At 34.6% G+C, this 288358-nt stretch overlaps 3 protein-coding genes across 3 annotated transcripts; 1 reads left to right on the top strand and 2 right to left on the bottom strand.

Annotated features, from left to right (window-relative positions):
- Window positions 1–57870: 57870 nt before the first annotated feature.
- On the top strand, window positions 57871–257496 carry LOC106663391 (head-specific guanylate cyclase). Its single transcript, XM_024229455.1, has 14 exons — window positions 57871–57897; window positions 58018–58082; window positions 131705–131784; window positions 167046–167102; window positions 183833–184008; window positions 228085–228254; window positions 249658–249893; window positions 251038–251177; window positions 253573–253752; window positions 253815–253953; window positions 254203–254369; window positions 254426–254569; window positions 256425–256579; window positions 256714–257496. Exons 1-14 carry the CDS (start codon window positions 57871–57873, stop codon window positions 256937–256939), a joined length of 1962 nt encoding a protein of 653 aa, XP_024085223.1. The 3' UTR covers window positions 256940–257496.
- On the bottom strand, window positions 102203–108399 carry LOC106663392. Its single transcript, XM_014388213.2, has 3 exons — window positions 108036–108399; window positions 105260–105340; window positions 102203–102636 (listed from the first exon to the last, which is right to left on the bottom strand). Exons 1-3 carry the CDS (start codon window positions 108336–108338, stop codon window positions 102397–102399), a joined length of 624 nt encoding a protein of 207 aa, XP_014243699.1. The 5' UTR covers window positions 108339–108399; the 3' UTR covers window positions 102203–102396.
- A 5457-nt stretch (window positions 257497–262953) lies between the features above and the next one.
- On the bottom strand, window positions 262954–275668 carry LOC106663291. Its single transcript, XM_024229456.1, has 3 exons — window positions 275591–275668; window positions 263504–263581; window positions 262954–263435 (listed from the first exon to the last, which is right to left on the bottom strand). The coding sequence occupies exons 1-3, from the start codon at window positions 275664–275666 to the stop codon at window positions 263236–263238; spliced, it is 354 nt and encodes a 117-aa protein (XP_024085224.1). The 5' UTR covers window positions 275667–275668; the 3' UTR covers window positions 262954–263235.
- Between the last annotated feature and the right edge of the window lie 12690 nt (window positions 275669–288358).

The following is a 288358-nucleotide window of genomic DNA, read 5'->3' as shown; positions in this document are numbered from 1 at the left end:
GCCATTTTGTACATAGCCAGTTTACTCTGATCTACGTCTCTTTTTTAATTATAGGCTCGGTGAAAAAATGAAACGTCTTGAAAGACCTTCCTGAAAAAAATACCGCTAGGCATTGACAATAAACAAAACTGTTTTATTTTAATCGAGTTTTTCAATATTCAAGGCAGACAGAAGAAGAAAATCGACCCAACTCGCCGAATTTTAGATTCCGCGAAGAGGCATAAAATTCAGGAGGGATCGTAGAAAAGCAGTAAAAGTTCCACGGTTCCGCGCTTCTACTACCCTCTAAATAAATTATTATATCTTTAGTTATTTGAGTCCTATTTTGTCGTTATTTAGGTGATACATAAAGATTTATAGCGTTTTAAATTGCTATCGTCCTCAGTGGTTTTTTTTCAAAAACTGCTCAGCAAAAAAAAATTGTTAAATAAATTAAAAAATGCATTTATCTCTGCATACGCATGTTATGACTCAAAACTGAATAGGTCTATTGCCAAGTTAATAGTATTTTCTTTCATTAGTATTTATAATTTATTTTTATTATAAATTGCATTAAAATATATTAGAAATTGTGATGTTTTTTACTGAAAGTAGTATAATTGAGGGATTTTGTAAAATAACAAAATAAAAGCTTTAATTCTATAATTTTATTTATTGGACACAATCATTTTTGCAAACAATTAATACGTGTATAATGTTCTCTGTTAGCTAAAAACTCTTTGCCCCTGTTAGGCATACTGTTAATAAGTCTATTAGGTTTTGTGGTCCGATTGACCAAATAAATTAATCTTTAAGTAATGTAACGGTTGAGATAAAAAAGTCAGTGTCACGGGCGGGATTTGAAAAATGGCAAAAAGGAGGGAAAATTGAAAAGGTGGGGTTGAGATGGGAGGTTAGAGTCCGAGTGGATCGAAGTCACGATAGCTCAAATGGTAGAGCAGCGGCGTATTTAGCCGTGGGTCGTGGGTTCGAATCCCGCTCGTGACACTGACTTTTATATCTCAACCAATAGCTTGTTTAAGGATTAATTACTGTTAAGAAGGTTGTCACTAATTTCGTAAGTAATTTCACCCCATAGATGTTGCAACGCTGCACTTAGTTGTTGCAGGTCAATTGGTTCCGGATGGTGATCCAAAAACCTTCTATGTACGCATCACACATGTGCTCAATGGGATTGAGGTCTAGAGACAATGGGGGAAGGGGTAAATGGAAAATTTTCAGGTTTTCGAAATATTGATGAATAACTCGGCCTTTATGAGGTCTAGCATTGTTATTTAGAAATCGAAAATCCCTGCCAATGAGATTCCTGGGTCGAGGGATATATTCCTCGATAATTTCTCGGACATAACGGACTGCGGTGTGGTAGGCTTCAACTGTTTGGAGTCCAGTTCGTCCTCCAGCGTAAATCCCAGCCCAAACCATTACACCGCCTCTTCCAAACTACACTAAAGCGAGTAGGATCTGGGGCATTTTACGCATCCCCTTTCTCGGTAGACTCTTCGGCGCCTGCTATCACTATACAGACAGAAACGCGATTCATCAGTAAACAAAACAGTATTCCAATTGGTGTTCTCTTTCTCGCTGCACCATATTCTCCTGAGTTGCTGGTCGCGGGCTGTTGCTGCAGGTCGCCTGAAAATGGCATTTGAGGTGAGGCCAACTTTCCACAAACGAATAACAATCTCGTCGATAAAGGCCTTGCTAAAACATGTGGTACTTCATTTAGGATCTGGCGGCCACTACAGAAAGGGTTCCGTTTTAAAGAATAAGAATAAATTACAGATATCCCTATTTATTTTTGAGCAGTTTATACGCCATTTTTGCCAAGTGGCTTCTTTTCTCTTCGCAATTTTTTCTATTGCGCTCATTGTCTTCAGTGGTGCTTTACTTATTTTTTAATTATTCAGATATCGTGAGATGCGGTCGGGTGTGATGTAGGTTTCCGAAAAACATTTTCTTTATCGCGCTAACGTTTCGATCTTTTATTGAGATCATCTTCAGGGCTGAAAGTGTTTGTCTTCTGTGTAATTGTGCCATCCTTGCGTGTCGTGTTGAGAGTGCCCTGATTTTTCTGAAACCTACATCACACCCGACCGCATCTCACGATATCTGAATAACTATCGATTAACGGTCACTAATCTCCACACACTTATTTTTTAAATAGATTTGTTATTTTGTACGTTTCTTTCTCTGATACTGTATTTAGTCTACTTGTATTTTAAAGCTGCCATTAGTGTCCGTTTCTTAATTTGTCGAATTTTAGTTTGTTTACATTTTCATTGTTTAGTCGAAGAAATCTATGCTGATATTGTTTTCTATTTCCTTCGTGTATAGTATTTTATTTATTTATTCAATTTTTATTATTATGATTTGTTTTGTAAGTTCAGGTCAGTATGTGGTTTGTCGTTGAAGTTTTCTATCGGGAATATGCCAAAGACGATTCTCTCATGTGCAGGGTGAGATTATTTTTTATTCCTCCCCTACATTTTTTTTGGGGGGGGGTGCTTTTGGAAAAAGACAAGTAAATTTTTATTTTTTGTCATGTTGCTCATGACAAAATGAATATAAGACAAAAGGTTTATGGTAAACTCCCCAGGATCACAGGTGCGAATATTAACTTAACTATTTCCAATAACAAGATGCTCACTACAGTAGATTTTTTGAATTTATTTCGGGGCTAAATTTAAAGAGTGAAAGAGATTTTAATTTGGAGCAATCGTAACAGGGTTTTTCCAAAAAAAGCTTGGCCGTGTAAATTTTAGGGGTAGTGTAAAGTAATATCTAAAATGAAACCGTGTTCATTTACTTCAGTAACATTACTTAGTCCTTCAAATGAAAAATCTACCCACTGAGAGTAGCTAAAGGGAAATGATTTTGTCTTAGCTTACCCATATAAATTGTTGCAGTGTAGGTAAGTAATGAAACTTGAATCTCTGGAAGTAAAACATTCTTCTACTTAACAGATATTTGCTTCACTGTACCTATTTGACACTTGAAAAATACCACCCCTTATGCTTTTTTTGATCATTCAAATTTGGTTATAGTCCGTAAGCAGTTATAATTGTATAACTGTATATTTTAACATAGCATCCCAACTAAGGCCTGGAAGAGTAAAGAAATAGGCTGGATCTAGTCTATGCGTTCAAAAGGTCAGGTTTATAAAGTTTTCAAAAATATCTGTAAGACATCAGCTTTTACGTATATCACCATAGTCTCAAATAGTTTGGCAATTAAACGTTCTCTATATTTATTTTTCTTGATTTTAATCTTCATCTGAAATATGTTTTCCCGTCGGTCTACGATAAAAACACCCTTTTTTTGAGCAGTTCCTTTTCGTATAACTTTTCCCAAGACGTTATGTATTCATTAGGAAATACCCCTTTTTTGTTATTAATCTATCTTCATCAAAATATAATGAAACTTCTTTTAAGGACGGTAAATATTTCGCAAACAATGAAAGGCTGCTAGGTAAAAATTTCAAAGAAATTATGAATCTTAGAAATAATTATTAAAAATTATTAAAATATTATTTTATTTAATTACCTTTTTTACGCGAATAATATTAATATAAAATTATTAACAATTATTCTTAGCCCGTTTACTAAAGGTAATAAATTTTTCTTCAGAGTGAGGTATGACTGATATTTTTTCATTAGGGGAGGGGGTGGAAGCGGAGATGTCTATACACATACCATGAAGGTAGAAGGGTGGAGAAAAGTTGACCAGACTCCACCACCACCACCTCCTCCTCAACACCCTCTTCCTCCTGGGCCAGAACATAAACATTTTTTTCTACTGAAATGCAATATAAACATTGAATTATTCGGAAATCGTGAGATGCGGTCTGATGTGACGTAGGTTTCAGAAAAACATTTTCTTTATCGTGCATTTTATCAATTCACTTTTTTCCACATCCTAGATGTATTTGTTAAATGTAAACAATGTTTGTAAACCCCAGGCCCTGAAGATGATCTCAGTAAAGGTCGGAACGTTGGCACGATAAAGAAAATGTTTTTCTGAAACCTACATCACACCAGAACGCATCTCACGATTTCCGAATATTCATTGACTAACGGTCACTAATCACCAAACATAAACATTGGAATAATCTGTTTATTTTTGGCTCACAAGATTTTTTTTTCATAGAAAGAAATTCTTAAGAATGTAAGACTTAATTATTAAAAAAAAACTATTTTATATTTAAGAAACCAGAAAAAGTGACAGACCATACTCTTTTCCACTATGCCGTCAGAGATATAAAATAAAAAGAGAGAATTTTTTATTTATTATTTATTTATGTTAATTTTTTAGTTAAATGAAATTTGTTTAATAATTATATTCCTTAATCAGTTTGTGTATATCCTTTACGAAACCGAAATCTTCCAACCTTACTGGTTAGGCTACCTATAAATTCAGTTTATGTCAGTTTTTTTTATATTTAAATATAAATTCAAACAAAATTTGACAGACTTCTCTGCTCTGATTGTACAATAAACATAATTAACTTTGCCCTAAATACATAAGATAAATTTATAAAGAAAACGTCTTAATAATTCCCGTGAGCAGTCATAAGTAATTTCATAAATGTGTATTTCTTAATGGCCTGTTGTTTCATAATTTGTTGAAGTCGTGAGGAGTGGTCAAGAATGAGGTAGTTCAGAAAAACTCTTTTTTTATATATTCAAAACGCTTTCACACAAAACGAATATGACACCACAAGAAAAGCACCGCATTTTATGCCCTGAAGATGACCCGAATAAAGGTCGAAACATGGACAAAAAAAAGGTATTTTTCTAAACTATCCCATTCTTGACTGCTCCTCACGACTTAAACAAATTAATTTCATAAATTTAGACCTAATAAAAATTGTAAAAAAAAATTGCCAGGATGTATGAAATATGATAGTCCTTAAAAACTTAAAAACCCGAAATATTTCCATCAACGATCGGACAAAAGAGACAGGATTACAACTAGAATTAACCGGATGTGTGGGAGAGTTATAACTTTTGTTTTCTCCTGAAAAACGGTTTGTACAAGACGAAACTTTGCCGGTTCGAATTAATATTTCAAGAGATAACCGAGCTGACACAAGCCTGTCGGATTTGTAGACAAGGTGTGATCAACTGAGAGGCATTAAAGCGTTATGAACTTAATTCTATTCTCCTCGTTTCTTCGTTAAATAAAGAAAGCCGATCGTAACGATTTTTTTTGTAACGGCATATTTTATTAATTCTAGCTTTTAATAATCAGTAATTGTATACCGACCTACTATTGCTCTTCTATCCATTTTGCTGTTGATTTCAGATTTAGTAACTGAAAAAGAGGTTTTATGGCTATTTGGTCTCTCTATTCCATGGTATTGATATGATTAGTAAAGTTGAGTTTTTGGTCCAGTGTTATTCTGATGTTTTTACTCTTAAAAACCATGATGTTTACCCCACGTACATTTTGTATATCACTAGCCCTTAATTTTAAAATTAGGCAAAAGCTTATTATTTGGTCAAATTCAAATTATTACCAATAACGCTTGGCCTCCAGGAGGAACAATTGCGATGTTCACCCCGAAAAATATAAATTACACTTTACGTTATTTAGAGGAGAAAAGAAATTGAGTATAATGAGAAGAGTGTTAGCCTTGGAATAGCCCGCTGAGATGACCCAGTGTCAATTTTGATTGATTCTTTAAGTAAGAACAATTCCAATGTTGGCTAAGTAAATAGCCAAATTACAGTTTACATTATACAATGGAAAATGTGTACTGTGTATATTGAAGAAATTTTTGGCATTAAAGTAGACACCTGAGATAGTTCAGTGACGATTTTGATTGATTCCTTCATTGGAATAATTGCGATGTAGACTGCGTAAAAAGCCAAGCAACAGTTTAAATGAGTGAATAGAGAAAAGTGTTGGTCCTAGAATAGACCTCTGATTTAGCCCGGTGAAATGTTGAATGTTTCCTTTCGTAGGTACAATTTCGATGAACCCCTACAATATGCAAATATTGATCAGGACTTTGAAAATATATTTTAAAAATATTATCGTGTCAATTTGATCTTTATTATAAAAAAAGTAATGTTATGTATAAATATTTTCAACCTGCAATAACAACAGCAAAGCCCTGGTTTAGACTAATCGTAAATGTTCAGGCTTATTCTAGCGAGCTGAAGGACTGGAGTCATTAGGTCGTAGATTAAACACAATTTCAGTGGGACTGGTTTTCCGATTTCTAGATTTACAGGGAGGACAGGAGGAACGGGGAGCTGATCAATTCGAATCAAGTCCCTGTCAACTGTTTATCGAACAGAGACAAACTATACCTTCAGATGTAAATCGACGATATTAAAAGTTACATCTTTTTTTGTGAATGAAATACTAAATGATTTGCATACTGATGATACAATCGACTAAGTGATAATACTAGGATGAAAAATATTAGACCTGTGTTCGAGCGTTCTTGCCCTTGGGCCTCAGAAGAGAAGAAAAAATAAGGTTAAATATTTGAATAAGTTGCAAAAACCAACAGACATTCCAGTATAGTAGGTCAAACCATTTATTTAAAAAAAAACAATTCGGATTATTGTATTAACTCCGGCAAACCATTAATTAAGAATTGTCATAGGGAGAAATAAATTGGCAGTATTTTGTCTGGATTCGTGTAGACTGTTTTTTACATGTATGTACTGGTTGTTCCACATAAAAATTTATTACTCTTCTGAATTTGATTGTTTAAAGTAGGAAATTATTATAGCGACCGTTTTTCGGACATATAGCTGAGTTTTGTATATTTATTAACTCACTTTAATATTCAATGGATATTAAATAAACCTGACATTTTATTTTAAAGATTGTCTGTACATTTGTGTTTTGTGAATTAAAACTGAAGGAATTTCCAGTATATCGAAATTTTTTCTAGGTCAATTTGGTGTTTCAGAAAATGGTCGAAATGTTGCAATTTTCGATGCTATTTTTGATATCTGTTTTACCTTTTACGCCAAACCATTGTTTTTGTTTTATTACATAAGTGATTTTAAAAAAAGCCATTGGTTCATTTTTTGGCAACAACCCATAGTTGTGACAATGTTTTTTTTATATCCATTATATTTCGTGGTCCGATTCACGAAATTACTTCTTTCAATTAATTAATCTTTATGTAAGGTATAGTGTTGAAATTAAAAAGCCAGTGTCACGAGCAGGATTCGAACCAACGACCTTCGGCTAAATATGCCGCTGCTCTACCACTTGAGCTATCGTGACTTCTATCAATTCGGACCGTTTTTTTAAAATCTTTTTTATTAAAAAAAATATATATATTTCTCCGTTCATGAGTGGTTTTCAAATAAAGTATTTGCTACTGCTACTGATCTACCAAATGAAAAGACGATAAAGGGATGAAGGGCTTTGAAAAAAAGACTCGACTTGAATAATTTCATGGGACTTGTATCTTTGTAGGCAAAAAAGATTGTACTTTAGTATAAAAAATAATTAAAAAATGGTCATTTGGCCCGAAGAACTCTGGAGGAAAATTTAACAAGGTTTTGTTTTTCAAATAACCTAAAAAAAGGAACGTAATTGTTTGTTCAGTTTATGCAAAAAAGACGAGAGCCTTTAAACAGCTTAAGGGATAACAGGTTACTCGTTACCTTCATCGGGACTTTTAAAAAATTATTTAAAGAATTTTAAAAACTTAATATGATCGTAGTTTAATAGTGCACAAAAGCGGTTGTTGTTTAATACAAAATATTAAATTGGGGGTCGGTGGCCGCACGTTTAGGCATTGATAGGCGCTCATCAGTGTAAGGTAAAGGTCCCGGGTTCGAATCTATCGGCCCTGCATTCGAACGCGACATGCTTACAATTTTTTTTTTTCAAAAACACCGGCGCCCCGAGAGTTGATATAACCTCTACTGTTGCAAACCCTCGTTAAAAAAATAAAATAATAATATTTAAAAAAATGATTTTTAGTCTGAAAATCTTCTTGGTAATTTTTAATATCGTTTTTTTTTAAATAACCTAATTTGACCATAATATTTTAAAATAGTTATAAATAAAAAATTATATTTGTTAGCAGAATTGTAAATCACCCAAATAGAAAATGACAGTAGTTTGGGGAGAGAGAGAGAGAGAGAGAGAGAGAGAGAGAGAGGGAGTGAGAGTGAGAGAGTGCGAGAGAAAGATTTGATTTGTAGCAACCATGAATTAGGTATTACAATTGTCGAAAATACATATTATGCATATCAAATTACAACGGTTATAAAATTATATACAGTGGTAAATAAATACATGTTTTACAATAAATCAATGTAGGATAAAGCAATTTATTAAAAACTTTCTAAAAATTCATCTGCACTATAGAAGGCATGTGTGACTAGATGTTGATAAATTACTTTTCTTAGTTTGTTTTTATCTAAGTGTTTTAATTTGTCAGGTACCGCATTATAATATTTCACCATCCAATATGTTGTACTATTGTGTGCGACTTTCAATCATGTTTTGACAAAGAATAACTAAAAAAGACAATTTTTAAACACACAAAAATCAAATCAGGATCGAAAAACACAAGAACACTTGATTTGCAACTTTCAACAACTTACTAAAGCCCTTGTAAAGCTTAAAATATCCTAGATCCACTTTCGCTTTTTACGAAATGTTTGATGTTGAATATAAAATAATATATAAAACTTGTCTTTTGTTCCAAAACAACTAAGTAGTAATTTTCAATAAGGTATTACTTTTCAAATGACCTATATATTATTGTTTGTAAACACAAAATCAAACTTGTTGGCAGAACGGGAAATCAACCAAACAGAAAAGGGCCCGTAGTTAATGAAACAGATAAACATGAAAGACCCCTCAGCTGTTGACGATTTGCAGGTTTATGAAGGCACGATCCCCGGACTCTTGATTTGTAAATTTCAAAAATTTATTTCAAGCACTTTTAATGCTCGAAATATCGCAGGTTTAGTTTCATTTTTACAAAAAAGGTGTTAATACAAAAAATATTACGAAACGGGTTCTTTGGCCCGAAAAATATTCTAACACTTGTGAAAATAATTTTATTTTTGAAAAACTATTACTTTTGTAAATCAAATTTAAAATACTTGTAAATACAAAATCAAACTAGTTGATGATAGTCTTTAAACAGTTTAACGGATGACTAGTTGGAGGTTAAGAACCAGTGATGCCGACAGAAGTACGGGCAGTCTATCAAAGATTCCCCGTCTGTCCATTTGTGCCAGTACCAAGCTGACTCAAATGCTTAAAGTCTGGCCATACAGTACTTCGTTTTATAAGTCAGAACACAATCTGTTCGTGTGGTCCACGAAGGAAATCCATGCGTACATCCGCCGAGATGTGCGAATTGCGATGGGCCGCACCATGCCAGATCGAGTATTCGGTATTAACAGATGAGAGAGGAACATATATGTTAAAAGCAGAAAAATGATCCATTTTGAGCTTTAGACCGAAGCCCTTGTTATTCACAGCCTACATTTTTATTCTAGAGCCGCCGGACGACGTCAAGAAAAATTCTTACTGTGGAGATGTCTGTTCAAACAGAACCACCAATATATACGGGATTCCAGGGCTTCACTGGCACACCTCCACCGCCACAGGACGGGATAAAACCAGTGGAGGGTGTCTCAACTCCGGTCTACGAGAGGGGTTGATAAGATTGGAGATCGAAACCCAAAGGCCTCGTTAGAGAAGGCGGCCCAGCAGCCGACTATTCCTCCCCCTGGAAAACTGTCGGGCTCTGCTCTCTTTTCCTCAAGCAAATTCCTCCCGGAATAGATCCGGAGAATGCTAAAAAATTTGGGGAATGTGAGGCAGGAGAAGCGGGGGCCGAGTCAGCCACATCGGTCGACTCAGAAGAAGTCCAGGAGGGGTTAAAAAAGAATCGGTTGCCTAAGAGATAAAAAGGCTCCCTGCCTGATATTAGAAGATTCCAACTTTCACAATACCGCGAGGGGGTCGGAACCGACAGAATTCAGGGGAACTTCCCCTTTCCGTGCATTGTCGCTCGCTTCACATCGGAAACGTTAAACTACGAATATCATAGCGATCACGTACCGATTATCATTAATACTTCCATTCGTAAGGCGTTTTATACCGCGGTGATCACATATAACCTTCGTAAGGCCCCCTGGAAAACTTACACAAACGTCTTGAATATTTCAGACATGAGTGGGGAGGTGGATCGAGACGTCCACATCCTCACAGAAAATCTTAAACAAGCAGCTGAGCACTCAGTACCCAAACGTGGTGGACTGAAGAATGCAAGGCGGCAAACAACGAGAAGAAAAGTGCGGTAAAGAAGTTGAAAAGATGTCTCACCTCGACCAACTTAGAATATTTTAAAATAATAAGAGAAATACAACGAAGGGTTTTGACTCAACAGAAAAAGAAAACGAAAGAATATGTACAGGTATGGAAAAAAGTAATATTGATCTCGGGAAAGACAAAAAAAAAAAGAAAAGAAACAATACCGGCATTAAAAGTGACTGGGAGAATTGCCACGGAACCGTGAGAGGTGGCTGATGCGCTCGCTCAACACTACAAAGATATCTCGAGTAATCCGTTCTGTACAGTTGCAATGGAATTTACCGGCAAAAACGAGGATGAATACAACCTAATCATAACGATGGCCCCACTAGAAGGTACCTTAGAAGGTCTAAAAGATAAAGCCCTTAGTATGGACGGCGTGCCTAACGCGATGCTTCTCAACTTACCAGAGGGGGCTAGGCGTCGCCTGTTAGAGTGATATAACATTTAGGGCGCCGTAAAATGGAAACAAGACATCACAGTACCGAGCGCCAAAGAAAGAAAGACTCCAGCCAATCTTCAAGTTACAGGCTGGTACCGTTGACCACTGGGTGAAGTCCTCTAGTCTATTATCAATAAAAGACTAGTATGAATTTTGGGAATTTTAGAGTTGCTTAGGAGCTCCCTCAATAACCGGAGGTTAGCCTGGGAAGTACGCTATCCTAAATGAGCGATCTTCAAGACTCTATCCTGAAGAAAATGGGATACTGCAATGATCGGTTCGGTCGGTTACCTACGCACACGGTGTAGATTTAGAAGAAGTTGGAACAAGAATGCAGACCGTAATTACTAAAGCCGGCCATACGGGCCTGAGGGTTCATAAGAGTCGAGGGAATATTAGCGCCGCGGGGAGTAGAGCTGAACCAGGTCGAGGCAGAAAAGCTACCTGAAAAGCCCCCATGGTTACTCCGATCCTTCATCGTAGGATGGAATATGACAAAATTAAAAAAAAAAAAACGAGACACTCGAGTGAAATTGCAAAACAGGAAGAAGGTTATATTGGCGTGGTTTCCTGCCCACATAGGGTAAGCAGGCAACGAACAAGCAGGGCGGCTAAAGAAGCAGCCGGAAGACTCCGCGAATACAGTGCAGAATATAATGCACGGGCTCCAAGATGTAAAATATAATGCAAAGATAGAATAAGGTCGAGCAGCTTTGCAATTGTAGAAGTCGACGTGTATTGGGAATATTTTGGCATATTATCGGACATTTGTGTAATCACGGGGACATCAGCGGGCTGTTCCGGTACCTCAGGGATATAAGGATTTTTAAATGTATACAGTGTTTATATGTATTTGTGTTGCGTCTATGTTGACTTTATGTTAATTAATTGGATTGAAAGTAATTTATTAGCGTGAAATGAAGGGGTTGTTTAACCCCGCCCCGAGGATTATCGAGTACTCTGGAGGAGTGAATGTGACTTCTATATTTTTGATGACATACACATTCATGTATCTCATGCTTTGTGTCTATTCTGTAGACAACCTAAAGTACAAATGAGAGGCTATCATCTTAGGACATCGACGTAGTATACATAAGTTCCCACTGGGGCTGTAATGAGGTTTCAAAATTAAAATTGAGGTTCTTTAGTGTGAGCAGAGGAGACTATGCCTACGGTAAAGGCAGCCCAGACGACCTCTGCCGAGAAGCATCCGCCCCTGTCCACCATTCCTTACGCATTCGAGGGACGCCGGCAGCGTAGTCACAGCTCCTCGCTGGCTATATCCTCTCAGCAGTCTTTCCCGTATACTCGGTCGTCCTAAAAAGGACAATGAGGATATTTAACGTCCGCAGCTAGCCTATGCGGCCTTATCGGACGTTTTGATTCTCAAGATGAGAGCTGACGCACCTCCCACATACGACGGAATGGTGTTACTGCCGCAGCATTGGTGTAGAGGCAGCTCAGCCCCGAAGGGCCGAGACAACCTTGCCCGCTTTCCCATTCCGAGTGGTCGGGCATGCATTAAGCATCAGACCGTACGCCGCGCGCAAAGGACTACCTAAGCCGAAATTCATCAGCCTGGTCCTCCGCGCACTCCCTATAAAGAAAAGGCCACTCTATCTCCCAGAGTATTGTATACCCTCTCAGCAATTCGATCCATCCGATTCCCAGGAGGTCGCACTCGCCGTACCAGCTCTCAAGCCAGCAACTCCCTTAATCCATCTCGAGGGACTAGGTAGGTGTAGTCTTAGCACCCTTGCACGCTATAAGTTTCCTTGGTCCTATCGCCCAAATGCATGGAGAGCTTGTTTAAGGCGACCATGCGCGCCAGAAAACACGAGTCAGCTTGTGCTTTAGATAGTTCGACGTAATATACATATAAAATTAGCAAGTAACCAGACGCTCAAATACAATTTAAAACAAAATACGCCTGAAAGAAGAGCAAAAGAAGGAAAACACGCAGTGACCATAAACCTCCTACTTTATATTGTTGAGAATTATGTCAATACTCCAATAACAGTGCCACCACCATAGATTTTCCTTGACAGCACATTGCAGTATCGATTAGATTGTTATTTGTTAGTATCGAGAATTGGAGTTGGCGGTGAAGCGGCACGAGTTAAGACGAGTCTTGTTTTTGCGCTCCTGTGATTTCCTCCTCTCTTTGCTAGCAGCTCGAGTGTTACTACGGTACCTTGAGTGAGTACCATGAGACTTGCAGCACGAATTCATTCTTAATTCTGCAATCTGTTTGGAAAGACATTCGAGCTGCTCCTGAATCTGCCCAGAATTTCGAGTCGCCACTGAGGCGACTTCTAGTGGTGAGTGTACTTCGTGCACCCTATCTGCAATCGTAGCCAACTTGTTTAGATCTGTATGTTCAGTTGCCTGCAAAATCGCTTGCGTACTACTAGGCAGCGATCGCATCCACAGTGTTTTGAGCATTTCATCAGATGCACTGTATACTGTTGAGAATTACGTTAATACTCCAATAACAGCGCCACCACCATAGATTTTCCTTGACAGCACATTGCAGTATCGATTAGATTGTTATTTGTTAGAATCGAGAATTGGAGTTGGCGGTGAAGCGGCACGAGTTAAGACGAGTCATGTTTTTTGCGATTGAGTTGTAACTGTGTACCGTAATCTTGTGTGAATACAATAATTCAAAGTAATCTGTGTTGTTTCCCGAAGTTACCAAAACCTCCACAATATACTTAAAAATGTTTTTTTGGGCCCGAAAAACTCTGTATTAATCTTTAACAAGGTTGTGTTTTTCAAATAATCTCTAATTTGAACATCCCATCTGAAATCCTTTTCAATACAAAATCAAACTTGTTCGCAGATTTGGAAATCACTTCGAAATAAAGAAAAGTTGATTCTGGTACTGTTTGTACATAAAAGATGAGAGTCTTTAAACAGCTATAGGGCTGACAAGTTGCTTGATTTTCGAGACAAGTCTGTATAACGCTTGATTTTCACCTTCCAAAAAGTTATTTAAATCACTTTTTTATTCAGAAAGATGTTAATTTAATATAAAAAATAATAAATATTTATATAATGCATTTCTGGTCTGTATAACGGTCACATACACCACTGTGATATAAACGTTGAGATATGCGAATGTGAAAATCCATCATTTCAAAAACCAACAGACCTGTATAGTAGGAAATCATGCAAATGCCACTTTCTTCTAACAACATTTTTTCACATTAAACGAAAACGTACGAGTATATGTTCTGTGTTTACTTTCCATCTGAACAGGGGACGTTGTTTGTAAGCGACAAGATAAACAACAAATTACCATTCGCGATAAATAACTTTTACAAAGGATTTTATAATCATCTTGTCATGCTCGATAATCACATTATATAAAATCTAGGGCAGCCAATTAAAAACAGTTATAAAAGGTGAACAAAATAAAATGTTCTCTGGAACACAATAAACCTCCACAAATAGCTGGAAAAATGTTAGATATAATATTGATTTCTCTCATCGACATTTAAAATGAGTAGACGTTGTCGCATTTCTATTTTACTAAAAGAAATACATACAAAGAAGAAAAATAAAGTGCCGGAAATAATTGAATCGGTTGTATAGTAAGGATCAAGAGTCCAAGTCATCATAAATAAAACATTTTTCAACCAGACTGAAGGGGGATACGTCCCACATATTACGTAACAGCATCATAACATTCATTTTATGTAATAACTCGCGTCAAAACAGGTCATCTCAACCCGGTTCGTACGGTGTTTTTGAAAAAAAAAATTTGTAAGTAGGTTAATAACCTGCTTTGTATAGTACCTCTTTAGCCAGTAAGCTTGTATATTTACTAGTATTCCTATTTTTTTTATTCAAAGGGAAGCACTTTTGCGTTGTTTGTTATTAGGGAATCTCATAAGAAACACGAGATTTTTATTAATTATGGCACAATTCTTTCTAATTTATTTTCGACTGGGTATGAGAGGGTTTTTGACGATCAATGGTTCCCGCAGTGAAGATAGATGAAAGGATTATTCAAGCAGAATTGGCTTCGTTGTCTTGCTCAGTGTAAACATTCTCTATGGGCTTGACATTTAAGTGGTCCTTTGACTTGTTTGACATCGGTTCTGAGGAGCTCATTTTCTAGAGGAAGCTTAGCTAATGTTTCGTTCGGTATGTCGTTCATTTTGCCCATTTTGAATCTCCTCTGTGTTACTTTCCGTTGTTTAGATTTCAGGAAAGATTTGCTTATATTCACAGATCCGATTATTATTTAAAAAAAATGGTGTATTTCTAGAATTCACCCCGTACAGGAAAGTTTATTTTTTTCAAAAGTTTTAAATTATTCAATTAATTAATATTTAGGAAAGGTATTGGTTGAGGTAAAAAAGTCAGTGTCACGAGCGGGATTCGAACCCACTACCTTCGGCTAAATACGCCGCTACTTGAGCTATCGTGACTCGATCCACTCGGACACTAACTTCCCATCTCAACCTCAACTCTCGAATTTTCCCTCCTTTTTGCCATTTTTCAAGAGGTGAGGTTGAGATGCGAAGTTCGTGTCCGAACGGATGGAAGTCACGGTAGCTCAAGTGGTAGAGCAGCGGCGGATTTAGCCGAAGGTCGTGGGTTCGAATCCCGCTCGTGACAATAACTTTTTTATCTCAACCATTACCTTTCATAAATATTAATTAATTGAAAAATGTTAATTGGTCAATCGGACTACGAACTGTAATGGTTTTAAATTATGATCATATAACACAACTTCCAGTTTATCTGTTATAAGACATGGATTAGTAGTTTGAAATTTTTCTTTCAACTTATTTACATCGAATGTTGATTTTTCCCTTGGTTTTTACCACGCTGACAAAAAGGCTCTGGTGACATGATAATGGTTGTCACCCTAGCCCTCTTGTCAGAAAGCTTTCATCCCACACCCTGCGAGACAATCCTCTCCTATGATTGAAGTGTCCACTGACCTCAAAGTTTTACTGAGTTTGAAAATTAGCTTGATAATATTACGTACACATTTTTCTCTATTTTCACCGGGTTGACCCAATACAACTAATTCACTAGGGCGTAAAAATATTGGAAAAATTAAAATTCGTTTTAAGCGTACATATAAATAGAAAATAAATAGAGATTTTCGTCTAAATTCGCTATTTTTACAACCATCTGTCGTTCCACTTAACAATTGATAACTTCATTGGATTTTACATAAGTTCAACTTATGACAATAGTTGGAAAGCTAGATTTTATTTCTAGGCAATGTGGACAAAGTTTGGATTGTGGATAAAGTTCTGATACGGATGAATATAACCAAAAATCATCAAACTGTATATAAAATGTAATAATGTAAACAAGAGGAGGATAAGGACGTGTGTTTTGATATTTTATCGATACTCCTTTGGTAATACAAGATCGAAAATTAATGGATGCATGTGTTTTTGCCAATGAGGAGAGTTGAAAAAATGAAGTTCAATTTGTGAATTTTTTAAATTGGTAGTAGAGTCTGCCTATTCACCACAAGTACTTAGGGTCTTCTATATTTAATATTTATAATATTTGTGTTCCTTTTGCATAAAAGAATAATTATAAAATCAAATGAATAAATACAATAATAACTTAGTAATAAATAGCATGTAAGACATAACATTAATGATAAATAAATCTTATATGAAAAGTTGGGCAGACGACAAAAGAAAAAAGTAGGTAAACAAATCATCACAAAAATTGAAGAACTCTATTAAACCGTTAATTATAAATTTTCATCGGAATAAAAAATTGACTTTATTTGACTGGATTTGCCAGCTAATATTTTTACACGTGCCCGGAGTTCCACATAAATATTCATAACTCCACTGGGTTTTATCCCACCTTCATGGTATTACAACCGTTAAAAAGAAGAATGGTTCTACTTTTAGACTTTATCAAGAAACTCTTGATTTTACGTACTTATAAGTGAGAAAAATAAGGATGAATTTAATTAAAAAAACTTATCATACATTTTATTTTATGTTCTTGCTTGTAAATAATGTATAGAAGCAAAATGTATACTATTACACGTAGTTTATGGGAATCAAAAAACACGAAATGTTTCTTGTGGGATCAGTGAATCGTGTCTAATTTATCACAGTTTTTCCCACTTTTCGACAAAAAGTCAGAAACATTTGGAAGGCAAAAAATTCAGAGTTAATTTTTTTGTTTTACTACAAATTTGTATTCAAGGATTTTGAGGGAGTGAAAAAAATATCAACTTTGTTCCTTGCTATAAAACGTACTGATAAGTTATCGTGGCAATACAGAAAATTTGTCTAAATTGTTTTTCGCAGAAAACCACGCGAGTATTATTTTTTCACAAAAATCATGAGTACAAATTATGGGAAAAAAATTTTTTTTGGTTTAAAATTTTTTGCCTCTCATTTTTTAAATTTTTAAAATAATGATAAATTCGATATGATTTTTCCGATTTATAAAAACGCTACAGAAATTTAGAATCCTTTAAACTACGTTCAATGCCACAAATTTGACCTCCAAAAATAAAAATAACATGCTATAAAATAAAACATTCAAGAGGTTTTTGTTTGAGACATCTTCATTTTCCGTACTTCTCATGACATAAAGTCTACATATAGTTGACAAAGTCTTTAAGTAGAGAATATCAGCTTTCCACAACATTGAACAACATTAAATTTGCGTAATGTCTTTCCTTCCTGTTTTTCTTGCAAAACAAAAAGTTCTACTTAAACCTAACCCAATATAACCTAACCCAAACCAAGCGCAATCTTTTTTTTTACGAGGGGGTAACAGCAGAGGTTATATCAACCCTCGAGGTGCCGGTTTTTTTTTTTTTTTGCGTTATGAACTATGCATATTAGCCATGTGACAATTCTTATATGTGTGTTCAAATTGGGGGGGGGGAGGTTTATTGTGAAAAAAGGGCCAGAGGCGACGGTGGGAATCGAACCCACGACTGCGGCGTGAGAGTCTCTCATGCTAACCACTCGGCTACCGCGGTCCTCCCTCGGGGTGCCGGTGTTTTTGAAAAAAAAATTTGTAAGTATGTCGGGTTCGAATGTAGGGCCGCTGGATTCGAACTCGGGACCTTAACCTTACAGTGATGAGCGCCGTGTCAACGCCTAAACCATTGCGGCCACCGACGCCCCCATTTACTTTCTATAACACTCGTTTATTTTTCATAAATATTGTCATACTATTTTGCCATGCGGGAGGAGTGATTTGTATTTTCCTTTTTGGAAAAGTTAACAATTGATAAATTTACACTTTCACTATTTTTGTTATAAAGAATTTCTATCAAGCGAATGAATTGATTTAACACATTTTACTAGAAATATTGATAATTTAATTTTTGATGTTTTTTAACCTCAACATTTGTTTGTATTGCATTCACTTAGTTTTAAATATACTGGATGTTGAAAGAGGAAAACAAATGACAGAAAAAAGGCGCTTGCGGTGTGTTAAACCCGCCTGACTCATCAGTTGTGCAAACTGTATTCTTGCTCCTTTGAGTTAGTTTTTCCTATTTTGTACATTTTTAACTACCATTGTAAAATTTTTGAAACAAACAAATTTTGAAATATGTAATATTTATTATTCAAACAAAATAATTTATAGTAATTATCCTATGGTTTTGTTGCAATGCAGGTCCTTTCCTTTATATAAACATTAAAATATTAATAAAAATCGATTATTTTTTCAAGTATTCTTTTCATGAGGTTACTAAAGAAGGCTTTAATGCAGTAATGGAATAATTACCAATTTATAGGCACTGTGTTCTAAAATAAAATCGGTTTTTCCTACAGTGATTGCTTACAAGATTCACACGGAAATAACTCTTTCACCTAGCATCTATATATGATGCAGTTCGATGATAAAATAAACGAGTGACCTACGAGGGTTGAGGACGGACATAATTCTCATTGGTTCTGGATCTTTGGTTCTGCCGAAAGGTGAACCTGTAGTTCGTTCTTTTCTGATTACTTTCTCCTGCCCTGTTCTCTCTCTTGACTTGTATTAAAAAATGTTGCGACCAATTTTTAATTTTCAACTGGATATTTGATTTTAATAAGCTGTGTGCAGTAAACTAAAGCAACTAAAGGTAAAAACGAATATCGCCGGCTTTCTTAAAGATTCGTCTGCATTATACTCCGCATCCAGCAATGCCTTAATTATTAAAATTGATTACACCGTTGAAGCAGAGTCTTATTTACAACAAAAATGATCCAGAATTAGACAGACTGAGAGGAAAATTATAAATAATAGTTAAAATAAAAAAAAGGATTTTTCCTGTGATCTTTCAGTATTAATAAATTTATAAATCGCGTTATTTTCCATGGTATTCACTGAGAATTATGTTTAATTCGTAAAAAGACAGATTGTCTGAACAATTTTTCGCCGACATGAAGTAAAAGCAGTGCTCTGTTTTCGTTGAATTCAAATTGAAACGGGATTATTAAAATTCCGAGATTCGTCGGGTTTATGAGAGTGCTTGTTAATTGAAACTAATAAAAAAGCGCCGACTCGAGATGGCGAAATTGTCAACACGGACGGTAAAGAATAATAAGCTTTTTGGAGTCCAATAAATTTTTTTCCCCGAGCCATGAAAAATCGAGTTACTGGGAAGCGAGAGAAATCTGGAAGTTTATGATTTTTTTTATGCTGATCGAATAACAGGCAAAACAATAGTTTTTCCCTAGTTTTAACGTTTTTCTATTGTATGCGGGAATTATTAAATATTACTATCTTATCTCTGACTTCCAATATAAAATAAGAATCGACGAAACGAAAATGAACCGCAAGCATAAAACATTAACTTGTACAGGGGAATAGAGGAACTTATCGTGAAACCCCTGGATGTACAGGAAGGGTTGGTTTTGTGTAAAAAATAATTAAAATTAAATTAAATACTCTCCAATTATAAAACAAAAATTAACACCTTTATTAAATTATTTAAAAAAATAAAAAAACAGTAGAGTAAAATAGCCTACCCTCTTTACAGCTAAGTAAATTATATAAACCAAACGATTGTGGAGAACCAACAAAATGACAAAAAAAATATAACTATGCGATCTCCGCTACTTAAAAATCTAACACCTGGAAAAGAACGTAAAAAGCCTCGTCTTGAACACACAAAATTTATTTTCTCCTAGTTTTCGGTGCCCTTCCGGGGCTTTTCCTCCTTCATACGGTGGGAAAGTCGCCATGTTTATTCTGATTTCTCGCTCTAGGATGCCTTCGGCTACAAATAGGGAAAGAAACCCGACGCCCTGCCGACAGCTTCTCTCCTTCCATCATCCCAGGCCTTCTGGACACTTCGCCTCCTGATTCGCCCCTGACGAGGTGGGAAAATCTTCCTCCTCGCGGCAGCCTCGAATCTCATTCAGTGATCCATCCTGATCACTCCACCCAGGGTTGCCACAGCTGAATTCTTGTTTAGATCCGTTCGTCGGTTCCCTCTCTTCCCCTGCGCTCCGCACTTGTGCAATTTTTCACTATTTTATTTCTTTATATTTTTTTGTTTAACCTTTTCTGTACAAAACTTACCCTCGTTTATAAATGGTCAACCTCGGGCTTTATTTGGCTGCCTTCTTTTTTCTGGCTTTACTCATCTCTTTCACGAGTTAGGGCGATAATTTCTGCTACTTAATTAGCGGGAGGATTCAAGCATTTACTTTAACCCCTTTTTTATAATAAAAAGGGGATAACACATTATATAGCAATATAGAATGCTGGATGAGTTGTTTAATTATTTTTCCTCTAGCTTATGTTTTAAACGAAAGCCATTCGAAATTCAATTTAAGTACAATCAGCCGCCATAAATCATTAAATATAAACTTGTACAGAAGGGCAAAACAGATTTTATTGTTATTTTGTACTAACCCAACCACTTTTCAGAAATACGATTGTTCACAACCTGTCATTTGCAAGACACTAATGAAATATCAGGTCGAAACAAGCGGAGTTTCTTAATAACTTCGCACACAAAAGTTTGAAACTTTAAGGAAACTTTCCCCAGTAACTACTCGTTTACAGAATCTTCAGAGGAGAGAGTAAAATCAGAGGAACCGTTCAACATGTAGTAAGTTTCCACAAATAAAAAAAAGTTTGGCAAGGAGGTCATTTGTTCAATTAGTTGTTCGAGAGTCCACCAACGGGACTTAGGAAGTTGGGAGTGACAAGCCAAATAAGTAAAATCTTAGGCTTGACTGGAAAAAATTGGCCCAGATCGGATTTGTAAAAACTCTGACAATTTAAATAAAAACAAAAGCGAGGTGACAGGCTTGAAAATAAAACTTCCGATACGATGCTTAAATTGACAGTTTGATCGGCTATGACATGAGAGCTTGTTGTAGAAGCTAAAGGGCATCCTTCCATTTATATGATCCTTATCCTTAAACCCTGTCTAACATACTGATACTTCCAAGTATCCCAAGACACCTCTTTTATTTTCCCATTTTCTCTATACACGACTAAAACGAGGCCTAAGCACACGTAATCGGCGTGACTGTAATCTTAGAAATAAAATAATAAAAACAGAAAAGATCCGAACTGACATTAAGTAATAAAAAACTATTATACACTAACCTAATAGTCCTATTTGTACCCACGGACTTGAACTGTACGAGAAAGCCAAGAGTTTCAATCTTGACAAAATCCAATCCAAAATCTTTCGCACAATATTTGATGCTTCGTTCTACATCACCAATCATACTATCCACTCCGATCCCAACATACCCTACAGCCCCAAATCTGTTTCACTCCCCCTACAATAAATTTTACTGTAAACTATCTTCTCATGAACCCTCACAGAGGCAACTTTATGGATTGCTGTTAACTTCAAGCCATAATGGCTCAAAACTGCCACTTTCAAAGGATGGTGCCCACCAAATCAATTACCAGACATGTAAATATTGTGCATATGCATGAGAATATTTTCAATAAATATCCAATAACTACTACAACTTACGTAGGAAGGATGGGTGCGCATTATTATGAATTTTAGAATATAAATGAGTCGTTACAGGACATTTAAATCTGCCAGTGGACGCTGGGGTGGTCTGCCAGACGGGCTTTGGATTTTCGCCATTTTCATGGTGTCAGTGTTTCATTTAAACAATAAGAATTCTCTGAGGGGGGGGGCTGGTAATGGTTTTCGTTTCCAAAAACACCGGCACCCTGAGGTTTTATTTGACCTATGTTGTTGCGAACCCTCGAAAAAACAAAGATTTCTCCGTGTAATCTGTGGCATGCCAAACCTGAAATCTAGCCATCATTAGTGTTCGATTTTTTCTTTTGGTTATTCAAAATAAATTATAATCTTTAGGAACCAAATTTAAAAAAAATATACACCTATTACCTATTGTTAAATTTTACAAGACATAATTTTAAATCTGTTCGCAGGTAATGGAAAATATTGCAATAATAAAAAAACTACGAAAAATTGTAGTATCATCAGCCCAATAAAGTTGTTTACGAAGGAGTACGTTTAAATAAAATTGATAATGTATGAGGTTGTAGTTAGCTTTTAGCCGGATTGAACCGCGTACTATCAGTCGAGAAATGATTACAATAGGAACGAGAAATAGAAAACGTTATTTAGTTGACTGCAAGATTTATGATTCGCAAGTACAATGTTTCTTTGTCTGGTGGATTCACTTGAAGAGGAGAAATCTAAGTTTGCAGATTAAACATTCGAAATTGAAAGGATATACTGAGCTAGATCATTCAAAATATCAAAAACTATTTTTTTTATTTGTTTTATTATTAATATTTCAATGCTATCTACTCTAGCTGTATGGAAATTGAAAATATTTACAAAACCCTTGAGTAAACACACATCTATTCTATCCAATTCATTTTATAGCATAAAAAAACTTTTATGAATGTAACAGAATTGATCATGTGCAAACCTGACCAGAAATATTTATTTGAAGTCAATTGAAATTAAAATGAAAAGTTACACACAAGTGAGTATAAAAACACATGACTCTTTTATTATTTCGAGATTATGTAAAAGTCTTAAATAACTGTTTATAGACCAGTTATTTTATATTTTTACACAATCTAAATACAAAATAGCAAAGGAACGATCATCTTCAACGTGGTTTTACTATATATATTGCATTTTCCGGCAAATTAAACATATTTCGCCAAAAATTAAACTTTTTAATTTTATTTAACCTTCTTTTCCCTCTAAATTAAAGCTTTTTAATTTTCCACCAACCTTTTCGTTCAAGCATTTAAAAAATAAATACATGCTATGAAAAATAAATATGTGACGTAAAATTCCTGTATTAATTACAATAAAAATCAAATAATATTGAAACAAATTTCTCCTATAATTTGGGATTGTAATTAATTTTCATATAGTCTACTCAGAACCAAATTATTTTAATAATTAAAATTTTTTTCAAACCATATTGCATACCATCTCATAGGTTTTGATTAAGCTATAAAAAGGGCAAATTTGAAGAAAAACCCGTTAATGTAAAAGTAAATATATTAATGTGAACTTAAAAACGTTAATTCGAAGCGAAAAAGCATTAATTTGTTTAGAAAAATGGTCAATTTGAAAGAAAAAACGTTTAAATAAAAAATATATATAACTTAAAGTTAAAAAAATTAAAATATTAACGTAAAATTAAAAACGTTAATTTGATGCAAAAAAGGGTTAATTTGGCAAGAAAAATTGTCGATTTGAAAAAAGAACAGTTTAAATTATAAAAATTATAACGAAATTAAAAATGTTAATTTGATGCAAAAAAGGACTAATTTGATTAGAAAAAATTGTTAACTTGAAAAAAAAAGTTTAATCAAAACAAATTAAAATGGAATTAATAAGGTTAATTTAATGCAAATAAAGGGTTAATTTGGCTAGATAAATTGTCGATTTGAAAGAAAAAAGTTTAAATTATAAAATTATAACGAAATTACAAAGATTATTCGGAGATCATGAGATGCGGTCTGGTGTGGAGTAGGTTTTAGAAAAACATTTTCTTTATCGTGCCAAGTTTCGATCTTTATTGAGATCATTTTCAAGGCTCAAATTGTTTATTTTCTGCGTAATTGTGCCACCCTTGTGTGTCGTGTTGAGAGTGCCCACTTGAGTGGTCAATAAACACCACACAGAAATTAAAAAGGTTAATTTGATGCAAAAAAGGGCTAATTTGATTAGAAAAAATTGTTAACTTGAAAAAAAGTTTAATCAAAACAAATTATCGTAAAATGGAATTAATAAGGTTAATTTAATCCAAATAAAGGGTTATTTGGCTAGATAATTTGTCAATTTCAAAGAAAAAACGTTTAAATTATAAAATTATAACGAAATTAAAAAGATTATTCGGAGATCATGAGATGCAGTCTGGTGTGACGTAGGTTTTAGAAAAACATTTTCTTTATCGTGCCAAGTTTCGATCTTTCTTGAGATCATTTTCAAGACTCAAAGTGTTTATTTTCTGCGTAATTGTGCCACCCTTGTGTGTCGTGTTGAGAGTGCCCACTTGCGTCAATAAACACCACACAGAAATTAAAAAGGTTAATTTGATGCAAAAAAGGGTTAATTTGATTAGAAACATTGTCAATTTGAAAGAAAAAAACGTTTAATTAAAACAAATTGTAACGAAATTAAAAAGGTTATTTTGACAAGAAAAATTGTCAATTTGAAAGAAAAACAGTCAATTTGAAATTAAAAACAATAAGATGAAATTGAAAAGGTTAATTTAGAGCAAGCAATACCACGGCAAGGTCATTTCACCCTCCAACGAATGCCAACTATAATCTAGCTAATACTAATTAAATTCGGTAAGTCATTCGCACAAATAAATACATTCATACATTAGTCTTATTTTCATTGGTCGGTGGAGTAATCAAAACTCCTTCATCGCCCTACAAACGGCATTACTAATCTTATCTATGTTAGGGTCGATTAGGTACTTTTAACAATATTCCACCTTCAATCATAAACACACACTGCTGGGGGGGATGGTGACGCTATACTTAACCATTACCCCTCACCATTCACACTAATAGATACACGCACATAAACACAAAACTCATAAAATATAACTATTTACAATAAAAATACTCTAAGTCTCATAAACGCTGAACACGGGACACCGAATCTTGCTACAATGGCCAACAACCATACTTAAATTCGGCGGCATGACTACACGCTCGTTGTAAGAAGCCAAAGCAAGACAAGTTTCTATTATGTTGGATACATCTAGCAACCTTTCCATGGATTTGAGGCACCTGCACAGGTTTTGGCCCGAGAGCAGGTGCACGTATACCAACTGCGTAAGACCTCTTCTCAATCGAGTAAAGACAATTCGTCGTCTCCGGCTCAGGTTCTCTGGGGCCCATCTACATATCGTGCTTTTGACACACAAGAGCCTCTCGGACGACCCCGCCAAAAAAGTTAATTGAACAGGAATAAAGATTAATTTGAAAGAAATAATCTGTATTTCAATTTTTTTATACAGAAAATAATTGAAATTAAAAAGGATTAATTAATAGTAAAGGTTAATTTGAAGTTGATAATGAATAATTTGAAATCATAAAGCATTATTTTGAAATTAAAAAGTATTAATTTTATGTTCATAAGGGTCAATTTGATATTAAACAGGGGTAATTTTAAATTAATATGTTTAATTTAAGAATTTAAGAAGGGTTAATTGGACGGGAAAAACGTTATGTATTCCTTTAATTACGTCTGAACGACCAGAAATATAGATTAAAAATTGAATAGTAACATCTTGATTTGAAGCTTTTGTTTCAAATTGATGGACTGATTAGACATTATACCAGCATTGGTTTGAAAACATAATTTATTTAAATGGCCTCATTAGGTAATGGCCTCGGGTATTTGCAAAGTTGTAAAAGTCACAGTAAGCCTTTGATTTAGGAGGAAGTCGTCTTCAATAAACCTGATGTAGACCGTACTCTCTTTTAATTAATCGCATCCCAATTCGCATAATTCTCTTCTGGGAGGTTTTAGCGCCTACTAACAACCTGGAAAATACAATTTGGCCGGCTCTAATTCATAGTACAGGTATGAGGACGCCGAGGAGCGTTGTTTATGTAATTTTAAACCGAGGTTTTACATTTAAAAGATGATAATAACACATTTAAAAACAGTCTCTTTTTTATTTCAAAGGTTGTTTTAAATTTAGTCTTGATGAGCTATTTAACATGAAAAATAGCGTAGAATTTAAGGTAATTAGTTTGTCAGTATAGGGCACTGGTAAACCTGTGCACTAGTGTCAATTATCATTCTGAGTACAGTGTCAAAGGATTAAACAACAACTGTTTTTTCACATTCTGTAACCACTATTAGATTTGTAGCTTTAAATGCTCTGCAAATAAATTTTTCTATGTTGGAAATCAAGTGTTCTGGTGTACCTTTCCCAAGATGAACTTGCTACGCGTCTGTTATACAGGGTGGTCCAACATAAACCCGATAAATAACCACGAAGATTGGAACAACTAAGGAAAGGAGGAACTGGAAATTAACCTCTAAAGTAGTGACTAGGAATGGAAAATTTGAATCTATTAAAAAAATTTAGTTTACAAAAATTTGACTATAAATTTTTCTTATTTATTATTGGACAAATAATTAACACACACACACACACACACACACACACACATATATNCTTATGTGTGTCACGTTTAGATTTGAATGTACCGTCATGCCCCTCCACACACATCTGACAGTGAAAGGAGTAGTGGCTAGGAAAGGGCTATTTTTTTAAGTCCCTAGAAGTTAGGACAATAGTACAATTCCCTTTCTGTCCTCCGTGAGTTAAAGAGCTGTTTATTTGTAATAAAGAAAAATTAGGTGTGCACACAATTTACAACGGTTTTTTGCTTAACTTTTATATCTCAACTAAAAAACCTTAATTAATTGTAATATATTAATTGGTCAAATGGACCACGAAATTAGAGAATTTAATGATTTAAAATTAAGTATACTTCAATAAAGCTCTCAGTGGCCATTTCATTTGTCGTAGAGAATCCAATACGATTACACGACATTTGAAAAAGGACAAAAAGGAGGGAAAATTCAAAAGGTGGGGTTGAGATGGGAATTTGGTGTCCGAGTGGATTGAGGTCACGATAGCTCAAGTGGTAGGATCGAAGGTCGTGGGTTCGAATCTCGCTAGTGACACTGACTTTTTTATTTCAACTAAGAACCTTAATTAATTGAAAGCAATTAATTCGTCAAGCGGACCACGAAAACTAGTGAATTTAATAAGTTAAATGAAGTATACCTTCACTAAAGCTGTCCGTGGCCATTTCATAAGTCGCTGAGAATCCAAACCGATTACACGACATTTGAAAAATGGCAAAAAGGAGGGAAAATTCAAAAGGTGGGGTTGAGATGGGAAGTTGGTGTCCGAGTGGATCGAGGTCACGATAGCTCAAGTGGTAGAGCAGCGGCGTATCTAGCCGAAGATCGTGGGTTCGAATCCCGCTCGTGCCATTGACTTTTTTATCTCAACTAAAAACCTTAATTAATTGTAATATATTAATTGGTCAAGCGGACCACGAAATTAGTGAATTTAATGATTAAAAATGAAGCATACTTCACTAAAGCTCTCCGTGGCCATTTCATTTGTCGTCGAGAATCCAATCCAATTACACGACATTTGAAAAATGGCAAAAAGGAGGGGAAACTCATAAGGTGCGTTGAGATGGGAAGTTGATGTCCGAGGGGATCGAGGTCACGATAGCCCAAGTGGTAGAGAAGCGGCGTATATAGCCGAAGATTGTGGGTTCGAATCCCGCTCGTGCCATTGACTTTTTTATCTCAACTAAAAAACCTTAATTAATTATGTTAATATATTAATTGTATTTTCTAATTGGTGGTCAAAAATTAATGATAATAATAATAATAATTTCCTTTATTTTTACTTTTCTTTATAAAACGAGAATTTAATTCGATTTTAAATTTAATGTTTGTAGATTTTGAATTAGGTTTTATTATAGAATAAAAGATTCTTTTAAATGAAAAATAATAATTAATAAAAGTAATTGTAATTTATTTGGAAATAAATTGTAATGAAGATTTAAATTTAACTAATATTTTGGTCTCGTATTTATTTTGGTTTGAATGGAATATATTAAAAAAAGGTGCCTGATCGATAAATTAAATAATTGTAGTCAGGTCCGATCATAAAAAACATCTGGGACCTTATTTTCGGTTCTCCGAATTCAGGGTTGGGCTCAAAAGAAAAGATACACGCTAATAAATATATACATATATATATATATATTTATGTATTTATTTATTTATTTATTTTCGTTCCATACCTAGTCATGGTTGTTTTTGGAGGAGTGACCGGGTAACTCGGTATTCATGGATGTTATGCTTCCGAAGATTGTGTTTTTGGCCAGAATTAGAGTTATGTATCCCAGTGAATTTGGTAATAAGATTCGCCTATTTAATGACTGATATGTTCCATTACTGCGACGAAGTCCAGAGGATAGAATGTCTTTGAAATTCTATCCATTGGAAGTTGAGGAAAAAAATCGTTTTCTGTCCATATCAGATATTTCACAGTCCGATAAATTTAGCAAAATTACTGTAAAACATTTATTTATTAATTTGCATTTTATATATTTCGCGTCAACTAGGTACAAAACACATTCTCGAGATTATTGTTTATTATTGACGTGGGTGAATTCAGTTTTAAAGGGATATCGATTTGTTAGTTGACTTTGATCTTCCTCAGGGAACATTCCAAGAGGTAGCTCCCCTGTCAGGTAAAAGAGCTCTTAACCAACCGCACTGGTAAACTCATTTTTGACGTAATAATTCTATTTTAAGACGGACTGCAGGCCCACGATTTAATATCAAAGAGTTGTGTTCAATGGGCATACATACAATGATAATTTGATATGGGGATCGTTTCTGGAACTTTGTTGAAGCGCATCATCGCTTAGACAATGAAGATTTAAAGTTAAAATAGTTTAAACATCGGAAATCATACATGATACTTAGCCACGAGGGGCTGTCTGGGGTGAGTCTCTAACGACTGGGGAGTAAAAGTAATTTATTAGCGAGAACGGAGTGTGTTCAACCCCGCCCCGAGGAATATCGAGTAGTGCAGGATGAGTATGTGACGTCCGGGGGGGGGGGCGTAAAAAATTAGCGAGAATGGAGTAGATTCAACCGCGCCTCGGTGAAGATTGAGTCCTCAGGGGGAACGAACTTACGTATAAAATAAGGCAACTTTGGTTAAATCCCCCCAAATTTTGATAGAAAAGTCGTTGCACGAGCCACAATTGAGTATTTAAAAAAAACTTGGGTTTTGCCATTTGTTATTCTTTGAGCGGCTACTGTGTATTCGAAAATGCGAATTTTTCAACGAAAATTTGTTATCTTGCGGAAAATTTAATGTAGTTTGCGAAAAAGATCAGATTTGTATTTGAATGATATTGAAGTTGAGAAATTTCGCTTTTCTGTAAAAAAAAAATCTGATTTTAGACTTAAATAAACCAATATGACACCACAAGAAAATAGAACCACACTTTATGTGAGTATGAAATACTTGGTTCAAAATTTATATTTACATCTTAAATTGTATTCTTTTAACCAACATATGTTTTGTAATTTACCCAGAACCTGAAGATGACCCGAATAAAGGTCGAAACGTCGACAAAATATATTAAAAGGCTTTTTTCTATACTACCGCTCCTTGCGACTTAAAAATTAATCACAAAAATGTGAATATCTCAGGAAAGAGTCAAGTTAGAAACATTTTCTGGTGGCACCGAACTACATTTTATTTATTGAATCCACCATGGCGGTGTTGGCATTTAACCTACATTCTTCAGCCTCCCAAATCGAACGTTAGACGCTTGTCATAATCAGAGTCCCGATGTCCCTTGAAAAGATGAGAGCGATACGGCTTAAAATTGTGATTCCGGAGTACATCTCGGATTGTATTTTCTGGAGAACCTAAAACCCTACCAACATTTCAGATGGAGGAATTCGGATTTTCGCGAACATTCAGTAAATTATTCAGCTGCTCGTTGAAATTACGCTGCCGGATTCTTGGTGATGGAACAGCAACTGATCCGCATCTCTTCATATTGCGAGCAACACGAATAAACGTTTTGTGGTTTACTCTGGAAATTTCTGGGAGTACAACTCGACTGCAATGCCGCAATACAACGGCTATCGTACATACCAACTCGCTGTTGATCGGGAAAATGTGCTCTTCCGTTCATTTTGAATGGAATACTAAATGTAACGAATAGGTACTATTGTAAAATTTATTTACTTCCAGGATAATTCCTTAATAATGATGATATGATTATGATAATCTTAATAGATTTGCTCTCATAATGCAAGTTTGACAAACAATAACAGAATGAAATCAATAAAGGCAATTAATGTTTACTTTAATGTTTTGCTTTAGTGAAGAAGGTAGAAATTGGAATTAACAACGACACAAAGGAAATGCGTTTTTTCAAACTATTTTGCCATAACTTTTTTCATTTTTTTAACCAATTTAAATTCCATTTACAACGTTGTTTTCAGCGTCCTTTAAAACGATTTGTCAGGATGTGTAGGGTTATATTTCAAATTTTGAAGTTCCCTGTATAATTTTCTTCCAAAAAAGTAGAAATTTGAAAATAACCTAAAAAAATTAAAGACGTATTTTTTTGATAGCGTCATTATATATGTTTATATATATATATAAATATATAACATCTGATCCTTAATAGAACACGGAAAATGGGTTAAAACGACAGAATATAAAATTTGTATTTGAACATATACCTTTAAAATAAATAAATGTATATCTCACGCTTCATTATAAATAGGCAGTGGGCTAGTGGAGAACCTTTGTCTAGAAGATTAATTGCACTTGAGAATCGATTTGTGTTTGAGCCAAAGTTGTTTAGGATTAATTGCTAACCTTGCTCTCTCGATCAACATCACGTTGTTTCACGTTTGTTTGCAAATTATACGCTTTTATCTAGTGAACATCCCGCTTTTACATTTTCCAAATTGACCGTATACGATTTTCGTTATTATTTTGATTACAATCAAAATGGAAATCGTACGACAAGAAAAATGATTACACTCCTGCGCGGAATAATTTAGGGTTCACGGTTGAGGACGGCGGCATTCGCGGTAATGCTGAACTGTTGGGAAACAAAATGTGCTCCGAGGCCTCAATAAATCATCCTTCTTCACCGTGTTAGAATTTTTCAACGATCAATATTTTCTGGGTTTTTTTGGGGGGGGGAATCAATCCAATTCCCCGCGAACGGTTCCGACCTATCCAGAAATTTCGAGAAATTTATTTGAGCGGCTGCTGGGAATCATTGCAAATGCAAAATTTTGTGTGTTTAATTTAATGTACAGATTTATGTATGGTGATTAGACACATTTCTCTTGTCCGATAACTTCAAAATAGCTTTCAAAAATTATAAAACAATCCAAACACTTTTTCCAAAATTAAAGATCCCACACCAATAACAAATAAATCTGACGTAATCTACTAAATCAACTGTTTAAACTGTCCCAGCAACTTACATCGGTGTTACATCCCAACATCTGGACAAGAGAGTAAAACAACATATCTATGATTGCAAAAAACCCAAGCAAAATCCTACAGCACTCGCTACCCACGATTTTGAACACCAACAAAATTTCGACTTCAAAAATCCAAAAATATTACATACAGAACAAAACAAATATAAACGTAATTTCTTAGAAATGGTTTATATCAACAGAGATAAACACATCATTAATTACAGAACAGATACATGTAAACTCAGTCGCAGTTACGCCAATATCATTAATCAAATTCAATATAGATAATATACATATATTATCACATTACATTCCACACATCAAATATTTTTCACATAGTCTAATTGTCGATCAATTTAGCTTTCCTTTTCCTATTTATCACTTTCTATATAATCCTGAATGGATAATCTGGCCGAACCATTACCAACACATTTTTTCCCTTCGTCGGCTCCTTTCACCTCAAAGAAGCCGACGCCTTATACAAAAATGTCTTTTCTATAGGACATCCTTCCCCACCCCTTCAAAATCCAACGTATATAAACACAAAATAGCAAAATCTCACCGGCACTCTCAACACGACACACAAGGATGGCACAATTACACAGAAGACAAACACTTTGAGTTAGTAGAAATACTTTGACTGAATATATAAAAAATATATTTTGCATTGTATAAATTCACTTTTCCACATCCAAAATGTAATTGTTATATGTAAACAATGTTTGTAAATCCCAGGCCCTGAAGATGATCTCAATAAAGATCGAAACGTTGGTACGATAAAGAAAATGTTTTTCTGAAACCTACATCACACCAGACCGCATCTCACGGTTTCTAAATAAAGTACAGATTTATACTGATTGAGCCTGATTCTCCATTTTGTTGTCCATTTATTTATTTTATTTCAAGCCTTTTGAAGGATTGTGGATGATTGGTTGATGGTCGGTCGTACTGATATCACCGCTGTGTTATCTGCAAACGTTTCAGTTTTTACTCACCTATATTTTTTTTAAATCACTGGCGAATAAGTACGTGGTGGACCTAATATGCTACCTTATGGCACTCATGCATTTATTGCTTTTAATTCTGAATATTGTTCTTTTTATTTGACTCTAAAAGGTCTGTCAATTAGGTATAAACTGATAATACCTGAATGCTGATTCGATACCATCCTTTTTAGCTTGCTGATGAGTCCTTTTTTTTTTGCCTTGCGTACATCAGCTCTGCCATTTCATTTGAGGGCAAAATCATGGGGGCTGCCTGCGACCGTCAGACAAGCCCGTGCCGCCGCCGAGACGGATACCAGGGCTTCACTTCTATGGCTATGTGTCCATCTTTCTTACAATGGACTATCAGAGAGACGTGGATAAAAACCATTTACATCACTGAACGTGCCATAGAGGCCTTCATGCTATCCTTTGTCTAAAGTTTGCGAACCATAAAAACAATTTTTTAAATCGATTTTTCTATTGCTCGGTGTTTTTGGTATATTGTTGAATGTCTTCTTCGGAATACAAATTGTTGGTCAGGGATGATTTTGCTTTTTTTCTTGCGTCGGTTTTATGATTTTTGGTAATGACATTTCGAAAAGCTTAGATTTTGTAGTACCGATATTGGTCTATATAATTTGACCTCGTTCTTTGGTTTCCCCGGTTGTTGTATCATAATGACTTCCGTGAATTTTCAGATGCCGGCAACATATTTCAATGTTATTCCAGCATTAAATAGTTATGATAGTTTAACTACCCCTTTTTCGACATTTTTTAAAATATAATTCTCCAGTGAAAAAGATCACTCATAGAGTTATTTTAAAAAGGTATGTTTTTATTATGTTGCGGTACTTCTATAGATGTAACTAGCTTTATATTTTCTTCATGTGAATTGGTTTTTACTTCAAGTAAGCTGCCACTGATGTTATTTGGTTTGAAAATTTTGGTAACATGACTGGCAAAAATTCGTCTTTTTCTCTGCTGTCTGCCACCCACGTAACGTGCTCTTATGTTATTGGAAGAATTTGGACATTTTGTCTTTAAATTTTTGTATTGCCTTGTTGGCTAACTGCCAAATATACTTTTAACGTAATGACCGAGCGAATAAGCAAAGTAGGTTAAAATGTTTTTTTCTAATCTAACATAATAAAACAAATCGACTCAGGGTCGACAGTCTAATTTATTTTCGACCTAGTATCACTTAAAAGAAGTTTGAATAAAGCGTCCGTAGCCTCGCTTTGTTTACTAGATTTACATAAGCCCAATACATTAACACATATCAAAAATTAAAAAAATGTCTATTATAGAAAAACTAAGATTTTCGAAATAAATAATGTCTAATGACAATTGATCATATGATATTTCTAGCTAATGTTTTCTTATAGAAGTTTATTATAGCTTTGTTTTACGAACTTTACTATAATTTTCGTTAAATAAACCACTCGTTTTACGTTAAGCAGATAATATACCAAATATAATATTCTGTACAAATTCACATGATAGAAACGATTAATTGAAGGAAAGGGATTTCAAGCTAGTTATGATGTAGCTAATCAGAAGTTGTATTTGTTTCAAAGTTCCGCAGCAAATGACCTGTAGGAAGGTCTGTGTCGATAGTAAAGTTGAATAGGAATTAACAAGCTTGAGCAATGGTTCGAAGGATTTTGGATCAGAGTAAATGGATTGTTTGCATGTTGGAAAGTTTGTTTGAACTTCAGGGTTTAATTTTATCCAGATATGTTGTACGTATGATAGTAGTGAATCCGCCTTCTACCTTCGTGGGTCTGACGGGGAATGCATAAACTTTTGAATTGTGCAGGACCTTCGAATTTGATGAATATGGTTGTCTCTTACATTACCAATTAAACTTATACTGTGATACCTGTACTCTCACCAACACTCAATGAATACGCACTTAAGTTATATACTAATTATCAGTTTGCAATGAAATATCTTATAAATAAGTTCAATAAATTATCTTATTATTTACAGCAATTCTGAGCTGCTTGCTTCTTTCTGCCTCATGGTACAAACTCTTCAAAGTATTAATGAATTTCGGAGATACCCCCAAGTTGAAAAGTTTTGAAACAATGCTTTTCACCCTATCGAGTCGAAAGACGCATTACACTCAATGAAGAATTGTCGAAAGTTGAGTAGCTTATTCATAAACCCGACTGGAATTCGCTGAAAAGAGAGCTGTCTGGTATATAGGTCTGTCTAGTATACACCCTGACACGTCTTCATATCCTAGGGTTCGATTGAAAGAAGACACGTCCCACACGAAGTTTACTTCTTTTACTCATGTATTAAGTACACGCAATTACGCTTGTTGGCATTAAAATAATCATAATCATAATCCATCAATTTTGTAATCATTTCTCTAAGACTTAAGCCAAAACATTAAAAATCCAGCCATACTACGCGTAAAATACTACCCCTTTTTGAGTTGTGACACTTTTCGTGCATAGGCTCGCAGGAATTTATGTTAGTTTGTTTGCTCTAACGATATTGGGGCTTAATGAGCGATTGTACACGTATTAATTTTTGTACTAGTAACAGCCAACATTCGAACCTAACAAACGAGCATAAAAATCCGTATGGTAAATTTTACTAAAATTATTTTTGACCCGAATGTGCTTTCCTCCTGGAGTCAGGGCTAATTATATATTCAAAATACAAAATTAATTGTTAAAATAAAGGTATTATTGATTGTCTAAAAATATTGTAATTAATACATTAAAAAAATCTGTATGGTGTTTAGTGACCGTTAGTCAATGATTATTCGGAGATCGTGAGATGCTGTCTGGTGTGACGTAGGTTTTAAAAAAACATTTTCTTTATCGTGCCAACGTTTCAATCTTTATTGAAATCATCTTCAGAACCTGGGATTTATAAGCATTGTTTCAATTTTACAAATACATGTAGGATGTGAAAAAAATGAATTTACGCAATTCGAGAAATTTTAGATTCAATCAAAGTATTTGTACTCACGCAAAGTGTTTGTTTTCCGTGTAGATCCTTATACTGTGAAACCTGTACTCCCACCAACATTCAATGAATACGCACTTAAGTTATGTAAGAATTATCAGTTTGCGATGAAATATCTTATAAATAAGTTCAATAAATTATCTTATTATTTACAGCAAATCTGAAAGCAGAAAAAGAAATAAACTGACAAGATGACGTCCTCCTTTGCAACCTAATGACAATGACGGCAATGTAAGAGAATTCAGTCAGAAAAATATCCGAACTGCGAACTGGAATTTAATATTAGATGAAAAATTTGAACGCATATATATACGGTAATAGCACATATTGAATACATAAATGATTATAAATTGAAAATATTTTTTACATTCAATCAAAGTATTTCTAATCACTCCAAGTGTTTATTTGTTGCGTAATTGTGCCATTCTTTTGTGTCGTGTTGAGAGCGCCAGTGACATATTGCTGTTTTATGTTGATATTGATGTTTTGTGTTTGAATACGTTGGATTTTGAAGGGGTGGGGAAGGAAGTCGGTATACGTTTTTTTTCCATCGTCAGCTCTTTTCACCTCAATGAAGCCGACGCCTTATACAAAAATGTCTTTCTATACCGACTTCCTTCTTCACCCCTTCAAAATCCACCGTATACAAACACTAGACATCAATATCTCACTGGCACTTTCAACACGACACACATAAGAATGACACATCTACACAGAAAACAAATACTTTGCGTGAGTACAAATACTTTGATTGAATCTAAAATTTCTACAATTGTATAAATTTACATTTTTCCACATCCTACATGTATTTGTTAACTTTAAACATTGCTTGTAAATCCCAGGCCCTGAAGATGATCTCAATAAAGATCGAAACGTTGGCACGATAGAAGAAATGTTCTTCTTAAACCTACATCACACCAGATCGCATCTCACCGAAAAATTTGTACGCATATATATACGGTGATCGCACATATTGAATAAATAAGTGATTATTAATTGAACGCAAAGTATCCAAGAAGAATTTTCCTTCCTAGCGGAATCGTCGCCTCACTCTCAGACATAATGATTAATCACATAAAACAATTAATATAGTATACAAAGGATTTGAAAGTTGAAATATGATATAGATTTTGCATGATAACTAATTAATTTTTTTTTGTTTTGTTGTCAATGCTCAATAAATAACAATATTTTGTTAATTTAAACCTGACTTTTATAGGTAATTACTCATAGACATATAATGCTAAGGAAATAAAAAAGTCACTCCCACCACACGCAACAAAATATGAAATTAATTGTTATGAAATATGATAAAAATTTTTGTTTAAAAGCAAATTTAAATTCGTTAGAAAACATTTCAAAGGAAGAAAGGTGGGCATGCCTTGCTCAATCGTAAAGGCGCGGTCGGATTCGTAAAATTCACGGGTATACATAATTATGGTTTTTGCGAAGGAAAAATAAATTGTTATGATCGAATTAAAATCATTTCCGGTGTTTCTGGTAGGTTTTCAATTGGATATGCGGTCTACCATACCCGCAACACAGCTCGGTCTTCATAAATGGTAGCTTTAAGCGCCTTGGACTAAAAAATCTAATTCTTCGAGAAGAGGGAAAACTAAACTCTCCAGTTCATGGAAGAAACCTTGAATCCTGGATAGGTTTTTCACCCAAACAAATAATTAAAAAAATAAAATCAATAAATAAACTTGGTACATGCGAACTCCCCACTGACTATGCATGCATATAATTTATACCGATCTTGTAAATTGTTTTACTAATCAACACAACATTTTTATGGTTTAGGGAAAATTCACTGCGAACCTTCTTGAATTCAGTTTTGCCTTTCAAGGCTATGAAGTTAATCTTTTGTTTCACCAGCCCTTTATTTTCCCCTTTTTCTTAATCTTCCCTCGTCCTTCGAGCTAAACCTTACTTTTCCCATCTTCCAAACGCTGGCCTAATTTCTCTTTTAATTAAGGAGAAATTTAACTAGTTTTTTTTTCCCAATGATGTTTATTTTATTTTGTGCATGCTTTTTTTTCTATTGAATCTAATTTTGGTTTATTCTATTAGAACAAATAAATACATGCGTATAACTTCTACCTACTGAAAAAATAATCAATCAAGACGTAACTAATAGGGAAATATTTAAGGGTGAACTGATGATACTAGGTTGAAAAAAATGTTTGACGACATTCGGCGATTAATAAGATAAACAGGGCAATTTTTTCTCTCGATTTGTTATGAATATGATCATCTATCACAAAAATTTATGTGCAAAGAATTTCTACTGACAAGGGGAGGCAACGGACGTAGGATGATCAATTTGATTAAAACATTTTTGTATGTTATTCAATGGAAAAATATTTAATACCTGTCAGAGCGTTCTTGCCATTAGGCTCTGTAGTGAAGAAAAAAGATTATCTTATTTACTTTTTGTAATCGCAATTTTTTGCCTTTGTTGTACATGTATTTCAAGGTAGTTATGTAACAGTCAATTCCTGTTTTTCACAACTAAGTCAGAATTTAGTTGCCTGCTATATTATGGATAGATACTGAAATTCATAATTTAAATGAACGATGTCACAAAGTAGAAAAAAAATATATGTTTCATCAGAAACAAGTTAGCTATTAATTTTTTCTCCCTAAAAAAGCCTACATGTGACGATTTGCAAACTATAAAATATTTTCTCTGAATTTTTGTCTTCCTAATGCCTTCGGTTTTTTTCGATCATCACAAACATCACGGTAATTTTGGAACTATTCCACTGATCTACGGAAAACTTCTCGTTGCTTTAGAGCTCCATAAATTAAATGTAGTATTTTAAATGTAGCCTCCATAAATAATTTAAAACTGAAGATTAAAAATAAAACGTTTGAGAAAAATTTGTTGGTTTCATTCTACTTTTTAATTTATATTGACATACAATTTTAAGTTTACCGAAACAGCTGAAAAGCAAAGGTATTCTTTACTCATCTATTGGTTGTAATATCGTACAATTTGGTTCAAATCCAGGAGAACTATAAATTTTCAAGTGAATCACCAGACATCGAAAAAACAAAAAACTACCCCAGCCAAATTTAGTCCAAAAATGTCTACTGTTTGATTGCTATAAAATTTTATATTCAATTGATTTAAAAAGTGCTAAAGAAGTGGTCGATTTTTGTTGTTTTTTAGAAACAATGTTTGAGGTGAACCTAGATCAAAAAACACGTGACGCATGTCGCAGGCTTTTTACGAAAAGGCACGAGAAGCTGAGATTAAAATATATAACTAATTTAAATAATTTTTTTACATAGTTTTCTACCTTCGAATACATGTATTACATCAGTCTGTTTTTTTGCCTTTTTTACCTAGAAAAAAGGAAAAACATGTAGGAAATGAAATAAGCTACATAAAATGTTTCAAAAAAGAAAGCAATGTCCATTAAAGTAACCCAAATATATTTGCTAAACAATTCGTATTTATTTTAAGTATCTTTCAAAAATATTGAATATAAATTATTATAGCAACCAAAAATATAAATATTTCAGCTCATTTTGTAAATTTTGAATTTTAGTTTTTTAAGTTTTTGATTAGTCTAGCAGGGGTCATTTATTTTATTTGATGTCCTGTGTTCCACTAAAAGATACTTAACTCTTCAGGAGCTTATTCAATGTCCCCGTTATTACGTTCAATATAAACCAACTTTTACTGTCTTTTAGTCTTTGTCTACATAATAATAAAACTTCGTTAAAAACTTTACAATTATTAATACAATTTAAGTGCGTTTTAACCAGTTGCTTAGCCATCTGTAAATTGTGTTGCACATTAGACAACAATGTAAAAACTATGTAAAGTGGTAAAACTAGAAAGTAAAGGTGCTCAGGATTAAAGAATATCCCCAGAATGATTAAAATGTTTTTATTGTGCATAAGCATCAAACCGGGGTGTGTTTGAAGCAAAGATGATCCAGGGACGCGTAAATATCTGAGTTCTCACTCTCGAAGCATGTAGGGCGTACTTAATTAAGGGTCTAATATCAGTCTATCCAGAAATGGGAGAATTCCTCCCTTCATCAGGTTTAGGGATTTACCTAAATAAGGCTCTTATTTCCCTGAACTGAGAACAAACACCCAGGAAATTATAAGAATCGTTTCTTCCATTTAAATTATTGACTAACAATATCTAACGTGTAGGACGATGATGAAAACTTTAAGAAGAAAAGTCGATTACTCGATCGATAATATATAATTTGGTGTCGTGAGGAGTAGCCAAAACAACTTCTTAATAAAACAAATGGAGAAACCTTTCCACCAGCTCATACCGTTGGAACTCCCTCAACATTAAGCACCAAACCGCACAATTGATCAGGAAGCAGCACTAAAAAAATTATGTATGGCGGAAGGATGGATTTCTGTTGCTAATAATGTCGGTCCTGATACGATTAATACCAGATTTACCCATTGCTATTTTCTCAGTAAAAGATAAGTCAGGGAAAAGCGCGGGGTGAGGGTTATACCCAGATTTTGAACTGATTAATAACATCTATGCGGCTGCCCTTATATTTCCGCCGATCAATAGATCTCTTTTTCTAAAATAATAAAAAATCCAAATTCTAAATTTCAAAAAAAACTATCCTGGACTTTGGGATTGACTGTGAGGTACCGTTGTTCACAGTTCTTTTCTAGGAGATATTTCTAAAGAGAGACTTTGTCTTCAATGAGTTAATTGTATATGATGAGCATATATCAAGACTTTAACAACTGTACCTTGGGCAGGTCGTCAAGAAAGTAAGAGTCACCTTGACGTAACCCGATCTGACCTCAAAAAATTATGAAATGACCTGGTTGCACCTTACTGCCTCATGGTGCAAACTCTTCAAAGTATGGATGAATTTCGAAGATACCTCCAAGTTGAAAAGTTTTAGAAACCATGCGTTTCGCCCTATCGATTCGAAAGACGCATTACACTCAATGAAGAAACAGTACAGCTTCCCTTCTTTTTGAGAAAGTTTAATTTATTAATGTTCAATGAACAAATTGTCAAAAGTTGAGTAGGCTCTTCAAAAACCAGAATGGAATTCGCCAAAAAGAGAGTTGTCCGGTTTGAACATCTGTCTAGTATATACCCTGACACGTCTTCATCTCCTATGGTTCGATTGAAAGAAGCTCCGACACATCCCACACGAAGTTTACTATTTTTTTACTCATGTATTATAAGTACCCCGTAATTATCAATTACGGCTGTTAGCAATAAAATCTGTTATAATCAATCAATTTTGTAATCGTTTCTCTAAGACTTAAGCGAAAACAAAAAACTTCAAAAATCAAGCTATTTTACGCCTAAAATACTACCCCTTTTTCAGTTGTGCCACTTTTCTTGCATATATTGGATCGCAGTAATTTATGTTAGTTTGTTTACCCTAACGATAATGGTGCTTAATGAGCGATTATGCGCGTATTAATTTTTTGTACTAGTAACAGCCAACATACGAACCTAACAAACGAGCGTAAATATCCGTATAATAAGTTTTACTAAAATTATTTTTCACCCAAATGTGCTTTCATTCTGGAGTCAGGGCTAATTAGATATTTAAAATGCAAAATTAGTCATTAAAATAAAAGTTTTATTGATTGTCCAAAAATATTGTAATTAATACATTAAAAAAATCTGTATGGTGTTTAGTGACCGTTAGTTAATGATTCTTCGGAGATCGTGAGATGCGCTCTGGTGTGACGTAGGTTTTAGAAAAACATTTTCTTTATCGTGCCAACGTTTCAATCTTTATTGAGATCATCTTCAGAGCCTGGGATTTATAAGCATTGTTTCAATTTTACAAATACATGTAGGATGTGAAAAAAATGAATTTACTCAATTGTAGAAATTTTAGATTCAATCAAAGTATTTGTACTCACGCAAAGTGTTTGTTTTCCGTGTAGATCCTTGTACTGTGAAACCTGTACTCCCACCAACATTCAATAAATACGCACTTAAATTATGTACTAATTATCAGTTTGCGATGAAATATCTTATAAATAAGTTCAATAAATTATCTTATTATTTACTGCAAATCTGAAAGCCGAAAAAGAAATAAACGGACAAGATGACGTCCTCCTTTGCAACGTAATGACAATGACGGCAATGTAAGAGAATTCAGACAGAAAAATATCCGAACTGCGAACTGGAATTTAATGTTAGTTGAAAAATTTGAACGCATATATATATGGTGATCGCACATATTGAATACATAAATGATTATTAATTGAAAATATTTTTACATTCAATCAAAGTATTTCTACTCACACAAAGTGTTTATTTGCTGCGTAATTGTTCCATTCTTTTGTGTCGTGTTGAGAGCGCCAGTGACATATTGCTGTTTTATGTTATATACGTTGGATTTTGAAGGGGTGGGGAAGGAAGTCGGTATACGTTTCTTTTCCATCGTCAGCTTTTTTCACCTCAATGAAGCCGACGCCTTATACAAAAATGTCTTTCTATACCGACTTCCTTCTTCACCCCCTATATACAAACAGAAAACATCAATCGCTCACTGGCACTCTCAACTCGACACACAAGAATGACACATCTACACGGAAAACAAATACTTTGCGTGAGTGCAAATACTTTGATTGAATCTAAAATTTCTACAATTGTATAAATTCACTTTTTTCCACATTCTACATGTATTTGTTAAATTTAAACAATGTTTGTAAATCCCAGGCCCTGAAGATGATCTCAATAAAGATCGAAACGTTGGCCCGATAAAGAAAATGTTCTTCTGAAACCTACATCACACCAGACCGCATCTCACGATATCCGAATAGTTTTTTGTAGCATAATACAAATAAATTAAATTTTTAAAACTAAACATGATAATATTTGTGATTTTTAAGCATCTTATTCTCAAAAAAAGCGTTTCCGCCGTTCCATATGCATTGATTTTAAGACGAAACGTCGTCGTATAAAAAGAGGCGTGCTTTCGCTTTGCAAAATAAAATTAACGCAAAATTTCAATTCAATGTAACACGCTCATGAAAACCCATACTTGCTAATACTACCGAAAGTACTTTCTGGTAAATTTACATATTCCTGCTTTGGGAAGGGAAAGACAAACATAGAACCCTCTACATGGAGAGGGCTTTACCCCTTAACGTGAGTCCCTTTTGATAGGAAGGATTGGCGAGGCTCTTGTTTACATTTGTTACATATCAATTCAATCGTAGACAAGACGTTTTGCCTGATTTTTACCTTTTGGTTTTGCATGACTTTTAATTAGGGTGCCTTCTAGCAACTTAGTAAAATTATTGAATAAGGCAAGCTAACGCCAAATCGTGTACGCATTGTACGTGATAAACCCGAAGATAAAATTAATACAGGCGGGGGACAAGTTTGTCGTGAAAAAATTATGGCCCATAAAGTTGAGATTGATCGTAAAATCAGTAAACCTGGAACTTGGTCGGACTTTCTTCATACTCCGACATTGAACGATTAATGAGATAAACGGGCACTTATCTTTCGATTTTTTGTAAAGAATTTATCAGAATAATTTGTGTCTAAAGAACGCTATTGGCAAGTGCCACGGACGTGTAATTTTAATTAAACGTTTTTATATGATACTCGATGGTTCTACGGGCCTTTGAAAATAGTTTAGGCCTTTTTTTAAATCCTTTTTCTGCTTGTATTTCAAGGTTTTTTTAATGTATCCGGAGATTCCTGCTTTTTCGATGACTACATCAAACTTCACAGCAAAACATTTGGTTAGATACTGAAATTCCTAATTTGTGACAAAGCAATGTTGCTCAGTAGGTTAAAATATTTATTAAATTATAAAATAAAAACCTCAATTTTTCCTCTTCTTAATGCGAACGTTTTTGAACTGGAGAGAAACAATTCTTGGATGTTGAAAAGCTATTTTCAACCTCACGGTTTAATGTTGTTTAGATTATTTATAGGACTGTTGTGAAAATGAGGTTTGCCAAACCACACTCACCCTTAACAGCAGATTTTCTATGAACCTTATGAATTGTAAATTCGTAATAATGTGTGGTGATTAGTGACCGTTAATCGATAATTATTCAGAAATCGTGAGATGCGGTCTGGTGTGATGTAGGGTTCAGAAAAACATTTTCTTTATCGTGCCAACGTTTCAATATTTATTGCGATCATCTTCAGGCCCTGGGATTTACAAATAATGTTTACATTTAACAAATACATTTAGAATTTGGAAAAGTGAATTTATACAATGCAAAATATATTTTTCATATTCCATCAAAGTATTTGTACTCACGCAAAGTGTTTGTTTTCCGTGTTGATGTGCCATTCTTGTGTCGTGTTGAAAGTGCCAGTGAGATATTGATGTCTAGTGTTTGTATACTTTGGATTTTGAAGGGGGTGAGGAAGGAAGTCGGTATAGAAAGACATTTTTGTATAAGGCGTCGGCTTCATTGAGGTGAAAACAACTGACGATGGAAAAAAAACGTATACCGACTTCTTTCCCCACCCCTTCAAAATCCAACGTATATAACATAAAACAGCAATATGTCACTGGCGCTCTCAACACGACACAAAATAATGGCACAATTACGCAGCAAATAAACACTTTGAGTGAGTAGAAATACTTTGATTGAATATAAAAAATATATTTTGCATTGTATAAATTCACTTTCCCACATCCTAAATGTATTTGTTAAATGTAAACATTGTTTGTAAATCCCAGGCCCTGAAGATGATCTCAATAAAGATCGAAACGTTGGCACGATAAAGAAAATGTTTTTGTGAAACCTACATCACATCAGACCGCATCTCACGATTTCTGAATAATTATTCGTAATAATAACGGCCATATCTGCACACATAGGGTAAATGATTTTATTTTGCAAAAGAATAAAATAGCTAGGCATAATCTAATTAATATAATTCGTTATTTCTAATAGGTTTGCAATTAGACAACCGAGGATGATTTTACGGCGCGGGAAGTCTACCATACCCGCAGCACATCTCGATTTTCATTGATGATAGCTTTTAACGCCCTGAATTAAACAAGTCCTAATTTGTAAATATAATTCTTCCATAAGAGGCAAACTAATTTCTCGGTTTCATGGAAAAAATAATGAATCGTGGATATGTTTTTCAAAAATAGAAAACTACACCAGAAAGTACAGTCGAAAAATGTCTACTTTTGATTGCAATAAAAATTCCAATTTGAGAGCTTAAATGGGGGTTAAAGAAGAACACGATTTTTTCAAACTTTTGTTTGGAGTGCTAGATTGAAAAATAAGAGACACCTGAGCCATCATTTTTACTAATGAGCTCTAGTACCAAAGTGTCAAATATTTACGTAATTGTTATACATTTTTTAATCCATTATATTTCGTGGTCTATTGACCAAATTACTTCTTTCAATTAATTAATATTTTTATGGGTTTTGGTTGAAATGAAAAACACAATTTTTATGTTTTTTTGTTTGTTTTTTGACCTTGTGTTTCCACATTAGCCATAAGATTACAGTACGTTCTCTCCTTAGTATTGAGAGTAAACAGTAGTTATAAATAGACTAATGAATACATTTAAATAGAATAAATAATTGAATAAATAAACATCGTTTTATAAATTTACACACAAATTAAATCATAAATCAAAAATTAAATACACACTTCAATTATACATACATAAATTTTACAGTGTTATCCCATAGCTAAGTATAAATTCTATCATGAGACGGTATATCTGGTCATCGTTTTGCAAGAGTATGGATTTGAAATTTATTGGTTTGATAATGCACTTCTTTGCGTACAATCTGTCAAACCAAATCCTTCTCTCTTTGGATTATTTCTTGCAGTTCATAATAAGGTGTTCTACGTTTCCTCTACATGGCATGTTCCGCATAACTTAGTCTGTCTTTGTTTTATTTTATAAAGATACACCCCACAAATGCCATGACCGGATCTAAGTCGGCTTATCATAGAGCAGTCCGTTTTTGGCCAGGCCAGTCCATGGAACCAAGGTTTCTTTTTTAAATTTGGATTTATTGAGGTATAGAAAGCTCCCGTCGGTGTAGAATTAATTGTGCTGTGCCATTTCTTAATAATTTCCGCCTGGATACATCGTTTTGCGTCCTGAATGGAAATAGCAACTGTAAGACTCTTCCCCTCACACAAAGCTCGTTTTGCTAGTTTGTCTACCATGAAATTACCAAAGATTCCGACGTGATCCCTAATCCTATCACAATCTTATATTAGTGTTTTTATTATTTTTTAGTGCTAATATTTTGTTTGCCACCCAGTGTACTAAATAGTGTGTGGTGATTAGTGACCGTTAATCGATATTTATTTAGAAACAGTGAGATGCGGTCTGGTGCGATGTATGTTTCAGAAAAACATTTTCTTTATCGTGCCACCGTTTCGATCTTTATTAAGATCATCTTCAGGGCTCAAAGTGTTTGTCTTCTGTGTAATTGTGCCATGCTTGCGTGTAGTGTAGAGAGTGCCCACTTGAGTGGTCAATAAACACCACACAGAAATTAAAAAGGTTAATTTGATGCAAAAAAGGGCTAATTTAATTAGAAAAAATTGTCAACTTGAAAAAATAGTTTAATCAAAACAAATTAAAATGGAATTAACAAGGTTAATTTAATGCAAATAAAGGGTTAATTTGGCTAGATAAATTGTCAATTTGAAAGAAAAAACGTTTAAATTATAAAATTATAACGAAATTAAAAAGATTATTCGGAGATCATGAGATGCGGTCTGGTGTGACGTAGATTTTAGAAAAACATTTTCTTTATCATGCCAACGTTTCAATATTTATTGAGATCATCTTCAGGCCCTGGGATTTACAAACAATGTTTACATTTAACAAATACATTTAGGGTGTGAAAAAAAATGAATTGATACAATGCTAGAAAATTTTTTAGATTCAAAAAATTTAAGCACAAAGTTGGAGCTCTCGCTCTGAGAGCCCAAGCTCAAGAGAGAATGGGCACTCTCAACACGACACGCAAGAATGGCACAATTGCACAGAAGACAAACACTTTGAGCCCTGAAGATGATCTCAATAAAGATCGAAACGTTGGCACGATAAAGAAAATGTTTTTCTGACACCTACATAACACCAGACCGCATCTCACGATTTATGAATAAGTACTAAATAGTTTCTACCAAATTTTAAATTTAGATTTTTTGTACTTTCCAAGGAACTCTTAGCATCATACAGTACTATAATATAATTGTCATAGTGCTTAGCCCATTTTCATAGGCATACTCAAGAGCCTTAAAAATTCTTAATAGTTCCGCAGAATAAATACTTATTTCCGATGGGAGCTTGTACATTTCACTTTGTTTTAATTGGGGGTCAAACCAGGCACAGCCTACCGCATCGCTGGATTTGGAACCATCCGTGAAGATGAGGTACGGAGATCTGGAAAACAATTGCGTATCTCCTAAAAATAATGAATTGACAGCCGAGGGGGCCATTCCTTTTATATGGGATTCTACCATCGTTTTGCTAGTATTGTGTATCAATCGTTTATTTTTTGTTTTTCCTAGGAAAATAAAATCATATGCAGGAGGCCAATTTTTTTTAAATTTTTCAGATTCTTTTTAAGTCCTTTTTAAAAATCGCAAATACGAAATGCTGTAACAAATAAAAAACAAACATTTATGGGCTGGATCAGCCTAGCCGGTAATTTATTTTCTCCGAACTTCCCTATTCGGCATCTGCCCCGGGTTTAAACGCTGATATTATGGAAATACCATACAAAACAATAGATTACGTGTTACAATCTGTTATCTGTTATAACGTGGGTTCATAATCCGCTGAAAACCGAGCGCACCATTATGAACAATTGTCGGGAAAACTAATTTAGAAATAAACCCGGCTTATACCGAAACAGTCTATCCTCTGGTTAAATATAGCATCAGACTCAGGGAGTTAAATGTCCAATCTAAACAACGGCACTGCTAGAATGGTTTAAACTCTATATGAGCTGTATGATTTATTTAGATGGCAGAAGTTCATATTTAAACGATGATTTTATCCGCCACGATAAAAGCTGTTTGACTTAACTTTTAAACATTTGTCACTCTGATTTATTCTCTATTGACCTTGTTGACCTGAATGAATAAATGTTATAAATTACTAATAAAAATATCTTTTAGTTACATAAACTAAATTCACTAGAAACTCTGCTAAACCTACCTCCATTGGAAACATTTACACAATAAGAAGCAAGGAAGAGCTCATTTAGACTCGAGAATCAATCACACTGGATGGAAAATTAACACTTCGGGCACACAACAATAATCAATAAAATCAGACACCCACTCTTAGAAATGGGAACTGACTAGAAAATCCCAGAAGCATTCTGTACAACACCCTATAAAGTCCAAACAGACTACAAAATAGAAGAAGAATTCGGTAGAACATCAATTAGAATTTTATTTATTTAGAAATCGTGAGATGCGGTCTGGCGTGATGTAGGTTTCAGAAAAACATTTTCTTTATCGTGCCAACGTTTCGATCTTTATTCAGATCATCTTCAGGGCTCAAAGTGTTTGTCTTCTGTGTAATTGTGCCTTTCTTGAGTGTCGTGTCGAGAGTGTCCATTTTTCTGAAACCTACATCACACCCGACCGCATCTCACGATTTCTAAATAAACATCGATTAACGGTCACTAATCACCACACAGATATGATATACAGATTGCTCTAATAATGAATAATCGAACTCATTAGGAAAGCCATTCAAGCCGAAATACATGCTATCAACGCTTGTGCCAAGAAAATTTTTAAAAAGTTACTAGCAAAAAAAATATAAGATCGGATAGCCTAGTAGCTATTTCAGCATTAGCATTAAAAAAATCATAACAAACCTAGAAATCCATCCAAATTCTGCAAAACCTGAGGAAAAGGAAAAAAAACAATTTTGGGTAACAAAAAAAGACACACGCGCCCGAGAAGAATTTCCAATGTATAAGCCCTGAACCTATTGATAGGATGAAAAAACAAATACACACTCCTCCAACACAAAATGGATCCCACAAAGAAAAAAAGAGTAGTTGATATACTCTAGGGCCGTTTTTCCCAGTAAACTTATGCTAGAATAACTGCCAAGACTGACAAACTCGCCGCTATAGTAACAGAACGCTAAATTCAGAGACCTGACTACTTACTCGCATTTGAGAAAATATCTACACAACGTGAGTATATTCAATAAAGAATACGTATGTATATAGATTACACAATGAGAAGGAACCGCTCAATGGAGACCCAATCTGTGATTCAAAGAAAACCCAGAGAATGGAATTGTAGCAATGACAGTCAATCACCTAGACATTTTAGGAGAAAGATTTCAACAACATAACTATGGAACTAGGAAATTACATTAAGCTAGAGGGTTGCAGTACTTGGGGAACAAAACCTCCACGAACCTTCATCATCACCATCATCATTATAATTAAACTAAAATATTAGACACGTGTTTTGCTACCCTAGGATTCAAGAAAACATTATTTCCGACTAAGCAGTATAAACAATTAAGATAAAATAATTTTCTAGGAGGAAAAAAATGTTGATATTCGTTTTCTTTGTATCCTGAAAAACCCAGGAATACAATTTTTTGGGACGATCAAAACTTTTTTTTAATTTTTCGTCTTCGTTGAATCAATTCTTATTTTTTCCCGCTCCTTATGACATGAAATTAAAAGTTGTTGACTTAGTGGAAAATAGGAGATATTCAGCTTTCCAAATCGTGTAAGGGATGGTAAGCATGTTAAAATGGGACTCTAAGTGAATAATGATTTGTTAAGCAAAACACAGTATATCTCAGAAGGAAATTTTTTAGACCTAAAACTGTCCATAATAAACAACCTAATAGAAATAGAGTAATAGACGTATATAGAAAACCCACAACTACAGGCACTATGATACCAGCGGATTCTTCCCACCCATGGTCCCAAAAGGCTGCTGGTCTCATTTGGCTCATAGACCGGATGTTAAAACTTCCGCTAACACCTGATAACTATAAAAATGAATTAAAAACTATTAAAACCTTAGCAAAAAACAACGGGTATTAAGAAATATTTATTGATAGGTACCCGTCTAGTTAAAATAATAAAAAATTAACTTTAAACGAATCAACAATAGGACTCAGTCACCCCACCACAAATGAAAGAGTAGGTTTCCGTTGTTTGCCACACATTGGTGAATTATCGGAAAAAGTTAGTAAAATTTTTAAACAAGAAGGTTTTAAGATAGCTTTTAGAAGTACGGGTTCACTTAAAAACATCCTCTCAAAACCTAAATACAAAGTACACAACTTGGCAAAAAGTGGGGTTTACCAACTCAATTGTAATGATTGTGATATTAAATATATAGGACAAAGCGGTAGAGAAATAAAAACAAGAGTAAAAGAACACTTGCCTAAATCGAGCAAATTTTCTGAATTTAAGGACCATCTAAAAGAAGCAAAACATAATTTCAATTCAACTCTAAATACAAGAGTGTTACATAGTTTCAACAAAGGGAAAGCACTAGATTGGTTTGAGAAATTTGAAATTAAAAAATGTAAAATTGAACATGGCGATAAATGCATTAATAATATAACAGATTTTGTTCTATCTCCCATTTTAAATATGTACATAAATAATATCAAACATCCAAATAATTAAACTAATTATTTTAATTGTTATTATTTTTATAGTAATTTAAGTAATATTAAGTATTTATTATTCTAATATTTATTTGTATTATAATTTCCGCGTTTCGCACGTTCAAATTGAGCGTCATTAAAAAAATCAGCTGATAATTGGAACGTCGCGTTGGCGGAGGTATCAGCGGTTCACTTTGGCAATTCATGTCGAGAGACGTGGTTGTAGAAGTCCTTCAACCTGATGATGAGCTACAAGGCTCGAAATCCGGATCGTTGCAAAACAACTTACTGTGAGTAGGAACTATCCTTTTAAAAAGTATTGAACACCACACTCACTCCATCATTTCTATTTATCATTTCTGGAAATATCACCGTCCTGTCCAGCCTGGAAAGAAATTGTTTTCCTATAAATCTAAAAGAAGAGATATTCAGCTATCCAAATCATGTAGGAATGTTAAAATTGGATTTCGTCTTCGAAGGCTTTATGTTACTTATTTTGTAATTATTATTATTTTATATACAACAAATTACACATATAACAATTTGTTGGTAACGACCAATAAAAGATTTGGCAGACAACGTGATGAGGACGGGAGAGAGGAGCCAGCCATTGCTGGAACTTTCAGTGTTTAGGATTGTTGATTGAGGATTAGGGTTGTATTAGAACGTCACGAGGGCACCACTGTTTTTTGGCGTGGGAGATTTTAAGGGTGGGACGTTGAAGAGACTGCTTGAGATAGTAGATCGGTGCAGAAGGACAACTTGGAGTGGAAGTTGTGAAATCGGGTTCGGATCATGTCCGTCACGAATGGGCTGTCTAGATCTTCGTGTATGCTTTGGTTATGAATATAAAGGAGCTTGAAGATGTAACCGAGGACTATTGATTGAAAGATTCTTTGGACGTTGAATGGATTGACTGAACCCTAAATTCGATTCTGTAAGTCCAGATTGGTCTTGTATTATATTTTAATTTATTGTGTGGTCACATTGCGGAATTGGGTCCAAGAAGACGACTGAATGTCGCTTCTTGTCTTTTTTGTATTATGTATATGTTCCATGTCGATTTGATATCCAGGTAGAAGCCTGAGATAGCGATTTAGCTGGATGGAGAATTACCTTATTTTATATGTGCATTGGTGGGCTAGTACTTAAAAAGAGTGAACGTCATAGTTCATCTTGATGTGGCCCCGAGTGCACTAGTCGGTAGTGACGTCTAGTTGGTTTTGGGTTGCTTTTGCTGCAAGGATAGCGTCAGAATATGAAAAGATGATCGCGGTGTCGTCCGCGAAGGTAGTGATGTGTGTGTGGTATGGTGTATAGGAATGTCAATGGTCGGAGGCGTCGGTGGCCGCATCGGTTTAGGCGTTGACATGGCGCTCATCACTGTAAGGTCCAGGGTCCAGAGTTCGAATCCAGCGGCCCTACATTCGAACACTTACAAATGTTGTTGTTGCGAACTCTCGTAAAAAAAATGTCAGCGGTGTAGACATGTTGGTACTGGAATACTCCCTTGTGGAACAATGGTTTTGATGGGCTTGATGTCTTAAAATCCGGAGCAGATTCGTTTCTTAAACCTGCAATCCAAGAGGAATGACTAAAGGATAGTAGGTGTGAGGCAGGATACTTTTCAATTTGAAAAGGAGACCGGAGAGGCATTCTCTGTGAAAAGGCTCTGTGTCATCTGGAAAAACTGTTGACCAATATCCTTATTTTCTATAGCAGAGGATGTTGTGTCAACTCTCGTTACCTCCACTAGACAGCAGAGTGGAGGGGTCTGAACCAAAATTGATGTAGTTGAAATGAGGAATATGGGAATTAATCTTTTAAGCAGGAAGCGTTCAAAGATTTTACCTAGGATTGGGAGAAGAAATGTGGGTTTGCATGAGGATGCGACGCTAAGAGATTTGTTTGATTTCGGAGTTGAGGTTATGATAGAAACTTTCCACTGGTTCGGGCTTTAAAGACCGCTTAAAACTGATTCAAACTGTGTTTTTCTTTAAGTCATTAATTACCATTAGTACGCAGTTTTTTAAAATTTTCTTACAGAAATAATAAATTCATCAAATCAAAGCCTCATTTAATGAGAAAAAATATTAGTTTCAAATTAATGAAGCTGTAGATTAAGTGGACAATGGAAGGAATGATATGAATCATTGACGCACTAAGTTCAGTACTAAAGCTTCAATCAGATTTAAGACTGGAACGGTTTACAAACATAATCCCAATAGAAACTCCTTCGTACTACCAATTAGAGCAAGTCTAATCAAAAGGTGCGCATCAGAATTACTCCGAACATTGGTAGTCTAGAGGAACGATAAACCCTTAAAATGATTTTGTCTTTCATACACTCAAAATAAAGAAATAGGTGCTGTCAAATAAATAAAATAAATACGCGTTGCTGAATATTGCAACGGGATTTTAGATTATCTGGTCTGTCAGTCTAAAGTCATCTCTCAAGACTCTGAACTTTCTCATCTATATTTTACATTATGTATTAGCGTTTTTTTTTTTAATTCAGTCTATCATTGATGAAATAAATTAGAAAAGATGTAATCTCGCAACTATTGTTATTGTTGTTTCAACAAACGTGCGTGGAATTTTCCCCGTTGAAATTAACTTGTTAATATTCCACCACAATCGTCTTGGAATTTTTTATTATTGTCTCGCTGCAAGTGGTTAGCAGGCTGAAAGTAATCCAAGTTCTTCCCTTCAGGTGAACTTGTTTTAATGATGAAACACTATTTAACTCGGTGAATGTTTAGCTCGTAATTAGTTGTGCAACGGCAACAAGGCGACCTCTAATTATTTCATCTTAATTATAACATTATCTCACAACTGGAAGGGGAGCGTTTTAAGGAAATAGCTGAGGCGAATCGATACAAAGGGATAAAAGGGCTTTGATCATAAAAGGAGAATTTAGTAAACACTAAATGGCATGTGTAAATGTATAAAATATTTCCGGTTTTAATTTTTTGTTTAAATATTGGTTGTAATAAAGCAGATAGATTTTGTTGTAACTTTGGTTGTAGGGCTTCCCTAATTGGTTTGGGGCCTTTTATTGATGAATTTACCATGGCTGGGACCTCTGGAGATCGTACACTTCTTTTTCACTGAAGATGGAAAAACTGTCTGTCATTTAGTCTGAGTGGGGTTTATATAGTGTTGCGTCCGTCGCTTGTCGCTGGGGGCGTTGCGTTAGGGGGCGTGGTTTCCGTGCTCGTTGGTCGGTCTTCGTGGCGGTTATTTCCATTGTCAGTTATTGTCAGAAACAAGCATGACATTAATACACAACGCACAAAAAGGACGAAAACTAAACATACTGGAGAACCTCGAGATATGCAAACAAATAACACTTAAAGACGGAAAACTTATAAACGCACAAACAAACTCACAATCACACACCACCTTCACACCACTAAAAACACTCCATACCAAAACACGAAAACGTTCAGAAGAATAAAACATCGCAACCAACACCAGGAAAAAACAAAAAACCAACAACGCACAAATAATAACTGACAATGGAAATAACCGCCACCAAGACCGACCAACGAGCACGGAAACCACGCCCCCTAACGCAACGCCCCCAGCGACAAGCGACGGACGCAACACTATATAAACCCCACTCAGACTAAATGACAGACAGTTTTTCACTGAAGATAGCGTAATGCCGAAACGCGTTTGAATGACTCAAACAAAAAACCCGCGAGTGAAGACAGACCCAGTAGTGCCCGTGTGCCGGTTCAACATGTATTCCAAAGTTAACATTATATTATTGATTTTCGTACAATATTGGTGGTTGTAGGATTTTCCAAGCTGAATTCTAACTCACGGGCGTTGATAAAGAAAAAAATAAAGTATACACAGATATACCATACTTTAGAAATTCAGGCATAAAAGTATTATATACGTAGGCTTATAGCCGCAAACTATTCTGAGAGTAGCTGAATTGCCTAACGACGCTTCGAAAACAACACGCTTCTTTAAGGTGTATTCAGGGGTTTGAAGGTCTAGAAAGAAATGAACACCCTCAAAATGCAGCCCTATCACCCATTGGTTTGTAACATCAATATAACAAATTTGGACCAGTAAACTGGCTTGAGAATGAAGAACACACTAAACAAGAGCACCAGGTATTAGACAATTAAGAGATATATAAATCTTTCAAAAGCTAGGAGAATCTCTCTCTCTCTCTCTCTCTCTCTCTCTCTCTCTATCTATCTATCTATCTATCTATCTATCTATCTACCTATCTCTTAGCAGGCCGGTCATTGCCCTCTTAACTACCACCCAAAGAAGATCAACCAGGAGCAAGCTGAAACATCGGCACATATCGTTTTTGAATCTAAAATGTTTTCCCTATAAGGTCTTCGTTTTGTGGGGAAAAGTGTCATTACAAATATGGACAATCCATTTTTTTCATTTTTGCCCTATAGATCGAAACGTTATAATAATATGAACGAGATGAAGTACCAATTGCGTATTTTTTCTTTGCTGCTTGGGCCCATTTGCAGGGTTGACCTGGTATCACAAAAAAGAGTTTCATTAAAATCCCTCGCCTCTATTTTTCAGGTTTAAATCCATCAAAGACCGTAAACGTCCAGAAAATGCTTTATACAGAGTTGAACAACAAAAGGAGGCAGAATATCTCATGCATATTTAAACGCCCTGTCTACAAAGGACTGGTTGTACAACTTTTGAATTTTTATCCTTGGATCGATTTTTTTAATCATGAAGCTTAAGCGCAATTTTTTTTTAAATATCTTAAGATGTTGTTAAGCTAAATAAAAAGATTCCAAATGGGATCATTTTTTTGGAATTGGACAGATTTTTAATTATAAAATATAATATACGCTATTCTGGTTTTTACCCAGAACTCTTTGTGTTCTCACCCGAAGATATTGTCAAGGTGTTATTTTTTCCTATGTTTTGGAGATTTTTGATACATTCACCGATTAATTTGGGCCTTTCTTGACACCTCTGGAGATCGTATACTTTTCATTTTCTTTTGTTGTGAGGAAACATTCTGAGATAAGACACTACCGACAATTCCTTTTTAGACCTTAAATTAGGTTGTCATGATTTCGTAAAATTTTGGAAATTTTATGAGTGTTCACTATTGACTTTTTTGGGTGTGTATCTAAGCCTACTTGGCTGTTTGATGTTAGGAAAACTTTTTGCCAGTGAAACCTGTTTTTCGATTGTCATTGCCTTAATAACATGTATTTCATCCTGAAAGAGCTAAGTGTAGTGTTTCCATAATGGGTTTGGGTTTGTCTAATCAGGAATTAACTATATATGGTTTCTGTGAAGTTCGTACTCTCCCCCTTTTTTTATGGACACATTTTTAGAAAAAAGGGTCTATTTTGATCTTGCTATCCTGATTATTATTTCTTTGACCTATAACTGATCTTCGGGAACCTACTTTGGCCAGTTTGCCAACAATTTCGAAAATACGGGCGCATAACATTAGGATGTTATGATTTTCCATGTATTGGATGTTTGGGTGTTTTCACCGACTATTTTGGGTATGAGGTTTTTACGTACTAGTATTTCTAAGGCTATGTCGCTGACTAACGTTATGGAGAATTTTTGCCCTTGTTTTACTGTCCTAACCAAATCCACTGAAAATTATCGTTTCATTACAACTCGCTAAGAGATAGTTTTCATAATATACTATCAAACTAATGTTAGTCATCCATGGGTGGCTAAAATTCGCGCTAAACATGCTAGTTATGTTTTTTCTTTCTTTATCTGCTTATTTCATAAATTCCTGTTGCAGTTTTATATAAATTTTTTTTTTTAAATCTGCGAATGCTGTATAAACAGAAAATGTTTTTCTTATGTGAAAAGGATTTTTCGCTTTGTGCGCTACTGGTCTGAAATAAACAATGACCGATCGTTTTTTGTGATAAATGAGATTTCTACCGGACATAAACAGTTATGTTTAAACCGGCGAGTGGAAAAACAAGACAGTTTGTAAATTCCTCGGCCACATTGTTGTGAGTATTAAAAGAGGGCGATGACAGTCTCAACCAGGGGAAAGACATCCGAGACGTTCTCCTCTCCGAGAAGTTCCCTGCTATTAAATCAAAGAACATAAAAGGTGGTGGCATGGGCCGGCCAACTTTTGGCAATATTACTCGAATCTTGTTATGAGAAACGGAAAAGCATCCACTAAGGGTAGGAACAAAAGTGGTTATAAAACTCCTTCATAGATCCGATTAAGAAAACTTTTTTCTTTCTTATCTTCAGGAGCAATGGAAAATATTGGAATTTATAATATATAAAAAAGGAAGAAACTCGTAAATCCCTCTCAACTTATATATTTCCTTTGTATGAAAGTATCCCTTAATAAAGATTCGGTGTGGTTTCTTTTAAACAATAGGGATGATTTTATCTCACAGATCTTACAATCACAGATATATATGTGTATATATATGTATATATATNATAAACACTCTTTAATGCTTCTAAATACGTATTTTCATACAAATCCAAGATTAGAAGTTTTTGCTTAATTACATGAGATTAAATAAACAAAATGTTACAAAAACGAAAAGAAGCTATCAGAAACTAGCAGTAAAACAGTTGTTTAAAATGTTTAAAAAAATTCGGGTCCGTTTTAATCACTTTTTAAAGTCCCTAACCAAGTAATTTTATCTCAAAGAAGGATAGACATTTGTCGACTGGTTCAACATTGAGAAAGTTTCTTGTCCTCGATATGCAGCGTTCTACTCAAAAAACAAAAACGATGTTACCCTTTGAATGTTGAATATTTTTTCTTACAGGGTGTATTATGAAGGTTTAAATTTTATGTCTTTACATTGAATGTGAGACTAATAAGAATTAAATCAATTAAATTTACAGAGATCATCTTTGTGCCATCAGATGTAGTTTATTGTCTTAAAGTCCTTACTTACCCCCCTGCATAATGTCCTTTTACTTTATCACAGATTGTTCAAGATGGGTGCGGATAAAACCATCTACACGGCAAAATCCTTCACTTGATAGTTTCTGTTTGTTAAAAAGAATCTTTATTTATTATTATATAATAAATTATATTTAATATTTTCGTACAAAATTGTGGGGTAAAAGATAAAAATTTGAAGAAAAAAAATTCATCTTTCAGAACAATTTGTATTAAAGGCTTTTTTGGAACGCAAAAATTAAAAAAATAGAAAAAAATTACTAGATAAACAAATGTAGTACAGTACACAAAACAATATGTTTCTCGAAAAAGTCATGTTCGTTTTTAGCGCTCTGTAAAAGCATTTAAAGATGAATATTCATAGAAATAAAAAATTAGAAATTTTGGTTTTAATCACAGGAGGTTAGATACACAAAAAAATTGCTAGGAAAGTAGGTAAAAATAATCTAGTTCCTGTTATTTTGATAGAAAAAAAAGAATTTATGAAACTCTATGGGCGTCGGTGGCCTCAACGGTTTAGGCGTTGACACGGCGCTCATCAGTGTAAGGTTAAGGTCCTGGGTTCGAAACCAGGGGCCCTGCATTCGAACCAGACATACTTACAAATGGACTTTTTTCCAAAAACACCGGCACCCCGAGGGTTCATATAACCTCTGCTGTTACGAACCCTCGTAAAAAATAAATAAATAAATAAAAAATAAAACCCAAAAAAATAATGCGAAAAATGCAATATATAATTAAGTTGTAAAAACAAAAATTATGTATATAGTATAAAACGTATATAATATAAAATTATGAATATTCATAATTTTAATAAATTAATCATAATTTTATACGATATACATTTTATACTATATACATAATTTTTGTTTCGGAGGAATTGTAAAATGATCCTGGAAAAACTGGAAAACTAGTATATTTTACTAAATATTTACTTATGTACAGATTGCAACCTAACTTTTTTTATTTGTGTTAGAAAAAAAAATTGAAACTTAATTTTATTAGGTTATATAAAAAATGTCCAAAAACGAAAAGAAGCTACTAGTAAATTAGACAAAAACGTGTTTATCAAAAACTATTCACGTTTGTTTTAAGCAATTTAATGTTTTTATTCATATGCTTGATAATGTAGACGTCTTTAATCGTTTATTTCTTTTATTTCAGAATGAAGTGATCCACGCAGCCCTGAACGCCATTTTGGAAAAGAATGACGATTACTCGTCCTATCTGTAAGTATTCTTTAGTACCAAAGTTTGAAATTACCAACAGATTTGTGAAAAATTCGGTTAAGATAAAACAGATAGTGGTTGCGAAAGTTGCTAAATAAGGTCGCGATAATAGCAAATTACATTAAAAGTTTGTAACGGCCTTTGTGTTTTAATTTATTCAGCAGACGGGATTAGAAGGTCAAGGTTTCTTTTTTTAGGTTTTTAGAATGTATGTAACGAAGTAGAATAATTACGAAGGTGTTCAGTATTCTTTTAATGTAGAATTAAAAAGAAAGGCGTCCTAGTTGGAAATAAAAAATGAGATAATAAAGTTTTTTGGCTTATTAGCTGATTGTTCGCTTTTGTTTCCGGAGCATGATCGGATTTACTCGTTTACATATTTCTCTTTAGGAAAAATGATTTGACTTTCAAATACAAGACCCAAGGGATTGAGCCGTTATTGCAAATTTCCATCTTTCAGTTGTACAAATCATGGCCTCGTTGGTATTCAGATATCCGAGGAATGATTTATATTTTGAGCCTGATGAAAATGAAAATGGGAGTGCTCCTTGGACTCACTCCGTTCAGGTAAGGCGAAACAATCCTCTCTTGAATTAATCAGATGTGGTTTCGATTGTCAAAACGTTTGCAAAGACAGTAGCCCATCTCTTGAATTCTCTCTCTCCACTCCGGACAACAATCTGTTTTCCTTTTCAATTTCATTGGAAACTAATTCCCAGTTTAATTTATATTTACCGTTATGCAAATGATGGTATAAAATTAATTTTATACGAGGTTTTGCTAAATTAAAATAATTTTTTGACTTAAAACTTCTTTCGTTACTAATAAAGATTTTAGAAACGGTTTGCCATTAAATTAAATTATGAAAAATTATTTTTCTCTTTGGAAACCGAAACAGATTGACATTTTGTTTCCACGTTCATCCTAAATAATGCATTTGAACAGGTCATTTATGACCAAAAACGTTTAATAAATTCATTCAAAATTTCCTTCAGTTTTTTAACTTTTTTATTATTATTAATCGTTCCACCTTAACGTCAACCACGGCTTTCTACCTTCTTTCATTGATTTCCTCATCTTTGGAGAAAGTAATGAAAAAATTAATTAAAGTTTTTACTTGAGATAAAAAAGTCAGTGTCACGAGCGGGATTCGAATCTTACTGCTATCACGAAAACTAGTGAATGTAATTAAAAAAGCAAGTACACCACTAAAAAGGATATTAAATGGAGTACGTTTTCTGAAATTTGTTGGTCTCTAGATTTGGAAATAGTAGTTTAGAATCACTATATTAAGTTTTTCAACTTTGAAATTTTTTTTTTCAAAATTCCGGCTACCAAAACGATTATTTTCCCAGCGTTTACAAGTTTAGTATCGATCACGTCATATTGGAAATTTAACGTAGTTTGCAATGGTATGAACGGATTTGTGGAAAACCTTTTAGTTTTGGAGTTTTCATTGTTTATTTGAAGCAAGGTCGTGAAATCTTAAGAAATCAGAAAATTAGGAAAAACTCCGAAACTGTTGCGATTCAGACCATAGTTAATTAAGGATTTTTCGTTCCAGTTTGAAGGTAAAATCTATTGGCAAAGTTTGCAATACCCTCTGTATAGTCTTAAAGTCCGTACTTGGTAGTTTTTTTTTTTTTTTCAAAAAATCATTATTTTGGTGATTTTCGTAAAAAATTGTTGACTGATGGTCAAAAATTTGAAGAATTTTTTGTTCCATCTTTCATAAAAATTTGTATTAAAGGGTTTTTTTGATACGGAAAAATTATTGTAAAAAATCTACTACGTAGACAATGTGTTCCAAAAAACATTCCAGTTCGTTGTAAGCATTCTCTAAAAAGCCTTTAAATACGAATAATCATAGAAAACAAAAATTAGAAATGTTGGACTTAATGTGTGGTTAAATAAAGAAAAAGTTACAAAAACGAAAAAGCTGCCAGTAAGGTGAGTAAAGAGATTAGTTAAGTTTAAAAAACCATTCTAGTTTGTTTTAAGCACAATTTTAAGCCATTTAAAACTCATATTCATAGAAATAAATAAAAAACAGAAATAAATAAAAATAAAAAAAAATTTACAAAAAAAACGCTAGTAAACTATGCGAAAATAGTGTTACGAATAACTATTCAGGTTCTTTTAACCATTAATTTAAAACCCTTAAAAACCACTTTTTATAAAAAATAAACAAGTAGTTACAAAAACGAAAAAATTACTACATAGTAAAGTAGACAAAAAAAGTTTCTCAAAAATACTATTCGGGTTTGCTTTAAGCACTATTTAAAGCGATTAAAATCACATTTTCATAAACACAAAAAATTATATGTTTTGGCATAATTACATGATTTTAAGACAAAAAAAGTTATATAAAACAAATAGAAGCTACCAGTAAAGCATGCATTTTTGTTAAAACTATTCTAGGTACTTTTAAGAAATTTTAAAGTCATTAAAATCATATTTTCAAATAAATCAAAAATTAGAATTTTTTTTAAATTACAGGAGATTAAATAAGCGAAAGTTACAGAAAAGGAAAAGAAGCTGCCAGTAAGCTAGAAAAAATGTTTTTCAAAAGCTATTCTTCTATGCTTTAAGTACACATAAAAGCTGTTTAAAACGTATTTTAATAGAAATAAAAAATTATAATTTCTGAAGTTAATTACGTGACTTGAAATGAACAAAATGCTACAAAAACGAAAAGTGACAGTAAAGCATGAAAAATGTTTATAAAAAACTATTCGGCTTCGTTTTAAGCACTCTTGAAAACCTTTAGAAACGTATTTATGTATTATACGTAAGAAATAAAAAATATATGTTTTTTTACTTAATTACTTCAGTTTTAGTTTAAAAAAATAGAAAAACGAAAAGAAGCTACCAGTAAAATAAGCAAAAGTATTGTTAGAACATCATTCTTGCTCGTTTTAAGCACTCTTTATAGATGTTGAAACCGTATTTTCATAGAAATAAAAACTTAGATTTTTGTTTGTTATTTCACTTTTGTGTTACTTTGTTACTTTTCACGTTGGTTTAGGCACTTACCACTGTAAGCACTTAAAGCACTTAAAAGAGGGGCGTCGGTGGCCGCAACGATTTAGGCGTTGACACGGCGCTCATCAGTGTAAAGTAAAGGTACGGGGTTCGAATCCTGTGGTCCTGCATTCGAACCCGACATACTTACAAACGGTTTTTTTTTTCCAATAACACCGGCACCGTGAGGGTTGATATGACTCTGTTACGAACCCTCGTAAAAAAAGAACTTAAAATCGAATTTTTGTAGAAGTAAAAAATTAATGTTTTTGAGCTTAATTATATAAAGTAGGACAAACGAAAAGTTACAACAACGAAATATAAAAAGCTACCAGTACAATAGGCCGAAAATTTTTCTTCCAAAAACCAATTACCAATTAAACTATTCGGGTTTATTTTAAACACTATTCAAAGCCTCTATTTTATAGAAATTGAATTACGGACCTGAAGAGAAAAGTCTTGAGGATGATTTAAAAAAAATGGTAAGTCCATTAGAGTTCGTAGTCCGAATGACCAAATAACATTTTTTCAATTAATTAATCTTTATGTAAGATATTGGTTGAGATAAAAAAGTCAGTGACACAAGCGGGATTCGAACTCACGACCCTCGCCTTAATACGCGCTGCTCTACCACTTGCGCTATCGCGACTTCGATACATTCCGACACCAACCTCCCATCTAAACCCCACCATTCGAATTTTCCCTTAGAAGCCCATATGCAAATTAATTACAATTAAAATTATAGAAAATTAAATGGAAAATTTTTACTGGATTTCACTTTTATTTTAAGATTTGTTTTCTAAATAAATACGATCGAATAAAAATTAATTATGAACGTAAAATTAAAAGTGATGAAAAATTAAATATGATTATATTAATTCATATCTTTCAATTAATTAAGGTTTTTAGTTGAGATAAAAAAGTCACTGTCACGAGCGGGATTCGAACCCACGACCTTTGGCGAAATACGCCGCTGTTTTACCACTATCACGACTTCGATCCACTCGGACACTAACTTCCCATCTCAACCCCACCTTTCGAATTTTCCCTCCTTTTTGCCATTTTTTATCTCGAATAATACATTCCATAAAGATTAATTAATTTAAAAAATGTTATTTGGCCAATCGGACCACGAACTCTAATGGGTGTAATAAGTAAAATGAAGTATAGTTTCACTAAAGCTTTCCGCGGCCATTTCATATGTCGCCGAGAATCCAATCCTGATTACACGACATTTAAAAAATGGCAAAAAGAAGAGAAACTTCTAATAGTGGAGTTGAGATGGGAAGTTGGTGTACAAGTGGATCGAAGTCACGATAGCACAAGTGGTAGAGCAGCAGCGTATTGAGCCGAAGGTCGTGGGTTCGAATCCCGCTCGTGACATTGACTTTTTTGTCTCAACCAATACCTTACATAAGGATTAACTAACTAATTTAAAAAAAAATCGAAAGCTTGGCAGAACTATCTTTAAATTATAAACACCCTCACCCCTGACTGGAAACTGAGTCCATCTCTACGTTAAGCAAAATATCGTTCTTCAAACTATTTGAGTTCGTTTTAATTAGACATATTTTTTAAGTTTCGTTCGAATTTAAACATGGTATTTTGTAATACCAATAATTATAGCAACGATTAATAATTGTATTTATTTTTGGAAAATTATGTTACCATTTTGAAATCGAAACATTGGCATGCGTCTGGCCTCTTGTTTCAACGTTCGCCCCGAATCAGGCGTATAAACACGGTCCGAGTGAAAAGGAAGTCCCGTCGCACTTTAGCCATTACGCATGGCCGGGTTTTATTGCTTATAACCCGGGAGACCTCTCTCATCTTGTACCGACATACGTTTATGGATCCCGCTTCATAACATTTTCCCAATAATTTGCCTTCAACACCACTTTTCGCGACGTTTGACCGTTTACTAATTTTTTTTCTTCCTACTCTTATTTTAGCGATTCTAAATTGAAGTGAAATGACAAGTGTAGATAAAAACATGTCCTAGATTTAAATGGATACCATTACAATTCTCTTGCTCTTACTTAAGATCCGTTTACAAAAAATATGGAAAATCATTTGGAATGCCATAAAATCATCGAAATTCGGATTTCTTTACTTATTTTTTCTTAGCAAATGAGCTCGACGCATTATACAGAAAAAAGGCTTTCCACCTGGCTTATTCCACCTCATTTACATTTCCTTGTCCAATAGAAAATGTTAAAATAGATTACACAGACAACCTTCATAAGATCAGACTGCCAAGCTAAAGCACAAGTGTGTCGAAAACGTGTCACATCCAAAATAAAAACACGCATACAAAACCTGGGAAAAAATAACAGCCGTCCTAGTAAAAAATCTATGGTTGAAAAGAATCGTTTACTTTGAACCCGTTTCGACAATCTATTAGCTTCTTGAAGGTGTAGAACGAGGGTGAACGTGAAAAAGCTTACCGGATTAAAAAAGGGCGGAGGTTCCGATAAATCAAAACCCGTTCGACATCGGGGAAGTGCTGAAAGTCAAACCCCCATGGTGGGTGGGGTACTTCTAAATGTACGAATTGATTCGATGGAAACTTTCAAGAGAAACGCGAAAGAAAAAATGTCAGAGGATGAAAAATCTTTTCTTAAAATAAAATTTGCACCAACTATGTAAAGGAACAGTTTCAAGAATCAAAGTAGTAATTATGAATGTATATACAAGAAATTATTTTGTATTTTGTTATTGCTGTTATTTGTTGACGTTGTATAATACTTTGAAATCAATAAAACCAAGAACGGTTGATAAGATTACAGGTTTTTTTAGTCAAAATAACTCCTTTTAATTTTAAATTGCCTCTTTTAAATTTTAAATTAACACTTGTAATCCTAATTTAATCCTGTTACGCATTAAATTAACCCTTTTAAAATTTATGTCAATCTTTTTTACCTACAAACCTAACCTTTTTTCATTTCAAATTAACCTTTCTAATTTCAAACTAGCCCTTTTTAATTTCCAATTAACGCTTACGTTAAAACAAAACATCTACCAGCGAGTATAAGACGTAAAGTAACATTCCTTCATTCAGAAAATTAATTTAATATAAAATAATTGGGCCCTTAGAAGAACTCATAAGAATTAATTAAAATTAAAAATTATCTAAAATTAAATAAAAAACAAACGATTCTTCTTTATGAGATTTATTTTAAATATAAAATAATTGGGCACTTAAAAACTACAATTACTTTGATTTGTCAAATTACGACACGAATCAATTGTTTTTATTATATATATTATAATATGTTATATTTAAATCTATATCATTTTTCATTGCATTAGTTGCAATAATTATCTAATTTGGTTTTTAAGATATCAATTATTTTATATACAAAAAAAATCTCAAATTAAAAGAAGAAGTTTTTATATTAAATTTTATGATTTTTAATGTTAATTGTCGTTAATTATCATATGGTTTTATAAGAGCGAAATCGGGGGCGTAGGTGGCCGCAACGGTTTAGGCGTTGACACGGCGCTCATCACTGTAAGGTTAAGGTCCCGGGTTCGAATCCAGCGGCCCTGCATTCGAAACCGACATACTTACAAATGGGCTTTTTTCCAAAAACACCGGCACCCCGAGGGTTCATATAACCTCTGCTGTTGCAAACCCTCGTAAAAAAAATTATCATAGCATCTCGTCGTCCATCAGTCTTTTACTCATCCATCACAGACACATCATTCATGTTTTCTTTTCCTTCAGCACCTCCACAAAAAAAGAGCGAAATTAATTTATATTTAAAAGAAAATTGTCGATATAGAAATTTTCATTTAACTGCTTATATTTCATGTAATTTGAAGTTAAAAATAATGATTTTGGAATTAAAAAAGACTAATTTGATGCAAAAATTTTTGTTATGAGGGGCAAAAATTGTTAATAAGACGAAAAATCAAACATCGTGTAATATTCATTCCTTTTTTTAAATACTAAGCTCTGTAATAAGAAAAAACTTCAATTAATACAATATAAAATAAAGTTAGTTTAAAATGAAAAAAGTTAATTTGAAGTTAAAAATAATGATTTTGAAATTAAAAAGTGTTAATTTGGTGCAAAAATTATTGTTATGCGGGGCAAAAAGGGTTAATTGGTCGAAAAATGTTATAGATATAAACAAACATGGTACTATTTTCGTTCCTTCATTTTTTTAAATATTAAGCCTTTTAATTAGAAAAAAAGCAATTAATGTAAACTAAAACGAAATCATCGAAACGATTAAAAATATTAGTCTGCAGTTAAAAATGGTTAATTTGAAGTTAAAAAAATGATTAATTTGAAGTTAAAAAAATGATTAATTTGAAATTAAAAAGCTTAATTTAGTGTAAAATTGTTGATATGAGGGTCGTAAAAGGTTAATTTTACTAAAGTTACAGTAGACATAAAAAAATATGGTAGAGCTTTCATTCTTTCGTTTTTCAATGAATAAGCTATTTCAATGGAAGAAACTTCAATTAATACCACAAACTAAAACGAAATCACAAAGATAACCAAAATAGTTAGATTCAATTTAAAAAAGTTTTGTTGAATTTAAAAATGGTTAATTTAAAATGTAAAAGCCTAAGTTGGTTAAAAAAAAACGGTTTAATTTGATGTTAGAATAAGCTTAATATATATTTGCAATTCGCCATTTACTTGTACTAACAATGACAAAAACTGACTAATGACGATCTTTGCTTGTTCAGTTTCAAAAATCTGCGTTCAAATTGCACTTTAAAAAAAGTATATTTCTTCATTTAAAATCTGGTTTAAGGCGAAAATAACCATATATTTTACCCGTTCTTGGATTTACAGTTAATCTGGGATCGGCAAAATAGGAATAACCCTGCCAAACTGTGGCAGGTTAAGAAAGACGTCGGTCCCTGGTTCACGGAAAATGGGTCAAAAAGGGAAAAGGTCATACTGACAAGACTACGCATAGGTCATACAAGGATTACACACGGGCACCTTCTAGCAGGAAAGCGACCTCAAAGGTGCCCATTATGCAAAGATAGAGTAACAGTCGAGCACCTTTTCAATTGTAGAAGGCTCGACGTTTATAGGCAATATTTTGGAATATCGTCGGACCTGTGCGTAGTCTTGGGGCACGGCAGCGGGCACAAATCGCTGTACCGGTACCTCAGGGCTATAGGGATCTTCAAATGTATATAGTTTATGTGTGTTTGTTCTGTGCTTGTGTTGTGTCTGAAGTGTTTGTGTCGTGTTTGTGTGGTGTTTATGTTATTACATTAGGATGAACGTAATTTATTAGCGTGAAAGGAAGGGGTTATTTACCCCGCCCCGAGGAATATCGAGTACTCTGGGGTGAGTGTGTGATGTCTGGGGAGCAAAAGTAAGTTATTAGCGCGAATGGAGTGGGTTCGACCCCGCCCCGAGGAATATCGAGTACTCTGGGGGAGTGAATGTGACCAGACTTTTATGTTAGTATTGTATGTTGTTTATATTTTACTCTGTTGGAATGAATGTAATTTAAGCATGAAAGGAAGGGGTTATTTACCCCGCCCCGAGGAATATCGAGTACTCTGGGGGAGTGAATGTGACCAGACTTTTATGTTAGTATTGTATGTTGTTTATATTTTACTCTGTTGGAATGAATGTAATTTAAGCATGAAAGGAAGGGGTTATTTACCCCGCCCCGAGGAATATCGAGTACTCTGGGGGAGTGAATGTGACCAGACTTCTATGTTTGTGGCGATATATATGTTATGTATTGTATGTTGTGTATCTATTCTTAAATTGACAACCTGAGGTACTAACAAGAGGCTAGCTTTTTAAAATAGCGACGTAATATACAAGTAAAAGCAGAGAGTCAGGAACCAGATCGAGATGCTCAAATGGCTGCAGTTCAATACAAAATACGCGAGAAAGACAGGAAAAAGAAGGATTACACGCGGAGGGCCGGCCATGACCTCAGCTGTTTGTCGGCTCATAAACCTTCCACTTTATATATACAGTTAATCTTGTTACAAAGTTGGCCTCTTAAATTTTTTAAATAAAAGAAATTGATATTTTAGGAAAATGATTGGAAAAATCTTACCGAGTGGCCATAGGAATTGGGAAGTTAAAATAACATTATATCAAGTTCAAATATATGGGCTAGCTCTTTTTTATTATAAAACAAACACGTACGTTACACATTATCAGATTAATTGAAGGGGTGAAAGTTTGCCAGCCCAGAACTGATGGCATTCAACACTGTCAAGCCCGGGTCGGCGCAGGTAATCCGTTAACACAGCAAAAGTTACAGCCTTCCTCACACAGTCAGCTTCTGTAATTTGTCAACCCTCGGTTCGTTTTTTATGGTCGCGGCTAATTTTAAGCCGTAAAACCACAAACTAGGCCGCACCCGGCTTCCTGACGTCCCGGAGGGAAGAAATGGTTACAGAGTTGAATTTGTTTTTATTCGCCGACCAAAGGCCGTCTCATCTTATAAATGCTCAACGTAAAAAAACGGAAATACAATGAGAGAAAATTGCTCTTTTGCCTTTTAGCTTCGATAAAAGCGGACACGTAGTTGCTTTTTTTTGTTCAATATAAAATGAAAGGCTCAAGTATTGACGTAGTATTTTAGTTAAAAATATATTTGTTAACCCTTCAATTCCCGTGACCCAGTCTGGATGCTTTTTGTAAACAATGTTTTTATTAAGGCAACAATAGTTACAACAAAATTAATTTCAAACTTAATAAAAACATTGTTTAAAAAAATTCATCCAGACTGGGTCACGGGAATTGAAGGGTTAACAAATATATTTTTAACTAAAATACCAGGCTGTGCCGTCTGTACGGGGGAGAATACTAAGAAAACCTCTCTCCCGAGGACGGCCACCATATTCACCGCAGAGATGTATGCCATATTGTCAGCGCTGGGCGAGATCATCGGAAAAGGAAAATTTGTGATATGTACAGATTCGCACAGCGCTGTCTCAGCTGTCCAGAATAAATTCTCTGTCGACCCACTGGTTAGATTATTCTACGAGCAATTAAATGCCATACAAGTTAATGGAAGCGAGGTTGTTATCCTATGGATTCCGGGTCACGTCGGCCTCAAAGGAAATAAGGAGGCCGACAAGGCGGCTAAGGAAGCGGCGGAGATGCCTAGTGACCCGGATATCCCAATCAGTCCAGCGGATGTTAAAAACTATTTAAGAAGAACAAGCTGGGACAACTGGCAAACCCGCTGGACTGGGATGACCGAAAAGCTGAACCCGATTAAGCCGAATGTTAAGCCGTGGGTCTCGGAGAATTTGGATAAAAGAAAAGCTATCATTATAACAAGACTGAGAATAGGCCACACCAGGTTAACACACGGACACCTTCTTATCGGAAAGAGACCCCGGAGGTGCCCCGTATGTGGCGCTAGGATGACAGTACAACACCTGATAGAAGAATGCATCAACCTAGAGCCATACCGTGACAGGTGTGGCCTTCCAGCAGAGATGATTAGAGTATTAAAACTCAACAGAGAGTATACTGATAACCTCGTTGCGTATCTGAAGAGGATAAATATATACATTCATATCTAGCTCTCTTCACACGTGGTTCTTTTTTATCTTACTTTGGTGTGAATGTATTTATTTGCGAGAATGGTTTCGTCTAAGGGAGTCGGACCTGTGGCGAAATATAGAGTACCCCATAGGGCCGAAAACCGGACAATTTAGTTATTAGTGAAAGTGGTCGGGTCTGTGGCGGAATATAGAGTACCCCACAGACACACCACATTTAGGTTTAGTTGTAGGTAATTGTATGAGTGAGAGGTGAGGCAGAGGCGTTTTAATCCACACTCCACTGCCCACCTTATTTTAATTGTACATATTATATGAATGAAGTCCTGTGAATATATTTATTAGTATGTGTGAAAGGTTCATTATAACGGTTAGATTTTAAGGGAGGGCTCCGGTGGAATGTCCCCCGGGCCCTCCAACCTAGGTTAGTACAATTTATTGGTGTGTATGGTGATTTTATTGTAAAAATTGTATTAGGGCACTTCGGCACTTGTGAGGGGCAGCACTGGGTCACCAAGCATCCGAACGTCCCTCCACTACAAGAAGAGTGAGTCGGTAGTCAGGTGACACACGTATCCACGCGAATTAGTCCAATGTATCCCGTCCTGAGAAAGATCGCTTGGAGAATCTGCAATCACTCTAACGCAGATTCGCCTAGCCCAATACAAATAAACGAAAAGAAATGAAACTCCAAAACAAGGAAACAGAAGAGATGAAGGGATATAATTGAGAGAGGTTGGGGGACGAGGTATATGAAAACTACTAACCCTCAGAGCTACAAAAGAGCGGAAGATCTGGAGGGAAATAGTGAGGCCGTCCCGCCACCTTATGCGCCTGCGTGTGGACGTGGGTGTTACATATACGCTCACACGCACACGCATAAAATAGAAAGGAGAAAAAACGAAGGTAAAAAAAGAAGATGGTAATGGAAAAAGAAAACGAAGGAACACTAACCCCCGCATTTAAATTTTCTAGCGTGTCGGCTATGACCTTTGCCGTTCGCCGACCCCCCCCCCAAAAAAAAAACAACTTGAGCTTTTCATTTTATCAATTAATTAATCTTTATGTAATGGTTATGGTTGAGATAAAAAAATCAGTGTCATATGCGGGATTCGAACTCACGACCCTCGGCTAAATACGCCGCTACTCTCCTACTTGAGCCATCGTGACTTCGACTCGGACACCAACTTCCCATCTCAACCCCACCTTTCGAATTTTCCCTCCTTTTTGCCATTTTTGATTGGGAAATTGGTGTCCGAGTGGATCGAAGTGACGATAGCTCAAGTGGTAGAGCAGCGGCGTATTTAGCCGAGGGTCGTGGGTTCGAATCCCGCTCGTGACACTGACTTTTTTATCTCAACCAATACATTACATAAAGTTTAATTAATTGAAAAAAGTTATTGGGTCAATCGGACCATGAACTCTAATGGACTTTCATTTTATATTGAACAAAAAAAAAAGCAACACTCCACCAATTTTATTGTAAATATTGTTACCTTTGGTGGATTGTTGGTAGTTATTTGCTTTTTAAACTTGCATTCAATTAAGTCATATAGCCCACAACGCATTGTGATAGATATTCCGCCATCTGCCCTCTCAAGTACTCATTCACATAAACAACAAATACATACAAATGCACACTGTACAGCTACACGATAATTATATACAATATTTACAGATGGGGAAACACCCCCGTTTTTCTTAAAAATCGGAACAGGCGACAACGACCCACTCTCGTGCCAAAGGATTGTCTTTTTGTCGGGTGCGATGCCTACTCGCTCCCTATAACCTCTCTCTACAGGCGGGACACCTGCTCGGTTTTTGCCGCAAAAGCAGGTGTCCGGGAGTGTATGGCCAACACCGAAAAGGATGAGTTTGATCCTTGCCTTGACTTTCAGACCTTCGGGGGGCCATCGCTCAGTCGTGTTCTTAATACAAAATGGCTTCTCGGACACGATTTCATGTTAAAATTGATTCTACAATAAAACAAACAAAATTATGTCAGTAGCGTCACTACCAAAAAAGAACATTTGGAAAGATTTTTTTTTTTCAGAATTTGCAATACAAATCATTTTATGGACCATCGACGTATCACATCACAAAAAGGAAAACGTGTAAACAATCAAATGTATATAGCCTTTTTCCTTCAAATAAACTACTTTTTCTATCAATTAGCATTTCTTAATTTCAAAATAACACTTATTTTCAAAAAATTATCCCTTTTTAATTTTAAATCGGCAATTAACTTATTTTAAATTGGAAATTACACTTTCTTTATAACATATAAAATCTAGGAATAGGATGAAATAAAATCACGCGAAGTAATAAGAAATAAAAATTGAAATAAATGATTTTTCTTATAGTTTGAATTTTTTAATTTTGAAAAAAATGGGCATTTAGAAGACGATATGGCAATAAATTTAAATAAAAATTAAAACTTATTCAGAATTAGACATTTAATGGTTGATTTCTTAATTTGAAATTTTTTATTGGCCCTAATTATTTTATTAATAATTGACCTATTAATAAACCTGTTAAAAACCACACTTTCTGACTTTTCTCAAATTTCAGAAAGAGTCTTTCGTTCCTATATTTCAGTTAATATAATTGTTCATTTTAACTATAATTATTTTAATATAGCGTTTAAAAGGGTCAATTAATTTAAAAATATCAAATTTTAACTTTTTTGCTTCAAGTTGACAAATTTCACACTCAAGTTAACCGTTTTCGCATCCAATTAACCTTTTAAGTTAGTTGTTAAATTTCAAATGACCCTTTTTATATTTCAATTAACCATTTTTTTAAAGTGAAATTAACACATTTTTGCATCAGATTATATTTTTAATTTGAACTTAACTCCTTTTGTACCAAATTATTCGTTTCTCGTTTCAAATTAACCTATTATTGCACCAAATTATCTTTTTTTATTTTCTAATTAACGTATTAGTTTGATGCAATCCTTTTTAATTTCAAATTAACCTCTTATTGCACCAATTTATTCTTTTTTATATTCCAATTAACGTATCATTTTAAATTATACTTTTTTAATTTCAAAATAACTCCGTTTTCCACCAAATTATCCCTTTTTAGTTTAAAATTGACCTTTTTCAATTTTGAATTAGCTAATTTATTAACACTTTAATATAACCTATAAACTAACACGTTTCAATTTCAAATTAACTCTGCACCAACCTATTCCTTTTTAATTTCCAATTAGCATATTTTCATTACAAATTGAATGTTAAATTAAATGAACACATTTTTGATCCAAATTTCCCCCTTTTCATTTCAAATTACCACATTTTAATTCCAAGTGAATCCTTTTTAATTATAGTTTTCAGTCAAACCCTTTCTTTATAACATAGAAAACTCGTTGATAGATGACATTTTTTCCTCTTTCCTCTTGAAATTTTCCATTGAACCAATTCGTACATTTAGTTGTGGGGCAACCAATAGAGTTTTAACTTTCCGCACTTCGCCGATGTTGAAGTGCTTGGATTTATCGAAAGCTCGTCAATTTTTTCAATATTTCAACCTTTCTTACGACCAACCTCGTTCCACACCTTAGAGTAACTAATAGATCGCTGAAAACCGATTGGAATCTTTTCTACAACAGCATTTTTTTTTCACTAGGACGGTTGTTAAGTTTTCCCTGGTTGTTAAATTTTTCAATGATTTTTTTTTCTTTCTTTCTTTCATGTGACACATGACAGGCTTGTGCTTTTAGCCTGGCTATCTAATCTTTTGAAGATTGTTTTTGTAAACTCTGTTAACATTTTCTTTTGAACGAGTACTGGATACGTGAACGTAAATGAAGTTAAAAAGCGCACTTCATTTCTCAAATTAACCTTTTTTTAATTTCAACTTAACGTTTTATAAGCTCAAATTTTCCTTTTCAAGTATCAATTTAACCCTTTTTAAGATAACAACCTAGGAAATGGTTTGAAGTGTAAGCACGTAAAATAAAATTTCCGCATTTAAAAAAAATAAAAATAAAATAAAATCATTGAGCTCTTAAAAACCACAATTTCTAACATTGCTCAAATAAAAAAAATCCTTTAGTTTTCCTGTAAATTTTAAGGTATATAAATGTTAGTCTAATTAATTAAATTTTACATTAGTTTTAATGGCATAAATANTGTTAATTTTCAAGTGATCTTTTAAAGGCCCAATTATTTCATGCCCAAAAAATCTCTCGAAAACCGTTTTTTAAGGCTTTAAAGAAAGGGTTAATTGCCAATTATATAATTACATTCAATGTTATAAATAATTAATTTGAAATTAAAAAGTGTTACATTAGTGCAAAAGAGGGTTAATTTGACGCGAAAAATGGTACGTTCGACTGAAAAACTAAAAAAAATTTTGGAAGAAATTTCCGAAAAGTCAAGTGGCACCATCTTTTCAGTCTATTATGTCGCCATAATTACTCTTAGTACACATATAAACACATTTAAATAATAATTATGTCTATTGTGTTTCGATAGATACCAAAAATTTAATTTTTGCTTTTTTACTTGTAGAAATTAACTATAAAGTGCAAAGATGAATGTAATTCACAGTACGTGCCTTTGGGAAATGGCTGCGAAAACTATTTGTACACGTTTGGTTGATGGAATAGACTGTTCTAGGAAAGAAGATTGATTTCGAGCTCAGTCTTAAAATATGGATCCTTCGGTTGATGAAAATCCTCTTGTTCAATACAAATCAAAATTCTCAAAAGTGACAGCATTCCAGAGATGATGTTTATTTTTTTAAGGTTTAGTTTCAATAATTATTCGAGTCAGTTATTTGCCATTAACAGTGGTTGGTTTTATCGTGTAAATAACATTTTGTATGTAAGTTGGATATTAAGCCTAAGATGCATTTTGCTGAACCTGAATCCCTAAAAGAACTGAAAATTTTCGTCGTGCGTTCGGGAAAAAGGAATCAAAGGATAACTTCCACTATGCGGCGGTTTGTCCCATTTTAGCTTTTATTACAAAAAAATGACTCACCTGTTGAGCTTACCACAGGGCCAGTTGGGCGACCGGTTGAGTGCAGGACATTTATAAAGTTTGGTAGGTTTCCCATGGGAAACCCCGGAACTACATGGAATTCCAATATTTCCGGATTTATTTATTTTTCATTGGTGTGTATCAGTCAGCAGTTTGATCGTCGTGGGTCATCTATCATCTTGCTTTGTATGTCGTCGGTGATTTGGCGTTTCGAAAATCATCGGTGGATTATTGTAATATTTCTAATAATTAAAAAAAAATTCAATTAATACAATTAAAATAATGTGAAATCAAAAAGATGATAAAAAAGTTAGTTTGAAATTAAAAATTAATTAATTAATTAATTTGAAGTTAAAAATAATTATTTTTTGCTGTTAATATGACGAAAAATACTATAGACATAAAGAAACATTGTGCAATTTTCATTCCTTCGTTTTTTCATTATTAAGCCGTTTAATTAGAAAAAGCAATTAATATAAACTATACCGAAATCATCCAAGCTATTAAAAAAGTTAAATTCATAATTTTTCGTGGTCCGCTTGACGAATTAATACAATTCAATTAAATAATGTTTTAAGTTGAGATAAAAAAGTCAGTGTCACGAGCGGGATTCGAACCCACGACCTTCAGCTTGATACGCCGCTACTCTACCACTTGATCTATCGTGACCTTGAGGTTGAGTAGGTGACCGTACCTTGAGGTCACGATAGCTCAAGGGGTAGAGCAGCGGAGTATCAAGCCGAAGGTCGTGGGTTCGAATCCCTCGTGACACTGACTTTTTTTATCTCAACCTAAACCTTAATTAAAGATTAATTAATTGAAAAGGATTTATTTAGTCAATCGAACCATGAAACCTAATAGATTAATTGAATTCTATTAAAAAAGGTTTGTCTGCAGTTAAAAATGGTTAATTTAGCGCAAATTGTTGATATGAGTTTTGAAAACGGTTAATTTGTCTAAAATTACAATAGACATAAAAAATACCACATAAACTAAAGCGAAACCATAAAACGAGCAAAATATTTAGGTTCAATTTTAAAAAGTTTTGATGAAGTTAAAATGATTAATTTAAAATGAAAAAGCCTAAGTTGGTTCAAAAAACGGTTAATTTGATGGAAGAAAAGCTTAATATGTATTTACAAATTGCATCGATGGATTATTGTAATATTTCTAACATTCGCAATTTTTAAAGGAGAGATTTTTTACTTTACTAATTGTGTACGAATTATTTTATTGTTTTGCTAATAGTAAATAAACTAATAACCCAATCAGCTTACCACTGAAAAAAAAACGTTGTTCTGGAAGAAATACAAAACATATTCAATAGCGAATTTTATAAAAAATCTTCCATTTGACGATGAATTTGAAATATTTTATAAAATGTAAAACCGATTTTGAACCTGAATGGAGCACTTCAGCCAAAAACCGTCTGGTCGATCTTTTCACAATTCTCTTTTGGAAAAAGGTTAAAAATGAAACCATCCAAGGCTTACCCCTAAACGTAACCGTACGCCACGGATAATTTCCAGGGGGGAATATTATCAATCGATAGGACCGGCGAACGATGGACAGGTCGAGGGAATATTCAAGCATTGATCCTACGATCACGAATCCCGCCGCAATATATTTACTTGTCCATATTGAAGGGTAATAAGGTTAACAAGAAAACGTGGAAATATATCAAAGTTAGCAGCCGTACCATTTAACTAATTTTTAAAACATTTGACAGAAATTGTGTGAAATATGCGCGAGGAGAAAATTTCCTTTTATACCATTTGAAGCGCGATGGATAAAGCTCACGAAATCACCGTCCAACAGTTATCAATTCGGGGTTAAAAGTTAAAATTTAGAACGATTTGCTAATGTGGGTCAGATTAACCTAGTTAAACATTTACTAACCGAATGCGAACTACTGGCGCCGCACAGAACAAAGAGTGGCCTTTCCTCGAGCTTGAAAGAGGTTTTGCAACACAGCAATGACAACAGCAAGAAAGTAATCAAATATCTGAAGCAAATAAATGCATATGGTCGCCTTTAAGGCTTCTCCACACGTGGTTTCATTTTCCCTTCCTGAAGTGAGTGTATTTATTGGCGAGAATGTGTGAGTGTATGGGTGGGTAGTGGTCGGAATATCGAGTACCCCACAGACCCACCAAACTAGGATAGATATCTCTTTGTGTGTTTTTGGTAGAATGAATGTATTTATTGGCGCGAAAGTGAGTGTGTATGGGTGGGTTGTGCAGGAATATCGAGTACTCCACAGACCCACCGATTTAGGTTAGTATTAGGCTATAATATCTTTTAGAGTGAATGGGCGGAGGCACTGTTGTAATATTAAATGCGCCAGTGGCTCCGCATTTTTTAAATTTGTAAATACAGAATGATTGGTTACTGTTTGAGTGAATGTATTTACTAGTGCGATAGTAGTGTATGCATGGGTGGGTCTATGGTGGAATATCAAGTACCCCATAAACCCACCACCTAGGTTAACGTTTTAGATTAATTGTAATTTTAATTGTACATAATTTATGGATGTATTTATTAGCGTGAACGAGGGCGGGTCTTCAGAGGATTATCGAGTACTCTGAAACCCGCCTATAGGCTAGGCTAGGATTGAATGTTAGTGAATGAGATAGTTTCAGAGCCTTTTCACCACGTGTGGGAGGGCTAAAAATGTAGAAATAACGTCCCAGAACACAACCAGAAAGATTGCCAGACTTCCTACAAAAAAGCTAATTAAAAAAAAAAATTAAATTAAATTAAAAAATAAATAAATTTATAAAACGTGAGGTGGAAGAAATGTGAGGTGCCGGCAATAGCCCAGGCAGCTAGCCGGCCGGAAAAAAAATTAATTAATTATGAATGGATTTTCATCCAGTTTTGGATTCAAGGCCACAAAGGTCATCCATTTCAATTTAGGATTTAAAAGGTGATAATACGATTCGAATGCGACACGTGAAGATATGAAAACAAAGTATGAATGATGATCAGATATCAAAAGGAAGCCTCACAATTACAAAGAAGAAATTTAATTAGTAGTTTCTAATCGCTCAGACTGACAGTCACTTTTTTGGGCTGTCAGATGACAATAATACATCAGGAAATAAAAATATAAAATATAAATATAAAAAATGTATAATAATAATATAAAAAAAAATTGTTGTTGGTCGTTTCCGACAATTTTGTTCAGACTGTCATCCCTGTTATGGTCTGTCGGATGATTGATGACTAGACCTCAAAAGAAATGATAAAACAGAAGAATTTGTTGTTGGTTAACACTAAATTAATCACATTGCCCATTTTCTGTGGCCATTATTCATATTGCACGGTCATTGTACATAATGACGGAATTGTTCACTTTGCCCGTAACATTTATAATGTATAGAAAAGATGGTATCTACGGAGGAAAGGCCATTTACAAGACAATCTTTTCCCAGATTTATTTATTTATTTTTTTATGTGCTGTGATATTAAAAAAAATGTTCAAGAGGTTAGCCGTTATACTAATTCCACATGTTTCTATCTGATAGTAAACATCTGATAATATAAATATTACGTCCATTGTCCGTTGATACAGTTTACTTCCCATGGGAAATATTTGTTTTTTAAGTCGAGTTTTCTAGCGTAAAAATGATAAGTAGGCGGATTAAATCATTTCACTGAATCAGGCCCGTTTTCACAACGGGTTCTTTGTGAAATTAAATATTTACAAAGCCGAGTGAATAAAATCCCGTCCTTCCGTGACGTGAATTATCCGGGCCGGTAGAAGGGCCGAAATCACTTCATGATCTATTCAAAAGAGACGACTGACAATGCACTTCCGAGCTTGTTAATTGATTTCCTATGTCATAATTGGCACAACAGGTCCACGGAGGACTGTGTTACCAAGAAGGCCAAGTCGACACCAATCACGCGTTCACTTTTACTTCCCAGTATTTAACTCGGCCAATAAATAATTTTCAAAAAATGCTCGTATAATATTAAATATTTACGAGACCGCGCAACGTCGAATAGACAAATAGTGCAAAATAAATGTAAGATTTATCATACAGGGCTGATAAGAAAGGGGGTGTTTAACGGAGAGAGGATCTTTGGGATGTAAGGCTCCCACTGATCAAAATCACTGCCCGATTTAGAACACAGCCACCCCTATCGAACTTGCCGTAGGAAACACGTAACAAAAACAAGTCAAAAACTAATCAAACCGGTCTACGACCCTTCAAAGTTTCAACACTCCTTCCTAAAATAATAATACTCAGAAACGGTGTGTCATTTTCATGACTTTCACTTTGGTTCGTATTAATTGCAATTTTATTCTAATGAGAAAGCTTAGTATATTAATTAAAGTCTAATTCACTTTAGAACCGAGGAAACCTTCACGATGTTTTTATTATGTATATGGCGTTTTTTCTTCAAATTAAAAATTTTTCGCATCAAATTAACCCTTTTAAATTTAAGTAACCTTCTTTTACCTTAAACTAAAGATTTTTGATGGTATTTCAACCTATCTCATAGGTTATTTATGTTATAAAGAAAGAGTGAACTTGAAAATAAAAAAACGGCAATTTGTAAGTAAATAGGGCAATTTCAAATGGGAAAAATTTGGATAATTTTAAATTAAAAAGAGTTATTTTGAACATAAGAAAACATGAATTTCAAATTAAAAATTGTTAATTTGGAAGTGAATGATTACTTTTAAATTGAAAACTGTTCGTTGAAAGTGAAAAAATACCATTATTTTAAATTAAAATTGGTTAAATTGAAGACAAAAACGGTAATTAAAATTTAACAAATTTGAGAGAAAAACAATAAGTGTCCAGTTATTTTTACATATTTAATAATTCTTAAACTTTACCTTGCAAAGATTTTTTTGTAATTTTTAATTTGTATTGTAGTTAATTTTCAGATAGTCTTCCAGTTTACAAATTATTTTATATTGAAAGAATTTTCAAATTCACAGGAATTATACTGTGCTCGATATTAATGTATACGCCGTCATTAAAAAAAAATAATCATAAAATAACTGGCCTCTTATGAGGCCTAATGAAAATTAAAATAAAAAATTATATAACATTCAAAATAAAAACAACTGACTGTTCTTATAATTAAGATTGCAATTAATTTTTATTAGGTCTTCTCAGAGGAAAATTTTGTTATAATTTTTTTTTAATGCATGAATTTTATTTTAAGTGGTTATAATTCATACCCTGTCATGTTTTGTTTATATTGTAAATAAAGGGTTAATTTGAAATTTGAAAAGTCTAATTTGAAGAAAAAACGGTAATTACATTACAAAATCCATCGCGCACAAAAATGGTTAAGTTGATTACAAAAATTGCCAATTTGAAAGAAAAAACTCGGTTAATTTGATATTAAAAATCATTAAATTGAAATTAAGAAAGTTTGCATGATGCAAAAAGTGTTGATTTGACAAAAATAGTCATTTTGAAAGAAAAAAGTCTGATATTTTTTAAGCACAAAATAATTGGTCTATTAAAAGCCCTATGAAAATTAGTTACAGTTAAAACTAAAAATTTTATAATATAAAGTATAAATTTAAAAAATTCAAATTGAAAGAAAAATTATTTATTTTAATATCTAAATCTAGTTAATTTTAATTAACATTAATGTTCATGTGGCCTTTTAAGAGAGCAGACATTTAAAAAAAATTAAAAAATCTCAAATTAAAAGAAGTATCATTTGTTTTAATATTTAATTCTTAATAATTTGAGTGATGGTATTTCAACCTATCCTCTATAATATTTATGTTATAAAGAAAGAGTTAATTTGAAAATTAAAAACGGTAATTTGAAAGTAAATAGGGCTATTGGAAATTGGATAAATTCGGTTAATTTTAAATTAAAAAGAGTTAATTTGAAGATAAGAAAACCAATTTTAAATTAAAAATGGTTAATTTGAAGGTAAAGCACTAATTTGAAATTCAAATTGGTTAAATTGAAGGGAAAAACTTTAATTTGAAATCAAAATTTAACAAATTTGAGAGAAAAAACAATAACAGTCCAATTATTTTTACATATTTAACAATTTTTAAATGATACCTTGCAAAAAATAATTTTAATTTTTGATTTGAATTGTAATTAATTTTCATATAGTTTTACAGTGTACCAATTATTTTATATTAAAAGAATTTTCAAAATCACAGGATACTTCTCGTTTTTGTTTAATGTTGTAAAGAACGAATTAATTGAAGTTAAGAAAGAGTTAATTTAAGCAACAAAAAATATTAATTCAAAATTAAAAAAATGATAAATCGAAGTTAAGAACGGTGTTAAATAGATGCAAAATAAGGTTTAATTTAAAATTAAAAAAAGGTTTATTTGATAGGGAAAAGTTAATTTTACGTAAAAAGTCTACAGTGTTGTGAAACTAATTTAATGTTTTATTTTGATAATGTTCATAAATTTTTCCAATTTTTTTAATCTAGCCATATATAACGTATGGTTGTGTAAAACAAGTAACCAACAAATAAAATTATACCAGATGCTTTCTGCATGCTCTGCACATAGTCGGAAAGAAGAAAATTCCAGTCACTGAGCCAGTCTCCCCGAAAGGCTTAGTACAGGACTTACCAACTCGAGGCCCTTGCTTTAATATCGGGAAGTTCAACCCCCATCTCGAATCCGGCCGGTTCGATTTGCATGGAGACGACAAATCGGCGCTTACGAATATAATTAATGATTATTTGGAGATCGTGAGATGCGGTCTGGTGTGACGTAGGTTTTAAAAAAACATTTTCTTTGTCGTGCCAACGTTTCGACCTTTATTGAGATCTTCTTCAGGGCCTGGGATTTATAAACATTGTTTAAATTTTACAAATACATGTAGGATGTGAGAAAAAAAATGAATTTCTAGCATTGTATAATTTCATTTTTTTTCACATCCTATATGTATTTGTATAATTTAAACAATGTTTATAAATCCCAGGCCCTGAAGATGATCTCAATAAAGATCGAAACGTTGGCACGATAAAGAAAATGTTTTTCTAATACCTCCGTCACACCAGATCGCATCTCACGATCTCCAAATAATCATTAATTAACGGTCACTAAACACCACACACAGTATAATTAATATGGAATCGGGAATTCCCGATTCGATTGACTCCGTCCAAATGTAATGCCCAGGTATAAATAATATTGGACATAACGTCCTACCCCGAATGATGACTAAAATCTCTTTATAACGATCTTTGAGGCCCGTTCACCATAAATTAGAAAGTTTATCCATTTCTCACACAAGTTTGGCGGCATCGATCAGAAGAACTTCAAATACAACTGATTATGAAACAAAGTATCAGGAGGCAATGAGATTGTATATGATAGGTTAAAAATACAGACACTTTTAAGAAAACAGGAAGATGAAGTTGGCCAGGAGATTATTGATACAGATTATAAAGCTAGAGATGATAAATGATGGAGAGAGTGTGGTGTTCAATCCTTTTTGAAAAGATAGTTCCTATTCACAGTAAGTTGTTTTGCAACGATCTGGATTTCGAGCCTTTTAGCTCATCATCAGGTTGAATGACTTCTACAACCACGTCTCTCGACATGAATTACCAAAGTGAACCCGCTGATACCTCCGCCAACGCGAGGTTCCAATTAGCATTTAGTACATTTGGTAGAGAAATAAAAACAAGAGTAAAAGAACACTTGCCTAAATCGAGCAAATTTTCGGAATTTAAGGACCATCTAAAAGAAACAAAGCATAATTTCAATTCAAATCTAAATACAAGAGTATTACATAGTTTCAACGAAGGGAAAGAATTAGATTGGTTTGAGAAATTTGAAATTAAAAAATGTAAAATTGAACATGGTGATAAATGCATTAATAATATAACAGATTCAAATAATTAAACTATTTATTTTAATTGTTATTATTTTTATAGTAATTGAATAATATTAAGTATTTACTAGTATAATATTTATTTGTGTTATAATTTCCGCGTTTCGCACTTTCAAATTGAGCGCCATTAAAAAAAATCAGCTGCTAATTGGAACGCGTTGGCGGAGGTATCAGCTGGTTCTCTTTGGTAATTCATGTCGTGAGACGTGGTTGTAAAAGGCCTTCAACCTGATGATGAGCTAAAAGGCTCGAAATCCGGATCGTTGCAAAACAACTTACTGTGAGTAGGAAGAATCTTTTTAAAAAGGATTATAAAGCTTAGTCACGATGAAGTCATTAAGGTTCGTGAAGCATGCCTCGCATTTATTGGTTTCAGGTACGGAACATGTTTACTCACGTTGTTTGCCATGACAAAAGCAGTAACAGTCTATCTGTGCGCTTTGAAAGCAACGGAGGGAAATGAAGAACAGCTTCTTCAAAGAGGCTTCCCTCGTCGTCTGTATAAGTAAAGACGGGGCATCCTGTGCTACATCATAAATTGCTCCATTTAATCTAGAAATGCAACGTGAATCAACTCACCCTCGCTGAACTCCTGTAAGATTTAGACGACGTTATAACAGCAACAGCTATTTCGGGATAAAGCTGTGTGTACATTACTTTCACCCCTGCTCTTCTTAGGAAGTATGATTTATTTTAATTTCCCTTCTCTATGGCTTTATGCTTTTAAGGCAGACAAACTGGAAAACTATTAAGGGTTTAATATGATGACATGAGTATTATGAGCGATATTTACGTCGTATTCTATATTCAGACAGCTTTATTAATTTGTTGTAAACACGTTTTACAAATATGACCTGTACAATGAAAAAAAAACAATGAAGATGAGCAATAGGTAAAACCCCGTCTGATAGACCCACACAGCGAGGATAGGACTATAAAAATTCCATATATCTAATAGTTTTAATTGACCGTAATTATTTTAATTATTTATACTTTTTATCTAAGTTCTTGGTTAAGATGAAAAAATTCGTGTCACGATCGGGATTCGAACCCACGACCTTCGGCTCAATACGCCGCTACTCTGTTGTCACGATAGGTCAAGTGGATCGGCGTATTAACCCGATGGTCGTGGTCCCGCTCTTGACACTGACGTTTTCATCTTAACCAAGACTATAGATCAAATATATAATTAATTAAAACTATAAAAAAATACATTATATTTCGTGGTCCGATTAACGGAATAACTTTTTGCAATTAATTAATCTTTATGTAAGGTATTGGTTGAAATGAAAAAGTTAGTGTTACGAGCGGGATTCGAACACACGACCTTCGGCTAAATACGCCGCTGCTCTAACCACTTGACTCTCGTGGCTTCGATCCACTCGGACACCAATTTGCCATCTCAACCTTTTAGCCTACCTATTTAGCCGAAGGTCGTGGGTTCGAATCCCGCTCGTGACACTGGCTTTTTATGTCAACCAATACCTTATAAAAAAAAAGTACAACTCCCAGTAGACCACCGAGAATTCTCCAAAATTATAGATTTCTTTGATCTGAACACTTTAAGGCTAACTATACTCAAAATTATTTTGAATCAAAGTGAAGTGATAATATCACTAAATCGGCAAAATTATTTCATCTCTCGTTTCTATAATAGTACATACTTCTTAGTTTTGTAAACGTATTTATAATCTCAAACATCATAGATTTCAGGCTAATTGGGTTACATACCTACATTACCTGTGAGGAAACCGGTCAACCATAACCAACTTTTCAACCCAGACCGATTTCTGCTGAAAATGACAAATGTGCGAAACATTTGAATATGGTTAGCATTGAACTACTTCGCTGGCCAGTAGACGAGATTCAAAAATCTTCCGGCCCATAGTGGGCTTCTAATAGACCAGGTGGCTATCTGTGAGGGTTTTGGAAATAATCATAATTAATCTCAAAACCTGGCCACTGAACCTGTGCCCCACAGGCAATGAGCACGAATGTAGAATTTCCTCAGATTCCTAGGAGGATCAGCTAATCTTATAAATAACCGCATGAGTAGAGAATCCAAGCAGTATTATCGAATGAACTTGGACTCGTGTTGATTAATGATTGAAAGGTTATTTGGAGATAGTGAGATGCGGTCTGGTGTGATGTAGGTTTTAGGAAAACATTTTCTTTATCATGCCAACGTTTCGACCTTTATTGAGATCATCTTCAGAACTCAAAGTGTTTGTTTTCTGTGTAGATGTGTCATTCTTGTGTGTAGTGTTGAGAGTGCCCATTCTAAAACCTAAATCATACTAGACCGCATCTCATGATCTCCAAAATCATTACCTGTCACTAAACAACACACATAATGATTTAAAGTTAAATTTATTTTAAAATATTATGAATTTATTTGACTTCTCATTTCTGTAATACTATTTATCTTTAGTTCTGTAATTGGATTTACATTCTCAAACAACTTAAAATTCATGGTACCTTAGCTTTGAAGATACCGGTCAACGGAAAGCAGAGATAGATTCTTTACTGCCCCGGAGTAGCTGTAGTACAGCTGTAGGCAGATGACAGCCACAAATCTGCCTTTTTTATCGTTGTGGTGCCCTTTTGAACCTGGTTAGATGTCATAACATCACTTGTCACTAGACATATGTCCATCCATGAAAAATTATCCTTGTGTTGGTCTAGGCCGAAACGGGGCGATTGAGATGCCGCCTAGCGGATAAACCAGGCTTAAAAGATTCCTCGCTTCTGATTAATCTCAAACTTTCTTAAAATCAGAAGTTGAGTTTATAGAATTGAGTAAAGAAGGAACCATCTGTATTACTCTATTATTCTTATTCTAGTCCATATAATCTAATGTAGATGTGCACCATGATCCTGATGAACGGAAGATTTCCTGTGCCAAAAAAGAACTCATAGAAAGACAGAGTTCTTTAGTGCTCAAATCGAAAGTTGGTTACTTTAAATCATTGACATGTTTTTACAAAACACAAACAAAAACGATCAGGGGAAGGTAAAAGGAATCAAAGTGGCTGGAACGGAATTAACAAACAATGGGATCCAACTTTATCAGGAGAAAAATACAAAATCAGGGAGAAGCGATAAGTGAAAAAGTTGGGGGAAAGAGGAGAACACAATTAGTGTTGGTCCTGGAAAGGCATTGTCCCCGATTCTATTGTCTTTTCAAGACCACTAAATAATCGTATTACACTCATGGGCTTCTCCAATTATTGATCCAATTTTCTTCAAAGCCTCGCTCGGTCCAAGGATGCCCGCTTCAGATGCCGTATAAAATTTACTGCACTTTACAAGTTTACTGTCTTTAAGTTCGGAAAGATCTGAAATTCAATGGAGCTAAAACCGAAGCGGTTTAAAAAAAATTATTGGCACAAGGTAATAAATTTGGTGTAGACAAGCAATAAATGTATCAAATTGTGCTCCATTTATTTTATTTTATTGGAAATTTACAACATATGAACAAAACATCTAACGAAAAAAATGTTATTGAGTCCTGTAGCTAAATCTGGAGGTTATATGTCATAACCCTTCCTCGTTAGGTCATCCTCTATTATCTAGGACCTTCGTTCAGCTTGAGCCTTTTTAACAATCCAAAAGCTCCTTTGAGTGTATTTTAGCTTTTGGTTTTTCTTCTACCAAGAGAAGGAATCTCATCCTGATTAGGCTTTTCACCAACAAATGTCAAGTCTCGAGATTTCTTCTTCTTCCTGAAAATACCTTCACCGTCTTGTTTTTCCTCAGCCCATCTATCTACGGGGTCCTTACGACGATCACCTGATGTGTTCACATAAAAAAATGGTTGGCATAAAACTACGTTGAAGGGACAAAAGGAAACGTAATAGATGAGATGAGTTAATTGGTCATGCGGCAAAGAAGAAAATGACTGGAGGGCTCAGGAAGCCAAGTTGTAACAGCTAGGACGTCTTTATCCTTCGCCATAATTACACAAAAGAGGAATTACATTTCACAGCCGAGCTCCTAATTAAGAAATTTACCAACGAAAACAATCAACAGGTCTCTTTGCAAGTACTTGTTGTTTTATGAAATAAACTTTGATTTGTTTTCGCTAAGATGAAAGTGCGCGGGAATTTCAATTAAAGCTTTCTAATCTCAAGTGCTTTGTTGGATGTCATGCTTGGATAGGAACGGATAATGAAACGTAATAGTCATTATAAAATAGAATAACCAACATTTTCTAATTGGTCTTAATTTGGAAACAAACATATCAATCCAAACTAAGCAAAACAAGTTACCTAGATTTTTATTATTGTGTCATGAGCCGTATCCCGCTACATTAATTAAAATAATTAATACGGTCAATTATGACTAGTAAATACATTACAGATTACTTTACGAAGAACGCGATTCAAAACGTTACGAATCGACGTCTTCTGAAAAGGGTTCGTTTTACTACTACCCTAAACGAGGAACAAACGCCACACTCCGTGACATATAAGACACGTGACGTGATAACGAGTTGGAAGTGGTTACAGTTTCAAATCGTTAATCTTCGTGGTAGTTCTCCGGTATTGGAAGAAGAATTGTAAACTGTGGCAACTTTTAAAGCAGTTTATGAAGAACAAGAATCAAACTAAAGAAATAAACCAAAACAGGACTATTGGGAACTTATAAATAAAAACACATACTTTTTCCTGAATTGTAAAGGTTAGTTCCTAGCCAAATCCCTTCTAACTATAGGTGTTCCTTCACTTTTTCGATAATCATTTCGTCCACATTTACATCTGAAAGGCTAATGAGAAGGACGAGGTCAAAAAGTTTGTAGTAGCGATAGAATCCGTGACATCACATGTAAAGGCAGAGTTATGACATCATAGCATTGTGACCAAGGTAGTATGTATTTCTGCAGTAGTGTGTGCCTTTAAAAGGTTTATGATACAATTAGGAATAGATATTAAACGAATTAAGTACATGTATGCTGCTCAGACCAGTGATTACCGGGTGCTGTACGAAGGCAACTATGGGTTCAATGATTCGGGATGACGCAGGACGTTGGTAACTTCTGACATCATCGGAAAAGAAGAGAAGACCATAGAAATCTCATCTGCCTTCTTACACTCTCCCAGAAAGAACTGGTACACCCGGTAACTCCAACATTCCTTCCGGAAACGCCGCAGTATGTTAATTAAGGCTTTTCTACATTCTTGTCCGAAGACGCCCTTAAAGCATGATCGCTCGAAACCTCCTTTCGTTAGAACCGCAATACCGTTCGTCATTCCTACCTTCCTGGTGAAGTCCACAGTACGACTGGCCACACCAATCTTTCCCTGATTTCCCTGAAGAGCGGAGAACCCCTCGTCATTCCTACCCACCATCATATCTGTTTGTGTATATATTTTTTTTTTTCCAAACCGATTACACGACATTTGAAAAATGGCAAAAGGAGGGAAAACTCAAAAGGTGGGGTTGAGACGGGGAGTTGATGTCTGAGTGGATCGAGGTCACGATAGCCCAGGTGGTAGAGCAGCGGCGTATCTAGCCGAAGGTCGTGGGTTCGAATCCCTCTCGTGCCATTAACTTTTTTTCATCTCAACTAAAAACCTTAATTAATAGTAAAGTATTAATTGGTCAAGCGCACCACGAAATTATTGAATTTGTATTCTTATTTTTTTTTTAGTTCTGCAGTGAATTTTGAAGGGGTGTTCTGCCAGTATTTGGTTTATGTTGATATTTAGTACGGCGTCTATTTCGTATTTTTTTATTCTATCTTTCAAAGCGTATATTTGTCTATTGAATAAAAGTAGACTTCTTATACTTCTCCGTGTGTTTTGCAAGGTTATGAACCTTTAATTTTGTCGTTACTGAACAACTTTATCTATCCTCGCATGGTTAGTTCGACGCTTGTCGGCATTTCGTCATCTTCAGTGTTTGTCGCCAGTCAGATTAAGTTAGTATTACTGATTTACAACCTCATTAATTGAGATATAACTGAATCTTAACCGTCTTCACGCCAAACTGGCCAAAAGGAACATCCACGATTTAAGGTTAAATGTCTTTCATGTGGTAAGATATATAACAGAAAAGGTTTGAAAAATTAACAATCATCACAAAATACTAAATAATCTTTCTTTAAGTAAGGTTTTGGTTGTGATAAAAAAGTCACTGTCACGAGCGGGACAAATTCAAAAGGTGGGGTTGAAATGGGAAGTTAGTATCCGAGTAGATCCAACCATAGCTCAAGTGGTTGAGCAGCGGCGTATTTAGCCGAAGTTCGTGGGTTCGAATCCTGCTCGTAACACTGACTTTTTTTATCTCAACCAAAACCTTAATTAAATATTAATTAATTGAAAAGGATTTATTTAGTCAATCGAACCGCGAAACCTAATAGATGTAATGAATAATTACAATTAATTAAGGTTTTTAGTTGAGATGAAAAAAAGTTAGTGGCACGAGCGGGATTCGAACCCACGATCTTCGGGTAGATACGCCGCTGCTCAACCACTTGAGCTATCGTGACCTCGATCCACTCGGACATCAACTTCTTATCTCAACCCCACCTTATGAGTTTTCCCTCCTTTAGCCTAAGATCGTGGGTTCGAATCCCGCTCGTGCCATTAACTTTTTTTCATCTCAACTAAAAACCTTAATTAATTGTAATGTATTAATTGGTCAAGCGGACCACGAAATTAGTGAAAGTAATGAATAATGTTGAAAAAATAAACGTTATTTTCAATATCAATCACAGCTATGTATAATTCATTTAAACCGGAAACAAAGATAAAACAATGTCGGGGCGTCGTTGGCCGCAACGATTTATTCGTTGACACGGCGATCACTTGTAATGTTATATGAAAGTCAGCGGCCCTGCAATCCAACCCGATATACTTACAAAAGGGCGACAAAAACATTTTTGACTCAAACTGGGTTTCACGTTCGTAAAAATTTGTCAGAGTGAAAAGGTAGAGGTACAGATTTACGGAATGGATCTATGGCGGATGGACAACTCCGGCGAAATAACCTGTGTTTCGGCCATTTGGGTAGCTATACCGTTGTACTTTCAGAACTGACCCTTGGACTTGAAATGTATAATTCCGTGTTTATTATAAAGGGTTTCATTGAGAAACATGTTGTAAGGAAGTTTTTTAATCATGTCAATAGAACGTATTGTAAAAATTATTTGGAGATCGTGAGATACGGTCTGGTGTGATGTAGGTTTTAGTAAAACATTTTCTTTATCGTGCCAACGTTTCGATCTTTATTAAGAACATCTTCAGGGCCTGGGATTTATAAACATTGTTTAAATTTAACAAATACATGTAGGATGTGAAAAAAGTGAATTTATACAATGCTAGAAATTTTAGACTCAATCAAAATATTTGAATTCACTCAGTGTTTGTTTTCTGTGTACATGTGTCATTATTGTGTGTGTTGAGAGTGCTAGTGAGATATTGATGTTTTATGTTTATATACGTTGGATTTTGAAGGGGTGGGGAAGGAAGTAGGGTTAGAAAGACATGTTTATATGAGGAGTCGACTTCTTTGAGATGAAAGGAGCCGACAATGGGAAAAATGGGTAATGGTACGGTCTGATTATCCTTTCAGGATTATATAGACGGGGATAATTACGCAAAGGAAATCCAAATTGTTGAAGAATTAGACTATGTAGAGATGTTCCATCTCTGGAATTTATATATGTTTTATATGTTATATTATATGTTTTGTGTGATGTGATGATGATATATGTATGGTATCGATAATGAATATGATTAATGATATTAGCCTAGCTGCGACTGAATTTACATCTGTCTCTTCTGTTATTGATGCTGTTGATTAAACCATATAATGTATTGTAAAAAGAATTTTAAATAAACGTATTTATAGTACAGTGCATATCCAGTTGTACATGTAATAAAGAAAAAAACAAAAATAAATAACATAAGGACTTAGCTAAACACTGAGCTATTTTGATATCGAGTTGAATGTGATAAGTAGACATGCCCGATGCCTACATCAAAACCGGGGTACTTGATATCTAACACTCATTAAACTAAAATGACTTCTCTTGGAAAAACCATAACAATAAATAAAATTATTATATGGAAATCGTGAAATGCGTTCTGGTGTGATGTAGGTTTCAGAAAAACATTTTCTTTATCATGCCAACGTTTCGATCTTTATTCAGATCATCTTCAGGGCCCAAAGTGTTTGTTTTCCGTGTAGATGTGTCATTCTTGTGTGTAGTGTTGAGAGTGCCAATAAATAAAATACTCAATAATGGTTTGGTTTGATGAATGAACTATTTTGATTTGGATTCGAATCGGTGTTGCACGTTGTCTTCGTACAAAACAAGGTTACCTGAGACCTAATGCTTATTTATCTAAACTGTTATCTCTTAGTAAACCCATAAAAATTAATAAAAATAATTTAATTAGGACTAGGTTATAATAATGAACTATTTTGATTTCGAGTTGTATTGATATTTGAATTACTTGAGAATTGCATTGAATTGCATGAACAATGTCAATTTTAGGGGAATATAATGAAGTTGTACAAATTTTATTTAAAAAAGAGTCAATATCCTTTGCAGTACAAAAAAAATTTAATTCGGTAATAAACCATTTTCATTCGTTCTCATGTTATATTATATAGTACATTTTTCTTGTGGCCTTTTCCTGCCAACGTAGATTTTCCTGATTAATAACTTTTCCCTCTTTATTGAAATGGATCGTCGAACTCGTCCCCTCGGAGTAAGTTCTTCAAGGCGTGATTCCCTAATTGGAAAGATTTCTCAACAATAAATTCCCCTGTATAACGAAGTCTGTTTTCTTTATTGAGCCAGTATCCGCACATAACGGCTTTTGCATTATTCATGAAAAAAACAAATATTGAAATGTAATATTATCGCATCTGGGAAAAAATCAGGACAGCTCCCCGTGAAATGATTCCTCTGAAGTGTCTCATAAACCTTCCGACGCTTTTGAAGACATTTTCAATTATAAAAGAGTGTATGAATAAAAAATTACAACAAATATTCAATCATTATCTTCAAATTCTGATTATATGAGTAATAAAAGCTTTTTATAGCAGTTAAAACAAAGTCTTAGAAGCTTGAACGAACATTAAATTTTATTAATCTCTATGTAAGGGATTGGTTGAGATAAAAAAAGCCAGTGCCACTACCGGAATTCGAACGGTCAATCGGACCACGAAATCTAATAAATTTAAAAAGTAAAATGAAGTATTTCTTCACGAAAGCTCTCCGTGGCCATTTCATTTGTCGACGAGAATCAAATAGATTACACATTTGAAAAATGGGAAAAAGGAAGGAAAATACGAAAGGTGGCGTTGAGATGGAGGATAGTGTCCGAGTGGATCGATGTCATGATAGCTCAAGTGGTAGAGTAGCGGCGTATCTGGCCGAAGGTCGTGGGTTCGAATCCCCCTCGTGACATTGACATTTTTTATCTCAACTAAAAACCTTAATTTCTATGAAAATAAGTTTTTAAGGGTTGTGAAGAGTGATTAAAATGAAATCGAAGAACTTTTGGTAAAACTTTTTTTTGCCTACTTTACTGTTAGCTCCTTTTTGTTTATCTAATTTCACATAATTAAGCCCAACAAATTTAATTGTAGATTTCTGTAAAAATATGTTTTTAAGGGTTTTAAATAGTGCTTTAAACGAAACCGAAAATGTTTTTGAAAAAACTTATTTTGCCTACTCCAAGCCAGCTTCTGTTTTAAGTGGATAACACGACATTAAATTATATAAAACATAAAATAAAAAGTCAAATAAAAAATGGCAAAAAGGAGGTGAAATTCAATAGGTGGGTTGAAATGGGAAGTTGGCGTCCGAGTGGATCGAAGTCACGATAGCTCAAGTGGTTAGAGCAGCGGCGTATGGTGCCGAAGGTCGTGGGTTCGAATCCCGCTCATGTCACTGGCTTTTTTTATCTCAACCTATAACTAACATTATGATTAATTAATTGAAAAAAGTTATTTGGTCAATCGGACCACGAAATCTAATTAATTTTTATCTTTCTTTTTAGGACAATTGTAAAGTTTAACAATATTGTGTAGACAAAAGATCTGGACGTGGGATCATCGATGTTAATAAATATTTTTCCTTTATTGGCACCTAGAGCATATTGACAAGAACATAATATTCTAGTATCATCCATAAAGGTTTCATTACAATCGGTGATCTCACCTCTGTAGATTGTATTTTAACCTATTTGTAAGTATGCCGTAGGATTCGAACCCAAGACCAAACCTGATGGTCCTGCGGAATGAACCTTACCTGCAGCCAATTTTTTGGTGCTTTTCTTTATCTTAACCAATTTTTAACCAATCAAATCCCATTTTCGTTAAATTGCTACTAGTTTTATAATGCGCGCGTTGCATGAGGTTCAAACAATTTATGATTTTGGTTCCTACCTCTCAGGACGATTCATACCCACTGTATGAAAAAATATTAAAAATATGAAAAAACTTCAAATTTTTGTTTATTTTAACTCACGAGCGTGTTTTACCCACAAGTCGATAGTGAGTAAATTGATCATTTATGAATAAACGACAATGGACTCATATGAGTAAGTACTCGTTAGTGTCGAATAATTTCTGAAAGATACTTGTGTAGTATCGAATATTTATTTCGATACCAGTATCGAGTACTGGTATAGAATATTTTCTGGTATCGCATGTCACTAGCTTAAACACACGCACATACAAATTGTCAGGAATTGAACAGACGCTCCGGACTTCTCTATAAACTACTTTGACGCAAATCTAATATCAAAAAACAAACGGACACACAAAACATTGCTAAAACTTATTTGGACGGTCTAGAACTATTGAGCACCGCCAAACCTACCAAAATCCAACGGATTCATAGATAGATAGATAGATAACATTCTTTATTTACATTAAAGAGTAGCATTACATAATATACAATATTAAAAGCTTGAATAATGGCTAAAAGGAGGGAAAAATCAAAAGTTGGATTGAGATAGGAAGTTGGTGTCCGAGTGGATCGAGGTCACGATAGCTCAGGTGGTCGAGCAGCGGCGTATCTAGCCGAAGGTCGTGGGTTCGAATCCCTCTCGTGCCATTGACTTTTTTTCATCTCAACTGAAAACCTTAATTAGTCTTTTCAAAGTTATCAAAATTCGATGGTTTTCATAAAGCATGGGGTAATTATTTAGTGACTGATCGACATAGGAAATTAGGTTAAAATATTTTTTAGCAAGAAATATGTCGATTTGCTTTGTAAATCACAAAAAATACTATTGGGTGAAATTTCTATGAAAACACGTTTGTAGGAGTCGAAAATGCGTAATAAGCGACCAAAAAATTTTTTTTGGAAAACGTTTTTTACCTAACTTATTGGTAGCTTTTTTGTGTGTTTTTGTTTATCAATCTCACGTAATTAAGTCCGAAAAATTCCATTATTTGATGTTTACGAAAATACGTTTTTTAAGGTCAGAGAGTGTCTAAAACGAAACAAAAGAGATATTTGGAGAAAAAACTTCTCTACTTTATTGGTAGGTATATTGTTTTTGTAATTTGTAATAATTTGTAATTGTAATTGTACTTTTGCATTTCTATGAAAATAAGTTTTTAAGGGTTGTGAAGAGTGATTAAAATGAAATCGAAGAACTTTTGGTAAAACTTTTTTTTGCCTACTTTACTGTTAGCNTCTGGTGTGATGTAGGTTTCAGAAAAACATTTTCTTTATCGTGCCAACGTTTCGATCTTTTATTGAGATCATCTTCAGGGCCTTGTGTTGTCTGCATTTCAGCAAAATAGTTCTCTGATTGATGGCCGATGCGAGTTTCTTCTCGTTGTTGGCGAAGTCCTTCAGAATACTTTTAGCTGCGTGTCCGTATGTAGTTGAAATTTGTTCATAGAATCCCATATTCTTCGTTCTTCTCGTGTAGATATGTGTAGAGATTAGTGACCGTGATTAGGACACGCAGTTAAAAGTATTCTGAAGGACTTCGCCAATAACGAGAAGAAACTCGCATCGGCCATCAATCAGAGAACTTTTTTGCTGAAATGCAGATAACACAAGGCCCTGAAGATGATCTCAATAAAAGATCGAAACGTTGGCACGATAAAGAAAATGTTTTTCTGAAACCTATATCACACCCGACCGAATCTCACTATATCTGAATAACTAATAAAATAGAACGGCACACTGCATTAAATACTTTGCACTTAGAGTAAACAAGGATTAGATTCTGGACCGAAAAGTCAAGTCAGTCAATATGTTCTATTCAAAGCAACCTTCGCCATTGAAGCTTTGATTTTTAGATGAGGGGTAAAAGAGAGTCTGGGTGTTAGGACAACTCCAAGATATTTATATTGGTTAACCACGTAAACCCACTCACCATGGAAAGACCAACGGATTCATCTACCAATCCTACGTTTTCAGAATCATAGCCAACGACCACAAAATACCATTTGTAAATAAATTTACCCTCACCAAATTTTCTAAGTTCTACTATAAACTCTCCACTCAACTTAACCCCATAGCCAAATCTATGTGCAAAAAAATCTATGCCTATGAACCAGTCAGTCGATTAAAGCGGAGATGGCCCTGAGCTCTCGCCAAGGCAAGTGTATTGTAAATATGTATGACATTCCATAAAATTAAAAAAGTATTATTTTATACAGATGGTAATAAATACTTTATAAGAAAAAAGTTTAAGAAACTTAAAAAAAAAACATTCGGTTTTATCAATTTATTGATAGAAATTTTGTACACACTGAGCGTTTGGAAAGTCGGAATCGCTTCTTGTCGACTTTTCAGTTCTCACTATCGACCAGAAAATCTTTATGGCTTGGATGATACATTGAAATGCTGCCAAATTCTGTCTTCTTCGATTACAAGGGAGCTACGCCTAATCGTACAAATGCATTTTTGTTCCAACCTGGCATAGCTCCATGATAGATAAAACGCGATGAAAAATGTATAAAAATCTACCTTCTTTATACGACTCGATTTGATCTTCACCGGCGGAAATTCACACTCACAAGAAAATGTTTTTGACGTTAGAATATTCAATTTAGAATAATTAAATGTCGTACTGTGGTATAAAATATAACCAGCGGCAAGATACAAACAGAGCATACCCGACCAAAGAAACAGGTTATAAAAGAAACCCTATAAAACACCCGTCTTCGAACTCGCATTAGAGCCCGTATAAATAAAATTGAGACGGGAAAAACGGCAACAGGGAGACGAAAAAGAAAGAATGAATCCTAATCCTTTGTTTAGCAGACAATCCGAGGAAACCTTTCACTACAAATCTTACATTATATTGGATACATTTATTACCCTGATTCAACTGGATTTGGCAGCTTAATAACTCAAGTAGTAGGTTTCAATTTACTATTTTATTTTAAACAAAGTTATTTGGGATAATCCGGTTTTTAATACCTCACAAGAAGAAACTAATAAATTTCTGTCACGGGTTAATCAAACATTTTTTTGGTGATACGAGGTCGAAATATATTAGACACATGACCGAAAATTCAAAATAATTATTTAAGGTACAGAAATTTATAGTTTTATTGCAATAAAAATTCGGATTTAAAGTTTTTGAAATGTGGTTAAAGCGAGTCCGAATGTTTTAAAAAAATCATTTTTGGGCCTACTTTGTTAGAAGCGTTTTTAGATTTTTATACTTTTTTTTTTTTTTTTTTTGACGGGAAGGAAAGCGTGAAAGAACATTCCAGGAAGGACGGTGGGAATTGAACCCAAGACCGACGGTCTACGAACCGTGAGCTGGCACGCTGGCCGCTACCGCGGTCCACAACTAAATTTTTGCAATAACAATTTTTATTTATATATGTATATATGTTACGTCCTCGTTAGACCCTTATCTGTTGCAACCCTTCACATTCCTCCCTTATCACATCTACACGTGTTCACTTTCAAGAAACCCCTCCTTCATTACATCCCAAGCCTTTGCTAATATTTTTAATTGAATCCGTCTCGGGCTTTCATCGAGTATAGACCGAAGATTCCTTAATTGGAAGTGGTTATTCCAGTTTTATATTTGCTTGCTGTGTAATAAAAAGTATTCTTTTTAAAAACTAGTTTAATACACGCAAAACCATAATTGGCGCAGTCGGTAGGACGATTTTCGGGTTCGCGGCATACGAACTTTACTGCTTCATCAGTCAGAAAATTGCGAACACAGTTATAATATATTTTTATCCGTACGGAACTGATTAAACGCACTCATAGCATATAGTACATTACATTCGATGACCTCGGACCTACAAAAGAAAAACGACCATATTAAAAAAAAAATTCTAGATGAATTTGTACGTTCTTGTAATGTTTTCTGGGCATCAGCAGTCTTTTCAAATTCACTAATTTCGTGGTCCGCTTGACCAATTAATACGTTACAATTAATTAAGGTTTTTAGTTGAGATGAAAAAAAGTCAATGGCACGAGAGGGATTCGAACCCACGACCTTCGGCTAGATACGCCGCTGCTCTACCACCTGGGCTATCGTGACCTCGATCGACTCGGACNATGCTGGATTCGAACCCAAGACCTGCGGAATGAACCTTACCTGTAGCCAATTTTTTGGTGCTTTTCTTTATCTTAACCAATTTTTAACCAATCAAATCCCATTTTCGTTAAATTGCTACTAGTTTTATAATGCGCGCGTTGCATGAGGGTCAAACAATTTATGATTTTGGTTCCTACCTCTCAGGACGATTCTTCTGCCGACGATTTAGCCGAAGATCTTGGTTTCGAATCCCGCCACTTTTTTATTTCAACTAATACCTTACATAAAGATCAGTTATATAAAACATTTTGCCTCAGCTTCTAGAACTCGGACATTTATTTACTGTATTTTTGGCCTAGCTTCACGATAAAATTTCATCCAAATCAGTTAACACGTTTCTGTAGCTTCTCCTTGTTCGTAATAATTAATAATAAAATGAAATCTCTAAAGTTTAGTTTAAAAAATATTTTAAATCTAGGCATCCTTTGCACATTGTGTTATTAAAGTGTACAAAACTTTCCGCGTGGATTATGTTCTTTAATACACAGAGAACTTTCGTCAACCAGAGGTGTGTATAGTAAACAATTAGAATTGCCTCCATATTCATACTTTATAAATCCACAATTTATATTATTAAGAGAAAACGCCGTGTAAACACATTATTCCGTGGGATTAATACGTGAAAGGGAAGCCCCCCTGATACCGAGCCTGTCTAAAACCTTAACCGAAAGATAAAACTTTGCTGATGTCGACCGCCCCTTTCAGGATAAATTAGCAATCCTTTATAACCCAGCCCAATGGAGTGAAGTTTCCCAGGTGAACTTCAATGAAAAAAGTTCCGTGGTCTTATCTCAAACTAATCCTAAGAAAACCTATGACGTTAAACTTTTAACTAGTTAAACACGGCAGTAAGAGAGAAACAATTGGCGCTAATGACTATGTTTTTTAATCAGAAAATGGACAACGTACTGACAGTTTTAAGCTTACTAAGAGAAACCTCAGGTAAATAAAATGTTTACTATTATATATTGACAAATCATCGACGGTCTCGGATAACTTAATATTTTCTCGACGGGATAATAAAACAATAAGGATAATTAAAGTATAAAATTGAGAATAATTGGTGTTTTCATTTGGCCGGGTTGATAGCTGGTTGTGACAGGTCTTTCGACGTGATCCGGGTAGAAAAGTTATCCATTTCTTAGATTGAATCATGAACGAGCGCAGTTTCAAGAACATTTCGACGTAGTCTGAGGAGGAAAAAAATAAGAAAAATGAAGAGATTCGTCCGGCATTTGAAACAGTTGGAGATGTATGAAACGAACAATCTTTTAGAGGATTGGCGTAAACTGACGCAATTTGAGGGAGCACTTACTTTAACCTCGAATGCCTATTTTCTCATTTACCTTATCTATTTATATAAATATATGCCCAGCGGTTAAGCCCTTTACGTACAACAGTAAAAAATGAAGGAATAGAAGGAATACTAAATTATAAATTTACAATAATGATTTGTACGGCAGAAGTAAAACGAACGGAAATAAAGAAACAAGAGGACAGGTTGTTACAAAAGATAGAAGAAGGAAAAAATGAGAGAGAAAATCAAAAATTGAAGCTTACCAGAAGAGACTTAAAACATTGGTAGAGGAAGAAACGAAAAAAAAAGAAAAATCACCAAAGATAAATAGGCAAACCGTTTCACAAATATGCAGGAGGCTGGACAAACTTTCCAAAAAGAAAAGGTAGAAGTGCTACACAAGGAAAAGAATGGTCGCCTGTTAAACAAATTGAAAACCTTAGAAATTAATATTTCTAAGCACAATTTGGATGTTGTCATCCTCAACGAACAGACAGATTTGGTGGAGTCACCTCTGTTCGCCAAATGGTGACAAATCTGACACAAGACAAGGGACGACTAGCTCTAGGACAACAGAACCGGAACCTCCACTGTTATATGTTAAGTCTGATTGTTTTGTACGATGATCTCAACATTTACCTAAAAACTAAATTTAATTTTTTTTTGAATTTTATTAGTACGATTAATATTATACCTATAGATCCTCAGAATTATTTTGTATGTAATTTTTAGGCTGAGGATGACTGCAAAGTAGTTGAACAGCTTTCCATGAAATAAAAATAAACAGTGGTGGAACTAAAAGAAGTTTTATTCAAACACAGATTCTCTATTGTAAACTATAGTGTATATAATGACCGTCGGTGGCCGCAACGGTTTAAGCGTTGACACGGCGCTCTTCACTGTAAGGTAAAGGTCCTGGGTTCGAATCCAGCAGCCCTGCATTCGAACCCGACATACTTACAAATGGACTTCTTTCAAACACACCGGCACCCTGAGGGTTTATATGTCCTCTGCTGTTGTGAAGCCTCGTAAAAGAAAATAAATTTAAAAAAAAAATAAATATAAGAAATAAACCTCCAAAAAAGTAAACAAAAATTATGTATATATGTATATAATATAAAATGTACATAATATAAAATTATGAATATTCATAATTTTAATAAATTAATCATAATTTTATACGATATACATTTTATACTATATACATAATTTTTGTTTCGGAGGAATTGTAAAATGATCCTGGAAGAACTGGAAAACTAGTAAATTTTACTAATATTTATATATATACAGATTGCAACCTGATTCTTTTTTATTTGTGTTAGAAGTGCGAAAGACACTGGGCTTTACAACCTTCTACAACTTTAACAATGTAATTATTTTGTCTTGTTTTGCCTGTTACTGCGCTGGCGGGGACAAACTGATTATAAAAAACCTGCTGTCACAGAAAAATGATCCAACGACGATTTCCAATACAATTAACAATAAGCTTTCAAATTTGTATAGTAAAAAACGAACGGGTATGAGGCGAGTTGAATAAAAAGGACACAGCTCCTTCTTCGAGCTATCTTAGAATATAACCATTTTTCATTCAAATGGTCAACACCTTTTAATATTTTATTCACAGTTTTTAAATTTAAGGTTTCAAATACAATGAAATTATGTTAATAGATCTAAAAATATTAGACGCCTGTACGAACGTTCTTGCCAATGGGCCATAGGAGATGAGAAATTTTAAACTACATAATTTTTTGTATGGTTGGCTGCCTTTCTTTTGCATGCATTTCAATGTTATTTTTTACATCAGTCGACTTTTATCGAACTATGATAGAAAAATAATACGTACATTTGTATAAATCAGTATTGTTACGGTAAAAGTTATAAAAACACCAAAAGACGTTTTGAGCAAAGTAAATAAAAAAATTATTTTAAAAAACGGGAATCGTTTAACGCCTTTAAATGCGAATTTTAATGTTAAACAAATATAGAAATTTTTAGACTGAGCTATCATGGTAGATTTTTTTTCTCGCAAATATTTCTTTAGAAATAAAAAATAAAATTTGTCGGGCCTAATTACGGAGATTAGATAAACAAAATTTTCAAAAGGATAGAAACTACCAGTAAATTTGGGAAAAAAATGTTTTTCAAAAAACATTGGGTTTATTTCAACATTCTTTAAATATGTATTTTATTTTTAATTAATTAAGAATGTACTGGTAATTTAGAAAAAATGTTTTTAAAAAAATTGGCACCGTTTTAGGGATTCTTTATAGCCCTTAAAAACGAATTCTCACACAAATCAAAAATTAGAATTTTTTCGCCTTAATCCCAAGAGGTTAGAAAACAAAAAGTTATAAAAACGAACAAACTTTACCATTAAATTAGCCAAAAAATTGTTTATTCAAAAAAAATTCTCTAGTTTCGTTTTCATAAAAGTTTCATTAAAAACGAATTTTTATAAAGAAGCTGCAAGTAGGCAACAAAATATGTTTTTCAAAAAATGTTCCAATCTTTATTTAATATTTAATTTAAATTAAATTTTAATAATTGCATGAGATTAGACAAGCGTACATAAAAAAAAACCACCTGAAAAGTCCGATTTTTTTGTAAGAAAAACAATTCCTTTTGTTTTAACCACTCTTTAAAGCCCTTAAACACTGTTATAGCAATGTTTACAGCAAACAAAACTAGTCGTTTTTGGATGTTTGTTGTCTCAAATGTCCGGTGTTCCACATAAAAATTCATAACACCTTTCGATTTTATCCAATGAACACGATTTTACAAGCTTTCTAAAGCTGAATATTTTTTTCAGACTGTTTTAACAAGGTTTAAATTGTCTCAATAAGTTATAAAAATACTAATTAAACTAATATAAACTCCTCAAACGTTTTACAGTATTAAATCTCCACTTTCTATTTGATTTCTGGAAGCCAATGTTCCATTACGTGTACTTTATAAATTTAGGATTTAAAAGCACGTGAAATTTTCAGAATATCGGTGGAGAATGTATAAAGTTATCAACGTGTGTGTGGGGGATTAGTGACTGTTAGCCAATGATTATTTGGAGGTCGTGAGTCCGATCGCCGAGTGGCACTCTCAACACGACTCACAAGAATGACACAACTACACGCAAAACAAACACTTTGAGCCCTGAAGAGGATCTCAATAAAGGTCGAAACATTGGCACGATAAAGAAAGTGTTTTTCTAAAACCTACGTCACGCCAGACCGCATCTCACGATCTCCGAACAATCAACGTTATCAACATATTGTTTGATTTTTGAAAATAAATCTGAACCATCGATGTAGACAATTTTTTGTTTAACCAAAAATTTTAGTACGGGAGTTTTTTTTTTTGGTGTGCACAAAGGAATAACAATTTTGTCCTAAAAATTATATTTACTTAGCCAGGTCGCTCAATCATTGCGTCAAAACTGTGTTTGGCATGTAGCGAGAGTATGTCTGTTTAGTATTCGTGTTTGTTGTAAGTTAAAATAAGTAAAATTCAGCTTTCCGATGATTGTAATAACCTTGTAGTTGATGAATTTTTAAGTGGAACGCCGGACATCGAATCCACTACTGGCGGGTTAACTCCAAACAATCTTAAATTTTTTATTGATATGAAAACCCACAATTGTAAGTGTTAAAGTGTGTGCAAACATTAAAAAAAATTCGAATTTTTCCTACAAAAAAGTATTGTCATAATTTACTGAAAGCCTTTTTTACTTCAGGTAACTTTGTCACTATAACTGAGAAAAAATATGGATGAAATCAACAGCAAAACCTCAAAAATCTTCATTTTTATCTCAGGTTTTATTGTAATTAAAGATGTCTAGATTGTGCGATTACGAGTATTTTCTACAGACCCAATCTTATAAAATTTACTATAGATTAGAGAAATCTTTTCAAAGTTATCATCATTAAATTCACTAATTTCGTGGTCCGCTTGACCAATTAAATCATTACAGTTAATTAAGGTTTTTAGTTGAGATGAAAAAAAAGTTAATGGCACGAGCGGGATTCGAACCCCGATCTTCGGCTAGATACGCCGCTGCTCTACCACTTGAGCTATCGTGACCTCGATCCACTCGGACATCAACTTCCTATCTCAACCTCACCTTATGAGTTTCCCTCCTTTTTGCCATTTTTCATCGAGGTCACGATAGCTCAAGTGGTAGAGCAGCGGCGTATCTAGCCGAAGATCGTGGGTTCGAATCCCGCTCGTGCCATTAACATGTTTTTATCTCAACTAAAAACCTTAATTAATTGTAGTTATCATTTATGAAGCAATCTGAGGCTTTGGAAAGCGATGAATTTGAGACAGAAAAATTATTTTTTTTATTTTCACAAAAATTTGTATACATTTTTGTGGCTTTTTGTAGTGTAGAAAACGAAAATCAACTTTTTTCTCGCCAAAAAATAATTTCGCCCTCTTTCTTACGTCGCTCGTTCACCAAATAATTACCGTCAGACATCTTACTACCAAGAGGGCTGGAAATCGGCGACAATTGCATTCGAGAAAGACGGATGATCCAAATTTGATGATGCTAAACTATATTTCTTCTTCCAATAAATTCTCTACGACGCTCCCTTTCCAAAATGGCCGACGACCCTGATATATTCGGGATTAATCAATATCGAGGAATATTGATTTTACCCATTTGTTTCCAGGGGGTTAATTAAAAGGTTTCCCGTATTTTTTCAGACGGGGAATTATTTTCAGTCTGTTGTCACATGACAAACGGGATAGGTACCATGCAGACAATTTATGAATGCGATTTGACCCATTTTATGTTGCACATCCATACCTCTCTATTAAATAGTACGCACTAAATTGATAACAATATATTTTGACAGAAAGCATGTACAAAAATTTATGATAGAATAATAAAATCCAAATCTAATCTACATTGGTATCTTGGAATTCATTCATTTTTTATTGACGTTTGTGAACAAATGTGATTTTTTTAAAATAAAAGACATGAAGAGAACCACAATTTTAATACCAAATATATCAAATTTAAAAAACTTAATTTGTTTATTTTTCCATGCTTAAAATTCTGTTGTGTACGAATAGTGGTAAAAAATCAATACCAAGTGGTACAATCCAAAGAAGAATAAGAAAATTCCCAAAGCTAAGCATATAATGTCGATCGAATAGAACTTGAGAAGTCGTCTTGCCATCGACACGCCTTCTTCAGTATGGATCACATCTCCATTCGGTACTAACCGCCTGCCGCGACCTCCTTCTGACATATGGATCGCTTCCCCAATAGCTGGTGTGGTCCAAAGCTGTTAAAGAAAGCATTTTTATATATTACTATAGTTTTGGAAAAATTAATAATTTTATAAATATTTTCCATTCAGTGAATTAATTTGGAGCCCTGAACTTTGCCACACTAGCCGCTTTAGGTTCGAATCTCAGCATTTTATTTTCGAAGTGTTTTTGAAATTTTCTAAGCCACATTTAATTTTTTTAAATGTCATTACACAAAAACATAGAAGCTTGTAGCGAGATAAATTCGCTGTAAGCGTATTAATTTGGAAAGGTAGATTTTCTTACACAAAGTCATGAAATTGTCAACCGGTGAAATAGACTGACAAACCATTATTGACAATCGTTTTTGTTCGAATTTGATATTAGCAAAAAAAATTCGGCGGAGGTGCTCCAATTATTAATGGTACTAATCAATTTCCGAATCCTCCAATTATGATTGGTATTACTATGAAAAAAATTATTACGAAGGCGTGAGCGGTAACAGTTATAGATAGGTTATAGATTTGCAGTAGTCAAACCTTACTTGTTTTTTAAAAATAGAAAAATTTCTCGATGATATTTAAGAAAAAAGAAATTCGAACAATTTGCATTGACATTTGAGTTATAACAATAATACAAGGAAACGAGAAGCGGCAAGAATGCGTCGTTAAGTTTAGAATTCATGTTGATCTCGAAGGCACTGGCAGAAAGTAAATCAGGAGGTTATATTCATTTATGATATATACGATGCTATATTTATTGTGATAATGTATATTTAATGTAGTACCTAATATTTATGTTTTATCGTATGTTATTGTGTAATAAACAACTTTATTGATGACGTCGGCATTAAGCGGGTTGACAGTGTCGTGAGATCTAGATGGCTTGTCGATGTAGAAAGCACTGGTGAAAAATAACTCAGGAGGTTATTATTCGTTAATAAAAGCGTATGAAGCTATAATCATTGTATTAATGTGTATTGGCTAATTCATTACCATTGTATGATACATTGTAATAAACAATCTTATAAGTTTGCTGTACGGCGGATAGATAATGTTAAGAGATAAGTGCAAAATCACTGAAAAGGAATAAGTCATTGAGTATAGTGTATAAATCTGTCATCACTGCAATGTATATGTACAGCAGTAAATAACATTGTGTGTTATATTGTAATAGACAATCTTATTGATGGTGGCCGTGAGGTGTCAGAAAGTGGTTGAGAACTAGAAGGCATTGGTTGAAAAACAGCTCTGGAAGTTCGTGACACAGTGGTTAAAGCAATAATCTTTGTATTTATGTGTAGATGTAGAGACGTATATGTAATAGTCGGGGTGTAATTATTGTAATAATTTTAATAATTGTAAAGCACTTCCTCCTGCGGGCAAGTGTAGCACCGTAGTTTGTTAGGAGGTGTCTCCTCTGCCTCTTTGCAGAATCTGCATGTTCCGTTTTGGATTATTCCAATCTTTTTTCAGTATCCATGTAGCTTGGAGTGTCCTGTTACGAATCTATTAGGATTCGCAGTTTATTCCTGCTTCCTTTAACACATTTAGTAATTTCTTTTCTTTCGAAATTTGTTAGGAGATTATTGGATTGCCTGTGCCCAATGAGTGAATTCCCTTGTTCCTTCATTTTCTTTTTGTCCTTCTGTCTGAGATACTCATTGATAGTGTGGGTTCCTATGCCAAAGAAGGGTTCGGGTCCTATCAGCGGTGTGGCAGCTCCTTTCCTTGCAAGGGTGTCCGCTTTCTCGTTGCCTTCTACTCCCATGTATGTGTCCTGGGACCCAGGAGAGGATGACTTTGTTCTGCGTACCTAGTTTAATTCGGTTTTGCAGTTCAACGCCATCTTTGAACTAATGTTATTTGAACTTAGTGCTTTGTTGGCTGCTTGGCTATCTGACATGATAGTTATGTTCTTGTTTTTGTACCCTTTAGTCAAGTTGAGTTGAGTATATCTCTCGATTGCGTGAATTTAAGCTTGGAAGATATTGGTGTATTTTCCCATGGGTTCTGAATATTTGGTTCCAGGACCGAATACTCCTGCCCCTGTACCTTCTTGTGTTCTAGATCCATCTGGGTACTAAAAAAGTACTAACACTTAAAGAAGGTGTTTTCCTCTCGTTCCAATTCTTTTATGTTGCCTAGATTTATTTCGAAGTTTTGATTAAATTCAAACATCCTTTTCATGTCGTCTCTTGTGTATTTATGTGTACTAAGTGTATTAATTAACAACATATGTTAAACTGTAAAAAATCAACGTTACTTTCTTTGTGGTGCGGCGGTGAAAGTAAGATCTAGAAGGCCGTACTCAGGAGGTTATAATTCGTTAGTGACAGTGTTAATTATGGCTTTTATTGAACTTAATACTATTTTGTGTTTAATTACCACTGCATATTAAAGTGTAAGAAACTTGTATGGCGGCTGGTGTAGATGTAGATGACATGTCGATCTAAAAGACGGTGAAACTAACTCAGGAGGTTATATTCGTTAGTGATAATGTGTAAAGCTGTAAAATTAGTATTCATGTTTATATACCAGTGCACTAAATAACCTTTCGCCCTTTTTTAAAGCCACTAAATGCAAATTAGTTGAATAAATCAGTTTCAAACTTTTTTTAGATATCAGATCTCAAGTAAATGAGCGATGATACACTTACTCCATTCCCGTTGATATCGAGTTCACCGCTTTCGACGTTCCGTGAAGAATTAAAGGTGAAAAACTGACTCAGCTGCGTGACCTGAAAAAAAGAGTGATTATTAATCGAAATTGTAAAATTGTTGTTAACAGTATCCTAACTGAAAACGTAGGTATTGACAATGACAAGATTTGTGGTTGAAAGGTTTAACTAAGTCGTATGTAACAGGGTTATTTCAGGCAATCGTGTACCCTAACAGTTTTTCACGACTGGATTTCCGCGACACGAGTTGAATGCCTAAGTAAGGTTGGATAAAACGGTCGCTCACCAGTTACAAAAAGAATTTACACATGAACCGGTTAGGAAGAAAAGGTGTCGACCCTTCGGACCTTTCAGATGAGAAGGACTTTTTTTTCTTATTCAAGCAAACAGCCTGAGTGAGGTGAGAAACCTATGCAAATGCTGAGGGTTCGATTGGGTTATATAGAAAGGTCATGAGACACTTGTGAATTGGATGTCTATCCTACTACTCTGCTTATTTCCACTCGGAAATAAACACTAAATAAACGAAGCAGTACGGACAAAAAAGAGGCATAGGTTGTCAGATCGCCTTTGTAAATTTAATGGGATTAACTGCGAAAAAATATTGTCCTAACTTATGTTACCATTGCAAAGAGGTCAAAATGAGGAAGTTTTACGCCACAGGTAATTGGAGTTCAGCACGTCCGAACTAATTCGCATCGAGCACATGATCAGATCAATCGAAAACGTGTTGATGATGCAAGAGAAAGTCGTAAAACAGGTCCGTTTATACGATTTTTCCGTCAAATTAATTCTTTTTTACTACAAATGTTCCTTTTTCATTTTCAAATTAACCTTCTCTTTAAAGCAATAAAAAACATACAAACCATATGGAAATTAATTAAAATTAAAATTAAATGTTCTATGCTGTTGAACATAAAAATAAACGATTCTTCTATTTATTAGATTTGTTTTTAATATAAAATAATTCATCTAAAAACTAATCATTATATATTATAAAGGAAGAATCATTTGATTTTATATTTAATTTTATTTAAATTTAACTTTCATGGTGATTAATTTTTATGTGGTATTTTACATATAAATATATTTTTCTAATTGTTGAATTAGAAAACCGCTGTTTTATTTTGTTTTCATTAATTTTCATGTGATATTTTATATAAGATGCTATTTTTTTGTATTTTTTTATTCTTCAATATATAGAGATTTTGCTTTACATGGTTAAATTTTATCACCTCTATACTGTGATAATGGTAATAAAGAATGGGTTAATTTCAAATTTAAAAAAAGTTTTAAAAAGGTGTAATTAAGAGTAATATGAGAAAGTGTAGTGTTTAAGAGTCCAAGTAGTATATATTGTATGTACGAAAGAAAAAATGCGGGAATTTTACTTAACGTGCTTATATTTCATACAATCTGCTAGGTTTTTATATTTTAAAGAAAGATTTAATTTTAAATTTTAAAGATCAGTATAAAGTAAAAATGGCTAATTTGAAATTAAAGCGGGCTGATTCGAAGGTAAAATTGTTAATCTGAAATTAAAAATGGTTGAATATAAGGTAAAATTTTTAATTTGAAATTAAAAAGGGTTTATTATAGGGCAAAAATGATCATTTGGAATTAAAATGGGTTAAAGTGAAACTTAAAAAATAGGTCAATTTGTAATTAAAAACGGCAAATTTGAAATTTAAAAGAGCAAATTTGAAGGTACGAAATTTAAAATTAAAAAGGTTAATTTGAAATTAAAAAAGTTAAATTTGCTGAAAAAATTACATTAAGAAAATTTATGTACAGCTTCACTAGATAAGGTCATACGCAGAGAATAAAATATAAAAAATATAAACCAATAAATTGAAAGTTGAAGAAAATCTGGAAAAGATCATTTGGCCGTTTTTGGCCATCTCCAATTTTTTATAAATTTTGGTCAATACTTGCTACTTAAGGAAGAGTAAATTCAAAATTAAAAAGGTTAATTTGAAATCAAAAAGGTTGATTTAAAATTAAAAGGTGTTAATTTGAAATAAAGGTTAATTCGAATTAAAAAAATTAATTTGAAGGGAAAAACCTATATTGAAAAAAGGGTATATATATTCATCGGATTAGGGATAAATAAAATAAAATATACAATAACTAAATAAAAAAAGCTAAAAGTTCGAAAAAAGCAGAAGAAGTGGAATGCTGTAATTAGGTGTTTTTAGCATCTTTAATTTTTATACATTTATGATAAAACCTGCATTTGAAGAAAATGTAAATTCGAAATTATAAAAATTTAATTTTAAATTAAAATGTGTTAATTTAAAGTTAAAAAGAGTTAATTGGACTGAAAAAATTTATATTAAGAAAATTGATGTATAGATCTATAAAATAATATAAAATGTGAGCAAGTAACTAAAGCTGGAACTTAAATAAAGCTGGTGAGGGAGAATTTAGTCGTTTTTGGCCTTCCCTAATTTCTATACGTTTTGGTTTAAATATGCTTTTGAAGGTGGACTGAAATGATAGTTATTCCAAACTGACCATGTACTCAAAATCTAACTGGAACTTGCAAAAAACTTTTATTTGTTGGAAACATTGCCCAAAAGGCGCACTTTCGAAATATCGGGACTCAACTCTGGGGATGAAAGGTTATTTCAGTTAGAAAATCTCGGAAAAACAAAGTATTACGATTAGACATCCTAGTTTTTATTTAGAACAAAAACTCTGTTAATATAAATTTCAAGCTTAAGATAAATAATGTTACTATAAAGGAACAAACCTGCCGAAAATTCAATATATGTGTAACCATTCTTAAAAAGGCTGTTCTCTTTTTGAGTGTGTTCGAGATACCATCTGTTGGAATTCCATCGCCGCCAAACGCTTCTGTATTGTCCTCACCGCCGAGAATTTTCCTAGCTCCGGCATATTTTTCCTGGGGGACTTTCATTTCCGAGGGTGGTTCCTTAGGCTTGAATGTACCCACGAAGGACGGGTTCAAAACGAATTGGGCTGTTGATTTATTTTTGGCCTTTTCGCCGTAACAGGACAGAGTGACCGAAGCGGTGGACTTCACGTCCTTCATGATGAAAATAAGATAAAGACTCCAGGAGTTGGGACGATTAACTGCCAAACCAGTGACTGCTTTCCAGACTTTGGAATGGCAGGGTGGGGAAATAGATAAGAATTCATTGGTCATCGGAAAAGCTGACAATTCGATTTATTCCTTAAGACTGATTTATCACTTTCAAAATCGATATTTATCCAATCAACCATTGAACTAATGGACTGCTTTTCTATTAAAACATAGCAGACCGACGCTTCATCATTACATTTTATCATTAAACAATGACCATCAAGTACTCAACTCATAAAATCATTTGTTAATTATATGTTTTGTCAATTGTTTAGAAAGACAGTACCAGCTCGTATAGAAAACAACTGACTCGTTTGTTTTGAAGCAATCTGTATATCATGTCATTGTATATGATGTTCTCCTGAATTCATCTTCTGTTTTGCAGTCTGTTGAGATTTTACAGGATGTTGCAAAGAGTGTTTCCAGGACCACGCAGTCAGCCCTCATTTCTAAGAAAGGGTGTCTGATTTTATTGATTATTGCTGTGTGCTCGAACTGTTTGGTGCCCATCCAATTTAATGGTTTGTGGAGCTTAAATGAGCTTTTCGTCGTTTCTCTTTATATAAATGTTTCCAATGGAGGTTTAGAAATCCGTATGAGACGAAAACTTTAAGAAATTAAGTCTGCGGCGTGCTGGAAACGGCTCTTTCTTCTTATCCTTTTATTAAATCCTTCCAGTACCGGGTTTATATTCTACTTTTGTATAGTTTTCAACCAAAAATCCAGGCTTACTCCGTCAAGGAGGAATTCGTAACCGTCGACCGACCGTAAAGCGGCGCATAATCCCCTGCAACCGATCAGATAAGCAACACATAAACAACTCAGCATAATATTTGACGTGGTCTTAAAGAAACCAGTCAACAAAGAAACTATCGTTTAATGTAAAACACAGATTCAGGACAACTGCCAAGGAGCCTTGGTGCGATCTTGACGTCATATTTTAGTTTATTCGGGTTTATTGTGCAGGTTATATACCTGAAATTTAAATTAAATGGCACAACAATCACTTTTATACTCACGGAATTATTAAACTTTCTGAAATTTATAAATGATTTATGTACAACTGCAAGAATTAAGCGGAAAAGACGACTACATAGGCCAACATATTAATTTTCATAAAAGCTCGTCAATAGTTGTATATATTTTTGAAAAAATATTTTTTACTTACATCACTGTGGCATCTTTTCAATTTCGTACATTTTTATTTATCAAATCTCGTGCAAGTAAACCCCAAAATTTTAATTTTTGATTACTATGATTATGTACATATTTTATGGTTTTGAAGAGTGCGTAAAACGAACCTGAAATTTTTTAAAATATTTTTTGCCTATTTTATGACAGGTTCTTTTCTTTTACTTTTTGTTTACTAATCTCATATAATTACGTCCCAAAATTCTAATTTTTGATTTCTATAAAAATACATATTTAAGGCCTTTAAAGAATGCCTAAAACGAACTCGAAGTTTAAAAAAAATCTTGCCTACATTACTAATAGCTCTTTTTTTAAATATTTGTTTGTCTAATCACATGTACATAAGCTCTAAAATTCTAATTTTTGATTCCTATAAAGATACACATTTATGGGCTTCACAAAGTACTAAAAAAAGAACCCATTTTTTCCCTACATTACCAGTAGCTTATTTTCGTTTTAGAAACATTTGTTTATCTAATCCCTTGTGATTAAGCCCCAAATTTTTAATTCTTGATTTCTTTGAAAATACATATTTTAGTGCTTTAAAGAAGGCTTAAAACGAACCCGATTTTTTAAAAACTTTTTTTGGCTGCATCGATGGTACCTAGCTTCTTTTCTTTTTTACTTTTGTTTAACTCATGTAATTAAATTTGTTTTTAGTGGCTTTAAATAATGATTTAAAAACACGGAAAATATTTATTTTTTTAAATTATGCCTACAATGATTATTTGAAGATCGTGAGGTGCGCTTTGGTGTGACGTAGGTTTTAGAAAAACATTTTCTTTATCATGGCAATGTTGTAATTTGTAAACATTGTTTGAATTTTATAAATACATGTAGGATGTAGAAAAAAATAATGAATTTATACAATGCTAAAAAATTTTAGATAAAAAAAATGAATTTATACAATGCTAGAAAATTTTGGTTTCAATCAAAGTATTCGTATTCACTCAAAGTGTTTGTTTTCCCTGTAGATGTGTCATTCTTGTCTGTCGTGTCGAACACAACTGAATCTAAAATTTTCTAGCATTGTATAAATTCATTCTTTTTTTATCTAAGATTTTCTAGCGTTGTATAAATTCATTTTTTTAATCTAAAATATTCCAGCATGCTATAAATTCATTTTTTTAATCTAAAATTTTCTAGCATTGTTTAAATTAATTTTTTAAATCTAAAATATTCCAGCATTCTATAAATTTGTTTTTTAACCTAATTTTTTTTTGCATTCTATAAATTTGTTTTTTAACCTAAAATTTTCTAGCGTTCTATAAATTCATTTTTTTAATGTAAAATTTTGTAGTATTGTATAAATTCATTTTTTTAATCTAAAATATTCCAGCATTCTATAAATTCATTTTTTTTAATCTAAAACTTCCTAGCATTGTATAAATTCTTTTTTTTAATCTAAAATTTTCTAGCATTGTATAAATTCATTTTTTTTAATCTAAAATATTCCAGCATTCTATAAATTTGTTTTTTAACCTAATTTTTTTTTGCATTCTATAAATTTGTTTTTTAATCTAAAATTTTCTAGCGTTCTATAAATTCATTTTTTTAATCTAAAATTTTGTAGCATTGTATAAATTCATTTTTTTAATCTAAAATTTTCTAGCATTGTATAAATTCATTTTTTTTAATCTAAAATATTTCAGCATTCTATAAATTTGTTTTTTAACCTAATTTTTTTTGCATTCTATAAATTTGTTTTTTAACCTAAAATTTTCTAGCGTTCTATAAATTCATTTTTTTAATCTAAAATTTTGTAGCATTGTATAAATTCATTTTTTTAAATCTAAAATATTCCAGCATTCTATAAATTCATTTTTTTTATCTAAAATTTCCTAGCATTGTATAAATTCATTTTTTTAATCTAAAATTTTCTAGCATTGGATAAATTCATTTTTTTAAATCTAAAATATTCCAGCATTCTATAAATTTGTTTTTTAACCTAATTTTTTTTGCATTCTATAAATTTGTTTTTTAACCTAAAATTTTCTAGCATTCTATAAATTCGTTTTTTTATCTAATATTTTCTAGCATTGTATAAATTCATTTTTTTATACCCTACATGTATTTGTAAAATTCAAACAATGTTTATAAATCCCAGGCCCTGAAGATGATCTCAAAAAAGATCGAAACGATGGAAACGTTGGCGCGATAAAGAAAATGTTTTTCTAAAACCTCACCTCACGTTCTTCAAATTACCTTTGCTAATAGTCACTAAACACCACACATATGTCTACAATCTTTAATGCCACGTTTCAATGCAATTCCGGGTAGTGAATAAGCTGGCAAATTGGGCCGATTGAGGATCTGCAAAAACAATTATTGGCCAAAGGACAAATAGTTCAGGTAACAACAAGATACTCTATTGCAGAATGTGTTCACAAAAACAAAAAAGGAAAAATGCATGTACTCCAGAAAAGCCAGAATCGTAAATTCATAATTGAAGAACTCCGAAATCTATTAGAAAAGACAGTAACCTTGGTTTTCACGTAAAATGCATTCTATTAATGTTCGTGCCGTGAAAAATGTTAAATGAAGTTAAACTTTAAAAAATTAATGTTTATAAGATCAGACAGCCAAACGGCCCTAGGAGTTAAAAGGAGATGTAAAAATTTCACACCCAAAATGGTTCATTAATATACACAAAATTTTCAATACCTGGGAAAGAACAACATAATCTTGGGTGTCTGACATGAAGTAATGTTGGGTAATGAACAAGCGGACAAACTGGCCAGGGAATCAGAAAGCAAAAGTATAAGCCTGAACCTTAAATAAAGACCCAAGATTACACGTACGAACCTTTCTGGATCTTCACAAAGTTAATGGAGAACCAGACGAAATCTAAACGTTTTAGCCAGGCATTGTAAATGGTTATAACACCTTGCCCAACCCGACAGTTTTATGGCGTCAGCTATCGTACATCTTAGAGGAGTGAAAGGGCACCGCTGGATGGTGACATAATCTGGGGTAACAAGTTGACCCAGTAAAGATAATTATAGCATGGACTGTCAACATTCTACTTCTTAAAATGCGTCACTTCAACAGAACTAAATAGCTGGAAAAAGAACAATAAGCAAAAGACTACAGTCTACAGACTACTATACTTGGGGGAATACTAACTCACTAGGATAGGGACACATTCTCATTCGAGCATGGATTATATACAGTATAATATTCGTAACTATAAATTTACATAGAGGTTAACATTTGAAGAAAAAAATAGTTTTAAAGTAGATGACTGTGTTTTTTATAAGTAGTACAATTTTTTAATTGGTGAGGGATTTAACATGGCCGACCTGTCAAAAGCCAGACTGCTGTTGGATCCAACGGGAAGGAAAAGGACGACATCTAGATCGATCATCTCTGGACAAGAAGTTATTCAATTTGTTTCTCAATAGCTCCCAGTAATTGAATGTACATGTAATTGAAAGGTCTAAGTGGGAACCCACCCCTTACCCGAGGGATGAATCCGTTTAACATATGTGCAATTCAAACGGTCGACTTCCCAACTCCGTCGAAAAGTTTGCCGATATTCATACACCGTGCACTTCCGATCGGTGAATCTGACCCCCCCCCCCCAAACGGATAATTTCCATTCAAAACGTTTCCACACTAATTTCACATTTCAGTCAAAATACCTAATTAATGATATCTGTAAATAGATCGTTCATTCCGTACTGTTTAACCTACGGATAAAGGGTTTGGGTGATAGGATGAAATATCACCTGGCTTAAAACAAAATGAACGAGATGAATTCCCTAGTATTTAACACCAATATCATTGATGTGTTTACGCTTAATGGGTGGGGTACGTCAATAAATAAAGGATAGTGAAGAAGTAAGACTTTTTTATATTGCGAAATAGAGCAAGAGATTGTGAGGAAAGGTGTGGTTATAAACAGAAGGGTGTTCATGGAGGATCTAAGGATTCGTAAGGCCTAGATTCAGCGGAGATTTGGTTTGGTTAACCCCCATAGTCCTATGCTGTATGCCCATATTGGTTTCAGTATTGAGTTATATTTGACTATTTTGTTTTCAACGGAGAGTTTAAATCTGTTGGCCAGAAGTGTTTTCGTCAGTTCAGTTCTATACTTTTAAGTCTGCATGGGATTCCAGGTGTAATGCCAAAAAATACCGATCGAGGCAACGGATGTCGTTTTCGATTGGAAGGAAAGTGAGGTTGTAATAAATTGGAGGTAGAGCTATGCGACGGAGAGTGAAGGTTATTTTGTGACGTTGTGGTATTTCGTTTGATCCGCCAATTTTTGTTTTATATAAATGACATTTATTTACACGATTTCAGTACAATACATATAACTATCAAGTGTAGGGAAAGTGACATAGCACTATAACATCCTACGACAATACGATTTATATATATCGTATATATATATATATATATATATATATATATATATATATATAGGGCTGTATCGTGGAAAAATGTATACTAAAAACCACAAACAGAACGATTTAAACGAATATATAGATAAATAAGTACTGATACATTTGAGATAAGTAATTAAAAATACATTTGAATAATTAATTAATTAATTAAAAAGGGACCGCGGTAGCCGAGTGGTCGCGTGATTGACTCTCTTATCGTAGACCCTGTGGTCGTGAGTTCGATTCCCATCGTCATCCTGGCCGTTTTTTTCACGATCCTCTCTTCGCAAACTACACTGCTCCACAAAAAATGGGTGTATTTTCAAATTTTTATATTTTTTATAATTTAGATATTTGTTAAAATATTTGGTATATGGGAAAATAAAAGCATATCTCTCTCTCTCCCTCTTTCCCCCTCACTCCCTCTCCCTCCCGCCCTCACTCTCTCTCCCTCCCCCCTCCCCCTCTCCCACACCCTTCCCAACTCTCTCTCTCTCCATCCCTCTCTCTCTCTCCCTCCCTCCCTCGCCCACACCCTCCCTCTCGCTCGCTTTCCCTCTCTATCCCTCCCTCTCTCTCTCTCTCTCTGAAAAATTATTTTTTAAATCACTGTTGTGCGTAAAAATAAAATATAAGTTTATTGAATGGATGCCTTCCCTGAAAAATGGCAAAAAGGAGGGAAATTTCAAAAGGTGGGGTTGAGGTGGGAAGTTAGTGCGTGAGTGGATCGAAGTCACGATAGCTCAAGTGGTAGAGCAGCGGCGTATTTAGCCGAAGGTCGTGGATTTGAATCCCGCTTGTGACACTGCTTTTTTTATCTCAAACAAAATCTTAATTAAAAATTAATTAATTGAAAAGAATTTATTTGGTTAAGCGGACTACGAAACCTAATAAATGTAATAAGCAAAATGAAGTGTACTAAAGCTCTCCGTGGCCATTTCATTTGTCGCCGAGAATCAAATAGATTACACGATTATTACATTATATCCTCTTTTGCACGATTATATCCTGTATTTTCATGCAACTCAGACAGACTTAAATTTCTGGCAGAGACGATGGCCAGCCGCAAAAATTTATTTTGAATTACTTGTAACTTATTAATGTTTCTTTGGCTATTAAAATTCCTTGCTGGGCAAATGTATAGCAACATCGGCTTATATACGGCTTATATGAATTGTGGATTTTAACAAATTGGAAGGGTACTTTGTGGTGTTCAGTTTGATTCGCCATTGTTTGAACCATAGTTCAATGGAATATAGGTGTGTCTAGTGTGTCCAGTGAGCTATGACTGGGACAGAATGGCAATGTCATCAGCGTATTTTAGGATAGTGATGTCGAAAGGGATATCACCAGTGCATACTGAGTACAGGCGGTACCGCGGTGGCCGTGTGGTTCGGGCGTCCGCCTCGCATTTGCCATCCATGATAGAAGTCCTGAATTTGAATCACGGCACAGCCCATGTTCTCGACACCCAACGGGTAGTTAAACGTTAAGCCCTCCTGTATAAAAGGAATTATTTCACTTTACTCAGTTTAGCAAGTCTAGGACGCTACCATGAGAGACTCCTGGGTCCATTCTGTACAAAGGAGAGTGTGAGGATACGACCTACCGATACCTGGCAGACACGTAGGATTTAAGGTGATGAGGTTGTGTGTAGAGGGCAGGATGCTTTTCAGTTTTAAGACCAAACCAGATACCAGGCTCTAACGAAAAATCGAGAACGACTCCAGAGTAGCATTCTTTATTCTGAAATTCTCAAGAGCGATGATGTCCACAATGCGATGGCACTGTTGAACCGTGGAATGATTCGAGAATGAGGTGTATTTGTTTATAAAGGAAGACTTCAGGTAATTTACCAAGAATTGGCAGTAAACCGAGAGGCCAGTAGGAATTCGAAAGGTTTTGTGGTTTGTAGGGTTTAAGGACTGGGTGAGTCCATTTCAATTGTGTCGGGAAGTAAGTTGTGCGGATAGTTGCATTATAAAGGGTTGTTAGGAACTATGGATTTTTTTTTTGGGGGGGGGAGTTTTTGAAGAACGGAAGGGGTAATGAGGAGCTTTTTTGAGGAGTAGGTATAAATATTAAAGTAACATTTAAAGAATTTTTTTACATTAACTTTCAAAATATTGAGTTGTACAGAAAATAAGTAGGAATTTTTACAATTCTGCGTTCTTTCATCTTAGTTTATTCAACAAAATGAAAAAGAAATGTCCGGCATTTGACTTAAAAGTTCATAACGTGTTTGAATTATATTCAAATTTAACATTATTACGAAAAAATCGTAATAAATAACAAAAAATATACAAAAAATCTTGTTTAATAAAGTTTGTAAATAGCTTTCATGTACATCGCAAAACATTATTACGAGCTTTTGAAAGTTAAATGACTCTTCTCTCGGACTATATCGGCAAGATTTAAATTTTTTGTCATTATAAGTGAAGTAAACCAGGACTAAATTAACAAAAACAGTTTATCTTATTTCACTAGTTTTAAGTTATTTACGAAGGACAAGTTTATGCCACGTAGAAGGGTTGTAAATTTTTATGAAGGTTCCGGTATATTGATAATTACTTTCGTTTTATTTTCCAAAAGAAATTATTCATTTTTTTGGGGGTGCAACAAAAGAGTAACAACCTTGATTTTTCTTCTAAAAAAATATACTAACCTCGATTGCGAAGTCACTCACTACTTCAAAATTGTATTTTGAAGCTAGCAGTCGGTAAATGTATATTGAAATAGGTAACTTATGACCAAGCGCCTTATCAATGCAGCTTAAAATATTTTCCTTGGTCTAGGAAGAATGTTGATATTTGGGTTTCCACCCGAGGAACACTGAATACAAATTTTAGGGAAAATCAAAAAATAAAATGCGCAACAATGAATGGGGATATTTGTAATTTAGTCTTATTCTTTCCATTTTAATTAAATTAACCGATACATTCTTGCTAGGTGGATAAAACAAAATGGAAGATACAAACCAAAGACCAAAAATTTGTTAATCCTCATTTTTAATAACGGATTTACTTAATAATAGTAAATATGAAGATTACTCATTTTGTAAACAATCACCTTTTGTCGTCTTTTCACCAATTTGAACTAGTTGTATTCTCTTTAACTATGGAAAGACATCATCTTGATGCAGAAGATCGCAATATTATTGTACGAATGAGACATCGACGTCACAGGCAATGGATATCACAGAGACAGTTGGCGTTACTCAGGTGGTCTCCTGGGCTTTAACCCGATTCCGAGAGACTGGAAGTGCAAATAGGTGGACTTGTATTGGATCTCAGTTCATTACGATTGCTTTAAGACGGAACCCTTACCATAGTGCCCACCAGATCCTACATTAAGTACGAGATGTTTTGGCAAGGCCTTCACAATCACACAAACGATTCGTAAACATTTTGGGAAATTGACCCCACATCGTGTGCCCCTGTGAGACGACCTGCAGCAACAACCCGCCACCAGTGACTCAGGAGAATATGATGCAGCGAGCGCCTAGATCGTCTTTTGTGGTTATCCCATAAATGCTCGATGGGGGGGGGTTCAAGTCTGGAGAACGGGCTGGCCAGGCTAAGACCCTGACTTTATGCTGTTGAAGGTACGTTTGCACTATGAGAGCGACATGTGGACTGGCATTATCGTGCATTAGAATATGATTGTCGCGGATGTCATCGAGGGTAGGCAACGCATTTCATCCACATATCAAATGGCCGTCAAAGACCCTCCACGAAGAACAACCAACTCTGTGCGACTCTCCATTGAAATTCCCGGCCACACCACCACTGAGCTACGTTGAAACGGTTGACTCTGGGAAAAATTACTGATTTCGTATCTTTCATTTCACCTTCTCCACACTATTTCACCCCTATCTGGAGGTCGTAGAGCAAATCGACACTCATCTATAAAAATACAGCAGATCAATCGTCCAAAGACTAATGGCTGGGTTCTCGTACAAATTCGAGCAGTGCAACACGAAAAGCCATCAGTCCATACTGATGCTACGAGCAGTTCAGAAATTTGGACACTTCGAACTTCCTGGAGCTGATGAATCGCTTGAACAATAGTAAGGTGGCCGTTTCGCGAAATTCTCAAAGTCGAAAAAAAGGTCATCTTGTGTTTATGTTACCCAAGGGCGTCCAGAACCGGGACTTCTATGGTAGGGCCCAGTTGCTAGAAAACGTAGTTTTTCGTAGAGAACGCCGATGGCAATAGCCGTTTACCTGATGGAACGTCCTTCATCAATTCGAACCACACCACACGCAACATCCTCAGCTCTAAGTGGCATTTTTAAGTTTAAAAATTGAAATTCAGAAAAACAAAGATGAAAACTAAACAGTTTGTGAGGTAATTACTGACCGTTAGTCGATAATTATTCAGAAATCGTGAGATGCGGTCTGGCGTGATGTAGGTTTCAGAAAAACATTTTCTTTATCGTGCCAACGTTTCAATCTTTATTTAGATCATCTTCAGGGCCTGAGATTTACAAACATTGTTTTCATTTAACAAATACATGTAGGATGTGGAAAAAAGTAAACTTATACAATGCAATATATATATATATATATATGTAGGATGTTCACCGCCACTACGTCAACGGAGGCCCTACATGGCGGGAACTCTGTCTCTCCCCTCTATCTGGACCCCAGCTGACAGTTTTAGTTGTTACCACCACGCGGTCCTACGAACACGTTTCTTTTTACGCTAATGTATTTTAATGTTAACTAGTTATCCTTTTACTTTTGTTTATGTGTTCTTTACCAATAAACTTTAAATCTTTATCTTTTTATTTGTGGGAGACCTTTAATTCCCTACATATATATATATATATATATATAATATTCAATCAAAGTATTTCCACTCACTCGAAGCTTTTGTTTTCTCCGTAAGTCTGCCATTCAGGCGTGTCGTGTTGAGAGTGCCAGTGAGATGTTGATGTTTTGTGTTTGTATACGGTGGATTTTGAAGGGGTGGGGAAGGAAGTCGGTATAGAAAGACATTTTTGTATAAGAATAAGCATTTTAAATTCCGTAAAAAGTAAACATTGAAAAATCCTTCATTGTTGTTTTGGATTAAAGATTAAGTGTATTTACCTCTAATAGATATTCCAAATTTAAAACATACCATAAATGCAATGAATAAAAGCAATGAGACAATTTAAGAGCAGAATTTCCTTTTATCAAGAAAATGAAAAAAAAATCAATTCGGTGGAATTTTTTGCCTGTTAGTGTGTATTTCTTTTTTTAAATGGCAAATATACAGTAATTTTACTTGACATGCTTATATTTCATACCATCTGCTAAATTTTTTGCTTTAAAGAAAAGGTTCATTAGAAGTTAAAAACAGTTAGTTTGAATAATAGTAATTCATGTTAATATGTACTTCTAAGAATCCGATTATTTTATATTCAAAAAATCTCAAATATAAAATAATTTTACATTACATGCTTATATTTCATACCAACAAATATGTTTTTTTTTAATGCAGTAAAGAATGGGTTCATTTCAAAATAAAAAGGATTGATTTTCAAGTAAAACTGGTTAATTTAAATGCAAAAAGGTTTTTGATTTTCTATTTAGTTCGTTATCGCCTTTGCCACAGGAATGTAGTTCGTTGTCAAAAGCTGAAATGCACGGGCACGTGAAATTTCGAAAATCATTCATCTAAAACAGTGTGTTTTACAACACTCGTTTGGCCTCCTAACAAACAAACCCTCCTATACCAGTGTTGGGCAAAAATTAGTCATGTCTAATGATTAATGATTGATCACTCAGACCGTTAGTCATGATTGGTAGTAAGTGACTAATTTAGTCATTAGTCGCCATATGTGATTGACGGCTAAATTAGTCATGACTAGTAATTAAATACGAGGTATGACTAATTTAGTAACAATATAGTTAGTCATGACTAAATTTCGATGAATCATGTTCAAATGGGTGCTCAAAAAATGAAAAATACACTTCATCACTTTTAAAAAATTTTCTAACATAAAATTTATTTCATCAAAACGATAATCCTTCAACACCTTATTTAACAAAAATCAATCTTCCAATTATAAGTAAAACTCCGTCGTTATGAAAAGCCAAAAAATAATGATAATGATAATAATAATAAAATAAAATAAAATAAATCCTAGAACAAGCTACTCTGTGAAAAGTAAATATGTTTACATAACCGATCAATGGAAAAAATATTTCTTTGAATTATAATTTATTCCACTTAAAAGGAGAGATTTCTACATTATTTGGAAAATACACCATCTAGGGGTCTTGAGTGTAATAAAATAGACATGTAGAATAATTATGTAACTTTGGTTTTCGTTTATGATAACCATTTTTGAAGGTTGGCCTTGAGCACGACTCTCATCTCAAAATTTTTGTCCGGAGTTGGTTGGATTTTTGTAAGTTGGTCATTGTAGCCAGAGTTGGGCAAATTCAAACTAATTCAATCATGATTAAGAATTTTGATTGAAGTTTAATCATGATTGAATTAGTCATGATTAAATTAATCATTATATGATTTAGTCATACCTCATGATTGAATTAATTATGATTAAATCATATAATGATTAATTTACTCATGATTAATTCAATCATGATTAAATTTCAATCAAAATTCTTAATCATGATTGAATTATTTAGATTTTGCCCAACTCTGAGCCGAAGGTCGTGAGTTCGAATCCAGCTCGTGACACTGACTTTTTTATCTCAACTTAAAACGTTATTTAATTGAATTGATGATAACTTTAAGACATTTACAGACGTTTGGAAGCGTGTAAAGGTGTGTACATAGCCACGTATGCTATATCTATGATATGCTCTACTAGGCCGTACGCGACTTTCACAATGGCTGTTACTTGAAATGAATATTTCCCAGGCAAATATTTTCTTACTATTCCAAACGGATGCCTAATTAATATAATTATTACCTTGATCCACTATTATGTCATTCACTTCGGCTTCCGTTAAAAGCCGGCTTTGAAGGAGATATATTTCAGTTGGCACGTAGGCAATTTTCCGGGTCGTATTAAGAGAAAACCGATCCCGGATAGTAAAAGGGCTTTTGAATACCTCCACCTCGTCTAATATTCAGTGAAAGGCTTTATTAGCTGGAGGGTCTACTTCAATTTCTATTTTTTTTTTCCATTCCAAGAAGCTTCCCCAGTTTATTCCAATATCCACGATTCTCTTTTAAAGATAATTTAATTGTTTAATTATATTAAAATTATATAAATAAATTATCAAGCTATTCTTTTAAAAAAGACTTTTAATTCAGACGTCAAAAAGAAAAGATTTCTATATTACACGGATTGGAATATTTTTACCCGTTTTTATTTCAATTTTTCATCTTTTGTGTTCTCTTGTTAATTTAACAGTACCGATAATGGACATTTTGCATTCATAACTTGACAAATAAGGATATGAGCAATTAGAACTTTTCAAAAGAAAAGCTTGAGATAGTGGAATCCATCTAGGAACTGATTTGATTACTTTCATTGCAATTGGCAACCATAGTCAACCTTCAGGGGTTTTACAAATCGCCGATCTCTGACTCAGTTGAGTTTCTTGTTATTCTTTTGCTGTATTTACTAAGGAGTTAAGACAATTATCTTACTTCTGTACTGCCAAAAATTATTCTGCAACTCATTTTGAAGTATTTTGTTAACAGATTAGAGTGTTTTATTCGTGGTTTGGTTTAAATCTGAAGTTGTCTTTGTTGTACAAGAGAGTAGGTCATGTGCCCACTAGAGAATCATAAACACTATAAATTTGGACAAGTGTGTAGTGCACTGAGCAATTTATTATTTAAATAAATTTTTACTATTAACACAGTTATCATGGATACAGGTTTGTCCCATCTAAATATGAAGATGAACTAACAACCTGGCCCCGTAGTTGACATATAGTTTTCCTAAAACAATTTCCAACAAATAAACTAGACCAGTAAAGTGCCAAGACTCGAAGAAACCGCTGTAGAATTTTTGCAGCTGAATGAGGGTGCATGGCGAGATAACACTTTGTTGGAGCAAAACACTCATGAGCAAAAAGAAAGTACGATGAATGAGGTGTGAGCAAAAGACTAGGACAGGAGGAAATGCTGTAATACTATGTGTTCGAAAGGATGGTTCTGAAGGAAAAGAAAACATGAATGATGTGTCTGTGATGGATGAGTAAAAGACGTCGAGAAGCTGTCGTATTTTTACGATATAAATTATATTGATGATGACAATTTTTTTTAATATAAATTAATTTCGCTCTTTTTTTTGTGGAGGTGCTGAAGGAAAAGCAAACATGAATGATGTGTCTGTGATGGATGAGTAAAAGACTGATGGACGACGAGAAGCAATGATACATTTTTTTACGAGGGTTTGCAACAGTAGAGGTTATATCAACCCTCAAGTTGCCGGTGTTTTTGGCCAAAAAACATTTGTAAATATGTTGCATTCGAATGCAGGGCTGCTGGATTCGAACCCGTGACCTTTACCTTACACCGTGTCAACGCTTAAACCTTGCGGCTACCGACGCCCTCCGATAGATGTTGTTGGAAAAGAAAAAAACATGAATGATGAAGGGGCATGGAGTGAAGGACATTTTGTCTTGAATTCTATCTGCAACGGAAACAAAAAAGTAAAAATGGTATGCCTTGTGTATGAAATGGACGATTATGTAGCTACTGTTTTCCCCCTAAGGATATGCAATCGTAAACAATCCGGATTTCGAGCCCTTAGCTCATCATCAGGAAGAAGGATTTCTATAAATGATGATGAGCTAAGGGCTTAAAATCCGGATCGTTGCAAAACAACTTTTTGTGAGTAGGAACTATCTCTTTAAAAAGGATTGAACACTAAATTTGGTTCATACTTGTTACTGATGCCGTAATTAATTTTCAGTTAAAAACTTATATCCCATTCTCCTTTTTTAAAAATTTTAGTGTCCACTACTGAAACAAAAACCAATTTTTAAAATTAAATAGTTAAAAAATACAATTTTTTTTTCAAATCATTGTAATAATATTGTGTCCAAAAAGAGTACATTTACCAAAATGCCCTACTGAGAAAACCTGGATTCAAAGCTTGAGAATTGAGGCAGCAAAAACTGGAAATATTTTCTTGAGGTGTCTACTGCCGGTACCGTCACCTTAATTAATCATCGAATGTTGTGTTCTTCCTTTTTTTTCGAGGGCTCGCAACCGTAGAGGTCATATCAACCCTCGGGGTGCCGGTGTTTTTGAAAAAAAGCCCATTTGTAAGTGGGTCGGGTTCCAATGCAGGGCAGCCGGATTCGAGCCTTTACCTTACGCTTACAGTATTGAGTGCCGTGCAACGCCTAAACCGTTGCGGCCTCCGACGCCCCTTTTTCCTCCTATTCTCAAATTTTAAGTTTACCGTTTCTAATTATGATCGCACAAGACAGACTGTTTTTTATTATTACTAATTTTTCCCTAAAATCTTATTATTGCTATTATTATTTCTATTTTTTATATTTTATATTATTGGTTTTATGTCAATTCGTCTCACTATATATTAACGTCAAACCTTCATTAATTCAAGTGGCAGATTTATAGAAAATTTTTTACGGCCTTATAGAGGCCTGTCCCAGAATAAATGCTCTCTCTCTCTCACTCTCTCTCTCTCTCTCTCTCTCTCTCTCTCTCTCTCTCTCTCTCTCTCTCTCGCTCTCAATGTTTTTGAAGATCATTAAAAAATATACAATCAACGAACGTTGACGTTGTTTCTTTTCACCAACGTTTCCTGAGTGAATACAATTACATTTAATTTATTGTATTAATGAAATTTCACAATGGGGTAATTTAATCATTTCATAACAAAATAATTAGCTTGAATATCCGTCATTGCGTCGTATTGTACTCTGAAATTTTAAAGCAAACAAAGCCTGGCTGTAATAACACATAAATTTCATATTTTCCCTGAGACAATACATCATTGTTTTGTTTCCTAATCTCTTGTTCGTGTTATGTTTATCTGTTTGCTTTTTATTCAGCGATGTTTAGTCTAGCCTCTTTGAACCTTTTTCCGAATGGAATATTTTCCGAACCCGTGGGATATTTTTTTTATCAAACTCAGCGAAAAGGATTATAGTAAAAGTTATGATTTCAAATAAACTAGTCTAAGTTGCAAGATTATCTTTAAAATAAATATCTGACGAGGCTTATTCAAAATTTGAACACTTTTAAAATAAAATGATTTAAAAAAAATATATATGAACAAACTATGATTATATACGAAACGAATACGTTTATTTGAACCCGTCCTTTTTGTCAGACAAACTATTGACTTTTCTTCCATTTACTTTTTTAACTCCACTTCTTCTCAATGTATTTTAATTTTGATTCGTATTTATTTGTCAGGAGAGTATTTACTTTCTGATTACGATTAAAACTACGAAATTTTACATTATTTTATCAACGTTTTTGAGGTCATTTTGTTTTTCACGATAGCACAAAAATTTAACATTTTTCAGTTGTATTTTCTCGAAATCTGTTTGGTCTACTATAACCAATCATTTTTTTGTTTAATTTTTTAGTATACTATAAAATCGTGGCAAATTTAAAATTAATGAGCCTTTTATTTCTTGACAAACGCCTAAATTTTTCTCCTTCTTTTATATTAAACTGTTTACACTTACGCTCCTGGGTGATTTCCTAAAATAAAAATTGTATCGCATAGGTCATTTAGTCATTTAGATAATTTTGTTCATTTAGTTGCGCAAAGAGAAACCAAAGACTGGCCATTTTTGGTATGATTATCTCAAATTGCGTTACACCTAATACGGCCAGTTTTTTTAATATTTTTATTTTACATTAATGCACTACGAGTTCGGAGAGAAATGTTTGAAAATAGACTAGTTCATTTTCAGCACCTATCAATAAATGTGACGAAATTGTACATCTTTTTGATACAAAAAAGTTATTTTTCCACACACAGGTTTTTTTCAATTAAATTTCCCGCAACGATTGCCACGTGTTCCTCTAAAAACTGACAAAAAAATCGTTATATTATAATTTTCTTTACACTATTTGTTCCAAGAGAGGCCTAAAAGTGTCCATTTTTGATACCATTTTCTCAAATTCTAGTGAGTTTAATATTACCTTTATCATATTCTTGCAATACGAATATGCAAAAATATTCAATTGATCTTTTTTGGCAACAATATACAATTGTGACTAATTTTATACATCTTTTGAGACATAAAGAATTTAGTTTCCATTCCCAGGTGAGTTTGAATAAAATTTCCTCTAACGATTGCCATGTATTCGTATAAAAAGTACGAAAAGGATCGTTTCATTCTGATGAAGACGTTTGGAGAATTTTTTAAAGTCATAGAGTTGTTCAAATTTAGGCCAAAATGTAGTAATCTGTTACTTTCCCCAAAACTCTTTGGTCTATTAAAACCAATCTTTATTTTACAATCGTACTACTTCTATACTACACATTAGTTTGTAATAAGTCTTTTAAAATAATGAATTATTAATTTCTGACAAAAACTTGAAGATAAAACAAAATTTTACACTTTTTTACCACATATAAATGCATGTTTTTACTTGTGTTTTTTAAACAAATCTCTGCGATCGTTTGGCTGTTAGTGGTCTACAAAAGAAAATCAATAATCGTTTCATTATTATGAAGACGTCTGGAGAATTTTTCAAAGTTATAGCGTTATTCAAAATGAGGCCAAAATGTCTTTTTCTCCAAAACTGTTTGGTCTATTACAATTATTTTTGTCTAAGTATAATAAAAATTCTATATTATGCACTGTATAACATAGTTAAATTCACTAATTTCGTGGTCCGCTTGACCAATTAATATATTACAATTAATTAAGGTTTTTAGTTTAGATAAAAAAGTCAATGGCACGAGCGGGATTCGAACCCACGACCTTCGGCTAGATACGCCGCTGCTCTACCACCTGAGCTATCGTGACCTCGATTCACTCGGACACCAACTTCCCATCTCAACCGCACCGTTTGAATTTTCCCTCCTTTTTGCCATTTTTCAAATGTCAGACCAAATTTTAGAATAAAATTCTATTTCTCCACTCAAGGTTTTTTTTTTTTTTTGTACGAATCGCTATAAAATAATTGTATCAATATGATGAAAATTTTTGGGGAAAAATGTACTGAAAATTGAAAAAAAAACACACTTTTCTAGAGAGACTTATGGCCATTTATAATAGACCAAACGGAGGGCAAAATGTGGCCATTATGTCACAATTAAAATTCGTTAGGGAGAAGTTTATATACAGAGTGTCCTTCTTAGATGGCACGGGTGAATTTCTCTTGAACCGATCACCCTATAAAAAAATTTGTGTTTAATATTTTTAGTCTAGTTATAATTTTTTACCTTTTTTATAGAAATATTATACATGGTACTTCAGGTCCAGTTCAACTTCAAAATTTCAAATACGTCCCCATTTATCCTGACATAGTATTTTAAAGGATTTTTTACGTTGAAAATTATGGAACAATCGGATTTTAAATTGGACAAAAAAGTCAAAGTAAAAAAACAGCCATATATATATGGCTGTTTTTTTGACAAACGGGGCTACCCCAAAATAGGGAACTCATAACAACAAAATAAACGTTTTCTTTTGAGCTATTACATTATAGCGATTATTATTTGGTCAGTTTTCGAATGCGGATTTCTATGGAAATATTTATTCGACTTGGGCAATATTTCGTTTTGGAATTGAACATTTTATTTTCAACGACTCGACTCAATTAGTAGAGCGAATTATCTGAAGTAAATCCGATCAAAAACCGGCCAACCGTATATCGTGATTGAAGCAGAACGACGCGTTTGACTAATTTTTCCCCAAAGGGTTTATTCATAGGTATAATCAAAGCCAGAGAACAACGAAAATGCTTATTATAATTTCATTTTTTTTTCTTCTAAGCGAAACACCGCCCCCTAATCAGCGAGCCATTATTGAAATGATAAACATTAAACAGTTTTAAAGCCCGTTCAGAAAAAAAATTTACCCGAGATAAATTCCAGTAAAATGCAATTTAAATACATCAACAAGAAGGATGAGATAGAGTGTAAGATAATGGGCGGCAATATCCTTTGTACAAATATTTTGTCAAGCACAGGAGGTGTGCTCAGTAATTACTAAGGAAATCCGATAATGGACTTTTTGTCAACACAGTCGAGAAAACGCGGCAATCCTCCTAGAAAGCCATCTGACAAATTAAGACCCGTGCATAGAAATTAATATAGTTCGGACTTTAAAAATAACATTTTTCAAAAGATTACAATATCAAAACTTAAACGTGTTGTCCGTCTATTTTTGTGGCTAATCGATTTTGTTTTGAACTGGGAAAGTTTGAATTTTTTAATGGAAAATAACGCAAAGAAAATAGATTAATTTTTTAAACGGCATTATCATAAGACTAGACTGACTTTCTCAAGTCATTATGCTCCTTCGTTATGACGTTTTAAGTATCCTAATGAACTTTCAGCTCACGCATCTTATAAAAAGGTATAAATAATAATGCTTTATTGAAGAAAAAATTAAGAAATATTTTTATAAACATTAATGCTTATCGCTGTCTGCTGGAGGTCAAGACTTCATACAAGAAACATAGATATAAGTAAAAAATTGTATTTAAAGGCCAGGAGAGTCATTTAATCGGACCACGAAATCTAATGGATTCAATATGTAAAAATGAAGTATATTTTCACTAAAGCTTTCCGTGGTCATTTCATTTCTCGCTAAAAATCGAATAGATTACACAACATTTGAAAAATGGCAAAAAGGAGGAAAAATTCGAAAGGTGCGGTTGAGATGGAGTCAGAGTGTCCGATTGGATCGAAGTCACGATAGCTCAAATGGAAGAGCAGCGACGTATTTAGCCGAAGGTCGTGGGTTCGAATCCCGCTCGTGACACTGACTTTTTATCTCAACCAATACATTACATAAAGATTAATTAATTGAAAGATGTTACTTGGTCAATCGGGCCACGAAATCTAATTGAGTTATTATTTAGTATCGCTTTAAGGTCGGGACTTAGGGATAGTAGAACCTGAATACCGCGAAAACCGAACTTATAAAAAACTGATGAATTACATACCTCCTGTATGCTTACGCATTCCTAACAAAAATTAATTGTTTTATTTTTTGTTATTATTTAGCATCGCTGTAGGGTCGAGACTTGATATTACCCAACTTCTTATAAAGTTGAAATTTTACTCCGCGAAAAATGAATTTTCAGTAAAAAGCTGAACAAATTAATGCTTCCTATGTGCTCAAGCATTCGTAATAAAACTTAAAAAGGTAAAAAAATTTTCCGATATTATTTAGAATCGCTGAAAGGTTTGGACTTGATATTAGGAGACTTCCTTTTAAGTACAGTTTACTACGCGATAATTGAATTTTCAGTTAAAACAAACTGAACAAATTAAAACTTCATACATGGTCCAGCATTACTAATGAAATTATTGTAAGTTTTATTACGAATGCTTGAGCATATAGGAAGTATTAATACTTGAAATATTTTCTTTTTTGTTATTATTCAGCATAGCTGAAAGGTTGGAACTTGATATCGCGACTTCCTGTAAAATAGAACTTTTACTCCGCGATAATTAAACTTTCATAAAAACAAAACTGATCAAATCAACACTTCCTATATGCTCATTCATTGCTAAAGAAATAAAATATTTAAAATATTTTCTTTTTTGTTATTGTTTAGCATCGCTGAAAGGTTGGGACTTGATACTAAGCGACTTCCTATAAAGTAGAAACTTTACTTTGCGAAAACGGAACTTTCAGCTAAAAAGTTTTTTTCCCCAATATTTTCTTTAGTAAAATAAAACAAATGGTAAGATGTTTTATCAAATAAATTATTTTTCGGGATATTCTTTTACTTCCTGATCTAGTTGGGCATTCCTCGTGAAATAAAGTAGTGGATTTTTTTTTATACTTTTAGAAAAAATTGTACCTTGGTTCGAAAATCTTTATTGTTTCTTTATCGCAGGTTGGAAATAGTTGTTCTATGATTCAATTCCAAAGGTTGAACGATGACGCAAATTTTTACACCGTTATCAAGGCTGAGGTTTTTAATATGATTCATAGAGTTTTAAATTTAAAAAAAAATGATTTAACAATTACAAATAATCTGATATGACTAAAAGTTGATTCTAGAAAATAATAAAAGTACAGAGTAAGTTGTTTGCGTGAAAATAATATTTTCTATTACTTGTGGACGGAAGGCTCACTTTGAAAAGAAATCATTCTAAACATGAACAAATTTTGTCAATTTAAATTCTTGCATCATGAGTATATTTACAGTAATATGAATGAATGCTTTATCTACAATTCGCATTGGAAACAGTAACGATTTCTAATTATTACTCTTAAAAAATATTGAAATTTGATGGTGTTACCTTTTTTGTCGAATTGGCATTTTATTTATTTATTTAAAAAATTTTTAGCCAAAAGTGCACTACAATGTACACACTACCAAAGCTCTCTTTTTTAAGATTTTTGAACCCCCAAAAAGATGTTATCACCAGAAATATCCTTGAAAAAATTCTTAAAAAGCAAAAATTTTCCTTACAACCCAGGAAATTATCAACTATCAACCCATTTTCTATTTTTTCTCTATATACAGTGAGTTTAGTAGGGCTGATTGTTTAAAACCGTTTTTATTTTGTCGGTCTTTGTGGTCCATCATAACATAACTTATGTTAGCCCGCGCCAGTTGGTCAAAGACCAGCGAGGCAACTCACATGCCCGCTCATGTCCGACTGGAGGCGTAAAACTTCTGTTCCTGTGCATACGGCCGCATGCGATGCCCAATGACGACCGTAAGGTGACATACGACATGGTCAGGAGCACTCCTTCCGTTCGGATTACAACACCTTTCGCCCTGAAATATGGCTTCCGATGCTGCTCTCGGAGTTTATCTTTTCATACCATGTACTGCGCTTTTTTTTAGGTCGCCATCGTGGCTTAGAGCATCTGCGGATTCATACGCCTCTACAAGATCTAGTACATGTACCTCACAATAATTACTGGCGATTATCCGGGTTGTTCGTCGTTCATCCATACGGAGATCATGACGGCCTCCTTGTATCCGAACCCACAGAGGCACTAGCAGGCACTCATCGTCCCTATTTATTATTTTTTCGTGGTTTGACGGATCCGCAGATCGTAACACAAGCCCCCCGCAGGTAATTTCGGGTGGAAGGTACTCCGCGAGACTTGGTCAGGCCCTCGCCGACCTGGTTCAGTTCGTAAAGCCGTCTCTCACATTTCCTAAAAATTTCAGAAACTTTCTATCATCATGCCATCAGTTATTTACCATGACTTGAAAAACCCTCCTAAAACACTTTTGAAATCGACCGTGTGTTTCCATCCCGCCAGTTCGGGCTCAGAAAACAGTACCACAAGAAAAACATCGTATTGATTAATCACAAGGTACTTTTGTGTTTTTCTAGGCGTGTTACCTTGTTTCGATTGAGTATGTCCACGTGGCTTTCTCTGAAATATCCAGGGCTACAGTTGTTACCTAATACTAAAAATTTTGTCCGACAGATGCTTTCAAGAAATAATCAGATCATATTGTGGTACGAACCACTAGGCCGAAGCTGATGTCCCCTAACACTTTGGTCCCTTTTTTCAATATGCACTGGTTTCTTATCAATTCGGATTCAGTATTCATACGTACTACATTTGTACATGTACAAAATAAGAGGTTTCAGGCTCTCATCTATATATACTCCTGCATAAAAATTCCATTATATACAGGTAAAATTAAAGCAATTTAAAAAAAAATGGAGATAAAAATACTGAACTAAAAGTTAACACTAATTTTAAAGCCCAATATGCTACATCCTGTTGCATTTTATACTTTTTTAATGAATTGAGTTCAAAGTAAAATTTATAATTTCAATTATTAGCTGACGATTTTTGTCCTCACAAAACTTTATATTATTTTCTGTTAAGAAGGGGGAGTGAGTTCTGCAAGGCATCTCTCAAGGCCCCATTCTCTTTTCCGTATACAGTGCAGGTTTTCTGGCAATCCCGATACAGTACTTACGTATTCAGACGATACAGCCATCTTTTCGACCGACCAAATCAGTGGTCTTCAGAAACTTTCAGAACTCGTTGTCAGAATGGTCTTAGAAATTAAAGCTGATCGAAACCACATCCCAGCAAATAAACACCTCTACTCCCATCTACTACAAGGACGAAATTGAATTTTTGGGTTCAACAATGCGTTCCAACCTCAGACAAATCCAGTTGTTTAAACGTTCTGGGTTAAAAAATCATTTAAGCCATTGCCTAATCATTCTACTTCGTAAACAGAACTTTAGATCTCATTCGTCCACGAAACTACAAGAAGTCGATATAGACGCATCCATAAAATCTTTTGATTATTTCCTAAACACCTAATAGAACACCTTTAATCCTTAATCCTTCCATACAATATTCCTAGTTACAATAGTTTTGTTTAGGAGTGTAACCACAGGTTTACACGTCTACTTTGCTATCGTAACATAATAACAAAACGAAAAAAAAATTATGCAATAGTAAAGGCTGTTTTTATATTTCAGGGCGACTTTTTTAGTTTGATTTCCGTTAAATTTAAGTGTGTTTTAATATATACTATAAACTTAAGTTTTTAACGGTAGATGTTTCGTACTATCCATTATTAAACTAATCCCTCAACAAATTTTATCTAACAAGTGTACTCAATCTGTTTTAGGAACTGCTTACCGAAAGATATATCAATCCCAAATTACAGATATTTGGAGGACATCTACGATGCGCTTAAAGCAGCAAGTGGTTCGTAAATTTTAGTTTATTTGGTGTTAAGTTTAATAGTTTTTCTTAATACTAAAATTCCCAAATAACTTACAGGTTTGGTTTTTAATTTTATATTAACAAACCAAAATCTGGTGTCACGGGGCCTTTTACATTAAAATTTCAAATAATAAATATAGTAAATATGTTAAACTGAAAAGAAATTAATCTATTTCATTTAGTTTATACAAATGTTTTGTTTTTGTTGGACACTATTAACTAAAATGCATTATTAATATGGATTTTTTTTAATTTGTTGTCTGTTCGTTTCTGATAATCCTGATCTGACTGACCGTAAGGTTAAAAAAATTAGTGTAAATATATATATTTTTTTGCCTAACGATTTATTAAATAATGCTAGATTTATTACATATTTACAAACCATATATTGGTATTATTCAGGTTATGCACAGTCAATAATATTATCTGTAATAACCAGGAGAATAAATTAAATAAAACAGAAAGGTTGCTCGTTGCGTCCCACTTAATTAAAGAATGTCATTTCTTGGCTCTATATGGAGAGCTTGTAGCTTTTGGGTCCCCTGATCAGATTTTTGATAAAACATGCTTCTTCTTTTTTAAATAAAGTACTGATACTTTTTCTGTTCTCTTTTGTGTGTATTGAGAGTGAGTGTATTTACAAGCGTGAATGTGTATGCAAGTAGATTTAAAAGGTGATGAATGAATATGTAGTATTCCACCACTCTACGTGAGTGATTGTATATAACTAGAAAAGAAAGTATTTAAGAATGAGTAAGTATTTAAAATATTTAAAATCTGCGTTAGGGGCTGAAATTACCTAGTTGTTGGCAACCCCTGGATCATATCGGCGGGACGGACAAGACAATCTGACTCCGGACTGCCAAAATCCAAAGAGATTGATTAATAATATGCTGCACATATGTGTATTTGCATATATGTATGGAGTTCAGTTGATATAAGCCAATAAAAAAAAGGGCAAAGCGGAGAAAAATTATTTGCCCGCTTCATCCTACTTTGTGTTTCGTATGTTTTATCTGTTATTAAATGAATATTTGACTTTTAACTTTTTAATTTAACGATAAAAGGATAAGCTGATGGTTTTTGTAATAGGCTATTTTTGTAGAAGACGATTTGTTTTGAAGAAACTACATATGTGATTTTGTTCATCTTTTCATTCAACAAGCAAAAAATAGATGCTGAAGACGTACAAAATTGATTCTTTTAAAAATTATATCGTATTTACTAGAGAAACAGATATTTTTAAACGAATAAATCGCATTTTGTTGTTCTATTCAAAATTCATAACCTATCTGGATTTCATCCTAATTCTTTGTTATTACAAGATTTAGAAAGCTTAATTTCTCTTAATTCACCCTAGTTTAACAAAATTTATTCGCATCGACTAAAAGTAGAATGATCCAGTTTTCCATCGGTTGTAAAACTTTCAATTTCAATAAAATTCTGACGAGTCATGAATTTTTAAGGGAAAGACCGGACATCCCAGAAACAAAAATCCCCCCCCCCTTGTCTGATCCTGCACAAAATTTTCTATTTTGATTAATTAAACATTCTTATTTATAAGCGTTAAATTGTGCTCAATGGATATACGTCTTTTTTTGAAAAAATTTTGACGTACGTTTATGGAAGTTTCTGTTGGTTTTCGGAACTTTTTTTGTATTGTATTTCCCCTCATTTAGAAGATCCTGCACATATTCTTAGCCTAGCAAAAACATCGACGAATAGATTTCAGTAAAATAGGTCGTAAATGCTATTTTAAAAAATTGACATTGATCCTTAAATACGAATTTTCTCCGATTCGAAAATTCCGAATAGATACGGAAAATTTACCTGTTTTTGTGCTGGATTAGGCGGAGGAAATTTTTTTCTTTTTGAATAATAGTCTTATCAAATAAGGCATTTCAGGTTCGTGTTATGCACCCTTTGAAACTGTTGAATACGAGCTTTTATAGCAATCAATAAATAAACATTTTTGGGTTGGATTTGTCGAGGGCATTCTTTTTCCTCGCAAGTCCCTTAAAAATTCATAAGTCCTCTGAACTATATCCGATTTCAGCGTTATACGACCAGTAGAAACCTAAAGTTCTGTCATTTTAGACTTGATCAAGTAGTTATGATAGCATCATAAAATAAAAATGAACCTGAGAAACAAATGATTTGTTTTATATCTCTGGTTTCGGTTGATTTGTACAGACCAGGTTATTGGGATTATATGTCCTGTACACGCTTCCAAACGTCTGTAAATGTGTTAAAGTTATCATCAATTCAATTAAATAACGTTTTAAGTTGAGATAAAAAAGTCAGTGTCACGAGATGGATTCGAACCCACGACCTTCGGCTCAGAGTTGGGCAAAATCTAACTAATTCAATCATGATTAAGAATTTTGATTGAAGTTTAACTATGATTGAATTAGTCATGAGTAAATTAATCATTATATGATTTAATCATAATTAATGCAATCATGAGGTATGACTAAATCATACAATGATTAATTTACTCATGACTAATTCAATCATGATTAAACTTCAATCAAAATTCTTAATCATGATTGAATTAGTTTGATTTTGCCCAACTCTGGCTACAATGACCGACTTACCAAAATCCAACCGACTCCGGATAAAAATTTTGAGATGAGAGTCGTGCTCAAGGCCAACCTTCAAAAATGGTTATCATAAACGAAAACCTAAGTTACATAATTATTCTACATGTCTATTTTATTACAATCAAGACCCCTAGATGGTGTATTTTCCAAATAATGTAGAAATCTCTCCTTTTAAGTGGAATAAATTTTAATTGAAAGAAATATTTTTTCCATTGATCGGTTATGTAAACATATTTACTTTTCAAAACGTAGCTTGTTCCAGGATTTTATTATTTTATTTTAGTATTATTATTATCATCATTATCATTATTTTTTGGCTTTTCATAACAACGGAGTTTTACTTATAATTGGAAGATTGATTTTTGTTAAATACGGTGTTGAAGGATTATAATTTTGATGAAATAAATTTCTGTTAGAAATTTTTTTAAAAGTGATGAAGTGTATTTTTCATATTTTGAGCACCCATTTGAACATTATTTATCAAAATTTAGTCATGACTAACTATATTGTGACCAAATTAGTCATACCTCGTATTTAATTACTAGTCATGACTAATTTAGCCGTCAATCACATATGGCGACTAACGACTAAATTAGTCACTTATTACCAATCATGACTAACGGTCTGAGTGATCAATCATTAATCATTAGACATGACAAATTTTTGTCCAACACTGCTTCGGCTTGATACGCCGCAACTCTACCATTTGAGCCATCGTGACATCGATCCCCTCGGGCACTAATTTCCCATCTCAACCCCACCTTTTGAATTTTCCCTCCTTTTTGCCATTTTTCAAATGTCGTGTAATCTATTTGATTCTCGGCGACAAATGAGCTTTAGTGAAGTATACTTCATTTTAATTCATTAAATTCACTATTTTTCGTGGTCCGCTTTACCAATTAATAACATTCAATTAATTAAGGTCTTAAGTTGAGATAAAAAACTCGGGAAGTTAGTGCCCGAGGGGATCGAAGTCACGATAGCTCAAATGGTAGAGTAGCGGTGTATCAAGCCGAAGGTCGTGGGTTCGAATCCCGTTCGTGACACTGACTTTTTTATCTGAACTTAAAACCTTAATTAATTGAATGTTATTAATTGGTCAAGCGGACCACGAAAAATAGTGAATAGAGTTATCATCAATTTTGTGATTTTCTAATGAAATTGGTCCCAAAAAAATTGTGCTAAAAATGTTTTGTTAATTTTCCAAAAAATTGAATTCGTTAGTTTTACAAGGAGCAAAAACGATGATCACCTTTTTTATGTGTTTATTTTTGTACGAGCGTTCGCAACTTCAGATCTCATATCAACTCTTGGGGTGGGGTTCGAATGCAGAACCGCTGGATTAGAACCCAGGACTTTAACTTACTAGCATGAGCACTTAAAAAATAAAAATAAAAATCTAGCGAAAAAATATTTATTTCTTGGAAAAAAAAGTTAGCATTTCTTTAAAGCACCCTTACGTTCGAGTTTTTTTTTTGTTTCATTTTTGAACTGGATTCGCTGGGACAATTGCTTTTCGTCTCAGATGCCAGGTTTTCCAATTAAATTCCGTAACTCCTCTAGATATTATCCAAATTCAAAGTTATTACGATGTTATTACGATTGTTCAAAGATTCTTCTTTTTAATTTTTTTTTACATATTTAGCCATTGTAAGTAAGAAAAATAAGAATGAAACCAAGAAAATCCTCTTGCGTTTTATTTTACATTTCGACATATACATATATATCTATATTTATACATAGGAAATTTATCTATTTTATAGTCTAGATTTATTTATGGAAGCCAAATTTGCGGCATTAGTGAAGTTGATAAGCTTTATAAGCCCGGTAAAGTTTGCTGTATATTGGTCGAAGTATTTTAAAAATACCGAAATTTTTTGTAATTTTTCCAAATAAAAATGTAGAGATCTGACGTCCACAGACGTTTGGGATTGCATCGAGGCCCTTATACACTGGGCAAAACAATAAAATTACCCTTTTTTGTTTAGATTAGATTTGAATTATTTGTAATAAATTTACATAGAACACATTCCTTTAAGTTTCAGGGGAAGTGGCGGGGCACTATTACACCTCGTTACAAAAATTGATATATTTGATCCCTAGTATAAATATAGAGGTTTCTTTACAATATTGTGCTCTTGGAAAATGACAAAAAACACAAAAATAAGATTCAAGCAAAATGAAATCAGGCCCATATTGAATTGATTAGTTTCGACGATGTCACAGGAGTAAATGATATGTACAAATATAATAACAATATAAAAATAATAAAATATAACAGTAACTTGTCATAATAAATACGATAATCAATTTAAGTTTAGTAAAATCCAACAAACAAGATCATAAATGGATAAATAAATAAACAATACATTAATAAATTAGAAGATTAATATGCAACTTATGTACATTTATATACATGTTCGTATACATAATTTACAAAAGTGCAATGTGCATACCTGCATACACATACACACTATAGCCTGATTATTAGTCTAATATATGTTTTATTCTCCTGTGCTTCCAAATGGTATTCGTCCAATTTCTTGGCATGTGGGATTTCTGTGCTCAATCAGTTTAGTGAAAAAGTTTTTCAAGCCGTTTAGCTTCGTCGTATATCAATCTCATGTTTGTACTCTCACGGAGGAGGCTAATTTTATTGCGGCGGCTCTAAGAGGTTACCAGCCTCAGAAATTGGTTTTGTGCGCACTGTAACTTCTTCCAATTTGATCTGGAGGTGTTCCAAGCGGGGCAGGGGTAAAGGAGGACAGGCATCCCAACCCTTTTTTTGTGTACCAGAACCTAGATGGCCAGAAGGACAACAAGATGGACGATAAATTGGTCAAGGACAGTTCGATGAAGACACTTATCGACACTAAACGATATTGAAAGTAAATCTTTTTCATGGCTAATGACTAGTTTATAACAGTTTATCTCGATATGATGATGCTTCACTGATCTGAATTATAAGAAAACTGAATAATTTATTTTGTGAAAAACAGTGAATTTAGATGAAATATTAGATTAGGACGATTTTTTTTTGGCATTAATTTTCCAGGGTTAATCATTTTCAAAATTTTGTTCTTATTAGGATGTATTGCATAATGTTGATTGGTACAGTGCAAAAGTTCTGGAAATAAATATTTACAGCTAATCCCGTTACGCAAACAGTATAGAAACCTAATTTCACCTCGAATTACGCTCAAACAAATAGGCCACCTGTTATCCGACGGAGAAAGTAAACAAAAAAAGTTGAATCCATGAACAAGAGTCACAAATTTCCAAGTAAACAAACGAACATAAATCATGTTTATTTATACTGTGATAACAGACCTGAATTGAGTTGAGACCATGTTTATGAAGAAGGAAATAAGTCTCAGAAAAGAAAAACACAAAAGCTCAAGGCTAGCTATACTTATTTATACATGACCCCTTATTTTTGAAAGTGGTATATGTCCATTTTTTAAATATGAGTTAATCGTAAGTTTGGTAAGACATAACCACCTTCTCTCCATATATACAGGGTGAATTGCTACTCGTGCTACAAACTTCTCCAGTAGATTCTTCACCCTAAAATGAACAAAAAAGTTCATATTGTCCATGGTCCGATTCTCAACCATTTCAGAGTAATTTCGCTTTTTATCGATTTTGAAAGATATCACGTCCTGGCGTCGGAAAATCGTGATATCTTTTAATCTAAACATTTCTCTTAAAATCTATAAGCACCGTTGAAATCCCCGTTAATTTTTAGAGAGAATCAAAATCATAATTCCATTGAAATTTTTTAATTTAATTTAATGCCCATTTAGTATGTAATGCTTAAGAAGTTTACAAACAGCTAGAAGGTCAAGGAAGAAAGACCCAAACGTTTTGCCACCTTCATCTTCTTATTGAAAAATTAACGGGGATTTCAACGGTGCTTATAGATTTTAAGAGAAATGTTTAGATTAAAAGATATCACGATTTTCCGACGCCAGGACGTGATATCTTTCAAAATCGATAAAAAGCGAAATTACTCTGAAATGGTTGAGAATCGGACCATGGTCAATATGAACTTTTTTGTTCATTTTAGGGTCAAGAATCTACTGGTGAAGTTTGTAGCACGAGTAGCAAGTCACTCTCAAACATTAGCAATCCTTGAACCACCATTTTTTCTCTTTTTGTCATCAACATCTTGGTCTCACAACCACTAAATAAGAAAATGACGAGTGCGTTGGAAGCGTTATTAAATCAGGTAGTTTTCCTCAAATTTGCTGCCTTCTGAGACTAAAATTAGAAACTCTGGATTACTTTATACACTTTCCGATTTACACAATTTTCCACTCTTTTTGTAGTTCTGGCTGAAATAAAACACAAAAAATTAGCCCAAACATTTTGCCACCGTCATCTTCTTATTGAAAAATTAACGGGAATTTCAACGGTGCTATTAGATTTTCAGAGAAATGTTTAGATTAAAAGATATCACGATTTTCCGACGCCAGGACGTGATATCTTTCAAAATCGATAAAAAGCGAAATTACTCTGAAATGGTTGAGAATCGGACCATGGACAATATGAACTTTTTTGTTCATTTTAGGGTGAAGAATCTACTGGAGAAGTTTGTAGCACGAGTAGCAATTCACCCTGTATAATCATACATTCGCTGGATTTTTTTTTGATAAAATAAACAAAAAACTTTGGTTATAAAATGTAATCGCAAAAACACTTTTTTTTTTTGAAAATGGAATAAGTCTATTCCTAATAATTATAATTAAAACAACTTCCTCATTGCAATTATTATATATTATTACGACTTCAGTGTGCATTGCCCTTTAGAAAATATTACTTAGCTAATAGTAGTCTTCTAAAAACAACATCGTTAACAAGATAACGGTATTATTAATCTGATGAAGTGGTGAGATGTAATTTCACTGATTTTGTTCAGTTTTCTTTTGCAAGTCTTTCTGATTTGCGTCTTTTATACAAATAGATTGCAGCCTGAGTATTATTTAAATGTAATTGTTATTAGGCAAGAAAATCATAATTTAAGATAAATAACAGTTTATAAACTTCATACAATGAGTTCACTACCTATAAAAGAGACGATAATTTGTCCATTTCGTCTGATAGTGATGTCGGTAAGTAAATCGGAAATATTGAAGTTTTTTTATTATTAGAAATACGACCGATGAATATTTTAAAAAAACCGAATTTATGAATCGGACGAGGAATGCAGGTTTAGCAATATTAAATCAAGATTGTTATAAACTAAGAAGAGGATTAGAATGTTGGAATTAACTCCCATCAAGTGACCTCAATATCCCTCCCCGTCTCTTCCGCACCACTTATATTATCAGCAGTTTATTGCACCCCGTCTGTACCCATATATCCTCCCCAATTAAAATCCATCTTTCGCTCCCTTGGACGCCGGTTTGTGGCTGGGGGAGATTTAAATGCCAAGCACCCGAAATGGGGCAGCCGAATTGCACATGCCCGTGGACGCCTTCTCCAAAATATCATTTTAATAAATAATTATTCCTTTATTTCTCCGAACCAACCCACATATTGGCCATCTTATCCCAATCGTCGACCAGACCTATTGGACTTCTTTGTTGCCTCTGGCTTGGGATCCATCTCCCCAACTATTCAGTGTTTAAACGACCTATCTTCTGATCACTCCCCAGTACTACTACTAAACGTAACTCCACTTACCAAACCAACAAAACCATCCTTTTTGAATGGCACAGTTAACTGGAAATTTTTCCAAGAGAACATAAATTCCTCCTTAAATTTAAACATTCCTATGAAATCCCCCCAAGAGGTAGATGATGCAGTATTAATACTCACCAATACCATTCAACATGCCATTGCACAATCCTCTTCCCCCCCTAGAACACACAACTTAACCTCTAACGACTATCTCCCATACCATATCCGCTCCCTTATAATCAAAAAACGCCATGCTAGAAAGCGTTGGCAACAATACCGTTACTCGTCCTATAAAAGGAAGCTGAACCAGTTGACTGTGCTAGTCCGAACAGAACTCTTTTCCTACCGTTCCTCCCAGTACAACAAATACCTCAAAGCCCTTTCCACGCAAGACAACTCCCTCTGGTCCGCTACCAAAAAAATTTTAAAATACAACACAGTCAATTCCCCCATCCGATCACCGAACGGATCCTGGGTCAGAGATGACAAGGAGAAATCAAACTTATTTGCATCCCATTTAGAATCCAGCTTCACTCTTCATCAATGATACCTCTCACGCACAACAAGTAATGCAATACCTTAACATACTACTTCCACTCCATCACCCTCCGAAACCATTTCATCCTTCTAAAGTAAAATTCTATATCCACAAATCTCCACGCAGAAAATCCGCTGGCCATGACCTAATCACCTTCAGTGTCCTGCGAAACCTCCCACACAAGGCCATCCTATTTTTAACCGCAATATATAACGCAATCCTACGAACCACTCACTTCCTTCTCCTATGGAAATAGTCCGTCATTATTCTCATCCATAAATCTCACAAATCCCCTAACCAGATCTCATCCTACAGACCTATTAGCCTGCTTCCTGCAATGTCCAAAATCCTGGAACGACTCCTTTTAAAATGCTTAATAGCAATCCTTGTCACCTATAATATCATTCCCTCTCACCAATTCGGTTTCCGTCCCCTATCCAACAATGCTTCAGAGTAGTCGACACCATCTCATCGGCCCTAGAAAAAAAGGAGTATTGCCTGGGCGCGTTCTTAGACATAGCACAGGTTTTCGACAGGGTCTGGCACCCAGGCATACTTTTTAAACGTCCTGCCCTCCCATTATTACCTTTTAATAAAATCCTACCTAACTGATCACTGTTTCAGAGTGAGGTGCGGCAATGAATTCTCGGAAGTCAAACAGGCACAGACCGGTATACCGCAAGGTAGTATCCTTGGTCATGTTCTACATATCATTTATACTGCTGACCTACCAACACATCCTGACACTATTATCTCCACCTACGCGGACGACACCGCAATCCTATCCTGTAACTCGAATCCTGAAAAGCTACCTCCACCATCCAGGAACACCTTGAGCTTACTGGTGTAAAAATGGAGGACAAGACTGAACGAAGAAAAATGCACTCAGTGTACTTTTACGCTGAAAAAGCAGACTTGCTCTCCATTGTACATCAACAACAAAGAGATACCAGTTTTCACTCAAGTCAAATACCTGGGACTATATCTCCACAGCAGGCTGACGTGGAATCCCCGACTTAAAAAACAGCAACTTAATACAAGACTTGGACTACTACGAAGACTTTTAAGACCGAAATCGACTTTGACAATTAAGACAATACTAACTCTATACAAGACTTTATTAAGACCAATATGGACATACGGAGTAGAACTATGGGGCACTGCCAAGCCTTCCAATATACAGCGCATCCAGTCCTTCCAATCGAAAGTCCTTAGACAAATTGTCAAAGCACCTTATTATGTCACTAACCTCACTATCCAAACATTCCTTTTGACAACGTACTAATCCAGTCCAGATTCCAAACCTGCCGTACCAACCTTTCGAACCATCCTAACCATACTGCTCGAGCCCTATCCACTCATTCCCACCCTGACAACCCACCACGTCGCCTCGCAATGGCTGGCTCCTCAAAGCATGTGTTCTATCGGTGCAGTGCTGGCATTAGTGCTAGTGTTGTGCTGTGTGATATATCATTCATGTTTACAAATTTGTATAGTATACAATTCTGTACGGGTAACAAATAAAAAAAAATATAAAAAAAACTGATTCAACGACGTTACTAATTTTCGATCACTTATGAAAATAACGATCAGAAAATTAGGAAAATCAAAATAAATAAAGGCGAAAAATATTATATAAAAAGTCGTGGTTTTGAATCCGCTTGTGACACTGATTTTTTTATCTCAACCAATACCTTAAATAAAGATTAATCATGAAAAATTTTGGAGAGATGTGTACCAAAAGGTGAAAAAAGACATCTTGTCCGGATGTGGGATTTTGTGATCAAGCTCGAATTTTTCCCTTTTGCCTTTCAATTTAAACCACCAAAAACATCGATTCCTCTTACAGTAAGGAGTCAATAGACGATGTTTTAGTTATAAAGCCAGTTATTTACACAGAATATACATAAAAGATAGTCCACAAACTGCGCATTCATCATCGCAAAATACACCCTCAATACTTAACTCAAAACTTTCAAAAATTGTTGGAAACACTTATAAAATACGGACTCTCACTGGACAATTTTATTCTATGCACAAAAACGGTGTAGTTTTATATAAAAAAGATTAATTGTTGTTGAAAGATATGTATAAATATGTATATCAAAGTCAACCTGTAAGCCTGATTACAATTATCACTCGCAAACACAACCCGACGTATAAAGTTTAAAAAACCTTAAACTTGCCACCTAGAAATACTTAGATCAAAAACATTCGCTGGGAAAGCAGGGCATTTATCTTAATTTCCCGTATACCTTATTAGAAGATAGAATAAGATTAGAAAATAGATGAGAGTGCTCAATTACTTATTTAATTACATTCGCGGGCTTAGAAAGGGGAAGTTTCTAGTGGTAAGTAACTTAAAGGGGCTTGCGGTAAATTTTGTTAGAGCCGGCAGCATACTTCCTAATCCTAGAAAAACCCGCGTCAACATTCCTTTTCGGAGTTGTTAAAACTTGACCAGACGACGAAAGCCTCGAAAGCAATTTCATCGTAAAAATCCCGCGGAAAATTAAGTCCCGGCCTACAGATTAAACTTTCTCCGAAAAGTATTCGAAGACTTACTTAAAGTTAAATCAGCAATCAGATGAAAAACGTTTATATCTTGGGAATTTTAGCAAACACATGCCCTTTTATTTTTACACTGCCTATTGTTCTGTAAAATTAAGTTGGTCGGTAAGCCGACCCAGTGATCAACATCTTTAAATTTAATGCCCATTTTTTTTTTTTTTGCTAACAGTTATTGAAATTCTTTTTCATTAAAAAAATATGATACCAGAAACTAAAAAATTCATCAATTCGTTTCGAAAATATTAAAGTTTTTTTTACACTTTTTCAAACTCCTTTCCATTCTAAAAATATGATATCAGAAACTCAAAAATACATCAATTTATTTCAAAAATGTGAACGTTTTTCTTCAGAACTCGACAATTTCGATTAGTAACTTTTATCGTGTAATTTATTGTTGTTTAAAGTTAGATCTAAAAAAATAAAATAAAGAATAAATTTTCATCTTTTAATAAATTAATATTTCAATTATCTCCTTTTTTCACAAGTTGCACGATAAATTGAATTTAACGAGTTATGAAGGAAAACGTTAATGTCTTCATCACGAATCGAAAAATTTAGGTTGACGAATTTTATTACACATTTTGAAACTCATTCCATTATACAAATTTTTACCAGAAATTCAAAATTTTATCTATTTGTTGTGGAGGAATCGAAGTTCTCCTTTAGTTGGTTTAAAAAATCAAGATAGATTAAATTTTCGTATTTTATTCAATTAAGTTTTCTATTTTCTCCTTTTTAACAATTTAATATTTTCCAAATATATGTGCGAAAAATGTATCATTAAAAATTATCTTGAATACAAATCTTCTAATTCGATTATTTTTTCTGAGTTTTTATACATTGAAAAAAAAATTGAAAAATGATGACAGAACCTTAAAAATTCATCGAATTATTCTGACGATATTGAACATCTCCTTCATAACCTTTAAAAAATTGACGCAAATTTTCATTTTTTATTCAATTACCTTTTTAAAATGTTTCCTTTTACCAGTAACAGGTATTAAAATCCTCACAGTACTAGCAGTTTCCTCGTGAAAATTTTTTTTTCGGAACCATACTTAACTTTTGAAATAAAATATTCAGCGTAAAAATAAAACCTATTTATAAAAACCCAAATAATTTGTTTCATATAAAAATTATAATAATCGTGAATTGTTTTAGTTTAAGAATTCTTGACCGCTCCTCACGACTTCAACAAATTATGGACTAAGAAACATACAATAATGTAAATAATAATCTTAAATTAATATTTATGGAAGGTATTGGTTGAGATAAAAAATTCAGCGTCACGAGCGAGAATAGAACCCACGACCTATATATGCCGCTGCTCTACCACATAAGTTGGCAATAATAATCGTAAAGTTGATCGAAGAGAAGATTCGAAATAAATTTTCTCGCTGATCAAAAAAATGTCGTGGTAAAGGTATTTTTACTTTTAAACTTAATAAAGTTGACAAATCCACTTTAAACGTTGATACGAGCTTAATTTGAGTATTGAATAAAAATTCAAGCTTCGAGTCAAACTGTTACATTACTTCTTGTTAGCTTTTTCAAAAATACAAAATCTAAACCACTCTTCTACTTTAAAGGTTAAAACAATTACCTCATTAAAAGGTGTTTAGTTTTTCTGTAAGATGTTCTTCAGAAAGTATAATTTTGCACCTTCGGATAAGTCAAAAAGCCTTTCAGGATTGGGATTTTTACTACAAACATGTTTCAATTTTATGCAGTAATTTTATTATGTGCTCATGTTTCATCAAATACAATGTAGGTCATTTTATTTAATTAGATCTTGAATTTCTTGCGCTTTTCTCTCTATGCTCCTAGGTTTATCTTGTTTTTAAAACTAATATAAGGATTTTGCTGATTATCGACCACTTGTGCAGTTATTCATTTATACCTTCCATTTTGTAGACTGATAAAATGGGTCAATCTGTGTTAAAAACCACTTATCCAGGTGAGATAACTGCAACAAACGAAACAAATGTTTATGTAAAAAAAACTCTTTGTCGTACCTAGACAAATATTCAATAATCGACCTAAGTTTTCGAGATATCGAAGAAGAAATTTGTCTCTTCTCGACGTAAAAACACAGCCTGTCTAAAATCTTCAAGAGCGATCACCTAGAAATCCGGTCGTTATGCGTCGAAAATTGGGAGATCTCGCGAATGAGCCATTTATGGCAAGGAGTAGGAAAAGCTTTAAAAATTCATGACGCTAATCCAGGTAAGAGGGTCGCCGATCGATATATGCAAAATTTCTCAGGAGTCCTAACAGGCATTAGACAGACTACTGAACGAGGGAAGGAATAAATTCAGAAAAATATTATTTCTGCTTCGAGTTATTCAAGGCAAATGTGTAATCTTCGTGCATCGTGTGAAATTATTTTTTTCTTTACATTTTTCTTCCTGACAGTATAAAAATTGGGACGTTTTAGAACGCACAAAACCAAAATTTGTTAAAGAGTTAATACAACTTACTGATATTTAACTCTGCCGTTGGGAAATATTTACAAACAGGACATCAATATTGTTATCCATCACAACCCCTAGTCCCAAAAGTAATTGACCGGAAAACATAAAGCTTATTGAAGATGACAGCTCACAATGCCCACTGTGCAGGGCTTCGTGTATCCGAAAATAAATAGGTTACCAGAGGAGTAAAATACGATCCGAAAACAAAACCCATGGATGGATATTGGATATTGAGAAATATTTCCTTTTAATAAAACCCAACGGTTATGTCCCAACCATGTCCAGTACATCTGTTTTTCTTGTCGGTCTACAAACATTGTTACATGTTTTGTCATGTTTATTTCAGATAGTACTAATTCATCGGATTTGGCGTTCAAAAGTAAACTAATTCGAAATCTCTGTTTTTGATTTCTTCGTCAAGCTATTGTATACTAAAAGGCATATTGTATTAAAATTCGAAATAAAAAACTCAGGGATTCCGAAATACTACTGCGGCATTGTTAGCTTGGTTTTGACTAACATGATTTTCTTTTTGGGCTTTTTTTAACTTTCACATCAGCGACGTAGCTGTGTCTCAATTGACAGCAGTACTGCGAGTGGCAGACGGCATTAAGGAAATGTGGGATTGATGGTTATTCCTGAAGTGTATAAATTATCCATTAATTTAATCTCTTGTAATTTCCTTTCTATTTATCTTCATCGAATTACCTGGTTTTTTGTATCTACAGAAACTGATAGAAATGCTAAAACGACGTCACGATTAAGTCATAAAATATACTCTCTCTCTCACTCTCTCTCTTTCTTTCTCACTCTATCTCCGTCTCTCTTGTCTCTTTCTGCTCTATATCTCTCTCTCCACTCTCTTCTCCCACTCTCTGTCCTCTCTCTTCTCTCTCTCTCTCTCTCTCTCGCTCTCGCTCTCTCTTTCTCTCTCTCTCTCTCTCCTTCTCCCTCTCTCTCTCTTTTTCTCTTTCTTTCTCTCTCTCACCTCTCTCTTTCTTTCTCTCCCTCTCCTTCTCTCTCTCTTTTTTCTCTTTCTCACTTTTAATATCTGTGTCCCTCTCTTTTCTCACTTTTCGCTTTCTCGCTTTCTCTCTCCACCTTCTTCTACCATTCACTCTCTATTTCTAATTTGTCTATTCTCTCTATTTATCTCTCTCTCCATATCTCTATCTTTTTCTCATTCTTTCTCTCTCTCACTCGCTCTCTTTCTTTTTCTCTCTCTCTCACTTTCTATATCCATCTCCCTCTCTCTTCTCTTTTTCCGCTCTCTCTCTCTCTCTGTCTCTCTCTCTCTTTCTCTCTCTCTACGCTCTTCTCCCACTCTCTCTATCTCTAACTTTCTCTATTCTCTCTATTTATCTCTCTCTCCCTATCACTCTCTCTCGCTTTCTTATTCTTTCTCTCTCTCACGCTCACTATCTCTCTTTCTTTCTCTGTTCCTCGCTTTCTTATTCTTTCTCTCTCTCTCTCGCTCACTATCTCTCTTTCTTTCTCTCTCTCTCTCTCACTTTCTATATCTATCTCCCTCTCTCTTCTCTCTTTCCGCTCTCTCTCTCTTTCCACCCTCTTCTCCCACTCTCTCTCTATCTCTAAATTTCTCTATTCTCTCTATTAATCTCTCTATCTCTTTTCTCACCCTCTTCTCTTTCTCTATCTCTATATTTTATATCCCCTCTTTCCCCCTCCATTTCACTCTCCTTCCCTCTCTTCCTTCCTCCCTCCCTCCCTCCTTCCCTCCCTCTCACTCTCTCTCTCTCTCTCTCTCTCTCTCTCTCTCTCTCTCTCTCTCTCTCTCTCTCTCTCTCTCTCTCTCTCTCTCACTCTGTCCAATTATGTATAAAAGAACAAAGTTTCAATTTATGGAAAGAGAGGTAATTTTACCTTGACGATGAGAGTCATGAATATGGCAAAACAATTCTTTTATTTTATTTCTCTTCACAATAATTTAAGAAAAAAACACCTCTTAGATTTTATGCCAATTCTTCTGGTTCATTTTTAAAAGCAAGAATTTGCAATATTCACAGATCCAAACCGTTGTACTAAATCATTCTAAAGTATTAAAAAATTAATAAAATATTCGGCAAAATGTTCTTACGGATTAATTTTAGAGGAGAGAAAAAATTTATATTAAGAAGTGCCGTCGCCCTGATTACGAGGATACATTGCTGTTTTTGTCATGATAAAAGTTATAATTGACACCTTGATGATCTCGTTTCTTCTTTCAATGCCATTAATTAGCGTATTTGATTCGAGCCGCATGTATTCGGCTGGTATCAAGTTGAAAAACGACCCTCCGCCCAATTAGGTCCAACTTTCATAATATGACGAGCGTGATTTTGTATGAATACATAATTAGAAATAAAACCCACTTGGAAAAAAATTAATTTAAAAAAAGTGTCAGTGTTGAGACAGAAAAAACGCACACGCACATGTAATATTTCGATGTGTACAGACTAAAAATTCTAAATTATTTTTAGCGCATTAAGTTTGCAATTTGTCGTTGTTACACATTAATTGTTTTCCCTTAGTTTAGGATCTTTAATAAATTGGTCATCAAACGTTCCCATCAACGCAAATGTCTAGCTGCGATCTTTTTTTAAATCTAAATATAAGCGAACGAAACATACTTTATCATTTTTTTTCCCAATTAAAATTTCTATAATAAAACAGCAATAGTATTTTTTTCTTAAGCGTGGAATTTCGGTCGGTCAATGTAGTTCATTATTGGAAAAGGCGTGTTGGTGGATTGAAAATCAAAATTATATAAAAGAAAATAAAAAAATAAAGGATTCCTCTTTCAATTTATAAAACGTGAAAAAAATTTGGTTTTTAAGACCCCAATTAGTTTATATTTTATAAAAACATTCTAATGTAAACAGGAAATTTACTTTACATGATGATAATTCATATCATATCCTAAGTTTTTTTAAGCTTTAAAGAAAGGTTAAGCTAAAATTAAAAATGGTGTATTCGAAGTCAAAAATGCTTCATTGAAGTTAAAACGGGTTCATTTTAAATTAAAAAGAATTAATTTGAAATTAAATATAGGGCCCATTTTAAATTTAACAATTAATTTTAAGTTAAAAAGGGATCATTTGAAATGAAAAACAGTTAATTTGAAGTTAAAAGTACGTCATTTGAAATTAAAATGAGCTAGTTTTAGGTTAAAAGGGATCATTTGAAATTGAAAATAGTTATATTGAAGTGCAAAACGATTCATTTGAAATTAAAAATAGATTGTAGTCAAAACTGGTCGTTTTAGATTAGAAAGTGTTTAAAGCTGAAAGGATCATTTGAAATTGAAAAAAGTCGATTTTCAGGTAAAAATAATCATTTGACATTTAAAAGAATTAATTCGAAAATAAAAAATGTTTAATTTCGTGCAAAAAACGCTAATTTCAAATTAAAAATGGTTATTTTGACAGAAAAAGGTACAAAAGTTTTCACATGGAGACTCCGCATTAGTAAAACACTGTGTGTAGTCCATTTAAATGCTTAGTTTGAAAGAAAATGAATTTCTCTTTCTAACGGTTGTAATAAATTTGGACAAAATCCAGAAGACACGAATTTTTGTGTGGAACGTGACCGCATCGTAGAAAAAGCCCAATACAGCTAACAAATGTGTATTTATTGTTACGCTTGAAAATTCGTATTTACGGGTGTTAACTTGTGCTAAAGCTAATCTCACTTCTGTCGTTTTTCCGAAAACATTTTACCTTGCTGGAAGCATTTTTTGTAACTTTTTATATATGTAGTATATATAATTCTACAATCCTTATTAACTTCTTATCCTATGTATTGGGTTGTCCGGAAAATAATGCAGGATTTTGGTATTAAACAAAAAAAAAGAAACTAGTTACTTTAAAGCAATGTTCTTTAATCAAAATAATTTCCCATNAATGAGTAATCCTGTAAACGTAAACAGAATATTTTATATAGATTTTTTTTAATGAAAACTTAAAATCCTGCATTATTTTCCGGACAACCCGATAAAACATGCTAAGAAAACATTGTGAAAATACACCTAAAGAAGAGAAAGCCAGCTTTCTTAAAGTTCCTATAACTTCGAAGTTGGATAAAATCCAGAGGAATTATTAATTTTTAAGTGGAAAAAAAAGCCCCGTTTAGATTTTAAAGGTTTATTTTTTGGTTGAATATTCATATTTAAGGGTTTTAAAGAGTAGCTGAAACAAATCTGAATTGTTTTTTTCAAAAACAGTTTTTTTGCCAACTGGAAGCATCATTTGGATTTTGTAAATTTTTATATATCTAATTTCCTTTCATAGAACCCTGCATATTTGTTGCTAGTTTGAAATATGAGAATTTCAGCTTCAATTCAATTCAATTTTTTTGGCACTCTCGACACGACACGCAAGAATGGCAGAATTACACAGAAGACAAACACTTTGAGCTCTGAAGATGATCTCAATAAAGATCGAAACGTTGGCACGATAAAGAAAATGTTTTTCTGAAACCTACNAGGAGCCCCATACAACAGCATGGGTCGAATATACAAATAATAAATTAATTTTTTTTAAATATACTCAGATCAGAGTGTCTATTTAACAACGCAAATAAATTGCAGATCAGAGCCACTCCTCTATCGCATACCGTGTTGATGTGCTTGGTGAACGTGAGCTTTGAGTCCAGCATCAAACCAAGATACTTCATTTTTTTTCCATGGAATACACCTTCCATTTATTGTCACAAAACAAACAACATTAGGCCTTCTGCGAGTGAACAGAATCACCTCTGTTTTTGACTCATTGGGTCTGATCCGCCACCTGTAAAAGCAATTAAATGTTTTCTCAAGGGCTACTGAGAGATGCCTAGCTATTGTATCTCCCTGAAAGACAAGATCATAAAAGCGGCGTCATCAGCATATAGGGCACACTTTGGCTTAACTTTTAGTTCGGTTATACCAATAATAAATAAATTGAACAATGTGGGCCCAAGGACAGAGCCTTGAGGTACACCAGCAGCAATTGGCCGAAGGTCAGTGCTTACGTCGTTAAGCGACACGCAAAATTTCCTATCTTCCAGATAACTCCTTATTAAATAAACGATGTGTTTGGGAAAGTTATAACTGATTAACTTAAAGACAAGCCCATTGTGCCACACGCAGTCGAACGCTTTTTCAACATCAACCAGTGCCATCCCAGTGTGCTTGTTCAAAGTAAAATTGTGCTCAATAATATCTGTGACCCTCGCCAATTGTGTTGTGGTGCTGTGATGTGACCTGAACCCAAACTGTTCAGCCGCCAGTAAGTTCTTCTCTTCAATAAACAGGTTGATTCTTCTTACTATCACGCGTTCAGTAATTTTGCCAAGACAAGGAAGAAGTGAGAGAATTTCAGCTTTGTAACTGTTGTAATAACGTTAAGTTGGATAAAACGCAATAGACTAATGAATTTAACTTGGAACATGCCAGCGCCCGAAAAAAAGCCCCATCTAGCCCACATTGTATGCTTGTATATGGGTATTTTCAGGTGTCAAAGGGTAATTTAAAATAATCTGACTTTTTTTTTGTATTTATTTTTTCAGTAGCATCATTTTGGCCTACTTTATTTAAAGCATTTTTTTTTTGGGGGGGGGGGTCGATCCTCTCGGACACCAACTCCCAATCTCACTCTACAACCGTTCAAATTTTGACGACATTTGAAAATGGTAAAAAGTGGGAAAATTCGAACGGTTGTAGGTTGAAATAGAGAGTTGGTGTCCGAGTGGATCGAAGTCACGATAGCTCAAGTTGTAGAGTAGCGGCGTATTTAGCCGAAGGTCCTGGGTTCGAATCCCGCTCGTGACGCTGACTTTTTATCTCAACCAGACCTTACATGAAAAGAGTAATAAATTGAAAGAAGCCTTTTTATTGGCCTTATGATCTTTGCATATTAGCCATAACGAATGCTTATATATATGTTGTTCAAATTGGGGGTTATCGGGAAAAAAGGGCCAGAGGCGACGGTGGGAATCGAACCCACGACCGTGGCGTGAGAGTCTCTCATGCTAACCACTCGGCTACCGCGGTCCCCAAATGGCTTATTTAAAATTTTGCTAAAAAATTCCTTTTTTAGATTATTTTGCACGTCGTTCTGCTGCCACATCCATATGTGCGGAAGATCAGGTTACGAGAGAAAAAAGCCCTGTCCTGTCCTAAAATGTCTATCAGTTAGTATATCAATTCATATTGAGGTGGTTTAAATAGCGCTTAAATCTAATCCGATTTTTTTCCGTAAATTAATTTTGTTCTACCTTACTCGGGTTTTTTATTTTGTTTTTGCAACTCTAATGCTTTACCGCCTAGTATCATCACGGTTTCGTTCAAATCCTGATCACATTCCATAGCAGCCTCTTTTAGATAAAAGTTTTTTTCAAATATTATTATTATTTCATTAGGATCAATTGATATATCGATTTTGAGTTTTTCGTGAATTATTTCTCAGTAATTGTCCGCAGTTGTGTTGTCCACGTGACTTTTTGGTCCGCATGCTCTCGCTGTAAATTTCCGTCCGGACACTTTCTGGCGTTTAGCCATCTTCAATGTCAACAACCCGCCGGCCACCGGACACAACTTTACGGCTTTTATGTGAGTTTGTTGTCCGACTGCGTCCTCGCGCGTGAGGATTGGCACGCGTGTTTGTTCCTTCTCCCTAAAACATGGTTCAAACAGGATACACATCTTTTATTATCCCCGTTTTGGATGAAAAAATAAAATAAAAAAATCTCCTTAGCATTTTAGATAGTTTTGATAATATTGTGAAAATGCGATTTCAGGTGGTTGTTTAGCTTTTGAAATCGTTTCTACAGAAACGGATGGAAACAAAGGTAGATCCGTGAGTTCGTGAGCCGTGATTGATCTGCCAAGTAGGCATTCATTACAATGCGAACGCAACTATATTGCTTCCGAGAGAGGCGAGGTCTCCAACTAAATTAGGGTAAATATTAAACAGTTACATATTGGGAGATGTTGATAAAACTTGCGTCTTAAAGTTAGTTATTGAAGCAAGGTTAGGGATCTCCTGTAACAGAAATTAATCTATCCTAACCTTAAGTTAAGAATGACAAAGCTTTTACAGTGAAATTTAATAATATATAAATGTTTTAAACAAAACATTATATAGCTGTTTTCCGTCAAAGTAACTCATTTCCCGGCCAAATTAACCCATTTTAATCTGAAATTAACTCCTTTCATTTTCAAATTAACCGTTTTTCAAATTCATGTTAACTTTTACAAAGTACAAATTAACCCTTTGTTATTTCAAATTTACCATTTCTTTAAAACATCAAAAAAATCTAGTAGCTGGTATGAATTGTAGAAGTAAAGTCTAATTCCTGCTTTTGAAAAACAGTAGGTACATAAAAAAAATAATTAGGCTTTTATGAACCTTATAAAATGAAAAACATATAAATTAAAAATTATACAAATACAGATTTTTTTAAAAATTGTTCTTTTTTAATATGGGATTCGTTTGTACTCTCAAAAATTGTGGTATAAATTGGCTACCATTAAAATTAAAAATTGCTGCTCTACCACTTGAGCTATCGTGACCTCGATCCACTCGGACACCAACTTCCCATCTCAACCGCACCTTTCGAATTTTCCCTCCTTTTTGCCATTTTTCATGGTAGAGCAGCGGCGTATCAAGCCGAAGATCGTGGGTTCGAATCCCGCTCGTGCCATTGACTTTTTTATCTCAACTAAAAAGCTTAATTAATATATTAATTGGTCAAGCGGACCACGAAATTAGTGAATTATGAAAAAATGTGTGTGTTTCTGACAAGTTCGCCCAACAACAATATGACACCATAAGAATAGCACCACACATTTTGCTTTGAAGTTGACCCGAATAAAGTTCGAAACTAATACAAAAAATGAAAAATGTGTTTTACTAAACTACCTCTTTCTTGAACGCTCTTTACGAATCCAACAAATTTTATAAAAAAAATAAATGTAAAATTAAGGAATTCTTCTCTCAATGTGAGATACATTTATATATTTCAGCTTGGTTAAGAAATTTGTCAACGAATTTATAAAAGAAGAAGAATTTATTTTAACATTGAATTTGACTTAATTTTAAAATGTAATTGTAATTATTTTCATATGGACTTTTATATACATATCTCATTATTTAAAACATATTAAAAAAATTTCGAATTATAAAAATCGTTCTTTATTTTTATATTTAATTTTGTATGACTTTTAATTTAATTGCAATAATTAATTTTAATATGGTCTTAAAAGAGGCCAATTATTTACTATTAAGAAAAGTTACCAAATATTGAAAAATTTTGCTGTACTTCCTTATATTTCGTGACATCTCTTGAGTTAAGTTTTAAAGAAAGATTAATTTGAAAATACAAAGGGTTCTTTGAGGTTAAACGGAGTTAATTTGTAATTAAAAAGGGTTAATTTGAGTGATTATAATTAGTTTTCATATGATCTTCTAAGAGACCAGTTATTTTATAGTATTTAAAAAATTCTCAAATACACAGGATTACTACTTAACATGCTTGTTACAGAACATCTTTTCATCGGTAACTTAGGGGTTAATTTAATGTTAAAACGAGTTTATTTTAAGTTAAAATATTGAATTTGAAATTAAAGGGAGTTAAGATGAAGCTAAACAGGCTTAATTTGAAGTTAAAATGGGTTGATTTGAAATTAAAAAGATTAATTCGAAATCAAAAAGAGTAAATTTCCAGTTTAAAAGCGTTAATTTGAAATTAAAAAGAGTAAATTTCAAGTTATAAAGGGTTATTTTGCAATGAAAAGGAGTTTAATGTTAAGTGTAAATGGTTTGTTTTGATGAAAAAAGGGTTACTAGATGGAATAAACCAATGTACGTATGCACAGCTGTCAACTTATTTGTTTTCACTCTAGATTTTTCAAAACTACTGTAAAGGTATGATTAATGTATTAAAACAGTTAAAAACTTTTTTCAGAGGTTAACCTTTATTTTTACGTGTGGATTCATAAAGCCTACACAATTTTACGAGGAATAATAATTATTATTATTAGTGATTATTTCGAGATCGTGAGGTGCGGAATGGTATGACGTAGGTTTTAGAAAAACATTTTCTTTATCATGCCAACGTTTCGATCTTTATTGAGATCATCTTCAGGGATAAATGTGTTTTTTTTCGTGTAGAATTGTGTCATTATTATTAATTCATTTATGTTTTAGTTGTCAATTGACCAAGTTACTTCTTTCAATTAATTATTCTTTTTATGCAAGATTTTGGTTGAGACAAAAAAGTCAGTGTCACAAGCGGGATTCGAACCCATGACCTTCGGCTAAATACTCCTCTGCTCTACCACTTGAGCTATCGTGAGTTCGATCTTCTCGGACAGCAAATTTGCATCTCGACGTATTTAGTCGAAGGTCGTGAGTTCGAATCCCGTTCGTGACACTGACTTTTTTGTCTCAACCAAAACCGTGCATAAAAAGAATAATTAACTGAAATTATTATTATTATTTTATATTATATGTAATTATAGTATTTACATGCATTGTAATGACCTACAATGCAATTTTGAATAGCTTACGTTTTTACATAAGTCAGAGTATATCAAGTATGATCTATATTTTTGGTGGGAGGGGGCGGGCCAGAAATTCGAGGCTCGACGGTAGGAATCGAACTCACGACCGCGGTGTCTGAACGTTGAGAGTCTGACAACTAAATCCTTGGGCTCACTACAAACTGCCTGAGCGGCTCGTGTTCTCAACCTTCAAAGACCGTTCTAAAATTGTCAGTTTAAACTGTAAGAGCGGCCGAATATCCTTTCAGCAAATTAGCATCAAAAAAAGCATTACCCAGATAAAAAAAATCTTGAAATAACAACTGCTGGTCGATAGCTACATCCTTACAGTAAATGTAATGCTATGTAAAACTGCGATAACGGAGAAAGCATCTCTAGAATGCACGAAACCAGCCATTATCTGAAATCGTTAGGAAATAAGATTATTTGACTGTTTTCTCAGGTTTTCCATGGGCAATTTACCAACCGGTATCTACGGCTCAATAAGGTTCTTTACAAAATCATAAAGGTAAACGTGGTGTTGAACAGCAAAAACCCTTAAAAAGAGGTTAAGGGCTATAATAAGCTCAGGCCTTACTTAAAAGATACTGACGTTTCCAATAACCGAGAGTAGTGCTTGTATGGATTCAGCAAAACGAAATGTTTCCCTCCGACCTGGAGGTTTCCTTTTCGTTTGGAACGTTTGTATTTGCGGAAAAAATCCTAATCCTTTGATCCTTAACATCATTAATACAATAAGATCAATGTTTAATCCTTTTATTATTTAGCACTTTTTTGTTCTAAGCTGACAATCTAATCGGATCTCGTCGTAATGTTATCAGCTTTTAGACATCTGTGCAAACGTTGGCTGAAAATCTTGTCTTATCTGTAGGGATAATTCGATTTTCCATAGAGCCGTAAATAAATTTCTCTTGGGCTTAAAAGTCACAATGCGCAAAAAAGTCTTTAACATACGTTTATTTTATACGGTTCTCTTTAAGTAGGTTGTAATCTGGTATTTGTAATACGCCTGACTTTTTTCCTTCAGCTGTCTTTTTTATTCCTTTCTTCACCTGCAAGGCTGTAACATTTATCTCCCTGGCGTATTCACAGGAAGCGGTACGAATAGAAAAAAAGGCCCATTCGTTGGAACCCTTATGAAACTGCTAAGTTGATCTCCGACCGTGCTAATAGCTCTGGTAGGAACGCCTTCATAAATTTAACGATGGTTATCACACAAAAAAAAATTCTTGACTGAAAGCTACACTTTGATGAAAAGCTGGAAAATTTTGTCCATGAAACATCTGAATGCTGTATTTCATAGCCGTTTTTTTAGGGAAAATTTACCATTTTAATACAATAAACTGTTGGAAAAAAATTAATAATGTCAAAATTTACAAAGTAATGTCTGTAAAGATACTGCGCTGTGTAAGAGATAGTATTTTCAAAATTTACACCATAGAAGAAGACATAACGAACATCGTGGTGTCTAATATTCTAATTTCTGACCCAATGTGGCAGACTTTTTAATTTATTAGATTTTTAAAGTCAAAAATATTGTTCTTCGGCCTGAAATATGCACTCAGTAAAAAATCATAGTGTAACTCTTTTAAAAACAATTCGGTAATTTTTTCCTTTAGTTGCTTTCCATTTTACATATTAATTTCCTCTCGGGATTTGAGAAAATGTTAGGCTATCGCGAGAAAAGGTCCGTGTCAGTCGGCCAATAATAAAAGCGGTTCGACCCGTGTCAACCTGGAGTGTAATCATGTAAATTACCTCCTGGGAACGAAATTCCGGTCAACAAATAATGTCCGCGGGCTGTCGAAAAAAATCCTGACACCTATCTCACGACCTAAATGCTGACGAACTTCAGATTACCATCTGACCCAATCAGCTCTATATTATTCAATGTAAAATATTTTGGACTGGATGGAAGACGTAAAAACGGCTTGGATTTTTTTCCCTAATGAAATTGCCTAACTTTGTACTACTGACTCAAAAGTCCCTCAAAAATGGCTGAGGAGTGGTATGTATAAAACAGGCGGCACCTCGACCTGAAAGGATCTATTGTGCTCCTCCGTGTTTATAACTCACTCACCAGCTTCAGGTTACTAATCAGCTTCTATAGCTTTCCCAGCTGCTCCTTAGTGATCTTGCTTGCGGTTTTTCTTGTCCTAGTTTCCGCGATTTTAAAAGATTCGGAGGGTTGTTTAACGCCCACCCACCTTTTGGTCGCCGCTGTCCAGCGGCCACGGGCTGACTGAAATGACGGTAGAACCGTGAACCTGAAATATCGGAATCACTTCTGTTTGAGTAGAGATCTTCGCCGATGTTTTTACACATTTGTAACTTTCACAAAGCTTTTATTTCCTCTCTTGTATCCATGGCTTTTCATTAACATACATGCGTTATTCTTATGTCTACTTGAATTCTTCAAATATCTCTCTCTTCTTGCAGAACAGGACATGCGTTGTACCTTGCTTGGCGATGCCTTTTATAATTGACGCACGTGATCTGAACAGTGTTGCTCTTCGTGTAAGAGAGAACTACACGAACATATACTCACTTACGATCTACACCGCATAGCCGTATGCCCAAAGCGAAGACATTAAAGCAGTGCATAGATGCTGGGACTTTCGGGCGAACATGGAATACTTTTAGAAGTACGGGTTCACTTAAAAACATCCTCTCAAAACCTAAAGACAAAGTAGACAACTTGGCAAAAAGCGGGGTTTACCAACTCAATTGTAATGATTGTGATATTAAATATATAGGACAAAGCGGTAGAGAAATAAAAACAAGAGTAAAAGAACACTTGCCTAAATCGAGCAAATTTTCGGAATTTAAGGACCATCTAAAAGAAACAAAACATAATTTCAATTCAAATTTAAATACAAGAGTGTTACATAGTTTCAACAAAGGGAAAGAACTAGATTGGTTTGAGAAATTTGAAATTAAAAAATGTAAAATTGAACATGGTGATAAATGCATTAATAATATAACAGATTTTGATCTACCTCCCATTTTAAATATGTACATAAATAATATCAAACATCCAAATAATTAATCTAATTATTTTAATTGTTATTATTTTTATAGTAATTTATAGTAATATTAAGTATTTATTATTCTAATATTTATTTGTGTTATAATTTCCGCGTTTCGCACGTTCAAATTGAGCGTCATTAAAAAAATCAGCTGATAATTGGAACGTCGCGTTGGCGGAGGTATCAGCGGTTTCACTTGGCAATTCATGTCGAGAGACGTGGTTGTAGAAGTCCTTCAACCTGATGATGAGCTAAAAGGCTCGAAATCCGGATCGTTGCAAAACAACTTACTGTGAGTAGGAACTATCCTTTTAAAAAGTATGGAATACTCTTTCAGTCTTTCGCTTTATCCCTTGTTTTTCCAAGACCCCTTGATTTTGTAGGTCATCTCTAATTTCCTTCTCAGCGCTCAACGGAAGGTCTCGCGCCCACATCACTCCCTGGGAGGTGTTGAGGTTTTTATGGGGGGTCGTATTGACGGGAATATCTGCAAGGTTTCCTGTTTCCTTAAGCATCTTGGCGTGGAGAGGATCAGAACGCCGGCTACTGCCTTTTGGTATTCCAAACCTTACAGTTAATTTATCAGTCTGCATAATTTTATAGCTGATTCATTCTTAAATTCTCCTTTTCTTTTAGTCAGTACTTTGCTAATTTTCTTGCCTGTACAACAATTTCTTTAACTCTCATCATTTCTCCGCTATTCTCTTTCTCTTTTTCATGGCTGCCGGATAGTACGGCAGCATAGTTGGTGCTATGCCACTCGCCTCGCCAATACCGACGAGATCAAAGAAATGAACCCGTAGATGTCCCCGATCCATAGATTCACCGACATTACGTACGTTCCGTAGCAGGGTTTTCAGGATGTTAGGTTCCAACAAATTAACCCTTTTTAACTTCAACTTAACCTTTTTAATTTCAAATAACACTTCTTTTTATAAATTAACCTTTTGAGTTTAAAATTAATCCATGTTATATCAATTTAGCTATTTTAAATTAAATTAAACTTTTTTCAATTAAAATGTAATCCTTTGAATTTAAATTGGCCTTTTTATGTTCAAAATTATCTTTTTAATTTCAAATATGACTTCCCGTTAACCTTTTTAGTTTTAAATTAACCCTTTGTTTGCTACAAATTAACTTTTTAATTTATATTAACCCTTTTAAATTCAAATGAAACCTTTTTAATTTCAAATGAGTCGTTTTTAATTTCAAATTAATTTCCTTAAATTTGAAATTAACCCTTTTTAATTTCAAATTTATAACCCTTTTTTAGAGCATTAACATGAAATGTAAGCATGTAAGGTACCAATCCTGTGTTTTTGCCATTTTCGTAAACAAAAAATAATTAAACAATTATTCTTTCTTGAATTGTTAACTGAAGAGATCGCATGAAATATGAGCATGCAAAGTAAAATCCCTGTTTATTTTAGATTTTTTTAAATATTTGGAATGTATTTAAATATAAACCGCGACTTGAGTAAATTTGGGAGTACAGTAATAGTTGCATGCCTTGAGCAAAGTGAATTTAAATATGTACTACAAAGTCCATAAAATTAGAAACTATACTATTTACACATATGGTAGTAATTATTCGGCAAATTGCGAAGAGCGGGAAATGAAGAAATTCCTTATTTTAAATTTTCTTTTTCCTTTGTCTACAATTTAATGAACGTAAGTATTACACAAACTAATAAAATTATGGGAAGCTTAGAAATTTTAGAATTAGTTATAATTAGTCCAGCTATTACCTGTTGTGTTTTGTTTCGTGAATTTACGCAAGGTTAAGCGCATTCATTAGGGTATGCTTTATTTATGTAGCGAATCCGATTCGGCTTAGAACTTTTCACCAAATAGGATTAGTCTTGAACACTTTGTTCCGAACAATCGTAAGTCCTTAATCCTGAAAATGTCAGAAAGTGGATAATGCCCTCGCGCTAAAATTCAATCCTACTTTACGTCATAATATTCTCCGGTAAGCGAAAACTGTTGTCGAATGGAAAATCAAATCGACACAGCCCAAGCGGACCTATTGATCAGAATCTGTTGAACAAGTAAAGGCTGGAAAAACAGAAAGAATAGAATAAATAGGAATCGGTGAAGGAAAAAAAACCAGCGTCTTTGGATAATGGATAACATTCGGGAATCGAACGGCAAAAGTAAATCACAAAACAGTAATTTTTAGTTTCAAGACATTTTTATTATGTGTATATTTTTACATATTTTATGGCAGCATTAGGGGCATTTGTTTTCAACATTAGTACAAATGGACTATTTTGAAAACAAACCCTTGATCAAACTCAAAGATACAAACTTTTTTGTCGGTTTTCATGAGGAATTAAACACAGACCTGTCTTACAGGTTTTACCATATTTAACACGAGATTCATTATGCAAGAGCCAAATGGAAGATGACGGATCCACTAACATTGAAATGATGCGTATAAATGAATACAAAATTAGAATTAACGTCGGTAAAAAGGGTGAAGATGTTAAATCCTATTTGTTTGTTTTTTCCTGAGTGTACGGCTAAATTTAGCATTTCTGTCCTAGTGTTTAATTAATCGCGTGTTATGTACAACATCAAGAGGCAGTGTTTTTTAACAAGAGCAATTTAAACGGAGCAAACCATCCCATTGTGTTAATTTTTAAAAGGTCATGTTAAAAATTATTATAATAAATAAATATGCGATAAAATAGAAAAACAAACTCACGATTAGTTATACAGGTTCAATATGGGAAAAATGATAAAAACAATATTCAACAAAGGTGTTATGTACAATTTTCTCCGAAGCCAGATTGATCGAACCAATAAAAACAGCCATAATTCCAACTTATGCAAAAGACGTCACAAATCTTACTTGACAAAGGTGTCAAAGGGAAATCCTGAATAGCTCTGTTTTTTAAATACTTTCTTCCTGAGTCAGGAATCATCTAGCACAAGTTAATTTTACAAACTTCCTTACATAACGGTAATTAGCAGTATTTAACATCAAACGAACATTTTTAATTTTCCATTAACCATTTTTAACTTCAAATAAACCTTTTATAGTTTCAAATTAAAGCTTTTTAAATTCAAATTAAATTTTCAATTTCAAATTAACTATTTTTAAGTTCAAATTAATCTTTTTAATTTCAAATGAACCATCTATTGAAAGCATAAATGTGTTGTGTTTAGTGACCGCTAGTTCATGATTATTTGGAGATGGTGAGATGCGGTCTGATGTGGCGTAGGTTTTAGAAGAACATTTTCTTTATCGTGCCAACGTTTCGATCTTTATTGAGATCATCTTCAGGGCTTGGGATTTATAAAAATTGTTTAAATTATACAAATACATTTAGGATGTTAAAAAAGTGATAATAAATCTCTAGCATTGTATAAATTCACTTTTTTCACATCCTACATGTATTTGTATAATTAAAACAATGTTTATAAATCCCAGGTCCTGAAGATGATCTCAATAAAGATCGAAACGTGGCACGATGAAGAAAATGTTCTTCTGAAACCTACGACACACCAGACCGCATCTCACAATCTCCAAATAATCATTAAAGCATAAGAAAAAACTTTGGATGTGGTGTGAAACATAAGCTGGCAATGTAAAATTCCTGTTTATTTGTCATTTTTTGAACTTGAAAAATAATTGAGCTCGTATTAGTCCGTGACAATTATTTTACAATTTTAAAATTAAAACCTATGTATATTTAAATATAAAGACAACGGATTCTTCTTTTAATTGGAGAAAGTTTTAAACATTTAAAATTGATTAACATACAAAATACCACCGGGGGACCGCGGTAGCTGAGTGGTTAGCATGAGAGACTCTCACGCCGCGGTCGTGGGTTCGATTCCCACCGTCTCCTCTGGCCCTTTTTTCCCGATAACCCCCAATTTGAACAATATATATAAGAGATTCGTCATGCCTAATAGGCAAAGATCATAAGGCCAATTAAAAAAAATAAATAAATAAATAAATAATAAAATACCACATGAAAATTAATTACAATTAATAATGAACGTTATATAAAATAAATAATAAAAAGAAAGGTTTCTTTGTTTAACTTGAAATTTAACTAACAATTTATTACATGGTTTTGCTCAAAATAATGCATAAGGAACAAAAGAGGCGTTTGTGATACTGATTTGTGATACACGCTGTGTGACTGTACGTGGCGTGAACTTGACGTCGCATAGATGTGCACACCCTACCAAAACGTGACAAGGCGTCGGGTAGCATCGGGTAGCGCCGCATAGCGTTGCTTCGGATGTTTCCGGCTCTAAGAACCTGTCGGGAAATTTGTCATGGTCCTTCATATCGTCCAATGCCCAGAGTTTGGCAGCGTACAGATTCCAGAAGGAGCTATTATTGAATCAAAACGTTTAACTTTGTCGGCGTGGAATTGCACTTTCCAGCTATTGGAATTTCTTTAATTTTCCCTAGCACAAGAGTTCCTTTACAAAATGCATTATTTTTCGTAACATAAATTTTCTCAGACGACCAACGGGAACTCTAATATAGGTGAAAACGTTGATATCGAATTACGAAATACTAACGCTTTTGTTTTAGCTACGTTCACGGTAATATTATTTAAATCGGAATAAAATCAAATAAAACAATAACCAAATTTATATTATTTTTTATTAAACAAAACAAATTATTCGTGATTTCTGGTGGGTTTTTAATTAAATACGTGGGGCGAATTCTCAGAGCTGATTGTTTACCTCACCCGCGACACAATCCGAACTTCATAAATTGTAGTTTGCAGCGCCGTGAACTAAGCTAAACCGGTAAATAGTCTATAATTACTAACCTAATGAATTTTTATTGTTAACGAATAAAAGGATGCGTTTTATATAATCCATTCCGTCCTTAACCTTAACTTGAAGCCTAAGGTAGACTAACCTCTAGGTAGCCATAATCTATGAGAAGAAAATGGTAACGCAAAATAAATATATTTTTTATCTTGCCCACAAACATTTTCGTATTAGTATTATCAAAGCAATAATAATTATAATATGTCATGTTTAGTCGATAATAGACTGTTGGACAAAATTAACGCACCGCCCTTAAATATTAACGCATTAAAAATTATTTGTATTTTGAATACTAAAAATAGGTTTGGTTGTAAAAATAAGACATTTAAAAAATGTTTATTACCTAATTACAAACAAAAAGAAAAAACGGAAAATTCAAAAACTAATAATCATTTTAAAAACCCATTATATTTCGTGGTCCTATTGACCAAATAACTTCTTTCAATTAATATTAATCTTTATGTAAGGTATTGGTTGAAATGAAAAAAAAATGATCGTTGAAATGGAATTGGTTGAAAAATGGCAAAAAGGAGAGAAAATTCGAAAGGTAGGTTGAAGTGGGAAGTTGGTGTCCGAGTGGTTCGAAGTCACGATAGCTCAAGTGGTTAAAACAGCTGAAGGGTTCGAATCCCGCTCGTGATACTAGCTTTTTTATTTGTGAACTGACTGAAAGCGATCTTTAGGCGTAGCAGAATGGAAGGGCACAATGCTAATTTTTGTGCAAATGGGATTAATCAGTACAAACGTAAACAAAGGAAGTAAACAAAGCATTATTTACTGTTGATTTTGACTACGATAGCGCTGAATTACCTGTAACCTGTAACTAATGTAGAACGATAATAGATATCTAAATAATTTGAGTGGTGCGTTAAATTTGTCCATTAGTGTAATTGCAGGAAAAACAGATTATATATAGTTAATTAAATTATTAATTACAATTCATTAAGGTTTTTAGTTGAGATAAAAAAGTCAATGGCACGAGCGGGATTCGAACCCACGACCTTCTGCTAATACGCCGCTGCTCAACCTCTTGATCTATCGTGACTTCGATTCACTCGGACCATCAACTTCCCATCTCAACCCCGCCTTTTGAATTCTCCCTCCTTTTTGCCATTCCCCAAATGTCGTGTAATCGGATTGGATTCTCGACGACAAATGAAATGGCCACGGAGAGCTTTAGTGAAGTATACTTCATTTTAATTCATTAAATTCACTGGCCATTTCATTTGTCGCCGAGATTCCAATACGATTACACGACATTTGAAAAATGGCAAAAAAGAGGGAAAATTGAAAAGGTGGGGTTGAGATGGGAGGTCGGTGTCCGAGTGGATCGAGGTCACGATAGCTCAAGTGGTAGAGCAGCTGCGTATCTAGCCGAAGATCGTGGGTTCGAATCCCGCTCGTGACACTGACTTTTTTATTTCAACTAAGAACCTTAATTAATTGAAAGCTATTAATTCGTCAAGCGGACCACGAAAACTAGTGAATTTAATAAGTTTAAAATTAAGTATACTTCACTAAAACTCTCCGTAGCCATTTCATTTGTCGCCGAGAATCAAATACGATTACACGACATTTGAAAAATGGCAAAAAGGAGGGAAAATTCAAAAGGTGGGGTTGAGATAGGAAGTTGATGCCCGAGTGGATCGAGCCTCGAGGTCACGATAGCTCAAGTGGTAGAGCAGCGGCGTATCTAGCCGAAGATCGTGGGTTCGAATCCCGCTCGTGCCATTGACTTTTTTATCTCAACTAAAAACCTTAATTAACTGTAATATATTAATTGGTCAAGCGAACCACGAAATTAGTGAATTTAAGGAATTAAATTATTAATATGGAACGTTGTAAAACATATAAAATCCTTTAATTTTTCCATGGGAAGCACATTGAAATCATGGTAGAAAAAATGTTACAACAGAAAAAAAACAGTTTTCCTCGAATCAGTTACACCTTCTCCCTTTTATTTCTAAGGGTCTCTCATTTATTAATTTTGATGAAGACCGAAGGCAAAAGGAAGTTCCGCCTTTGTTTACTGTTGTATTTCTTTTTCTCGCGTTACTTTCAGCGAATCATTAAAATTGTTTTTATACAATTTTCCTTCAATGTATCCCTTATAAACCTTCCATTTTGAGTAATTCCCCGTAATTGTCGCTTTATCGATGTCGAATCGGGGAAAAGTAATGAGCTACATTTTCAAAGAGATTCGCCTCGGAAAATTCCTCTTCGGAAAATAAACATCTGAATCTCCAACAATACGGTGATTGCCAGTCAGAGATTAAATTTCTTAATTAAAACTAATTGCGATATTTAATCAATTTTACCGACAGCAAACAAAAGTATTTATAGAACTCTAATGACATTGTGGATTTGAATTTTGTAATGGCAAAAGACGTTATTGTGCAATATTTATTTATTGAAACGATGCTAAACAACGTGGCCAATGTTTATATTCTACAATTTCTTTAAATATCGTAAAACTAAAAGATCAATAAATGCTATAAAGTAATTTCAATAAGTAATTTTTGGTGAATGCTGATCAGTAATTGTTCAATAGTATATATTGATATATAATAAATTAAACAATACATTCCTGAACCTTATTCTCTCATAAAAATAAATGTTTTTAGTTTTGGTTTTTGTTTACTTAGCATGTTATTAAATCGATATTGATATATTAAGGGCAGAAAGGACCAATCTCAACTTTATGGGACAATCCCTCGTTACATTTGTGCACCTTTCTCGAAAATCATTTGATCAATCTGAATAAACTTTTATATATCAATTTACCACTTGGCGACGGTTTGACTGAATTAAATCTTTATAATAATGCTAGTTTCAATTTGCACTTAAAATTTTTTGTGATGATTAGGGTCTTGATATAAATAGTGGGAGGACGCTATTCGGTATAAAGGCTGAAGGGTTTGTCTCCAAAATACCTCCTTTTAAATTTTCATCTTTATTTCCTCATAGTATTTTTATTTTTTTCTAACTCTCATCATTTGTTAAGAAATTTATTCAAGAATATCTCAGAAAAGTGTATTCATTTTTAGTTCAAATAATTGTTGTTGTAGTTATTATTACTATACCTAAATTTTATATTCTTGCTGTATAATTTTTATCACACGTTACAACAATCCTCACAGTCTTTCTACAGATAAGTCTTCGTAGAATTTTTAAAGTACATATACTTTTTAATTGATAATATCATGTGTGTCAAATTACCCAAGCCAGAAAGAAAAGAAATTTTTAGAAAAGGCTTCGGAAATTCTAAGGTCGACGGTGAGAATCGAACACAATAACAAAAACATTCTAAGAGCGTGAATTTGTTCTACACTTTTGTATATATCATATAGAAAAAGCTGGAGAATTTTTGCGAGAAAATTTAAAAAAAAATAATATTTCAATTTTTTGGTCGTATCTGCATTTAAAACAGACTTTACACTAAACGTTTTTGCCTCGGATTTTGTAAAATGTATTTTTTTGATTAATGATTTAGTGTTTACCAAAACTGAATTTTTATGTGAAAGGGTCGTAAGTGCCAGGGGCGACAGCGAGAATCGAATCCACAACCAAAAACCTAAGAGAGTAAACTTGCACCACATCTTGTTTTCATTATTAGATAATGAAAAGCATGTATAATTTTTGCACGATTACTTTCAAAAATAAATATTTTAATTCTTTTAGTGTGTCTGCCCATAAAACAGTCTTTACATTATACTTTTTTTCGCAATTTTTTTTTAAATGTACTTTTTCTTAATGACATCGTGTTTGCTAAAATGCCAAGCAAAAAAGCAGAGAATTTTTCGGTGGATGGGAAAGGATATCACAGGGGCGACGGTGAGATCCGAACCCACGGCCGAAAAATTCTACGAGTTTAACAAGTTACACCGATAGAATCGTCAAAAATAAATAAATCACAACATACGTCACGTTAAATTAATGGCTCTTTCTCTGTCCAATTCGAATTCATTTACATGGATTTGTTAATAGTTTCAGATCGTAAGACGAATACTTTGTGTTGTTGTATTGGCGAAAAACAAAAAAAAGGTACGTGTCGCTTGCACGACTGTCAAAATCCATTGCATTCGAGTCAGATCCATGGTATTTCCAATAGGTTTTGAACATTGACTCTGTGAATGAAGAAGCATTATATGTTGTCTTTTTATATTTAATTTGATTCGATAAAGTGGGCATATTATCTAATACTTTGTATGTTTCAGGAATGGTGGATGTTTCAATATAAGCACGTCACTGTTGCATCCAATTTCGAGTATAAAAAAAATTCTAATGTAAAATTTAAATATACTCTGATCTGTCATTATTGTCGAGAAAAAAGCATGTTAAGTTAATACATTTTTGATAATGCATATCTTTTTATATCTATATCAAAATAAAGCATTTTTTATGTCTTTGTACATATGGCAAGGTTATCAATGGTCTGTTTTGATTTAAATATTATAAATAATTCTCTTATGACCACTCTGGATCAAGTGACCACTAGAATCAATTCGTAATTCTAATCACCACAATGGAAGGCCATATCAACTGAATTTGCTTTATTTCTTTGTGACCATATCTTGATCCAAAGTGTTCGTGAGTGAAAAATGGTCGATACTCCTAACATTGAAAATAATTTTCTGTTTGTTAAATGTTTCCTTTTTGAAGAGTAGCCCTTACACGTTAGTTCGAAAATGGTGCATGTTACATTATAATTGATATGTAAATTTGTTTTACATTTTGTGCATGAAAATTGTCTTGATGTTTAACAAATAATAAATTATTTATGGCAGAATATTTGTTGTATTGATGTTTATCTTTATATCGATTCAAGTAAGTATTTAAAATAATGATTTTATTAAGCGAACTTGAATTTTGGAGCTGCCTCAGAGTACAATTAAACTGGCCCAGTGTGCCATAATTGTACCTGGGGCCAGTCTGGAAAGGTAAATTGCTGCTAATTCTAGTTAATTTGCCAAAGTAATAAATTTCTCTCATAGAGAGTGTAAATTGTTTCTAAATTGGGGATCAGAAACAATAAAATCCAACCATTAGCAGCTTGGGAGTTCAAGACCGAAATTGACTCAAGGTGAGAATATGCCGACCTGGGGGATCGAGCGAGTTTAATCCTAATTTTCTATACCCCAATGGTAATAATCGACCCGATTAAAGGAAAAAAATTATAGAAACTTTTGAATATCAATAGTTAAAACAAATAAAATAATTGAGAATTACTCCGATCTTACCCTTATCCAAGGTGGTGTGTCTGACGGTGGGGCGATATTCAATTATTTCGTCACTTTAACCTGAAGCGTCTGCTATGCTACCTCGATAGTGTTGAATTATGGAATGATCATAGAGCAGAGGGGACAGTAATTATGGAAAGTAAGTCACAAGCCGGGTGCACTCCTACGACTTCATTTGCAAGAAAGCAATCCCAACTCTAGGACTGGAACAGCTTTGTTAAAAAGCTACTGCCTGCGTTATTTTTAACTATAAAATAAAAAAATATTCTACACGGTGAGAAAATGGATGTCACTTACTGTTAAAACGCTTGTACTTTTTATGACTTTAGTGAGAAATTTACTCAAATTTGCGCTTATTTGCTTAACCCTGGAGGATAACCGTATGCTATACAAATAAATCCACGCCTTTCAAACTCTATCCAATGAATGTTGAATGAAATACATCCTTTCACCTGGGATCGGGTCACCCACTAGAATACACAACACGGGTTGCCTCGCATGTCGGTGATTTACCAGAGCGGCTAGGTCACGTTTCAAACACAAACCTGCCACAGTTCCAATGAGCAATTTATTGCTACGATCCCCAATTGACACATCATCTTTAAACAATCCCAAAAGAGGGGTGGTCATTTTTCCATCCACTTGAAACAGCCACATTTACCGTAGGAAGATTTATTGAGAAATAAATCTCTTTCACCCATTATTTTTTAAAGATAAACCAGAAAGACATTACAACCTATGATAATATGAATCATGGTCCGAAAATTGGGGAGAAGATCGTCCGTCCTTATCCCTAAAACGACAAACTCGTAAAATATCACATTATTTTCCTTCTTGAATTGTCAGTCTTGTAATTAAACCCCCGCAACTCCATCATAAATTCATTTAAAGCCATAAAATCATAAAACCATTATGTATGGTTATTAAGGTATCCTCTCATAAAATACGTCAGAAGTAGGTGAAGAGGTGGCAGCGTCGGTGGAAGGGGTCGGCAGAGAAGCTCTCGCGCATCAAGAGCACTCTCGATAGGTGGACCTCGGTGGATCTGAATCGTACCAAATGGGTCATCCTCACACGATTAAGGTTAGGCCATATGAGCCCATTTGTCCGGCATGTAGAGAAAGGTTGCTCGATATGTCCCACCTAAGGGTGCACCTCTTGGGCTCTATGTAAAGAGCGTGTACGATTCCCACCCGATACGCAAACCGTGCATGGCACCATGTATCTGGGTTACCTGTTCCGATTTTTGGAGGAAACAGGGTTCTTTTATTGTATATAGTGCTAAAATTGTTGTGTACCCTAGTGTGTGTGGATAATGAATGTATTTATTAGCGTGAATGTGTAGTGTGAGAGGGTTGAAGGCGGATATTGAGTACTCCATCCACCCTCACGTTACTTATATAATATGTGTAGAGGGTGGTTGAGGAAAAACTTATGAAGTACTCCACGACTCTAATTGAATGAATGGTATGCAAATAGGTGATTCTCGAGGGTTGCAGGTAATTTATTATAAATTACAAAAGCTGGAAATGCTTTGGACTGGGAGAAGTGATAGGCTTAATTATGTACATATATTATAATTAAATGAGGACCTATTTTACTACCCAGACTATGAAATACTGTTGCCATATAGTAGGGTAAAATATTATTTAACAAGAAACAAAGTACATTCATGTGCAGATTTGAGCTTGCATAAATCCAGTCCAATACGCCAGCAGAAACTTCAGTAGAATTTTACTTAAATGAATTTGGACAAAACATCCCTTTTTGACAGGGTTGAATGTGAAGGGTTGAATATTGATATTTGACCGGTGACGCAGTCAAATCTAGTTTTCAATGTGCCCTTACTTGGCATTCATGGTAGGTTCCTATTTCAAAAAAACCCAGGAGGTGTCCTGTCATAGAAATATTTTCTCCTTGGTGATAAATGCGGAAATTCAAATACGAGGAAATAGCACGTACGAGAAAGTTTTATTACTCAAAAACTATTTCGTTAGATTCTATGTTGTTTTTCTCCCTGCATAACACCGACTTTGTAAAAACGAACATTCTTAGACTTTACAACGTCCTTAGACAGTGCTTAAAGGAAAAATAAAGTTTAAAATTTAAATTATTTATAATTAAATTAGGACCTATTTTACTACCCAGACTATGACAATACTGTTGCCATGTACTAGGTTAAAATATTATTTAACAAGAAACAAAGTTCACATAGAGAAATTTTAGTAAAATCAAAACATGTATTTTCCCTCAATTTTTTTCTCCAAATTTGTTACCAAATCGTAGAAATACTGACCACTTTAAATGACTCATCAGATTTTGAGAAGACTTTAAATTCCATTAGAAACCGTCAAAATGCATATGATGGCTGTTGCCATATATGCAGTAGATCAAAATATTATTTAACAAGAAACAAAATTCGCAAAGACAAATTTAAATAGCATCAATAAACGTATTTTCCCACAATTTTTTTTCTCCAAATTTCTTACCAAATCGTAGAAATACTGACCACTTTAAATGACTCATCAGATTTTGAGAAGATTTTAAAATCCATTAGAAACCGTCAAAATGCATATGATGGCTGTTGCCATATATGTAGTAGATTAAAATATTATTTAACAAGAAACAAAATTCGCAAAGACAAATTTTAGTAACATCAAAAACGCATTTTCCCACAATTTTTTTCTCCAAATTTGTTACCAAATCGTAGAAATACTGACTACTTTAAATGACTCATCAGATTTTGAGAAGACTTTAAGTTCCATTAGAAACCGTCAAAAAGCATATGACGGCTGTTGCCATATAGTAGATTAAAATATTATTTAACAAGAAACAAAATTCGCAAAGACAAATTTTTATAACATCAAAAAGTATTTTCCCACAATTTTTTTCTCCAAATTTGTTACCAAATCGTAGAAATACTGACCACTTTAAATGACTCATCAGATTTTGAGAAGACTTTAAAATCCATTAGAAACCGTCAGAATACATATATGGCTTAAACCTGGCATCTGTAAATAATTTGGAACTGCAGTTATAAAATGAAACGTATGAGGTTTTTTTCATGAATTCATCTTCCATTTATCACATATTTACGGGAAAATAAAAATACGACAAAAACATGATAGTCTGGTTAGTATTCTCACAACCCTCTCTCGATACTGCACGTGGTAATTGGTGATATACCCATCCATTCACGCTAATAAATTACACTCGCACACAAGACATCGTTTGCACTACTCCAGAGTACTGGCAATTCCTCCAGATAGTTGGGAAGTCTTTCCGTTCACGTTAATAAACTACTTTCACACTACTTTAGAGTTTTTGATATTCTTCGAGGAGATTGAGGATAAACCTCTCCATTCGCGCTAATAAATTACATTCACATACTAGACTTCATTCACAATAAATTCGGGCTAAGGCCTCCATTCAAGTAAATAAATAAAATTCTTCGGTGACAAAAATTTTTTATTTACTTTTACACTAATATGACCGAAAAGTATTGAATTTTATAAAAAGTTAATTAATAAAAATAGCGTATATAAGCTACTTGTTAAAAAAAAATTATACTGATTAACTTACATTTTCTGTTTAGCGATTGCCCTTTCCATAGTAAATACTTAAACGAACGAAAACCTATTAGAAACTAAAAAGTTGTTATAAATTAGGAAGCATATTTTAATTGATACAATTACTCGTTTAGAAAGAAAATAATTTAAAAGTTAGAGAAAACAAAATAATAATTCAGAGTTTAATGATTTTATAGAGCAGTGTCCTTAATGCGAAACATATCCTTTATTAAAAAAGTAACTTACATTAACTTTTAATGCGGTTTTATATTCTTTAATCCAATTAAGTACTCTACTAAGCGAGACCTCTATAACTTCCTGGCGGGCACGCTTTTCTTTTCTTTTTGTCACATTTTTCCAGTTTTCCCGCACAATTTGGAAGTGGTTTTAAACTTCGCCCAATTAAGGTACTTTCACCCTCGGTCCTAGGAGTAAAATGGACAACCTGGGATGGTTTCGGAATAGTCTGGGCACGATTTCTCGACTTTGCAAAGTTTTAAATAATTTTTTGGCATTCGTTTTATCTCTTTGAAACACGGAAAAAATATAGACCAGACAAGTTTCCTTTCTAAATAGTGAATAACATTTACCACATATGTGATTTAAAAAATTGAAAAGCCAATAAATTTTATTCATTCTCCTTCTTCTACTTCTGCTCGTACCTTGATTATTCGTACTTTGGCCTCCGTTTATAATTATTAAAAAGTAAAAGAAAATCCAAAAGTCTCCAGGCTACAAATTTACCATCAACTATCGTATACTTTTCTTATATTGCACAAAATTTTAAATTTTTGTAAGTCTTGAACACCTACGAACTTATTGTTTAACTTTTTTTGAAATAAACTTCTTATATAAGGACACTTGATTCGCCACCTTCTAATATAAAAGGTTTAACATTCAACCACTTTGCAACATTTTTTATCAATGAAATTCCATGGGATGTAGCGGGATCCGAACCCGGAACCTATAGGTTGGGAGAGTCGGGCGTCCTAACCGTTCCCTCATCTCGGTCCTCTAAGTTCTTTTTGCCACGCTAGCGGTTCTGGGTTCGAATTACCACCAAAATCGTACTGAAAAATATGTTGTCCGATCCTTAATCCAACGACAGGCCAAAGGTCAGAAATGAAAAAAGGGTGAGGACGACGGGATTTGATCAAAGTTTCGCTTCGTCGGACGCCATTCATCGAACGCAGTCCGCTCCAAAATTATTTGAAACACTTCTAAAGCTCGTCATTTTATGGGACTAATTTGAGCTAAGTATCAATAAAGACAGGTTTCTTTAAAATGGGTGATCCGACGTTCGTAGTCTTTTTCCTTGTGACACGGCTTTCAATTTTTCTGGTTAAAGATATACGATGATATGTTGCACGTTACGAACATGGGAAGAGGATTAGTTTCCTTTACCTTGGATTACGTACTAAATCATTCTTTTCTACCACCTTTCTGTTAAAAAGTGGATTTTCTTAGATTATCCAATTTTTTCAATGTTTTATATTAGATCCAGTAGATCTCGTCTCCGATTGACCAAATAACTTCTTTCAATTAATTAATCTTTATGTGAGGTATTGGTTGAAATAAAAAAAGCCAGTGTCACGAGCGGTATTCGAACCCACGACCTTCGACTGAATACTGCGCTGCTCTACCACTTGAGCTATCGTGACTTCGATCCACTCGGACACCAACTTCCCGTCTTAACTCTCTTGAAAAATGGCAAAAAGGAGGAAAAATTAGAAAGGTAGGTTGAAATAGGAAGTTGGTGTTCGAGTGGATCGAAGTCACGACAGCTCAAGTGGTAGAGCAGCGGCGTATTTAGCCGAAGGTCGTGGGTTCGAATACCGCTCGTGACACTGGCTTTTTTTATTTCAACCAATACCTTACATAAAGATTAATTAATTAGCCTAATAAATGAAGATATCGTTGCTAAGTAAATAAAAGCATGTAAAAGACATAATCAGGCTAAGATTCATTATACACCATTATTCTCCCCATCATCATGATGGAATCATAAACGTGTCGAATTTACTTGAATATTCAGTATTAATTGATCTATTGATTAAGAGCAATCAGCTTTACGCCCTAGCCAATTATTCAAATTAATACAGGCTTGATATTGGCGATAATTAACAAGGTGGTAGAGTGAACCAGTTGGTGATCAGTGATCTGTAACATAGAAAATAAATTAACACCCCGTTTTTATTAATGTCTCCATTTCAGTTTTTTTAAATTTTCTGTTAAATAATTTTGTAAAAAAACGGGAACAATACCTCACAGTACAATCTTCTCCCCTTTAGTTTAAAATGGAAATAAATGTCACGTTCTTACATGATTTACCAAAATTGAATTTCAAAATTATGATGTTTTAAATTTCAGTATAACCCTGCCAAATTGACCGTTTTTGTAATCAAATTAACCCTTTATAACTTCAAATAGATATTTTTCTATTTAAATTAACTCCTTTTTCCTTCTAAAAAAATGTTCATTACTTTCATATTTAAGTTTTTTAACTTGAAATTACTTTGTTATGGAATAAATCCTTTATAACTTCAAATTAACATTTTTTCAGTTCAAATTAACATTTTTTAACTTAAAATTAACATTTTTCATTTCAAATTAACTTCAAGTTAACCTTTTTTTATTTCAAATTAACCTTTATTAACTTCAAATTGACCCTTTTAAACCAAATTAACCATTTACAACTTCAAATTTTTTTTGTTTCAACTTAATCTTCTAAACTTCTAATTAACATTTTTAAATTTCAAATTGACGCTTTTTTAATTTTAAATTAACCTTTTTTATTTCAAATTAACCTTTCTTAACTTCAAATTGACCCTTTTAAACCAAATTAACCTTTTACAGCTTTATATTAACATTTTTTTTGTTTCAACTTAATCGTCTAAACTTTTATTAACGTTTTTAAATTTCAAATTGAAGCTTTTTTAACTTCAAGTTAACCTATTTTAATTTTAAATTAACCTTTTGACTTTAAAATGATATTTTTAACTTCAAATTAATTAACACTATAACTTCGAATTATCTATTTTAACTTTAAATTGACCCTTTTTCACTTAAAATTAATCGATTTTTATACAAAAACCTTTTATAAAAGGTAATTAACATTTTTTAATTTGAAAGTAACCTTTTTTCAGCAATTTTTGATGTTTTCTATCAAATTAACCTTTACAACTTCAAATTAACATTCGGTAATTTCTGATTAACCATTTTCAGTTTTCAATTTACCCTTGCTTTAATACAAAAAAGTTAACTGAACAATCTTTAACAGCGAAACATTAATTTTCAATTAAATTTAAAAATAAATATTATTATTTTTATTACTATTACTTAGGAATTTTGAAAAAAATATGATTATTGCGTTCTTTTATAAAATTCTATATGAGCGTTAATTACATTCAATATTAAAAATTGTACCAAAATTATTATTAAAATAAGCATTATTCCTTTATGAAATGGTTAAAAAATTTCTTAACAAAAACTAGGATATATTTTTCTTTAATTCAGCCGTTTTTGGGAAAAACTCTTAGTAGCATAAATTTTTATTTTTTGTCCAGTTTTACATGAGCCAAAAAGTTTTGATGTAACTCTCCTGGATAATGGCATAGTATATGTGTTTAATTATTTCAAGTCGGAAGATTTGTAGACAAATGTACATTTTAAAAAATTTTTTTTTTACATGATATTTAATTTTTTTTAATGCTTTAAATAACGAGTTAATTGTAAATTAAAAAATATCATCTTTAAATGTAAATAGGTCAAATTGAAATTGAAAAGGTTATTTTGACGAAAAACAGCTATAGCTAAAAAAGAAAATATAATCAAGAATAAAATTGTCATTCAAGGTGCCAGGGAAAAGGAAATTCTTAATTAATTTTTTCAGGTCACTTAAAGATACTTCGAAAAATAAATTTAAATGTTGACTTAGGTCTGTTGGTTAAAAAAAATAGCTTTCGATATAATTCAGTTATATGTGTTTGTTGTACCGTTTCCGAAAAACTGGGAGAGATTCATCCCCGAAGGGCAATAAGTGACGGGTGAGTAACTATTCCCACAAAGCGCATTCAACTTAATATCGTATCTGAGCTTTACGGTCAACATCCACTCTTTGGCTCCGAGCAGGGTTGAAACAAAATCTCTGACAAAAGGAAAAAATCCCGGATAAAAAGTAATGCACGGTACCAGATTGTAATACGTTCCATGATATATTTTAAAACATGCAAATACCAAAGAGCATCCAATTTGTAATTAAGAAGATGTAATAGATATTGATAAAATTACATCAAAAATGAAAATTTCTGATCTCTGTTGGAAAAATTGCTGAAATGCGGAACAATTTTAAATTTGTTGGTTAAGGAGAAAATTAAGACTGTCCTGAAACAGAATTTCGAACCATAATAAAATCCATGTAGAATAAGTGGAGTCATCTAAAAACGGAAGCTCTCTAAAGCTTTAATCCCTCTCCAACAATTAAGCCAAAGTCCCTTGTTACACGTTCGCAGCATAACAAAGACCTCTTATAACAAGGTTCTGAGTTAACATGGGGTAGGTCATGTGTCTCTTAAAAAATTAAACGGCGTGGGGAAAGAATAACTAGATAATAATATAATAATAATTTCCTGCCGGATATGAGTCAAAGAGAAAGTTACCTCTACAGACTCTATAAAGGACACAGAAGTACAGACTTTCTTGTAAAATTAATACATACAAAAATTAAAATTCGTCAAGTAAAAGTGGAGTTTGAACAATTTTATATTGTTTAGTCACACCTTAAGTCCTTCCGACTCCAGCATTGGAAAGTATTGTTCTTTCCCGAAAGAGAGGAGAGTTGACCCGGAGAAATGGGGATGCAAGTAAGAGAATTATGTCATATAAATCAGGATTGGTTTTTGTACAAGAAAACGTTAACTTAAAAGTTTAAAAAAGTGGAAATAGGGAAAAACAGAGGAGGTGTGGAACGAAACAGTCGATTTATCCTGTGAACAGTGTGTGTTTTTCTAATAATTTTCTTTTATACGTTTATATGTGTGCCTGTAACCACAACCTAGCTGTAAATTTAATTAAACCATGCGCTGTAAGTGATCACAAGTCTAAGTTCTAAACCACATTTATTAATTAGTAGTTATGTTTTCCCATCATCACCCAAAGCCTGTAGAAAGTCAAGATCCCAAGATAGGATTGAAATAAGTCCCAGTTTTAAAGATACTTAAAATTTGAATATATTACAATTTTGATTGATTTTAAAGAAAAACGTTTTGCGTGTGCTATTATTTTTTTTCTCTTTTTTTAACGAGGGTTCGCAACAGCTGAGTTTATATAAACCCTCAGGGTGCCGGTGTTTTTGAAAAAAAGCTTGGTTGGATTCGAACCCGGTACCATTACCTTACAGCGATGAACGCCGTGTCAACGCCTAAACCGTTGCGGCAACCGACACCCTTTGCCATCATTGTTGAAAAGCGCATTTGTTCCTTTTTGAGGCTTTTGGTCTTTTAACAAGCCTGACGTCGGTAAAATCCTTAGCTTCCTGACCTCATTAGATTCGTTGCGTCACGTATGTGATCCATCACCTTATCCATCTTCTGCCTAAATGACATATCCTCCATAACCATGAAACCCACCCCTTCTGCACGGCTCAATTGACTAAAACCATTTCAAGATATCCTTAATTATTCTCTAAACGTAAATACTCTAATGAAAACTGCCAACATAGATGATGTACTGCTACATTTGACAAACATTATTCTGCGTTTAATCCTCATTACGTTCTAAAATACGCTATTCACGATCGAAACAAGTTCTACCAAGTTACATCCGTTCCTTCCTAAAAGCTAAGCCAGAAAAAGCTGAAACTAATCCCGCTACCCTTCTGATAGGTGAAATTTCAACCATTTAACTAGTCTCCTACGTATCCAACTATCCATCTATCGCTGCAGCATAGTGAATTCCACGAATAACTCTGGTTCCTGGGTCAGTAATGGGTCATGGGTCAAGAGCGACCAGCACAAATCTAACCTGTTCGCGACCAATTTTGAACACTCCTCGTTTGGATATAAACAATATACAACTTGTACAGCAAGTAAGACAAAAATCCTAAGATCCCACTTTTTCTTAGTCCACTATTCAACTTTTCAAGACGTCTGAAGAAAATTGCATATACGATTGCTCAAGTAAAAAAAAATCCTCCGAACACGAGAATATTATAAGAATAACTCCAGAATACTCTAAACCTCCCATAGATGGCCATAGATTCAATTCTTCGAACCTACCCATATCCTCTACTATGGAAATCTTCCATAATCTCCGTCCTAAACCCCACAATCCTCCTAGTCACATAACCTCTTACAAACCTATATATCAGCCTTCTCCCAGTAATGTCCAAATCCTTGAAAGACTTCTTTAAATACCCATCATAGATTTATGGTTATTTCTATTATATTCTAGATTAAAGCTCTTAAATTCGATTTTTTATAGCAAATAAAAAATATAGATTTTTTAAGTTGGATTCGCCGGAACCAATTTTTTCCGGAGTTTGTTGTTCCACTTAAAAACCCTTAACACTTCTAAATTTTATTCAAATTCAAACCCGTTACAAGCGCTTCAAAGGTAAATTTCTCTAGTTTAAAGTTATGTCAACTAGGTTTACATTCTATGCTATATTTTACATCACTCACTATAAATGAAAAAAATAAGGATGAAAACAAAAACCTTTAACACGATTTAATTTATTTGTCAAAGATCAGGTTTCTGCATTTCTTGTGTTTTATTTCAAATTATTATATATCAGAAAATTTGTGATTTTACGTAGGTTAAGAAAATAATATGCAGGATTGTGTTGAATGAGATTTGATATGTAAAAAGTTTCAAAACACAAGACGAAAAAATCTTTTTGGAAACCTCTTAAATACGATTTTTTATAGCAAACAAAAAATAAAGATTTTTGATTGTTTCACTTAAAAATCCATAACTTCACTCGATTTTATCCAAATTCAACATTATTAAAATTACGTGAAAGTTCAAACTCTCTACTTCCAGGCTTTGCCAACAACGTGTGTATTGTACGTTATTATACAATCATAAAATAAGTAACATGTCATAAAAATTGAATACAAATTACCTATAAAATCTCAGACCGCTTTTTCAGTCTTCGGACGTGGCTCAGAACGTCTGGTTGTACTTGTTTATCATTTCGCAAACGAGCACGTTCTAGACATCCGTTGCCATGACTCAAAATTTCAGTATCTCTGCATTATCTTGGTCGCTCAGGACAACGGCGGATCCTTGAAATTTCCAACTAAAATGTCTCATTATAATGTCATTTATTACTGTAATCTTAAAGCAAGATAATTAATATATCCCTGTGAATACATGGAAAAAAACATGGGACCTAGTTGAAACCATAATTACAAGAAATAATCTTCTAAAATGAAAAGCTTCATTTTTAGGGTAGCTTCCCCTATCTGAAGAAGACACATGTCAGTCAGATGGGCTTCTTCAATAACAGCGTTATAAATGAACTGGTGTTGGGTAAACTTGGATAATTATTCACCAGTGGTGTCTCGATCTAAAGGAAGGGGGCCCTACAGAATATTGTATATATTATTTACAGTGGACTGTTATTGCAAAACTGAGAAACAGACATATGAAAACTTATAAAATTTGAATTGATCATAACTAAAAGTGAATTTATGCTAATTCTTTTCATAATCTTCCTGTCTCACATGGTGTAGAAGGGTTTGCTAACAAGCAGAGATCTCGGAAGTACGATCACCTAAATTAATGAAAAGCTATTTTAGTGAGAATACGTCAAAAAAATATTAAAGATGAGACAGTTCGTTCCAATGGCCCTAGGAGCTGAAGAAAAATATATATGATTGCTAATAACTGATAACCTCACATCTGCTCACTCGTGTAAAGATTTGAGCTTATGCACCGGCAATTCCAGCTTTCGTAATTTGGAATAAACTGCCTGCAAGCATCGATAATCACCGTGTTGGCAGTCCGGGGTCACCTCGGTCTTCTACGTCCAGCCGGCGAGGTTCGACCTTATTAGTCCGAATGTTAGTCCTCATTCAGTGCCTAAAACCAAACCCATTCACTTATAAATGCATACATTCTTACCTTTCACTCAGTTAGGTTGGTGGAGTACTCGATGTTCCGCCATCACTCTCTTAACCTATTATAAACTTACCAAATTGAGAGTCGATGGGAAACTCGATATTTTACCATGGGTCTTCTCACACTACACGTTCACGGCAATACATACATCCATACTCAAAACCCGATTGGGACAAAAAAAAAAACGAACAGTTTTTATACAATTAAACAACCTTGTTTCCTCCAAAAATCGGAACTCGGACCTAGATACACGCTGGCGTGCTCAAGGACAATTCTATATCGGGTGGCATTCCTACAAGCTCTCTATATAGAGCCAAGTGGTATCACACTTCAAGTAGGTGGAATATATCGACCAACCTTTCTCTACAAAAAATATATTAAATAATTTATACTTTTCTTCCCTACATAAAGGTACATCAATATCTGACCGACCGACGAACGAAATTTATTTTTAACAAAAATAAAGTTGGAAATGCCCCGAATACAAATTTTTGGCAAAATAAAAAAAGTGTTTTTCCTAAAATGTTTCACCGTCTAATGCCTTCAATTGGAGTTCAAATGGAGTTAACTGCTCTAGACTGACCTACAGGAAACTTTCCAAGAACTTTAGAACACTTTAAACGTAATGGGGTTTTTTTTAACTTCAACCTTGACATCAAAAGCAAAGGGTTGCTTAACTCAAATTGTACACGTAATGCAAGAACGTAAATAAATTAGAAGCTTGAAAAAAATAAATAAAACGTCAAGTGGTTTTTTGTTGATTTCATCCTTATTTACCTCACTAAGGTACAATGTAAGGCATAAAATCTAAATATTGTTGACATAAGCTAAAAGTGGAGAAATGAAGAAATAAAGGTTATCAACGGGCTAAATAAAGTTGGAATAAGATAAAAACCAATGGACCTATGTATTTTGCCGTGGAATGGTAGGCATCGGAGAAAAAACAATTTGCCCAGCTAATCTAGCCCCAAAACGTATACGTTTTGCTTAATAAAAATCCGTATTTAAAAGCTTTCAATGATGGTGAAAACAAACCTGAATTTCTAAAAAAATATTTTGATCTATTTTACTGGAAATGTATTTTGGGTTTTGTAACGTTTCTCGTAGGCATCTTATCTCATTTAGAAAATCGTTGTTAACACAATTATTTTTTTAACACATTTTTAAAATGGCCACGGAGAGCTTTAGTGATGATATACTTCGTTTTCCTTATCAAATCCATTGTATTTCGTGGTCCGATTGACCAAATAACATCTTTCAATTAATTAATCTTTATGCAAGGTATTGGTTGAAATGAAAAAATGATGGTGGAAATGAAATTGATTGAAAAATGGCAAAAAGGAGGGAAATTTCGAAAGGTAGGTTGAGATTAGAAGTGGTGTCCGAGTCACGATAGCATAATAGCATTTTACATCATTTTAAATTTTAATTGTAGTTAATTTTCATATGGGTTTTCAAATGCAAATTGTTTTATATGTAAAAAAATATATACTACTTAAAAGTATAGTTGAAAAATGGCAAAAAAGAGGGAAAATTCGAACGGTTGTAGGTTGTGATGGAGAGTTGGTGTTCGAGAGGATCGAAGTCACGATAGCTCAAGTGGTAGAGCAGAAGCGTATTTAGCCGAAGGTCGTGGGTTCGAATCCCGTTCGTGACACTAACTTTTTCATTTCAACCAATACCTTACATAAAGATATATTTCAAGGTTGTTACATATCGGTAAATTTTGCGTAAAATATCAAAATAACGAGAGAGGTCGTATTAAATGTGATAAGAAATTTTCAAAAACAAAAAAAGCTTCTTTTTTTTTAAATAAAGGCTGCGACCCTATTGGTCATTAAGCCTTGAGACTATACAAGTCAATGGTGCAGCCCGGCTCCATCAGAGCGAAGCCCCCGCAAACCCCGACTCAGAGGCAGTTCCAAGGTTGGAAGAACGGAACCCTAAGGATCTCTCGCAACTGATGGTTTTAATCTTAGTATTGTGCGCAGGGCTTTATCGAGGAGGAGTCGGTGTCTAGTCACCATCGACACCTCCTCCAAGCTCATTGGAGATTCCTTGATCTCAGAGTCCGGGAAGGCACTCCTCAATCCAGCCCAACACTGTAGAACACCGAGGCCCAGTACAGCGTTGCCAGAAGTCAGCCGAGCCATACTGCCGACACGAGCAAAGGAAACAAGAGTTGAGGGAATGCGATATTAAATTTTATGTCTGTTAAGAAGTTAAAAATTTTATTTATTGATGTTGAGTGTTGCTTAATATGGATTGGAGGTCTTGGGAGATTTGGTGGAGGGTTCTTGCAGAGGTGTATAAAGGACAATCTATTAGGATGTGGGATATTGTGATTGTTTTTTTTAAAGAGTGGACATATTGGTTTAGGGGTTCTTTCAAGGAGGAAACTATGGATGATTCGGGAGTGGCCAATTTGAAGCCGGGTTAGGAAGGTTTCTTCTTTTCGGGAAAGTCTGGAAAGAGTATTTCCATTTCTTCTCATCTTTTTTATTGCGAGGACCTTGTTTCTTGTTCAGCACTCCATTCATATCCAAGACGAGCCGCCTAAAGTGACAGCAGATCTCACTGAAGGGAACCCCTCCGTGAGCAGTACCATCCAAGACTGCTTCTCTCGCCAATCGGTCCGCCTTCCCATTTTCTGTTATTCCAGCGTGGCCTGGAATCCATTTGACTAACACTTCTACAACAACGTCTTTGAAAGAATATTATAGATGTCTGGGATTAGGGAAAATGTTTATGTTTTTTAGTGTGGTGAGTGCTGAAAGAGAGTCAGAACAGATAATTAGGGTGGTACGGGACACATAAATGATACTTAGCTGACATAGTTTAAAACATGAGAAATCCATATTTTAAACGAGGCTAATTAAGTTGGGATTGGGTAAAATCAAGAGGACCTATGCCTTTTTAAGTGGAACAGCGGACATCGGAAACCAATAAAATTTCCCCTGGGTAAGCAAGCCCAAAAACTTATATTTTTCGTTCGCTATAAAAATTTGTGTTTAGGAGCTTTAAAAGGATGCTTAAAACGAATTTGTATTTTTTAATATATATTTTGGCCTACTTATATATTACACAGGGCGGGCGACCAGGACCCGAGGGGTTAAAAGCCTGAGTAGGCCCGTACCCCATCCCTAGAAGGTCCGGGACCTGGTCGGCTCACGAGTCCTGTATAAACCTATTGGACCTATTCACAAACCCCAGGATTGTGGACCATTTTATCCTGGGGAGTGTTTTGGTTATGTCCTCTCCTNTTTTTAATGTGGCCTTTCCAATCAAGTTTCCTATCTAGCGTTATCCCTAGGAACTTGATTGTATCCTTTAATTTTAATTCAATGCCCTGACATTTTGGGTTTTTAAAATTACCTATTGATCTTCTCCTGCTGAACATTATCAGTTCCAGTTTAGCAGGATTTATCAAAAGACCTTTGTCGCTACACCATCCGGTTAGCAACCCCTACTTAACTTACTTGGCCTACTTAACTGAAAGCGTATTTTGCTTTTTGTAACTTTTTATGTATCCTGTCTTATTTACATTATGGTAAGTGAGACGGGGAATACAGATATATATTTGTGTGAGCGTATTCGTAAGGAAGGAAAAGCCCCCAGGACCCCATGTAGTATGGAGGGCTAAATTACCGCCGGGTCACACACCAGGTGGTAATGTAGGACGGGGTCTCCCCTCAAGATTGCCTTTCCACCTGGCCACCCTTCGATGTCCGACTCTTCCGCTAATATTTTTTTTCCATAAGCCAAAGTTCATATTTTTATCGGTTAAATTTATATATTTTGGAGTTTGAAGTTTTGATATAGATTTTTCTTTACATTTCAGTCGATCCTGACCAGTTCATCATCGAGCTCGGCGAAGAGGTGGCTATTCACTGCATCGCTGGGAAAGTCCTACGCGCTCTTAAATCCCTGGGAGCTGATTTCGGATCGTTTTTAACCACTTTGGACGGCGTACTTGAAGTACTGAAGGATGAAGGGGATCTCGCCTTCCACTCTCAGGTGAACAAGGCCTTAGCCTTTAATTTCAATTATTATTATTATTATTAATTAGTATTTATCGCACTTACAAAGGAATTCAACATAATGAAACATTCTCCCGAAAAGGTGAATCGCAAACCAAACGTTCCACGTGTCTTTTGTTCAAATATAAAGCCACGCGTCTAAACTTCAACATCAAAAGCCAGTCGGGTAACATGTAACATAAGATAACATGAATAGCCTGCCTTGAAATTGAACTAGCAATTTAAAATTGAGGTAATACAGAGGTTTTCCTACAATCCTTCTAGATAACTTTCGGGGAATCAATCCTCAGATTAAAATTGAATTAGAGTATAAATTAAACTTTTTCCAGGTAAATAATTAATGGAATCAATTAGGGTCGATTTTTATTAGATTCATCAAAGCAAATGTCATCTGATTATAATTTTAATTGAAATTATTTTTGTGATGCTAGTTCGAACAATATTAGAATAGAATTTATTGCAGTAAACTGAAAAATTTTGATATTACACAATTAAAATATTCGCATAAAAACTTCTATATGTTAATGCCCCGAAATGTCGATTGAGGCATCTTTTATGAGGTTATGAAATTCTTATGAACTTTGTACAGCAACTTCCTCGTTGTTTTTTCCTTCTGCCTGGACGGGAAGAAATTCGTATTCGTTCTTTCTTGGCTGTTGCTCTTAAAGCGGGGAATTCGCCCGATTGAATATTGAATTGCTTCCTTAATTGCGTAATTCTCACAGGTAAAAATGGATGCCACTCCTGGAAGACATAATTTCAGATTCTTATTTAAGCCGGGAACATACTTGCCCGAAGCAACGCTATGCTACCCGATGCTACCCGACGACTTGCCACGTTTTGGTAGGGTGTGCACATCTGTTCGACGTCAGATCACAAATCAGTATCACAATCGCAACGCATCTTTTGTTCTTAATGCATTATTTTGAGCAAAACCGTGTAATAAATTGTCAGTTAAATTTTATGATCACAACCATGTAATCAATTGTTAGTTCAATTTAATTATTTTAAATAAACAATGTGTTTTGATAAATTTCTGCCTAACCATCATAATTAAATAATTTTTATAAAAACGCATGAATTTTTTATCTCGTTTAATTTGGTTTATATTAAAATAAGAATGTTGTAATTAATATAACGACAAAATTACATATACATAGTTTGAAATAAACTACAAAAAATATGAGTGTCCTGTGTCGAGTAGCGTCAGACTCGACGAAAATGGTGTAGTTGTATGAGCAAAACCATGTTGTAATTAAAGTAAAAGTGTAAGTTATAGGTATAAAGTGTAAGTTAATTTTAAGTTAAATTCATTCTATCAGTAAATGGTAATTCGGTGTTTTGATCAATTTTCTGTCAAATCATTCAAATTATTATTTTTTAAATAAAAACTAATTAATTTTTGATCTCGGTTAATTTGGTTCATATTAAAATAAGTTTGTCGTAATTAATATAACGACAATTATATGCAGTTTGAATAAAAATATGAGTGTCCGGTTCTTTGTCTTCGACTGTACTCGATGCTACCCGACGAAAATCTGGACGGTGGGGATAGCAGAGCGTAGAGTAGGGTAGCGTTGCATAGCATCGGGCAGATGTGCATGGGGGTAATTCAACCTTATGGAAAATTTGACTTTGGACTTTGGGTGTGTTCCCCGCTTATATGTTGGTCGGTCGAGGTTCTAACATGACAAAGTTGTGATCAGTCTCAACACTCGATTTTGCACTGTTTACAACCTCTTGACTTGAGATTTAGAATTTGATATTTTTTAAGTAAATGTGACATTTTAAGTCTAGAGGCCAACTTTTATTAATAAATTCACTAATTTCGTGGTCCGCTTGACCAATTAATATATTACAATTAATTATGGTTTTTATCTCAACTAAAAACCTTAATTAATTGTTTTTTATTATTATTTAAATCAGTGTTCAAGCCAGAATATTTTTTTGTAATGATTGAAAACCAAATTGATATGAATTTATAAACTTATTCCTTAACAAAATTTTTTAAAAATTGAATTTTCCATGATTTTTGAGATTGTTTCAAAATTTGGCCCACGGGTCAAAATTTTTGCTATTATGACCGAAATTTTATACCAAAGAAAACCTCCATTATTTTTGAATCGAAAGCTTCTTTTGTGGAAGCGGTCTCACTAAACACATCAAAGGAGGCCAACATGTTCGAACGAAGTGCGCAGTACATAGGTGACGTTTCTACACAGTGGGCCAGCATTGGTCGGCCATTGTCTGCTGATTCCGACCAGGTTTCATCAATAACATGTAAATACGAATTATACGCCGAAGCCCAACACAAATCCGCAGTAGCGATTTCCTTGACGTCTATATGCATCACAACACAGGAAAAATAAGCAACTACAGGACATTGAAGCGATTCTGGCAATCTTAGGCCAAAGGTTGAGCCATCTATCGGCAAACGTGCTCTCGGTGATCTATGCATTGGCCTGTCCTGACTCATAGTGTAGAGAGGCTGTGAGATGTAAACCTTTTCTCAACGAACCAATCATCAATCCGTCCAATAGAACTTTTGTTAATTGCTACAATGTTTACTAAACCATCTCACTTAATGGAAGATGTAATATCGATTGCGTACCCATTAGTTAAAGTTCCGGAAACCTGATAAAAATGTCGTTCGTATAGATCAAATGAAGAAACGGACCTTACATTGAGTCCTGTGGTACACCTATTTTTACATTTTTCAGATTGGAAAATGGACGACCAATATGCACCTTTGTTGACGACCATTGACATAGGACTCAAACGGACCGACGGGAGTCGCTAACTTCGTCAATTTTTTAATACGAAGATCATTCGGCATATAATCAAACTCGTTACTAAAATCAAGAAAATTGCCAACGAATATGCCCTTTCTTGGAAACATTTCAATGTTACATTAACAAAATACAGCACACCATCTTGCGTACTTCTATTTTTACGAAAACCCTACTTATTTTTCTTAGAGAAATTATTTCATTTCAAATGGTCCAACTATTGTTTTAGAATTTTCTCAAAGACAAGTTGTCAGACAAATGTTGGAAAATTCTTGCCTATATAACAGGCCTATTTGAGCGGAGAAAATAAAACTGCTTTATATTAATGTTAAAGAGCTGAGTCATGGCCACGACGATCAAAACGAAATTACTGCTATTAATAAAATTACTAAAGAGAAAATACAATTTTCAACTGTATTCTTCATCAGAATTCTTCGTTACATAGTTTAATGTAAAAAAAGAATAAAAGTTGAATATAAAAAGATTCCCTCTCTTTCAAAAAGTTATCGAATAACAAAAGATAACGAAGGTAGTTCGGTTTCCTTTGACTCCTGTTCGCCTGATACACCGATGTATATCGCTCGATAGATCCGGGGGTGTCGCGAACACCCCCGACCCACCTTGTTTCAAAGCACGTGGAAACAGATCCTTCAGACCATTCGAATATCGGGTTGTCCGGAAAATAATGCAGGATTTTAAGTTTTCATTAAAAAAAATCTATATAAAATATTCTGTTTACGTTTACAGGATTACTCATTTGTATGAATGTCAACACTTATTAATCCTCTTCCAAATGATATTGTTTGTTTACCTCTGTAGCATTCCGCTACTTGGAAATAATTCAGTCATCCTTATAATGTCAAAGCGAGAATTTCGTACGATTTTCTTTTACGAGTTTAAACTCGGCCGAAGCGGAGCCCAAACGGCTAGAAACATTAACCAAGTCTGGGGCGAGGGTTGTGTTAATGAGTGCACTGTGCAAAGGTGGTTTAAAAAATTTCGGGAGGGAGATTTCAGCCTTGAAGATGAAGAAGGTCGTGGAAGGACTTCCTCTCTTAATGATGATGTTCTGCGATCAGTGGTGGAAGAAAACCCCAAAACAACTGTTCGAGAACTTGCAGAGCAACTCAAAGTCAGTAAAACGACCGTCGCTGACCACCTCAAGGCGATTGGAAAAGTGAAAAAACTCGAAAATTGGGTTCCACACTCATTAAACGATCGCCAAAAAATCAGCGCTTTGATGTTTGTGCATCACTTCTTTGTCGAAACAAAAATGACCCATTTCTGGCCAGAATTGTTACATGTGACGAAAAGTGGATTCTCTACGATAACACTAGACGTTCTGGACAGTGGCTCGACAAAGGAGAAGCTCCAAAGCCCCCAACTCATCAAAAAAAGGTAATGGTTACGGTATGGTGGGCTTCATTTGGTTTAATACACTACAGCTTCTTAAATCCTGGCGAAACCATCAATGCTGAATCATACTGTAACCAAATTAATACCATGCATCAGAAATTGGCAGTAATGAAGCCCTCTTTGGTCAATCGGAAAGGGCCCATTTTGTTGCATGACAACGCTCGACCACATGTGTCACGTGTAACGTCACAAAAATTATTGGAGCTTGGCTATGAAACTTTGCCTCACCCACCCTACTCTCCGGACCTCTCGCCTACTGACTACCATTTTTTTAGACACCTGGACCACTACTTACAACACATAATATTCAAAAATCAAACGGAACTGGAAAATGCATTTATTGACTTTATCAATTCTAAAAATTCTGAATTCTACTCAGACGGAATTAATAAGTTACCAACACGTTGGGAGAAATGTATTGAGAGTATGGGAAATTATTTTGATTAAAGAACATTGCTTTAAAGTAACTAGTTTCTTTTTTTTTGTTTAATACCAAAATCCTGCATTATTTTCCGGACAACCCAATATTTTCATTTTTTTTCAATAAAACACATTTTCATAAAAGAATAAACAAAAAATTATTAATAGATACAACATGGCCCGTTTGAGAGTTTTTCATAAAATACATTGCTAAAAAAAAAATATTTTCTTAATTGTAGGCTAAGTATTTGATTGTCTAAATTGTGGAAGGGTTCGCTTTTTTATTTCAACATTAGCCATATAAATATTTACATAACACATTTTCTAGTTCAATAGACACTCATTCACACATCAAAAATTGGAATTAATTAAGTAAAATAACGCAGTAAATAAAATAATTAAATAACATGAATAAATAATAATTTAAAAATAACTAGCTAATCTATCCTTAATTCTTGTTTTATCCTACAGTTATGAATAAATTCTACAAGATGACGGTACATTTGTTCGTCTTTTTGAAAAAGTAAGGATTTGCAATGGCCTTTATTGAATATACTCTGTCAAACCAAATCCTTCTCTCTTCGAGATATCTCGTACAATTCAAAATAATATGTTTCATATCTTCAACTACATGGCATGTTTCACGTCAAATAATCCTTCGTTGTTTTATTTTAGGCAATCCAAAAAAGTCACCGGACCTAGGACTATTTATAACCGAACGGTATCTTTTTGTCCAGGCTTGTATATGTAACCAAGGTTTCTTATTTGATTAGGATAGATTGTAGCATAAAAAGCACCTGTAGGTATGGGCACATCAAAGGCCAATTTGCTAGTTTGTCAACCGAGGGATTTCCTGTGATTCCAGAATCGCCCATAACCCAGCACAATCTTATATTAGTGTCTTTATTATGTTTTAATGATTATTCGGAGATCGTGAGGTGCGGTCTAGTGTGACGTAGGTTTTAAAAAAACATTTTCTTTATCGTGCCAACGTTTCGATCTTTATTGAGATCATCTTCAGGGCGTGGGATTTATAAACATTGTACTCTGTCTGCCACCCAATGTACTAAATATTGGGTTGTCCGAAAAATAATGAAGGTTTATGGTTATAAATAAAAAACAATTAAATAAATGATTTAAAACATTTTTTATTAATTAAAATACCCTCGATCACTCTCAATAAACGTGATGGCAAATTCTCTATACGCCCTCAATAGAATTCTTTATTATTAACGTCTTATTATTACTGACGTTAACTATTATTATTAACATCTTTATTATTAACGCATTGTCTAACGACTTTTGATCATTTTTTTATTTTGTAAAACGTTGTCCAGGTGTCTGAAAAAATTGTAGTCGGCGGGATCGATCCAATAGTTTTCGTGTTGTCACATGTGAGACATGGAACCGAGCGGTGTCGTGTAACAGAATCGGCTTTTTCCGATTGATCAACGATGGCTTCAATAATGCCAATTTCTGGTGCATTGCCTCAATTTAAGAACAATACATTTCGCCAGATTCAATAAGGTGTAGTACATCAGCCCAAATGAAGCCCACCAACGAGTGAGCATCACCTTCTTTTTTTATGAGTTGGGCGGTTTGGAAAATGTGGTGCTGCTTCTCCTTTGTCGAGCCACTTTGTCCAGAACGTCTGCCGTTATCTTAGAGAATCCTCTTTTCGACACAAGTAGCAATTCTTCGCAGACAAGGTTCTTTCAGTTTCAACAAAGAATTGTTTCGCAAACTTCATAACGATGTTTTTTTTTGGTCAGCGACGGTCGATTTCCTAACTGAAAAAATAGGGTTATTCACGATCTTTGCGTTAACCCTGTTATCTCTGTCCTGTTGGTTCGAGAAAAATTATGACGTAGACTTGTATGAATCGGCTGGTTAACATTGCTCGATCTAACAGGCCAAGGCTAATGTTAGATGTTAGGTCGAAAATGTAGTCACATTATTATCCGCCAGGGCGTAGAAAACCAACATGGCTACCATGAATTTAACAGCTGTTTTTTTTTTTTTACACGTACTTTTCTTCTTAAATACACTTTAATTAAATCAGACCAACACATTTCTTATGTTCATTTCTGACCTGTCCTTATATTCTCATCCGTAGTAGATACATCCCCTATCCTATAAAGTAGTAGGCTGTTAGACGTCAGGATACAGGTTAGGTATGTCGGCACAAATTGAAGCGTGTCATTTGTTAGTACTATTCGAGTGCATAGATAGCATTTTGAATGAAAGAGTTGATTAATTTTCTTTTTTTATTAACTTCTGGCATCAAACAATTTAACACAAAAGAAAACCAAAGCACACAACAACAAGCCTTCAAGGACTGTTATAGCTTTATTTTTGGTTTACCAATAGCCACGCACAGCATTGCGGAAAAATTACCGTTGAGCATGCTAAGAAATGAAGGGGGCGATCACGATCTTACTGAACATTTCTCTATTCGAATTGACACGAGTTAATGAATGAATTTATTAAACTTTTCAATTTTGATTCGAAATGCTCACCACACTCCGCAAATCCACAAAAAAGCCACCGTGATAGCATATGGATCAGTGGTTTGGTGGACTAAGACATTGCATTTAAAGGCGGTTAAGATTCTCAATACTGTCTCATTGCCTCAGTGATGCACAGAGACTGGCGTGTCTGAGCATAACTGGGGCAATGAGGACAAACCTCACGGATGCCCTAGAAGTCCTTCTGAGTCTACCACCACTACATAACTGGTTAGCTCTATTATGTAACCTTCTCTAGGTGCAAAAAATGAAAACATTCCTGAGTCGTCCCACGCTATTATAGTGGAGCTCCCATCTGCTTTTACCGGAGATACGTTTTTTCCACGTAAAAACAAACCGATTTGTCACACGGATAGGAAGGGATATTAGCAATATATACTGAGGACTCTCGCGCCCAGCCTTTTCAAGGGAGAGCGTGAGGGTCCGACCCATATTCTAAAGTACCTGTCGGCTAGGTAGGATTTAAGGGTAAGAGTAAACTTAGGTGCCAGACTTGCTGGAAAGGCTGATCGACATCGAGAAAGACTCTCGAGCAGCGTTCGACCTTCTCAAGTTCTCAGAGGAGGGTGCTATGACGTCCACAACACGATGGTTGTCTTTGAAGGATCTGTTGTACAGGTACGCATTTATAACTTTGAACAAACAGGAGGGATATTTGCTTTCAATCTCTACACATCTGAAGCCTTTTCTATGTCTAGCAAGACCATGTAAGTAAGCTTAGTTAAAATTTTCTGTAGCACAGAAAGTTCTGACATGAGGGTTTGTGTGACTGGATATGTTCTTGTGAAACTTCTTGTAGCGGTTTTCTTGTACTTCTAGGACATAATAGATATTAAGATCATTGTGGATGGTAAGATTGGATACATAGAAAAGAGGATTGACGATGGTTCGATGGATTTTTGATTATAAGGATTGGATACGTTGGAGGTCAGAACACAACCTCAAAATAGTTATGTACATGAGTAGTTTGTTTCGTAGAATTAGTTTTGATCGTTTGTCCCGCAATTCTTTAACAAGTCTGAAATTTCTGTTTAGCTCTTTTCTTTTTAATCGCAAGTGAGGGTTCCATGTAAGTCGTTTGTCAATGAATCCAAGCTCCTCCAAGCTAGCGGACTACGTTAGCTGGTGGGCGGTAGATGGAAACAGTGTTTTTTCTCCGAATGTTGAAATTGGCATATTCATATTTTTGTATGTTCATTGTCATCTTCCAACTCTTGATCCACTGCTCATACGATGCAATATGGTTTGCTAGTTTCTGGTTGAGATGACAGGGTCTTTATGAGAGCAAAAAATGTCTGCGGTATATACTGTGTACAGGATGGGTCTAAGATACTTCCTTGAGGTGATCTGTGCGATAGCCATCTCATAGAGAGTGGACGCTGATGTGTGATGTGAAGTATCTGTCGGATAGTAAGGATTTTAGGATCAGGTAGGTAAAAGGAAGGATTCTTCCTTAACTCTTCCTTAACTCAGCTGTGCAAATAAAAATCACTGATAAATATATAAATCTTTATGTTAGGTATTGGTTGAAATGCAAAAGTCAGTGGCACGAGCGGGATTCGAACCCACGACCTTCGGCTAAATACGCCGCTGCTCTACCACTTGAACCTACAACCACTTCAAATGTCGCCAAGAATAAAATCCTGATTACACGACATTTGAAAATGGCAAAAAAGAGGGAAAATTCGAAAGGTAGGTTGAGATGTGGAGTTGGTGTCCGAGTGGTTCGAAGTCAAGTGTTTTTTTTTGTTTTTTTTTTGAAAAAAAGGCCAGAGGCGACGGCGGCAATTGAACCCACGACCGCGGGGTCTACGAGCCGAGAGTCTCTCACGCTAACCACTCTGCTACAGCGGCCCCCAGGTTAAGTGGTTAAAGCAGCGTGAGCCGAAGGTCGTGGGTTCGAATCCCGCTCGTGGCACTGACTTTTTCATACCTTACATAAAGATTAATTAATTGAAAGAAGTTATTTGGTCAATAGGACCACGAAATATAATGGATAAATGTATATTTTCTTATTATTATTAATAAAGGCGAGCAATCGCTAAGGTGTCATAGTCTGCCTTGAACAAAAATATGTGATAAATATTTAAAAATTTAAATAATGTACAAGACAATTTGACCAATCGTTTCACTATTTAATTAAAATTATTTTTTCAAGAGTAAAAACTTTCTAATTAGCACAATTATTCACTTAAATTGATATCGAATTAAATTCAAGACACATAATTAAGGGAGGAAAGGTCAGCTTCAGGATTTGGCGTTTTTTTTCCGTAGAGAAAACGAAAACAGAAAAGTAGATCAAGAGGGATAAGATAGTTCCGTAAATAGGAGCGGTGACAACCTTCATCCGCCTCGCCTCCCTTTGTACGGCTTATCGCTAATAACTTCCCATTCAACGTGCACTTTGTGTCTTGTCGTTTCTATTTTCATTTCATTGTAAATCCTTTCAATTTGCCAGGATCCCATCTCTGAAAATCGTATCAGACTTATTTTAATTACGAAAGTGTTGTGGGATGGGGAGGGATGGGAAAAGTTTCCTCGGTACGGTTCCTCGGCGTGAAGCTGCGGTGACCCTTTTACCAAGGTGAACTGAAAGCAATTTCCTTTCCCTCTTCTGAGTTAACTAATTCGACGATTTCTCGCGTAATTTCCTCGCTCATTTTTACCTTGGCTTTGATATCAAAAAAAATGACTGAGCTTTGTATTTTTGAAATGTGCTCACTTCTGTGGCGTCCAAACAATTTTTTTTCAAATCACCCGTGCGGAAAAGTAAGGCGATAAGTGTAAAATCACAAAAATGAATTTTATCTTCCATTAAGGATACTTAAAACCATAAGGCGGAACGACAGAGGGTCGAGCAACAGGATCACATCACGTTGTGAATAGAGAAACAATACAACAAATTAGTAAGTTTAAAGCCAGGAACACACTTACCCGAGCCTTGCGACGCTACCCGATGCTACCCGACGCCTTTACACGTTGTGGTGGGGTTTGCACATCTATCCGACGCAAGCACACGTCGCGTACAGTCCACAGCGTTTATCACAATAATCACTATCACAATCGCAACGCATCTTTTGTTCTTAATGCACTATTTTGAGCAAAACCTTGTAATAAATTGTTAGTTAAATTTTATGAGCACAACCATCTAATAAATTGATTGTTAAACTTAATTGTTTTAAATAAAGTTACTCCTAACCATCATAATAAAGCAATGTTTATAAAAACTTATGCATTTTTTATCTCGTTTAATTTGGTTTACATTAAAATAACATGTTGTAATTAATATAACGACAAAATTAGATGTACTTAGTTTGAAATAAACTACAAAAAATATGAGTCTCCTGTTCTGATGCTACCCGATATTACAAAATGGTGTAATTTTACGAACAAAACTATGAAATAAATTGTTAATTAAATTTCATGAGCAAAACCGTGTAATAAATTGTTCCAATTTTAGTATATGTACCGCCGAAGCGAGTACAATAAATTGTTAGTTAAATTCATTATATCAAAAATCGTATTCCGTAAGGTTATGTTTAATGGTGTTCAGCTGGGGTTGATCACTTCCTGAACACACATTTCCTGAATTTTGATGAAACTATTACATCACGGAAATATTGCCAAGAAATTGACGAAATGTATGGGAAACTACAAAGTCTTTGTCCAGAATTGATAAACCATAAGGGAACCCATTATTCTTCGCGATAATGCCAGGCCACATGACGCAATGCTAAAGCCAGAAACACACTTACCCGATGCTACGCCATGCGACGCTACCTGACGCCTTGCCACGTTTTGGTAGGGTGTGCACATCTGTTCGACGTCAAGCGCACGCCACGTACAGTCACACAGCGTGTATCACAAATCAGTATCACAATCGCAACGCATCTTTTGTTCTTAATGCATTATTTTGAGCAAAACCGTGTAATAAATTGTCAGTTAAATTTTATGATCACAACCATGTAATCAATTGTTAGTTCAATTTAATTATTTTAAATAAACAATGTGTTTTGATAAATTTCTGCCTAACCATCATAATTAAATAATTTTTATAAAAACGCATGAATTTTTGATCTCGTTTAATTTGGTTTATATAAAATAAGAATGTTGTAATTAATATAACGACAAAATTACATATACATAGTTTGAAATAAACTACAAAAAATATGAGTATCCTGACACTACTCGACGAAAATGGTGTAGTTGCATGAGCAAAACCATGTTGTAAGTTAAAGTAAAAGTGTAAGTTATAGGTATAAAGTGTAAGTTAATTTTAAGTTAAATTCATTCTATCAATAAATGGTATTTCGGTGTTTTGATTAATTTTCTACCCAACCATTAAAATTAATTTTTTAAATAAAAACTAATTAATTTTTAATAACAGTTAATTTGGTTTATATTAAAATAAGTATGTTGTAATTAATATAACGACAATAATACATGTAGTTTGAATAAAAATATGAGTGTCCGGTTCTTTTGTCTTGTACTCGATGCGGATAGTCGGGATCGCAGAGCGTCGGGTAGATGTGCACGGGGGTAATGCAACCTTATGGAAAATCGGAGTTTTGATTTGCGTCGGGTAGCATCGGGTATGTGTGTTTCTGGTTTAAGATGCTGAAAGATGAGGAATGAAAATGCAAAGCTAACAAACAGGGCTGGCGATGACCAATGTATGGTAGTTTGCCGGCCCTAAAATTTAAAAATTCCAATCTCCAGATAATGCAAAATCTTACAAACCAAATGGGAGAAACAGGTACATTTAGAGGAATTTTTTTGGACTCATTACATTCTATTTTTAGTCAATAGATATTTTAGCTTATATTTACAATTTGTATAATCAAACATAACTCCACATACAATTAGAAAGGCAAATATTAATCTTATTTCCAATTAATCGGCAAATGAATTAAGGGTCAAAATTAAATTCACTGTAAAAAGAGGTTAATTAAGCAAGTGTTTTTCATTCAAAATTTACATTGGATGCTACAGCTAAAGTGTACTTTTATCAGAGTGTCTAAAACGAAATCCTTTGAGAATAGAGCACTTAGATATAAAATGAAAGCGGTCTTCTCCTTTTCATTTACATAAAGAACAAAGTTTCATCTGTTTGGATTAGGGTTTTTTATTCAGAAGGTAGAGGCTGTATCTCTAATTTCTTTCAGCCAGCTAGTCGAATACATTTTTTAAAAATAATTTTTATTAGTATCCTGTACATGAAATACAAATTGTTCTCAATGCTATAAAATCCGAGTAAAACACTAATATTACGGCCAGCACTGCAGCAAGGGGACACGTGCTATGAAAAGCCAGCCAAAGGAAGCACTCACTTTGCTATCGGTCATCAGGTGATAGCTCTAAGAATTTTACTTGCGTAGATGTCGGTAGTTCTTTACCGTTAACGTAAAGTGCAAAGCTGTTTGTTTAGCGCGTAATTCGAGTGCATTTGTCCTCGTTCAGTTTCAACTTCCAAGTTTTGCACCGTTCTTCAATAAGCTCAAGATGCTCCTGGATGTTAGAGGTGGGTTAGTTAAGATAAGAGTTAGGAGATAAAATTGAATTATCATCGACGTAGGTTATAAAGATTGCGTCCATTGACAGTTCAGCGAACGGTATATAGGATGGGACTTAGAATGCACCCTTGTGGGACGCCTGGATCGGCCTTGTCTCACAGGACTCATTCCCGCACCTTATTCTAAACTAGGGATGAGCATCGATAAAAAAAACATCGATGGCGGTACGACCATCGACTCGATAGTTCACACATCAATGGTTTTTTGAGGACTCATTACTCAAACCACAAATTATTTTCGTATGCATACATTATTTTTATGTGCCACTTTAGAAACATAAGCTGATTTTTCAAACTTCGCCACTTCTGAACCTTTCTTAGAAACTTGATTAATAAATTATGTTTATTTTTTAAATAACATTTATTAGGAATTATTTTCCTTTGGTTTCATCTATAGTTGTATATAGATCTTTCGGTCCCTTTTAAATAATAGACGTCCATTGTTAAAGTATTCTGTGCCTGTGAATTTTATTCAAAATACCTTGCTGTTTTTTTCCGAAAATTTGGAAAACATGCTGCTTTACAAGGTAAAATTTCGTTTTTTACCCTTCACTGTACTGAACCCATTCATCTTAAACACGGTACTTGCTGGTTTAAGAGCGCATAAGTAAACAAAAAAATGTCCAAGATTATTTGGAAATCGTGAGATGCGGTCTGGTGTGAAGTAGGTTTTAGAAAAACATTTTCTTTATCGTACCAACGTTTCGATCTTTATTTAAATCATCTTCAGGGCATGGGATTTTCAAACATAGAAGAGTAGAAATATTTTGATTGAATATAATTTTAAAAAATATATTTTTTTGCATTGTATAAATTCACTTTTTTCCACATCGTACATGTATTTGTTAAATTTAAACAATGTTTCTAAATCCCAGGCCCTGAAGATGATCTAAATAAAGATCGAAACGTTGGTACAATAAAGAAAATGTTTTTCTGAAACCTACATCACACCAAACCGCATCTCACGATTTCCGAATAATCATCTTTATTAGGAACTTGATTAATAAAAATTATGTTTATTTTTTTAATAATATTTATTAGAAATTATTTTTGCTTGTGGTTTCACTTACAGTTATATATAGATCTCTTGGTCCCTTTTAAATAAAAGATGTCTATAGTTAAAGTATTTTGTGCCTGTGAATTTTATTCAAAATACCTCCCTGTTTTTCTTCGATAATTTGTAAAACATACATAATCCACCCAAGCCCAATTCCTCTCCCTTGCTCAAAGAAGGTAAAGGTTTAACATGTACGTAACTAAAATTAACCATATCCTTAATTTATTAGAATTAATGTATTCAAATTTTACAATGAAACACTACCACATTTTTTCCGGTACGGAATTAAAAAACGTAAAGTCAATTTATCTTCTAAGCGATTTCTTGTTTTCGAAATAATCTGTCCAGCTTAGGAAAATAATCGTTCAAAGGGAAGAGATGTGCCACTAAGGCAACAAATTGAACAACTCCTGATAGGTTCTGATAGGTCACTTACATATGAGAAAAATATTGGATATTCCCTATTCACCAAAGAGGAAATTAGGAAAAACGAAAAAAGTTAATAAAACATCGACAGCCAACCACCGATGGTCAACAAACATCGACACAGTAACAACGATGTAGAAAACATGGAACATCGGTCGCCTACCGTCGATGTTTTCTAAACATCGACCATCGTCGCTCATCCCTATTCTAAACCAAGGATCTTTGTTGCAGTAATAGGTAGTAGGTAGGGACTTCTTTATTTTGAAGATCACACCCGTGAGCCAAACACTGTCAAAAACTTGGGGCATGATCTAAGAATGCACCGGAGCAGTACTTTACTTTTTCCAGAACAGAGAAAATAGTATCAATAACCCTGTAACATTTCTGAAGAACGACGAGGACGGAAAACAAATTGTAAAAAACTGACATGTAAATCTAAGATGGGTATTAGGCCTTTTAAAAGGAGTCTTTCGAGGACTTTGGACATTATTGGGAGAAGGCTGATAGGTCTGTAAAAGGATATGTGGCTGGGAGGATTTTACGGCCTCTCTTTCTTATCCAAATAATAAATGTACTATTTTTTTAATCGAAATTCACAAACTAATACACTTTTAATTTATGTCCAAAATTAAAAATTAAAAATATCTCTTTTTTTAATAATAATAACAATAATAATCAAATGTACTACACTTCCTCCAAGGCAGAAATTAAAGTAATCGATAAACTAATCCAAATTTTGGCAGAATATAAATCATTCAGACCATTGAGAAAATTTTTTATGTGATTTTCATTACCCTTTTATAATAGTTAATAAACTTTTTACGAGTGCGGAAAAATAAACTCATTATAATAACTGTTTCAGTTTTTTTATAAAGAAACTCGCGTTGATGATCACTGCAGCAAATAGAGAGACTTCTTTCGTAAGAATCTGCGAGACTGAGAAAAGTTTAGCCATCAAAGAATAATCAGAGGTGATAATGCGAAAAGCCGTTGCGAGTCCGGTAGTATACGAGCTAATTTACGACCGGCGGAAACGTGCCTTGGTAAACAAATATTTCATCCGAGGTAATATTAGTTCGAGGTAATAATAAGCTTTAGTGGGAGGGAAGTTGATTTTAAAAAGTATTCTAATTAAATTTGAAAAACTTTACAGGTGTTTGTCACATAAAAAACATTTATTAGAAAATACAGTAAAAATAATTCAGCTTTTGACAACAAACAAAAAACGTCGCCCACACGAAAATCACCGATTTTTTTAATTTTTAAAAAATTAAAAATGGTTTCTTATTCGTTAGATAAGAAGATTATTAGCGAAATCTGAAATTAAGACCATTTCAAAATGAAAAAAGCATATAGCGAATTANTAATCACTATCACAATCGCAACGCATCTTTTGTTCTTAATGCACTATTTTGAGCAAAACCTTGTAATAAATTGTTAGTAAAACTTAATTGTTCTAAATAAAGTTACTCCTAACCATCTAATTAAACAATATTTATAAAAACCTTTGCATTTTTCATCTCGTTTAATTTGGTTTACATTACAATAACATGTAATTAATATAACGACAAAATTACATGAAATAAACTACAAAAAATACGAGTGTCCTGTTCTGATGTACCCGACATTACAAAATGGTGTAATTTTACAAACAAAACTATGAAATAAATTGTTAATTAAATTTTATGAGCAAAACCGTGTAATAAATTGTTCCAATTTTAGTATATGTACCGCCGAAGCGAGTACAATAAACTGTTAGTAAAAGTCATTATATCAAAAAATCGTCTTCCGCTGTTTTGATTAATTTTCTACCAAACCATTAAAATGAAATTTTTAAGTAAAAACTAATTCATTTTTAATCACAGTTAATTTGGTTTATATGAAAATAAGTATGTTGTAATTAATATAACGACTATAATACATGTAGTTTGAATAAAAATATGAGTGTCCGGTTCTTTTGTCTTCGACTGTACTCGATGCGACCCGACGAAAATCTGGACATGGGGATCGAAGAGCGTCGGGTAGGTTAGCGTAGAATAGCATGGGTAGCGTCGCATGGCGTAGCATTGGGTAAGTGTGTTTCTGGCTTAAGTATGTCGGGACCGTTACCTTACAGTGATGAGCGCCGTGTCAACGCCTATAGCCGGAACACACTTACCCGATACTACGCAATGCGACGCTACCCGACGCAAACCCAAACTCCGATTTTCCATAAGATTGTATTACCCCCATGCACATCTGCCCGATGCTATGCCATTAACCTACTCTACGCTCTGCGATCCCCACTATCCAGATTTTCATCAAGTAGCAGCGAGTACAGTCGAGGACAAAAGAACCGGTCACTCATATTTTTATTCAAACTACACGTATTATTGTCGTTATATTAATTACAACATGCTTATTTTAATATAAACCAAATTAACCAAGATCAAAAATTCATTAGTTTTTATTTAAAAAAAAAAATTAATGGTTTGGTATAAAATCAAACAACACACCAGAATATCATTTTGTGATATAATGAATTTAACTAACAATTTATTACACGGTTTTGCTAATAAAATTTAACTAATATGTAATTTATTTCATGGTTTTGCTCATACAATTACACCATTTTCGTCGAGTAGTGTCAGAACCGGACACTCATATTTTTTTGTAGTTTATTTCAAACTAAGTACATGTAATTATGTCGTTATATTAATTACAACATGTTATTTTAATATTAAACGAGATCAAAAATTCATAAGTTTTTATAAACATTATTTAATTATGATGGTTAGGAATAACTTTAGTTAAAACAATTAAGTGTAACAAACAATTTATTAGATGGTTGTGCTCATAAAATTTAACTAACAATTTATTACAAGGTTTTGCTCAAAATAGTGCATTAAGACTAAAAGAGGCGTTGCGATTGTGATACTGATTTGTGATACACGATATGTGACTGTACGTGACGTGTGCTTGCGTCGGGCAGATTTGCACACACTACCAAAACGTGGCTAGGCGTCGTGTAGCATCGGGTAGCGTCGCATAGCGTTGCATCGGGTAAGTGTGTTGCCGGCTTAAACCGTTGCAGCCACCGACGCCCCTATGGCCGCTGTTCCACTTAAAAATGCATAGGTCCTTTGAATTTTATCCAATTCTAATTTTATTTAACCCATTGAAAAGCTGATTTTTTCCACGATTAAGCTATGTCGAGAATGTTTAGATTTTCTTTCCATATAGCTGAAAAAATACATACGACATAAAAAAAACACGCCGTTTTAGTTTTTATCACCGGTTCCTATTTCTCTAATGTCCACTCTTCCACTTAAAAATTCAAATGTCATTATACAAAGCTGTATGAAATCAAGGAGAAAACCATTCGACGTTTTAGTTTTTATCACTGGTACTTTACGTTTTTGCCACTACTTGTATTGTTTAGAATTTGGCAACTAAGGTAGTTTGTAGTGTTGTAAAGCGCTGGAAACGTTTCCTGTAGACTCAGTTTTTGTGGTATCACAAAAAATTGAAACCGTTAGAAGACGAACATTTTTAGGACAATTTTACACCAAAAAAAGTCGTGTTTGGGGTATTTTCGATCGAGGTCACGATAGCTCAGGTGGTAGAGCAGCTGCGTATCAAGCCGAAGGTCGTGGGTTCGAATCCCTCTCGTGCCATTAACTTTTTTTCATCTCAACTGAAAACCTTAATTAATTGTAATGTTTAATTGGTCAAGAGGACCACGAAATTAGTGAAGTTAAGAACTACGTTGATAATTTTTTTCAGGCTTAATAAATATAATGGTACAATTCGTAATCAGGGTTGCCCTTCGATACTATCGAAAGGGAATGATTTTAAACTTTTTTCCCATCTTTGCTCATGCATTTAGATTGTCCGTAACCGGGATGAAATTTCTTACACCTAAACCTGTTGGTTTTCCCGTTAAGCTTTTTTTTTAAACTTATATCCATGAAATCGTTTTGAACCAAAGAGCGTTTTCCAATAATTGGCGCAGTTTGACTTTATAAAATTTACCCATCACGTTTCGTATTTTCAAATGTAACGTAGCAGAAAGGATTAATCCATTAATCTAGCTAATCCTCTGAGTACTCAGCTTGAATTCAAAATAACCCTAATAACGACAAAACCTAAAGTAACGAAATGAAAATAAATCCGTGATTTATTTTGAATGTCTAAAAGAGGCCATATTGTTTCAGCAATAATGGGATTAACGAGTTTAGTTATATTTTTTAAAATATTAAGTCTATGTATATTATTATATTATAATAGCTTTTCAATATAATACAATTTATCTTTATCAAAATAATTATCATTCATAGAACCCATTCCACACCTTTATCTGTCAGTGCTTGGCGAAAATCAGAAAAAATTATTCTTTAACAATCTTCCCTCTTTGAAAGCTCTAGGGTCATTCCATCCTATCAATTCTGGTATAAGCGAGATCACTCTTCCATCCACACAGTCCGAGAGGGTTGTAGACATTGTTTTGCTTGAGTGAGAAAGTGCCCAGCGGCGTTCCTAGATCAAAGAGTGTGTTCCGCAAGGCAGCTCCTTTGGTCCTGTTCTCTTTACAGTGTACTATTCGATCCTCAGACGATACAACCATCCGTGCAGCAAAACCAAACCCAGTGCCCTTCAGAAACCAACCGAACCATCTCTCTTATTTTGAAGAAAAGTTCAAGAAATGAACGATCCGACTCAACAAAACCAAATCTCAGCAATTAACTTCACCGTCCGTCCAAACTACTACAGCTCTGTTCCTCTCCCAACCAACGTACTCCGTTTTTTTGGGGCTTAACGTAGAAAAAAGATTTATGTACTTTGAACTTCCACACACTTCCAAAAAATAATAGAATTGAAAAGACGATATAATCTACTCAAAAACTTCTTAGGAATGAATAGTGTAGTTAGGTCTGCATTTAATGTTCTACTTTTCCACTTTTATAATTTTACGGTATTTAATTCAAAATGCAAAAACTTTCTCATAGCACTCTATCAATATTATAACAAAAAATTCAAAAAATCTTTTTAATTCGCCCATGTATGGAAGATTTTTATGGAGTGACGTGACAGAAGGGTTTGACAATAAATTTCAAAATGTAACATTACATAACGTTCAAGTATTCCATGTTACATCCTTGAATGCTGAATAAAAATGTTTAATTCATGCCTCTGATGAAATATAACTCAGTAGAATGACGATTGATTAGTCAATTTTAAGCGAAAAACGCATTTTTCCCCACAAAACAATTCTTTTTGTGAAGAAAATGTGAACACTTAGTTTGCAAACACCTTTAGGCAGTGAACCGAACTGAAAGATTGACTTATCCTCAATCGGCTTATCTCAAGAGACTTTGGACTTTCAGTAAGACTTTTATATAAAAAGTCTTTGTATCTTTTTTTTATAACGTTTTAGCGGACATATTGTTGTCTAAAATATCTTTTTACTTCCTACTAAAAGCCCAAATGGTAAATGTTTTTCATAAACAAAAATGTTTGTAAATCTCCTTTAGAATAAGAAACCTTTCGTAATCATACTTGGTTTTTTGGTATTTTCTTCTTTAATTTTATTTTGTAACTGAAACATTCTTTGAACTGTAAACTAGATTGCCCAACGAGTTCAAAAGTATTAAATTTAACATCTAGGACTTGATAATTTGGTTTTCGACCAAAATTGAGACGTTTTGGCCTGTTTAGTCGGGCCACCTGAGCAAACCCTGAAGTTAGTGCTACTCACCCAGCCAAAATTTTCAAATCACACGGAAAAAATTAGTGACAGCTTACAGAAAAAGAAAGTAGGCTACACATAAAAAATTATATTATTTTATTTTAACCCTGTACATATTCGTGTATATGTGTGTAGTACATGAGATCACGTTTTTTTCCCACGGTCACAACACTAACACTAATGCCCTGAGAACCATGAAAAAATCAGCCAATGCTGGCACTGAGTGCGAGTAATTAAGGGGCAAGGGGGTCGGGATTAACGCGACGTGGCGGATTATCGGGATGGACATGTGTAGAGAGGGCTCGAGCAATAGGGTTAGAATGGATCGAGAGTTTGATAACTTTTTGAATCGGAACAGTATCGGCTAAGGTAGCTAAGCTAGCCAAAGGTCGTGGGTTCGAATCCCGCTCGTGACACTGACTCTTTTATCTCAGTCAAAACCTTGCATAAAAAGAATAAATAATTATTAATAATTAGTTCTTTTTTTACTTTAGATCAGGTATATAGGCAGGAAGCCTGAAGTCAATCTTTTAATATACTAAAATATATTTTGTAAATAAATATCATCCATTCATTTGTTCAAGTTTAATAAAATCCCTACGAAGCGGAGATTCAACATAAGAAAATTTCTTTTTAAAATGGATACCTGGTTTCTTATTGATGGAATAATTGGACAGACGCAATTCCCCGTACAATCAAACTTTAAATCTAATTACAAAGTCTAGGATGATCGTCTATGCGTAATGGTGTAACTCCTTGACAGCGATATTATTTATAAAACAGTGTTGCAACGGGTTATTATACAAAATTCATTTTTCTACAATGGGAAGGGCCCATTGCATCAATTTTCAAAAGTACTCACCAGGAATATAAATCGTGCTTGCTAATCCGCTTAGCTCTCGGCATTATTAACGAATGCTTTTAGACAGAAAACATGTTTAAGTTTGTTTTTTTTATAGCACTGATACAATCATATAAATTTTATTGATTTTGAGCCATTTATAAAAATAAAATATAAATGTGGGGAGATGCTAATAACATCGGGCATCGAATTAACCGTGTTAATATTTCCGCATAATCCATTATGCATGCTGTTTAGTGACCGTTAATTAATGATTATTTGAAGATCGTGAGATGCGGTCTGGTATGACGTACGTTTTAGAAAAACTTTTTTTTATCGTGCCACGTTTCGAGCTTTATTGAGGTCATCTGCAGGGCCTGTTATTTATAAACATTGTTTAAATTTTACAAATACATGTGGGATGTGAAAAAAATGAATTTATACAATGCTAGAAAATTTTAGATTTAAAAAAATATGAACTTTCTTTAAATGCTTTTAATCTTCCTTTTATGAAAGTCCTTTTGCCTCTATAATTGCACATAGTGAGTTATCTATTGATTAGAGATTAAACTAGGTTTTTAATTAATTACAGGTCAATTTTTTCCCATTCTTCTGTTAACAGATTTGTGAATTGTTCTCTCCCTAATATTTTGTGTTTTCTTGCTTTTTGGTCTACATGGTGCCATAAATTCTCAATTACTTTTAAGTTGGGCGGCTGTGGAGGTTTATGGAGCTGTTCAGCAATAAATATCAACCACTCTTTTGTTTTGTATGCACTATGTTTGGGAACATTGTCTTGTTATGAAACAAACCTGTCCCGGATCCCCATTTTATTTGCACTTGATTTCAAATTGTAACACAATTTATTAATATACCCATCTGCATTCATGTTGCCTTCTGTCGATTAGCTTAGTTTATAAAGGACTATTTCCGAGGAACTCTGCCATTCAGAGATTTAAATAATTTCGTATTGTCTTTTTACATATTTTGAATGGACACTATCGGCCAAAGCTTATGAACTAAATACGCCGCTGCTCTACCACTTGAGCTATCGTGACTTCGATCCCTCGGACACCAACACTCCATCTCAACCTACAACCGTTCGAATTTTCCCTCTTTTGTGCCATTTTCAGCCGAAGGTCGTGGGTTCGAATCCCGCTCGTGACACTGACTTTTTATCTCAACTAAGAACTTACTTAAAAAGAAAAATTAATTGAAAGAAGTAGCTTGGTCAATTGGGCACTACAACGTAAATGGCTTATGCACATTCTTTCCCTTCGTGAGTAGGGTAACTTTGTGGTTTTTTGTTTTGAGCTTATACAAAAAACCAATTAAAAAATATTGATAAAATATTTTTCCTAAATTGTGTACGTTTTGAATAAACCATAAAACAAGCATGTTGCACATAATTTATGATTATTTTTTATTTAAATGTATCTCAGATGAAAACAGGAGACAGTCATACCTAAAGATCGTTTGAACTTCGCAATTCTTACACAAAAAACGTATGTACTAAAAAAAGTTTAGAAATAAATAAACGATGCAACCGATTGAAGAAAAACTACAGAAATAATTAATTTACATGACAGACTTTTTGTAGTTGGGTCAAAAATTGGACTGGTTTGTAAACAGGAGGTCGACGAGTGACTGAAATGACCTACTATTCTATTTTCTCGTTTATTGACCGACAAACGCCTACAAAGGCACTGCTGAAACAAATATGTACTTACGTCCGAGCACTCCTGAAAGCAAGAAAAACCAATATCCAAAGAATGCGGAAGTATATATTGTTAAATCAATCCCTCTCTATGTCCAACCGCATGACCTTAGTTCTCTATCCTATTCACCAACTGAAAATCCTTTAGGGAGTAAATGAGCTGAAAAATACTGTTGATAGTTTGATAGTAGGGTTTGTGTTAGAAAAAACTGTTTTTTTTTTCAGGTTTATCAGTCCCCCATAATTTGCGAAACAGTGTTTGTGTTAAATGCATCAATCAGGGAAAAGACACATTTTTGTTGACAATATTTTTAGGAAAAAAACTAACACGTCATTCTCATGATGTCTGTTGGTAGGTGGGCATCAGAATGTAGCATAAAAGAAGAAAATCCACCGTTTCACCGGGGGGGTGGCCGAAGGGCGGGCCTATAAATAGTCATTAAAGGGTGAGTTATGGCCTTCTGCCAATCAAGTATTTGTGAATCCATAAAACAGTGTGCTCGCAATTAATGGATTTCACTTGTTTCTTTATTTACGTCCCTATCGGATTTAATAGCTATTTTTGACACAAAAGAAGCTTTCGATTCGAAAATAATGGAGGTTTTCTTTGGCATAAAATTTCTGGCATAATAGCAATTGGCAACAATGACCCGTGGGCCAAATTTTGAAACAATCTCCAAAAACATCGAAAATTCAATTTTTTAAAAAATTTGTTAAGGAATAAGTTCATAAATTCATTACAATTAATTAAGGTTTTTAGTTGAGATGAAAAAGTCAATGGCACGAGCGGGATTCGAACCCACGATCCTCGGCTAGATACGCCGCTGCTCTACCACTTGAGCTATCGTGACCTCCATCCACTCAGACATCAACTTCCTATCTCAACCCCACCTTATGAGTTTTCCCTCCTTTTTGCCATTTTTCAAAAATCATAAGATGGGGTTGAGATGGGAAGTTAGTGTACGAGTGGATCGAGGTCACGATAGCTCAAGTGGTAGAGCAGCGGCGTATCTAGCCGAAGATCGTGGGTTCGAATCCCGCTCGTGCCATTGATTTTTTTCGTCTCAACTAAAAACTTTAATTAATTGTAATGTATTAATTGGTCAAGCGGACCACGAAATTAGTGAATTTATAAATTCATATCAATTTGGTTTTCAATCATTACAAAAAATTATATTCTGGCTTGAACACTGATTTAAATAATAATAAAAAGTTGGCCTCTAGACTTAAAATGTAAAATTTACATAAAAATTATCAAATTCGAAATCTCAAGTCAAGAGGTTGTAAACAGTGCAAAATCGAGTGTTGAGACTGATCACAACTTTGTCATGTTAGAACCTCGACCGACCAACATATAAGTGGGGAACACACCCGATGCCACGCTATGCGACGCTACCAGACGCAAATCCAAAGTTAAATTTTCCATAAGACTGTATTACCCCCGTGCGCATCTGCCCGATGCCACGCAAACGCTACCCTACTCTACGCTATGCGATCCCCACCCTACAGATTTTCGTCGGGACGCATCGAGTCCCGTCGAAGACAAAAGAACCGGGCAATCATATTTTTATTTCAAACTACATTTATTATTGTCGTTATATTCATTACAATAATCAATTACAATTAACCGACATCAAAAGTTCACTAGTTTTTATTAAGAAAAATGAATTTTAATGGTTTGGTAAAAAATTTATTAAAACACCGGAATACCATTTTTCGATATAGTGAATGTAACTAACAATTTATTACACGGTTTCGCTCATGAAATTTAACTAACTATTTATTTCATGGTTTTGCCCATAAAATTACACCATTTTCGTCGAGTAGCGTCAAAACAGGACACTCATACTTTTTGTAGTTTATTTCAAACTATGTATATGTAATTCTGTAGTTATACATAGTTACAACATGCTTATTTTAATGTAAACCAAATTAAACGAGGTCAAAAATTAATGAGTTTTTATGAAAACTATTTAATTATGATGGTTAGGCAGAAAATTTATCAAAACACAGGAATAACTTTATTTAAAACAATTAAATTTAGCAAACAATTTATCACATGGTTGTGCTCAAAATAATGCATTAAGAACGAAAGAGGCTTGCTATTGTGATACTGATTTGTGCTACATGCTGTTCGTGGCGTGCGCTTGACCTCGCATAGATGTGCACATCCTACCAAAACGTGGCAAGGCGTTGAGTAGCGTCGGGAAGCGTCGCATAGCGTTGCATCGGGTAAGTGTGTTCCCTGATATACCACTGGTAGGTGATGCCACAATTGCTTATACCATGAACCATGATCATCCACCCAAACTCTCTTCTACACATCCAAAAAGAAAAAGACTAGGGAAACAAAACCAATAGTTGTTCAGAAAAAAACCAACATGTCATTATCCAAGTCATTAGCATAAAAGAAGAAAATTCTCCGGTTCCTCGGTGGTGGGGAAAATTTAGGCGGGCGTAAACAAGTCCATCGTTTGATCTCATGCCGTATTGTTATTATTTGCTAAAAATATATTCAATATTTTATATTTATTTGCACTAATGTATTCGTAAAAAATAAGCCAACTGTATAACGTAAACCAAGGCGGTGAAATGGATCGATTCTTATCTGACGCTAAAGTGTACGTAAAGTGTAAGGGTGTACTGCAGGGTTCTGTGTTGGGGCCAGTCCTCTTCTTACTATACATCAAAATGATAGATAAGTAAGTCCGTGGCGCTTGTCCATAATCCTATGTTTTCCCTTTTTTGCTTTAAGTTAAAGTTTATTTAATAGTTATTACTTTTTTCGTTGGAGATCTCTTATTTTTACAAGGTGTTTTTTAAATTTAAAATTTACGATTTTCGTCATTTAATGAGTTTTTTGCAAAGAGAAGAAGGCAGGTCAGACTACTTGAAAAATTAGAGACGTTTATAGTGATGATTATACAAGAATTCTCAAAGAAATTTAATGTATCTGACAAAGAGATACAACGTATGTAAGTCGTCTCTTGGCTGAGAATTACTTATTCTCCCGAAACGTAATTCAAACCCATTTTTAACGAAAGATAATTGAGAATGAAAATTGGGTCCTTCTTGGTTCAGAAAGTAAAATCCTTGGTAAAATGCAGCAACCTACTTCTAACAACTCGAAATGCCGGATTACGTCGTAAGAAAGTGTGGATTTGGTTTTATTGGGGCCTTGAAATTTTCGAAATTAGTGAGGGGGATTTTAATGTGATTCCATAGTTCCACATAAAAAATCCCAACTCTTCTGCATTTCATCCAAATTTAACTTTATCACAACAGTTGGAAAGTTTAGTTTTTCTGTTTTGATTCTATGGCAACAAAGTTTAGTTTCTATGATTTATATGTACGAAATAACTAGCTTCCCTTGAAGGTCATATAACCCAAAAACTGTTTTAGTAAAGAAGGTCAAAAAACTACTTTTGTAAAAAAATTCATACTCGCTTTACGCAACTTTTAAAGCCCTCCAATACGAAGTTTTACACTAATAAAAAATAGACATACATAACTGGCATGTAATGTTGTTTTATTTATTTTTTTTTATGGGGTACGGGCCTACTCAGGCTTTTAACCCCTCGGGTCCTGGTCGCCCGCCCTGTGTAATATATATATATTTATTTTTAAACGAGAAGTCGCAACAGCAGAGTCCATATAAACCCTCAGGGTGCCGGTGTTTTGGAAAAAAGCCCATTTGTAAGTGTTCGAATGCAGGGCCGGTGGATTCGAACCCGGGACCTTTACCTTACAGTGATGAACGCCGTGTCAACGCCTAAACTGTTGCGGCCACCGACGCCCCCTACGCATAATATTGTTGTTGATTACGATGTATGACAGCGTCAAGAATGGTATGCATACAGGTCGTTGTGTCTTAAAATTGTACCATGTTGGAAGGGGGACTTGTTTTCTAAAGGAGCGTTTACAGGTGAGAGTTTTTTGTTTTTTTTATTCTCGAGAGTGGCAGATATACTCTCGATAAACTCGCAAGTGTAAAGTCCTCTGAGAGTTTTCGCCGGAAGTAGATGGAGATCTCTCCCATCCTCGCTAGTGTAAATGTTATCCCCAAACTCTCTCGGTGAGTGCTTTCAAACTTTCAAAAAAAAAAAAAAATGAATTTGCTGAGAATAATTATAGCGAAATACAATAAAAAACGGACCCACAAGGATGTTTGCAAGCTCATTGAAGCATATGAATTGAAACCAATCCTCTGGGACATCCAGAACACAGATTTTACAGATTTTAAAAATAGAGTTAAAAACCCTTGTGATGGAGAAATCAACGACAGTTTTCAATTGTCCGGCCCCTGAGATTAGTAGGAAACTACACAATTTAAGAAAACAGGTGTTTATTTCACAAACAAATTTACATTTTTAATCAAAAATACCATATCAATACCTACGTACATTTTCAATCTTTTTTAAAATAATCATGTTTTCCTTTAATTTTAATTCATTAGAGTTCGTGGTCCGATTGAGCAAATAACTTTTTTTCAATTAATTAATCTTTATGTAAGATATTGATTGAGATAAAAAAAGCCAGTGTCCGAGCGGGATTCGAACCCACGACCTTCGGCTAAGGTAGCTAAGCTAGCCAAAGGTCATGGGTTCGAATCCCGCCCGTGACACTGGCTTTTTTACCTCTACCAATACCTTTCATAAAGATTATTTACTTTTAATTACAGGTTTCTTAAGAGCTTAAAAATAAAAAATAACAAGAATGGAACTAAACCTGAAAATATCAAAACATGGCTTTATTTTTCGTTTTTAAGTTTGATTGACTCTTCTCTATAAGCTGCTGGCACACGATCCAATCTGGTATGCCATTTTTCCAATTTTTAACAGAAAATTATATTTAATTTAAATAACCAAATCAAATGAATAATAAATGGGGACCACAAGTTCTACGTTATTGACTTATTACACCGTGATATGAGCACATTGCTTCCTCGTCAATTCCTCGTCAGTAATCATGAAATAAGTTGCAAACTCATTCCTCACTTCCTTTTGGGAGAAAAGATGTTTCTCCTTCCACTTGCTAAAGGTATAAAAGTGTTGTTTATTTCTTAATTGCGCAATTGCCCAGGTATTACAGTGTGTGTCCATCCATCTTCTCCGTCTATCATTCCATCGCCTAAACAGCCTTGCTCATTTTGATCCACTAAAAAATTGTGGATCGCACATATCCCCAGTACAACGTCAGTTGTGGTTTTCGGTTTTAAAAGCATAGGTTTTCCAAGGACTTTAAACCTGTTTGCTAAGATCTCAAAACTTGTGCCCTTGATAGGCGATAATTGAAGATTCTATTGGGTGTCGCTTGATCACGACATGGATATGAATTCAATTTGGAACTGGCAATTCTCTCCCTGGAAGAAGCTCCGGTAATGGCAGAGGTAATGTTTTTTGTTCCAGCTGGTTTGTACAAACTGCACTTGGAAAATACGCCTCCATCCGTGATTTGTACGTTGTTACCAACTGTACGTAGATAAACCTTAGTTTGCATTTACGACTCCTAATAAAACGTACTGTGTCCCTTCATATTTATAAAATGTACTCCCGCTATTATGAGGGTCTTGAATAACCACATGCAATCCATCGATGGTACCGATGCAATGAGGGAAATTCCATATTCTCTCAAAACCCGCTTCTATGTATACCCAGTCATTTCTGGTTTTGAGGAAACTAAAAAAATATAGATAAATAAATACATAATAAACGAGATATAAAAATAAATACTGATTAATCCATATATCGTTAGCAGTCATAATTGACCTATTTAATTATTTCAATTAATTATACTTTTTATCTAGTCTTGGTTGAGATGAAAAAGTTAGCGTCACGAGCGGGATTCGAACCCACGACCTTCGGCTCAATATGCCGCTGCTCTAACCTAAGGATACCTACCTCTCAGATTAGAGCAGCGGCGAATTGAACCGAAGTTCGTGTGTTCTAATCCCGTTCGTGGCACTAACTTTTTCATCTCAACCAAGACTTTAGATAAAAAGTATAATTAAATTTTCAGACGCCAACATCTTTAAATGCTGTTGATGAGGCGGCTTACCAAACGACAGAATCTGTAGTAATAAAGCTACTCAGATTGACGAAATAAACAAAAAGTCATTCGCAAACAAAAAAAAGAGAAAATTAAAAACGGAAGACAATGACAGTGCCATAAAAGGAACACTAGAAGTTCGCGCTAAAAACCCTAACGAACACGACCAATTTGGAGAGTACGTTGCGTGTGAACTCCGGTCTTTTAAATTTGAGAATGAGAAGGAGATTGAAAACGGAAATAAGGAAATCAATATTGAGTACTGTACAAGAAGAAGATTCATATTTCATGCATAGTTCAACTGCCAGTAGTTCATGTGCTACAACCCACCCCCGTTGACACCTTCAACGCATCCCACGTTGCCGGAAAGACCGAATGTCAACAGTATTTCACCAGGGAAAGAATTTGCGGAGTCGTATGAGTAAAATTCATTTGAATTACCATAATTTAGCTTTTTTCATTTCTTTAATTTATTTTCTATTGTAATTACGTTTTAATGGATTTTGAAATATTTGAACAATTTGTGCCACCAGAAATAAATTTAAAAAGTATTAAATTCACTAGTTTCGTGGTCCGCTTGACCAATTAATATCTTACAATTAATTAAGGTTTTCAGTTGAGATAAAAAAAGTGAATGGCACGAGCGGGATTCGAACCCACGATACGCCGCTGCTCTACCACTTGGGCTATCGTGAGCTCGATCCACTCGGACACCAACTTCCCATCTCAACCCCACCTTTGAATTTTCCCTCCTTTTTGCCATTTTTCAAATGTCGTGTAATCGGATTGGATTCTCGACGACAAATGAAATGGCCAGGGAGAGCTTTAGTGAAGTATACTTAATTTCAAATCATTAAATTCGCTAATTTCGTGGTCCGCTTGTCCAATTAATATATTACAATTAATTAAGGTTTGTAGTTGAGATAAAAAAGTCAATTGAACGAGCGGGATTCAAAATTGAAAATGGCAAAAAGGAGGGAAAATTCAAAGGTGCGGTTGAGATGGGAGGTTGGTGTCCGAGTGGATCGAGGTCACGATAGCTCAGGTGGTAGAGCAGCTGCGTATCAAGCCGAAGGTCGTGGGTTCGAATCCCTCTCGTGCCATTAACTTTTTTTCATCTCAACTGAAAACCTTAATTAATTGTAATGTTTAATTGGTCAAGAGGACCACGAAATTAGTGAAGTTAAGAACTACGTTGATAATTTTTTTCAGGCTTAATAAATATAATGGTACAATTCGTAATCAGGGTTGCCCTTCGATACTATCGAAAGGGAATGATTTTAAACTTTTTTCCCATCTTTGCTCATGCATTTAGATTGTCCGTAACCGGGATGAAATTTCTTACACCTAAACCTGTTGGTTTTCCCGTTAAGCTTTTTTTTTAAACTTATATCCATGAAATCGTTTTGAACCAAAGAGCGTTTTCCAATAATTGGCGCAGTTTGACTTTATAAAATTTACCCATCACGTTTCGTATTTTCAAATGTAACGTAGCAGAAAGGATTAATCCATTAATCTAGCTAATCCTCTGAGTACTCAGCTTGAATTCAAAATAACCCTAATAACGACAAAACCTAAAGTAACGAAATGAAAATAAATCCGTGATTTATTTTGAATGTCTAAAAGAGGCCATATTGTTTCAGCAATAATGGGATTAACGAGTTTAGTTATATTTTTTAAAATATTAAGTCTATGTATATTATTATATTATAATAGCTTTTCAATATAATACAATTTATCTTTATCAAAATAATTATCATTCATAGAACCCATTCCACACCTTTATCTGTCAGTGCTTGGCGAAAATCAGAAAAAATTATTCTTTAACAATCTTCCCTCTTTGAAAGCTCTAGGGTCATTCCATCCTATCAATTCTGGTATAAGCGAGATCACTCTTCCATCCACACAGTCCGAGAGGGTTGTAGACATTGTTTTGCTTGAGTGAGAAAGTGCCCAGCGGCGTTCCTAGATCAAAGAGTGTGTTCCGCAAGGCAGCTCCTTTGGTCCTGTTCTCTTTACAGTGTACTATTCGATCCTCAGACGATACAACCATCCGTGCAGCAAAACCAAACCCAGTGCCCTTCAGAAACCAACCGAACCATCTCTCTTATTTTGAAGAAAAGTTCAAGAAATGAACGATCCGACTCAACAAAACCAAATCTCAGCAATTAACTTCACCGTCCGTCCAAACTACTACAGCTCTGTTCCTCTCCCAACCAACGTACTCCGTTTTTTTGGGGCTTAACGTAGAAAAAAGATTTATGTACTTTGAACTTCCACACACTTCCAAAAAATAATAGAATTGAAAAGACGATATAATCTACTCAAAAACTTCTTAGGAATGAATAGTGTAGTTAGGTCTGCATTTAATGTTCTACTTTTCCACTTTTATAATTTTACGGTATTTAATTCAAAATGCAAAAACTTTCTCATAGCACTCTATCAATATTATAACAAAAAATTCAAAAAATCTTTTTAATTCGCCCATGTATGGAAGATTTTTATGGAGTGACGTGACAGAAGGGTTTGACAATAAATTTCAAAATGTAACATTACATAACGTTCAAGTATTCCATGTTACATCCTTGAATGCTGAATAAAAATGTTTAATTCATGCCTCTGATGAAATATAACTCAGTAGAATGACGATTGATTAGTCAATTTTAAGCGAAAAACGCATTTTTCCCCACAAAACAATTCTTTTTGTGAAGAAAATGTGAACACTTAGTTTGCAAACACCTTTAGGCAGTGAACCGAACTGAAAGATTGACTTATCCTCAATCGGCTTATCTCAAGAGACTTTGGACTTTCAGTAAGACTTTTATATAAAAAGTCTTTGTATCTTTTTTTTATAACGTTTTAGCGGACATATTGTTGTCTAAAATATCTTTTTACTTCCTACTAAAAGCCCAAATGGTAAATGTTTTTCATAAACAAAAATGTTTGTAAATCTCCTTTAGAATAAGAAACCTTTCGTAATCATACTTGGTTTTTTGGTATTTTCTTCTTTAATTTTATTTTGTAACTGAAACATTCTTTGAACTGTAAACTAGATTGCCCAACGAGTTCAAAAGTATTAAATTTAACATCTAGGACTTGATAATTTGGTTTTCGACCAAAATTGAGACGTTTTGGCCTGTTTAGTCGGGCCACCTGAGCAAACCCTGAAGTTAGTGCTACTCACCCAGCCAAAATTTTCAAATCACACGGAAAAAATTAGTGACAGCTTACAGAAAAAGAAAGTAGGCTACACATAAAAAATTATATTATTTTATTTTAACCCTGTACATATTCGTGTATATGTGTGTAGTACATGAGATCACGTTTTTTTCCCACGGTCACAACACTAACACTAATGCCCTGAGAACCATGAAAAAATCAGCCAATGCTGGCACTGAGTGCGAGTAATTAAGGGGCAAGGGGGTCGGGATTAACGCGACGTGGCGGATTATCGGGATGGACATGTGTAGAGAGGGCTCGAGCAATAGGGTTAGAATGGATCGAGAGTTTGATAACTTTTTGAATCGGAACAGTATCGGCTAAGGTAGCTAAGCTAGCCAAAGGTCGTGGGTTCGAATCCCGCTCGTGACACTGACTCTTTTATCTCAGTCAAAACCTTGCATAAAAAGAATAAATAATTATTAATAATTAGTTCTTTTTTTACTTTAGATCAGGTATATAGGCAGGAAGCCTGAAGTCAATCTTTTAATATACTAAAATATATTTTGTAAATAAATATCATCCATTCATTTGTTCAAGTTTAATAAAATCCCTACGAAGCGGAGATTCAACATAAGAAAATTTCTTTTTAAAATGGATACCTGGTTTCTTATTGATGGAATAATTGGACAGACGCAATTCCCCGTACAATCAAACTTTAAATCTAATTACAAAGTCTAGGATGATCGTCTATGCGTAATGGTGTAACTCCTTGACAGCGATATTATTTATAAAACAGTGTTGCAACGGGTTATTATACAAAATTCATTTTTCTACAATGGGAAGGGCCCATTGCATCAATTTTCAAAAGTACTCACCAGGAATATAAATCGTGCTTGCTAATCCGCTTAGCTCTCGGCATTATTAACGAATGCTTTTAGACAGAAAACATGTTTAAGTTTGTTTTTTTTATAGCACTGATACAATCATATAAATTTTATTGATTTTGAGCCATTTATAAAAATAAAATATAAATGTGGGGAGATGCTAATAACATCGGGCATCGAATTAACCGTGTTAATATTTCCGCATAATCCATTATGCATGCTGTTTAGTGACCGTTAATTAATGATTATTTGAAGATCGTGAGATGCGGTCTGGTATGACGTACGTTTTAGAAAAACTTTTTTTTATCGTGCCACGTTTCGAGCTTTATTGAGGTCATCTGCAGGGCCTGTTATTTATAAACATTGTTTAAATTTTACAAATACATGTGGGATGTGAAAAAAATGAATTTATACAATGCTAGAAAATTTTAGATTTAAAAAAATATGAACTTTCTTTAAATGCTTTTAATCTTCCTTTTATGAAAGTCCTTTTGCCTCTATAATTGCACATAGTGAGTTATCTATTGATTAGAGATTAAACTAGGTTTTTAATTAATTACAGGTCAATTTTTTCCCATTCTTCTGTTAACAGATTTGTGAATTGTTCTCTCCCTAATATTTTGTGTTTTCTTGCTTTTTGGTCTACATGGTGCCATAAATTCTCAATTACTTTTAAGTTGGGCGGCTGTGGAGGTTTATGGAGCTGTTTAGCAATAAATATCAACCACTCTTTTGTTTTATATGCACTATGTTTGGGAACATTGTCTTGTTATGAAACAAACCTGTCCCAGATCCCCATTTTATTTGCACTTGATTTCAAATTGTAACACAATTTATTAATATACCCATCTGCATTCATGTTGCCTTCTGTCGATTAGCTTAGTTTATAAAGGACTATTTCCGAGGAACTCTGCCATTCAGAGATTTAAATAATTTTGTATGGACTTTTTACATACCTGGATACGGGCATTTGAATGGACACTATCGGCCAAAGCTTATGTACATTCTGTCAATTAATTATTCTTTTTATGTAAGGTCTTGGTTGAGATAAAAAAGTCAGTGCCACGAGCGGGATTCGAACCCACGACCTTCGGCTAAATACGCCGCTGCTCTACCACTTGAGCTATCGTGACTTCGATCCCTCGGACACCAACTAAACGAGAAAGTAGAATAGTAGGTCATTTCGGTCACTCGTCGACCTCTTGTTTACAAATCAGTTCAATTTTTGACCCAACTACAAAAAGTCTGACATGTAAATTGATTATTTCTGTAGTTTTTCTTCAATCGGTTGCATCGTTTATTTGTTCACTTTTTATAAAAAATTTCTATGTACTTCCGTTTTTTGTGTGAGAATTGCCAAGTTCAAACGATCATTAGATATGACTGTTCTGTTTTCATCTGAGATAAATTTAAAGAAAAATGAATGATAAATTTTACAAATATTTTCCACGGTCAGGTAAATGATAATTATTTACCAGACAGTGACCAACATGCCGTTCCTAGTTTATTCAAAAGTTACTCAATTTAGGAAAAACATCTTATCAATATTTTAATTGGTTTTTTTGTATAAGCACGAAAAAAGACACTAAGTTACCCTATTCGCGAAGGGAAAGAATGAACATAAGCAATTTACGTTGTAGTGCTCAATTGACCAAGTTAGTTCTTTCAATTAATTATTCTTTTTATGTAAGGTCTTGGTTGAGATAGAAAAGTCAGTACCACGAGCGGGATTCGAACCCACGACCTTCGGCTAAATACGCCGCTGCTCTACCACTTGAGCTATCGTGACTTCGACCCCTCGGACACACAGCGGACCGCGGTAGCCGAGTGGTTAGCATGAGAGACTCTCACGCCGCGGTCGTGGGTTCGATTCCCATCGTCGCCTCTGGCCCTTTTTTCACAATAACCCCCCCCCCCCCAATTTGATCACACATATATGAATTGTCACATGGCTAATATGCATAGTTCATAACGCAAAAAAAAAAAAAAAAAAAAACCTCCATTTCAACTTACAACCGTTCGAAATTTCCCTCTTTTTTGCCATTTTCAGCCGAAGTTCGTGGGTTCGAATCCCGCTCGTGACACTGGCTTTTCTATCTCAACCAAGACCTTACATAAAAAAGAATAATTAATTGAAAGAAGTAATTTGGTCAATTAGACCACTAAACGTAAATGGATTAAATATTACAGTGTTGTTGATAATCCAGGTTCAATTAAACGACTCGTGAATAGTCGGGGGTTGAACGAGTGTCAGAATAATAGAACAGCGATAATCTCGCGAACAAAGGAAGGCCTGGCTCACTACGATAATGGTAAATTCGTGATCCATAACCAACCCTAACTATGTCTTTGCATTGATTCAACCTGAACAACAGACTTTGGCCAGCTTATTGCGTCCATCAAGCCGAATCGATTGGTGAAATAACCCTTGAGAGCTTAAGTGCTGGAGTACACTTTCTACCCGTAGGTACGCGTTGAAATTTCTATTTTGAGAACATTCTTATTTCCTTTTATTTCACGATCCTCTTATTTCACTATCATAGTGGGGAAAAAAAAGAACAAAACGAAAAGATCTAGCCGTATCTGATCGCATTTTAATTTACAACGTTCAATTAAGACTGCTTTCTCTCTACTGAAACGAATACATATGAGACACATGTGAGATTAATTAAATTGAATATGATTTATGATTAAACTCCTAAGATGAAAAATCTGATATCACAAGGCTATTGTGTGCATGCTATTAGGGAGGGTGACACCTTATCATAAGGAATGAAGAGAGATCCCTTTTCACTTTCAAACCCCGGAAAATCTGACAAGGGGAAGATGCAACTAGCGAATATCAAATTCGTTTCTGGCAAAAAATATGGTTTAACTATTTTTTCCAATAGAATATGTGTGTATATATAGTGAATGATGTGGAAGAATTGTTTAAATTTTTTTTAGCAATAAACAAAGTTCATATTCGTTTTTTGCACCTTCCAAAATTCTTGGGTACAAGTTTTTGTGGAAATGAACCAAATCCAGTTTTCCTCGCATTTTTAGCCTTCCAAACGACTTTTTTAATGTTTGGAATGTTAATGCTTTATATGACCATTTTTGTACCTAACGTTATAAGCAAAAAGAAAATCATAACATCTATCTTAGCTTACCAGTAAACAAGGTATGCGATTTATTTTGTCGTTTTAACTTATCTTATTAATAAAAAAATGAATGAATATAATATAAAATCACTAATACACTATTAATCTTCATTTAAAATTTTATGGCTCACTCTTGTTTTCGAGCAAGACGAACAATAGCAATTTGGTTACAATGTAAGCGAGAAATGCCGTACGTTTAGTGATAGAGAGTTTAGATTGGCGCCAAATGAATCAGTGTTGCCAATACAAGGGCAGGAACAACATTGCGCCCGCACTAAACTCATGGAATTACCTTAAACCAAAATTGGTAAATTTAGCATTGCTCTGGAGCAACTTTGGGCAAGAAGTGGTTAAGTTATAAACTGGGTATGAAAAATTTTATGTTTGGCAAATATAACAATCGATGCAAAATGTTAAGAACCATGGTGGATGTAGAACATTCCAAGATGGAAAGTTTACCAATCCAGGGGATGAAAGAAAGATTAAGAAAGAAAAAGCGAGATTAAAAGAAAAACAATGCACCCGTCCTTAACCTCATGGATTAGTGAAGCTTCAGCAAATTTGGTGACGCCCTGAGACTACGTTGGGGAAGAAAGGTTAAAGGTTAGTTTACTAGAATTACTCTCAAATTACTGAAAATATTACTTGATTGATTAGCAGTTTAGGCGTAGGCGTAAAATGTTAAAGGAATCCCATCATTCAGTAAGAATATTATTAACGGACAAATTGAAAGGATTCGAAAGAATGAGCCTCATTAAAGAAACAATTAGGTAATAACAGCTTTACTGTAAATTTCGGCTTGATTCGGCGGAGGTAAATTCTTTGACCGGGGGGGAAAGAATTTTCTAAACTGTTAACTGATTTGATTGGCGTGGAAAAGAGTTGGCAGGAATTGGAAAGTGATTATCTTCCCAAAACGATAAATTCTCACCACCCCAGATGAAAAGGCTTAAATGGACGTGCCCTATACTACTTCTGCTCCCTGAATGTAACGAATTCTAAAGACTTCACCCGAACTGATTACACGCCATTCATTTACATTTAATTTTTTTATATTTCTCCATTAACCCCTTCAAAAAGTGAGGAATATATACATTTTTACCTTGCCAATTAAATTATGTAGATATAAACATATTTTTATTAATTTGAAAACCTAGAACGAAAATAAAGTTTGCTAAGATCAAACGACTTTTATTAATGATTAATTTCTGTTGAAAAAAATGAAAACTGAACGAATTACTCTTAAAACTCTTAAAAAAATAAATCCCTTAAGGAGGAACAATGTGTCAAAACAGATTGCAGTATTAAATGTCTTTCTAGTTCTCCAAGTCGTCTGTTATGCTATCTGATAAGTCGTGTGAGGATGCCAAGCCTGCTTAGGTATTGTCCTAGTGTCCTATTATGCCACAAAAAAAGGATACATCCGAAAATGGATCACTAATGAGTCTAAAGCCTTGCGGAACAATATTCCAGGCATGATGTAAAGAAGGGCCACCAGCGAGAAAGAAAAGCATTACTAGAATTTGACCGTAACAGAACCAGGTTTTTGGTTGGACTTCAGGCAGGGCGCTACCGCCTAAGAAGGCACAAAGGATAAAAGTACAGATAGAAGAAATACTGTTAGATACTGCCAGGAATAAAAGAAGACCGCAGAACACGTTTTGGGGATACAGATTCTTGCAACAAGGAAAGGAAAAGCTGCAAGATCCTACACGGACACTGGCAAGGATATGGAGGTTAACAACCCAAGGCTAGCCAGTGTGTTATAAAAAATGGAAGGGCACAAATCATGTACTCAGTTCAAGGTGCAGAAGGTCTTGTGGCCGCCTCTTTTATCCCTAATTTCCTATTGTCTTATTGTCTTATGTACATAGTATTGTACTGTATATATAGTCCAATCCATTGACTAAAGTGGAAGTAGGTATGGAAATCGGTTGATGTACAGTAAGCAGGCAGGACTGTTTTTCAGTATACAATGAGTACATATTTCCTCATTCAGTCCAGTCATGCACTTTTTACACCAGTCTTTGATGAAATAAAGGTGTCCACGGATATTAGAGTTCGGACCGCTCAAATTGATTGCTGTAGCGTTTTTTAGATTGTAAATATTTCGTCCATAACCTGGATTGTCGTCCTACAAGTGGATGTTGTCATGTCTCTTTAGTTCTTTCCGTGTAACTGTATGGTCATGGTCAGAAGGTGGTACTGCTGTGTCGTCGGAAAGATTATAATCGAACACCAACAAAATTAAATGCTTAGGTTTTTCAAACTATAAGTTTTCCTTGGAAAAGGGACTTCTGGGAATTCATCCAACTTCTGTAATAAGTTGAACTTATTAGAGGTAACGGATATTAGAGGTTCGACCGTCCAAACTGGTTGCAGTAGCGTTTGTAGATTGTATGTTTTTCTCCAATAACCCGGATTGTCGTTTTATAAATGATGTTATGTCTCTTCAGATCATCCGGAGCAACTGGTCAGAGGACGGTGCTGCTATGTCGTCGGAAAGTTATAATCGAACACCTACAAAATTATATGTTTAGGTTTTCCAAACTTATAAATTTTCCAAACTATAAGTTTTCCTTGGAAAAGGGACTTCCGGGAATTCATCCAAATTCTGTAATAAGTTGAACTTATTAGAGGTAACAATATGTGAGTGTAGAGTGTAGGACTGAGCTCCGGTTTTCATTTCCTCCACCAATCATTTATGTATGGGGCACGAACTGTCAATCGACTTACGATTTCCTGAGCAGTGAGTGCAAATTGGGTCTTGATGTGATTGACCAAAAGTAATACACTTCTTTCTGCTTCCCCAGTGTTCTTGCACGTAATTATACCTAAGACAATGAAATCAAGGTTGTACCGTCCAATTTGGTTGCTGTAGCTTTTGTAGATTGTATGTTTTTCGCCAATAACCCGGATCGTCGTCCTGTAAGTGGACGTTATTTCTCTTCAGATCACCCGGAGTAACTGGTCAGAAGATGATGCTACTGCGTAGTCAAAAAGATTATAATAACGCCTACAGGGGCGTCGATGGCCGCAACGTTCGAAACCGACATATTTACAATAAGGCTTTTTCTTTCAAAAACACCGGCACTCTGATGGTTTATATGACCTCTGCTGTTGCGAACCCTCATTAAAAAAATAAATAAAAACAACGCATACAAAATTAAAGCATACTTACAATAAAAAAATTTTATCATGTTTTCTTAATTTGGTTTACCTCTTCTTTCTTGATACAAACCAAATGACATCAAAAATCATGTAGGATTTATTTTAAAACAATATCCGCTATAATATTATTTTTTAATTTCACAATTAGTCACTTTTAAATAGACTGGTAACAAATTTAGTTTTTAATATTTGATTAGTTTTATAATAAATGAAAAACTATTATAAAACTTGTTTTTTATGTTGCTCCACGATCCTCTTGTTATACCTTGACAAAAGTTATCAAAAATATCTCTTGTACAGGCCATAATCGCTTGCTTTTTCATTCACTACCAAGTTTCAAATTATTCTCGCTAATCCAATCTCCTAAAAACCAATTTGTATTTTAATATTATAAAGTTTCGTGAGACGGGATCATTTAATTTTGTTTAACCCTGAGTCGGAAGGTGAGGTGAAGCTATTTAAGCGAGATGCCTGGAACATAACTCTCATCCTAAATACACTCATTAGGTCAATAACCCGTCGGAAAACTTGGCAGTATTAGCGACAAAATATAATATAATATTCATTTAAAGAGGCAATGATGAACAAAATTATACAGCATTTAACTAACTATATTTTTTCCAACCTGATAATTTGATCTTTATGGGATAATTAAAATATTATCGGTATCGCTTATCATTAACTCAGCTTCCGTAGCCCCTCAATTCCGTCGTAATTCTCATTCCTGAAGCTCAACCTGCAAGTATGTCCAGTTGTGTCCAAAAGATTCCTTTTCAAATAAAGCCTAGAGCCTAGAGAACAAATAGTTTTGCTTGGATGTGTTCCAGCCTTGTGAGTGACTTAGTTAATTGTCCTGAAATCTTATTAACTAAGACGGCTACTTAAAAGCAAGATGAGGCATCGAGTAATCAAATATTAAACCGCAAGCTGACATTCTACAAGAGAGCATTCTCGGCCTCATCGTTTTACATATACTACTGACTTTTTTTTACACATCCCAACATCATCACTACCAACCTACGATTTATTTTCTAACGTGCAATCCAAACAACCTGTAACATCCAAGAACACATTGCTTATTTAAATGCAAGCAATGAAGGATTAGACTGAATGAATTACAACGAAACGGTCCTGCTCTCCACATCCACCACAAAGATATACTGACTTCCACTCAAGTCCGTTATTTATGACCTCACCGCGAAAGTAGACCCACGCAAACCTTCAAGACTTATGTGATCACAACTTAGCATAACACTTGGACAATTAGAACAAGCCGACGTCCTAAATCGGAGAATTCCGGGCCCCATCCTGTTAAAGTATACTATTTATTATCTTACACATCTCATCATCATCACTACTACCATGGATTTTTCTCCTAACCTGTAATTTAACAAACCTACTACTGCTCAAGACCTTTCAGCACTTTCCCATCTCATCAACCGCCATAAACGACGATGGCGACGAGACCTACCTCACCTATATCTCATTGAAAGGCACCATTTGCGGAGTCAACTAACTGATGGGTTCTTGTGCCCAAAGTTTTCACACTCCAATCCTCCCTAACCATACTGCCCAAGCCCTTTTTACACTTTTCTATACCTACATGGTGATCCCTCTCATTGGGTGACACCATTGACTGGTTAGTCGTTAACTATGTCCTCCAGGTGTAGTGGAGAAAAGCGACCTATTTGATAGAACCTCCACTTCCTCGAGACATCCTAGGCAGGTAATACCTCTCATTGAATGGCACGATTGCCGGGTTTTTAATAACTTGTGTTCTCTATTGTACATCCCCCAAGCCATCCAAGGTCTCTAACCTCCCTATCGACAATAACCTCACCATGTCTTATGCCAACGACCTGATTCGTCGCTTCCAACACCTCTACACATAACTCACGATCCACCCTAACCACATTGCCTAAGTACCCATTCTTTCTTGAGATCTCCTAGCCTCGTAATACTTTTCAATGAGAGGCACCATTGGCTGATTTCTCGTAACACGTAATCTTCACCTGTAGGGCTGGTCAAAGTGTAACCTCTTTGGACGTACGGAATTGAACTGCGGACTACTCCTCTAAACCATCCAATTGCCAGGGCATACTTTCAATCAGAAGTTCTCTGGAGAATTTACAAGCCCCTTACTTTCCACATTCCGCAATAACTCCAATATTCCTTATGTCAACGCATTCATACTTTTTCGCCACCCAAACTTTCACTCTCTTGATCCACCCTATACATACTGCCCAAGCCCTCTGTACACTTTTCCATCCAAAACGATGATACCCTCTACTTAGTCATATATTTCAGTGAGTGGTTTCATTGACTGGTTTGTCAAAATATGTGTCCTCCAACATACATGTGGGAACCGTGGGCTTCGTCTAAACATCAACAAAAAACAGCGCACCCCATCAATCACAACTTCTAAAAAAATTCCCCAAATTCCTTATGACCTCACTAAACTCACGTTCCACAACATTCATTTTGTGAAAAAATTTGATGTGTCCTTATTCCAACACCACCACAGATATCACATGACCATCATAACCATACTCCCTTAGCCCTGCCTACAGTTTTCCAGCCAAAACTAATAGAGCTTCGAGACCCATGATACCTCTTACTGAATGACACCAATGACTGGTTTGTCAAAACATGTGTCCTCCAGGTGCACTGAGTTGAACTGAGTACTTACCCCAAGCCATACAATAACCATCGCATCCTTCCAATCAAAGGTTCTCACCTTATTTATCCTAGCTTACTACGTCACTAACCTCACTATCTATAATAATCTCAACGTTCCTTATGTCAACGAGCTGATCCTTCCTCGTTTTCAACACTTCCATCCATACTTCACCAAATATCCTACCCATACTGCCCTAGCCCTTTCTACACTTTGATATCCTAAGAGCCCGCCAATTCTCTCCTAGCCTAGTTTTCACTTTGAGTGCCCGAAAAAGATGTTTTCCATTTACAATTTATTGTAAAAATGTATAAAAACCTACCCAGCGTGCGTTACAGAAAGCAGGATAACGATCGATTACGTTTTTTTTTAATGAAAACAAACAACTTATTGTTTTTTCCGTTCTGGGTTAATGATAACGGATTCCCATGTTACGTGCAAATTGTCAAATTGGGCAAATGTATCCCAAGTCGAACAACGAGCTTTCCGCCAATCTCATTTGAATTTTAACAAGGCACGTCTCACGAGGCAAGGCTAGAGGAAAATTGCCGTGTTTTTATTCGGCGACAGTGTGCCACTCGTTACTCGAACGGGGCAAGGCGTGTTTTTTTATTGCATAGGAAAATCCGGCAAATGACAACAAATGACGTACATAATACCAACTGAGTGGATAAAGGGGTCACAGCCGCCTTGCAATTTAAACAACGATACTTGATTTATAGTGGTCTTAAATTTTACTGAACTATTCTAGGCGGAAAATGAGGAGAGGCAATGAGTAAATAACACTTTACAAACTTTCGAATAAAACTTCAAGTTTTATTGAAGATAGTCCAAATCCGCTTGATCAGGTATATAAACTATTACGTAATTTATATAAAGGTTAACTTTTTTGTTCATTTTACAAGGGAGACGTTGAAGGGAGATCCTTTCCTAGTGTTGTGAGGTGTCTCATGGATTAATATTATGACTATCATATCCATTATATTTAGTGGTCTATTGACCAAACTACTTCTTTCCCTTAATTCATCTTTTTTATGTAAGGTTTTTGGTTGAAATGGAAAACCTAGTGCCACGAGCGGGATTCGAACCCACGACCTTCGGCTAAATACGCCGCTGCTCTAACCTCTTGAGCTATCGTGATTTCCGAAGTCCCAAGTCACGATAGATCAAGTGGTAGAGCAGCGGCGTATTTAGCCAAAGGTCGTGGGTTCGAATCCCGCTCGTGGCACTAGGTTTTTCATTTCAACCAAAAACCTTACATAAAAAAAGATTAATTATTATGACTGTTCTTTTTTGGTCTGTTCAACTGCATTCTACCCTCGTTAATAGACTCCTTCATAGCTTCATAGGACTATACAGCAATGTACAGCTCTTCCTGGAGACCACAGGCCTGACGGGGACCTTGTCAAAAAATGTCTCTAAAACTGTTGTCTTTGGATTTTTAAGAAAAAATTAATCAATGGGGACAAAGTCTAAGTTTCAAAAGCAAACTGCTCATTTATTCGCCTGGTGGAACTACAGACTCATGACGCTAATATGGCTTGAGAAACTACTGACTAATGATGCCTCGTGGAACTACTGACCACGTCGTCAACATGGCGTCATAAGCCTCCTGCAACTACTTACTCATCCGCAGTTAAAGCGTTATATAGTTGCTATCTGTTTGATAATTAGTTAAAACTGTTTTATAAAATAATTGAAGAAAGTCTTACTGTCTTTTTTCCTAAATAACCAACGCTAATATGGCTACCAAACCAAGTACCATTTTTATTTAATATCTGTCAATAAACTTGCAAATTGTTTGGACTCAAACTAGTTTTGTAACTTAGTTGGAGAGCCAGATATTAAATATGGAAAAGATTATATATTTCGGAGCAGTAGTCACATCTATTTGAATCAGTTATTTTTATTTTGAATAGACACTCGATACAAATAATATGGATTAACATCTTGGCATTTGTGTGGTGTTTAGTGACCGTTAGCCGATGACTATTTGGAGACCGTGAGGTGCGGTCTGGTGTGACGTAGGTTTTAGAATGGTGACTCTCAACACGACTCACAAGAATGACACATCTACACAGTAAACAAACACTTTGAGGTCTGAAGATGATCTCACTAAAGGTCGGAACATTGGCACGATAAAGAAAATGTTCTTCTAAAACCTACTTCACACCAGACCGCACCTCACGATTTCCAAATTATTTTGGACATTTTTTGTTTACTTATGCGCTCTTAAGCCAGCAAGTACCGTGTCTAAGATGAATGGGTTCAGTACAGTGAAGGGTAAAATACGAACTTTTACCTTTTAAAGCAGCTTTCTTTGGCCAATTGATCCACTTTGTCGTCGTATGTTAAACCTGCATGAGCCCTAACCCAAGATATTAAACTTTCTTATCCATCCGTTTAAGGCAATTTATTTTCTTTAATATTTAATACATGAGATGTTGTCACAAGCATATTTCTGTGTGTTACAGTGCACCGAGTGTAACGACGACAGCCCGACACTAGTTTTGGACTGGACGCTCGAAGATGGGACAAGGGCCCAGCTTGTACTGGGAGCTTTGAAAGCCCTGGCCCAACTGTTGTATTCAACCGATGCTGACATAACCCTACAACAAGACCCTTTCGACCGTCAACATTTCGTGTGAGTATTGTTTATTCGAAAGTATTAAGTTTATTAAGTAAGTAAATTTTTCTGTGGGTGGAGTAAAATGAGTAATTTCTTGTCATACATGGCGGATTAATGTCGGGTGTCATTGGTAAAGAGTGAAACCACCTTTTAAAAATTATCATGAATTAAAATTCAATTGGCAGTGCTTGATATTAGAACCCAGAACCTCTAGGTTGGGTAATACGAATCGGAACTAAGTAAAATGAGTAGAGAGATAGAGAGTAACACGACGACTTGCCACGTTTTGGTAGGGTTTGCACATCTATGCGACGGCAAACGCACGCCACGTACAGTCACACAGCGTATATCACAATAATCAGTATCGCAATCGCAATGCCTCTTGCGTTCTTAATGCATTATTTTGAGCAAAACCATGTAATAAATAGTTAGTTAAATTTGATGGGCACAACCATGTAATAAATTGTTAATTAAATTTGATGGGCACAACCATGTAATAAATTGTTAGTTAAGTTTGATGGGCACAACAATGTAATAAATTGTTAGTTAAATTTGATGGGCACAACCATGTAATAAATAGTTAGTTAATTTGATGGGCACAACCATGTAATAAATTGTTAGTTAAATTTGATGAGCACAACTATGTAATAAATTGTTAGTTAAATTTGATGGGCACAACCATGTAATAAATTGTTAGTTAAATTTGATGGGCACAACCATGTAATAAATAGTTACTTAAATTTGATGAGCACAACCATGTAATAAATTGTTAGTTAAACTTTATGAGAAAAACCATGAAATAAATTGTTAGTTAAATTTTATGAGCAAAACCGTGTAGTAAATTTTAGTTAAATTCATTATTTCAAAAAAATGGTATTCCGGTGTTTTGATCAATGTTCTACCAAACCATTAAAAATAATTTTTTTTTAATGTAAACTAATGAATTTTTGATCTCTGTTAATTTGGTTTATACTAAAATCAGTTTCTTGTAATTAATATAACGACAATAATACATGTGGTTTGAAATAAAAATATGAGTATCCGGTTCTTTCGTCTTTGACTGTACTCGATGCTACCCGACGAAAATCTGGGGAGTGGGAATAGCATAGCGTAGAGTAGGGTAGCGTTGCAGAGCATCGGGCAGATGTGCACGGGATAATACAGTCTTATGGAAAATTCGACTTTGGATTTGCGTAGGGTAGCATCGGCTAGCGTCGCATAGCGTTGCATCGAGTGTGTTCCCGGCTTAAGTTATGTGTTACGTTTCTGGGCAATTCGCGTAAAACAATAAAGGCACGAAGGGGTTTCCCTTTTTTAATGAGCGATTCTACGTTGTTTTAATTTGTGTTGATAAAATGAGCAGTGACGATACCGCAATTTTGTCTTCGAACTCGAATTCTACCCAATATCCAAGACCGCCTATCTTAGACCGGTGCAAAACGTGGAGGACAAGACTGAATGAAGGAAAATTTACTCAGTGCACATTCACATTAAATAAATAATCTTGCCCTCTACTGTACATCAGCAACAAAGAGACACCGACTTCCACTCAAGACAAATACCTAGGTCTATACCTAGACAGCAGACCGACGTGGAATCCCCCACATGACTTAAATGACAACAGTTGACCAAAAGACATGGACAAGTACGAAGACTCCTAGGACCAAAATCCCTCCTGATAGTTAAGGCTCAACTAACGTTATACAAGAATTTACTGCGACCACGTTGGACATAAGGGGTAGAACTGTGGGGTTCTGACTAGCCAACATCCAACGCATTCAAAATTCCCAATCAAAAGTCCTCAAACAAATCTTCAAACCGTTTAGTTCGTCTCTAACCCTACTATTCACAACGACCTCAACATTTCTTTTGTCAACGAACTGATCCGTTCGAGATTCTTTTTTTTCTCCCTATCCACCTCCCCTCCGTACCTAAGGGAGACCCCATACCGGCGGACCACGGCAACTAAACTAATTCAAATGGGATGCCAGTAGGGATCTTATTGTGCTTAACGTCTTCCTTCGACCTTGCCCTGAAAGGGAAGACCAAAGGAAGAAGGGAAATTTTTTTCTTATTATTAATTTATCTAATCTAATAGGTCTCCCCCTTGCTGGTTAATCCTTTTGAATACACTTTGTAATAAATACAATATTTTAATAAATAAATACAATATTTTAATATATAAATAACAATTATGGGTACAAGGAGTAACCAGCCCGGAATTAAAAGTTCAGGGAAACGCTAAGTTCTAACAAGTTACTTATCTTAGGAAGAAAAAGAAGAAAAAAGAAAGAAAGAAAAAACTAATCAGGTACTTTATCCACTATAGCTCGGCTAACAGGTTTGAGGACCTCAAACGTCCTCTTTTCTTTAACCAGTTCGTTGAGGGTCGGTTGGCAAGTGTCGCGGAAGAGGAGCTTTACTGGTTCCCTCACACTCTCAAGGAGGGGGCAGTTGAATAGTCTGTGTTAGACGCTGTCATCAACTCCGCAGTCGGGACATAGTGGACGGTTAGCTCTACGGAATCGGTGCAAGTAAGCGTTGAAATTTCCGTGACATGTCATTATTTGTGTGATCCAGAAATCTGGTTGAAACCACTTTGCTCTTGCTCGGTCCTCAATTCTGGGTAGAAACTCGTGGGTTAACCTTCCCTTGGTGCTTCTGTCCCATCTTTCCTGCCACAAGTTGCCTATCCAAACTGTAAGGATCTCCCGGATATGCTTTCTAGGTGCAGTTCGTAGCCTTTCCCTATATGACGCATCCAAATTTACCATTGTTGGCTCCTTTCCATCTCTTAGCTGCCGGATTGCAATTCTACTGTGGAGGACAATGTCTTCTGGTGCAGCGGAAGCAAGGACTTGGAGGGCGTGAGTAGGGGCTGTCCTATAAGCTTTAGTCGTTCTCAGGAGCGCTATTTTTTGACTCTGCTCGAGGATGCTTCTACTCCTACTTTGCAATTTTGTTCCCCAAGCTGCTCCTCCGTACGTGGCAATGGTCAGGTATACGCTTTTGTAAGTGATGGAGAGCGCCCCCGTTCGAGATTCCAAAAATGTAACACCAACTTCTTGATCCATCCTAACCCTACTGCTCAAGCCCTCTCTATACATTCCCACCCCAAGAACTCGCCACGTCGCCTTAATAGACGGTGACCTCGAGACATCCTTGTACTATAATCCCTCTCACTGAGTGCGAGCATTGGCAGGATTCTCATAGCACGTGTCCTCCGGGTGGAACGCTGGCTTTAGTGCTACGGCTGGGACCGTGTGATATGAAAAACGTCAGTGATCACATTTGTAATATCTACCAATCTGTATATTACATATAATATTTTCAATTGCTTTCATTATGTTAAAGATTTCCTCCATTTTTTCATTGACTTTAAATTTTTTTCAATAATTAATGATTTAAACATCAATTTAAAAACAATTAATTGGCCTATACGCTTTAGTTTTAATTAATTTAGTTTTAATTGAAAATGTCAATTATAAAATCTACGATGATTAATGTTGGTTTACAATAAATAAAAGCGTTATGGCGAATCCGGTCTTGACGCCATGTAACGCCCTCTTTTCATGAGGAATAGATCATCGCTAGAGATGGGAAAAATCTCTCATTTTCAGGATCGGAGAAAAACCGGTCGAAAACGATATTTTCACCGTTTCTTCTCTCGCTGTGAGCCAAGGGCCTTGCGCAGTTTGATTAAATTTTAATCCATATTTTGGCTATATATTTTTTAACCGCCTCGGATTTACTTCTACAGTCCAAATAAAGAGCGATTTTATGAATTCTGACCCGGAGGATTTTTCACGTTCACGTTTTAATCAACAAGAATGGAAACGTAGATATTAAATTCTTATAAGGATCTGTCTCAGAGGTGAAAGAATCTCAGGAAAAGGTTTAGAAAAGAAAAATGAAAAAGCGCACCATTGAAAGTTTTTTATCCAGCACTCGATCGAACATATCATGGTATTTATTTATTAATATTTCTACAAGCCAGGAAGTAATATTTCAATTTTATTATTTATAAGCACCATTTGTGTCTGAAAATAAATTATTATCATTAACTCTGAAAAGGTGAAAAACCGTGGAAATCTCAGTTTTCAGAAAAAAATGAATACTTTGTACAATTTCTTCTTCTTATTTTGTTTTTGTTGGTCACTTTCAGTTTTATGGTGTGATAAATTAAACATTCTTCGTGATAAAAAGTCTCTTTATTCGAACTATTCATTACAAAGCTACCATTTGACTCAGCTTGAGACCTTTCCCCAAGGATACGAAAGTTACCTTAAGTGAATTCAGCTGAAATGAAAGCCCTGGCAGAAGTCAGTGACACCTATGACCTGACCCTAGCATGGGTCCCTGGGCCTTCGGGCCAAGAGGCAATGAGAAAGTGGCCAAAAAAGAGCCAATATGAATTCTGAACCCTACTGCAGCCTAGTACCTTGCCACAAAAAAAAGACATATCCATAAATGGATCCTAAATAAGTCCAAAAACTGGTGCACCCCTGTCACAAGGCATGCGAAAAGATTCATAGAAGGGTCATTCGCAAGTCCAACAAAGGAATTACTGGAAAGTAACCGCAGCAGAACCAAGATTCTGGTTGGACTCCTGAAAGGGCACTGCCGCCGAAGAAGGCCCATGATAGAAGTACAGACAGAAGAAACACTGTGCAAATATTGCCAGAAAGAAGAGGAGACCGCGGAACAGGTTTTATGAGGGTGTAGATTCTTGCGACTAAGAGAAGAAAAGCCGCAGCAAGATCCTACACTAGGATCCGCTGGGAAGGTTGTGAAGGTTGGTTAACAACCTGAAGCTGGACAGAGAATTATAAAAATACAGGAGCACATCAGATCTATTCAGATCGACGTACAGAAGGCCTTGTGGCCGCCTCTTTTGTCTTTAACCCTATCTCTATCTCCAGCATGTTCTGACGGAGCTCATTTGGAATTAGCATGCCGCTTCCTCTGTGTAAAATTCCAGTTTTATTTCTGGGATTACTTCAGAGATATGTGGCCTTTGATATGTTCTGTAACTAGCTTGCATGTTGGATCCAAACATTAGAAGTTAGCAAATTTTGTGTTATTCTCCATGTTTTATGGTGTGGTAAATTAAGCAATAATCGTGATAGAAAGGTTTTGGTAACCTTCCCCCACGGGTGCCAAAGTTTACAGATATGACATTTTTTTATTACACAAGGATGAAGCCCAATAAAAGTCGATTGTTAATAAATTATTATCTAAAAATTGGCCAAGAAACTTTTTAAAAATCCTAGTGCTGGACGGATTAACATGTTTCATCAACACGACGGAATGTATGTCCTAATTCTGACAGGTGTTACAGTTTGTAATTAAAAATAGACGGAGGGGTCGTATTACTGAATAATTAAACAGGCTTAGCGCGATGGAAAATCGTTTTCAAATGACGCAACTGGGTAATTTCACCGGTCGGTCAACTGTTGCTCATTGAAACTGGTGACCGTCGTCTATTATCGATATAGTTAACCCTGTGCTTTAAATAATTGTGTCAATTGTAGGATTTTTGTTATTGATATACACCCGTATCTCGACCTAACATTGAGCCAAAATTTATTTGATTATTTTTCATGCGTAACTAAAGGTACTTCCAAGCCATTAGTGGCTCCGTTCTGTCAGCCAGGTAATGCATAGATGCAGGGATACCCCAAGGAGTTATCCTAGGACCCATTCCCAGTGCCAATACCCTTTGTGAAACTATCCTATGCGGATGTTAACGCCCTCCATTACTCTCATAAAGACCACGTCATCACGTCGAAAACCCATGTCACATCCCTTTGAGCAGTGGTTCAAGCGGTAAGAAATGACATTAAACAAAAATGGGATGTTGCTTTCATCCTTCCAAGAATAACCACTGCTCCCATTACAGTAACCCTATCCCAAAAGCTATTTTAATCCACTACACTGATGAGCCAAATCATTAAAATTAATTTTTTAAATAAAAAATAATGAATTTTTGACGTCGCTTCATTTGGTCTATGACAATAATAATATAGTTTGAAATAAAAATATGAGTGCCCGGTTCTTTTATCTTCGACTGTACACGATGCTACCCGACGAAAATCTGGACAGAGGGGATCGCAGAGCGTAGAGTAGGTTAGCGTGGCATAGCATCGGGCAGATGTGCACGGGGGTAATACAATCTTATAGAAAAATGGACTTTGGATTTGCATCGGGTAGCTTCGGGTAACGTCGCATAAGCCGGGAACACACTTACCTGATGCGACGCTGCCCGATGCTACCCGACGCCTTCACACGTTTTGGTAGGGTGTGCACATCTGCCCGACGCAAGCACACGTCACGTACAGTCACATATCGTGTATCACAAATCAGTATCACAATCGCAACGCCTCTTTTGGTCTTAATGCATTATTTTGCGCAAAACCATGTAATAAATTGTTAGTTAAATTTAATGAGCACAACCATGTAATAAATAGTTAGTTAAATTTAATTTGTTTTTTAAATAAAGTTATAGGGAGCGTCGGTGGCCGCAACGGTATAGGCGTTGACACGGCGCTCATCACTGTAAGGTAAAGATCCTGGTTCGAATCCAGTGGCCCTGCATTCGAACCCGACATACTTACAAATGGGCTTTTTTTTTTTCAAAAAACACCGGCACCCCGAGGGTTGATATAACCTCTGCTGTTGCAAACCCTCGTAAAAAAAAGTAATAATAATGTTATTCCGATGTTTTGATAAATTTTCTGCTTAATCATCGTAATTAATTAATTTTTAAAAACTTGAATTTTTTATTTTGTTTAATTTGGTTTACATTAAAATAAGCATGTTGTAATTAATATAACTACAGAATTACATATACATGGTTTGAAATAAACTACAAAAAATAAGAGTGTCCTTTTCAGACGCTGCTCCACGAAAATGGTGTAATTTTATGAGCAAAACCATGAAATAAAACAGCAAAACCGTGTAGTAAATTGTTAGTTAAATTCATTATATCAAGAAATGGTATTCCGGTGTTTTGATCAATTTTCTACCAAACCATTAAAAAAAAAAATTTAAATAAAAACTAATGAATTTTTGATCTCGGTTACTTTGGTTTTTATTAAAATAAGTATGTTGTAATTAATATAACGACAACAATACATGTAGTTTGAATAAATTATGAGTGTCCGATTCTTTTGTCTTCGACTGTACTCGATACTACCCGACGAAAATCTGGACAGTGGGGATGATACCAGAGTGTAGAATAGGGTAATCGGTAGCGTTGCGTGGCATCGAGCAGACGTGCACGGGGGTAATACAATCTAATGGAAAATTGGTCTTTAGATTCGCGTAGGGTAGCATTGGGTGTATTCCCCGCTTAAATCTGAAACCTTGTTGGATCGAAGAATGATGTAGAGGAAGCCGAATTGGTGAGGACTTATTTCATGAGTACCTATGATGGGGATTAATCGCTTTAAAAGGAGTCCTTTGAGGATTTTTGTCCTTGCAGGAAGAAGGCTAATGGTCTGTAGGAGGATTGTGGTTGCAAGGTAATTTTTTAAAAAAATCTCATGTCAGATGGATTTTTATGTCTTTTTTTAAAATATAAAATTCGACTTAATAAGTTTCGATTTTTCTTTAAGTTCAACTTTATATTCCAGGAAAGCTTTTTACAAATTTGCGTTTTTAAAAGATGTCTGCTTCGAATATATAACGATGGTGAATCGTTTCGTAGATCGGGAAAGCTATCGCAGGCAGGCAAGGAAATAATGAGAATTAATCGAGCCGTTGTAAAACGTTCCGACGGCTATTTCGCAAGTTCCCCCGGGGCTTATTCTCGAGCATAAAGCAGTTCGGAATTGTCAGAGGGTCGTCTAACGGCCTTCCTTATGATAGCATTGCATTCGAAAAAATAAAATCTTGGTCGATCTTAATTTTGATGTAGGTCTTGGTTACAACAACCCGGATAAAATCCAACGGGTCTAAGCACTTCTTACTACCTAATGGGTTTACCTAAGCAGATTAGGACAAACCTAAATATCACTTACGAGGCTAAGAGAGGCTAAGAGGAGGTCAGTTAAATTATGCTGAGTGCGTAACAAAATTGAAGTACAAGTTTTTTTGTTTGTTTTTACCCTTGGGAGTTCTTTTTTTAATCTCTAAAACCTCTTCCAATTATCCTCCGGCAGAATTTCATCAACTCAAATAACACCTGAGTTGAATATTTAATACACGGTTGATTTTTAATCCTCGCTCTTTTATGCGAGCTTGTATTTTGATTAGTGAATTAGGATGTGAGCAACTACGTTTATTTGATATGATCGATAATCCAGTTAACCAATGCGAGGTCTTCGCCCGGATATTAATATTCATATGCAGACGTAACTGGTTATTAGCTAGCTTAATTTTCCGACTAATTGCGATCAACCGAAGCCTACTGTTTTCGTAGTATACAGTGATTATGGATTTATGATTTCTAACACGATCTCTGCACTATTCGACGAGTGTGCGTAGAGGGCTACGAGAGAGCGGACCCCCTTGCAAGGAAAATGGTTGCCATACCACAGAGGAAAAAACCAAGATCTGAGCACTTCTGTCCTATAGAGAGTATCATGGGTAAAAGGACACAATGAAAATGTGAAAACAGTGGAAGTCACTCATTGGACATAAACAATCTAAAGACATTCCAGAAAATTTTGGAAGGAAATAACTAGCAAACTGCATCAAAGGAAGCAGGGAAAATCTTCGAAGCCTAACAGGTTTCTTAAGCTGGGCGCCCACAAGGTAGGTGCCGGAGGAAGATGCCAGACTTCTGGAACCCGGCGCCGCGCTACCAGACTAGTGTGCGCCGGGGTGGTCGGAAATCGTTGAGTTCGGGTATATTCGGCTGCTCTCGGACGCCATATTTGTAAAGACGAAGCCAACGATTGTGATGTGGGGTCTCCTGGGAATGCAAAATCAACACTAAACCCCAGCGCTAGTCACTTGGAGAGGGAAAATTCGACCAACGCGGCCGAGAGCGTTCCTACATAGAGTGCGGACCTTCACAATTCCGCGCCGCAACGTCCCACCGACCTAGTGTGCGCCCAGCTTTAACAGAAACTTGGTATAACTCAATACGGCACGTGCAGATTCTGCACAGAAGCAGAACAGATACTAAAAACACCTCTGACATTTTTGTTTTTCAAAATCACGCGGTTCAACACTACTACCCTGCCAGAAGATGTTATAACGATCCGGAGCGTCCCTGTTAAAATTATTTCTGTTTTCTAGTGATCAAATATAAATTGTTAGGCAAAATAAATTTATCTATCTATTCAACACATCTACTGAGAAACTGTGGCGCCAAATTTTCCCCCAGGAGGGAGTTTTTTGGTATGTACAACGTAACCGTATAAGAAATTAACCACTGAAACCGGACCTACTAAACAAGTTCTTGTACGCTAAAACTTTTAACACGTCTAATTCTTTTGACCGTTGATGAATTGAACTTTCTTGTAAACAATTTAAAACGCTACAAAGTTCCCGGGATTTGATCTGGTTGCTTATGAGTTCTTTATGTTTGCCCGGGAATCGTTTCGTGAAAAATTATAATCTCTCTCCAACTTCATCTACCTGAAAGGTCACACTCCCTCTAGTTTCAGTCATTCCCTCATTTTTCCCTCTTTTCAAACACGGCAACTCAATGTTTTTTCTAATTACAGAGGAATTTCAAGCTTGGATTAGGTTGCTAAAATACTTACTGCTGTACTCCTTCGCCTGTTAGAAATATTTTTCCCTGACGACAATTTACTAAGAGAATATTAGGCAGGCTTTAGACGTGGGTAAAGCGGGGAACACACTTACCCGATGCAACGCTATGCGACGCTACCCGATGCTACCCGACGTCTTGACACGTTTTGGTAGGGTGTGCACATCTGCCCGACGCAAGCACACGCCACGTAGAGTCACACAGCGTCTATCACAAATCAGTATCACAATCGCAACGCCTCTTTTGTTCTTAATGCACTATTTTGAGCAAAACCTTATAATAAATTGGTAGTTAAATTTTTGAGCACAACCCTGTAATAAATTATATAGTAGTTAAATTTAATTGTTTTAAATAAAGTTATTCCGGTGTTTGGATAAATTTTCTTCGTAACCATCATAATTAAATTTTTTAAAATAAAAACTCATGAATTTTTGATTTCGTTTAATTTGGTTTACATTAAAATAAGCATGCTGTAATTAATATAACGACAAAATTATATCTACTTATATATAGTAAATTGTTAGTTAAATTCATGTATCAACAAATGGTTTTCCGGTGTTTTGATCAATTTTGTACCAAACCATTAATTTTTTTAAAATAAAAACTAATGAATTTTTGATCTCGGTTAATTTGGTTTTTATTAAAATAAGTATGTTGTAATTAATATAACGACAATAATACCCGTAGTTTGAATACAAATATGAGTGTCCGGTTCTTTTGTCTTCGACTGTACTCGATGCTACCCGACGAAAATCTGGACAGTGGGGATGATCGCAGAGTGTAGAATAGGGTAGCGTTGCGTGGCATCGGGCAGATGTGCACGGGAGTAATACAACCTTATGGAAAATTGGACTTTGGATTGCGTCGGGTAGAATCGGGTATCGTCGCATAGTGTTGGGTATGTGTGTTCCCCGCTTAAGCCATCTTCGACCTGCGACAACATATTCACTTTATTTAACCTCATTAAGCATAATTTTTTTAAAAAAGGGTGGTAAGCTGCACTGCTTTTTTATTAATTTTAAAACAGCTTTTGATAGTTTAGACCATTCTGGGAAATATCTGATTTTATCGTTGTTTTTACAACTGACGAAATTACATTGTTTAATTGCATTGATACACAGATAGTGCAAAAGCAATGACTGGCTAAACTATCGGATTGATTACTAAGATAAAAGATAAATCGTAAGATTGCAGCAGCAGTCATTGTGTCCTCCACAGACATGCTTTATCTATGAAACAGAAAGTTTTGTATGAGTCTTTTCAAATTATAAATTATATCAAGTCAAGAAGCCTTCAACATTCTCTGCTTCTCCATACAGAAATGAGGTAGCTGTCGCATGGGAAAGCACTTTCACGATTACAGGAATTACGTTCTGAAGTCATATCTCTGTTGATGGACCACAATGTCAAATTGGCCAAAGTTTGAAATGATGAGAAATGGCAATGTATATTGTCGTATTTATAACATATTTTCATTGAAATGAATAATGTGAGTGTTTCTTTGAGAGAGAAAAGTATCACAATTTTTGATGCTATTGATAAAGTTGGCGCCTTCAAAAGAAAAATCCTGTTTTGGGCCGAAAAGGAAGATATTTTTAAAAACAAACTGGAGCTTGCGAACGTTAATTGATGAAATTTGTGAACACTTTCGAAGTTTTTAAATGTCCTTTAACCACTACCAACAGCTCGAGATACGATGTTGCAAGACCATGAATGTGTGGTCACACCTTTTTTAAGTTTTGACAAAAACCAACCAATACATCTTCAAGTAAATAATTTTGTTTTGATAGGCATTACTTCAGAGTCCACATTGAAATCTACTTTCAAGTCCGATACCTACCACTATTTTTAGCTGCGTCTAGAAAACAAACAATTTCAAACACTCACAGAACAAGCAAAAGTGTTATTTTTCATTTGACACAACTTACCAATGCTAATCCGGATTTTCTATCTTGTCAGCGACCAAAAGTAAATACCGAAGCAGTCTAGATGCACAACCCGAAATCCGTCTCGATTTATCAAAAATTAAACCCAACAAATCCAAATTGCGCAGGCCAAAACAACCTCACTCTTCCTATTAATTCATTATTCAATAATTTTCAAATTATTAATTTTGAATTTGGCTCGAGTTTGACATGCCTATTGATTCCGTCTGTCCAATTTGCTTTTGTCTTTCGAATTTTGTAAATAAAGTTAAGTCCAATATGTCAATCTAATTTGATATCCCCCTCTATCTCCTAATAAAAGCAAATTTATAAAATGTTAATTAATTATGTAATTTAAAATACCTGAATGAGAGAGGTCCGCTGGTTAAAAAGTTTTAGAAATCGGTGTCAATGGAAGAGAGTCGCCCTGGCAAGGGTTCCTAGTAAATTGTTACAGCCGGAACGAACAAGCACACAAGACAGTTAAGTTAGCCACGACGAGACCACATGACCCCCCACACACTTGGCAAGCAGATTTATAAAGAATGATTTCTAATACTATAAAAAATTATTGGAAAATCAGCTGGAACGAAAATAACACATCTAAATTATATAAATGTAAAAAAGACATAGGACCCAAGCCTGCGTAGGCTCGGTCTAGAAGGGAAAAGTTCATAATTACCAGGATGCACGTAGGTCATACTATGATAACAACGAAACAAACGAAATGCGTGTTTTCAAACTTTTGCCATAACTTTGTCATTTTTGACCAATTTAAAATCCGATTGCACTATTGTTTTCAGTGTAAAAAATCCTTTAAAATTGTCAGGTTGTATAGAGTCGTATTTGAAATTTTTAAGTTGAACTGGGCCGGAGATAGGGATGAGCATCGATAAAAAAACTATCGTCTCTATAGTCTACACATCGGTGGTTTTTTGATTAATCATTACTCAAACCACAAATTATTTTCATAAGCATATATTATTTTTATGTGCCACTATAGAAACATAAGCTAATTTTTCAAACTTCACCATTTCTGAACCTTTATTAGGAAATTGATTAATAAATTATCTTTCAATTAATCTGTATTTGAGGTATTGGTTGAGATAAAAAAGTCAGTGTCACAAGTGGGATTCGAACCAACGACCTTCGGCTAGATACGCCGCTGCTCTACTACTTGAGCTATCGTAACTTCGATCCACTCGGACACTAACTTCCCATCTCAACCCCCACCTTTCGAATTTTCCCTCCTTTTTGCCATTTTTCAAATGTCGTGTAATCTATTTGATTCTCGGCGACAAATGAAATGGCCACGGACAGCTTTAGAGAANCCACCTTTCGAATTTTCCCTCCTTTTTGCCATTTTTCAAATGTCGTGTAATCTATTTGATTCTCGGCGACAAATGAAATGGCCACGGACAGCTTTAGTGAAGATAATCTTCATTTAATTTATTAAATTCACTAGTTTTCGTGGTCCGCTTGGCCAAATATTATCTTTCAATTAATTAATCTGTATTTAAGGTATTGGTTGAAATGAAAACGTTAGTGTCACGAGCGGGATTCGAACCAACGACCTTCGACTAAATACGCCGCTGCTCTACCACTAGAGCTTGACTTCTATCCTCGGACACCAAACGTCTATTGTTAAAGTATTTTGTGCCTGTGAATTTTATTCAAAATACCTCACGTTTTTTCTCCAAAAATCCACCCAAGACCAATTCCTTTCCCTTGCTCAAAAAAAAAAAAAAGTAAAGGTTTTACATGTACTTACTAAAATAAACCATATCCTTAATTTATTAGAATTAATGTATTTAAATTTTACATTGAAACAATACCACATCTTGAGGGACCGCGGTAGCCGAGTGGTTAGCGTGAGAGACTCTCGGCTCATAGACGCCGCGGTCGTGGGTTCGATTCCCACCGTCGCTCTTTTTCACAATACCCCCCCCCCAATATGAACACACATACAAGAATTCGTCACCATGGTTAATATGCATAGATCATAAGGCCAGAAAAAAAATTCTTCGGAATGCAATTAAAAAAAACGTAGCTTTAAAGCCAATTTATCACCTATGTGATTTCTGGTTTTCGAAATAATCTTCACAGCTCTGGAAAATAATCGTTCAAAGGGAATAGATGTTCTATTAAGGCAACAAATTGAACAACTCCTGACAGGTTCTGATAGGTCACTTTCGTATCAGAAGAATATGGGTCATTCCCTACTCACAAAAGTGAAAATTAAGAAAAACAGAAAAAGTTAATAAAACATCGACAGCCCAAAACATCGAAACAGTAACATCCATGTTCCATCCCATCCATCGAACATCGGTCGACTACCATCCATGTTTTCTAAACATCGACCATCGATGCTCTTCCCTAGCCTGAGGTACCCTGTATAATTTTTCTCCAAAAAATGTAAACAAGGAAGGAAAAGAAAGAGTTGGTCACCGTCCCATCATAAATATGCAAAAAATATCACATCGACTGGAGAATCAGTAAAATAAATTAGTTGTTTTAAAACGCGAAAACTAAGCAAACAAAAATTAAAAATTGGGATGGGAATATTACCGAATTCGGACGGCTCCGTGGTATCGCGTCAAACCCGAGAAACCTCGAAAATGTGATTAAAAGTAATCAGTAACCCTTTACTTAATCCTAGTTTACGTGACAAGACCTCAGATTAAAACAGAGAGAGAAAAAAGTATTCCTTAATTACTTTTAGATTGCGAGCTTTGAGAACTACTTATGAACACGTCCTCCTTAGATCGTTCTTTAATGGGCCGTTTACAAACAATTAATTACGTCCTGACGTCTATTTAAGGTGATCAATAAGAAAATTAAGGAGTTCGGTTGTTCTAACGGCTGAGCCGAATTATATTGAAAATCCTTTTTTTCTTTTTTTAAGGAACTTCTAGGTTTCTTTAATTATAAAAAGATATCTGAACCCGTCGCTTTATCCATTGATCCAAGAGTTCTTTGAACCCTTGATATCATGAATGCAAAGAACCCGGATTAATCACTCTTCTACTTGTTAGTATCCCATTTTCCCTCTTTTTTTTCTTTTCCCAATGCCCAACGTGAAGTATCATGTGTCTAGTTTCTTTTTTAAGCCGCTCATAATACTTCCGAAGTTTCTTTAAAATTAAAGCCGATGCATACTTGAACACCGGGTCTGAACCGAATGCTCCAATGTCAAAAGAATTCCCAAAGCCCACAATCTTGCGAATAAGGTCGATCCCTTCTCCGTATCTAAACTCACGGTTACAAACCGACCTCAGCATCCCTTTTGTACAAGACCGAGCATAAACCCGATACCTGGGATCGCACTCCGCCCTTTGCCCGTACCGTAGGAATTCAGTCGGTAAATAAGCATCCAATACATTTCATAAGATAGAAAGACTAGTTTGAATAAGAAAATAATTAAATATTAGATATGTATAGAAAGTTTTAAAAAAAGACACTAGGGTTATTCATGATCTTTGTGTTAACCCTGTTAACTCTGTTAGGTCCGGTTAGATCGAGAAAAATTATGACGTAGACTTGTATGAATCGGCTGGTTAACATTGCTCGACCTAACTAGCCAGGGCCAATGTTAGATGTTAGGTCGAAAATGTAGTCACATTGTTATCCGCCAGGGCGTAGATAACCAACATGGCTACCATGAATTTAACAGCTGGTTTTTTTTTTTTTTTTTACACGTACTTTTATTCTTAAATACGCATTAATTAAATCAGACCAATACATTTCTTTTGTTCATTTCTGACCTGTCCTTATATTCTCATTCATAGTAGATACATCCCCTATCCTATAAAGTTAGGCTGTTAGACGTCAGGATACAGGTTAGGTATGTCGGCACAAATTGAAGCGTGTCATTTGTTAGTACTATTCGAGAGCATTTTGAATGAAAGAGTTGATTAATTTTCCTTTTTTATTAACTTCTGGCATCAAACAATTTAACACAAAAAGAAAACCAAAGGACACAACAACGAGCCTTCAAGGACTGTTATAGCTTTATTTTTGGTTCTACCAATCGCCACGCACAGCATTGCGGAAAAATTACCGTTGAACATGCTAAGAAAAGAAGGGGGCGATCACGATCTTACTGAACATTTCTCTATTCGAATTGACACGAGTTAACATCTTACAAACATCGAGAAAACCCCTATTTTCTGCAAGTTCTGGAACACTTCTTCTGGGTTCTTTTTACTAAAGTTCGCAGAACATCATCATCTAGGGAAGAATTCCTTCCACGACCTTATTTGCCCTCAACGCTAAAGTCTCCCTCTTGAAAATTTTTAAACAATCTCTGAACGGTGCTTTTACCACTGTCATTGCCCAGACTTCAATAATGTTTCTGGCCGTTTTGGCACCGTTCCGACCGAGATTAAACTCGTAAAACGAAAATACGTGAAGTCACGCGTTGACATCTTAATAAAGACTGAATTATTCCCATGTAGTGAATTGGTACTGAGGTAGACAATCATTTTTATTTGAAAGAGGATTAAAAAGTGTTGGCATTCGCACATTCATCAAACGTAAACAGTTTATTATACAGTGTGTTGGGCTACTCGTTTTACAAATTTTGCCAGTAGATTCTACATTCAAAATATAATCAAAAAATCCTAATTAACTATGGTCCGAATTTCAACAGTTTCGGAGTTATTCTACTTTTTCTGTTTTGTTTAAATTTCATAAACTTGATTCAAATAAACAATGTTAACTCCAGAACTAAAAAGTTTCTGACAAATCCGTTGTTACCAGTGAAATTTACGTTAAATTTATAATAAATTGTGATACATTAATTAATTAATTTTGTTAATTTCTGATCTGTGCTTATACTCTCATAATATATCCCCTATCCTATAAAGTTGTAGACTGTTAGGCGTTAGGATACAAATTAGGTATGTCGGCACAAATTGAAGCGTGTCATTTGTTAGTATTTTTCGAGTGCATATATAGCATTTTAAATGAAAGACTTGATTAATTTTCCTTTTTTATTAACTTCTGGCATCTTACAATTTATTTTATGTGTACTTAAAGCATAGAAGAATAGCTTTTGAAAAACATTTTTTCTAGCTTACTGGCAGCTTCTTTTCCTTTTCTGTAACTTTCGCTTATTTAATCTCCTGTAATTTAAAAAAAATTCTAATTTTTGATTTATTTGAAAATATGATTTTAATGACTTTAAAATTTCTTAAAAGTACCTAGAATAGTTTTAACAAAAATGCATGCTTTACTGGTAGCTTCTATTTGTTTTATATAACTTTTTTGTCTTAAAATCATGTAATTATGCCAAAACATATAATTTTTTGTGTTTAGGAAAATGTGATTTTAATCGCTTTAAATAGTGCTTAAAGCAAACCCGAATAGTATTTTTGAGAAACTTTTTTGTCTACTTTACTATGTAGTAATTTTTTCGTTTTTGTAACTACTTGTTTATTTTTTATAAAAAGTGGTTTTTAAGGGTTTTAAATTAATGGTTAAAAGAACCTGAATAATTATTCGTAACACTATTTTCGCATAGTTTACTAGCGTTTTTTTTTGTAAATTTTTGTTTATTTTTATTTATTTTTGTTTTTTATTTATTTCTATGAATATGAGATTTAAATGGCTTAAAATCTTACAATTTAACACAAGAGAAAACCTAAACAAACAACAAGAAGCCTTCACGGACTGTTAAAGCTTTATTTTTGGTTCTACCAATCGCCACTCGCTGCATTGCGGAAAAATTAACGTTTAACATGCTAAGAAAAGAAGGGGACGATCATCATCTTACATCTCATCATTTCTCTATTCGAGTTAACACGAGTTAACATCTCACAAACATCGTGAATACCCCTATTATCAGTATAGTACGGCAAAAAAGTGTATTTAAAACAACAATTCGCATTCAATTTATACACCCTTCAAATCCCATGATAAGAATTTTAATACTAAACTAAATAAAATATGTAAATATATGTTTTAATTTTCCATCTCCGGTGTTCCATTTAAAAAATTCGTAACTCATGCGGATTTTATCGAAATTATACGTTTGTACCAAATTTGGAAATGTGGATTTTAGTTCATTTAGAATAATTCAACAATGCCGTTTACAACATCAAAATTATGTCTGGCTGGTACTCATAGTGTGAGACTATCAGGCCGGTGCCACACTAGGCGGAATGTGACGGAAGTTTTTGTGACGAAAATTTCGCGACGAAAAATCCGCTCAACCCGAACAAGCCACATATACAGCGGAAATGAACGTAATGACTTGAACGACTGTTTGGATATGCAATATATAACGTGACTCAGTTGATCGAGTACAGTACAATGAAACAACTTTTCATTTTGTGTATTTACAAGGCAATGGAGAAGCAGAAGAAAAAGAGAGAACATTGGATTCATTCATGGAACATGAAAACGGTAGCACTTGGTCAATTGCACTGTCTGTATGGGGAACTTCGACGCTATCCTGTCAAGTTTTTTCAATACTATAGGATGACTGTAGAGCTTTCACAATAAATTGGTCCATGTCCATTCTAGATCAGCTTCACTTGCAGTTTGCATGTCCGACTGCCTACCTCTTCCGTTCCACGCTTGTCCGTCGTCAGTGCGGCGCCGGCCTTAGTCAAATAAATAATTTGCGATCGCGGTAGCCGAGTTGTCAGCGTGATCAACCCCGTGGTCGTGGTTTCGATTTCCACCCTCGCCCCTGGCCAGGCCATTAAAAACACTATTTATTGAAAAAAAAATCAAAAAATAATTTATTATTTCTCATAATGCCTTAATTTTTGTTTATCACAAAGCTTGTCGTGACTTTGAAATCGGAATAATCTGAATTTCGGTACGGTCTGGTTGAAAAAACAAGGTCATGTACTGCCAAGCTTTGACCTGTTTTATGGTCATCATCAGATCGAACATAGATATAAAATAAAAAGGTTTGATTAGTTTTTCTCACTTAAGATGACACATAATTATATCATGGCTCTCCGGCCCCACTAGACACACCTATATTCCATTGAACTATGGTTCAAACAATGGCGAATCAAACTGAACACCACACAGTAACCTTCCAATTTGTTACAATCCACAATTCATAGAAATATCGATCGATGACCGCTAGACCAATTATCTGTCAAAAATAAACTCCCAAAATAATTCCCTGTTGAAATTAGTTAAGCGTTTTAAACCTAAAACACGAGTGCCTCTAAGCAAACATTACCCATAAAAACAAATCCAGCAACTCGGATGAGGAAAAGGTGAATGCAACGGGAGTATATTTTGAGTCAGCCCTCCTTCTTAAAATAAACCATGGCCCCCATTTTCTGCAACCCTTGTTACCAAACAACTCAATAAATTTGTTGAGAATAGCGCAAATCCATTTTTTTTAAAGATGAGTCGAAAACTGAATCTCCGTCTAAGAAAATCCGCGAAATCATTCATTCACGAAGAAATAACAAGTCACCTGGAATAGACCAAATATCCAACCTCATGCTAAAGACCCTTAAAAAAAATCAACCCACATTTTCAATTGTTTGTTTTTCTTAGGCTAATTTACGAATGGCTAGAAATTCACAAACCTAAAATATTTAAAAACGGGGCACGCCAACAAATTATTAATATTTAAGACCGTACATAAGCCAATGTTGTTATACACACCCAGCAAGGAATTTTAGTAGCCGAACAAACATTAATAAGTAAAAAGTAATTCAAAATAAATTTTTGCGACTCGCCATCGCCTCTGCCCGAAATTTAAGTCTGTCTGAGTTGCATGAAAATACTCACATGGAATGGATAAAAGAGGATATACGTCACGCGGTCAAATAATTTTTAGGCTGGGGGGCTTCACAAATCCGATTTGCAGGTCCATCGGGGCCCCCACGTCAGCTAAATGGAAACGCAGGCGAATTAAGCATTATGTACCTGTAGTTTAATCTAGTCTAGTTAGAAATTGAAATTGCCTACTATAACAATTGTTATTTCATTTATTAGTTTATTAATTTTTAATGGCCTTATAAACTTGCATATTAACAGAGTACGTATTGAGTGGTTCATTGGTTCAATATAAACTACTCTACAGTTTTTTACAGTGTTCCATATATTCCTCTGGATAAGCTTTGAAAAGCAGATTCCTTTTTCTTACAAGCTATTTCTAAAATGATGAGATGGTATGTCTTAATAAGTAAGAAAATAAGGATGAACTCAACAAAAACTCATCGTAATTTTATTTTATACTTCCGGTTTTAACATGAACAGAGGCCGAATTTGTTCCATTATGTGAAGTTTATAGGTTTCTAAACTCCTCTAAATTTTTTTGTAGATTACGAGGGTAGTTTCAAACTTTTGGTATTTTCGAAAAAAAACAAGGCTTATGAAATGATGAGAAATAATTATTTGTTTATTTTTTCAATAATTTGTAATCACGGCTTTTTGAGGTCTCAAAAAGCATACACCAACTTTGTTTCTTGTTGAATAAAAAAATACTTTTGATTTACAATGACGCCCGGAAAAAAAATATTATTTCAATATCATACTATTCCAAACATAATTTTGATGTAGTGACCGACATTGTTCAAACAAAAACTCATCGTAATTTTATTTTATACCTCCGGTTTTAAATTATTAACAGAGGCCGAATTTGTTCCATTATGTGAAGTTTATAGGTTTCTAAACTCCTCTAAATTTTTTTGTAGATTACGAGGGTAGTTTCAAACTTCTGGTATTTTCGAAAAAAAAACAAGGCTTATGAAATGATGAGAAATAATTATTTGTTTATTTTTTCAATAATTTGTAATCACGGCTTTTTGAGGTGTCAAAAAGCATACACCAACTTTGTTTCTTGTTGAATAAAAAAATACTTTTGATTTACAATGACGCCCGGAAAAAAAATATTATTTCAATATCATACTATTCCAAACATAATTTTGATGTAGTGACCGACATTGTTGGCATAGTCTAAAAAGAAGAAAAATCCACCTTTCTAACTTTTGTAAAAACGTCGAATTTAGATCAAATCAAGTTACGTATTTTTTAAACGGAACACAGGACTTCGCCGAGAAAATATAATTGCCCCCGGCTGATCGAGTCCAAATTGTCTAATTTTTGATTCTTATAAAAATTTACATTTAAGTATTCCAAAAAGGGGTTAAAAAGATTCTGAATTTTTTAAAAACAACTTTTTAGCCTAATTTACTTGAAACATCTTGGTTTTTGTATCTTTCTATATGTCTAATCTCATTTCAGTAATTAAATGATATTAACCTTGAAATACATGCATAAGGTTTCATAAAATAATATTTTAAAAGCGTACTTAATTTTTTTCAGATCCATGGGCTCATAGGCAATCTTAGATACATCCCTAGTACTTTCTTAACCTAGTATCATCAAAAAAACATAACACGAAAATTAATTAATCTTTATGTAAGGTATTGGTTGAAATGAAAAAGCTAGTGTCACGAGCGGGATTCGAACGCACGACTTTCGGCTAAATACGCCGCTGCTCTACCACTTGAGCTATTGTGACTTCGATCCACTCGGACACCAACTCCTCATGTCAACCTACAACCTTTCGAATTTTCCCTCCTTTTTGCCATTTTTCACATGTAAGTTATTGGTTGACTCGTGACACTAGATTTTTCATTTCAACCAATACCTTACACAAAGATTAATTAATTGAAAGAAGTTATTTGGTCAATCGAACCACGAAATATAATGGATTGCACGAAAAGTTACTGGGTTTTCTTTGTAACCGACACGCTAATAAAGCCCTTAATATTTTCAGATATACAGTTAAATACAAGTCGAAGCCCTCCGAGCAGCCGGACAAGGATTCCGAAGACATCGTCACCGAAAGACACAAATGTTCCTCGTTGTCCACGTTGCCGTCGGATTTGCCGATCGGTGTGGTCACGTTCTGCAAAGCCTTTCCGTGGCATTTCATCGTCGACCAAGAACTCAACATCGTACAACTGGGGACCGGATTCATGAGACTCTTCGGGCACAAGCTGGACGAAATGGGTAATTAAACTCCTTTTAACACCAAGCTAATGAAAACTGTATAAAAATTTAACCGAATATTTTTATGTATTAATCTTTTTAAACAAATTTTACGTCTCTGTCTAAAAAAAGTTCTAATTTTTCTATTTGGCAACGTTGAATTCCGTTTAGCGCGAGACACGACATTCCGACAATAATTTATTCCCGTAATATTACAAATTTTTACATTATTTGATACAGAAAAAGAAACTGAAAAATGTTCCAATTTAAACACTAAACAACTCGTCTGACGCCGTTTTATTATTCATTTTGTAACTGAAATATTTATGCTCACCTTTTCATATCAAAGTGAAAAGCCTACAGAATATACACTTTTAACGTAAAAAATGAATAATTAAAATTAACACCCTAAAGAGAGAAAAATGTTGAATTGTTTCAACAAAAAACATAAGTTCTTTATGTAGAAAAAACCACTTATGCTGGTGAAAGTTTTAGTAGTGTATGTGGGTTGAGTCCGTTTATGGAACGAACAACTGTTTTTCCTATTTATTTATTTATTTATTTTTTTACCTCGACTTCTAATAAATAGATTTTAGTTTTGATACCAGTTTACATCTCAAAACAGTTTGCACTTTTTGTTTAAGCATCAAATTCTAAAATTGCATTCGTTTTCAAGGTCAGTTAGTTGTTCAAACTTGGCCAAAAAGTCGACATTTTTCAGTAGCATTTTCCCTAAAATCAATTTGATCTATTATTATTTTTTACGAGGGTTCGCAACAGCAGAGGTCGTATAAAGCCGTTATTTAAAAAAACAAAAACATTTGTAAGTATGTCGGGTTCGAATGCAGGGCGGCTGGATTCGAACCCGGGACCTTTACTTCACAGTCATGAGCGCCGTGTCAATGTCTAAACCGTTGCGGCCGGCCACCGACGCCCTCTTCTTTAGGCTATTGAAAAGCTTTTCTGAACACTACACCTTAAGAATTTGAAATCAAAAGATTTCAATAAAATAAAAAATAAATAAAGTATAAGAAGAAAGAAAAAAAACGATAAAATATAGAAGAAAATAAAACACTTAAAATAAAATGTTCATAATAATTTACTTATGTTTGATTTTTTTTTAACCATATTGACATTATTTTTTTTCAATAAATTCATCATAAAGGAACCAACGTCCAATCCTATTTTGAATTTCTGCGGCCGATAGACCTCGAGGTGTCCTACACCGGGATAATCAGCCGGTCGAATTCACCCTTTGTCTTAGGGATCAGGCTACCAGGAGAACTCAGCTTATCATTGACTCAGGTAAATCAATTTTCTACTTTTTTTCTTTAAGTTTTTGTGAATGCTGTAGTAAATTTAGCTTAATTCTTACTTTCAGTTTGTATTTTTTTAAAAACAATATTATTTTGACCTAACAAAAATGTACATATATGTAAAATAGTTGGCAATATTTTTCCCTGCGTGCCGTGCTTCAGTAACCCCGCGAGCACACTGATTCTTGCAAATAGGGTGGTTATTTGGTTAAGGCTAAAATCATCTAATGAACTTACAAAAAATGAACCTGTACTTGTTTATCGATTTCATTAGAGAGTCATATGAGTACTGCATTTTACATCCCCTTTGGTTTTAACCTGGTCAAACACAGGTCATATTACTATTCTCGCTAGGTGACGATTCACTCAAACGCGTTTTGGTGTCACACTTTCTTCATTGAGGACACCGTCCTGAAAATTCCGGTCTGAAACGACAAAGAAACGTGAACAGAGGCGCCAAGTTAAGGATCTGTTCAAGAGCCGGCCCTAAGTGTACCTTGTCTCTAGCTTTAACGTAAACCTTAACCTTATCTACGTTAAACGTTAAACCAATACAGCCTAATATGTCCGTCCAATATTAACCTTAAAACTGCCCAACCTAGCCCGTGCCCAACCCTTAAGATTAGGTTTAATCTGTTTCTACCATTAATACTAATCCTAACTATCCTGGCCCATTAAGCCAATACGGCCTAACACATACCCAGTATTAACCTTAAACCTAGCAAACCTTGGTTCTGCTTAACCCGAATGCTTTGGATTAGGGTTTATCTGTTTTCAAACCTAAGTCTAATCCTAATCCTATCTAGCATAACCCATTAACTCAACACATCCCCAATATTAATCTTAAACCTTACGAACCTAGGCTCCGCCAAACGCGAACATTTTGCATTAAGGTTTATCTGTTTTCAGTTTTAACCCTAATCCTAATCCTCTCTAGTCTAACCTTTTTCTAACGTTAACTCAACACAGCTTTACATATCCCTAACTTAATTTAGCCTAATTGTCTCCAATTTTACCTTAAACCTACGGAAACAAGCTAACTCCAGTCGTGAGTTCCGTAAAGCTTGCCAGGTCAGTCGCATCTATTGGTGGCTTGCTCAACAGCCGGTGTCGTTGGTCGGGTCGCTGAGAAGCTTCGCTCCCGATCCATATGGCCGCAGGCTATGGAGAGTGGGGACCTCAAGGCTGTTAAGGCGAGGGTGAGGAGCATCCTCGGCAACTCCTTAATGCCGAGGTCCCTGAGCGTCGCTTTGGTCCGCCCAGAGATGCATCCCCTTGCCCCCACTACCACACCAGCCGCCAGAAAATTGCGTTTCTGGTGCAGCTCCGTGAGGGCCTCCCTCAGCACCCCGTATTTTTCCGCCTTGACGTCCGCTACCGCGTCCAACGCGCCCGCGGTCTCATACGCCACCGCGAGGTCCAGGACAACTCCCATCCTCGTCGGTGGCAGCGACGTCCGGCCGGAGACTCGATCCATCCGGGGCTCGGTGGGGAGCTTCGACTGAGACCTGGTAGCCCGAATCACGGAGACCGGCGACAAGGACCTGGAGGCACTCGTCGTGCCTCCTCACTATCTTGGAGTGATTCTCCGGGCATGTCGAGAGGACGTGAGAGAGCGTCTCATTGCCGGCCCCGCACTTCCTGCATTCGGCCGGCGTATTCGAGTCCGCCCTTCTCAACGCCTCTCTGGAGCCCATTGAATTGGTCCTCATGCGGAGGGCATTGATAAACCGGGAGTCCTGACGGATCAAAGATCCGTCGGACAGCCATCGGTTGCCCACCGTGACACCGGAAAAGCTCTTCACTCCGTGACCGGTCGCCCCCAGAGCCTGCCATCCGTCTAACTCCCCCCGGTATAGTCTTTTGGCCAGCGCACGCAATTCCCCGCAGGTGGTGGGCCACTCCCCCAGACCAAGGCGGGCCGCTGCCTTATTCAGGCGAGCCGCGACCTGGTTGGAGTCATAAAGCCCCCTGATCCACGGGTCGGAATTGTCCACTAGGGCCAGCAGCCAAATTAACTGTTCCTAACTCCATCTAACTTTACCCGTCTCTCGCTATACCATAATCCGAACCCTGCTTAACCTTCCCCTACCCTAGCCCTACATAACCTAACGTGTCCCTATCCCTGATGATTCCTAACCAAGCCTGCACTACACGGCAATGTGAAATCGATAACTAGAACATGGTCACGAAAAAAATTGCGCATTCAAACTGAAAACGAATTCATGTTACCCCACTTTCTTCTACCCTGTAAACGGCTAAGGAGATTTAAAGTAGTTATTTTTTTAGTGAACAACAATTTTACCATTGTTTGATGATCGATTTTCCTTCAGGAAGGAATTTTTGTGTCCATATCCTTTGAAATTAAGTGAGATTGTTCACAGGGACTGGAGCTGAAGGGACAAATGGTGCCGTGTTACGAGTCGGAGAGCCTGCTTTACATCGGTTCACCTTGCCTCGACGGCCTGGACAGTTTGAACGCAAGGGGGCTGTTCATAAGCGACATCCCTCTCCACGATGCTACCAGGGACGTCATACTCGTCGGAGAGCAGGCCAGGGCACAGGTACACATCAAACGATATTTCTAACTGAACAAACGTCCGTTTCATATCTCTCTGATTCAAAGGACGGGCTCAGAAGAAGAATGGACAAGCTGAAAAATTCCATAGAAGAGGCGAGCTGCGCTGTAAAACAGGAAAGGGAGAAAAACGTTAGCCTCCTACACCTCATTTTCCCACCAGATATCGCCAAACGCCTCTGGCTAGGTATACTTTTAGGAATTTTTTCATAATTATTTTCAAAAACTACTCTAAACAAAAATTAAACAGGTTGTTTCAGGATAAGCTCTACTTTCAAACAGTAATTAATAGTTAATTAATAACTGACACAATGTATTAGTGAGAACATGTTGTTTTTTTTGTTCAAGAATTATCCGTTTATAAATGTACTACCATAAGGGATAAATTATTTATTGTCAATTTATTTATTAAAATCGGATTGTTTTTCGCCTGTAGGGGAGAGTATCGAGGCGAAAACTCACGATAACGTCACGATGCTCTTCAGCGACATTGTCGGTTTTACTTCAATCTGCTCCACCGCAACACCTTTCATGGTGATCAATATGCTCCAGTGTCTCTACAATCAGTTTGACATTTTTTGCGGTAAATTGGACGTTTACAAGGTAAACGAGCGTCTACTTCTTTCAAGAGCTGGCGGTAATTGTTGATTTCGTTACAGGTCGAGACTATAGGAGATGCATACTGTGTGGCCGCTGGATTGCACCGGTCGAGCGATTACCACGCTCAGCAGATCGCCTGGATGGCTCTGCAGATGATGGATAAATGCAAAAACCACTCAACGCATGACGGAAAACCTATCATGGTAAATCCTACTTTCATTACACAAAATCGACCTTATCTCAGGATTTGCCCCTGAAAGAAATATTACATAAAATTATATAATTTATAATATAAGATACCTCAGTTGAAAAACATACATGCGCTCTCGAAAAGCGAACAATTGGATGTAATGCTAATTTATAATAATTTTTCTATAATTAAACTATATGTATCCATATGCAGTTTATGACATTGTTTTTCGATACAAAAATTTGTTGTCTCCTAAGAGATATTTCTTATTGAAAAATTTGACCGATAGTGGGTTTCACAAAGCCCCATTTTAAGTTTTTATCAATTAAATGTCGATTGTTGTGGTAAAAAAAAATTAATAACGAAATATATGAAAAATTAGACAATACATATCTAATAATCATTTTTACCCATTGGTTACCATTTTTTTCTTGCGATATATAAAAATATCGATGGAAGTTGGCACATTTATGGAACGGCTATTTGTACAAGTTGGCCTCGCCCTCGCTCACTCACTCTCTCTCTCTCTCTCTCTCTCTCTCTCTCTCTCTCTCTCTCTCTCACTCTCACTCTCACTCTCCCTCTCTCTCCCCTCCCTCCCTCATTCCCTTCATCCCTCCATCACTCCTCTCTCTCTCTCTCTCTCTCTCGTTCATTTTGTGTCTTGCTTTTATATTCGCTCTTTTTCTCTCTCACTCGCTCCCTTTTTCTGTCTCTGGATCTACTTTTTCTCCTTTTGTTTCACACTCTCCTCAATTTTCTCTCCTTCCCTTTTTTGTTTATCTTACTTTTACCTTCTCTCTCCCTCTCCTTATTTCTAGCCTTGTATCTCATCCACTTTCTGTGTCTCTCTCTCACTCACTCTCTCTGTCTCTCTCTCACTCTCTCTCCCCTTCTCGCTCAATCTTTCCATCTACGTCTATCTCCCTCTCCCTCTCTCTCTCTCCCTTTCTTTCTTTCTTTCTTTCATTTTGTGTCTTACTTTTATATTCTCTCTTTTTCTCTCTCACTAGCTCCCTTTTTCTGTCTCTGGCTCTACTCTTTCTCTCTTTGTTTCACACTCTCCACCATTTTCTCTCCTTCTCTTTTTTCTTTATCTTACTTTTACCTTCTGTCTCCCTCTCCTTATTTTTAGCCTTGTACCTCACCCACTTTCTGTGCCTCTCTCGCTCTCTCTCTCCCTCTCGCTCAATCTTTCCATCTTCGACTATCTCCCTCTCACTCTCTGTCTGTCTGTCTGTCTCTCTCTCTCTCTCTCTCTCTCTCTCTCTCTCTCTCTCCCTCCCTCCCTATCTATCTCTCCCTCTATCCATCTATCTACTTATCTGTCTATTTCTTTTAAAATAAAGTAACTCGATTTCGGTCCCTAATTAAATATTTTATAATCTTGAAGGATGTCATTCGTTGTTTCCATATAGTGAGTGAGTACGAATGCCATCCGATGTGAAATTGTGAGTACGGCAGTGAGTGTTTGGCTGCCCTGTTCCGATTTTTGGAGAAAACAGGGGTTAATTTAAACATATAGATTATTTATTACAGTTAATTTTATTGCTGTCATTTATTATTTATTCGTTATTACTAACGGTTTCGTGAAAATGTATTTCTTAGCGTAAATGTATAGCAGAAGAAGGTCGAGGGCGGAATATTACTTATCCAATCGACACTAAATAAGATTATTTAGTGGATAAGTTGTTATTTATATGTATAAAGTTAACAGTTGTAAGAAATATTGTAGTTCAGAATGAGTGAGTGTGTCTAGGTAAAAAGTACGTTTGTGGCTGAAATGATCTTCTTGTCGATAGGCCCAGTAATAAAAAGAAAAATTAAGACCATTTTAAAAATATTTGATTATGGTTGTTTGATTATAGATGAGAATCGGGATCCACAGTGGAAGCGTTTTGGCCGGAGTCGTCGGTGTAAAAATGCCAAGATACTGCCTGTTCGGGCACAACGTCACCATCGCCAATAAATTTGAGTCCGGATCCGAACCTTTGTTCATCAACGTTAGCCCTACAACTTACAAGTAAGTCTCTCGGAATTGTTCAAATATAGTGAGTTGAAATAAATTTTAAAACGTATTTTTGATTAAAAATGCCTCTACTAAGAGAATCTCTCAGAAAATTGTATATTTGATTTTGTCCGTTGAATCATTTACAGGTTGTTGCAAGCTTCAAAAGGGTTCCAGTTTGAGGAACGCCCTAGGCAGTGTCTCCCCAAAGGGTTTCCATCCAATATACCTGGAACGTGTCATTTTCTCCTCGGCTATGCGAACGAATCCGTGCCTGCCGGGGCTCCACTCTCCGAGCACGTCCACAAAGGGATGGAAGACATCGGACTGCATATGTTGAACGTCGAAGACGACGCCGTACATTTAGATTATTAAATTGTTCAATAGTTTGTAATCTAAAGCCGAAAGGCTTCTAAGAAAAATGTTGATTGGGCCGTTTTTATTTTATTTATTTTCTACGAGCTTACAATTAGATTCTAAAACAGAGGCTCGTTTCAAACGGTTCTATATATTTTGAGTACGTTTTCAACACTATGGCTTTATAAATACAGGCGGCTTTTCTAAGTAGACAACTTTCTGAACTGCTACTATGATACCTTTTTGCGCAAATTTTATGTCCGGTGGTTTCTCATCCAATATAAAATAGAAAAAAAAACATTTGATGTTAAATGTTTAAATGTAATTATATTAGAAAGGATAGGAATAAAAAAACATGTACCAGTTCAAACCTTTGTAGTTTCACTAAATGGTAGCAGAAAATGCTATGTAGAGGATTGATGGTCCAATAATTGTAGTAAAAATAATCGCAGTGGTGATAGAAACATAGCCAAAGATATTATTTACTATATGTAGGCATTACAGCAGTAGTATAAATAAATGTGATATATACAGGGTGTCAAGTTACTAGTCTTTGGTTTTCTCAAAAACGTCTCCACCTAAAAATATATGTATGTATATACAGTATTTTTTTAGCATAAGCTCTACATTTAAATAATGCAAGAAAAATTTAGTAAAATTCTATTGAAAACTACATTTTCATTTCAAAATTCATTGAGTAAAAAACACCTTAAACTTATCGAACAGGAGGACAAGACTGAATGAGGAAAAATGTTGACGGTTCTCTACATTGAAAAACAGTCATACTATACGTCAAAACATGGAACTACCGCATTCCACTCTACTCCACTTTGTCATATGCTTAGTCTTAGGAAAAGTCTCGAAATCGCCAGGCAAGGGTTCCCAAGGAGTTGATTCGGGGATCGAACAGGCGGGAAGATTGATCAGTACATCAACAATCAGGAGCTACTGACTTCCAGTCAGAAGGACTATGCCCAGACAGCAAACTGAGTGTCAAGACCACAACTTAACGAAAGACAAGGACAACTCGGTTTCAACTTTAAAACCCCACCTAACTTCAGATATTTTGGACAGACAGGGTTCGTTTCTCTACATATACGACATTACTGCGATCTCTTTGGACACACCGAGTTGAACGTCGGGGATCTTACAAGCTTTTTAATATCCAGAAAATTCGATTTCATACCAAAAGTCATCGTAAAGTTGTCAACGATCCTCCTCTCGATCTCTCTTAAACCTCACTGTTCGAAAGTAGAGCTTATTCCAAAATAAAACCTGCTTAATTTAATTTTCTAGGGAGAGTAGTTTATGAGCAAATCAAGGTGCACACTAGTAAGTCCATACCCTGTAGTGCTTTTCCTACATCCTTAATACTTTCACGGTAGCTGGTTGTTTCGCAGTTTCCGTAGTAAATATATATTTTACATTCCAAAATTGGAAAATGTCGCTGTTAAGTGTTATTTAAACTTTACGTTTATAGTTGATAAGTTGGTTAAAAATGTAATTTGCTGAAAGGTGGACCCTAATGAAGATCTCTTCAAAAGTACTTGTTAAATCAATATTAAACAGATATTTTCTAATTAAAATGAAAGTTTCAATTATACAAATGTCTTAGGTATACCATTAGCAGTATATTTATATATAAGGAAAAAACCAAGGCGGATACTTTTCTAATAAACCCAATCATCAACCGCAATGAGAATACTTCTAAATTCTCCCATTTTTATAAGCACAATTTTTGTATAGAATAGATAATACAATAAATGTGATGTTATGTTATTTATGCGTCGTGTAAATGTTATGTCATTACATAATAAATGCATAATTGATGACGAGTGTTTTTCTATTTTAACCTGTTAATTTAAAAAAATTGCAGTATGTGGTTTTGCTTAATTAATTCATATTTTGAAATATCAAATTCACTAGTTTTCGTGGTCCGCTTGACCAATTAATATCATACAATTAATTAAGGTTTTTTGTTGAGATAAAAAAGTCAGTGTCACGAGCGGGATTCGATCCCCCCCAGTGGTAGAGTAGCGGCGTATCAAGCCAAAGGTCGCGGGTTCGAATCCCGCTCGTGACACTGACTTTTTTTATCTCAACAAAAAACCTTAATTAATTTTTGAAATATCACAATTAATTATGGTTTTTTATTTCAACTAAAAACCTTAATTAATTGTAATAAATTAATTGGTCAAGCGGACCACGAAATTAGTGAATTTTTTGAAATATCATTGATCCGATCTCGGCAAGTTCGACTTACCCAACTGGACAAATTACGCCAGAACTTAAAGTTCTGTGTACAAAACGCTTAAATTAAATGACCTTAATCGTACAAATTTATAATCCGATTATAAACCGATATCGCAGGAAGATTAAAAATACAAATCCACTCGGGCTGGATTTCTGTGCAAACATGGACAAGTCATATATTATTCATGTATTCATTAACAGCAGTGACGCTATTGTTTTGATATGCCCAACATTCATCTGCACGAGGTCTACTCCATTATGAAATACCAGAATTTTTTATTTTTCTAAGTTAACTTTGCAGAGGTGGTCACATTCCGCTGGAATACTCCACGGCCCTCAAAAGTGAGAAAATAATTGTAATCAGTGACAGCCTCAGAGCCATGGCCACAACATCAGGTAAAGGGGTAACTATTTGAAAACAAAAGCAAAACCTCTCAGCTTAGCCACATAGGAAGAGGCCGTCTGTGGGTCACTCCGGGATTATCCGCAACGAGAAAGCGGACTTAGTAGCCAAATAAGCAACCCGAGTCGGGTCGAATTTGGAAATAAAGATTCCTACTGATTTCATTCGAAGCGCAATTGGATAAAAGGAGGATAAAAAAGAAATGGCACTTTCGCACGATAAAATCACGAAAACACTATCAATCTTCACTTAACCCTTTATGGCCTAATGCTGTCTTAGAGAAAGGCAAGCTTTAGCTTTTTTTACGTTAGCGGGAAATCCCGTGAGTTTAGTGATAGAGAGTTCGGGTTGGCGCCAAATAAATCAGTGTTGCCAATACAAGGGCAGAAACAGAGCAGAAAAACGCCATTCCCGTCCTGAACTCACGTGATTTCCCGCTAACCTTTTAAAAAAATTGTTAAAGTTGGCATTGTTCTGAAGAAATTTTGGGAAGAAAGGGTTAAATTTTAAACCGGATATGAAAATTTTTATGTTTGGCAAACATCACAATCGATACAAGAAGCAGTGGTTGATGGTGATAGAAGATTCCAAGATGGAGATTTTAATTGCCACCAAAAAAATCACTGTTGCCAATATACTGATGAAACAATGAAGTAAACACACTGTACCCGCTCGAAATGCATAGCATTAGCTGAACTTTAGCATATGTGCTACATTTGATGTTGTCCTGAGGCAAAATTGAGTAAGAATGGGTTAACTAGGGCTGAAGTTGTCTATAGGTTAAAATTGTTAAAGTTGGCATTGCTCTGAAGAAACTTTGGGAAGAGAGGGTTAAATTTTAAACCGGATATGAAAAGTTTTATGTTTGACAAACATGCCAATCGATACAAGATGCAATGGTGGATGGAGATAGAAGATTCCAAGATGGAGATTCTAATTGCCGCCAAAAAATCACTGTTGCCAATACATTGATGAAATAATGAAGTAAACACACTGTACCCGCTCTAAATGCATAGCATTAGCTGAACTTTAGCATATGTGCTATATTTGGTGTTGCCCTGAGGCAATATGGGTAAGATTTGATTAACTAGAGCGGAGGTTGTCTGAGCCTCCGGACACATAGGTGTGTGAAGGTAAGGGACCAGTTAAGGCCGGGAATTCCCCCTGTAGTCTTTTATTATTTTAACTTAACAATTAATTAATAAATTCTTGGACTGAAATTTATATGAAAAATAACAACCATGTTATACAGAAGTTAGATTTGATTGCAACATTTGTTGAATTAAGCCCACGGCTTCTTTCCCATTCGACCTGTGAACCTTGAGGGAAAAGTCTCCGGATCTTAAGGCCAACACGTCAAAATGCTTCAAGCTCCACATGAAACCCAAGTCACTTGGGAAAGGCTGGGATTAATAGGGCAAGGTTGTGATGAGGGGGAAACGGTTTACTCTACGAATGTACCAATATTTTGATACGTTCCTTGGCGACCGTCTAGGAAACGTGTCTCCAATGCTGGGATCCTGTGCGAGAAGACACCTTACTGTCAATACTGTTACTGACCTGGTTCTCAGCCTGCACCATCCGTTAAAATCTGTCTGAAAAATTGTAAAAAAATTTTTGCTAGTCTTTACCGTTTTATTTAAAATTTTAATATTGTTTTACAATTTTATGATTTGAAATAATCGTTATAAAATAAATATGAAAAAATATATTTCACACAAAACGATATAACTATGTAACTTTGAACTTACGGTTAGTTCATAACGACAACCAATAAAGACAATAAAATGCCAATTCCATTTTATTATCCAGAAATAATTATATAATTGTGTTAAAATCATAAACTGTTTTATTCATGTAAAATTAAGGTTACTTTAGAGTATATTTCTCTTTACTCTATCGAAATTTTGCTTTTCTTTCTCTGTTCTCTCTCTCTCTCTCTCTCTCTCTCACTCTCTCGCTCTCTCTCTCTCTCTCTCTCTCTCTCTCTCTCTCTCTCTCTCTCTCTCTCTCTCTCTCTCTCTCTCTCTCTCTCCCTTTCTATCTATCTATATATCTATCTATATATCTATCTATCTATCTATCTCTATCTATCCATCTATCTATCTATCTATCTATCCATCCATCTATCCATCTATCTATCTCTATATATCCATCTATCTATCTATCTATCTATCTATCTATCTATCTATCTATCCATCTATCCATCTACCTATCTCTCTATCTATTTATCTATCTGTTCTTTATCTATCTCTCTTCCTATCTGCAGTGCTTGGGAGATACCAAAACCCCCCTTCATTCATATGATCATTATAGTAAGGTGACCTCAACATTCCCTTCCGTTACAGCTTTCTGAAGTTCCACTACAGATTTTCGACCCACCGTACGAGTGATTGGGCTCGCGAGCTGATCAATAGAGTTAACTCACTTCACTGAGCGAGCGATGAACCTCTCTGAAAACAAGAGCGGTAGCTCACACTCCGATACCAACTCATCAGCGACGCCGATTAATTTTGAATTTTGTCTTTGTTACCAGTCAGTGATTTGACAATGACTTCACCGCATTGTTCGTTCATATACAGTCAGGCAAGTCGCAACGCTATCACGACATCACTGCGCTTCACGCTAAGCAGCAACTCTCCCCTCTAGCATCTCTCCGTTCCAGCAACTCTCTGCTCCAGCATCTCTCCGCTCCAGCAACTATCCACTCTAGTCTCTCCCTCTCCGTTCCAGCAACTCTCCCCTCTAGCATCTCTCCGCTCTAGCAACTATCCACTCTAGTCTCACTCTCCGTTCCAGCAACTCTCCGCTCTAGCATCTCTCCGTTCCAGCAACTCTCCCCTCTAGCATCTCTCCGCTCCAGCTACTCTCCGCTCTAGCATCTCTCTCCGTTCCAGCAACTCTCCGCTCTGGCATCTCTCCGTTCCAGCAACTCTCTACTCTAGTCTCTCTCTCCGTTCCAGCAACTCTCCGCTCTAGCATCTCTCCGTTCCAGCAACTCTCCACTCTAGCCTCTCTCTCCGTTAGAGCAACTCTCCCCTCTAGCATCTCTCCGCTCCAGCAACTCTCCACTCTTCTCTCCGTTCCAGCAACTCTCCACTCTAGCCTCTCTCTCCGTTCCAGCAACTCTCCTCTCTAGCCATAAAAATGTGAGGAGTGATAAAAACGAATCAGATTTTATGCTGCCAACTTTACTGGAAGGGCCTTTTGGTTTTTGTGACTTTGTGACTTGACAGGTTTAATATATACCTTCATTGGCTCCTCTAGTCTTACGGAATTAGGTTTCATTGAAATAAGTATTCCCAGGTAGTTTTACAATTTTTTTAGATAATATTATTATTCTATTATCATTATAAATAATATTTAGATAATACAGGTCGAGCGTTAATCAATAGTTCAAATATGGTATTATGCTGGGAACGCTCCGAAAGTAATTACAATTTAGAAACTTAAATTAAATTAATACTATCCATTAAATACAATAAAATTAAAATGACATACATTGTAGTTTTTCTTTTCTCGTTTATGCTCATGTTTATAATTCAAATCCTTTATAAATAAGTACTTGAGAGAAACATCTGACGGTAACAACGTGCTGTTTAGTAGAAAGACAGACATTTATTTAATTTAAAGTCTAATTCAGCTTTAAATCGTTTTCTTATTTGCTAGGCAATTTCTTAAACCTCTTGGAATATTTCGTCCTTTTGCTCCTTGCCTGAGGCGCGATTGCGTTGGGCGAAACAGTTGCGTCTGTTCGATTCGTGTTCGTGTTGTTCATCTGGGGTCCGATTTCGAACAAGACTTGAAAATCCGCATTTCTCCCCAGCCTGAAACCGAGGCCGACTTTGGACAGCAAACCTGGAACAGAATATTTTAGACAACATCTCAATATTGCAGGAAAACGAAAACTATGTTTTTTTATTTACCACTTTTGATAGGTGGTAGGAAAGACCAAATTGCGTTGCTAAGTGTAGTGAAGTCTTCTGGGATGATGATGAACGCATCTGAAAATCAGTACAAACAAAAATTAACGTTCAGCAGAAAAATTTATAAAATAGCACACTATATTTATTTATTTATTTATTACATAGTTCAAACAGGGAAGCAGCCATAAAATAAAACAATCGTAATATGATAATAGTAATAATAATTATTTGAAGATCATGAGATGTGGTCTAGTGTGACGTAGATTTTAGAAAAACATTTTCTTTATCGTGCCAACGTTTCGATTTTTATTTAGATCATCTTCAGCGTTGTGGCACTCTCAACACGACCCATAAGAATGACACATCTACGCAGAAAACGAACACTTTGAGCACTGAAGATGATCTCAAAAGATCTAAACCTTGGCACGATAAAGAAAATATTTTTCTAAAACCGACGTCACACCAGACAGCATCTCATGATCTTCCAATAATCATTATCTAACGGTTACTAAACACCACACAGTAATAATGGTGTGTGTTTCTTAGTGACCGGTTGTTTCATAGTTAATTGAATTTATGATGAGCGGTCAAGAATAAGGTAGTTTAGAAAAACACTACTATTTTTGTGGACGTTTGGACCTTTATTCAGGTCATCGTCAGGGCATAAATTGTGGTGCTATTCTTGTAGTGTCATACAGGTTTTGTGTGGAAGTGTTGTGGTGTCATATTGGCTTTTACAATAATTTCTATACAAAACCAATATGACACCACAAGAATAGCACCACACTTTATGCTCTGAAGATGACTTGAATAAAGGTCGAAACTTCGGCTAAAATATAAAAACGGTGTTTTTCTAAACTACCATATCCTTGACAGCTCCTCACGAATCTGGCAAAGTAATAATAATACATTAGGTTAAAACAGTGTATATAAGGTAAGCAAACATGATAACAGTCAAAAATCTACATGTAAATAGAAATAAGGAAAATCGAAGATTAAACTCCATTGCAGTTCAACGAGACCATCCGTATTATTCTTTAAAAACTGAAAAATCTTTCTTTTAATGGTCACCTGACTATCAACATGGATCAATGCATGACGTATTAAAGCCCTGTCAGGCATTGAAAAAACATCTCCCGTGTTTAATTACCATACAGGGCAGATAAATTAGCTAATGAAAATTCGATCAGGAAACTCAACGGCTCTGAACCCTTTTTCGGAATACTAAAGATATAACGAACAGTGGGTTCAAATAGTAATGTAATCGAGGATAGACAAGAGAATATTTTTATAAAAATATCACCGTAGAAACTTAACAGGACATTTATGACGTGTTAGGACAAGGATGATAGTAGGGCTGCTGACTGGATACTGTAGAGTTCGGAGGCATATGTATGTCCTCGCAGCAGAATCAACCATGCCAAGAAATTGCTAATAATATAAATAAATTTAAAAAAATAAAACAATTCCTATGTTAGTCTATCCTTCCTACTCCCGGGAAAGGACAACACATAAAGGGGATATCATGTAGAAGAGGGTTTGGGTGAATGGTCATGGTGCCTGATAAAAACAATTGTGGCATCACCTACCAGTGGTATAGCCGGGAATACACTTACCAGATGCAACGCTATGCGATGCTACCCGACGCCTTGTCACGTTTTGATAGGGTGTGTACATTACATGCGACGTCAAGCGCACGCCACGTACAGTCACACAGCGTGTATCAGAAATAAGTATCACAATCGCAACGCGTCTTTTGTTCTTAATGCATTATTTTGAGGAAAACCTTGTAATAAATTGTTAGTTATATTTTATGAACACTACCATGTAATAAATTGTATGTTAAACTTCATTGTTTTAAATAAATTTATTCCAGTGTCTTGATAAATTTTCTTCCTAACCATCGTAATTAAATAACTTTTACGAAAACTCATGAATTTTTGATCTCGTTTAATCTGGTTTCCATTAAAATAAGAATGTTGTAATTAATATAACGACAAAATGACATATACAAAGTTTGAAATAAACTACACAAAATATGAGTGTCCTGTTCTAACGCTACTAGACAAAAATGGTGTAATTTTATGAGCAAAAGCATGAAATAAATTGTTAGTTAAATTTTATGAGCAAAACCGTGTAATAAATAGTTAGTTAAATTCATTATATCAAAAATGGTATTCCGGGTTTTGATCAATTTTCTACCAAACTATTAAAATTACTTTTTTCTAAATAAAAACTAATGAATTTTTGATGTAGGTTAATTTGGTTTATATTAAAATAAGTACGTCGTAATTAATATAACCGCAATAATACATGTAGTTTGAATAAAAATATGAGTGTCCGGTTCTTTTGTCTTCGACTGTACTCGATGCTACCGACGAAAATCTGTACAGTCGGGATCACGTAGCGTAGAGTAGGGTAGCGTTGCGTAGCATCGGGCAGATGTGCACGGGGGTAACACAATCTTATGGAAAATGGACTTTGGATTTGCGTCGGGTAGCATCGGGTAGCGTTGCATCGGGTAACGCCAGAAACACACTTACCCGATGCTACGCCATGCGACGCTATCCGATGCTACCCGACGCAAATCTAAACTCCGATTTTCCATTACTCCCGTGCACATCTACCTGATGCTATGCCACGCTAACCTACCCGACGCTCTGCGATCCCCACTGTCCAGATTTTCGACGGGTCGCATCGAGTACAGTCGAAGACAAAAGAACCGGACACTCAAATTTTTATTCAATACATGTATTATAGTCGTTATATTAATTACAACATACTTATCTTAATATAAACCAAATTAACTATGATTAAAAATTAATTAGTTTTTATTTAAAAAATTAATTTTAATGGTTTGGTAGAAAATTAATCAAAACACCGGAATAAGATTTTTTGATACAATGAATTTAACTAACAATTTATTGTACTCGCTTCGGCGGTACATATACCAAAATTTTAACAATTTATTACACGGTTTTACTCATAAAATTTAATTAACAATTTATTTCATAGTTTTGCTCGTAAAATTACACCATTTTTTAATGTTTGGTAGCATCAGAACAGGACACTCATATTTTTTGTAGTTTATTTCAAACTAAGTACATGTAATTTTGTCGTTATATTAATTACAACATATTATTTTAATGTAAACCAAATTAAACGAGATCAAAAATGCATAAGTTTTTATAAACATTGTTTAATTAAGATGGTTAGGAGTAACTTTATTTAAAACAATTAAGTTTAACAAACAATTTATTAGATGGTTGTGCTCATAAAATTTAACTAACAATTTATTACAAGGTTTTGCTCAAAATAGTGCATTAAGAACAAAAGATGCGTTGCGATTGTGATAGTGATTATTGTGATAAACGCTGTGGACTGTACGCGACGTGTGCTTGCGTCTGATAGATGTGCACACCCCACCAAAACGTTTCAAGGCGTCGGGTAGCGTCGCATAGCGTAGCATCGGGTAAGTGTGTTCCTGGCTTAAGTGTGTTCCCTGTTATAAATGTTCTTATAAAAAAACACCACATAAAAATAAATTTAAGTTTAAATTAAAAGTTACATAAAATATATACAGTATGCCACTGAATATTTACAATCGATGACACCTTCGGGTTAGCCTCTTCCAGTACTGCGTTTAAAAGCACGATGTATAATTATCCTATTCAATAATTTATACATAGGTTTGTAACAGGACCCGTTTGATAGTAGGAAAAATGATGGGATGATACTACACTGCGAAATATTAACGGGGAATAAAAAATAAAACATTGTGCACAACCCTCGAATATAGACACACGAGGAGATACCGAATATTCTTTGTTTTCAAACGGTTGCAATTCCCAGTCCGTCTAGCATTTACTATGACCATTAATCAGTCACAATTTATGGGTCTTCGGTGGCCGCAACGATTTAGGCGTTGACATGGCGCTCAACACTTTAAGGTAAAGGTTCGAATCCGGCGGCCCTGCATTGGAACCCGACATACTTATAAATGGTCTTTTTTTCAAACACATCGGCACCCCGAGGGATGATATTCCTTTGCAGGAAAAAAAAAGACACAAGGATAAAATTTGAGAAAATACATTTGATTATAAATTCAAAAAACACAATATTTACCCATGGACAATTATATGTTGCCTTATCCAGCGGTATGACAAATATGAGTATTAGAAGAGAATGAAAACTAATAGAAAAATGTATAGAAAATTTCGACGAAGCGTTGGAGTAGAGAACAAATTATTTTTTCTAGCGAACCTGCCAAAAACCAAGAGGCACGGAAGTTTTTGAACTTATTTACAAGGAGTTGCTCTTTTTGACTTATTTGAACAAATATGATAATATAAAACTAGCGGGGGCACCGCTCGGCAACACCCGGGCCGCCTCACCGCCTGCTAGCTTTTTCATGAGGGGATGAGTGGCCAATACAAAAGGAGCGGCGGACGCCCCTAGTATTTAAAAAAAGCGTTACAAATAAAGTTTCATTTATTTATTAATTCCTAACAAATACTAGAATGTAATATAGTGAGAAAGTGAATAGAACGATTAAAATTGGGTGGAAATATTTACGAATGCCAATGCCTCCAGGGTATCTCGTAATCCTAAGCTTAATTTCTAACCTCTAAGCATGGGTCAAGTTTTCGTCATAAGATATTATGTCAGACAAGCCAGAACATTTTTTTGCGGTAATGTGAGTCACAGATTTTAACCATCTACTAGATTTTGTTACGACACAACTTCAGGCGTATTCATACCGCAGACCGAGGCCAGATATCCGTATCTCGCAATTTTGGAAATTGATCGGAAATAAAATTAAGTTATGTAATATTCTTTTTCTACGATATTTCAAGTCGTGTTATTTTTCCATTCAATTCACTCGAATATTTCTTCGTTGGCGCAGTTTTTTTCATAAATCTGTAAAATAAATTACAAGGCGGGCAGGAATAAATAAAGTGTCGTTTAAAAAAAAAGGAAGGGTTATTTTATACATAATTCAACCGGTGGACTACATCATTAATTTACTCTGGTACCGTGGTCGCCTCCTTTGACAAGGGCTAAAGTGACACCACCATTTAAAAAGTGTGATCATCAATTACGAGATAATTCACTTACTTAAGGTTCTTTTTACAAAGAGTTTTATGTAAACAAAAGCAACTAGAGTCTGTTTGGATGATTTTGAATCAGAAAAAGCACAACTGTACGGGGTTCTTTCTGGATCTGTCAATCTGGGTTTTCTCTGGAAACTCAAAGAGCGTCCAACCTCCACACCTCATCCTCAAGCCGTAAATGGAATTTTATTTTGTTAAAATAATTGCTTTTTTCAGTGTGAAAACTTGTGGGAAAGTGTATTCTGTCCATTACCATATAGGCCGAGTTGGAAGTTTTATTTCGACTGACAGGATTGGCGCAACAGGTACTTTTTGTTTTGTTTTTCGAAATGCTAATCCGACCCACTGGAAGAAACGTCTGCTATGGTAATTGGTCAAATAAATAAAACATTTTGTTTGGCGACGTTCCTATTTGGTTGGATAGCCCCCGGCACGTTGTAACGGACACGGAATATCTACTTTTGTTACAACGGTATTTCAACTACTAGGTTATATGAACCCTCGGGATGCAGCATTTGTAAGTAAGTCGGGTTTGAATGCAGGACCGTTTGTTTCGAACCTGGGACCTTTACCTTACGATGATGTAAGCCGTGTCAACGCCTTCCCGCCCCCGACGCTCCTATGTAATCACATCCTTTGATGGTTTGCATTTGAGCATGATTTCGATATAATTAAGCAAACATGATGAAAAATTTCGAACTATAGACAGAAATGCATTGATGTCTTGCGTCGGCTGATGAATGAAAATTTAAAAACAACTCTTAAATCGCTTTCGTTTTTGTCTAAATAAATGCGTTTAAACAAAAATGGTACGATGATAAAATTGAAAAATTTAACTCATTACCACTATTAAATACAAAATTTCATTCCAAACAAAACATAAACATTTTCAGCCGGATCGATCGGAGGAATCGTTTCTCCGCGATGTCCCTTGTTCGATTTGAAAGGTGATTTGAAGCATAAATAACTCATTTAAATTTAATCCAAATGGAACGTTGTTACAGCCTTTCAATTAATTATTCTTTTTACGTAAGGTCATGGTTGAGATAAAATGTCATTGTTACGAGCGGGATTCGAACCCACGACCTTGGGCTAAATACGCCGCTGCTCTGCCACATGAGACTTCGATTCTCTCGGACACCAATTCTCCTTCTCACCCTACAACCGTTCGAATTTTCCTCTTTTTGCCATTTTGAAATGCCGTGTAATCAGGATTCGATTCTCAGCGATTTATGAAGAGGCCACGGGGAGCTGTTAGTGAAGTTATACTTCTTTTACTTATTAAATATTAATCCATTTATGTTTTAGTGGTGTCCAAGAGGATCGAAGTCACGATAGCTCAAGTGGCAGAGCAGCGGTGGATTTAGCCGAAGGTCGTGGGTTCGAATCCCGATCGTGTCACTGACTATTTTATCTCAACCAAAACCTTACATAAATATAATAATTAATTGGAAGAAGTAACTTGGTCAATTGACCACTAAAACATAAATGAGTTGGTACAATCGTTTTAAAGCAGAAGAGGTTCGCTTTTAGGTTATGCTTAAGAACTTTAAGTTGAAGTTAAATTTAGGCCACTAATGTAGTTTATAAGGTCATTTCCCTGCTAGTTTTTCGTGAATCGGTTAAGACGTTTGAAAGTTATCAAATTTTGTAATTTTAGGAAAAAATTCCAAAATTTTTCACTATTGCGCTTTGTGATGAAGAAAAACGAACATAAATTTTGTTCTTTTTGAACAAAAATTTTAACATAATGTTCCACGTCGCTCGGCCACAAAATATGTACGTCCATATATATTTTTTGCCAAATTAACCCTTTTTAACTTCAAATTACTCTTTTTACTTTCAAATTATCGCTTTTTAATTTCAAATGAACTCTTTTTTAAATTCAAATTAACCTTTTTTATCTTCAAATTACCCTTTTTTTCTTTCAATTTATCACTTTTTAATTTCAAATTAAGCTTTTTTTAATTCAAATTAACCTCTTTTAACTTCAAATTACCCTTTTTCATTCAAATTATCGCTTTTTAATTTCAAATTAACTCTTTTTTAAATTCAAATTAACATTTTTTTATCTTCAAATTACCCGTTTTTTCTTTCAAATTATCACTTTTCAATTTCAAATTAAGCTTTTTTAAATTCAAATTAACCTCTTTTAACTTGAAATTACCCTTTTTTCATTCAAATTATCGCTATTTAATTTCAAATTAACTCTTTTCTAAATTCAAATTAACATTTTTTTTACATCAAATTACCCGTTTTTTCTTTCAAATTATCACTTTTTAATTTCAAATTAAGCTTTTTTTAAATTCAAATTAACCTCTTTTAACTTCAAATTACCCTTTTTTCATTCAAATGATCGCTTTTTAATTTCAAATTAACTCTTTTCTAAATTCAAATTAACATTTTTCTTTACATCAAATTACCCTTTTTTCATTCAAATTATCTCTTTTTAATTTCAAATTAACCCTTTTTTGTTAACGAAATTCACGAACCCCTACAACTTTCCCTTCCTCCCTTAATATTTTCTTCCAGAAACAGGCCATCTATAACCGCCAGAAAGCCAAAAGTCCTGGTTACGGTATAATTATTCCAAAAATATTATTGCTACTCCTAAAAAAGCGATAATTTTCATAATGTATCTCTTTAGCAGTGTCTTTCGCACTACCCATTTCCAGATTATCTGGAAATTCCTTTCAATAAAGGTTATTCCTAAACCAAACAATCCCATTCACCTTCCTATTAAATACAGACCAATCATCCGTTTACATAACCGGGAATATTCTCGAAAAACTACTATTGCTCCGCCTTTACAACAAAATCCCATCCCATATTATCCCTAATCACAAATTCGTTTTTCGAGTTGCTACACGATTATCCATCAAGCTCATCGCGTTGTAGACACCATCGCCACTGCCCTCGAGCTGAAAACAGTACTGCCCCTGGTGTCTTCCATGGCATATCTCAGGCATTTGATAGGGTATGGCACCCTGGGCTTTTGTGGAAGCTCAAGGGCATCCTACTATCTACTCTATCTATTCCTGATAATAAAATCACACCTTACAGACCACTTCCTCACTTCCAAACTGCCCAAAACACTTTTTACTATTTCATTTACCCTATTCTGGTCGGTGTTCCACAGGGGAGCGAGTACGCTCTCCTCCTCTACACCTTCTGCACGGCTGACCCACGACCCTCTAACACCTTGTTACACCTTCACATAATTTACATTAAAAAATGAGTTACACACACTCCGTCAATGGAGAGAGAAGGTTAATGAAACTAAACTAAGTACATTGTTTTCACTCTTAACAAAAAATTCTCCCTCCGTTATATTTCATCTTTCCATTTCCGTTGCGAATCACGTACGATACCTTGGACTGTACCTCGACAAACAACTTACGTGCAATCCCATGGTATGGTGGAAAGGATGCTAGGAAGCGGGGTTTGTATTCCCCAGGCACTGCAACCTTCTGGATTATTGTACCTTTCTAGTTCCTTAGTTCAGTCAATAGACTCAATCCTTCTTCTTAGAAGTATCAGGTCATTGGCTGTTGCTGCTGCAATTTGATTCCCTAAGTCTTTTCCGTACGTTAGGTTAAACCTCCATTGAGCTGTTGCTTCGCATTCGAAGATGATATGAGTGGCTGTTTCCTCCTCCTCATTACACAATCTGCAAATGGGGTCATCGCTGTATATGCCCATGTTGTGTAGATGTGTTCTGAGATACCAGTGACCGGTTAATAGTCCTACCACTCCTCTGAGTTTGGCCTTCTCCAATTGTAGCAGTGTTTTTGCCAGTCTCGGTGAGGGTTGTTTCATCATACGTTTACTATGTCTAGCACCGCTAGAGTTCATCCATTTTTCCTTTTGTTTTGCTTGGATCCATTCTGCGATGGAGGATTCGATATTTGTTTTTGTTATCCCAAAGATAGGTTCGGGGCCTATGTATGGCCTTGCAGATCCTCCTCTGGCCAATCTGTCTGCTTTCTCGTTACCCAAAATTCCCCTGTGCCCTGGCACCCAAGATATCATCAGGTTGTTACGTTTCACCAGGTTTTGGAGATTTTGGATGCATTCACTGACTAGTTTTGATGTGATTCTTTTACATGCTAATACTTTAATAGCTGCTTGGCTGTCTGATCTTATGAGAATTTTTTTGTCAGTGTAACCTCTTTTAAGATTTTCCAGGGCACACGCATTGATGACATGTATTTCCGCTTGAAAGACCGAAGTGTACTTCCCTAATGAGTTTGATTGCTCATATTTTGGACTTGTACAGAAAACGCCTGATCCGGTTCCTTCGTTTATTTTGGAGCCATCTGTGTACCATATCATTGTATCTGATGCTCTCCTGTGTTCTTCCTCTCCTTTATAGTCCGTTGAGACTTTATAGAAAGTTGTGAAGATTGTTTCCGGGATCATGTAATCAGTCCCCATTTCTAATAATGGGTGTCTGATTTTGTTGATTATGGTTGTACGCCCGAATTGTTTAGTTCCTTTCCAATTTAATTGTTTCTGGAGCCTAAATGAGCTTTTCCTAGCGTCTCTTTGTATAAATATTTCCAGTGGAGGTAGGTTTATCCAAGTTTCTAATGCGTTTGTAGGGTTTGTTCTCATCGCCCCTATGATACATAGGTTTGCAAGTCTTTCTATTCTGCCTAATGTTTGGGTAGCTACTTTTTGTTGAGCTTTGTTCCACCAGATTAGTGATCCATAGGTTATTCTGGGTCTTATTACTGCCGTGTATAGCCGATAGGCCATTTTCGGTTTTAGTCCCCAAGATTTGCCTAAGGTCCTTCTTGTAGTCATTAGCGAGTGCATCCCATAGGAGAATTCAACATAAAAATTTAAATACATGATTCAGACTGCTAAAAACTTGACAAGCGATCCAAACTTACAGTAACAAACCAAAAATGACTAAACATTGCCCTTCTAGCCCCACTATGGACATACGGACTTGAACTGTACTGAAACTCCAATCTTAACAGACTAGAAACCATCCAATCTAAAAAATTTCGAACAATAGTTAATGCCCCTTTTATGTATCCAACCATACAATTCATAACCACTTAAAAATCCCAATTTCGCTACAAAGATTATCATTCTAAATTACCCAATCCGCGAATTGCCATCATCAACATTACCAGCCAATCCTCGACGAACACTGAAGCGACATTGGCCACGCGACAACTTAGTTGCCTAACATCGGCAAAGGATAGTTTCCAAGTGATCTCCACCCCGTTGGTGAACTAACGGCTCCCATCATATTAATATCTGTATCCAGCTTTCCATTTGTCAGTGGATGTTGATTTCAAACTTTACTCGATTCACAAGACTAAAAACACGCTCAAAAGCCAAAAAGTGTTCTTTATAGCTTCTCTCATACACTACAAATCCCTTATTAGACATTTAAATCCGCCTTATTAAATTTAACTGAACCACGAACGAACGAACGATTCTTCAACTTGATCAAATAAATATTCGGCCGGTCTCGGAAAAGTGGTAAATTCTAATCTCTGAAGAATTGCTTTTACCCTCGGCTTCAATTATATCCTCAGAGACGCTCAATGATGAGAAATTGCAGGTTGAAAGCCAATAAACGGAACTGCGGAGCTCTTTTTAGAAGCATCAACCTGCCCCCCTTATTCACACTCCCTTCCTATCTCCTCGACAACTGAACGCCAAAAAAAATTAAAATATTTGAAAAATAATAACCACAATTTTAACGAGTTAGTAACAATATAATCCTCCTGGAATATATGAAATTTCATTTCAGAATACAATATAATGTTTATTTTCTTCTATTTCTATTTATTTTTAAACTATTTAAATTTGTACTTATTATTAGTACAAATAATAATAATAGTTATTTAAATAATTTATTTGTGTTCTATGGCATACCTTCGAACCGTCTGCCGATAGAAGGAACTGGATTTTTTTAAATAAATTAGTAATAATAGGTAGGCCATCATAACTTGGAAAATTGATGGTTTCAACTGACTTCGGCCGTCTTCAATAGATGGCGAATACAGTTTACTCTGGCATCCCACGACAGTGCCTCCTCTGGCATCTGTTGGATTCAGTCTATACTACACATTTTCAATGTAACAGTGCCTAAATTGAAGATAGATTAAAACAAAAAGAAAATCAAAATTGAAACTTCTTGACAACAGAAATTAAACATCCCTCCCACCCGGACATCCCCTAATTTTGCGTTGCGTTTATGACGTGAAATTGAACTAATGAAACTATAAAAAGGAGTTCTATATTTTGTTTATTTATCGACATAAATTTCAACGTCGATGTTTAAACCTATTAAAGGCAACATGTTAAATTTTAATCTATTAAAGCCTCAATATTTTGCTATTATTCTTTTACTAGACAACCTATTGCAAAGATGTTTAATTACCTTTCTCCCAAGACGATAAAAAATAAAGTTGTAAAATCAAAATAGAAATAGACCATGTTTTTTTTATTATTTCGATAATTAAAAACCATTCACCTAGGAGTGAGAAATAGACCAAAAATATTTAATTTTTATACGTAAATTAAGAAATCACATTTTCCTTAGAGAGAAAATAGGCTGATTAATAAACATGCAAAAAAATAAAAAAAATACACTTTTAAAATAATTATCTGAAGATCGTGAGGTGCGGTCTGTTGTGACGTAGGTTTTAGAAAAACATTTTCTTTATCATGCCAACGTTTCGATCTTATTGAGATCATCTTCAGGGCTCAAAGTGTTTATTTTCTGCGTAGATGTGTAATTCTTGTGGGTCTGGTTGAGAGTGCTCTGAAGATGATCTCAATAAAGATCGAAACGTTAGCATGATAAAGAAAATGTTTTGTTTTAAACCTACGTCACACCAGACCGCACCTCGCGATCCCAAATAATCATTGGCTAACGGTCAATAAACACCACACACTTTTAAGAATTAAATTTTTTTCAATGTTTTCGACATATTTAATTCACCTGTTTCAATAAGGGCGCTTGTTGCTACAACCAGTATCGTTGCTGTTTTGAGTAAAGCCAAGCCTGACGGAGTCATATCTGAAAATATAATAATTATTAATATACAACACGAATGGAACGATGGCCTAGGCTCTAATTATATTTTTCTTTTTCACACAAAAAAAATGCGTTTTGTGACACTCGTGCACTTAAAACCAACCTCCATTCTTTAATTACATCGGTTAAAAAATCCATAAGGGAGGAGTTGGTGGCAAGAGCCATGATGTACATTACATTACACACTATACAGGGAACTAAATCCGAATATAAAGTGTGCAAGTTTAACTGGAAAAAACAATCAAAATTTAGATCCTCGATCAATCAGATGGTTGGTGAAGTTAAGTGGCGAGTTGCTTAACCTGAACTACAAACCGTACCAAGCTTCTGAATGAGAAGGAATGCCGTCTTTGTAAGTTGAACGTAACGGAGGACATTTTCCATTTTACAGCGGTTTGCCATAATCTTTCCTTCGAGTCAGCGTATTGACAAGAAAAGAATTTTAAAGTTTGTTGGATGGATCCAATTGGGCTGCATTGGCCGAAAACATCAGGACAGCCTGGATATATAGGAAGGATTATATTGAATGATAACATTGTTTTTTCCTATCTATTGTTTGACGTTATTATTATTTTTTAGTTCTTTTTTATTCATATGTGTATACTTATTTCCCTTCCTACTTTTATTCTTGTTTATCCTTATTTCTTTTACTTAATCTGTTTTTATTGGGTTTATGGCACTTAACTAATTAATTATATTAGTTTCTATTTAGTTATTTATTTTATTTCTAGAAAATTCGTACTTTTGTTAACCATTTACAATAATTTATAATCAGAGAGGTTTATATTATTTTGCAGTGTATAAAATTATTTATTTATTTTATTTATATATTTGATTTAATTATGTTATTATTGCTAATATTATCATCATTATTAAAATTATTACATGTTCTCACCACCTTCCGGCAGACGAAGAATCCATGCCGTATTGTTTATTTTTTATTGAATATATTTATGTTCACTTTATTGTAATATTGCTTATAAATTTAATTATTATTTTATTATTATTAACTTATTATTATTACTCTTTTTCGGTTTCTCTCTCTCCTCTCTCTCTCTCTCTCTCTCTCTCTCTCTCTCTCTCTTTCCCTTTCTCTCTATCTAACAATCTACCTATCTATATATTTCTGCCAGGCTCTCTTTCTTTTCTCTCTCTCTCTAACTATTTACCTAATTACCTATCCATCTACTTATCTTTCGATTTATCTCTCTGTCAATCACTTTATTTTTTGATCTACATCTCCTTCACTTTATTTTTCTTTGACAATCTTTGTCTCTATTTATGTGACTGTCTAATGTCTCTCTCTCCTCTTTCACTATTTCTTACTTTCTCCTATCTGTATATCTGTTTTTCTTTTTTCGTTCTCTGACGCTCTTTGTCCCCTTCTTTTTCCGGGTCTTTCATTTCTCTTCTATCCTTTTCTCACTCTACAACTGCTTATCAGCAAACTGACTCAAAACATATTTACTTGTCATTTACTTACATACCGCCGACTTGTCAGTTGCAGTTACGATAAGTTGAATGCATTAGTAGCGATATTTCTCAATGGAATTGTATGTAAAAACGTCGAGACAATCAATTGAGTAATATTTATTACGGCTGGTCTTTGAATATGCAAATGGTTTTAAAAAACCTTAGACTATTGTTTTCATTGAATTGAATAACCAGTTAGCAAACGGTGTACTTCAATTACGAGACCACTTCTAATGGATATAAATGTCAGACGAATCCGTGATGATAATGGATATGGCGAAAGAGCAATTATAATTTTCTATTATGAGCCGGCTAGGCGTGACGGTAAAATTTATTCTACATCTGATGCGAGCATTTTTAAGTGTCCATCAGAGCGTGTAGACGGAACGTGGGGAATCAAGAGCTTTCATTTTTAATATTAGCTTTTGCAAACACTTCAGATATCATATTCAGAGGAGTGATGAACCTTTAGTTCTGTACACTTTTGAAAAGGGTTGCCTGACGATTCCGGCGAGATTTTGATACCTTTCTGCATTTTGGAACTAAATCACACGGTTTTATTTCTATTAAATGCGATTACATTCCTAATTGCTCCTCTGAAGTTAGATTTTTGAGTTTTGTTCACAGACCCCATTACATTCTTTTTATAATGGTACGTTTTCTTCTTTCAAATGAAGCCCATTAAAAGTGAAGTGTAAGAAAAACTCTCACGTTTTATTTGGAATTATTCTGATATTAGCTCACCTTTCTTATGTTTTTTCCATGGACGAAAGTAACCCACTTTCTTCCTTTTTTTTAGTTTTTGGGCTGGCAAACTACATTGGCAAACCTGTCCTTTCTTTCTTAAGTTCGTTTCATTTTTTATCTTTCTGTTAATTAATTTCACAATTTCTCTTAATGCTAGAGCAGCGGCGTATCTAGCCGAGGATCGTGGGTTCGAATCCCGCTCGTGCCATTGACTTTTTTATCTCAACTAAAAACCTTAATTAATTGTAATTTATGTAAAGTATTGGTTGAAATGATCCTGATTACACGACATTTGAAAATGGCAAAAAGGAGGGAAAATTCGAAAGGTACGTTGAGATGGGGTGTTGGTATCCGAGTGATTCGAAGTCACGATAGCTCAAGTGTTAGAGCAGCGGCGTATTTAGCCGAAGATCGTGGGTTCGAATCCCGCTCGTGACGCTAACTTTTTCATTTTAACCAATACCTTACATAAAGATTAGCTGATAAATTACATTCACACATTCTATTTCATTACCCCAAAGTACTCAATATTCCTCGGCCTAATTGGGGACAAGCCCCTTCGTTCACACTAATAATTTAAATTATTAAATTATTAGTGTCATTTATTTTCATCACCACATTGAACTCGATATTCGGGGTAATTGGGGGATAAGCCACTTCATTCACACTAATAAATTACAATCATACACCATAAACCATGTACACTACCCAGATTACCCCCACATCCCTCGGGAGATGAGCCCTCATTCATGCTAATAAATAACTTTCATACGTTCATTCACCCTAAAGTATTCGATATTTCCTCGAGATAATTGGGAGATCGGCCTTCCATTCACGCAAATAAATACATTCATTCTAATAAATAACACGTATCGCATGTATAAGAGATGTACTTGCAATGAAAAAAATTGATGGCCCTGAGGTCCAATGAACCTGTGACCTCAAGGTCGCGTTTTGCTCTAATCTCAAAAGTAATGCCACCAGTTGAGAAAAGGCAGTTATTTAATGACAGACTGAGTTTTTTTATTTGCGATTTTATACGACGTAATTTTTATTGATGGTTCGTCCAATCCAGCGAGTGCAAGCGGGCCAAAATGATCTGCAATGTCTAAATTACAATAAAATAAAAACGTACGATAAGTACTATCCGAAAATTTCTCTTAAGGGTAGTATTTTTTATGCGACAAACATTTTGACTGTGCACATCCCATTTTTTGCGTATGATATCCCCACTAGAACATGGAATTCCAACAACAACAACAAATTTGTCAAAAATTACTTATTTTATTTTTTATTCAGAAATTTTGTAAACAAATGAGCTTGAATTCCGTGATATTACGGTAATTAATCCGTTAACACAACATCAAAAAATTGGAACCGCACAGAAATAAATTTGGACTATTTTGGCGTGGAATGTGGCGTATTCCGCCGGATAAACTTACTGCAGAGAGCTTACAAAATTTAGGATGGCTGTAATAATAGCAAAGAAAACGTTTAATTTTATGTTCATTTTAATTTGTATTCTGATGCATTAAAGCAAGACATATCTTTCTTCAATCGGTTTCTTCTTCAAGGAGCAGATTTTTCTAACAACACTGCGCAATTTTTCTTGTCAGCATTTACCAAAATTATCCTGATTCGTATGCATTATGGAAAAATATAATAAGCAATTAATAAACTGATCGCACCGACGTCACTTTGATCTGCCAAATACGAATTATATTTTTTCGAGTAATTACATTTTTTAACTTCAATTTAACCGTTTTAACTTCAATATAACAGTTTTAAAATTCCAATTAGCCTCTTCTTTAAAGCATTAAAAAAACTTAAGAACTTATATGATTATATTACTTTGCATTCGACTTCAGTTTCTACAATACGTGGTTGCCAACTGAGCTTTTCACCAAAGGTTATGCCGAAGAATCGTATTTACTACACATACAAGAGAGGGGCTAGTTGCCAATACTAAAGGAGGGAGGATTGTGCTCCTCAGAAGTGAACTGCCCCCGTCTGTCCCGCAGAGAAATCGAATCCTATTTGCTCGGCGTTGGCAACCATTCTGTCGATTGCGGTCTGCAAACTTTTTCCCACTTCTTCTAGATCTTTTCCGCGCCCAAATTTAGCTCATCGTCGAAGTGCAGCGAGACCATGGTGCTCAATACCATTGACGATGCCGTTAACCGCAATCGCGACCATGGAACAATACGGATCCATGTGGTATTCCATTTTTTTATCCTTTCAGATAATATGTTTCCTAATCTAAACCTGAATTTCCGATTTTTGAGGAAACCTCCGGTTCCGCGGAAGTGCCTCAGACCGAACTCGCGACATTTCCGAAGGATACCGTACCACCATGTCCTGTCAAAGTTCTTCTCAAGGTCAAAGAACACGGCCTCCCCATGTTCTCTGTTGCAAAAGGTGGCCAATTCGCCCTCGAGAAGGGGTGGTCGACGTAGGCATATCCTCTTCGAAATCATGCCTGATGGCTCCAAAATAATTCTCGGTGCTCTACAATCCACATCAGCCTTTTATTTATTATCGACTCCAGGACCTTGCCCATGCAGGTGCTTGATAGTTTATTGGGTCTTCTCTAACTATGAGGATTGCTATTACGATGGCTTCTTTCCACTGTTCGGGGTATTTTCCGGCATCCCAGATCTCGTTGTACCGATCAAGGAGTCTAAGCCTCAAATGCCAAGAATAATTATATAATATAATTTCATTATGTATACATATATACAAATAATGTCTTGTACATACGTAGCAAAGTTAAGATATTTTTGTAACAAGTTATACTAGCGGTTTTCACTCCACGAAAATTCCTGAATAACGAGTTTAGGGAAAATGAAAGCATACTTTTTCTTTGTCTAAAATCTTTCGCCCTCCAAATGCCTACCATTTGCTTTCACAATGTCATAACCATGGTCACGCTGAGGCCACTTTGCTGATTTTCAAAAACATTTATAGGGGTTTACAATCTTTCTCCCAAGTAAAAGCACATACTTCGTCTCTCTAAATAAATTAAATATTAAACATTTGAGGAGTTTTTGTGAAATTCATTATTATTTTTGTCACTTTTAATGGCAGAACAATAAACTTATTTGACATCGTAGAAAAGACGATAACTAAATCGTTCCAACCCTTCTAACAACGTCTGAACGTTTTGAAAATTTGGAATGAACACTGGATAACACAGAGAAAAAAATTACCCCCGTCTTGGTTAAACCAGCTACAAAACCATTATTTTTTATTCTTATAAAAATTTGTACTTAAACTCTTTAAATGGTGTTAAAAATTACCATTTTTTGTTTGATATGAAGAAAATTCATTTTAACGGATTTATATGGTGTTTAAATCCACGATTCCAAATTGGTTTTTCAATTTGTTTTACCACATTACTCAAAGCGTTATTTGGTTTTGATAACTTTTTATGTACTTTTCTTCAGTCTAATTAATCCTTCTTAACTTTAAAATAACCCTTTTTATTTCAAATTAACAGTTTTTAACTTCAAATCAACTTTTTTTATTTCATATTCAACTTTTTGAATTTCACATTAACCCTTTTTAACTTCTAATTGACTCTTTTTAACTTCAAATTCACCTTTTCTAATTTCAAATCAAACTTTTTAACTTCAAATTCACCTTTTTTAATTTCAAATTAACAGTTTTTATCATCAAATCAAACTTTTTCACTTCAAATTCACCTTTTTTAATTTCAAATTAACAGTTTTTATCTTCAAATCAAACTTTTTAACTTCAAATTCACCTTTTTTAATTTCAAATTAACAGTTTTTATCTTCAAATCAAACTTTTTAACTTTAAATTCACCTTTTTTAATTTCAAATTAACAGTTTTTATCTTCAAATCGAACTTTTTAACTTCAAATTCACCTTTTTAATTTCAAATTAACAGTTTTTATCTTCAAATCAAACTTTTTAACTTCAAATTCACCTTTTTTAATTAACAGTTTTTAACTTTGAATTGACCCCTTTTAACTTCAAAAACTTTCTGATGGCGAAAGCATCCCGCTCAGATCGGCCTTATATTAGTAGTAGACAAGGCCATTGGAAAAACTATCAAATTCAACATTTTTACTGTTTTTTACTTCGAATTGGCCCTTTTTAACTTCAAATACAACTTTTTAAATTTCAAATTAACAGTTTTTAACTGCAAATCCACCCTTTTAACTTCAAATTCACCTTTTTAATTTCAAATTAACAGTTTTTAACTTCGAATTGGCACTTTTCAACTTCCAATTAACCATTTTTAACTTCAAATTCGCTTTTATAAATTTTAAATAAACCCTTTATTTATAGCAATAAAACAAATAGATGGTATGAAATAAAAGCATGTAAAGTTGTTTAAAAGATTTAAATACAAAAAATAGGCTCGTAGAAGGGCACATGAAAATTAATTAAAATTAAAATTTACATATAAAAGATTAAATATAAAAACCAATTATCCCTCTATTTATTCATTTTTTAATATAGAATAAGTATTTTATAGGCCAATTATTTTATATTTTAAAAAAATTTAAAATGTTAGAAGCATTTGTTTGTAAATTGAATTTTGATTGTAATTAATTTTCATGATATATTTTAGATTTAATTTTTTTTTAAATGTGAAAGAAAGAATACAGTAACTGGAACTCAGCAATTTTGACCAGTATTCAATTCTAGCTAGGAACAAATTTATTTTACTGTTTCTTTTGGATTCTTTCATTGTATATTATTTAGCTTTTTCATCTTAAGTATCTAAGACCTTAAAGAAAAATTATTAATTAATTTAAATTGTGTAAAGGTATGTGACTAATTAAGACACTATTTTTTTTCAAAGGGGCATCCAGCTTGCTCATTTCACCCCGAGCGCATGCGAAATATTTCAACGCACATTCAATACGCATTCACACAAATAAATACATTCACACCGATATAAATTGCATTCATTCTATTTGGTGGATGGAGTATTGAATATTCCTCCATCGACCTGCATACAATAAGAAACTAATTTAATTGGGGTAGATGGGTCCTTTTATAAATATTCCGCCATCGATCCAAATCACGTACACAGCTCGAGGGGCGATTGGGATGCTATTCCACCATCAGCCCCTCCCCATTCACTCTAATAAATACACTCACTCAAACAAAACACAGAAACACAAAACACATATCGTGACGGCTATATACAATAAAAAATTCCCAATTCTCCTGGATTCTTTCATTGTATACTATTTAGCTTTTTCATCTTAAGTATATAAGACCTTAAAAAAAATTATAATTAATTTAAATTGTGTACAGTTATGTGATTAATTAAGCAATTCTCTATCGTTGTTCTTACTTCCGAGTTACATACCGGATATAATAAATAAAAAGAATGAATGATTTTTTTACTGTGAAAACAGTGAACTTAGACAAGAACAGCAAAAATTAGCAAATCAATGTGTCATTTTATTGAAATATTTAAATTGTCTGTGCGATGACATATTTGATTTGGGAAAATAACATCATCAGTGTTCAAAATATGTCTATAAGGTATGGAATGTACACTTCGGACTGAAATCAAATTTTAATAATGACCTGTTTCACATAACTGAGCAGACGTAAATGCTGACCGTTTATATAACCCAACCCCAGGAAGGTTTTTTACAGCCTGCGAGAAACCAGTCGAGAAAGGGTTTTTAGTGGTATTCATTAAAGGTTGCGTTTTGAAAACTAAATGTCACAAGAGTTACTAATAAGGATTTTAGAAGAACAAAAGCGATTTCATAAATGTCAACGCGTTGTGAAACACGCTAAAAAAAAGATAAAAGTAGATAATACAATGACAACTTTTAGCCTTCAGCTATAAAATAATGGAGAACCAATCCAGAGTACAACTAGCAAGAAGAGGGTTCACCAATTTTAATTTTTTTGTTATTATAAGTCAAAAATGAGTCGTAAATGTGTTCTTAATGGGACATAAGAGAAGAAAAAAATTAAGTATTTAAATTTTTTAAAAATTTGGTTTCCTCCATGTTTTTCGCTCCTATTTCAATATAATTGTAGATCAGCCGATGGATTTTGTTTTTATTACATAGGAAAATAAAATAATTTGCAAATTGAGTTTTTAACCTACATCAAAATTTTATTTGGCAACCAGCCTTATGGGTATATACAAGGTGTCCCGCGAATAGACGTCAATACTTCAGAAGCTTATTCTACGATAAGTGTCAAATTGGACTAAAAAGTCATTATTGTCCAACAACGTCGAGATATTTAACTTTTAGTTTACCTCAACCTTTCACAACTTTATCCCATTAAATCCCCCCCCCCGTATCTCGTAAAACGTTAAGCCTCCCGTAAATTGGATTACACCAACGAAAGAGCAGAACTTTTAATGAATTTATATTTCATATAATACATTTTTTGCTAAAGGAAGCAGTTGTTTCAATTGAAAATTTCCTAAATTTTAAACGGTAGTATTTATGTATTAAATATTTATTTATTTTTAAGTATTTTGTTGTAAAGTTATAATTATTTGATTATGGCCAAAATATTTGTATTTCACGTATTAAAGCTCGCTCGCTCTCTCTCTCTCTCTCTCTCACTCTCTCTCTCTCTCTCTCTCTCTCTCTCTCTTTCTTTCTCTTTCTCTTTCTCTCCCTCTCTNACCAAGGTAAAATGCACGTTTAATTTTTAAAAATGGAATTTTTCGGTTACAAATGGTTTCAAAATATTATTAAAACGTTGAAACTTATAATATAAAAATATAATTAAATTAATGCAAACAAAGAAAAAGGAGCTTTGAACATAAGAAAAAACTAACAAGCTTCTATAAATTTAATTACATGCTCAACATGTCCCCTTTCTTTAGAATACAAAGCCGAAATTGTTTCCTGACAGATTCTACTGTTGTCGAGACTTTAACCCGGTTTCTCTTCTCTCATAAGCGCTTAGGATTGCTGAACACTTTCTATGTCTGTCAGGCTTCACTGGTAACCTTTGTTATTAAGCACACGTCAAAGCTCATTAGTAGGAGCAACCTTACTACAGGCGCCATATCTGTCAGTATTTATAGTTGCAAGAATATTTTACTTCAACTTTACGTAAAAACTTTTTAAACCCGTAAAAGTTGATGTTCTAACTGTTTCGGTATTTTGTCAGTTTAAGGTTACTATAAAAAACCAAGAGAACCTTACACGTTTTTTAATGCACTTTTCACTGATGTAATCAAATTTACAGCGAGATTTTTTTATAAGATTACACAGCATTATGGGAAAAAGTTGAGAAAGGTTGAAGTAAACTGAAGATTGAAATATCTCGAAAACTTTGGACAATTGGGACTTTTTAGTCCAATTTGACATGTAGTATCTCCTGAAGTTCACAGGACACCCTGTATGTCGATATGAGCTAAGCAATAATCTTTATAGTTTTAGGGATGGGGTACGAGTCTACCCAGGCATTTAACCCCTCGGGTCTTGGTCGCCCGCCCTGCGTAATATATAAATNTATATATATATATATATATATATATATATATAGTTTACTAAAAAAAACGTTTCACTTATCGCATATTTTTGTTATTTAAAGGCCTAAATTTTCACAAATTTTTCGTTTCTTTGAGTTCTGTTCTGTTCAGTGATTTTGTTCTCAGATTCTGAGTAGGCCATACGCAGTTGACACACGGATTTTTTGGGTGAAAGCCGTGACACGTGACTAAAATTTTTGCATGTACGGTTATTGAGCTTTAATGTTGGATCGCTGATTTTATATTGAAAATCTCTAAAACAAAATTACATATCGCCGTATTTTTTTTTTTTTTTTTTGATCTGACTAACCCAAAACTCGTATTGCGAAATGGTATGATTTTCTAGAACGCCCATTTCGAAATGCCACGTAGGGAGTTACGACCTTCTAGAATGGGCGAAAGTAATTCAAAAAATATCTTTTGAGGCTAGAAGCGATTTGGAGGAGAAGTGATCAATTACTCCCAAAATTCTAGAGGCATATCGATTTCTTTATCAATTGAGGATCTGAACTTAATTTTTCTGGGCCTATCTCAGCCATTAAGTATAGGATCTTATATATTTTAATTTTATTTTGGCTAAAGTTTTGAAGCTTAGCTAAAAGTACAAGTATGAAAGTTATACTTTCATAAGATGGATGGTGGTCTTTTCAATACGCCTCAGGATAACTTTTCCCTTTTGAAAAATACTTCAAATAACATAAATGCTTATTCAGCTGAAGTAAAATGTACTTAACATGTCAGGATCCTTTCAATTACACAAGTCGAGAAAGTTACGAGAGGAATTGTATGTGAAATAGAGACCTCTGATATATTCCTCATTGGCACAATTCCATCGAGATCGACCAAGAAACCGCAGCCAAATTTGTGAAATGGTTTCGTTCTTAATTGATTCTTATGACATTTTACTCTTTTAAAGTTGACTTGTTGACAGAGTTGAACCGATTTCGTGAAGGTTAAGTAACACTTGGGAAACGGCGTCATTCCAGGGATAAAGCTGATCGGCCCAGTACCTTCATTGCATGAACTACATACTTTCACTGGCAATATGTGTTATTTCTAATTCCCTCTCACCTGAATGCTTGCTTCGGTTATTCGAACTCCTTATTACTGTCTACCTGGAAATTATTTTTAAAAAGGTGTTGTTTATTCTTATTGTTTCGGATAGTTTGAATTCAACATTTTTTCCCGATGCCAGATTCAAAATGAAAGTCCTGCCGATGGGCAGTTCGTACCATTTATATATTTGTTTTCTATGATTAGAAAAAAATTATTATTTAATATATTAATCGATTAATGTTATACTGATTTTTCTATCTAACCTGTAAAAACTATTAATTCCTATTAATTTTTTAACAAAAGATTTAGATTTTTGGAAATATTTTTTCTTGTTTTCCACTTGAAAATTCATAACGCCATTCCATTTTATCCAATGTCCGGGATATTACCACCGTTAGAAGGCTTACGTGCTTTCCTATCGTGTTACGCCGACAAGGCTTTGATTTAATAATAAGTAGAAACGTAATAAATTATATTATATTTACACCCGTGTTCGAGTGTTCGATCCAAGGACTCTTAAGCAGAGGAAAAGTTTATTTTTAGTTATTTATTGTACATTATCTTTGTAAAAGATGGATTTTCTGATTTTGTTGTGTATGTATTTCAAGGTTATTATATGTATCAGTTGATTTTTTATCTAAAAGAAAAGAATTAAAATCGTATGAAATGAGATTTCCCATACAGTTTTTTCCTAAAATTAACCCTTTTTAACTTAAAAAATAAATCCTTTTAATTTTAAATTAGCCATTAATGAAAAGATATGGAATACAAGCATGTAAATTAAAATTCCTTTACTTTTCTGATTTTTGAAGAAAAGGATTCATATTTTTGTTTCCAGTTATATAAAAAATATAAAATAGATATATGTAAATTACCACTGAAAAATTAATTAAAATTAAAATGAAAAGTCACATAAAATAAATGTTTTCATTTAATCAATGCTTTTTTTTAATATAAAATAATTAATCTGAAAAAAGACTATTTTATGTTTAAAAAATCTCAAATTAAAAAGGGAAACATTTTTTAAATATTTTATTTCATGTGACTTTTATTTTAATTGTAATTAACTTAAGTATAATTAATTATTGAATTAATAAAAAACATTCTCTTTTACTTTTAAATTTATATACCGTTTAATTTTAATTAATTTTCATCATGTGGTAATAAGAAGCTATTTTATAATTTTTAAAACTTTCAAATTAAAAAAAAAATTTTTCATTTTTACTTAATTTTATATATTTTTCTATTTTAATTGAAATTAATTTTCATATGAGCTTCTAAGCGCCTGATTTTTTTGTATTAAATAAAATGTAGATATACAGAAAATTTACTTTAGACGCTTTTATATCATATCAACTCCTATGATTTTTAATGCTTTATCGAAAGGATTAATTTGAAATTAAAAAGGGGCTAATTTGTAGTTGAAGCCGTTAATTCGAAGTTAGAAAAGGTTAATTTGAAATAAAAAACGGTTAATTTGTAGATCGACAGGGTTTATTCGAGGGTAACATGGTTTAATTGAAGTTAAAAACGGTTAATTTGAACTTAAAACGGTTAATTTGAAGCTAGAACTATTAATTGGAAATTAAAGAAAGGCTAACTTTAAGTTAACAAAGGTTAATTTTATGGAAAAAAGCTAGTTGAAAATTAATATCGCGTTGATTAAAATAATTTTAAAAAGTTTTTATTAAAAAAGCAATTTGGATCTGTATTTAAATATAGTGTAAAACCATTAAGTTCGAATTTTCATAGCAAACAAAAAAATTGATATTTTTGGGCTGGATTGTCAAGGTCAGTTTTGGGGGTGCGAGGGATCGAAAGATTGAATTCGATTTCTTTTCGATCATGTAAACTAAGTTTAGTTTTTTTGACAGTCATTATAAGTGACAA

The sequence above is a fragment of the Cimex lectularius genome, unplaced genomic scaffold, assembly GCF_000648675.2.
Source record: "Cimex lectularius strain Harlan isolate CLEC.00 unplaced genomic scaffold, Clec_2.1 scaffold372, whole genome shotgun sequence".
Taxonomy (NCBI): Eukaryota; Metazoa; Arthropoda; class Insecta; order Hemiptera; family Cimicidae; genus Cimex; species Cimex lectularius.
This window is presented reverse-complemented; position numbering and strand designations above follow the sequence as displayed.

Bases quoted from the DNA above. Each gene is read 5' to 3' on its own strand.
- LOC106663391 (XM_024229455.1), top strand. From the start codon at position 57,871: ATGTCCAAAAACGAAAAGAAGCTACTA. The intron at 254,370-254,425 runs GTAAACGAGCGT...ATTTCGTTACAG, and splicing joins GTAAATTGGACGTTTACAAG to GTCGAGACTATAGGAGATGC. The intron at 254,570-256,424 runs GTAAATCCTACT...GTTTGATTATAG, and splicing joins ATGACGGAAAACCTATCATG to ATGAGAATCGGGATCCACAG.
- LOC106663392 (XM_014388213.2), bottom strand. From the start codon at position 108,338: ATGAAGGACGTGAAGTCCACCGCTTCGGTCACTCTGTCCTGTTACGGC. The intron at 105,341-108,035 runs GTTTGTTCCTTT...TCTTTTTTTCAG, and splicing joins ATATATTGAATTTTCGGCAG to GTCACGCAGCTGAGTCAGTT. The intron at 102,637-105,259 runs GTAAGTGTATCA...TTTCTTTAACAG, and splicing joins TCGATATCAACGGGAATGGA to CTTTGGACCACACCAGCTAT.
- LOC106663291 (XM_024229456.1), bottom strand. From the start codon at position 275,666: ATGACTCCGTCAGGCTTGGCTTTACTCAAAACAGCAACGATACTGGTT. The intron at 263,582-275,590 runs GTGAATTAAATA...ACTGATTTTCAG, and splicing joins AAGCGCCCTTATTGAAACAG to ATGCGTTCATCATCATCCCA. The intron at 263,436-263,503 runs GTAAATAAAAAA...ATTCTGTTCCAG, and splicing joins CCTACCACCTATCAAAAGTG to GTTTGCTGTCCAAAGTCGGC.